This window comes from Lissotriton vulgaris, chromosome 3_2, assembly GCF_964263255.1.
Source record: "Lissotriton vulgaris chromosome 3_2, aLisVul1.2, whole genome shotgun sequence".
In the NCBI taxonomy this organism is placed as follows: Eukaryota; Metazoa; Chordata; class Amphibia; order Caudata; family Salamandridae; genus Lissotriton; species Lissotriton vulgaris.
In genome coordinates this window covers 18,338,090-18,581,882 of record NC_141690.1, presented here as the reverse complement: position 1 = coordinate 18,581,882, position 243,793 = coordinate 18,338,090, and the positions used below count along the sequence as shown (strand labels likewise).

At 43.7% G+C, this 243,793-nt stretch overlaps 1 protein-coding gene across 1 annotated transcript; it reads right to left on the bottom strand.

Annotated features, from left to right (window-relative positions):
- Positions 1-898: 898 nt before the first annotated feature.
- RELL1 (RELT like 1) lies at positions 899-137,540 on the bottom strand. Its single transcript, XM_086963993.1, has 8 exons — positions 137,340-137,540; positions 112,407-112,634; positions 73,447-73,521; positions 69,802-69,874; positions 63,964-64,209; positions 59,217-59,355; positions 36,227-36,251; positions 899-2,242 (listed from the first exon to the last, which is right to left on the bottom strand). Exons 1-7 carry the CDS (start codon positions 137,374-137,376, stop codon positions 36,228-36,230), a joined length of 822 nt encoding a protein of 273 aa, XP_086820119.1. The 5' UTR covers positions 137,377-137,540; the 3' UTR covers positions 899-2,242; position 36,227.
- Between the last annotated feature and the right edge of the window lie 106,253 nt (positions 137,541-243,793).

Below are 243,793 nucleotides of genomic sequence, written 5' to 3'. Positions count from 1 at the left end.
GCAAAAGCCAATCCAAAGCGCGGGAGGAATCAGACCCCACGAAGTGCAGACAACAGATCACCTAACAGCCCAAGCGCTGTTTAGACTCGACCTAAAAAAGAATAGTGAAGCTTCTGCAACCCATGTCTCTGCCAAATCGTTTTACTTAGTTTGACAAGGTAGAGTGAGAGATGATGGGTGTAAGCTCTCCGCAGTCCTCTGATCCAGCTACCACTGCACCACGGTATCAGTGAAAGTATGAGCCACGGGAGGAGGAGGGAAACATGTACCACTCTCTCTCACCAAATGCCTTACTCTATCACTACTTACACCACTTTCCATATCCAGATGAAATGCAGAAGAAAGTGAGCCACAGAGATGACGATCTAGTGCATTTTAATGTGGATGGTAGAAAGCGTATGGCAGTGTTTAAGGCCTAATGCTGCATTCTATCAATATCCAAAGTTATCATACCAAAAATGAAATTTTTTTGCAACATTTATATACGCTTACTATCGGTAAGCGGTATTGAATTCCTTGCCTCCACAGGTAGCAAGCTACACCATTGAAGGGCATTGTTTTTTTTATTTTTTTAGCAACACCAAACCTAATTTAAGCATCCACATAGAAAAACACTGGATGAATGAGATCTGTCACAGAAATCATGGGTTTCCTGATCATACAAATACCCATGCTTTAAAGAGAAGTGTCTGGTTTTAAGGGAAGAGATCAACGAGTAAAATCCTTCTCAGGATAATGTATCGGTTGCAGTGTGGCATTCACTTCCAGTGGCTGCAGTTGTCACAAACTACTGGATTACAGGTGGACAGAAGATGGCGGCACTTCTGAAACCAAAAGCAGAGATTGCTACAGTATAGACATCTCAAGCTATGCGAAGCATTATCAGAATAAGGCAACATTTGCAGTCAATAAACATTTGCTTTTATGGTTATAAAAAGCGAAGAACCACAATAAAATTCAAAAGCAAGGAATCAGTTGCAAGTTTTGCAAATAGGAAAAAAATTCAAAAACAAAGCCAGGAATGATAGTACAAAAGACAGAAAAGGTGTTCAGTTCATCACTCAGTGCTAATAAAATGAAATTATGAAGGAGACAACAGTAATACAGGACAAAAAAGCAATGCAAATGCTAACATCCACAGAGATGCAATGATTGTATAAAGAGTGGAAGTGATGTTTAAATCGCTAATATATTAGAAAAACAGACTTCAAGAGTTTAGTGTGCAATTATGGCATCTATCACAGAAAGGAACCCCTTAATTTCAGTCCAACCCAGAAATGATGAAATGTATTAACGTGCAGACAACTGTATATCTTAGGTAAATGTTAGCTTAGATAGTACAAAACCCTTTAAAAATATTTGTATGGCATTTTACTGTAAAAAGGAAATGAATTAAATTACTTTAGGCAATACCTTAATAATAACATAAAATATTTACATCAACAAGCAGCATGAGAGAATCTGGTAATGGTTTCCATTTATAATATACACTGACTACATGAGGCTTGAATATCTTTTTTTTGTTGTTACAACAATGAACAACAGAGAGGCAGCCCACCCATTACTGTCCTTCAATTTGTCAAACAAGCATATACATCTGTGTCTGAATGTTGCAACCTGTTCTTTCATGGCAGGTTATGCTCATTTCAAAACCTTCGCTGATAATTTACTGCACGATCACTCTGTGCTGTTCTTTAGCCGGGGCAACCAACTCTTCCTGAACAACCTACACAGAAGCACATTGTCACTTACATGGGTGAAGAAGAAAGTAGTTTAGTGCAAAAAATCTTTGAAAATGACAGAAGTTTTAGGATAGCAGTATAACTTTGAACAAATGGTTCAAGCCACTATTTTGGCATGGTTCTACTTTTCCTAAAATATTTAACATGCGTTTTTGGTACGTTGCTGCTCCATACTATAACTTAAAAAACATATACACTCATAAGGCACATCAGTCCATTATAAAGGTTTAGCACTTTAACTCCATAGAAGTTTGACAGTTAGAAAACACTCGTCTCTACACAGAACAATGCTCTGTTGAAAGAAAGTGCAAAATTAGTTTTCAGGAATTATTTTCTACAACGAGATGACCAATGCAGGGTTGGGATCGAACTGTTCAGGTATTCCATCTCCAAATTCATCTTGACGGGCAGTGTACAGGTATGACATCATCCTCTCAAATATTTCTCTTCACGTTCAGCTTTCAGTAAAATTGGTTTCTTCAACTGATTAAAAGCTGGCTCTGCAGAGACAAAACACATTAAATAGACTGCAGATTAGCTGCTGGAAAAATAGCACATATTGCTGATGGTCGAAAATTTGCTAAGAATAGAAATGCTGTATTCTTTTTTTGTGTAAAGGAAAAAGAAAATTGCACTCATCTCAAACAACTTTCCCAAAACAATTCTAAAATTAATACATGAATATTCATAATTTGCATCATAATGGTTCACTTTTATGAAAAAGATAAACATGTTTAACCGGTCATGTTTAGCCATACAGGTCTTCCGGATTTCGTCGGGACTGCTCTGACCTCAGCTCTCTTGTTTTAGTGATGATTTTTTTTGTAGTAGGAAGAGACTCATTCCTCAATCGTACACATTCTATCCATACATACTAGTGTGGAAAATGTCACCCCTATTAGCTTTAGAGGTTATTGATTGGGCGTGAGACCTGGTGGTTTACCAAGTTCTCTTTGTCTGTGGAGATATGACAAATGATCATAACATTTAGCAGAATCATAGTACAATTGTTACATTTTAACAGGATCATGCCAGTGATGCACTGCACTCTTAGCTCTAAAGTGTTGAGCCAACCTCATATCTGCAGCCCTTCGAAAAGAGGCCATTAGTGTTCACTAGGAGGCAACCCCCATGCTAAATAATTGAATGTCATGTGGGGACACTGCCATGCTGTTGTTCACACATACACTCAGTGTGTGTTAGAATATCAAAATATGTTCATACGAAGTGCTACCCCAGTCACCCGTAAGCTGTGGTTAGAGTCGAGCAGACCTGTATGCCCTTTGATATGGTACCTACTTGTATCTAGGGTTGCATTCGCCCTATAGGTAGTTATAGGCAGGTTGGACCCTTGTGTCACACACTATCAAAGATGTGCAAGAAGTATTGTCATCTTACCGGGAGAATAAAATAGAACTGAGTCTGCTAGAATTTTAGTAGTGCATAGATTCAGCCTTTTCTTTACTTACAACTCAACCACCCGGCCATCCACCAACGTGAGCTTCCATAACCATGAATTTTGATTAACGGAGAAGCCAGTTTTATTATTTTGTGCCCCTTCAGACGTCACGTTGTAAATGTGCGCAATGACAACATTGAACACGTGCACTGTTCTTCTTACTTGTATTTTGCTCCTCCTGCCCTCACTGTCTATCGCAAAAGGGTTTATTTTGGGACAGAGTCAGAAAAAGCCCTATCCACCACCTCGTTAGGGTGGTTCTGGGTTGTAATCTTGTTAATCTATACTACTATTATAAAGAGAGAACACAAACCTTTCAGCCAGGTAAACTCGGGAACCACAGCGCCAATCCACACACCCGCTACATCGTTGAAAATGTCATGGTGTGCAGATGGACATAGGCTATATAAAACAAAAACGAAATGTAAATTTAAAAGTTTAACTTAAAAAAACAAAAGTAGTCCCCTGGAAGTAGCGCCGGCTGCGACGTAGCGCTGGCCGCGACGTGCGTGATGACGAGGAGGAGCGGCGGACATGAGCGCGGGGAGGAGCGGCGGGCAGGCGGGGAGGAGCGGAGAGGAGCGGCGGACAGGCGGGGAGGAGCGGTGACAAGCGGCGAGGAGCGGCGGTGAAGTCAGGAGCGCGGGGAGGAGCGGCGGCTCAGGTAATGCAAAGGGACACGTAAAATGTCAGGGCGGGAGGGGGCCGGGGCGGGAGTTGGCTCTGGGACACGGACAATGTCGGGGTGGGCGGGGACCCGGGCGGGGGCCTAGGCGGGCAGTTGGCCCTGAAGCCTCATTGCCCCCGGACAACGTCGGGGGGGGTTGCTAGTCTTTGATACAGCAAATCAAATGAAAGTATAAGCCCCCTCAGTGACCCCTCAAAGTTTTATAGGCCATCTTTTATGTTAATTTAATAATAATGATAATAACCAACCTATAGAGTATCAAATGATTTGAATATATACTTTGTGATGGACATTTCATTTGGAGCAGAGGCTGTTGTTGGAAGGTAATGTCTGAGTTAACTTTTGTGATGAGGGTGTTGTAAAACAACTGAGAATATATATGATAATTCCGAAACACAAAGTGAAGAGATTATACCTTTGTAGGTAAAGGCTTAACCAGAGTATATCATCATTCAACTCAGTCTACTTGCTGCTAGGTTGCGGAGCCTCGCTTTGGTGGAGGCTTCCTACTTAATAATGGAAGTGTTGTGGATGCGTTATAAGTCGTCTGAGTGCAGGTAGCGGCCAGCGCCAGTCACTATGCTGGTTTGAAGAAGAAAAACGTGGCAATGAGGTATAATAATGCAAGGGTTTTATACCCTGCTGTGGTACTTTTACATTTGAGTAATGCTTCCTCAGGCGAGTGTGAACTGGCTGTGAATGAATGTTGGGGGCCTGTTATATGTTTTATGTGAACTTACAATGCTTATGCAGGAGGGTGAACCCAATGGAATCAAGGGTCAGCACCTTAAGGCTACTCTTATTAATATCCGCTTTCTGCATAAACATGCTTTAGAAGTCTATAATCTCCTGATTGGTTCCCAGCCTGATATCCTTTTTATGACAGAGAACGAACCAGTTGAAGGATGACTCACCCTGGTTTATAATTTGCCCTACCAGACACGTAAACTTGTATTCATGCAGATAAGACAGAGAAACACGGAGGGGGATTACAATTAAATAAAAGAAATATCCAGGGGGCGTGGCTTGAGCGCGATGGCCGCTGGATTTCAGAGCTCCGTGACGGGGTAAGGCGCCAAAACTCCTCCAGGCTGCGATTTCTACTGTACGAACCCAACGACAGAGGCCTTATGTGTGGAAACATCTCCTGCATTCAGGGGGACACTTTTGGTCGCTTTGGATGAGCATTTTGGTTATTTTTTCTGCTTTCAACGGCCACTCGCGAATAGATGAGGAGTCGAGGCCACCATTTTGTTTTTTCTGCTCGCTCCTACTGCTTTAATCCTGATGCGCAACAACAGTATTTTCTCACAGAATTTCGCTAATGCACTTTTAAATGGGAATTTTCCTCGTTTTTGACCTTGTCTGGTCATTTTCTCTGTGCCTCTGCCTGCCTTCTGATATAAATAGTCCACACACACAGCTTTTATGCAACAGTTCTTGCTCTTTATGTGTTTCCTGTGTGTTTTCTCGCTTTCAATACCTATTAGTTTTTGATGCTCTTCTGATTAACGGTCTATATTCTTCACACTGCTAGATGGCAATGTCTCGTTTTAATCGCAACAATGCCAAACAGCCTGATAGTGTGTTGATAGAGGACCATAACCCTGTCAGTGTTTCGAAAAATAATATGGAAGAGGCAAATCTTGAATCAGATGCGACTACTGGGGGAGATTCTTCCATCATGCCCTGTTCCACTTCCAATTCCAAGCCAACTACTAAGATACCCTCTGTTTCTGCATCTGTGAAGCAACTAAAGACTAACTCTCCTCCACCAATGAATACCTCTCCATCACTCTCTATGGAAATTTTATTAGAAGAAATACGCTCCCTCAAGCCCTACTTGGTGGAAATAAATTCTCGCCTACAGAACCTTGAGGATAATTGGTTGACAACAGAACGAAAAGTTGTAGACGTCGAACAACGTGTGGATTCTGTCCAGGCAGTACTGTTCGGGTGCAGAATGCATAGAGAAATCCAACATCTTAAACAACAAATTGAAAATTTGAAAAAACGAAATAGGCGTAACAATTTGCGGAAGGACTTGAAGGTGCGGATCCGTTGTCATTTTTTCAAACTTTTTGCAAACTTTAGTAGGTTTTCCTGATCAACCGCCATTGAATATCCAAAGAGACCTTGTTTTTCCTCTACACCTACCTCCTCCATGAAACCTAGAGGGGTTATTTTGTACTTTCTAGAATATACTGATCTGCTCAAAGTTCTTTATGCCGCCAAACAAAAAGGGAAAATCACCTGGAATGGTTCCAATGTTTTCTTCGCCCAGGATTATGTCTACTGCTGATCGTCGGAAGAAATTCTTGGACATGAGACCGGCTCTACGTTCTTTGAATGCCAGATATGGTTTGTTTCATCACTGCTTGTTTAAGGTGACTTACAATAACAATTCGACTAACTACGAGGAACAAGCCCTTCTTCAACATTTTCTGAACTCGTGTAGAGATGACACCATGGACATTCCTCGGCCATGATATTTTTTTCCATCAAAATAGTCTTGTTAATAATTGTTCTTGCTCATCTTCCCTGATGTATTTTGTTATGTCATAATGTTTCCTTTTCTTTTTGTTAATATTCTCCCTTTTTATTTTCTTTCTTACAAGATGCAGTTTATGGTCCTTCGATAGTTTCATGTATCCTCTGCTGTTCCTGGGGGATGTTTCTCGTCCGTTACTCCTTCCGGAGTCCTTCGTACGGTGTGTTGCCCTCCCCATGTGGACTCACCCTCCCCTCTCTTATTGTTGCTTGTGGTACGTCCTTGTTTTTCTTACTTGTCTTCTTTTTGGTATTTTGCTCTACTCTCCTTTTCTTATACTCCCCCTTTCCCTATCTTTCCTTTTTTGCTTCTCATTTCATGATATTTTTTCTTTCACTATCCTCTTTCCTGTTTCAACTTTTACCTTGATCTTATATCTTTACTACTCTTCCTCCTCTTTTCCTCAATGTAGTATTTTTAAGATTCTCACTGTATGCCTAATAGCTGTTCAGATAAAGTTTAATAGTTGTTCTTAGAGTTATTACATGGAATGTTAAAGGGATTAATAATCATGTAAAAAGACAACGGGTGTTAACCCATTTAGCTACATTGAAAACGGATATTGCTTTAATCCAAGAAACCCATTTGTCTAACACTGAACTTTCTAAATTGAAAAGATGTAGGGTAGGCAATGTTTTTTCTTCCCCAGCTCTAGGTAAGAAAAATTGTGTTTCTATTCTATGTCACAAGAAACTTCATTTTACAGTAATTTATCAAGAATTGGACTCTAATGGTCATTGGGTTATTCTTAAACTCCTCATCAATAAGATTCCCATAGTACTTTTCAATGTTTGTGCACCAGTTAATGTTGATAATGTATTCTGGACTCATATTTCTGACAAACTTTTACTATTTGATGATGAATATATTGTTTTTGGAGGAGATTGTAACCAAGTTCTTGATCCCATATTAGACAGGTCTTCCTCAGTGAAATTCATAAATACAAAGATGCACACACAATTTACCTCCACCATACGCAATAAATCTTTAATTGACTTATGGAGATTATGTAATCCTGACCTTCGAGAATATAGCTTTTATTCCCCTCCACATCACTCATAATCCAGAATTGACTACTTCTTTTTCAGTAAAATCTCTCTCTCAACATGCACTGCACTCCGAAATTGGTTCTATTCTAATTTCAGACCATGCTCCCGTTTTTGTTGATTTTGACTTACTTCCCTTTACTCCCCATGCTGGCAGGTGGCGCTTTGTTAACGCCTTGTTTTCCGACCCTAATTTCACTGGCCAATTTAACACCTTTATGTGAGAATTCTTCTGCTTGAATTCCGCTCCAAACTCTTCTCCTGTTATGATTTGGGACTCTTTCAAAGCTGCTGCAAGGGGGTTTATAATTAATATTGTTTCCAGGAAAAGGAAAGCTTTTGAAGCCTAATCCAATCAGATGCTTACCAACATTAAACACCTTGAACTTAATTATTATCAATTAAATACCGAATCGTCCTTAAAGAATCTTATTGACGCAAAAATTACCTTTATTAAACTATCCACAAAGGCTGCTTCATCCTATCTCTTAAGAAGTAGTTCCTGTTACTATGGAGGCCAAAATAAAATGGGAAAATTACTAGCAAATTATCTGAAAATAAGACACAATTGAACTAAGATAGAATCCATCGAAGGCCCCATTGGTACTACATTCTTTAAAGATAGCGATATTTTAAATGGGTTTGTCTGCTTTTACACAAAATTATAAACTCAGGAACAACCACCCTCTCCACAGGATTTGTCTTCTTACTTTCAAAATCTTCAGCCTCCCTCCTCCTCTTTGATTGATTTTGGCCCTTTAGATAAAGACATTACGTTAGCCGAAATTACACATGCAATTTCTATCTTAAAAAGAGGGAAGGCTCCTGGTTCAGACGGCTTTACTATTGAATTCTATGCCTCTTTTGCCACCATACTTCTTCCCAACCTCTTGAAGCTTTTTAATTACTTCATTACGTCCGGTTCTTCCTCTGGTACTTTTCAAGAAGCCATGATTTGTTTGATACCCAAAGACAATAAAGAACCGTCCCTTTGCAAGAATTATCGACCAATATCTTTGTTTAATCTTGATGATAAGATACTTGCAAAATTTCTCGCCTCCCCCCGTATTAATCCTAATTTGCCCCATTTTATTGGTCCTGAACAATCGGGCTTTGTGAAGGGTCAGTTATCTTCTGATAATTCAAGAGCCTTTTTTAATGTTCTCGGCAAAGCATCATCTCTTGATTACCCTATTTCAACTATAGCTTTAGATGCTGAAAAAGCCTTTGATAAGATTGGATGGAAGTTTATGTTTAAGGCCTTAGACTGGATAGGTTTGCCTCCAAAATTAATCTTCCTCATATCTTTACTATATTCTGATCCTAAAGTATCTTTTTTGTAAATTGTAAGACCTTTGACTATTTTTCACTCTCTACAGGAGTAAGACAAGGATGTCCGTTGTCACCTCTCTTATTTATAATTGCCTTGGAACCATTTTTAACTAAGATTAGACAAGATCTACTGATCTCCGGTTTCCAATCGGACAATGTTCATGTCAAATTATCTGCATATGCAGATGACATTCTTTTGTATTGCTCCAATCCAGCCTCTTCTATTCCAGCTTTCCTTCATCAGGTGGATTCTTTCTCCCAATTGTCCGGATATCGTCTAAACTCAGACAAATGCGAGACACTGCCTCTTAATATAACATGCCTCAAACATGATTTTGCTCCTACTGGGTTTTCCTGGCAACCCTCTAAAATTAAATATCTAGGCTTGTGGTTTTCTTCTAACATTCCTGACACCTTGAAACTCAATTTTGACTCAATTATCAAAACCTTATCAAATAATATAGAATATTGGCATCCACTTTTTCTTTCTTGGTGGGGCAGAATAGACTATCAAAATGCTGCTTTTCCCTCTGATTTTGTACATTCTCTCCATGATTCTGGTCCACAATCCAGGTTTGTATTTTAAGGAAATAGATTCTCTGCTATCAAAATTTCTCTGGAAAGATAAATCGCCTCGTATCGCCTTATCCTCTTTAAAAGCGGATAAATCATCTGGTAGTCTTAAGTTTCCAGATTTCAAATCCTATCATTATGCATTTTCCTTAAAACAATCATCTTGTTGGCTATCCTCAGAGCATGGAACTCATCCTCCTATTTGGCAATCTATAGAAAAATCTTTTCTTTCCCCGTTTGATTTTAATAAATCTCTCCCTTTTACAAATTCAATTACTTCTTTCCATCCCCCTGTCATCTCACATACTCGTAAACTTCTTCCACTCTTACAATCATCATACCCTTCTCCTTCCTCCCTAGATCAACAACCCATTTAGCATAACACTCTATTACGTATTAAGAGTTGCACCATTTATTGGAAATCCTCGAGACTCAAAGGATTATTTTGGATATCTCAATTACTATTGAACAATGTCCCTTTATCCTTCCCTGATCTTCAAAAGAAATTCACGCTACCATCTTCTTTCAACATTCAATATGGCCTTTTTCTACCCACGCTTACTCAATATCTTAATTCTTTACCTTCTACTCCTGATTTGCCCTCTAGATGTTCCACTCTTTTTCCTCTATTGATCTCTTCACCTTCAGCCTCCTCTTTAAACAAGTCTCTACTTCTTCCTTCAGGTAAAGATAAAACAAAGGCTGAACTGGCTTGGGAAAAAGATTAAGCGGAATGCTGGCCAACACTTACTTTTGATAGACTATGGCTTAAAATTCATAAAACTTCCCGAGCTGCTAACACCTCTCAAACACTTTATTTTGTTTATCAACGACTTTTATTTACCCCGGCTAAACTAGCCTCTTTCTCCTCTGACTCTCCAACCACTCGCTGGTCCTGTCCCTGGACATATGTTGACTTAAAACATATGCTGTTTGACTGCCCCTGTATTTATTGCTTTTGGCAATTAGTTTGGTCCCAAATTAACAAAATCGTTAACACCTCTGTTCCTTTCTCCCTCTCCAATATTTTCTTAGGTTCCCTGCCCCCTCAATGGCCATATTCTCCATCAAATGTTAAAATTATTAGATTTGTTACTAGCAGTAGCACTCCATTTAATTATGTACAATTGGAAACAGACAAAGTCACCTTTAGAGCATGGTGGAATGCGGTTTGTTTTCATCACAGGCTAGATACCAATTATGTCACTCCTGTTTCCCTATCTATCAAAAGAGATTTTTTGTGGCTGCCTTTGACTGCATACCTAACCCGGATTTCCCCGGTAAACACTGCTGATAAAGTCCGTAAACCTCCATAAAGAAATACGTTGTCTCGTCATGCCCCTTCCTTATTTTATTTCGTAACAATACTTGTTCCATGTACTTTCCATATCATAATTGGATTCTTTATATGCTAATGGTTGTGCATCCAGTGAAATACATGCAATTGCTATTTTCCTTATGTATTTGGTGATTTAAGATATATATTTTCCCTGTTTTTCCTCGCTCATTCCCCTTCCCTTCTCCCTCCCCCCTCCCCTTTGATTCCATTTTCATGTTATATTTCTTATCATCATTTTCAGATGCATTGTATCCTCTTGTACTTGTTGATTTTCATATTTATTCTTACAGTATAATAAACTTCAAACTTAACAAAATAAAAAATATCTAAAATGTTAAACATCTTTAGTGGAGGAATTAAAAGATGCAGAAGCCTTGGGCTTCTCATTTACGCCCTCTGCCCAACACTTCCTGTCAGGGGTATTCATTTATCGTCCACTTGGGTACGCAGGGTACTTTATCAATTCGCTTGATCAAGCCATAGCAACTAACATCGTTAATTATGCATACTTCCTGATATAAGGATATTTTAATATACACATGGACATGGCTAAAGGCGCTCTGGCTAGAAGCCTCCTGGAAACAGTAACACCCTTGAATCTCCCTTTGACTCCATCTGGTCCAAGTCATGAGGCTGGACACACAACTGATTAAATATTCTCTCTAACACATTTATGTGGTATGGTCGGACCACTTCATATTAACATTTTCTTGACCACTCCCCATCCTTAAGATAAAGCACAGTAAGGTTACAAAGGGCCCAGGACTAGCTTGGAATAGAGTTGCTATCTCTAAACCAGAATTGTGAGCCTCGACGTAGCCCTGCCTTTCGGGGATGTAGCAGTAGATAATCTGACAGTAGACAACTGGCTTACCATAGCAGCTGATTAGGTGGCCCCGGAAAGGTTGTCCCAGAAAAAGGTACTCTCCACTTCGGCTACCTGATTTACAGTTGAGCTAACGTTACAAAGACAATCCTGCAAAAGACTAGAAAGAAGTTGTAGACGTCACTACATTAGTGATGACAAAGCTCTTTATAAGCTAGTGCTGAAATCTTATCATAATAATATTAAATTGTTCAGATGTAATCATTATTCGAAGTTAATTAATAAGGCTGAGAACAGGTCCAAGGACATTTTTTTAATTGTGTCTCAGTTTTTCGATTCCCCTGTGCCTGCACCACCTTATGTTGTGGATGTACATCTGTGTAGGAAGTTGAGTAATTGTTTTAAAGAAATAATTGGGAAAATTCAACTGAACCTGCATGCGGCCGCACCCATTAATGACCTCTCAGAAGGTGAGATGGGAGATAAGCTCACCTACTTTCTACCACCTTTGGAATACAACCTAAAACATTGATTCTTGAGCTGCAAATCTGGTTCCCCTTTACACACTTTTCCCCTATATATCATGTATCAGCTCACCGATAAAGATGACCTATTCATCTAGAACTGTTCTCGGCCTCCTTACGCTCAGGTTAAGTGCACAGCTCCTGGATGACAGCTAGTGTTTTATTTTATTTATTTATATTTATAATGTTTTATATAGCACGAACTTGACCCATGAGGGTATCTGAGTGCTTTACATTTAGGATTTTTGCGTTTAAAGTTACAACAGTTACAAGAGCAAAGTAGGGTACAGTACACAAACAATGTTGTAAGAATTCGTAGGAGGGATGGGAGGATAGAGTAATAGCGTGGAGACAAGGAGGAACTGTGCCCAATGTCCGGCTGGGACGGTCAAAGGGGAAACCAGGGCCAATATCCTCATTAGCTGTCCAGCAGCTCCACCGGGCATCAGCCATGTTGCTCAGGTCTCAGCGTTCAGGAAAACCAGTTTTGAGTTTATTTGATTTGAGAAGTTTATATAGCGCTGGCTAGACCCAGAGGTATCAGAGCGCTTAACCAGAGGATCGTTGCATTACAAGGTACATCTAAAAAGGTTTATATAGTGCTGGCTAGACCCGAAGGTATCAGAGACCTATACCAGAGGAATATTGCGTTACAAGTTGCATCAGTTACAATAGCGTAGTAAGGTACAGTAAACAAACAACGAGGTTGAGAGAATTTGTAGGAAAGGAGGGGAGGAAGGAGCCATAGCAGGGAGACGAGGAAGAACTGGGTTCAATGTCCGACTGGGTAGGTGATGGTCGAGGGGGCAACCAGGGCCAATCTCCTCATTAGCTGTGTAGCAACTCAACTGGGCATCAGCCATATTGCTCAAGTGTCAACGTTCGGGAAAAAACGTTTTGAATAGATACATAGGCTACAGTAACAGAGTAGTGGATGATCATGTCCCCACTAGAGGATAGAGGTAAAAGAAGGAGGTGGGGGGGGGGAGTAAAAACAAACCAGAGAAGGAGCTGAGGCTGCCATTTATGCAGATGTGTTCAAGGTCTGGCCGGAGTCCGGTGGTAGGGAAAACTGTGACAGCCATCTTGGGGTCAGGCAAGGGATTCTGACCTTGGAGTTAGAAACAGCCGGTATCCATTGTACACTTTCTCCAACTCGTATGGCCCTTCGCGTTCACAGGCCTACTTCGCTGCACATAACCTCTGGCTGGCCCACTGGATAGGTCTCGATTTTTTAGAGGTGCGGGGGGGAGATCTGGGGGCCCCTCGGGTTCCTGCCCTTCAAGACACGGTCATCACGCGGCCCCGGAGCTGGATACAGGGCCTCACCGCAGCCCCACACCCACAACCTCTTCACCTCCATTCGTAAGGCCTTTGGTCTGGGCGTCTTCACTGTGTTGTGTCCTCCATCGAGCCCAGAGGCAGAATACCGGCCTTCTCTAATAACTTGCTGATGCCCCAGTGTGTCCTGGTGTGCTGAATATATTGCCCAGTCGTGTCGGGCCCGGAGTCTTGTCACCACTCAGGTCATCACTCTCCACCACGTTCGTCTCACATCCTCTGTTCAGGGCGCCTGGTCAGGCACCGCAGCATTGCAGGGCCCCCTCTTGATCCTATGGGTAGCGAGCTGATCTTTGCCCCCTCTCTACACTTTCTTTAGTAGTGCAGGCCATTCCACGATCCGGCTGCCTGATCCGGTGCTCCTCAGGCCTCTCTCGCTGTTTCGGGCAACGTCAGGCCTGGAATCTTCTCACCCACGGCTGCTTCGTTCCCTCACGTAATCTCCGGCCCATTTGTCTCCAAACTCGGACCACTGGAACAAACAGGCAGGGGAAGCAAGGGGTGTCGTTTCTCCCCATATTTACTGGTGGATGATGGTCAGATTAATTAACAGAGCGGCTCGGTCTTCAGAGCTCCTCCAGCTTGCGTCCACCATGTTCGCCCGGTAGCCATGCCCCTGTTGCTAGCGGCGCAATGTGGTTCCCCTACTGAAAAAACAAATGCAGATAAAGGACTGCAATCTAACTTACACCCTATCTCCTTACTTCCTACTTTCTCAAACGACCTTGGAGACACTGGTTAATATTCAGCTTTCTGAATTTATAGAAACCTCTAATATGCTACGCCCCTCACAATCGAGCTTTTGGGCCAGACATAGCACAGACACAGGTGCGGGAGATCTCTATGCTTATAAAGTGGAACCTAGACCTCGGCTTCAACATTATGCTGGTTATACTAGATATCTCTGAGGCGTTTGATACTATCTCTCAAAGCATTTTACTTCATCGACTCCCTGCAATTGGTGTGATGGGCTCATCCCTCCACTGGCTCTCCTCCTTTCTTGATTCTAGAGAACAAGCTGTCTGGATGAGAGACCATACTGACCAGAAGTGAAAGCACTGCACTGTGGGGTCCCTCAGGGCACCGCACTCAGTCAGACCCCTTTTAATGTCTATATGTCCCCCCTTGCTGTCCTGGTGGAGTAGTTTGGTGTCAAAATTATTTCATATGAAGACACACATTTGTTGTTCTCATGCAAAGGAACCTCATCATGTTGTTTGACCATTATTAGGTCCTTGCGGAAGATCCTTTATCTGCTTCCATCTCACGCTCAGGCCTTGATAGTTCGTAGCACCATTCTTAGCAGGCTTGACTATTGTAACGCATTCTTTCTTGAGTCACCTATGTTTTTGCTTAAAAGGCAGCAGAGGATCCAGTCGATAGCTGCCAAATTGGCCTTGGGGTGACCTAGAAGATCTGCCACCTCAGTGGCTATGGCAGAACTACACTGGCTTCCTTTTGCACAGAGAGTCCAGTTCAAGTCTCTCTGTATAGTGTTTAAAGCTCTACATAGGTTAGGTCCTGTGTCTATGCAGTGAAAGTTCAAGTGGTATGTGCCTGCGAGATGTCTCCGCTCCTCTGCGGCTAAACTGGTGGCAATGCCGAGATTTAGGAAAGTCAGGGGAGGTGGGCGAACCTTTGGGTATGCTGCTGGCAAGCTTTGGAACCAACTGCCTCTGGAATTAAGACAAATTAGTGATTTGTGTGCCTTTAGAAGAAGACTCAAAACGTGGCTGTTTCCTAAAGCTTAGTCGGTTGTCTGGTCCCTGTTCATTTTTATGTCCCTCCTTGTGTGGAGTCAACAGCGCCAGGATGCCTTTTTGGAGGTAGTGCGCTTTATAAGTTAAATAAATAAATAAATCAGAAGCCAAGCGGGCCTTCAGAGCCTGTATTAAAGTAGTCATGGGCTGGCTCAGTGCAAACCTGACAAAACTGAATTTCTGTTGTTTGGTCCTGGTCCTTTGTCTGGATGGATGAGTTGTTGGCCTGCAGAATGCAACCCCCCCCCCCCCCCCCCCTCTCTGATGTATGGAGCCAGGTACCTTGGGGTAATATTTGAGGTCGGTCTGACTATGAGGAGGCACATTTCCTATAAAAATGTTGTTCTTTTCTTTTTTTCCTTGGGATGCACAGAAATCTGTAGTACAGGCGTTGATCTTATCCCGCTTCCCTACTCTAATAAACTCTCTTCTGCCATCCTGATTATCTGACACACAGTCTCCAATTCATTCAAAATATTGCGCTTCGACTACAGTTCAAACTTTCTAAACAGTCGTCAGTAACAGTCTTTCGCAAACAATAACACTGACTTCATGTCGAAAAAAGAACGATCTTTAAAGCTTTAACAACTGCTCATCGTGCTTCATGATTTGGTTCCGAAATACCTAAACCCCAGGAATCTGTCCCATGAGATCCATGCACTCCATTAATGCTAGACGCCTCATTGTTACTCTATTTAAGAAAAAGAGGCATGGGGGCTCTTCCTTCACCTTTCTGGTAGCCTCTTTTTGAAACCAGCCCCCTTTTTAATTAAAAAAAAGACTACGAATGAGACTGCCTTCAGGAAATTGTTAAAAACACACTTGTTCAGCGACTAATTCTTCTTTACCTGATATGCTGTGTTCAATACCGAGACACTGTTGAGTAGCCATGTGCTTTAGAAGTATTTTCATTCATTCACTCATATCATCATTCAACCCGGCCATGCGGGTGCTGAGCCTATTCATGCATCTTTTTTCCTTTCATGGAGAATTCCTTATACGGCTCTACTTCAAGTAAATTGGTCTCAGAGTGGCCATTTTAGTAGTGGCATATATGCATGTTAAATTACTTGGAAGTTTCACTCTCTCCTGTTAGTCATCCCCACATACCTCATACCACAGGGGCAATTGATAGGTTCATTAAATGTCTAGAGTTACAATTAGTATACTTGAACTGTATCCATTCTTACTTCAGACCCAAGTCTAGCCTCTCAGTGGGTTTTGTGAGGTGGCATACACAGCAAACTCCACAAGGAAAATGACCTGATACAGAGGTAAGCCCTAACGAGTTGTCTGGTTCCTATTATTAGTCATCCCATAGGTCCTAGAATGAACCAATACATGATTAAGATTGTTATCTCTCCTGTGTGCAAACAGGTTTTTTTTCCCAAACCTCAAATCACCACTTTTTAATATCCTTCACTTACGATTGATGACCTTCTTCACCTCATTTGAGATTATGGACTAAGTGGTCACACACACAAGCTGTTGACTCTTCTCATTCTTTCTGTCATGCTCAGTAAGAGAATCACTGTTGTTGTTCCAGCTCCTTTTCTGTGGATTCAGTATTAGGGATTCTGGGTGGCCACAATTTATCAATTTGCTATTAGAAGGTCTGCTTCTTTTTTGACATCTTCTAGCTGAGAAAAATTCCAGAGTAGCCTCAAAAATTGGCTATATAAGACAGGTTTTCCTATTAGGGACACAGATGACGGCTGTCAAACCTCAACAGGACCCTGTATGTGTTAGTACACATGGTTCTGTTGTCATGAAAGATCCTTATATCTAGGAAAACAATGGTGTCTTTGTCAATGCAGCAAGTAAACTTGAGGTAGTCATTTTGTCACGCAGTAAAGTATTCAGCTGCAGCAAGATTCTCCTCCATATGATCAAAATATCATCAATGCATCTGTTCCAGAATTCAAAATCATTCTTGGATGGGCTGGTGGCTGACAATGGTGGTGGTTTTAAAATAGTCCACATAAATACAGTAAATGCCAGGAGCAAAAGTACTTTATATTGGAATTCATTCTATCTGTAAGTACAGGATACCCTCGAATTAAAAGAAAACCTGTTGTCAGGCACATAAACTCTAGCTTGAAATGTCTAGGTGTGGTATGTGTTCAGGGAGCCCATTACCCTCAAGGTTCTATCTGTGGAAAGCTGTTGTAGATACTTTCCACATCTATGCCCACAAGTAGATTTACTTGAGGCCTGTACTGGATGTCTAAGTTGTCCCATCAAATCTTTTGTTTGCTCTATGTATGAGGGAATGTGTTCTACTGGTGGTCTTAGCAAGTGATCACTGGATTTTGACAGAAGTTCTAAAATAAAATTGATCCATGATACAATAGGACTTCCTGGTGAAGAAATCCTATTCCTATGTATTTTTACAGAGTATAGAAACTTGGAGAGCTAGTGTGGCCAGTCGCGAGGAAGTCAGCCTCCCTTTTCTGAATCCATCTATTTGCTTGGCTTCTGCCATCAGAGTGCCAATTGCTGTTCTCAACACCTTGGTCAGATCTTCTTCCAATTCTACATGGTTCCATCTGTCTCCCAAGTCTCTCCCACCCCCAGAGGTGGAGACATTTTCTTCTATAATCATCAACTTTTTTTACAATAATTGCTGGTGGTTTTATTATAATGCAGCTGTTTTCTATAATATACAGCATTGCATGAAGAATTCAGTATAAGCTGGAATGTCCCGCTCTGAGCTATTGCCCACAATCTCTGACATATAACCTTTGCTGCTATATAATTTCAGTTTTTCTGGTCTTAAATGCATATAGCTTATATTAATCATTAGTTTATTAGTACATATACATTTATATTATTGCTAACAATAATTATTAACACAATTAGATGTGTAATTAGTACACATGTAAATTATTCTACATCTTGCTCCCTGTTGTTTCTTATGTATGTAAAACTTGTGCAAAGTGTAATGATGACCAATTTCTTCTTCCAAACCCTTGTGCTTCCCAGGTGTTTAATTACCTCTAACTTCCCACCTATGGCTTCTAGCTTTGCTACTTACTGTTGTGTATAAAGTTTCTTGGTTTATGTAGTGTGACGAAGTACTCAATGTCTGTTTTATGTTCATCGCTCTGCTCCCCCTGGGGTCGAGTACGCTTCATAAGAATGAAAAATAAATAAAATATTTTTAAATATAGTCTAACTATGGTCTATTTATAATGTCACATTTTTAATTTATAATGCACATTATTCCCATCCTTACTGTGAGTAATATGAGAAAAACGTAAAGGGTAAGTCCAATAGGACATATTTTTCCGCCATGACTTCTCACACTAGTGATTTCACCACACAAGAACATTATTTCAAATACCCTTTCACCAGTTGAGAATCACTACAAACTGGTATCCCTTCTTGTACAGGGGGCCAAGGGAGTTGAGCCATCCTGTGAGCAATATCTACAAACAAATGTAGCATTTTACACAGCTACAGCATGGTATAATCTGTGGCCTGAGTAGGCATGAGTGGTACTCAGCCTTGGTTAACATATGTAGTTTCTTTATCTCATCTCTCCTAATGGAAGGTTTGAATCGACTAGCAATTAGGGCCAAGTAGTATAGCAATTAAATACAATTCAATATATTGTTCAGTGTTTTAATTTCTATTGCACATATTATTGGGATGCTTCATACCATTTTGTCAAACCTTTCGCAACTAGGTCTCCACAGACCCTCCCACCCCCCCACCCTGAGGGCTAAGTCTTATTTTGGCTGTATGGGTTAGTTCACGCTTAGGCCTCCATAACTTTTTGCATCCCCCCCCCCCCTCCCCCTAACATCCTGGGGATTCTAAAGGTAAAGGTGGGGGGAAAAGTGCTCTGGATGATAGTCAGTTTTTTTCCATAAAAATCAAACCAACGAACGTTTGATGTGCTTTCAGGAACATGCAGAGCTGAATCAAAAAGCCAAATTTTTTACTTTAGTTTGCTATTGTATTTTTTTTTTTTTTAAGATGTAGGCCTTTTTTCCTATTTTTTGTGCTTTCAACCTACTTCCAGTTTGCAGTGCAAATCAGCATAAAACCCATGGGCAAATCCAGGAAAGCAATACATTTCTAAAAAGTAGATACAATTCCGAATTCACCAAGGGGTGATATGTATGGATCCCACGAGGTTTCCCAAGGAAACTACCTGTTGAAATAAATAAATATTGAAAACGAGTAGGAAAAACAGCCATTTGTGACAATGTTTTTATCTGTAACTTTTGTCACAATGGCAGATTTACAAAAGCAATGTACCATTACGTTCGCTAGACCCTTTTGGCTGTGGGGATATATTGGGTTTGAAGGTTTTCCAACAACCCGATGCACCCAGGGCCAACAGCTGAGCTGCACCGTACAATGGTTTTTCATTGTGTATGGAGTATAGAGCAATTCATATAGTGAAATATGTTGAGTGAAAAATAGGTGTCAAGGTAACATATGTATTTCTGAAATGGGCACAAGCAATGGAGTTTAGGGGCAGTGGTTATTTGTAAATCTCTGAATTAGTGGGTACCCGTATGAGCATATGATTTAGAGAACATTTTTAAAATGTCTTGGTTCTTACACACTAGAACAAATGCAGCGAAATCCAACTGGTAATAATAAATGGCCTTCTATTTTTGCTCCCACAAGTCTTCTGATAAAAATAGTACCTCAGGAAGGAAACAGCCCAAAACGCAACATGGATGCATCATATTTGTCAACATAAAACTGACCTGTTTGGAAAGTGGGTAGCTGTGCATTTTAGACACTAGGTAAGCTGACACCTAGGTAAACCTAGCAAACCTGTACATTTCTTAAAACTAGACACCTAGGGAAATCCATTATGGGGTGACTTGTGTGGCTCACATCTGGTTGGTTTACCCAGAATTCCTTGTAAGCCTCAAACTCTTGACTAAAAAACAAATTTTCCTCACATTTCTGTAATGGAAAGTTCTGGAATCTGCGGGGAGCCGCAACCTATTTTCAGCGACCCCCAAGCGGGGATCCACTAGGGAAAGGCACCACTGGAAAGGGGAGATGTGCAGAGGTAATCAAGGCACTGCGGAGTGACCGGTGGGAACAACAAACCGGTCAGCCGAAGTAGGGGGAAACCAAAAGCCAATTGACCCATCTGATTCAGTGCTTGGGGCTGAGATATGCCCCCGAGCACAGAAGCAGTGAAAGTGAAAGGAGCCACATACACTGACCTCACATCTGTCCTATTCAAAATAATAACATCATGCACTGGAAAGCTCCAGTGGGCCCCGACATCCATTGTTGACTTCCTGTGTTGAGATGGGCATGTACTGAAGCTAAGTTTTTGATGGGCCTTCACACTAAAGAGGGTAAGACAGTGAGTGAAGGGCGTTGTGAGATTGTCATTAGAAATGTGGAGGCCAAGAAGGACACCTGAACTTGGCGGCGAGGGGCTGACTAGTGACCCCCCTGAATGGAGCATATGCCTGAGGCGGCCGTGACTTCAGCGAACTTAATCACTGGTTCGACCTGGTGTATGGCGGAAGGGCATAACTTTGGGACGTAAGGCCGAACTGGAGAGTTAATGAAAAGGCAGGAACGACCGACCTGGCACTAGGGTATTCACGAGCAACCTGGCCCGGCAGCCGGGCGCCCTGAGTCAGATACCTTGTCAGAAACCTGAGAAGTGCAGAGGTAATCAAGGCACTGCAGAGTGACAGGTGGGAACAACAAACCGGTCTGCCGGAGTAGGGGGAAACCAAAAGCCAATTGACCCCCCTAACGACCACCGTAACATGGGAAATATCGCCCAGAAATGTCTGGGACAAAGGGACAGTAAACCATGCATCAGACCAAGCTAGATAAGTATGCTACGCAGAGGCAGGGAGAGGTAGAGTCGCAAGATGTGGTGAATTGGAGGAGTCACAGACTACAACTATGGGAGAACCCATACTCAAGGATGTGATGGCGGTCATTACGGGGTGGGTACTTCGCTGGAACATCGTATGGATACCATAACCATCGAAATGACATTACTAAGAGCCAACCTCCAGAAAACAAGTGACAAAGTGAGGTCCATGGAAGAGTTAACAGCAGAATTAAGTTGTGACACCAAACAAATGTGACAGAAGATTAGATTAAAGAACTGCAAGTTGCCCAGAAATGAGCAGAAACCCAGCTGGATGATTATGAGGGTAGATCACGCCGCAACAATGTCAGAATCATTGGGGTTCCAGAGAAAGCAGAGGGACAGGTTGTGGATCTGTTTGTAGAGGACTTAATAGTGAATCACCTCCGGCCGAAAACCCCCTAGAAATACTTTACAGTTGAAAGGGAGCATAGAGTGGAGGAGTGTGGCTCACTGAGTGGAGGAGTGTGGCTCACTGATTAGAGCGGCAGACCCTGATGCAGAGGTCTGGCCCGGGACCAGGGTTCAATTCCCGACGCGGCAGGGTCCTGAGCCCAAAAATGTCCACGGACTCGATAATTCTCGCCTCGGTGCCTACTCTAATCATGGGGTCCCACGCTGCAACTCTGGGCAATAGCTTGCTTAATCTCCACTACGGCGGCCCACCCGCTGCGGGATGCCTGGCTTTCACCTTGGGGATGCCCAGTAGGGGTTATCTCACAGGGAAAAAGCCAGGACGGGTTCCCAAGGCAAGCGCCTTGATTCCTTCGGGTGATACGTGCGCTATATAAGTCGCAATACAGAGTAACTTGGGGAAGGCCCAAGCCGGGGGCTCCCTAGGTCCAATTCTAGCAAGACTTGAATTTCACAGACCGCAATATCATATTACAGGTGAATCGAACAAGCCCTCCCCCTCAAATTAAAAAACAGCGAGCTGTCCTTCTCCCCGGACTTCACCATTGCGGTGCAGAAACAAAGAAGGACCTCTTCGAACATAATAAAACAGCTGAGATATAAAGGGATCCGGTATTCAATGTTGTTTCCTGCCAAGTTAAAAGTAGAGGTGGACAATAAAACCTGGTTTTTGACAGTCGGAGGCAGTGCAGGAGTGGCTGGAGGCCGGCAAAAGATCACAATCCGAAATTAAAAGGGGTCCCTTGTCGTGAATGACACTTGCTTTTTAAGAACTGAAAAGGAGCATGTAACCCATCTCTCCGGTGCCCGCTCTGTAATGAAACCGGAGGCTCATGCCAACGATGCACATGCTAAGTGACATATCCCACACGTAATTATGCTCTTAAAAAAAAGAAAGGCGGCATATTGTGGAGGGCGGACGGCTGTGGGGAGGGCAATGCCACCCCCCCTCGAGTTAACAGTTAGGTTAGAAACCAGGGCTACAGGCACTCTGTACTAATGGGGTATGGGCAGCTTTAGGCCCAGAGTGTGGGGAGGAAAGGAGGGGGGAAGTTGGGGATTTAAAGTTAAGTTAGTAAATTTGAGATATCAGCATATATATTCCAGGGTAGGGTTGGTTAGAGACGATGCAAGGGAGAGGCACATGAATGCAGCCATGACATATCAGTGAGCAATGAGACGCAAGCTTGCGAGCGTCTGAAGGCGGGATCCGGGTGGGCGGGACGTGGGGGGGATGGGGCGTCACAGGACTTCATGGGTGACAAGAAACTTAAAATTCTATCCTGGAATGTAAACGCTCTGGGTGACAAACTAAAGAGGGGAATAGTCTTACAATATATTAAAAGGCACGCCTCAGAAGTGGTCTTGCTCCAGGAGACATATTTGATAGGGAACAAGTGTAAAGCGTTAGACAGATATGGTTACTGACTCGTTGTGCACTCTGGATTTACCTTGGGTTCCCGGTGAGTAGGTATTATGGTCTGTAAATCCCTTCCAATGTCCACGGATCGCACGTGGAAGGATGAGATGGGCAGATACGTAGCTGTATTAGGAAGATTGGAGAGAGGGACACTGACCCTGGTATCTGTCTATTTCCCCCCGGGTTTACAAACAGTGGCATTTCGTGATTTGGGGAGTATAATGATAGGGTTTCCAGACGGGATACTGAGAATTAGGGGGGACCTCAACTCTGTGGTATGTGGCAGGCGTGACTGTTATCCCCCTAGAGACCTAGGACCAACCCATTTGGTTCTGTCCACCTTTTTAGATGCGACAGGACTGGCTGATGTGTGGCCAATCTGTCATCCCAGGGACTCCCAGTTCAAATTCCATTCCGGGGCACAAAATGGCCTCTCCCGTATTGACTACATCCTCATGTCAGCAGACCAGGTGGGGCAGGTCACAGAAATTAGACACATGGCAAGGAGCATATCTGATCACGTTCCAATAAGGGTACAGTTGGGTAGGAGCAACATTCAGGTGGGTAGAACGGTACCTATAAACCTGTGGCACTTATGCAACTCCAACATGCGTCACAATATTACTTTATCAATTGAGCATTATTTCCAGGAGAATGAGGGTTCAGTGGACTCCGCCTGCACACTTTGGGAAGCATTTAAAACTAGGGTGCATGGCCAAGGAATCACCCAAATAGCTGGGGCAAAAAAAGGAGGGAAACGCCGTATTATTGCCGCTGGAAGGAAAGATATTGGTGCTAGAGGGGGAATTGTTGATGTCCGGGGATCCGAATGTACTACATAACCTCACTCTCAAAAAGGAGGAATATAAGAGTGTGGTGACTGACAGGGCAAATGAATTGCAGAGGGATAAACTTGGTAGGATATATGAGCTAGGAGGTAGAGCAAGTACATTGCTCACGTGGCTAGATCGGCGCAAACAGGCCAAACTCTTGGTCGTGGAAATCACAACCGAAGTGGGGGAGACAATTACTGATGTGCAACTAATTGCAGATGAGTTTGCTGAATACAATACTTGAAGATATAAATCACAAACGATATATCCAATAGAAGAGTCGAGAGTCTTGCTAAGGGATGTTCTGCACCCAGTGTTGTCAGAGGTGGACCAGGACTTCGACAGTGAGCTCACGAACGACGAAATAGCACGGGCTATCAGGGATCTGCAATCCGGGAAAGCTATGGGCCCAAATGGACTCCCAATAGAACTCTATAAACTAAAACCTAACAAAATAGCCCCCTATCTCAAGGCCATGTATGAGGAAAGCCTGGAAGCTGGTCTGCTTCTACAGGATCAACGATTTGCCACAGTGGTGGTTATATATAAAGAGGGTAAACCTAGGGATCGATGCTCCTCGTACAGACCCATCTCGCTCTTGAATGCCGAGGTGAAGATCCTAGCCAAGTTGTTGGCTACAGGGTTGATTGGAGTGATTTCCGATCTGGTTCACCCGGACCAGTAGAGTTTCATGCCATTAAGGAATACTTCCCTAAAACTTTGCCAGCTCCACTGGGTACTTGAGAGAGTAGACATGCTGAGAGAAGATGCGGTGGTGGTGTCCATGGATGCCGCCATGGCGTTTGATACGATCGAATGGCCCTATCTCTTTGCGGTGTTGGAGAAGATGGGGTTCGGACCTGGTTATATTGGATGAGAGAAAATCCTATATTCAGAATCATTGGCACAAGTGGTGGTGAATAATAGGAAATCAACTTTCTTCACCCTCTGAAGGGGGACATGGCCCCCTGTCTCTGCAGCTTTTTGCCTTGGCACTTGAACCCCTATCGAACTGGATTTGTAGGGACCCAGTAATGCAAGCTGACACCACGTATGATACAAAACACACACTACTGCACACTCTAATTATTAAACAGTAGTGTCAGTATGGACAAGTCACACATTAGAGACAACAGCCTATTCATTTAGAGACAAATAACAGGTATTCTTGGAAACAGTCATCGGAAAAGGTGTCTTTCATGTTCATGTTCTACACTTTGCAATAAAGGTTGGTATATGATTGCAGCCAACAGAAATCTACATGGTGTGAACAAAATCACTGGAGGTCTGCAGGTAAAAAAGCCATAAACCACTGGACTACTATCTCGGAGTCTGCAATCTGTTCCCCCCCACCCCCAGAGACCTCTCACTTTGATAATGTATATTAGTCGAATAATAACGAAACAAACCACTAGGATTTTACCCATAATTTTTAACGTGTTGTTTTGTTCTTTAATTCAAATAGGATAATCAGTCTTTTACAAATACATATTTAATAATTTCTGCTGAAGCATATACTTACTATCTATTAGAACAAACAGAGCTTCTAGAAAATGAGTGCTTGCTTGTTACGTTTAGTTTCTCTCAAAGAATATTGTCTAATCATTTGAAACAGCTGAAAGGGCATTGCACCACTTCTTACAGCTGTCAACTGACTACTGCTAAAGTATTATAAAAGTGAACATGAAGCTAGATATTAGAGAGGAGATCTTCACACCAGCACTATCAAGATAGGACAGGTGCAATTTCAGCACCCACTTTATTTAAACGTTGCTGTGGGGTGGCAAGTGGGCTTCATCAGCTGCCTGAGTAGAAGGAACAGTAAGTTCTGTTGTTCTGAATCAGGGGTGAGGTGAGTACTAACTTTGAAACTCAAGCTAGACTAGATACCTACTAATCTGCCAGTGTAGTGCCAAGACATAGCAAACAAGAGTGTTAATGCTTAAAATACAATAACCATGTTAGGCTATTTCTTGCTGTTCACAGTAATTATTCATTTACTTGTTGCTTTATTGTTTACTAGCAGCCCGTCCCAACATTGTCCGGGTATGAATTGCTGCCGGACAGTAGTATATTGTTTTGTAGAATTTCGTTTTGATAGCATTTCTTATATGTGACAGGCCTGTGAAACGCTCCGATACACAGTGCACTGCTGATGCACTCAAGAGTGTGTGTTCAGTAGTATGCGAACTCGAGTTTCCCTACTTTATTGTTCCTTGCAATATTATATAGCGCGAACTCGACAACATGGCATGAGCACAATTTACATTACAGAAGAACACATTAATTTGTGGTAGGCACGGGGATACAAAGCGATTTGCCTGGAATCACAGGATGTTGAGCTGATGCCGAGATTCGAACGTAGCTCCCCACCTCTAAAGTTCGCAATTCTAGAACTTGTGGCGGGAGGTGTGTCTATAAGTGTATGTTGGTGCTGGCCATCAATGAGAGAGACCTGTGCATTTTTCAAATCGGTGGTAAAAATATGAGTATGTTGCTGGAGATGTGGGCCGCCGTGCCACCAATGTACTTACCAGAGGAGGGTAACCACCTATTATTCCGCAACTTTCTTTCCGCATACCATCACTCCGCATACTTTCATTACGAAAGTACCATGACTCCGCAATGCCATTATAACGCATGGCATTACATTTTATATGCTTTTACCACGCATACATTTACAACGAAATTCGTTGTAAATGCATGAATGGTAAAAGCATGTTTTTTTAAATGTTTGGATAAGGTAAATATGGGTATAGGGGTATATGTTTTGGGGGACTGAGGTATATGTTTTGGGGTGTTTGGGTATTTTAAGGGTTCAGATATAGTTTTGGGTTATGAGGTACAGGGGTAGTTTTAGGGTTTAGGGATAGGTATGGGTTTTGGGGTACAGGGGTATTTTTAGGGTTCCGGGCTAGGTTTGGGTTTTGGGGTACAGGGGTATTTTAAGGTTTCAGGGCTAGTTTTGGGGTACAGGGGTATTTTTAGGGTTCAGGGCTAGGTTTGGGTTTTGGGGTACAGGGGTATTTTAGGGTTCAGGGTAAGTTTGGGTTTTGGGGTACAGGGTTATTTTTATGGTTCAGGGCTAGGTTTGGGTTTAGGGGTATTTTTAGGGTTCAGGGGAAGGTTTGGGTTTTGGGGTACATGGGTATATTCATAGGGTTAAGATGGGTAAGTGTTTAAGGGTGTTGGGGTATTGTAAGGGTGGGTTATGATTATGGGGTGCAGTGGTATAGAAAGGGAGCAGGGTGGACACCCGGAACTGGAATGTACAGAACCTGGGAAGAAAAAACAATTAAATATTGGGCACAACGCTTGCTTTTTTTTCCGTAATCCCGCGCCCCGCACACGCCCACTCCCACATGCACACGCATTATCCCTCTGATAAAAAAAGCAGGAGCTAATCCGTTAGACCCGCATAACTATCGGCCCATATCTTTGTTGCCTTACTGTGCCAAACGTTTGGAAGCCCATGTCTGTAATAGAATTTCCAAATTTTTGGAGGAATCAGAGTACCTTGCACCTAACCAGGCTGGCTTCCGCCCATGCCACTCCACTGAAGCAGTCATTCTTTCAGTGCAGAACACTTTGAGGCGGAATGCGGATGAAGGGATCCATCAGGCTCTGGTGCTACTGGACCTCTCTGCTGCGTTCGACACGGTCGACTATACCATCTTGGTCGACCGTGTCGAACAGGCAGGTCTCAGGGGCCCGGCGTTGAGCTGGATTCGCTCGTTCATCACTGGCCGTACTCAATCTGTCAGACTGGGTCCCTTTACTGCCCCTACTATACCCACCATCTGCGGAGTTCCCCAGGGCTCTTCTTTATCACCTTTGCTTTTTAATTTGTACTTACGTCCCCTTCTGTTCTTCCTTAGAAAAGCCAAAGTTACCATCTTCAACTATGCAGATGATTTGCAGCTCAATTTCCCTTTGAACACCAAAGACTCTGTGGTAGAATTCCATAACACCATGTCCCACATTTTGAGTTGGATGAACTGCAATCATTTGAAATTAAATCCAGGCAAGACCGAGCTGGTCTTGCCTGGACAGAGTGCACTTAGCTGGAACCCCAGCTTTTGGCCTTCTAGCATGGGAGTCCCCCCTTCTAAGTCATCCTCGGTTAAGAGCCTGGGAATTTTCATCAGCGAAGACCTCTCCCTGAAAAAACAGGTAGGAGCAGTTGTTTCATCCAGCTTCTTCCAATTGAAGAAAATTAAGAAAATCGCTTGCTTCTTCTCTCTGGCTGCCCTTACACAGATTGTCATCTCCTTGGTCCTGTCCAGAATAGATTTTTCCAACAGTCTCTATTTTGGGCTTCAAATTGGAGAGCTTAAACGCCTACAGCTGGTCCAGAATCAGGCTGCGAGACTTCTTTTAAATCTCTCTAAGAGGCAGTCTGTTAGACTTGGTTTGAAACAACTACACTGGCTGCCTGTTGAGCAACGTGTGGCTTTTAAAACCGGATGCATTTTATTTAAGTCTTTGCATGACTCTGGTCCTCTATTCATTAGAGATATGTTTAAGAGATACACTCCCTCCCGCAATCTCCGGTCCATCCACAAATCCCTTTTGATTGTTCCCTCTAACAAGTGGAAGCGCCTCGGGGCAGCTGGTTTGACCATCTCGCAGCTGGCTTCTGGCTTCTGGAATTCTCTCCCCCTGCATCTGAAACTGAATGATAACATCCTCAGTTTTAGACAATCCCTGAAAACATGGCTCTTCTCTCAGGCGCATTGCTGAGCGGCCTTTTCTCTACTGTGACTGATGTGCTATGTTCCCTCCTACAGCGCCATGAAGCCCCCGGGCGTACGAGCGCTCAATAAATACATGCTAACAATAACAATAACTCCCCCAGCACACGCCCACAGCACACGATATGAGACATGGCATGAAGGGCGGGACGTACCACATGCCCCCAGCGTTTGACACGCCCACAGCACAACGCAGACACGCGCACAAGGGACTACTTTGCTGGCACGGTTCTTTTACCTTTTAAATGTATATTGTGGGCGTCTGCATAGCCTATGTCCTTCTGCTGCAACTGCCCTTTCCAACGCTGTATTGGGTGTTGTGATTGATGCTGTGGTTCCTGAGATTACCCACCCCAAAGGTTTGGGCTCTCTCTTTATTATATTAGTATAGAGTAAAGCTATAGATATTATGCGTGGTCACAATTCGCCTTTTATGCACTAGATCGGCCTTTAAAATATACCGTTTAAATGTTACAATCTGTTTCTTAATGCTCTTTAAGGGTCTTATTCATTTATGAAAAAAGATACGAGTCCCCACTAAAGTGTCCCCGTCTTGTCTCGTGGCCCTGCTCGGCTCCCAAAACAGATCTTAAGCAAACATTACTTGACCGGTTTTTATTGGCAGTAGTGCATCTGATCTTCCGACTCAGACTGGCACACTGACTGAGCCTTAGTGCCAGGGGGGCACAATATTGAATTCTATTGTCTAGAAGGCTCTAGAAATGTATCAGGGCTTTCTGACAGTTTAATATCCATCATAGCACCAATAAACTGAATTCTGTTGGACATATTCAAAGAATTTTGAGGGACTAACGGAGAACTCTATCCAAGAGTGTACAACAATCAGGGCCAGATTATGTGAAGCACAATTCGGAAATGGGGCACCCGCACAATTATTAATATAAAGGGAAAACATTGATTCTATGAAGCCAAAAGAACACCATCAGAGACTTCCAGTTTGATGAAGGTTTGTAGCTTCATTCAGACCAATGTGGAGCACTGAGTAATTCATACAAGCGCGGTTTCCCTTTAACAAATAATAGGTACTGTTCTAGATCTTAATTCACTGTGTCTTTCTATTCCACTTAACTCTGCAATTTTTTTTTAATGAATTGCTGCTAGAGGTAAAGTGAAAGTCAACACCATTCACTCTAAAGCAGAAGAAATTGATATGCATCATCTCTCCAGTCTCCATCAAATGTCCTGGGGATGCGGACTTAGGATCGTGTCTGTTGTGGCCAGACACGTTGTTAAGCATAAAAAGTGTGGATGACTGAAGGAACCCTAAGCTGGGTTATCCAAAAGTTATTTGTGTTAATGTAGAGTAAGCATACTCCCTCCCCGTTTCATTACGGGAACTGAAGGGGGTATGACTAGTAATGTGTGGAGTACAGAGACATCATTAGAGCCTCCGAGACTAGAGATACAGGGATGGGGTTTCCTCTGTGATACCTGAACGTGGCTTATTCATATAGCCAGAAGAGGAACTTCGACAAAAAGGTAATTCTAGTCCTGAAAGACTAATTCCATGCGCAAAAATGAAAAGAAAGCTGGAGTTATATAATTTGAATGAAAAGTAATTTGGCTATGCCCATTCATGTGTTTCGTACACAGAGGCAGAAGATGTTTCTTCCCATCAAACGGAAGGTCAGTGGATTTCTGAAGTGATGCTTGACCTCTTGTTTCTAGTCTGGAGACTTCAAACATGCCTTCAGCCTGACACAGAGCCTATGTTTATAATGAGAGATACACTGGCAGTTAGGGACCTTGACAATAGAACAGCTTGTTCTACAGTCCACCATCCTCAAGTTAAGTAGTAATCTAACCTGCTCCAAGAAGTGTTTCAGAAGGGAAGACTGTCAAATCCAAGTGACAGATTCATCCCATGAATGGCCATTATTGTTCTACCATTTGCTCATGTAAAGAAAGCATCCAAGTAGACAGACCACCTTTCCCTGGCATTATATAGACTTTCCCTTCTTCTTTAGGTGGAATTAAGACATTTTGTTTTTCAAGATGGCTTGCAGTCAAATGCATGACTGCCAAATGAAAAGATGAACTCGCACAAAATTAACTAGGTTTGTTCACAAAGGACTTTAGAGTAGATTTCTCAGCACACTTAATTATTTATATCTCCACATCAAGCAAAGGTTTCATGAAAGGAGCAGACAAAGCAAAGATATTCATACTGTCTGGCGGAAGAGCTGGGATTTCAATAGAATCTATAGAATGTTTGTCTGTAAACTACCTACTAGTGGTGCACTGATCTTCTAGGTACACTAAACCCGCTGGATCAAGTGCTAGCAATGTTGGGGTCTTGATGAGTGGATAACCCTGTAACAAATCCACTCAAATGTGCTTTGAGTGAAAGAGGTCTGCTGGGGTTGATGGTACTGAACCTGGAAGTCAACTCAGCTTCAGTTGGTCTGTTTTCTTCAGGTTTGTACAAAGCAGTCATCCAGAAAATGTCACATATTAGCGGACAGGTGAGGATATTGTCAACTGAGATAAGAACTGGGTTCGGTGATTTGATCCCTGGGGCTAAATGTTTCCAAAAGGGCAACCTTCTTAGAAGGCAGGGATACTGTTGGTGTGTTTCACAAAAAAATACTGGAATGCTCATGAATCTGGAGAATACAGGTTTTTAAAGTTCTAGCACAAATGGTATGCTAATCTGGAGAAATTAGTTAATCTTGCTTTGCCTCAGGTCTGATAGTTGGCAGACTTAGGAGTGCTTAAAAATGTGCTTTACAAGTAGCTTTTTCACATAACGTAAAAAGAAATCAAAGCCTTACCCTAATTGTGTTTATACCAAGAGGTATGTTTAGTCTTCAATTGTATTTCTTAATGTTAATATTTACTCCCTTCAAACAAATCTTTATTTCCTGAAACGTAGTATGTATTCCCTTCACAACAATCTCAGTTCACGCTCTGCTGTTTTTTCCCAATCCCATTAAATGCACAATAAACGCCTGTTAGAAGAGGAAGAAACTGAGCCATACTTATTTGGCTTTTAGGCCTGCTCAACTCACCACTTAGCTTGGAAAGTAATATCACCACTTTTCATAGAGCGAGTTTGAAACTTGGACGTTCTATAGGACAGTGAGCTCTCCTTCACACCACTTATAAAACTATACACCATCTGCATCTACTAAGAAAGTAGGCCTCTTCCCATCCCTAAATAAAATACACACAAACCATGCAGTAGTATTACCTCATTTAGATAAGAGTAATTACTTTTTCACAGGACTCCCTAAACACTCCCATAACTACAAGACAACAGACCAAGCTGCTTGTCTACTATGAGTCTATTTTTAAAAAAGCAAATGCTGCAACTCTAACCTTACCATTCTTTTCAACTAATGCCTCTTAATTCTGTCAGATTTGGTCCTTTTCTCTCGTTGGTCAATATCTACTTGTATCCAGAGTTGGCGGTTAGTCAACCAGCTGTTATTTAATTAATTTCTACAGATTTGCACGCCCAGCAAGTTGGCATGTGTGATACTTTCACCTGTTATTTCTTCTACAAGTGCCTCTTCCTGCATTCTCTCTCCACTTCCTCTCTTTTATGGAACTCTTAATGTACTACATCCATTGCATCCTACTTGCTATTTATCTTCAAACATCATTTCTAAAGAATTATTGATTTTGTTCACATGATTAAATGCCTCTTGCATCTCCTGTGGTTCGTAAATCTAAATTCAGTTCTGTCTTTGTCAATTAGAAACATGTAATGGGCACAATTAAATATTTTGCTGGGTATCACATTTGGCTAATTCCAGGAGTATACTACAAGTGTTAGTCACAACTACTTCATGACAAATCTTTGTGAACTGAGCCAATGTTTATAAATGTCTAAAATAGATATTGTCAGAATTATCAAGTGAGGTGCAGTTCATAATAAAATGCCTATGAATAGAAAAGAAAGATCTACGACATAGTGTATTAAATAAAAAACAATTTAAAAAGTGAATATTTTCAATACCAGTACGTAATTATATATGACAAACCCTACGCTACAGGTTTGTATAAGATTTGTTGCTTATAAAAACTATGTTAAAGGGTAAGTGAAAAAATGAAGGAAAAATATCATATGTGGAATCCATAGATAAGGATTATGAAACAGAATAATGGAGCAAATGACATTAACATACTGGACTTCCTGCACAACGATTAACTAGAGCACAGGTATAGTTTCACAATGACTTCCTAACTCCTTCTCTGGCCATGTAGAAGACAGCACGAAATTAAAATACTTAACTTTCTAGAAGAAACTCTAGAGGGCAATTCAACAGCTGACTTTCTTAAACAACAGCATTCATGTGATGGTAGATATTTAGTAGATAATTAGGGTTTCTCCAAATTCTGGATGAGACCCAAAGAGCATTCAAGGATGCCTGCCCAGTCCCCATGCTATTGTATTTCACAGAACTCAACATCATTGGCTCACAGCTTTCTCAAGTCAATGAGAACGATTAAGATCTCCCCAGGTGTGCCCAGTTCCTATAGCCCAACGCCCAGGAAATATGTTTCGGAGTCAAGGACAACATGCTGCAGCCAGTTTACAGTACCACAGTGTGAATGCTTGACAGAGGACAGCCTGTCACTAAAAACAATGAATCTAAATGCAGTGCTTTAAATGGGCCGGTACCCACCGGTACGGAGTACCAGCACTCCTTTGATTTATCACACTGAGTACTGGCACTTCTCTACTACCCTGGAGAGTACTGGTACTCATGAAAAAGTAGGCTCATTAGCTGTGCTGGAGAGCAGGAGTGGAACGTGTCTCTGGCAGCCAAGGCGCCACTTTAGTAGCACCGATCTGAGCCCCAGTTGAGCTAATCAACAGGGCTCATGTGAAAAATATCCGGGTGCTCACCATCACGCTGTGCTTGACAGAGCAGGGTCCATTCAGGCCCTGTGCTGTCTTTCACATTCCCACTATCCTGTGTATTCCTTCAAGCACAGGAATCATGTCAGTCCCCTGGCAGTGGCAATCAGGCTACGGCCAGTCCGGCCCTGGTGGCAATTAAAAGCCATGGTAGGTGAAGAGAGAAGATTACTTTCATCATACCTTGGTCTTTTGTGTGTCTGCTATGTTTGTGTGTATGCCTTTTTTTGTAAGAAAAAAGTGAAAGAAAGAGAGAGAGAGAAAGAGAGAGAGAGAGAGAGAGAGAGAGAGAGAGAGAGAGAGAGAGAGAGAGAGAGAGAGAGAGAGAGAGAGAGATAATCAAGACCCCCCTCAGGAGGTATTTTAAAGAAAATGTGTGGCACTTTGTACATGTCTGCTCTGGGACAAAAATTCATAAATAACATAACAAGGTGGGTGGATAGGTGAGTAGATGAGTGAGAGGACGGATAAGTGAGCAAGAATGGATGTATAGATGGATGATGAGTGAAAGCATGCATGGGTGGATGATTGGATAAAAGGACGGATGATGGGTGGATAAGTGAAAGATTGGATGGATGAAAGGTAGTGAGGATGGATGAAAGGGTGGATGATGGATGAGTGAAAGGAGGAATTGAGTGAAAGGGTGGATGGAATAAAGGAGTGAAAGCGTTAATAGATGGATGAGCGAAAGGATTGATGGATGAGGGAAAGGGTGGATAAAGAGATGGATGAGTGAAAGCTTGAATGGATTGGTTCAGAGATGGATTGATGGATGGATGGATAGGTTTAGATATGAAGGGTGGATACACGAAATGGTGAAAAACTGAACGATAGATAAAGACTGAAGAGATGATAGAATGTAAAGGTTAAATGGTGGACATCAGCAGGTAAATGGTAGGATGAAAGGATGAATAGATAGGTTGATGGAAGAGACAAGAGATATCTTCTGGTGAGGGTCATGATGAGTTGCTTCATTTGCTTGGTGCCAAAGGAGCTTTGGTGCAACGTGGGGGTATTTTCAGTTTCTTCCTACTCATGTGCTCAAAAATATATAGTGTTGTGCCAAACAGCAATTAACAGAATGACATTAAGAAGGTGCAACTATTGCAAAGAAAGGACATGTTCACATATCATTGCATTTCTCTTTCATTTTGTGTAATTAGTTAACCTGCTTTGTTTATATAAACACATTTCTCATGTGTTTTGGTATGTGCTGCAACTAATATGGAAGTTAAGTATCATCATGTCTTGCCCTTAGCCCCGCCCCCTCACTATACCTCTAGTGCATTTTAATCAGTACCTGCCGTTATTTTATCCCATTTAAAGCACTGTCTAAATGTGAAAGTTTTTACATACACACCTATATATATATATATATATATATATATATATATATATATATATATATATATATATATATATATATATATATATATATATATATATATATATATATATATATATATATATATATGATTAATTAATACCAAAACTAACACAGTGAATGCAGTGAGGCATGAGATCAGCTTGCATTATTGAAGCGGTTCCAGCACAAAAAACTGCACACATATAATATATTACAATTTGGAGCTACTTACAATGCTATCACAGTACTCCCTGATTATATGCAAGTACATTCAGAAGCAAGAAAACAAGATTGACAGTTGTTCGCATTCAAAACAAAAAAATGTACACTAAACAAAATGAAAACTTGAAAAAAGAAATGATTTCTTAAACTGTTGTGCAATTTTAAACACCATTTCTCTATGGCATCATTTAGTAAACTAAAATATTTACATTAATAAAAGTTAAAAAAAAAAAAGATTATTAATGGACAATCGATGTAAAACCATTATGGGCAACTTGGAAATGAATTAAGTCACAAATTCTTGAAAAAGTCACAAACGTGCACGTTCAGGGATAGGTCTGTACTGGTGCATATTTTCATATGCGTTTTCAGTCGTAGGCCTGGAACCTGTACTTCTTGTAAATAAACGTACAGGATTTACATTTTAGAATGAGAATATACACAAGCATATTTGTCAACGCAAACTTCTGCCAAGCGCCAGCAAATACACCTCCTACACCCCCTTTTTGGCACTCTGGAAATAGTTTAATTTCTGTTCTTGCAAGGAATACATTTCAAACCATTTCCAAAGTGGAAAGAGATGAAAATGAGTTGGTGAATGCCACTAAACAGGTCAATTGGTTGGAACTCATGGGCTTTTAGGGCATTTCAACCCTGAAACTACAACTTCATTCCTACTTCCACTTTTATATATATTTGCAGAAAGTAAGCAAAATCACAATCTTGGTAAATTCTAAACCATTATATAATATAGTCCCTATCATTATCAAAGATGCTATTACCAGAGTTCTGATATTATGAGAACGCAGACAATCTGTCATCTCAATGCATGGCACCAAAGTAAACAAGCAGATTTTTCTTTACACAACGAGAGGAGTTCGGAGCAATTCTTGCCTTGGACAAGTAGCTATCTTTTAAAAATGTACACCCATGTTTCCATCCCCTAGATAACTTAAAGATTAACATTTGCACTGTTCTTTGCATGGTCACTAACAAGACACATTAAAGATGCAGGCAGTGCATTAGATTTGTGAGAAGACGTACAGCATGATAATTGTTTCACAGGACAATGCAACATTACTTATAGTGAAATCCATGAGAACATACGGATTCCATAATCCAATGCTATAAACACAATTTTTCCTTTCAACAGCTCACAAAAACGCCTGATAGATAAAACATAATTCTTTTAGGAAAGGTTATGTGTTGTCATATAATCAATCCTAGCCAACTAGTTGCTTTAATTAGAAAATCATTGATTTACCTCATGTTTGTGTAACATTTTGGTCCTGTAAAATAAACACAGTTGAATTAGTGATCCAGTATTACTTAATCAAACAAAATACTACAGTAAAATGAAAATTAAAAAAAAATCACTAATCTAACAACATGCGCATTTAAATAAAAGTTTATGAAAAAAGAACACGTAATAGCATGGACTGTTTTGCTGTTCACTATCAAACATATGTGGTACATTGCATATACCACATGCAAAACTAACGGATCATGTATTCGAGCTAACAATTGATCTAAACATACACAATATGTATCAGAATTCATATGCCCGCAATAAAAATAATGTAGTCATCTACGGACTTCCATTTACGGATGTTTCAGTAATTCTGTATAAGAGCACTGTACATTTATCTAGAACTTTTGTAGAAGCATTACACATTTTTGGAAGACTGCTGGGGAGAAGTGAGAGCTGAAATCTCGTCCTTAAAGTAACTGTTTCCTAATGGTTTCAATCTTCATCTCTACCACAACCGTTCATCAGTTACCACAACTTCTTTTGGCCCTTGGTTCAGATTAGGGTCTCGATTAGGAGGGGAGTGGAGTGGGATTCCTGTAGGAAATTCTTCTCCACTCAATCATGAGTGAACCATTGTTCCTGCATTTACCAAATGAGGGAACAATGGTCCCAAATTTACTATCCAGAAATATAGCTGGTAAATTGCACTGCAGCCTGAACACTTTGCAGGCTCCTGCCAGAATCTCAGGCAAGGCTCGGCCCTTTTGGCAGACAATATTCTTGCCTTCATTTCCCCATATTCCTACTTCCAATTCAATGACTTACACCAGCCCCCTGGTACACATTTACTACATGCTCAGAGCAGGAGGTAAATGTGTCTCTTAAACCCCACTGAAAAGGAAATACCATGTGAATAGGTAAACCTTGGTCCACACATGTATTCACCAATCTTTGGGGTTTAACTTAATTCCACATTACTGGTGGGGTGTTACCACAAGGAGTGCAGAGTTTGCACGTCGCCAGTACTGTGCAACTCACAGCCAGGGCCTAATGATTGTAAGTTGCATCCTTGGTGTAGTGTTTATTTGAGGTGTTCCTGGTTCACTTGGTGGATCCTAGAGGTTTGCTCCATCCTTGGAACCGTAAGAGGAGTTCGTTTCTCAAGCTACTTAGAAATATGCTGCATGCCTTCTATTAAGTCACAAGGTGATACCAATCTATATTTCTCAATGCACATTTGAGAACTTCCAAAAAGTTATTTTGGTTTGAGGGTTAAACACAAGGATGACACCACAAGCTGGTCCTCAAGCTTTGGCACAGGCTGTGCTTGAGATGGTTTTGGCAAATGTCCAGAGTTTGGGTTTCATGAACATCTGTACCAGTGCATGGAAGATATTTTGGGGTCGAAGGATCTAAGACTGCTCTACTGCTTTGGATCACATGTAGGGCAGTAATTTTGATATGTTGTACCACAAGTCTTTTCACCACATGGCTGTATATATACATTCTCAAGAGTTGAGCATCTAATCAAGGTAATTGATATGCAAGAGGATTCAATGCTGCATTATATTTACTCATGTAGATTGTCTACCAAGTACAAAATCCACCTAAGTATAGCACAATTGTGCTTTAGAACATGTATTTTTACTGTTTGACCAGAGTAGATCTTCATGTTTATCCAGAGGGACATACCCATTGAAAGCCTTTGTGACTACCCTAAGTTCCAACTTAGAGGATGTGCAGAATAGTTTGCATGCCAACAACCAAAAGCGGAAAGAGATGGTGGTCCCCGACTTTAAGGACCGAGATCCCTAATGCCTTGCATCTCTCATTCACCCACACTTACTAAAGCACTGACACTCATTAACTCTGAAAGCCTAATTTTGAGAAAATGTCATAGCATTTCACGAACGTTCACAAAACAATTGCATGCATTAGCATAACCTTACTTAACATGCATTCATTTTATTCTTAAGTATTTTATATGGCCATAGCGGAGTGCGATCATTTTCTATAACCGTTCCAAAAAAGAATTGGTTTCTCCCCTTACACGGTTTTACTCGTGCAGAAAGGTCTGCAAAGTACATTTAATATTCTGCACGAGCAAACATATCTGCAATTAGAAAAAATCCACAAATCCTGATTCAAAGAAGTGATACTTAACGTTGTAAAATGTTTTGTGAATGAGGCGCATTTGATAGGAGGCACAGAGTTGCACCAATGTGAAAGTCTTGCTTATCAGCAACTCCGCTCAGTTAATCCAATAGCAAATCTCCCCTGCAAATCTATGCTGGGTAACCAAAATTACAAGGCACACTAATGCACTACCTAGAATAGGGGTATAGCTTCCACTATCACCTTTGCTGGTACTGGATACATAACATTTGTTTACTTCAGCACACTTACTTCATGAGAGGCTGCTGGTGGAGCTGTTTTATGCACAGGCTCCTTAACTCACTGGATGGAGTTAGCAACCAAGTAAAGGTAAATTTCTCCTCTTTCGCCATGGACTCGCCTCTGTCCCAGTGTTTATTCCTACAGAAGAATAATGGTGGAGTGTGATCCACCAACAGGAATTTCCTACTGGGACCGCAGGGTTTATCATGCAGGGCTGGAGCACCTCTCCCCTTCCTCTTAAGAAAGAACCTGGCTACACCTGTGCAACCATAAACTCAATCTGAAAAAGAGCAGATGAACCAAATGGGATCTGGAAAGGCTCCCAGAAATCTATCTGAAAGTAAACATGACTTAGTAAACATTAGGGCACTGGTAACCAACCTGATATAGGATTGCCTGCACCCACACTTCCACATCAATCAAACTGACCACAGTGCCTTGGGAGGTACTTGTTAGTATGCTTGTAAAATTTACAATACACGTACTTGGTACAGGTCAGAGCACGGCAGGGCGAGGGACAGATTGTTCAATTAAGCCTACATTTGGTGAGTGGAAGAATGCATACACGATGCAATATAATGGTTTTGTGTCCAGTATGACTCGTCTCTATTAAATGACAAGCAGTTTCACATTGGATTTTACAAGCATAATAGCACACTCCGTGAGAAAGGAGTGTTTTATGATGGCGAATATAAAAAACAAACAAGCCAGTTTTCCCTCATGGCATTCGTCCTGTCCAATGAAGTGGAGACAGGAGTGTTTTAAATGTGGAGTTATGTAATGATTGTGCACTATGGCATTGAAAAAGTTTGAATCCCCGAAATGTGTTTCAGACAATAAATTGAAGTTTAAGAACCAAAGAGTGGCCAGTAACTCCCTGGTAAAGCAATTTGGAGGCTAAAAATGTTTTGTGGCGGCCACAGTCCCGACAGATGCAAGTTTGTTTGTCAGAAGTGGCAATTTGTTGGGGATATATATCTATAGCTATTTATAGACCGGAAAGCAACAACATTTTTAAGGGACAGGCTAAATTGTGAAAATGGGCAGATGTATACCTTTTCCAGGAGGTTTGATACTACAAGAAGACAGAAAGCACAAAGTGGAAATACGAGCAGACAAGTAAGCTCACAGAGTGAAGTGAGCCCAGATACTGCATCTGAGGCAGATCAAGACGATGGCAGCAAAAGAAGAACAGGGACAACAAAGCTTACCATCTCTGATGAGCTGCGTTTTTACAGGTGAACCAGAGAGTAGACCACCGACCCAAGCGAGGGAGAGGAAGACCAAGAGGAAGAGGAAATAAGGCTAGGAGGGGAGGAATATCAAAGAAACAGCAGGAGACAAACCAGGCAGATTGATGCGGTCCAAAACCAAGAAATAGAACAAGGAAAAAGAAAAAACAATACCATCATCAATTTGAGCTCCATTGAGCTAACGAAGGAGGATTAAGAGACCTGGAACTGGGGTTGTATTATTGTCATTGAACAGAGTTCAACTACCCAAGTAGTAGAATGGACTTATATCGATTTGTCCAGAAATTGAAATTGACTAAAGTTCATAAATTAAGATCAACAGAAAGGAATCAAGAAATTAGAACTGATGTTCAATTATCCCAGCCCGCAGAAAATTTTGTGATCTTGGACCTGCCCTTCTTGGAGGACATGTGGGAATTACAGAACGAGGATGAACATGACACCACAATCACTGGCCATTCTGCAGCACTATCAAACCTTGATACAGTACTTGAAGGAGACCACACTACCTTTCAACCACGATCTAGATTCATCCTGCAGCTAGAGATAATATAGATATTTTTTCGGACAATGTCAAAGATTTATGGTTACTGTACTTGGAAGGAGGTAAATCTAAAAGCGAAATCAATACAAAGGAGAACAAAATATTTTGGACAATAAATAAAATAATGAAAGACTCTGATACGATTATAAAACCCTCGGATAAGGGAGGGAATGTAGTACTTTGGGGAAAAGAACTGTATGAAAAGGAAGCATTACTCCAGCTAAATATTACAGAATGTTACAAAAGGAAAATGATGGATTATGAAGGAGTGCAAGAGAAATTCTCTGAAAGGGTGTGACATTGGCATGAACAAGAGCTTTGAACATGGGACAAATATCAGTTTTTAAAGCAAAATGATCCGATCACTCCGGTATTTTATATGATCCCCAAGGTTCATAAAAACCTGAACAATCAACCTGGGAGACCGATAAAATCTGCCCAACAGAGCCCATTTGAAAATGTATCAAAGTATATTGATTTTTTACTTTAATCCATTGGTATGAAGACTTCCGTCATATCTGGAGGACTCAAGTGATTTTTGAAGAACATTTATGAAGTTAAGTGGGAAAAAGACATGGTGACGCTGGATATATCCACACTGTATAGAGCATCTGGCACAGGAATGGACTGAAAACCACAAAACATTTCTTAAGGATGAGACCCATGAGATGTGTTAATCACAATTGTATGATCCTTGAAATGATGGAGTGGTGTTTGACCAAAAATATATTTCTCTGTGGTAACGATTTATTCCAACAGGAACAGGGTAGGGCAATGGGCACCTGCTTCGCCCCAGTTATGGTAATTTACATCAAGGATGGTAGGAGGAGCAGGTGCTCAAACAAGATTCTAATATGGTCTTGAATCATTGAGGATGTCTTTGTGCTGTGGCAGGGCACGGAGACAGAGGTAGCTCAGTTCATCAATTAATTAAATAATAATGACCTGAATCTTAATTTTGGTTGACACAGTAGTAAAACATCAATTGAATTTTTAGTTATTAAGGTATGTGTGGAGGGGGAGATATTGGACTACAGTTTTTAGAAAGCCTACAGCTGGAAATACAATTTTACATTCAGGCAGCTCATACCCCACCCCCCTTATAAGAAGATTACCATTTGGTAAATTCTCTAGAGCCAGGAGCATGCAGCACCGCCTTGAATATGACAAAATAGAGAATGAAATGAAACATCGTTTTATGGAAAAGGGGTACCCCTTTAGTGTTTTCGACGCCGCATCCAGGAAAGATACAAATCTAAGTAGAGAGGAGGTGCTGTTCCAACCATCTAAAATAACACAAAGAAAGAAGAATAGGAATCAGAGCGGTTCACACAGATTTATAACATATAAAACTAACCATAAGGAAATAAGACAGGTTTTAAACACGCATTGGCACTATATTGTTGATGATCCGTTATTGGGACAGGAAGAAAGAAAGAGACCAGATATTACAAATAGAAAATCAAAGTCACCAAGGGACTATCTAGCTAAGAGTGAATAAATGGGGAAAGTCCACAACAAATCTGGCTACGCAAGAAAGAGGGCTTCCAAAGATGTTCCAAATGTAAGGCTTGTCAACATGGGGAAACCGGTAGTCATTAAAAACAGCCTTTAACAAGACAGATAAAGTTAAAGGAAACCTATCATGCAAGTCGAATTTTGTGGTGTACATCTTAAGATGCCCATGTAAGAAAATGTATGTGGGCAGTACCAAACTTTCAGTTAACAAAAGGATACTGCAGCAGAGGAGAGCTATTGTTAATAAAGACAGAAGCTCTCCTATATCTAGGCTCGTTGAAAAAGAACACCAAACCAGTAACCATGACATACAGTTGCCTGGCACAAGTGACCAAGAAGAGAAGGGGAGGAGACAGAGAAAAGGAACTGAGGAAATTAGAAGCCTTTTTCATCCTCGAATTAGATACTAAAGAACCTAACAGTTTCAATCTGGATGAAGAGTTATATACATGCCTATACTGAATAGAATTTAAGATTACTTCGCATTGCAACATTCGTCAGTCAGAGCAACAGGAAGGAAGTTGAATAATGAATCCATCATGTCCGCCCTGTAGGTGTACTTCTGCGGCAGCATCCGCGGCGGGTGCAAGGACCGGGCGCTCTACGCCCGCATCGTGGACAAGCTGCGGCAGTACGGGCGCGTGCTCACCGAGCAAGTGGCCTCCGAGGGCCTCAGCGAGCGAGGTGAGGATACTGTTAAAAATGGAGATAAGATCATACACGATCAAGATCTTTAGTGGCTGGAGCAAGCCGACGTGGTGATCGCAGAGGTGACACAACCATCTCTTGGTGTTGGATACGAGCTTGGCCGGTCTGTGGCCATGAAGAAGAAGATCCTATGCCTTTCCCGGCCCTCTTCTGGTCGATGTTTGTCAGCCATGATACGTGGGGCAAAAGACAAAAAACGCTTCTTTGTGAAAGATTACCAGGAGCAGGATATTGAGAATATTTCAGAGCCACCTCTCCTGACCTTATCTTCCCCCTCTCTCTTCCCCAACTCTCTCCCCTCTCCGCTCCTACTCTTTCCAGCTTCTGTCCTCTGCCAACACCTGCCCCTTGTCCCCACCCTGTTTCTCAGTGAACCTCTTCCCTCGACACTTGAGACCGAACTATTTTGTCTGATGCCCGATGGAGCTACCTGGTTCAGCTATAGGGGAGATGGGCCATGGATTCCCTCCTTGGTCGTCACCTACCCAGTCGGTCTTCAGACAGACTTCCTTTCGTCTCTACGGTTATCTCTTCCCTTATCCTTACTTTCTCACCTCCCCTACCCCCTACTTTTCTCTCTCCTTTCTCTCCTCTCCTAATGTATTGCTGATTGTTTGATGTAATGTGTAATTGTTGATCTTTTTCTGTTATATTGTTGAACCACATTGTTTCACTTCCTTTCGTCTCTCCTGTCCTCTCCTCCTGCAGCCTCCCTCTATTTTATGTCTCCCCTTCTCTCCTCTCTCGATGTATTGAGACAACTATTTTGTCCGACGCCCGATGGAGCTACCTGGTTTAGCTATAGAGGAGATGGGCCGTGGATTCCCTCCTTGGTCGTCACCTACCCTGTCGGTCTTTAGACAGACTTCTTTTCATCTCTCCTTATGGTCTCTTCCCTTATCCTCCCTTTCTCACCTCCCTTGCCCCCTCACTACTTCTCTCTCTCCTTTCTCTCCCCTCCTAATTGTATTGCTTATTTTTTGATGTACTGTGTAATTTGTTGAACTTGTTCAGTTACATTGTTGATTCTCATGTAAAGCGCTCTGATACCTTTGGGTCTAGCCAGCGCTATATAAAACTCTTTAACCACATCACTGCTTGCAAGATTCCCCTCCTGTGCTGGACCACAATTAAAACGGGTGTGGTCATGACGAGCTCAGCTCGTCATGAGCACACAAGCACTGTGCTGCATGATGAGCTGAGCTTGTCATGAGCATGGAAGGGGTTAAATAAATAAATAAAATAAATAAATATGTGTAATACTACATGAGGGATAATGAGCACTAGCATTTTAATAAATATAAAAAAAGGAAAAATAGAGCACTTTATCAGACATGGCAATTTACATGATAATTCATGTTTACAAAATAAGAGATAATACATATATCTATATTTGTATAGGAAGTATAAATTATTTCTCTGAAAAGAAAGAGGATAGAAAAGGGAACTTTCCGTTAAAAGAAAAAATTGCTGTATACTTTAAAAGCATAGTTTGCACATTATAAGCACTAGTATTTTATATAAGACTAAAACTCTAGCACTTCAAAAAAAATTGAAAATAGAAAAAATTGTTTGCACAATTAAAGCACTAGCACTTTGTATATATGTGTTAAGCACTTGCACTTTATGAATTGATGACCACAGATAAAAATCCCTGACGTGTAGTGACATAGTTGGAGATGACTAAAAAGATATGTTGTCAGTGATTTCATCAGTCATGTCACCAGTGATGTCACGGACCATGTCATGAATGATGTAATATGTGACGTCATCAGCAGTGCATTGCGGGGGCGCGAGTTATAGTTAGATCAACTAACTATAACGGCTGAATTTCTCTGGTTTTGTACGAGTCAAATGTCCAACTAAATATAACGTCCCTGAAACCTATGGTTTTTTCAGTGAATTTCTAAGGTTTTTTAAATGCATCATTTTTAACTATGCCTACAGAGGTAGGACATGTGAAGAAAGAGGAAGAAAGGCACAGAAAGAAGCAAGAGAAATGCAGAAAAGGCAACAGAAGTCCAGAAAGACGAAGAAATGTGCAGGAAGAAGCAAGAGATATGCAGAAAGAACCAACAGAGGTGCAGAAAAAGGCCTTGTCGCAAAGTCATCCTGTGCCTCCAACTTTTTACTGACTGCAACTGGTGGTAACTGACTGACTAACCTGGTCCGTAGCCAGGGCTATGCTGAAAGACACTTAGAATACAGTGAAAACACCTACATACACTAGGGTACACTATGGGTTGGGGTACCCCTCTGATTGGCATGACCTCCCGTGTAAGGCCCTAGCACATAATAGGGCAGGGGGGTTAAACCTACCTCTAACTCAGAGGTGCAGAAAGATGCAAGAGAAGTGCATAAACAAGCAGGAAAGGTGCAGAAACAGGGAACAGGGGTGCTGAAAGTGCCAGATGAGGTGCAGAAAGAAGTAAGAGCAGTGCAGAAAGAACCAACAGAGGTGCAAAAAGAGGCATGGGGGTGCAGAAAGAAGGGAGAGAAGTGCAGAAAGAAGGAAGAGAAGTGCAGAAAGAGGCAAGAGAAATGCTGAAAGAAGCAACAGGTTTAAAAAAAAGCAAGATAAGTGCAGGAAGAGGCAAGTGAGGTGCAGCAAGAGCAGTGCATAAAGAACCAACAGAGGTGCAAAAAGAGGCAAGAGGGGCAGGGAAAGTGGTATGAGAGGTGCACAAAGAGGCAAGAGAGGTACAGAAAGAGGCTAAAGGGGTGCAGAAAAAAGGAAGAGGAGAGCAGAAAGAAGCAACAGAGGGGCTGAAAGAGGCACAAGGGGTGCAGAAAAAAGGAAGAGAAGTACAGAAAGAAGCAACAGAGGTGCTGAAAGGGGCACGAAGGGTGCAGAAAGAGGCCAGAGAAGTGCAGAAAGAAGCAACAGAGGTACATAAAGAGCCAAGAGCGGTGCAGAAAGAGGGAAGAGAGGTGTAGAAAGAGGCATGAGAGTTGCACAAATACGGAAGAGGGGTGCAGAAAGAAGCAACAGATGTAGAAAGAAGCAATAAAAGTGCAGGAAGAGGCAACTGACATGCAGAAACAGGCAAGGAAGGTACAGAAAGAAGGAATACTGGTGCAGAAAGAAGCATGGAAAGTGCAGAATGGAGCAACAGGGGAGCAGAAAAAGGCACAAGAAGTGCAGAAAGAAGCAACAGAAGTGCAGAAGGAGGCAAGAGAACTCCAGAAAGAGGCAAGAGAGTTGCAGAAAAAAGGCAAAGGAGGTACAGAAAGAGGGAACAGATGTGCAGAAACAGGTTAAAAGGCTGCAGAACGAGGCAAGAGGGGTGCAGAAATGTGCAAGAGCGGTGCAAAAAGAACAAGAGCGGTGCAAAAGAACCAACAGAGGTGCAAAAGGAGGCAATTGAGGTACAGAAGGAGCTAAGAGAACTGCAGAAGGAGGTAAGAGAACTGCAGAAAGAGCATTGAGAACTGCAGAAGGAGGCAAGAGAGTTGCAGTAAGAGGCAAAAGAGGTACAGAAAGTTGGGCCTTTGCAGAGTGATGTAAAAAGGGGCATGGCCACTGACCACCTCTCTGCAATCCAGCTCTGTGGCGCTTACCGAAAGTATCTGGTGAGCTAGTTGGCCTCCAGGTATCTCAGTATTCAAAAGGACGCAATCCCCCAACTTATACTGCACCAGGGGGCACGTTTGCAGAGTGGTGCAGGGAGGGGGCAGGGCCTCGGATGAGATGCTAGCTTTTTAAAAAATTAAGGTTTGTTAGAAGGGGCCATATGGCCCCCCATCTATTTTTGGGCACTGGGGACCCTATCCCCCAGGGCCTGCCACACTTAAAAAAGGAAAATGCTACTTACCCGTATGCATCTGTTCTTGGCATGTAGGGCTGCTGACATTCATATCTTTGCATAGATCGCCGCCTAGTGTTGGGTCCGGATGTTTGCACTTTGTCCTGGAAGAGTCTTCGAGTATCATGAGATAGGTGACTCCTCCCCTGGACAACAGTGCGCATGGGCATCTTCTCCATCCTCAGATTGTTTTTCGCCATTGTGGCAAAGATGGAGTACAGAAAAGTAAGAGATGACCATGTAAATGTATGTAGAAAGAATTACTGCAGCTGTGATAGGCACCGGGGAGGAGGGTGGGCAATGTGAATGTCAGCAGCCCTACATGCCAAGAACAGATGAACACTGGTAAGTAGCATTTTCCGTTCGAGGCATGTGGGCTACTGAATTCATATCTTAGCATAGACTGTATAGCTGTATCTCCTCTAGCGGTGGTCACCTGTACCAGCTGCAGCACTTTGAAAAAGAGTTTTGAGGACAGCCTGGCCTACAGCAGCTTATTGCCTTGCTTGCACGTCTACACAGTAGTGTTTAGTGAAAGTGTGTATGGTAGACCATGTAGCCGCCCTACATATGTCTTCTAGTGGAATATTTCCTAGGAAAGCCATGGGTGCCCCCATTTTGCGCGTTGAGTGGGCTTTTGGGGGAACTGTTAGAGTGCGCTTAGCCTTTTGATAGCATATCTGAATGCACTTAACTATCCATCTGGCTATTCCTGTTTTTGAAATAGGGTTACCTTTATGTTGTGGAGAAAAAGCAACAAATAGTGGTTTTGTCTTTCTGAAAGCTTTAGTTCTGTCAACGTAATATAACAGAGCTCGTTTTACGTCTAGTGTGTGTAGGGCTCTTTCAGCCACGGACTGCAGGTTTTGGAAGAAAACTGGCAAATCTATTGACTGATTGATATGGAACGTTGATATAACTTTTGGCATGAACTTAGGGTTAGTACGGAGCACTACCTTATTATGATGTATTTGCATGAAAGGTTCTTGAATGGTTAGTGCGTGTAGCTCACTCACTCGCCTGAGGGAGGTAATGGCAACTAAAAATGCCACCTTCCATGTTAAGAATTGTAATTGACACGAATGGAGTGGTTCGAAAGGTGGCCCCATAAGTCTGGTAAGTACTACGTTTAAGTTCCAGACTGGCGAGGGTGGATGTCTTGGAGGGATAATTCTTTTAAATCCTTCCATAAAAGCTTTGATAGGTGGTATTCTGAACAGGGACAGGTGTTGGCTGTTTTGGAGATATGCTGCTATAGCAGCAGGGTGTAGCCTTATGGAAGAGTATGCTAGATTGCATCTTTGTAGATGTAACAAGTAACAGGTTATGTTCTGGATGGAGGCATCTAATGGATTGATTTGGTATTATTACAGTAAATTACAAATCTTTTCCATTTAGCTGCGTAGCATGCTCTAGTAGTTGGGTGTCTTGCTTCCTTGATAATGTTCATACAGTCTGGAGGCAAGTCAAGATATCGGAACTCTAAGACTTCAGGAGCCGGATCACTAGGTTCATCTGTTTGGGATCTGGGTGCCTGATTTTACATGGTTCTGAGTTAACAGCTGTGGCGATAGGCGCAGTCTTTGGTGTGGAACTACTGAGAGTTCTAGGAGTGTCATGTACCATGGCTGTCTTGCCCATGTGGGAGCAACCAGGATCATTGTGAGGGACTGTTGCTTTAGTTTGCGTGCCACTAATGGAATCAGTAGGGTTGGCGGAAAAGCGTACGCAAATCTGCCTGACCAGTTCATCCATATCGCATTGCCCTGTGACAACGGGTGTCGGAACCTGGCCGCAAAGGACTGGTATTTTGAGTTTTCTTTTGTGGCAAACAGATCTATCTCTAGATGCCCCCACTTTTGGAAAAATGGTTTGAAGACTTGAGGGTGAATTTCCCATTTGTGTATCTGTTGGCTGTGTCTGCTTAGAACATCTGCGATCTGATTGTCTATTCCTGGGAGGTGTTCTGCGAGGAGAAAGATGTTTTTGGGAATTGCCCACCTCCATATGCTCTGTGCTATATGAGACAGCTGCGGAGAGTGTGTCCCTCCCTGTTTCTGGATGTAGTACATGGCTGTCAGGTTGTCCGTCCGGATTAATACAGCCTTGTTGTACAAGTATTTCTGGAAGGATTTCATTGCTAGAAATACTGCTAGCAACTCTAAGTGGTTTATATGCAGTGTCTTCTGCTTGACTGTCCAGAGCCCTTGGACTGTGTATTGAAGTAGGTGGGCTCCCCAACCTGTCAATGATGCGTCCGCTGTTAGTACTACCTGTGGAACCGGCTCTTGGAACAGTCGCACCTTGGAAAGGTTTTGTGGGTTCCACCACTGCAGAGAGTTGTAAGTGCGACTGTCTACCAACACTAGGTCTTTTAGTGGTCCTTGAGCTTGGTTCCACTGCCGTGCTAGGCATTCTTGCAATGGACGCATTTGAAGTCGGGTATGAGGGACAATGAATATACAGGAGGCCATCATGCCTATAAGATGCATAAACACTCGAGCTGGCAAGGAGTGTTGTGGTTGAAATCTTTGAATTAGAGACTGCATGTTGGCTATCCTTTCTGGATTTGGATATGCTTTTGCCACTGAGGTATCTATTGTTGCTCCCAGATATTGTTGTATGTGGGAGGGCTGCAGATGTGATTTTGGATAATTTATGGAAAATCCCAGACTGTGCAGCAGCTGGATTGTGTGAGATGTGTGGTTTGCACACTGCGCGTATAAGTTGGCTTTTATGAGCCAATCGTCCAGGTAGGGGAACACATGGAAGTGTTGCCTTCTGAGGTGTGCTGCTACTACTGCTAGGCATGTTGTAAAAACCCTTGGTGCTGTAGTTACCCCGAAGGGGAGAACTTTGAATTGATAGTGGTGACCTTCTATTGTGAACCTGAGGTATTTCCTGTGAGCTGGATGTATGGGTATGTGAAAATATGCCTCCTTGAGGTCTAATGTAGCGAGGAAGTCGCCTTGTTGGAGTAACGGGAGTACTTGTTGTAGAGTGATCATATGGAAATGCTCTGAGAGTATGTATTGGATCAGAGGTCTGAGGTCCAATACTGGTCTGAGGGACCCGTCCTTTTTAGGAATAAGGAAGTATAGGGAGTATACTCCTGTCCCCTGGTGTTGAAAAGGGACTGGCTCTATGGCTCCCTTTTCTAGCATGGATGTTACCTCTTGTTGTAACAGCGTGATGTGTTCTTTGGACATAGGACGGTGTTTGGGTGGTATGTTGGGTGGAGTAGAAGTGAGTTCCAGGCAATAACCATACTGGATAATTTGTCTCACCCACCTGTTGCTAATTGCGTTCCAGACTGGTAGGAATTGTGTTAGTGTTCCTCTGACCGTTGTTGAGTGGTTTGGTGGCGGTGGAGGCTTTGGTGTTGTTGCCGCCACGTCCTCTGCCCTTGTTATTATTGCCTCTATAACCTCCTCTGTTGGAACCTTTATTAAAGGTTCTCTGGGTATTACTTTTGAATGTAGAGGAAGTTTTGGATTTGTTGCCTCTACTTGAGCCTCGAAAGGAGGGTCGGCGAAAGGAACTTCTAGATTGTTGAAACTGAAGTGCGCCCATAGGCTTCGCAGTCTCGGTATCTTTTTTCATCTTCTCTAAGATGGTATCTACTGCAGGGCCAAACAGAAAGTCTTGGTTAACTGGCTGGTTGAGGATGGTTGATTGCACTTCATTTGTAAATCCGGAAATGCGTAGCCACGCATGCTGGCGTAGTAATACACTCATGTTGATGGACCTGGCTGTTGAGTCAGCTGTGCCAGTACACATTTAATGGAAGCATTTGTGATAAATTCGCCTTCCTGTATTAGGTCGTTAGCTTTAATTTGAAAGGGTTCTGGCAGGTGTTATAGTAAACCCTCTAGCTGGTCATAATGTGCTCTATCGTATTGTGCTAATAGAGCCTGTGTGTTTGCAATTCTCCAAGTATTTGCTGCTTGGGATGCCACTCTTTTGCCTGAGGCTTCTAGTATCTTTAACTCTTTGTCAGGAGGGGGAGCATCTCCTGATTGTGAATTAGCTCGGTTTCGAGCATTTGCCACCATTAATGAGTCTAAAGGCAAATGTGACTTAATATAAGAAGGGTCTGTAGGGGCTGCTTTATACTTTCTCAATTCTGGGATTGAGGACACGCGCTCTGGCTGGATCTTTAAATATGTCTGGCGCATGTTTTAGTATCCCTTTTAACATAGGAAGTGTACGTACACTTTTGTCTGAAGTTGGAAAAGTGTCAAATAGGAAATCCTCTTCTATTGGGTCAGTGTTCGTGTCTACATTATGATATTTAGCTGCCCTATCCACTAGTTGGTTAAAGACAATGGTGTCAGTAGGTGACGGCTTTGTAGGATATGTAGAGGTGTCAGGGATGGGTTGTGGGTCGTATGTATCATAAGGATCATTCTGGTCAACCCATGTGTTATTTTGTATATCCTGATCCTCAGGTTCAACAAAGTTATCATGAGGATCTTCCCCCTATGTTTTCTGTCTCATCATAATTTGAGGGAGAGTAAGGCATGTCAGGAAAGAAAGGAGGAGGAGTGAAAGGCCTTGAGGGAGATGTTGTAAAGTCTTTCTTCTTTGGAGGAACAGGGGAAGAAGTTTCAGTGTCCAAAGGTCACTTCTTCCTGTGGTAAACTGTTACCCTTGCTGTTTCAGGGTCTATATACAGTTTAGGATGTTCTTCACTCTCTGGATCAGGATGCAAAAGTTCTTCCTCAACTGTCCGTGGTTTTGGTGCCGATGTTTTTGGCTTAGTCACTTGTTTGTGGTGAGTCTTTGGCTCGAGGGCCTTTGGTTGTGGAGCTTTTTTCGGCTCGACTCCTTTTTTCGGGTCGGTGACCTTTTTCGGGTCGACGTTTCATGTTGGCTCTACTGCCTTTTTTGGTTCGGTGACCTTCTTTGTTTCGACGACCTTTTTCGGATCGACCTGTTTTTTTCGGGTTGATAACCTTTTTCGGATCGACCGGTGTTTTCGGTTCGATAACCTTTTTCGGATCGACCAGTGTTTTCGGTTCGATAACCTTTTTCGGATCGACCAGTGTTTTCGGTTCGATAACCTTTTTCGGATCAACCAGTTTTTTTTGTAGTCGACTGCCTTCTTCGGGTCGACGGGATTTTTAGTGTGACTTGTTTTTTGTCGCTCGACACTCTTTTTCGGCTCGGCAGCAGTTGTCGGGTCGACTATTCTTTTGAGATTGACGACCTTTTTTGTTTCGACTAGCTTTTTTGTATCAACCAGTGTCTTTGGCTCGAAAACCTTTTTCGGTTCTGCAGCCTTTTTGGGAAGAGTGTAGCTTGTTCCCGGGGTATCAGAAGGCTTAGGTTTGTTCTTCGGACCTGAGCCAGAAGGCGGGGCCTCTGAAGGAGTTTGTCGATCTTGGCTAAGGCCTACAGGCTATGCTTCGACCGGAGCCTTGTCTTGAGATGGAAGCGGGGATGGGGGCGTGGTACTCACGGTTTGCCCCGGTGTGATCTGGTCATCGCAGTCCGAGTGGTCCTCTACGGTGACAATTTCTAGGTCGGAGTCCGCTGCTCCTGGGAGGTCATGTTCGTCTTCGAAAATGTTCTCCGGTTCCGGTGCCTGCCGCTGTATCTCTTGTCTAGCGGCCCTTCGGTTCCGGATAGTCTTCTTCAACCAGAACTGAGCACAAGCTGGACAGTTTTCCTCGTTGTGCTCGGGAGAGAGGCACTTGTTGCATACTGTATGTTTATCAGTATGTGGGAATTTGGAGTGACATTGTGGGCACCTTTTTAACGGGGTACTTTCCATCAGCAGAAGGCCCACGTGGCGTTGAAAAGGCCCAATGGCCCACGTCGACGACCGGATCAAGATGGAAAGTGTTATCGAGTGAAGGTTTACCGAACGAGAACAATACCGTCGAGGTAGAAGGCCTTTTGGCCTGAGAAAGTTGAAAAGTTTCGGTTCCGAAGTTGGAGTTGAGGAATAGCATCCGAACCCAATGGCGGAAAAAAACTATCTGAGGATGGAGAAGATGCCCATGCGCACTGTAGTCCAGGAAAGGAGTCACCTATCTCGTGATACTTCGAAGACTCTTCCAGGACCACAAAGTGCAAACATCAAGACCCAACAGTAGGCGGCGATCTATGCTAAGATATGAATTCAGCAGCCCACAAGCCTCGAACATATATATATTTTTATAAAAACCAGAAGGGAGCCGCGCGGCCCCCCTCCTGAGGCCGATTTTGGCCCCAGGGACCCCATCCCCAGGGGCATGGCATTTTTTTTTAATGTTATATGATAGGGGGCCCACAAGCTTCGAACATATATATATTTTTATAAAAACCAGAAGGGAGCAGCGCGGCCCCCCTCCTGAGGCCGATTTTGGCCACAGGGACCCATCCCCCGGGGCCTATCATTCCATTTTTTTTAATTTAATTATGGGAGTGGGGCCGCGTGGCCCCCTTTCCTTAGGCCACTATTGGTCCCGGAGACCCCTTCACTGTTTGGGACCGTTGGGGGAGCCCCATTGCCCCCACGGTCCCAGCCAGCTCCCCGCCTCCTGCGAGAGGCGGCATTGCTTTTGCACAAGGGGAGCTACTAAGATGCAGCTCCCCTTGTGCAAAAGCAATTCTGCTTCGGTTTTTGGAAGCCAGCAGGTTTCCTGCTCTCACTTTCAAAAACCGAAGCAGAGTTTGCTATGACAGAGCTGGAGCCGTGCTTCGCCCTGACATAGCAAACAGCAATGTCCCGGGGGTGGGCACCCCGGGACATTGCAGAAGCTGGCCCTGGGTGGTGGAGGTCCTCAGGGCCATCAAGGGCTCCAGGAGGGGGCCGCATGGCCCCCCTCCAAACGTTTCTAAAGCCCTGGGGAGGTGGTGGTCCCTGGGGCCCGTAACGAAACCCCATATGTAAATGTAGAGTGCCCCGGGGAGATGGTGGTCCCCTGGGCTTGGGGGACCCGCGAGGCCCCCTCGTCCTTATTGAATTAAAGCCCTGGGGAGGTGGCGGTCCCGGGGGCTTGGGGGGCCTGAGAAGCCCCCTCGTCCTTATTTAATTAAAGCCCCAGGGAGGTGGCAGTCCCCGGGGGGCCCGTGAGGCCCCCCCGCCCTGATTGATTTAAAGCCCCAGGTAGGTGGCCGTCCCCGGGTCTGCGTGCCCCTGTGAAAAAATTAGAAAGCAAAGCTCTGGGGAGGTGGTGGTCCCCGGGGCAGAGGGGGCCCGCTACATAAATCAAATTTCCCCCGGGTCCTGGCTCTCCCGGGGGCTTTTAAAAACGAAGCGCAGGAGCCTGTGCTTCTTTTTTTCTTATTTTCAGATGGATTTGCACACCGGCGTGAACCCGCCCCAATTTTGTTTTTTTAAAAAGAGGTTCTTTTGGGCCTGGGGGGTCAGGGTGTTTTAAACCTTGCCCCCTTTTCTTGTTTGTAATTTATGTCTCACCTTTTTGATTTTCACTTGATGCGAGGCACAAGTTGGCTCCCAACACTTCCTGGTTTGGAGTGTTGGCAGCCAATTAGAATGAAGCTCGTGCTGGGGAGGAGATGTGTGGTTAGGCTCCGCCCAGATATAGATATATATATATATATACAAAAAATTAAGCAGAGAACTCTGGGTAGTTCTCAAGTTTAGGTGGAAAGCAGCTCCAGTATAGAGCACTCAACACCAGCGACACTCTAAAATTGCTCACCTCCAATTTCTCCTTTTCTATCTAAGTGTTTAAGCGTAGGATTAGCACAGTGCCGTCCACATCGTGATAGAAAGGGACAAATTCTTTTACCATTCCTACAGCAAAGTCTTTAAGCATAGGATTAGCACAGTGCTATCCATGCCGAGCTGTAAAATGTCCATAGCCTTTTACCACTCCAGGCACAATATTACAGCTTTGGGTTGGTAAAGTACCATCCAAGCCAACCTGAAACGAATAAAAGCAACCCCTGACACGTGTTTCGCTCTCAGAGCTCTTCAGAGAGGTATAGCTTTGTCCATAAACAAGGGAGGACCCAAGATAAGTCAAAACAAAACACTTTCAGGCATAGAGTAACGCATAAATTATGCAAAACAGGAAGCAGGGAACTCTGGGCAGTTCTCAAGTTTAGGTTGAAAGCAGCTCCAGTATAGAGCACTCAGCACCAGCGTCACTCTAAATTTGCTCACCTCAAATGTCTGCTTTTCTATCAAAGTCTTCAAGCGTAGGATTAGCACAGTGCCATCCACGCCGAAATAGAAAGGGACAAATCCTTTTATCATTCCTACAACAAAGTCTTTAAGCACCAATGGACTGGTGGTGTTGACTGCTGGGCCAAATAGGTGTTCATAGTCAAAAGGTTGATGGAGAATGGAGGCCTGTACCTCAGGTTTCAACCTGATATTTTAAACCATGTCTGCGTAGCAACACGCTTGTGTTTACTGCACGTGCTGCTGTGTCTGCTACATCTAAAGCACATTTGATGGAGGTATTGGTAATGAGCTTTTCTTCTTGTATGAGAATTTGCCTTACGCCTTTATGCTCATTAGGCAGATATTGGATACGTTTTTCCAAATCATCATAATGAGCTCTATCATATCTGGCTAGCAAAGCACCAGTGATTAGCTGCCTGAGAAGCTACCCTTTTACCAGAGGCATCAATTAACTTTGACTCTTTATAAGGAGGAGTGGCCTCACCTGTATGTGAATTTGCTCTTTTACAAGCATTAGAGACCACCAAAGGGTCTAAGGGTAGTTGACCTTTGATGTAAGCATGGTCAGTAGGTGCTGGTTTAGATTTTTTCTCAACCCTGGGAATGATTATTCTTGCCCTGACAGGGTCTTTGAAAACCTCATCTGCATGCTTGAGCATCCCCTTAAGCATTGGTAACATGTGTATCGTTTTCTGAGTTGAGCTTAATGTCTCAAATAAGAAGTCCTCCTCTAAAGTTTCTTTATGTAATTCCACCCCGTTATAATGAGCAGCCCTATTAAGAAGCTCAATATAACCTATATTGTCATCAGGGGTGATGGCCTTGATGGATACAAATTAAGGTCAGTATCTGTACGTGGATCAGTATTATCCTGCCATGGATCAGTATCTTGTGGCCTGTTATCCCTAGCCCGATTCCCCTCATCCTGTGGGTCAGGTGATGGTGGTGAATCAGTGGGGATAATAAGTAGTTGAGGATTAGTAGGTGATGGAGGTGGAATATCAGGTGGTGATGGGTTTGTACCCATATTCCTTTTCTTTAGAGGTATAAAATGCTCATCCTGATATGACAATTCCCTTTTTTCAGGTAATTTGGCATGAATTTGTCCAGTATCTGGGTTGATAACTAGTTCTTTTTGTTTCGGATCATCGGACAGAAAATCTTTTGTTGGAGTCTTTTTCTCTTTAGCTGTAGTTTTCGGCTTTAAGAGTTTCGGCTCCGAACCCTTTGGCATGAAAATTTAGGTTTGGACATGCTTGGTTTTTAGCACTGAGGATTTTGGTTCAGTGACGCTAGGGGCCTGCCTTGATCCCGAGCCAGAAGGCTTTTCTTTGTGTTTTGGCGCCGTACCCGCGGGCGGGGTGCTCAAAACTCTTTCTTGGTGCAGACCTTGGCCTATAGGCAGAGGAAGCACCAGAGCCTTTTTAGGTTTTGGTTGTTAGGGCAAGGGGGCTTCTGTACTCACAGTACGTTGACCCAATGTAACTTGCTCCTCTTCTTCCATGTTGGAGTCGGCTTCGGACACGGAGACATGTTCTTCTTCCTCGGCTCCCTGAGCATGTTCTTGGTCGGAATCTTCTCCGAAGATGTCCGGTATGGAGCCGCCTTGTTGTTGCATTTCGTGAAGTCGAGCCAGACTGTCACAGAGCACCTTCTTCTATCGAAATGATCAGCACGCATTGCAGTCTTTCTCGTCGTGTTCCGGGGACAAGCAGAGATTTCACACTTCGTGCAGGTCGGTACATGGAAACTTGGTGCAACACCTGGGACAGAAGCTTGAATGGAGTCTGTTCCATCAACTGCTAGCAAGCCCGGCGCGGATAGGCCCAACAGCCCTCCATGATTTGAGATGTCATGAGTGATGTCACTGACCATGTCATGAGTGATGTAATATGTGACGTCATCAGCAGTGCATTGCACGCGCAAGTTATAGTGAGTCCAACTAACTATAACATGGTAATTTCAATGGTTTTATGCGAGTAAAATTTCCACCTAACTATAACTGGTGTGAAACCTATGATTTTTTCAGTGAATATTATATATTATTTCAAAAGCCTCCGAGCTTTGAAAGACGCACTCCGTGAAGAAAAAGTTCACAAACTTTTATTAGCGTTGCAGTGGCAATACGAACCCGCCATTTGTGGTCCCTGACGCGTTTTTGCACCTTAATCTTAGGGAAAGGCAAGTTGTAAAGTCTGGGCTGGACTGTCGTTTGTTTTGCCCTTTCAATGCGTGCACTCTCCAATGAGTAGCATGCTGGGATCGGCAGTCCACAATATCTTCCCTTCTATGAGTCCCATTTACAACTTTGTTTTTTTCGCCATAGTTTTCTTAGCTTTTAACTTTTCGGCCCTCCAGTGAGCCCCAGGATCGTGAAGCCAGTGCTAAATTATCAGATTTCCTCACGCCGGAAACAGGCTGCCTTGATTTGCAGCCTCACAGAAAGCATCCCGGTGTCAGCAGCGGTGCGTCTTTCCACGGCCGGAGAAGCCGTGTCAAACATTATTCCAAAAGCCTCCGAGCTTTGAAAGACGCACTCCGTGAAGAAAAAGTTCACAAACTTTTATTAGCGTTGCAGTGGCAATACGAACCCGCCATTTGTGGTCCCTGACGTGCCTTTCCCTAAGATTAAGGTGCAGGTGTGCACCGAAACGCGTCAGGGACCACAAATGGCGGGTTCGTATTGCCACTGCAACGCTAATAAAAGTTTGTGAACTTTTTCTTCACGGAGTGCGTCTTTCAAAGCTCGGAGGCTTTTGGAATAATGTTTGACACGGCTTCTCCGGCCGTGGAAAGACGCACCGCTGCTGACACCGGGATGCTTTCTGTGAGGCTGCAAATCAAGGCAGCCTGTTTCCGGCGTGAGGAAATCTGATAATTTAGAACTGGCTTCACGATCCTGGGGCTCACTGGAGGGCCGAAAAGTTAAAAGCTAAGAAAACTATGGCGAAAAAAACAAAGTTGTAAATGGGACTCACAGAAGGGAAGATATTGTGGACTGCCGATCCCAGCATGCTACTCATTGGAGAGTGCACGCATTGAAAGGGCAAAACAAACGACAGTCCAGCCCAGACTTTACAACTTGCCTTTCCCTAAGATTAAGGTGCAGGTGTGCACCGAAACGCGTCAGGGACCACAAATGGCGGGTTCGGATTGCCACTGCAACGCTAATAAAAGTTTGTGAACTTTTTCTTCACGGAGTGCGTCTTTCAAAGCTCGGAGGCTTTTGGAATAATATATATATATATATATATATATATATATATATATATATATATATATATATATATATGTATACATACATATACCAAGGCCTCTGTGCAGGCCGAAACGTTATCCTGGCGTGGTGTACTAGAAAATAAAAACTCACCTGCACTCTGGGTCTTCCGTGTTCTTACTCGTTTGATGGCTGAGGATTGATAGCCTGTCGTGGTAGCAGGAACACAAGTGCGGAAATATATATATATATATATATATATATATATATATATATATATATATATATATAAAATTTCTATGGCAAAATGAAACCCCTCATTTTGTTCCTTTTCAAATTAAATTTATTAAGTGTTCCCACTTTATTCCAATCTAGATGACTTCAGGTGTTCCATACTTTTGTCATAAGTAAGACTGTTAGCGTTTTAGTTGTTCTTTAGAACACTCTGGGACATTCTGTCATTGGGCTATAGTTGGGCTACATCTGGCTGATATTTGGGCTACATTTGTTTTTTTTTTGTCTCTGGTGGCCATCTTTGGGCTACATTGGGCTACATTGGGCTACATTGGACTACATTTGGGCTCTAACATATATATATAGCCCAATGTAGCCCAATATATATTTTTTTGAACCTAAATTACTCAAAATTCACTGGAGCACATATCTTGAGACATAGCAAAGGCACATCGGGCTACCAGTCCCTACAATTTTGCCAAGTTTGGTGGAAATCCATTCAGCCATTCGGGCTAAAAGTGAGTTTGACCGCCCTATGGAAATTAACATGGGGAAAACACATTTTGGGACCCCCCTTTTATCTCGACCCCCGCTTGACGAATCCCCCCCAAACTTTCAGGGAAGGACCGGAGCTCCGCGAGGCAAATTTGAGGAAATTGTCAGGCAGATTCGTCAACCGGCGCCAAAGTTATTCACAATAGAATTTTGAGATTTTGCATTGAAAAAAATCCTAACTATATATATATACACACACACACACACACTAAAGTTTTCCCCCTATATTAATCTACTTTCTACCTCTCTGTGAGAAAGGCTGTAACTGGTGCATCTTAACAAACGTTTCGTATTTCGTACAGCAGAACTCTTCAGCTGTAACTTACAGGCCGATTAGTATGGGATACTTCAAGTTACAGAGTATAAAATCTGAGTAGGTCAACAGACCACTGTTGGAAATGCCGAGAAATGTGCACAATACTGAAAAAATGCAAGTAAACATTTAGCACTTTAGCTATATATGTAGAATGTAAATGCCTGGACAGTACAATACCCTAGTAAATATGTATAACTAATGCACATGCAAATTGCCTCTTTTCCCCCGACATAGGCTTAGCATGCACCTTGCAAAACAGCTCACAACCCGCCCTTTTTGTAGTGTCGCCATTATTTACCACTGACCTCCGATTCCGTTCCACTTCTTAGCCTTGTAATTGCTTTCACCGGCGTGGAGGGGGGTTCACCGTTCTCACAGTCTCTGCTCTCAGACATCAACCTTTTCTGTTCCTTACTTTTGCTCTCCACTTTTGTTACTCTGAACCTGAAAAACAAAAAGGATCCTTTACCTATGCCATTTTTCATACGATAACAATACTAATAACCATAGATACTGAAAAATATGAGCCCAAACACAAATATTGAAACGTGTTATGAGAAGTATGTTCTAAAAAAATTAACTTAATTCCTGGCAATTTGTTAGTAGGAAGAAAATGTTAATAAGCTAAAACAGTAGCTTTGTGTCTTGCATCTAGTATAGGTTCAGATCATGCTTCCAATTTCACCATGTACTAGTGAGATTGGAAAGGTATTGTGTTTTTAGGTTGAGCGAGGCATGCAGTAGTTGAATATGCTGTGGAAGCCTTGCCTACTCTCCTCCCATATTTTGTATTGGCTGGTGTCATTGTCCTTGGTAAATGCTGTCTTCTGATTGATTATGAGGCTTGTTAGTCCCTCCTCGTTACTGCCTTGTCGCTGTTTGTTACCTCCCATGAGGACTGGATCTTTTACTTGAGGTGTTACACTCTCCTTCATAAGTCGGTAAGCACTTTTTAGGTTTCGCCTAAGTGAAAGCCTGCGCACTGCGCAGGCTTTTCACGCAGGTGAAAACTAATGAGAATAATATGTTGGCTTTGGAATACGCCCTCTGTTCCATTGGCTAGCTCCATAAATAGAGACTAGCCATTGGAACAGAGATCTGTCCGTCATGGCCGGACCAGATTCGTGGGTGTTCCCGCGATTTCTTCCCTTTGCATCGTCATTGCGGCCGTGGGCTGCGTTTATTTTTTTTTTGGCGTCCAGGTTTGTTTTGGCCATTCCGCGGCCGACCGCCGCCGGAGGAAGTCCAGGTGAGTGCCTTTCTTGCCGTTCCCGCCCCCTCCCGCTGTCCGTGTGCCTGCCCGCCCCCCCTCCCGCTGTCCCTGTGCCTGCCCGCCCCCCTCCCGCTGTCCGTGCATAGTAGGGGAGAATGGAATGACGTCAGCAGTGTCTCTGAAATGGCTTTGAAGTTCTCCCTCTTCAATGAGAAGTCCGTGCGTGAAACGACGACCCTCTCACCTTCCCGTGAAAGAGATGGCACAGTCCAAGTGTTTCCAGAATATGGGCTTTAGATTATTATCTGAGTAAAACTGCTCCGGGAACCGGGTATGCTCCGGAAAAGCCTCAGCCACCAGACATGTGAAGAAGACGCAGTGTCAGGGTGGCTGCTGCTGTTTGCATGTGGTAGCTTTCTTTTGTTTGATGTCTAGACATCCCATGAATCAGCCATTCCGCTGCTGTCCACCTCGACATCACACACTATCCGTGAACGACCCCTCGCGGCTGCCACAGTAGGGGGATGGGAGCTCAGGGACCAGCACATTTGGATTTGTACATTTTGCTGCAAGCTGTTGCAAGCTAGGGACCTACAAGTGGCAAAATAATGAAATAATAGACATTTCTCAACGCTTTTGTGCTGAGCCACGCCCCTAACTGTATTTGCCGCATTAAAGCGTTGTTTTCGGGCCTGGGTCTGGTCTTTAGTCAGACAATTTCAGGTGCATAACACGTAATTAGTTTACGGCAGTTTAAAAGATGTCAGTCAAAAGTAGATGCATTCGGTAAAATGAAAGGCAAAATGGCGGAACACAAGTCTGTCCAGTGGGAACTTCTTCAGGGCCTCTTGCCTGGAGGTCTTTACACAGCCACCTCGCAGTGCCAGTTATGCCTGCAGCAAAGGGCACATTGGAGACCCCGAGGCGGGTGACACTGAAGGGTTTTGGGGGACTCCATTGAAATGAATGGTCATGAACATATTTTCGAGAGCTTTCCACAGCAGTTACTGTAAGTACTCGAGTGGAGACAATATACCACTAAAAGGAAACAGTCATTGAGGGTCCCACTACTATTCTAGAAGAGACTTTAACAGCAGAGTATTGCTTGGATACACTCTTCCTGATAACCTTAGTGTAATCAAAACCAGACAGCCTCCGTATTGGGCATCCCAACCACTCAGCAGCGCCGGTGGGTTGCTCCTAAGGAAAACTTTGCTCCCATGCATTTATTTACTAACAAATTAAGCCCTGATCAGCCCCTGCACCATGACTTTGACAATGCCCGGAACTGCTAGATTCAAAGCGACACAAGCACTATATGCAAAAGATAATACACACTTGTTGGCACTGGTGTAACTGATGCACGGTTACAGCTGGAAGCAGTTTCCTTTAGAGTTGCCATATGAAAGGTACCTAATTATGACTTAATCACTGGCAACCAGTTATTGCATCCGCTCGGACTGTTAAAGGCCTTTTTTTCTTCTGAAGAGTCATTATCCAGTATGGAAGCCAGCATTGTTTAGACCCTTCCACAGGAAATAAAGTCTGACTTTCACACTCTTATATCTGTTCATGAATGGGATAAGGAGCATTCATCTTAACAAACCATAACGACTTCCTTCAGACTGTGCCTATTGTCTCCCTGGGTATGAAAACAGCTTCATCACAGACAAAAATCAGGCTATTGTAGAAAATGTGTAAACGTCTCATGAATGAGCTTCTTGATTTAGAAGTGCTCTGCTCTCCAGCACTCAGTACTTCTACATACTTGTGTTCAAGAGGAGACAGAAGAAAGATGGCAGTTCAGCAAAGACCAAACTCATAGCTTTTGCAGTTGCATATTTGTTTCTTGCATAACGGAGATTAAGTGGCCATTACTTGAACACACATGCCTCTAGGGAGACAGATGTGCACCAAGAAGTTGAGATGATGTGTCAGATTACCATTCTGAGAAATATCGTCTGTAATAAATATAGTTTCCCAATTATCGTTTGTAGCTGTTCTCTTGTTACCTCCAGTACAGTGATATTTTAGTAAACGGTTTCCAGGAGACGATATTAATGTCCGTTGATATTCTGACAATGTATTCTAGTGCTACCATGCCTGTGTGTCTAAGCACTAACTTTTAGGCGCATGCTTGGTTGTGCTCTGTTTATGCCGGAATCTTGCTGTTGTGCAGTTGCGCCCTGAACCACAAACGTGTATGCCATTTCCAGGTGGCGATGTCTGGAGCGGCCAAGGATACCAGCTGCTGTGGTATAAATTGAGGGCAGGGGCCTGGATATTTATACCCAGAGGCAGCGCTTGTGGCAGACCCAGAAACCCATTAACATGCATAATGCCAGGTGGTTAGAAGGTCACTAGGGACTGAGATAAAAGGACGCGCACAAATTGCTTTGATATGAAAAGCTTTATCTACTCTTAGGCTACCCCAGTTCGGCGCTATGTTCCTTTCCCGCAGACTGTTGTAAGGAATAGATCTCTTTCAAGAGGCTGCCTGCTATCATTTGCTTTGTAGATGTTTGTTTACTGGCCTGCCTTAGGGTCACTGATTATACTGCAGCCCCATATGGTATCACTAATGACGAATTAAAGCCTTGCAGAGAGATGATTGCTCCAAGGATAGGTCAGAGAGCCGCCCAAAATTGCCGAAGGGTACAATAGGTCTCACATTTGCGAGAGATTAAGCTAATGGCAATGTAAATGACAATGCCATTTATTTATCTGTTTTCAAAACCAACACAAATACAAATTTTGTCATTTAAAATGCCAATAGCTCTAACTTTTCCAAAGGCGAAACCATTGCATTGTAAATGCTTGTTTATAATTGTCTTCCCATTTCCACCCACGACATCTCAGCAGGCACTCTGGTTTTACTAATGTATATATTTAAATTATAGTGCGTACGCTTTAACTATAGCGGCCGCGATTAATTATTCATTAACTTAACGATGGCCGCTTTCCTAATGTATTTATCAAAATTATAGCACGTCCGCTTCAATTATAGCGGACGCGCTTATTTATTTATTTTATTAATAATGCAGGCCGCTTTGCATTAGGGCCGAGCAAAGGGGGTTGCACAACGTTATAACATTTGCAATGTAATAGGTCTCTCATTCACTCACGTTCAAGCTATTGTCATTGTAAATGACAATGCCATTTATTTAGGTTTAAAAACCAATACATAAATAAAAGGCATTGTCATTTACAATGCCAATAGCGCAAACTCTCGTAAATGCGAAACCTATTGAATTGCAAATGCTTGTTTTCAGGTTATAGTCATTGACCAAAGGCGCCTTTCAAATGGCTACTTGAAGTCCAGCCAAAACCCACAATGTCCAATGCGTGGACGCCATTTTCAGTCACGTCGCGTTTTAAACCACATATATCATAGGGGAGAACAAACAAACAGAACTGACAATTCAATTGGGGCAGGAGACGCCTCTGCCAAATGACATCCGAGCTCCACGAGTTCATGTTATTTAGAAAATATTTGCTCTAAACATTTTACAAACAAATGTTTATTTTTTTATGGCTGGAACGAAAGAAACTGAAGGATGAGTTTGTACATAAAACTGTGACGCATCTGTTTTCCTCCCAAACAGCGGCTCACACACAAAAGACTTTTATCGACCCTGGCAAGAAGGATGACCTTGTGATTGTCGTTGGAATGTTACTTTATTTACCCACATTGATTATCATCAGCAGAGAAACAAGGCCTTAGGCCACACTTTAAGGAGAGAAGTAACTATTTAATAGACAACAGCAGTTGTATGTGCGTGCGTAAAAACAATGTGCGTGCGTAAAACAAACACACACACACTGACAAGACCACTTACCTTCCGACTGCCAGGACTGTAGTAACTGCTTGACGAGGCTTCTGTTCCTTTGGCTCCTTAACCTTGGGTGACGGTCTCATTATATGCCACTTTTTGTGACTACAACGGGTGCAGACATTTTTTTCTGCCACTCCACCAACAGTGTGCAGATGGAGCCCTCGACAGCTGTGCTTGGTCGGGGTGGCGCCGGGGGACAATGGTGTTCCAGGTGAACCAGGACTTCCAGGCGAACATGGCGACCCTGGGCTGAAATGTAAAAGACAAAAATATATACGTGTGAAACAAATATATCATTCGACGACTCCTTCCTAAATCCCGGATCCCAAGTCCAGCCTAAGAACCTTGGGCACTAACAGGTAGATTCATCAATGTCCCGATTTGTGAGTCCTTAATATCGATTATTAAGGAATCGCTATTAACCCCTTCGAAGCTAATGACGAGCTGGGCTCGTCATGGCGCTTACCTGCCGTGCGCGGATGACAAGGCCAGCTCGTCATGAATAATGGTGATTTTGGAGCTTCAGCGCAGGACGGGAAAACGCCTAGCAGCCATGTGGTTAAGGACTTGCAAATCGGGATTCATGTAAAAATTGCTAAATGAATTGCGATTCCTACAGCCTCCTTATTTGCGATTAGCAAATTGCTAATCGTAAATAAGGAATGACTCCCCATTCATTCCTAGGGGCCTTTCGATTAGCAATTTGCTAATCGCAAATAAGGATGCGATTTCAAGGGTGCCAGGGGTGTCCAAAGGACACCCTGTAGCACCCCTGAAATGTAATCTACATTGGTGTTGCGCACACACATGTCCAAAGGACATGTGTGTGTGTGTAACATGCAACTTAGAAAAATGCATTTAAAAGCATTTTTCTAAGTTTTCGCTATTTACCACGAGGTTTGACCTCGCGGTAAAGAGCGGCCCGTAATTGCGATTTCGCAATTTAAAAATGGTTAATGAATTGCATTTAAGGAATCTCAAATAGAGATTCCTTAAATGCAATTCCTCGCAATTTAGCGATTTCGCAATTACCGATTTTTGCATTTGGGATGATGAATCCCAAATGCAAAAATTACGCTCGCAAAGGGCCAGATTCTCAGAATCTGGCCCTTTGCGAGCCCATTTTTCAATGATGAATCTGTCTGTAAAACATCTCTTTCCCAGTTAACCAATCAGTTCTAGAAACCATCCACTAAAACCATCTTTACTAAGGTAACTTGGAAGAAGGCTGGATAACTAGTACCTGAGGCGTACTGACAGTTTGCTAGGGAAGTGAAAAACCATAGAAGAAAAATATTGATGACGTTTTATGAACCAAAGGAAAAGCAGCTCGAAGATTAGACGCTGAAGCACGTGGGTATCCTGCGCATTTCGATGGAGAAGAGACTTTTCTATACGCACATGTAGTGGACATCTGTTCTTAGGAGAGGGTTTGTGGGCACTTCTGGGTGGGTGTCCACTTAAACAAGTCATATATGACACAATCTCAGGAGCTTGTGAGTGTTCACCACAACTTCCTGTTGGTACACCATGAGCATACTTGTAAATAAACTAAGACCAGGAGTGAGTGCAGATTAAATGACAGTGCACCTTACAGAGAACACAGTAGAAATAACCAGGGAAAATCCACATCATTAAAAGAGGTGTCCGATAGGGTTGTTTCCAAAAGGAAAACATATTTTCTCCGAGCAGAAAATAAAAGAGTACAAGTTTAAGTGAACATATACTTAGGCGGAGGGGTACGGCTGGCACATTTGGCTTTGAATAATTAGCTGCCCATGTAATTACCGCTGGAAAACTATAACTTGGGTAGTTGTTTATGGGTACTGATCGAATTAAATCGAGGGTCCAAAGAAAGTACAAATCTTGATTAAAAAAAAGTAGGCATTCTTTTGGAATAAATAACCGTAGTTTTTTTTCTGCATGTTTTGTGAATTAGGCACATTTGAATGAACGATTAAAGGGATATCTATCAACAACCTTACGAACTACGCGCCATATAGTATGTATTTAATAAAATGCCTTTACCAACCACAAGCACGTGTCACAATGCACACCGATTATTAAGCCTACTTTACAATCTCCTGCAACAGTATTGTTCATTCTTGTCAACAAATTGCTACACAGAAGGTACAAAGTGCTGTTTTCTTCCAATCATTTTTAAGTCTATTGTGATATATTAAAGGTACGATTGCACTCATCAGCCTAATGTTTATTTTTTGTCAACTACAATTGGAATGGACTTCAGGACCATGCCACACTAGGTGCATTTCTATAGGTCAATACTCCCTTGCAAGATAATCATGAATATGACCAGAATAAAATGTCCCCCCCCTCCCTACTTGGGAGTGTTAGAATGGATGTCCAGCTATTGTGAAATATCAGAATCTTAGTCACCTGCAGAAAACAAGATCTCTGAATGTCAACCTTAAAGTGCGTAGTGCCTATCTAAGAATTCTGTAAAACTGTCAACCGAAATTTGTGAAAACAATCCATGTTAAAGACAATAGCCTTATATACAGCTAAGGTGGGAGTCATTCATTATTTAAGAAAAAGTTAGACAGCCAGATGCTCCTTGACCAGCCTGGTTGGGATACTAGAGTTTTTCATGCAGATGGAGGGCAAAAGGCTTATGAAAACTGGAGTGTCTATATTATTACAGAAATGAACAACGAATAATGCAGAAGATTTGCTAAAAAAAACAAGTTTAATGGGAATATAGTGACAAATCTTAACGTTGTTAAGTTCACACTCTTTAATAACTGGCTTTCAGTTATGTACCAGGGAAACTAGGATTATGTAGCATGGATGACCACATAATGCAGCAAGGTTATCTAACTTATGTGACAAAAATGCAAAGTATGTGGCACATTCTCTTGCAGTATTATTTTAATTCATTTTAGCTAGATACATTTTTTGTGAAATCTGCAAAATATGCACCAAATTATTGTGGCAATTCAACAAAGGTTGAAGTGGAGTTATACGCGAGGAAGGTAGTAAGGTTTTAACTTCTGTTAAAAACAAAACTTAAAAATTCACTGAATAAACAAAAAAACTTAAATTCGCCTTCTATTCATTATTGAAAGAAGTACAACTTGCACCTCCATAGATTTCAGATGTTATTAGTAATAAGCAACGCATCCCGAAGGTGCAAGTTGTACTTATGTCAGTTACTTACAACTGAAGACATTATCAGTATCGCCCACAAGATGGCACTATCCCCATGTGCTAGGGGTATAGTTAGTTGAAAGTAAGAATAAGGAGATATGTGACAATGACAATAGACACTGTACAGAAGAAAAGCAAATGGATTTCTTTACATGGTTATCTTAGGTTAAATAAAGAGCAGGCAGTGTCCTCTTGACATTCTCAGAGGGAGAGGGGAGGCTGGCCACTACAGACATCTAGGAATTAATTCAGTGATGGCCAATATTATGGAACAATTTATAAAGACAGAAAGGCATAACATTTATTGCAGCACAGTTTGATTTGTGGAAAGTCATGCCAGACAAAAATAATACATTAGAAAAACAACTGGCTGTGTGTGGGTGGGTTCCTTGGATTCCAACAATGTTCTCTAGTTGCACACAGCAGGCTCCTAGGGGCTGAATCACAAAGGTAAGTTTGAAAGTGTAAATCTCAGCACATGGAGCTCTTCCCTTACAGCTATCTGTAACCGACTTACAGAGAGACCACCATGTCCATGCAGAGATCCCTGCCATGATGTAGACCTGCGAGACTCCCCTCCACAAACGAGGGAACGGAGACTCCCACATCCGAATTTATGACCAAAAATTACAATTAGAATTGTTCCCGCTGTTTGTGGGGATCTCGGCCACCGGGGTAGTGATCTACTCACAGAAAGTAATGCGGCATTTTCAATAGAATTAATTTCATATTAAAAAAGGATATTTACTCTTTAACTAACAAATATTGAACTCACTTTAATAACTCCTATTCACCTAGGACTACCGTAGTAACAAGGGACAACACACCAGGGCTAAAAATTAAAAAAATAAATATTAACTCACAGTTTTTCATTTTAATTTAAAATAGCTTGAAATTAAACTCAAATTATAATTTGCCCTTGCAGTATGATATGTGTTGAATGTGTCACAGTGTTGGATGCAAGTTATGTATTATTTATTTGTAATTAAAATTGTTAAAAAAAATAATTTAATATTTTTAGTACATTTTATTAAAATATGTTTTGACAAAAAATTTTACTTTACAAAAATGTACTAAAGTTAAAGATCATTTAAATAAAGTTTAATAAAAAAAATGTATTTTAATTATTTCGTACGTTTTCCTATGTTAGTGTTCCTGCGTGCCACCACTCATTTCTATAGAAGTGTGTTGCAATAGCAGTGTTGGCCATCTGCGATGCTTGACCTACTCTGACACATAGCTGAAGTGAATTTAAGCCTGGTTTGTCAGTAGTACTACGAAAGTAAATGTGTATTTTGCCTTACGTGTGTGTGTTTTGAATTAGCATGTCCTATTTAAACCCCTCCTTCAAGTTCCCTGAATCCTACCCATTCAGGTGCAAGTACTACCCATTTTGTATCACTCCCCATTCTTCCTCCCACATTTACTACTAAGCTGTATAGCTATGTGTGGAGAAGGAGATCCCCCCACGAAACAGAAAAGATAGGAGAGGGGAAGATGGAGAGAAGCAAAAGGAGGAACGTGAATTGCATTTTGAGTAGTACTACTTTATATGCTCAAAAAAAGAGAATAGTTCCTGTAGTAAGTGGTTATATACGTATAGGTATGTGTGTATTGTAGCTTCTATAACAAGAACTTAGCTAGGGAACAATGGAACGCTGTGCATAGTAAGAGTCGGCCTAGGAATTAAACCTGTGTGGAGGGGATCTTGAACTAGAGTAAGAGGGGAAGCCGGATGAGAGTAAGGGGCCGAGGGTCCCAGAGCAAACACTAAATGAGAAGCTGGAGGACTGTCCTGGGACAAAACATGCTCTTAAATGGGAAACAGAGTAAAAAGTGGGGTTTCATTTGGATTTTTCTTTCTATTCCTAGTGCAGACACTTGAAACTCATTTTCCTTCCAAAATAGCTAAAATGTAAAATGTGGACAGAAACAGAGTAGAACATATATGATAATTAAGGCAAACAAGAAATATTAGAGGGTCTTTCTGAAGGATAGTTAGTAAAGAAGAGTATACTAAAGTGCTTGACAACTTCGGGTCATGCACAGAAAATAGTCAGTCTACCCTGCTAATAAAGTAAGCTTATACTGAAGTAACCTTAAAAAAAGCAGGAGTGAAGATAGCTGAAAAAATCACTTCAATTTAGATGGAAATGGGTCTCTAAGGCTTCCTTCAGTATCCTCAACCTGATTCGCTGCTCCCGGTTACCTTCTAGTATTATTGACTTGAGTGCTCATTATAACATTGTATCTTATATGAATTGCAACAAGAACAGACGTTCTGTTCTGCATGCCCTTCAATGAGCTAAGTGGTGTGGAGCCTTGAAAATGGAAAACCAGATGAACACGTGGCTGCAAGCGGCCCTTAACATTGGCTCACATGTTCTACCTACAAACTCTCCTGCAAAGCCATCTAAGGACACCTTCTGTGACAACCAAAATGACGAATGTAGAAATCCCACCATTCTGGCATAATTTCCACATTCATAAAAACACTGACAGGAAATGTAAAACATTTGCTTGTTGGTTCTATTATAGGTGCATTATAAAGAAAAATCGATAAATCGGGTTGAAAATGAGAAAATGTAGGCCTGGTCATGGAAAAATAACTAGCAGTCATAAGTAACTGTTCCAATAAAATCACGAACAAACCAATTAATGTATCATACTGACCTTTCAGGACAGATACTGTTGTCACCAAAGACAGAATTATCTGCTACCATTTCATTGAAAGCATCTGTATTTGCTGCAAAATGGAAAATAAATATTATACCAAATGATAATCATATTTGGTCGAAACTATCATTGACAGGAACTAAATAAAGATAATTGGTTAACCTAATTTAGCGATTGCATGCAAAAGACTCCGCTTTCCCTGCAAGCACTGTGGGATGTAATCTGGACAGAGCAATGCATTCTTGGTACCCACAATGCCAACGTAGAAAACACCTGCAGTACTTTAATTTCATTTAAGTTTTTGTTGTTTTCTGGATCTTATATCACAAGATGCTATGCTCGTCAGTAATTATACTTATGTCAATGGCTGGCGTTCATGCATTTTCGCTTTTTACTTGAGTCGCAGAACTTTTTTAATCTTTATGCTTTAGGTCTTGCTCAGTAGTGTTGGTTCATCTTTGAGCCTGGCACATTAATTAAGGGCCCCAATTATACAATGTTGCATATTCCATCATATACATATACATTTGCTAAACAGCATTTCCTTGATGTGACTCATACCCATTTAAGGTCCAGCACTTGGATCTCATGCCTGCCTACTTCCTGGCTCCATATAGAGCACCTCTCTCCCATATAATCCAGATTCGGCCTCACGCTTGATCCAGCCCTATGAGCGGAGCACCTACCAAATCATGGAGGGTCAACCTTACATCTGAAGCAACCTGGAATCATTCAAATGACAGGTAGGCGCTGCACCACAAGCACTTGCTGCTGAACTGCAAGATAGTTTAAATTCACCAACCCTGTAATAACCAATAGGTTGGCAACCAGGCTTGGACTGGGGCAGAAAATAGGGCCAGGCATTAAAATAAAAGTGGTTTACATTGGTGAATTAGAGAACTAAAAATTTAGGGGTCCGCATTTGCATTTTGAGGCAGTTTCTCTTCTTGTAAAAACGGCTGTATAGGTATTTTGCAGGGTATGGGAGGCTGCATGCATTTGTGCTAGCTGCAGCCAATGTTTATTTCAACGGCGGTGTCACCATAGAAAAAGCTGTATTTGCTGGGTATGACACGGAGATTCCGTTGGACGGCTTGCCAAATTTGGGATGGGTTGTCTGACACTATTTCTGCTGCCATCCTTAAGGTGCAAGCCTGCAAAGGACTTGCATGGTCTGTCATAGAAAAAGCCAAAAATATGAATTTTGGTTTAAATGTCCTAGTTAAAAGACAAAACAAAATGCCAAAGATAAAATTAACATATTTTGAATTTACATGTAATCTATGCATTTGGAAATTAGTTTTAAAACCAAGGGTTAAAAATGTTGCAAATTTTTCTATTTCTTGGTTTTTTTTACAGGCTCTAACTCTTGCTGTTAGGTCTCCTAAGGAGGGTTTGGGGGGCAGCCGACGGGAGGGAGGTCTGCCACACGGGCAGATAGGGAGGGGCGGGGCAGGCCGAGGTCCTGCCATTTTGTATATGTGTGCTACATAGCTATAGCCCAATTAAAGCCCAAGGGCTATAAGGGTAGGTTGCATTGGGCTCCCAGCTACCATTTTAGGTTTGGTGACCTGGTGGTTGGGAGCAGAGGCATAGCGTTAGGATTTCTTTTCCCTCTCTCCGACCCTATTTTTTATTGGATACGAAGGGGTATTATTTGAGGCAAGTGTTCTGGTTGGTTCAGATTGGGACACATTTGCAAGGGGTAAATAGTGTTGCCGCTTGGAACAGGTGCTTGGCGGGGGTTTGCAAAGTTTGCCACGGGTTGACAGAAGTTTGGTTAGCGTTGAAAACTGGGAACATGGGCAGGGAAAGGGTAGGCAGGTAGTTTAAGGTTCAGTTGTAGCCGTTTGGTTGTTTACAGTTTCAGAAAGGCAGGCATAGATCTTGGTTTAATAGATATGTATATTTTAACTGTAATACATTGTAATGTTGGTAATCTGTTAATGACAGGGTGGGGGATTGTAGGGGTGGGGCGGGGTCGGGTGTCAGATATCGGATGTATGGTGAGTTTTTAGTTTTGTAAGGCTGTTGCCAGCTTATTGTAATGTGCACCTGTTTCAATAAAGTGGCTTTTTCACACACAAAATGGTGTCTAGTCTGGTCTGCCCACTTCTCCCAACCATAGTCCCTTCCTCTTATTTAACTTACCTCCTATCCCTAACCTCGTAATTTAACCATCCAGATCAACAACCTTAACCATAACACTGTGTCTAACTCTAAACTAATCAAACCTTAGCATCCACCTATATTTTACCATTACCCTAATCTCATCTCTAACATTAATCCGATCACTAATCCGAGGTCTCCCAGTATGCATAACCCTTACTCCCTCACACTACCTCCATCCCTTCCACCTTCCCTAACCCCAAGGCACATCAATATTTTTTCAACATTTTGTTTTTCTAACTTTTTATTTCGAAATTCAAACCCAATACCAGAGTGTAACATTGCCAGCAACAGTATTAAGCCTGATTGGACACGGCTCGGCTCAAAGGAATGAAGGTCTGAAGGAGGGGGCAAACCCATGGAGGGGAGGATATAGGGCCCATGGGCGTAGTCGTCTGGCTGAAGTTACAAAAGAGAATAAATATATGGGGGTAGGGTATGGGGTGAAATGTAGACATGAGAGCAGGACATGGGAGTAGGTTACACCAGCGGCTACACCGTTCGTCACCTGCAGGCGGTCATGCCATACAGGTAGGGCCGACGGTATTCGAAAAAAATGTTGCCACATAAAACCCCAATACTAACCGCAGCAACTTTTTTCAAGCGGGTGCGGTAAAGACATTACCTTCGCCACACTGGCGATACCGTGGGCCAACCATGAAATCGCAAATCTGGACTTCAGTCATTTTTATTGATAATGAAGAACAACAGAACCATTCCGATTGGTTATGCCAATAAAATTCATGCATGATTAGGTCTTTGAAGTGCATCCAAAAGGTAGGCTTAAAAAAGAGTCTGGGTTTTTGCGTGATTTGAACACCATTAAGTAAGAGACAAGGCAATATTTGAAAACAGATGAAATTACCTTGGTTATCACTAGCATCTCAATGAGATGTTAATTTGCAAACACAGAAACTTCAGAAAAAGGTTAACATGAGGTCTCAAGTCTGCAATATAATTTTTGTTATACAATTTGCGAGTTTCTCTTGCCCCAAAACCAGATGTGGTGCTCATATGAACCCCATCCCCTCCCTGTGATGGGCTTTTGGATAGTTTCCGAGTAACAATTATGTGAGGGAAGTTTAAATATACAGCACATCTTTGCAGCTTGTTAGAGCCCATCCCCTTATTCAAATGTGCAAAAGGCACAAAAGAGCGCTTTGTGCTGCTGACGATTAGCATAACCCAATGGTGATTTTATCGTAAAAGACAAAGTCCACGGTGCATACACCAGAAAGTAAAGCAGCACGGCGTACTTCCGCCAATTATTATGCAAGGTAATGATGGCTGGAAATAATGCTGCTGATAATTATAGTGTGGTGGGTGTACACTTTTACACAACTCAATTTTCATATGCATTCCAAAATTGTAAACCCATTTGTGAAATATTTTATTTAAAGTCGGCGAACTTCGGTTACAACGAAAACGGTGAGAATTTTCGGGGACTTTAAAAAAAAACATTTTTTAACTTACCTTCATTTTTCATAATGCAATTCACGATCTGCCCCACTGTGTCATTATTGCCGTCAGCTATAGACTCATTCATTTCTACAAAAAATAATAAGTCAACATAATCAAAAAACGAGCCAAAGGATATTCTTCGCATTACAAGCAGACTGACAGGTACAGTTCCTATTCACAATCTCTGAAAATAAAATCAAAATCCGCAAACCGAATTCTGTAACATGAAGTGACATTGCAGGATATAGTTTGAAAGACGTACTGTACAAAGGTTTTTTTTGAATATTCGGACCCCGAGGGCGCACTGCCTGAGTTAGTACGTTACAGTGTGTGAAAGATACATGGAATTTCGTTGTGTAGTGCGTGTAGAGCAGACGGCAAACACCCTAAACCGTCCAAAAAGTCAACAGACAAAGCAAATTAACGAAGCTACGCTCTCGCAACTACATGTGTGGTAACAAACAGGGTACAATGACCAAAATGGAAAAGAGGCGCAGAAGCAGATTCTTTGGTGTGTATCTCCTTGTCACAGCAAGATGTTGATTTTATTTTCTCCAGACTTGAGAAATGTTACATTCGCCGACACGTGTTTCGTCGTGTGCGGTTGAGTCAACACGACTCTTCAGGGCTTAAACTCCAATTCCAATTGTTAGGTTTGGAGTAAGTCTGGGTCTTGTAATCTATGTTCACTATGTAACTAGTTGGACTACGAAATAGTCAATACAATGGAAGCATTAAACCAGTAAGGTCATAAGAGTGCTGAGTGTCTCTTCTATTTGTGATCACTTCTCACTGGTCGGTAATGAACCTCGAGTTAGGCGCTGAATACGTCTGAGTATCAGGCGGAAGCCGGGAGGGGATTCTTCAGTTGTGCCCACGAAGGAAACGGGTGCGTCTCCTCTACGGCGGTGTACCGATAAAGGCAATCCCTCCTCTGTTAGTTCCCGGCGGTCACGAGAGACGACCGCCGGGAACTAACAGAGGAGGGATAGCTTTAATATAGTTTGAAAGACCATGGGCCTGAGTGACTCTGGAGGATGGGCACTCATTCACAGCCGTGACTGATATCCAATCCGCCTTATTACAAGTGCATTACGGTGTTATCCGTTTTCTTTGTGATGGAGTACCCGTCCTCCATACTCTAAATCAGGCCTCTATAGGGTATGATATCTAAGCTAAGCACAAAAAGTTAAAGTTTTGCCCTCATTGTTCTACACATTAATTCACTGATATTCACCAAACTGATACACTTGTTTTAATCTTCATAAACACTGCAAATACTCCGTGCATCATCGTTCACGTTAATGAGTCTGCTATTAACACAAGAAGCAGTTTAAAAGGGAAAGCCGCGCTTTGAAAAAGCTAGGTATGTGTACCCTTTTTTATAAGACAATCTCGATTTTTATGAAACTGGTATTTCCTGACACTCTGTAGCAGTCCTGCCAAGTATCACGCAATAGGTGTGACAATAACGCATTTCAGTGTGGTGCTCCGCATCACCGCACTGAAATACATTGTCACGCATAATGCCGTAGTTTCAGGTGTCACACAAAGCACACCACAAGCAGTAGTAGCTGTGAGCTCCCGTGCCTGGCTGGCTGCTCTCACAGGCTTCGGGCAGTTCCAGCGCAGGCAGTGGCAGTCAGTCAGTGCTGCTACAATTGTATCTATATGATTTCCGTGGCGCCACTGGGCTGAGTGACAGTCTCAGACTGGCAGTAGCACCGCGAGGATGTGACCTCACACATCCTGCTAACATCGCGCGAAGCTATGATGAGCTGCTAACTGGCTCGTCGTCACCTTGCACGGTAGGCTTCCTTGAATAGATGATTTATCAATAAAAGCCAGGTGAGATATAACCATGACTAATCCTAATCAACATAGTGCAAGTGAACAAGAAAAAGGAAGACGTCAGGCTAAGGTAAAGGCAGCGTCCTATGTTCAAGTGAGACAGCATTATCGTAACATTCAGTAGGATGCAAAAGTCGCTTAACAATGGTGCATACAGAGGACCAGAAATCGTGTAGAGAGACATGGTCAGCATGTCCAATCGGCATGAATTGCTGTTCATTATTGCAAGCAGAATCAGTAGTCTATCATCAACTAACAGGCTTCCAAACCTCAAACAAAGAATGCACAGGAACAGAACATGAGCTGCTGTTTTTTTGTGGTTCTATTTCACTGCGCTATTTTTAATCAAAAAATGGGTGCTCGTCTCAAAAACGAAGACAGGATGCATTTGGGCTCAAATATAGTGCAAAATGACCGATTTGCATCTCTTGTAATTAGGGATAATTCCGTGTAATTTTGCAGAACATGTTTTTAATTAAGTAAAACCAAATAATCTAAATTTCAAGCACCCAAAAATACCCATGGTCTCCTGACTTTGTTTGTCTCTGCCACATTTCCAGTGGTTTCCACTACCTTTGTAACACGCTTGTTTTCACAAAAGTACACCTTATCAGCAAATTTAGATCTCATCTATTCAAGAGCTATTGGTTTTGCCAATGTGTTTTGGCCGTGTTATACACCAGTGTGGCTTCTGTTCAGCATGGCTAAAAGTTAGTGGCCTAGAGAAGAGTGGAGTAGAGTGTCACAGAGTAGTGTGTCAGAGTGTTGGAAAGTAGAGGGTCATAGGGTGGTGCTGAGTAGCATGGCGTACAGTGGATGGAGTGTTGTGGAGTGGAGTAGCGTGTCGTGGAGTAAAGTGGAGAAGAGTAGAGCAGAGGCAGTGGAGTAGAGTGTCATGGAGTAGTGTGTCAGAGTAGTGTGGAGTGGCAAAGAGTTAAGTAGTGTCAGAGTGGGGTGTCACAGAGTAGAGGGTCATACAGTGGAGTGGCGTAAAGTGGAGGAGAGTGGATTGGAATACATTTTTGAGGTGTGGAGTGGAGTAGGGTAGAGAGGAGTAGAGTGTCGTAGAGTGGAGTGTTGTGGAGTAGCATAGACTGGAGCAGAATGTCAGAGTACTGAAGAGTGGAGTGAAGTAGAATGGAGTGTTTGAGTGTTCCAGAGTGCTGTGTAGTGACGTAGAGTGGAGTGGTGCAAAGTGCTGTGGAGTGTTGTAGAGTGGAGTGGTCTTTTAGTGGAGTGTTGTAGAGTGGGGTGGTGCACATTGGGGTGGCATAGAGTGGAGTGGCATTGTAAACTGGCACAGAGTGGAGTGCATAGAGTGGAGTGGCACAGAGTGGACTGGAGCTGTGCAGAGTGGAGTAAAATGATGTAGAGTGGTGTGTCGCAGAGAGGAGTGGGGTGTCATACAATGGACTAGATTGCGAGACTGTACTAAGATAGAGTAGAGGGTCATAAAGTGGAGTAGAGAAGAGTGGATTAGTGTGTCAGAGTGGAGTACTGTTAAGTGGAGTGGGATATAGTGGAGAAAAGTGAAGTGGCTTTGACTGTCATATTGTAGAGTGGAGTGTTGTATAGTGGAGTAGAATATGAATGGATTGGAGTGAAGTGGCATGGAGTGCCATAGAGTGGAGTGCCATAGGGTGGAGTGGCATAGAGGGCTGTGGATTAGACTGGCATAGAGTAGAGCGGCTAGAGTGGAGTGACACAAAGTACAGTGTTGTAGAGTGGAATGGCTTGGATTGGAGTGGCGTAGAATGTCAGAGTGGACTGGCGTACAATGTTAGTGTGGAGTGGCATAGAGTGTCTTGAGTCGCGCTTTCCACAACTGCTCAAGCCTGTATCGCCCCTGCTGCCTCCTTCACAGCATAGCGCTGTAGTGCGAGCATAGCGCTGTATAGCGCTATAGTGCGAGTAAATTTAAAAAAGCCTAACATTTGCATTTTTATCTGCTAGCGCTTTTGGGGTCATTGAATAGAGCACTTGAGTCGCGCTTTCCACAACTGCAGTGCGAACTTACAGCTAGGCTGAGTGTCCATTACATAGACTGCTCTCTAAAGTAAACTATAGTCATTGCTGATTGCCTGTGCCCCAGCCTTCCTCCAGTTTCGTTTTATTTCACTGCCGCCATCTTACTTGTTGTTGTGGTGCCTCAGAGACCGTCCCCCACAGCCCGGCCCGCCTCCCTGCTGACCCTCCCTCGCCCCTCCCCCTCCACCATCCATATATGACAGTTCTTCCCGCGCGCAGGGTTCACGCGCAGCGACCGCGCCCAACCCGCGCCGAAGGTGCGCCAAAGGTAAGCCCGTCTACGCCCGTCCGCGCCTGGACCGCGCCCAGCGCCAGAACCCCTGCCCCTCGCGCTACCCAGCCCTCCCGCATTACCTACGATGCCGCCTCCCTCCTAGCCCTTAACCCCGGTCGCGCCCCCAACTGCGTCCAAGCCGCTCCTGGACACACCCATGGACCTTTCTCTTGCTACTCCTGCAAATTCAGCGGCACCGACAACATCTCCGCTACAACCACACCACAGATTCCCGACCCCAACCACCTACAATGCATCCTTCTCAACACCCGTTCGGTCCACAGGCACGCCATTGACCTATGGAATCTACTAGACACCATTTCTCCGGACATCGCCTTCCTTACGGAAACATGGATGAATGCTTCCTCCGCCCCAGACATCACCATTGCCATCCCTGAAGACTATAAGATCACCCGCAAAGACCGTACCAGCCACACAGGAGGAGGAATCGCTATCGTCCATAAGAAATCTATCCGCATCTCAACAAGCTCTGACGCCAACCTCGCCAACTCCGAACACCTTCACTTCCAGATCCACATCGACCCCAAGACCACACTCAGAGGCACCCTCCTCTACAGACCACCAGGACCCCGCGCAAAATTCAGTGAAGACATCACGGACTTCATCACTCCACACGCGCTCCCCTCCAAAGACTATATTCTTCTGGGAGACCTCAACCTTCACCTTGAAAAGATAAACGACCACAACACCGCCACCCTCGTGGACAACCTCGCCAACCTCGGACTTAAACAGCTAGTCACTTCCCCCACCCACATCGCAGGTCACACACTCGACCCCATCTTCACATCCAGCAACCATGTCTCCTTCAGCCACACTACGGATCTCCTCTGGACTGACCACAGCTGCGTTCACTTCACCTACAACAAGCCGAAACCCATCAACCACTCCCAACCTACCCTGCAAAGAAACTGGAACAAAATCACCACGGACCAAATCTCCGCATCGCTCCTTCGAAACTCCCCAGCCCTCTCTTCTAACGCCAACGAAGCCGCCACCAACCTCACCCTATGGTTATCCAACACCGCCGACACCTTAGCTCCACTGAAAAAACGTCAAAGCAAACCTGGCAGCAAGAAAGCCTCATGGTTCAACGATGATCTCAAGAAGTCCAAGAAACTCTGCCGCTCCCTTGAAAAGGCCTGGAAAAAAGACCCAACCACCAGCACCAAGGACGCCTTCAAAAGCGCCACCCGCACTCACCACCAACTGATCCGAAAAGCCAAGAAAACAGCATTCAAGGATCGACTTGACAACAACGCCCACAACAGCAAGGAACTTTTCAACATCGTCAAGGAATTTTCCAATCCATCGGCCAACTCCAACGACATCACCCCCTCTCAAACCCTCTGCGACTCCCTAGCCTCTTTTTTCCACAACAAGATTGCAGACATCCACAACAGCTTTGACAACCAACCCGGAAACCAACCCACCCTACCATCTGCTGACCATCTTCCCCCCGTGAACACCCTTAACGCCTGGAACCCAATCTCCACTGAGGACACCATCCGCCTGATGAATTCCATCCACTCAGGATCCCCCACAGACCCATGCCCTCACCACATCTTCAACAAAGCAGACTCCGACATAGCACCGCACCTCCGAGACGTCATCAACTGCTCCTTCAACTCCGCTACCTTCCCAGAAGACTGGAAACACGCTGAACTCACCGCCCTTCTGAAAAAACCAACAGCGGACCCCACCGAACTCAAAAATTACCGCCCCATCTCGCTTCTTCCATTCCCGGCCAAAGTCATCGAGAAAGCCGTCAACAACCAGCTTGCCGCCTTCCTCGAAGCCAACAAATCCCTCGACCCCTCACAATCTGGCTTCCGAGCAAAACACAGCACTGAGACCGCCCTCATCGCAGCAACAGACGACATTCGAACTCTACTGGACAATGGAGACACAGTCGCCCTCATCCTCCTCGACCTCTCTGCAGCATTCGATACAGTCTGCCACAGCACCCTTCTACAACGCCTCAATAACATCGGAATCCAAGGAAAAGCACTTGAATGGATCACCTCGTTCCTCACCGGAAGAACCCAGAGAGTCCGCCTTCCTCCATTCAAGTCCGAGGCCTCTGAAGTCATCTGCGGCGTACCCCAAGGATCCTCACTCAGTCCCACCCTCTTCAACGTATACATGAGCCCCCTCGCGGCCATCGCACGCCAACACAACCTCAACATCATCTCTTACGCAGACGACACTCAACTGATCCTTTCTCTCACCAATGACCCCAGCACCGCCAAAACTAACCTACACGAAGGAATGAAAGAAGTTGCCGAATGGATGAAACACAGCCGTCTGAAACTGAACTCAGACAAAACTGAAGTCCTCATCTTAGGTACATCCCCCTCTGCATGGGACGACTCCTGGTGGCCGGAAGCCCTCGGAAAAGCACCCATCCCGACAGACCACGCACGGAACCTTGGCGTCATCCTGGATTCTTCACTCTCAATGAACAGAAAAGTCAGCGCCGTATCCTCTTCCTGCTTCAACATTCTTCGCATGCTCAGAAAAACATTTCGCTGGATCCCCTCCGAAACAAGGAAAACAGTCACCCACGCTCTGGTCACGAGCCGACTAGACTACGGAAACACCCTCTACGCGGGTACTACCGCAAAACTCCAGAAGAAACTCCAACGAATCCAAAACGCCTCAGCCAGGCTCATATTAGACATCCCACGCAACGAACACATCTCTGGTCACCTTAAAGACCTCCACTGGCTACCCGTCAATAAGAGGATCACTTTCCGACTGCTTACCCACGCACACAAATCACTCTACGACATCGGACCAGATTGCCTCAACTCTCGACTGTCCTTCTACACCCCCTCCCGCCAACTACGTTCTTCCAGCCAAGCCCTCGCCACTGTACCTCGAATCAACAAGACCACCATGGGAGGCAGATCCTTTTCATACCTGGCTGCTAAAACATGGAACTCACTCCCCGCTTACCTTCGCCTCACCCAGAACCACCTAGCGTTCAGAAAGCAGCTTAAAACGTGGATATTTGACAAATAATCCTCCTCCCCTTCCTAAGCGCCTTGAAACCCTCTGGGTATGTAGTGCGCTATACAAATTTTATGACTTGACTTGACTTGACAGTGGATTGGCATAGAGTGTCATGGACAAGAGTAGTGTGCCACAAGGTGGAGTATCGCAGAGTGGAACAGACTAGAGTATCGTAGAGTGAAGTGGCATAGAGTGGAGTGGAGTAGTGTTACAGAGTAGAGTGGCATAGAGTGAAGTGGACTAGTGGCAGAGTGGAGTGGCATAGAATGTAGTGGAGTGGAATAGAGTAGCACAGATTGTCGCACAGTGGAGTAGAGTGGAACAGTGGAGAGTGTAGTGGAGAGTTGTAGAGGGCTATAGTATAGTGTCAGAGTTGGGTGTCCTAGAGTAGTATATAGTGTCGGAGTGGCGCAGAGTGGATTAGAATTAAATGTCATGGCGTGTTGTAGAGTGGCGTGGAGTGGCATACAGTTTAGTGGAGTAAAGTGCCATGGAGAGGAGTGGCGTGGAGTGTTGTGGAGTGGTCCTTTAGTGGAGTGGCATGGAGCGTTGTAGAGTGGGGTGACGTACAGTGTTGTGGAGTGGCATAGAGTTGAGTGCTGCAGAACAGAAGGGGGTAGAGTGGAGTAGTGTCAAAGTGGAGTGGCGTGGAGAAGAGTGGAGTAGTGTGTCTCAGTGGAGCAGTGTGGATGACTAAAAAAGTGGAAAAAGGAGGAAAAGATATCTAATTATTTATCCAATAGGGGACTTTAAATTCTCCTATCGTTTGTGTCACTTGTCCACTAATCTAAAATTACCAAAGCCATCACTACTATGTGAGGACGTGATTACACATTTTATTTATTGTAATCAAGCAGAATTATTCTCCGGAAATTTCTTTATCAAAAGATTTTTTCACTATACACAAATATATATATACATATGTACACAACTATATACAACAAATACAAGCAAAAAACATATAGCATATAAAGTTTATACAAAAAAAAATATTTAAAAAAATCACAAATAATTTCTTCTTCACCCAATCAAAAGAATATTACAGTAACAGTTGAGTGTCCTCCTATTCAGTCTAGGGGGTACACTTTGAGTTAGCCAGACACAACTGGTTCAATAAGTGATTCAACAGAACCCAAATCATTGGATGTGTCAATGGCAATCATTTCCCATAACATTTCAAAATAGTGACTCCTCCTTATGGAAAGTGTTGACGCGGTCGCGTTTCGACCTTCCAACAAATCTGGCCTCCTCAGGACAGGGCGATAGAGAACTCCTGGAAATCAGTCCAGCGGCACCAAGCGTAGAGTTTCACACAAAAGTGTACACTGCTTAAACACAGCAGGCACATGTCTGCTAAGGAAGAGCTCTCACTAGTGTCTTGCTCGGGGTACTCAATATCCCAGAATGAATAACTTTGTTAATAGCAGGTCCGGACAATTAATCCCAACGCGGGGCCGCCATCACGGTAAGTAAATCACCATAATCACACAGTGGAGCAGTGTGTCAGAGTGGAGTGTCACAGAGTGTAGTGTAGTACAATGAACTAGAGTGTCAGAGCAGAGTGGGGAAGAGTGGAGTAGAGTGGCAAAGTGGAGTGGCAAAGAGTGGAGAAGAGTGGAGTAGTGTGTCAGAATGGAGCAGTGCTGTAGAGTGAAGCAGAGTATTGTGGCTTACAGTGGAGTGGCACAGAAAGGAGTGGCATGGCATAGAGTCTCGTAGTGTCGTAGAGTGGAGTGTTGTAGACTGGAGTGTCGCAGAGTGGAGTAGAGTGTTGTGGAGTGGCTAGAGTGGCTTTGAAGGAAGTGGCATAGAGTGGAATGGAGTGGCATAGAGTGGAGTGTCGTGGATTGGTATAAAATTGAATGGCGTGAAGCTGAGTGCAGTGGCGTAGAGGGACATAGAATGGAGTGATGTAGAGTGTAGTGGAATAGAGTGAAGTAGTGGAATAAAGTGTTATGAGTCGAGTGGCTTAGAGTGGCACAGAGGGGAGCAGAGTGTTGTGGAGTGCCGTAGACTAAGGCAGAGTGGTGTGCAGACCCATAGAGTGTTACATATTGGAGAGGCATAGAGTGTATCGCGGTGGTGTGACAGAGTGGAGTGACACAGAGTGGAATGGTGTGGAGTGCAGAGGGGTGGAGTAGTTGTTTAATGTAGTGGAATAGGGTGGTGGAAAGTGGAGTGTCCCAGAGTGGAGTGGAGAGTGGAATAGAGAGGCACAGAAAGAAGTGCCACAGAGTAGAGTGGAGGCACGAGGAGTGGCACAGAGTGGAGTACAATGTCATAGAGTGGAGTAGGCCTGATGTGGTATCACATTGCTATTACATACAACACATTTTCAATTGAAATTATCATTAAAATTGCACAGGCCTACTGTTTGACTGGTAAAACTATACAACGCACAAACGGTAATGTGTGGAAATCGGCATCACTTAGTGTATTGATTTGATCATATTAAAATGTTTGTTTCCACCACACATCAGAATTACAAAAAAATTTGCTCCATTTGTGCTTTCCCAATTCTGATATTCTGAAATATTTGTGCAGTTTATAAACTGGCATTTAAATTTTGATGTATGCTAGAAGAAACATAAAATCCTACACAGCATTTCCATCCATACACCCAGTAATGTCACATAAATCATCATACTTTGCGGTCAGAGAAAGAAAAATAAACACCAACCTCCATGGGAAGATCTGACCTCTGTCTTTGAATGCTCAGCAAATGTGACAAGTTAAAAACAAAATTTAAAAGCCTCTTTATTGCTCATTCACTTCTGGACTCCAGCACTCCTACATTCAGCGCCTAAGGCATGGATATCAAATTGATTAACAGGATTGTCCAAGTTGTGCTAATAGTAAAGAACACTGGCTAAAATAGACAAGCTAGTAGGCAAGACTGATGAGCTTGTAGTTGCAAAGATAGGTAGAAGCATTAGAGTAGCAAGAAACGTGTCTGGAAACCTTTTCAAGAAATACAGCATGTATACTACTGTAAACTAACATACATGGGAGACAAATGAAAACGCATGCATTCTTGTGGAGTGGGTCACGAAAAAGAAAAAAAAGAGTTCCCAGCAAGCACTAGTGGAGCCAGTTTGGCAGGTGTTAAACAGACTATGCTCCACGGGAGGGACAAAGACATGATGAACAGCCTAAAAAAACAAATAAAATCACGTGGTGTCCCACACTACAAGTCCTATTTCTGAACTAAAGGACAGCTGTACGGATACTATTGTGAATCTAACAGTGAACCACAAGCAGACCTGTCTTAGAATACTCAGGTACGAAAAGGCGAGAGGTAAGAGATTCTGGTACATCAAAGTTTTAAACTACCACAGATTATTCTACCATTATTACACAATTCTAGCAAACAATGGATTAATGTGGCTGTTCTCAAGAGGTTTTTTGTGAATGGCGTATACAAAATGTTATTATTAACTTTTCATACAATTTGATTTGTCAATACATTAAAAACATAGATGAGTACACTTTTCGTTTTAATACAAAATTTATAAAATGTAAAACATAATACATAAAACAAGAATCAGAAAAACGTCGACGCGGCGTTTCTGCTTTTTTTCTTATAAAAAACACCTTCTTCAGGACAGACTCTAGGTTAAAAGAACACAGGATTACCAACCATTGATTATCACAGTATTATCTTTGTTTACACATTATCACAGTTTTCCCTAATACACATACAACTATTAAGTTCACATGCCCTCATTACTTTTTGTGTATACACACAATTAATATAATTAGCCATTTATAGTCTGTTACCTCTCCCTTTTTCTTAGTCTATTCGGTCTATGTATATGTAAACTGACCCCTCTACTGTTTTTTATTTATAGTAACCCCAAGGTGTCTCATACCTCGAAATTAAAATAGGTTGTTGTGAACTCAATGGAATATTGGAGTTCGTACTGCCTCAGGATCCCTTCAATTATATGGGTCTTTTGGCTATCAGTGCTTCTTGTGAGGATAATGGCAACTGACCGTGAGATAAGAAGGAAAAAATCAGTATATTATCCGCCATGTTTATTTGTGGCCTTCTTGCCTTTCAAGAGGGAAAACTTATATTACCTTAAGCAATAGTACGTGCGGCCGTACTGACTGTTCAGGGGAGCCATCGATTTGGAAGAGAATACTTCTTAATGGTATTTCTGTTGGTTGAGATGATGATAAGTGTTATTGGGTGGTCTTACTATCTTAGTTTATTGTGCATCTAGTGATAAAGTGCAGGACTCCCCATTAGTAAGGTAAACGGATCACTGAAAACCCAGACCTTCTTCTGCTGCATTCAAAGGCACATAAGGACTCGGGGTTGACCTCCCGTCTTTATGAGGGTTCAGACTCACTTCTGTAAGAAAAATAGTGTAGTATTAACTCCCTATATTGTGAAGACAGCTGGGGATTTTCACACTTGATTGGTCTTTAATAACTATCTATTAGATGTTATTTATCGTTATTTATAGAATAGATGCGTTGTACTACTCCCTTCTTTTGAATGGGTTTGGAGTCAAAAGTATTCTCATATTGGTTATCTATACTGAGTGTGTTTCTACCCTTTCTGAGTGTATCTCGTTGCCAGCTTATAGCCCTTTTTTTTGTAGGTGAACTATTCTGGCTTGGTTGCGGTCAATCAGTGAACAGTTCACTATATACATTTCTATTTTCATGCATAAACTTTGGAGGACTCTTTTGAATATGCTTAGGTTGTTTGTAGCCTTCGTAATGCTTAACTTTATATCTTTCCATCCATATTTGAAAGCTGGTTAAATACGATTTGTATAAGTCTCTTCTCGTTGTGAACGTTCATGCTCAAAATGTAGGATTATTCTCCTCATGGTATGTTATGTTAAGAGGAGAGATCCATTTTTTATTTTTTTAATAATAAAAAAAGGGGGGGGTCTGTTGCCTTGATCGCTACGCCTTTTACTGCTGCGTGTGGGTATACACTAAGTACTTAGGCCGGCAGATTCATTAGTTGTGGGAATACCCTTCTGCTTGTATGTTCTATTAACTATATCCCAACACCCTTGGAGCTTCGTTTTACTCACCTTTCAAGTTTACACCGGCCTCCCTGCTCCTCGCTTGGACAGCGTCGCCTGTTTCGTGTTCTTTCCGTCAGCGATACGAATAACATTACAGCTGACGCCACGTCTTTTATAATAGCGGAATTCAAATAAGGCTACTATTCGAGCTCCGTGATTGGTCGGTTTATAGCCAATCAGAAGCCTGTTACCTTGGCAACAAGGACGCATAGTCCTTTGCTGGTTAGTATGCCTATGGCTTTCCACGATTGGATGGGTTTTAGCCAATCCAAAGCCTGTTGTCGAGGAAACGCTAACGCACTGTTTTTCCATTACTCGGCTAAGCGCTACACTTGGATTCCGCGTGTTTTCTAATTGCGCAATGGTTTTACTTTTGAGAGTGAAAATAGGAGAAGTTACAGAAAATTACCATTGTATGAAGGTCATGTTGTCGATTGGTCTTATAGTTACGTTGCGGACTGCTGTCTTCTTATCGGTTGACAGTCGGCCAACTGGAGTCTTGTTGTTATGGCAACAGATCTGCGCTATCTTATTGAGTTATGTCGTCGTCATACTTGCACTCGGTTTAATATAAACAGTGTGTTGTCTCTTTTCACGCATATTTGCAGTGTGATAACTCTGTGGCAAAATAGGGGGAGGTACAAGGACTTCAAATACCATGTCAGACAGCAGTATTGTACTTAGGACTGCAAACCAGAGTACTGCATTCACATTGGTTAGCCAGTGGTTGACCATGGTGATATCGATATAGCAACATTAAAACCAGGATTTTCTTGGTAATTCTCTCATATTCTACGCTCCTCTTTGAATATTATGTTTATTGATTAGCCCACCTTCTCTGGTTATGAAGATGAGGGTCTGTTCATTATTAACGCGGTTTCTGTGATTCAGTGTTGTTAATTTACTAACGTACGGACCTTCTTATACTTCACATTACTAAGGCAAATTAATGGTTTTTCATATTGGATCAGAGGGTGGGATGTTGGTACAGTGAGATATAACTGTCTGTTAAGGGTATACAGCATTAGTATTAATTTAAATGATAAAAGGGTGTATTAGCTAGTACCGGGATACCTGGTATAGTCATCTCCCTCAACTGTATGAAATCATTGCAGGGTCTTGATTGATACTCTAAGACTGGACTTACATCTCATTGCACTATCCGTTCCCAATCCTCTCTGCTATTTAAGCCACATCTGACGCTCTTAAATTGGGACATATAAAATTGTTCCTGTTTTTTTCCTTTTAGTGTTCAGATTACCGCCTCTTACATTGATTTCTACTGTTTCTAGGCCGCACCATTTCAGATCCTCAATGCTATGGAACGTAGAATATGAGTGAATTACCAAGAAAACATTGGTTTTAATGTCGCTATATCGATATCATCCGGGTCAACCACTGGCTAACTGATGAGAATGCAGTACTCTGGTTTGCAGTCCTAAGTACAATACTGCTGTTTGACACGGTATTTGAAGTCCTTGTACCTCCCCGTATTTTGCCACAGAGTTATCACACTGAAAATATGCATGAAAAGAGACAACACGCTGTTTATATTAAACCGAGTACAAGTATGACGACGACATAACTCAATAACACAGCGCGGATCTGTTGCCATAACAACAAGACTCCAGTTGGCCGACTGTCAACCGATAAGAAGACAGCAGTCCGCAACGTAACTATAAGACCAATCGACAACATGACATTCATACAATGGGAATTTTCTGTAACTTCTTCTATTTTCACACTCAAAGTAAAACCATTGCGCAATTAGAAAACACGCGGAACCCAAGTGTAGCGCTTAGCCGAGTAATGGAAAAACAGTGCGTTAGCGTTTCCTCGACAACAGGCTTTGGATTGGCTAAAACCCATCCAATCGTGTAAAGCCATAGGCATACTAACCAGCAAAGGACTATGCGTCCTTGTTACCAAGGTAACAGGCTTCGGATTGGCTATAAACCGACCAATCACGGAGCTCAAATAGTAGCCCTATTAGAATTCCGCTATTATAAAAGACGCGGCGTCAGCTGTAATGTTATTCGTATCGCTGACGGTAAGAACACGAAACAGGCGACGCTGTCCAAGCGAGGAGCAGGTAGGCCGGTGTAAACTTCAAAGGTGAGTAAAACGAAGCTGCAAGAGTGTTTGGATACAGTTAATAGAACACACAAGCAGAAGGGTATTCCCACAACTAATGAATCAGCTGGCCTAAGTACTTTTTATTATTAAAAAATGTTTAAAAATAAAAAATGGATCTCCCCTCTTAACATAACATACCATGAGGAGATTAATCCTACATTTTGAGCATGAACGTTTACAACGAGAAGAGGCTTATAAAAATCGTATTTAACCAGCTTTCAAATATGGATGGAAAGATATAAAGTTAAGCATTACGAAGGCTACAAACAACCTAAACATATTCAAAAGAGTCCTCCAAAGTTTATGCATGAAAATAGAAAGGTATATAGTGAACTGTTCACTGATTGACTGCAACCAAGCCAGAATAGTTCACCTACAAAAAAAAAGGGCTATAAGCTGGCAACGAGATACACTCAGAAAGGGTAAAAACGCACTCAGTATAGATAACCAATATGAGAATACTTTTGACTCTAAACCCATTCAAAAGAAGGGAGTAGTACAGCGCATCTATTCTATAAATAACGATAAATAACATCAAATAGATAGTTATTAAAGACCAATCAAGTATGAAAATCCCCAGCTGTCTTCATAATATAGGGAGTTAATACTACACTAATTTTCTTACAGAAGTAAGTCTGAACCCTCATAAAGACGGGAGGTCAACCCCCGAGTCCTTATGTGCCTTTGAGGCTTTGAATGCAGCAGAAGAAGGTCTGGGTTTTCAGTGATCCGCTTACCTTACTAATGGTGAGTCCTGCACTTTATCACTAGATGCACACTAAACTAAGATAGTAAGACCACCCAATAACACTTATCATCATCTCAACCAACAGAAATACCATTAAGAAGTATTCTCTTCCAAATCGGTGGCTCCCCTGGACAGTGTGTACCGCCGCACGTACTATTGCTTAAGGTAATATAAGTTTTCCCACTTGAAAGGCAAGAAGGCTACAAATAAACATGGCGGATAATATACTGATTTTTTCCTTCTTACCTCACAGTCAGTTGCCATTATCCTCACAAGAAGCACTGATAGCCAAAAGACCCATATAATTGAAAGGGATCCTGAGGCAGTACGAACTCCAATATACCATTGAGTTCACAACAAACTATTTTAATTTCGAGGTATGAGACACCTTGGGGTTACTATAAATAAAAAACAGTAGAGGGGTCAGTTTACATATACATAGACCGAATAGACTAAGAAAAAGGGAGAGGTAACAGACTATAAATGGCTAAATATATTCATTGTGTGTATACACAAAAAGTAATGAGGGCATGTGAACTTAATAGTTGTATGTGCATGAGGGAAAACTGTGATAATGTGTAAACAAAGATAATACTGTGATAATCAATGGTTGGTAATCCTGTGTTCTTTTAACCTAGAATCTGTCCTGAAGAAGGTGTTTTTATAAGAAAAAAAGCCGAAACGCCGCCTCAACATTTTTCTGATTCTTGTTTAATGTATTAGGTTTTACATTTTATACATTTTGTATTAAATTGAAAAGTATACTCATCTATTTTTTTAATGTATTGACAAATCAAATTGTATGAAATATTAATAATAAAATTTTGTATACGCCTTTAACAAAAAACCTCTTGAGAACAGCCTCATTAATCCATTGTTTGCTAGAATTGTGTAATAATGGTAGAATAATCTGTGGTAGTTTAAAACTTTGATGTGCCAGAATCTCTTACCTCTCACCTTTTCGTACCTGAGTATTCTAAGACAGGTCTGCTTGTGGTTCACTGTTAGATTCACAATAGTATCCATACAGCAGTCCTTTAGTTCAGAAATAGGACTTGTAGTGTGGGACACCACGAGATTTTATTTCTTTTCCCCCTGGTACCACACAAACCCAGAGAGGGGGCCTCCTTATTTTTCTAAAAAAACAGAACGCCAGCTAACAGAAAGCAAGCAAATGTGAGTTACATAACTCTAAGCCAAGGGTAAGCAATTGGCGGAATGCATTTTTAGGGAAGCTTTCAGCATGTCTCCAATTTGTCTTTGCAACCAGGCAGCGGTCAGTACCAGTACCGATGCGGGGGGCAGAATCTGTCTGTCGGTCATGTGCTAATAAGAAATCAAATTAGTCCATGCATATAAACCTGGACATGCAATTCTCAAAGTTGTTCTTTCTGTATAATTGTAGTAATGAATGAATTTACTTAAGAACTAAGATCTACTGGCCAAACTTGTATTCCTGATGATACAATTTATAATGTATTGTAAGGTGTTCTCCCTCTCCCCCGCCTGCCTCTAAAATGTTGCATGGCTCATAGGTGGTACCACCAAGCTGTTTGGATTTTGATAGCCAAAACGACTTTCCAGGCACAGGCACTGGAAGCACTTACTCATAATGGGAAAAAGATTAAGCTACCACGCGTGATCTGAGGAACCATGTCAACACTAAAGTCACATTTAGGAACATCTCAGGAAGACAGGCAGACTTAGAGTAGAGTCAATCGTACATAAACGACAAAAGATTAGTCATTCACATTGTAAAACGACCTGCAGGGCTTGGTAAAGTTCCGTTACATGACAGATTTGCCTCTGAAATGCTAGTAGGGCTGCATCAAATTCAGTCACATGTTAGAACAGTGACCTCAAATTGTTAGTACTGTTGGGTACACTAAGACACATCAAAACCAACACTGAAGGCTGGATTGGTTGTGAAAGGTTAGTCACTTATATGCCAATTTTCCATCAGAAAGGGCAATAGGTTTGGGGTAGTCAAATCCTAGTTAATCTTATACATTAACTGCGCAAAAGCCCTACTGTATTACATGAATATGCTTTAAGCTTGATTCATTACTTTTTTTTTACGCAAAACCTATATGTTGCTCACATTTTTAGATAGCAAGACTGAGAGAAAACAATATGGATTAACTTAATCAAGCTACCCAACTTGTGGGTCTGGAGGCAAATTGTTGATTTGTTAAACCCTGCAATGTAAGTATAATGTAAGTTAATAAAGTTCCATTGATCCCTATGGTATTACGTTGTGTTCCTCAATGGCACTTATGTGCACACAAACATTCCTAGCTTGGATCCAATTACCCCAGTGAGTTCTTTCGGAGTTATTAACTATACTAGGACGGACCACCCCAACTATACATTAAACTACTCAAAGGGTCTCACTGGCAGTAGCAAGTAACTTCCAAATTCCTCCCTGCCCGTTTTCCAACACAGAATGAAATTTGCTCTTTGCCCACACTTTTATTAGGTTTATATATTTTTGCTGCATAATTCTCCTTGGACCCCTTCGATTACATTCTGTTTGTATTGGTTTGTCTAGATGAGCCTCACTTTCTTCAATACTAGTGGAATTCTGGCGGCAAGGCCACATTGCTTGTTTCTAACCCTGTTTCTTTCACTTTTACTTTTCTCTGACTGCCCACTCTCAATTTGCACACCAAGCCCAGCGTTTGTTAATATTAGGTATGCAAATTTTGTTTAAACGCCCTGGGTGTGATTATGAATGCCCACAAACGTACAACTTTATAAATGTTCATCACATTTGTAATGATTACCCCACCTAATCCCTCCCTAAACACCTTCTTTGTTTTCCTGCTAAAACGACACTTTGGAAAATCTGCCAGAATGTCAGATGTCTTTTCTAGGTCGCGAAAATAATGGTCAGAAAAGTCCTTAAATTTAGATTATGTGAACCAAAATGAATGAATTTTCACCTTAAATCCGACCATTTGTGATCATGGGTGTAACTTAGAAAAGCAAGTTACCCTAAATTCCTAAAAGATGTCAGACGAGAAAATAAAGAATACAAAACTCAAATCTTGAATAAAACAGTAGGAAGCACCGTCCTAATCCTTCAACACAAATATTCACATTCATTGCACTACAGTGAGCCAAACGTTTTAAATGTATTTGTAACTAATAGTAAAATAAATCTATCTAAAAAAAAATGCAAGGAAAGTCAAATTACAGATAAGATTATGTTAACCTGCGTGCAACTTAAATTGAGTTTGCCTTGTTTACTTTAAAGCAGTCATGCTTCAGCTCTGTAGCAAACAAGCTATGGCCCTGATTTATATTTTGGGGGATGGGTTACTCAGTCACAACGGTGATGAATATCCCATCCACAGAAATGTAAATTCTATGATATCCTATGGGATTTAGATTTCAGCAGACGGGATATCTGTCAAAATATAAATTGGGCCCCAAGTCTCAAGACAGCCCTACAAGAATCTTTCTATCAAAGTCTTTAACTCATTTTCTCTAACATTACAACAAAAAGGAAACCCTACCTCATCCTTGTACATCAACTGTTACCATTTACAACCAACATCCACCTACACCCCCTTGAACTCTGGCGCGCCGGGGGAATTAGATGGTGAGGAACGCGGATGGTTTACCATAAGGGGTATAGGCGTAGAGGGCAGCACCTTTCCACTTATTTCACTCTCACTTTGGATTTCTCTTCATTGTCCATTATCTTGTGACATATCAAGCTCCTTATCCTGCCACAGCCTTCAATGCCATTCTGATATGCCTCTACTGTCACTGCCTACATCTCTATCCAGATCTGCCATCACTGTCCATTTTCAGCCACTGCTCTCCTCTCCTGTTGCGCTCACCTCTCTTGCAGTGTTCGCCTCTCCCGTGATTGCTCGCCCCTCCACAACAATTTCTCCTGTCACTACCCAGGCTCCCCGACTGCCTACCTCTCCCTTCAACGTCCACTCCTCTCATAAATATTGCTCTCTACCATCCCTTCTTATATCTCTTGTCGCTACTTTCTTCTCCTGTTTACGCTCCCTTCGCATGCGATTGCTCCCCTCTGTCACTCACAAACCCACCCATCATTTCACTTCCACTACCACTCACAGCCCATCCTGCCTATGCCTTTCTCATCTCCTGTCACCACTCACGGCGGTTAATGCCCCAATTTTATTAACACTCATTATTTCTACCACTTCCGCCTTCCCTTCTGCATTCCCTTTCTTATTTTTTGCCTCTAATACACTGATAGTTGTGGGGCAAAATCTACCTAACATGTTGCAGACTGTTACCCAATATTTCCATTTCAGAGGCCTAATAGAAGAAAATGGACCCCAGAGCCCACCTTTACTGCCACATCTCTGCTTTATACAGTGACCTTCAAAGGTGTTATTTGCCACCCTGCAATGTTCTGCCATCCAAAGTCTATAAACCCTTTGTCACTGGAACCCACTTTGTGTGCAAAAGAGCACAATTATTGGGACGAGCTCAACGAGCAATGAAAATAAATCTAAAACATGCTTAACACTTCAAAGATGGCGACAAAGCTTTCACAATGAAAAAGTGAGTTAGGCTTGTTTCGAGTTTCTCTCTGAAGCAGTTTTCTTGCTCACAATCAGCTATCCTAAGTATGTGATGTTGGACTCTCATTTGCCCAGTCTGACTCGAAGTCTCAATCCACACTCAGGACTTCTGACCTCCACTATCTAAAATACACATGCCTACTCATCTCACGTGGTGCCAATTACAACAAAATTCCATAAATGCTTCATTAAAACAAGATTGCGCTAACAAAAGACACTCTCGTAAAGTATTACAGCCTACATTCACATCTCGCTAATAAAATATAGTCAGCCTTAACTGTCCTGCAACTAACCAAATTCCCAAGTATGGAAGATAAATGAAACCGTGCCCATGAAGAGAAAACTATTTATGTGCAGGTCTTAACTTCTGTCTTGTGACCTCCTGACTCTTGCCCCTCATCAATACCAAGAACATGTGTATAGGTCACCTTCCCCACCTTCTCTGGCCCTGGAAAAGCACAAGTTAGCCCTTTATTGCTTTGAGACATCTGCTGTTTAAACACACATTGCTTGGCTTATTTCACTGTCCAAGGCTGAAGTTAAGCATTTTTAGGTTCACCTGCCCAGCGCGTGCACTGTGCTTGTGAAATCACTTGTATTGCATATATCTTAAAAGGGGGATCTTATCAGTTCATATTGACAAATTACTATGTTTATTCGCTTTTGTGTGGAACAAAAAACATTTTTTAACTTCCCCTGGCTGCTCGAATCTTCTACTGAAGCCCTTCACACTGTTTAAGCCCCATTCGCTGTCAAGATAGATCTTTCCCACGGAAAAGGTAAACAGCTTCTAAAAGTAGGATGGAATGCTTGCTCTTTATTACTTAGTTGTGTAAAGCAGATGCTTCAGCCATAGGCAATCACAAGTGCAGTTACCTTGCAGGCTACAGAGTCATGATTTAAATGGTGCAGCAGGTGCAGTCGCACCAGGCCCAAAAGTTGTCAAAACTCTTCTAAGCACCTAATATTGCTATATTTTCAGGGGCGTAACACAGGCCCCTGCAGCCCACGCGGTTCGGGGGCCCGAAGCTACAGGGGGGCCCCCTCGGCACTGCACTCTGTCCGTAGAGCTCCTAATTGAGCCCGGAAGGGGCCCCTCTACATACCTTGCAGGGAGGCCCCCTCAATTTTTGTTACGCCAGTGTATATTTTAATACTATACACGCAGTCACAATTGCAGTTATCTTGGAGTTAAAAGGATCTTGATTTGAATGGTGCAGCAGGTGCGGTCTCACTGGTGCCAAAAGCACTAGGGCCCAATTAAACCCAGATTATTACTAACATTTAAAACTAATCAGACAGGCACAAGTGTCGTTACATTGCAGTCTACAGGGTCATGATTTCAATGGTGCATGAGGTGCAGTGACACCAAGACCAAAACTCTAGGTACCCCACTAAACACCTAAAATTGCTATATTTTTACTACTAATCAGTCAATCACAAGTGCAATTACCTTGCAGACAACAAGGTCATGATTTGAATGGAGCTGCAGGTGCAGTGGCACTGGGTCCAAAAGTTGTCAGAACTCCTCTAAACACCTAATATTGCTATATTTTACTAGTATATGGGCTGTCGTAAATGCAGTTATTTTGCAGACAACAAGGTCATTATTTGAGTGGTGCAACAAGTGCAGTGGCACTGGGCCCAAAAGTTATCAGAGGTCATCTAAACACCAAATATTGCTATATTGTACAACTATACAGGCAGTCACAAATGCAGCTAACTAGCAAGTGCTATGGTCATGATTTCAATACTGCAGCAGGTGCAGTAGCAATTGAACCAAAAGCTCCAGGCAACCCACAGATTATTGCTATATTTTACAACTAAACAAGCAGTAACAAGTGCAGTTAACTTTCAGGCACTAGGATCATGATTTGAATGGTGCGGCAGATGCAGTGGCAGCAGGTCAAAAAGTTGTCAGAACTGCTCTTAACACCTAATATTGCTATATTGAACCACTAAACAGGCATTCAACATTTCACTTACCTTGCAGTTCGAAAGGAGCTTAAATCAAATGGTGCAGCAGGTGCAGTGGCACTAGGGCCAAAGATCTAGGGACCCCACTAAACCCAGATTATTGCTAAATTTTTACTACTAAACAAGACAGTCACAAGTGCATTTATATGGCAGGCAATAGGATCATGATTTGAATGGTGTAGCGGGTGCAGTAGCACCAGGACCAAAAGCTCTAGGCACCACACAAAACACCTAATATTGTTACATTTGACTACTAAAAAGGCAGTCATAACTGGAGTTACCTTGTAGTTAAAAGGGACTTGATTTGAATGGTGCAGCAGGTGCAGTTGCACTGGGGCCCAAAGCTTTAGGGACCCCACTAAACCCAAATTATTGCTAAATGTTACTACTAAACAAGTGCAGTTACCTTGCAGACAACAGGGTCATGAACTGAACTGGTGCAACTGGTGCAGTGCCACCGGGCCCAAAATTTGTCATGACCTTCTTGAAACACCTAATATTGCTATATTTTAATACTATACAGGCAGACACAATTGCAGTTTTCTTGCAGTTAAAAGGGGCTTGATATGAATGGTGCAGCAGATGCAGTGGCACTGTGGCCAAAAGCTCTAGGGACCCCACTAAACCCAAAATATTGATAAACTTTATACTACTAAACAGGCAGTCACAAATGCAGTAATGTTGTAGGGGCATGGTTTCAATGGTGCTGCAGGTGCAGTAGCACTGGTGCCAAAAGTTGTTGCAACTCCTTTAAACACCAAATATTGCAATATTCAAGGACATAGCAGGTGGCCAGGTCTGAGTACCGTGCCCAGCCGCCCTGCGGTTCTCACCGAGTTGAGTTCCTTTAGTGCAAAGGGTCTCTGTAAAATCAAGACCCAATGGATAATATTTGTACCTCCCTGTGTTCTGGTATTGTAAATTTCTTTCTCGAGCCACAATTAAAAGTGTTGTGCCTTGAGTCCTAACTAGTGTACTGCTCTTTAGTGAGAAACCCAAAAAAAACAAATTAATGTACAGAATGCAGAACAATGTCATACATTCACCCCAGTACAGAGATCTGGGCCTAAATCCATTGTTTTTTGTTCACCATGCCATTCCAGTTTGAACCCAGTCATATGCAAATCAATCTTGACCCTGTGCCCCATGGGAACAGTCCACCCGAACTGCCAGGTCAGGTCCTCTCTGGACTGGAGCCAAGCATCCTAGGACTGGTTTCGGCCTTTCAGCCCTGATCAGGGTAAATGTTTTGATTTGCTCTGCATTCCGTTCATCAATTGTGTGTCTTTTGCTTTCTCACCCTAAGTGCACCAGGTATGCCCAGACGTGGATCCTGGGCTCACTGTGCCACTGGAATCAAGCTATTCCGGCTGAAAAGGGGTGAAACCCTGAAACCGGCCCTAGGATGCTTGTTTCCGGTCCAGGGAGGACCCGGCTTGGCAGTTCGGGCTGGACTGTTCCCATGAGGCACATGGTCAAGACTGATTTATATGTGGCTAGGTCTAAACTGGGGTGGCATGGTGAGCAAAAGAATTACGGATTTAACCCAGATCTCTTGACTGGGGGTGAATGTTTTGATTTGTTCTGCATTCCGTCCATCAATTGTGTGTCTTTTGCTTTAGTGAGCAGTATCACACTGTGTTTGGGCCACCACGTGAACTGTATTATAGCGAAAAATAATCCTCTAAAAAGAAAGTATGAGTAAAACACCCTAAGCCCCTTCCGCGTGCTTGTTGTGAAAATGTCTGCCCACGCCTCTACAGGGGCCCCAACTTACTATAAGTGTGTGTAATACAGGCAGAGAACATGTACGTTTTTGGTTAAATGGCACTTGAATATGAAAAAACATAACTCCAAATGATTTCCAGTACAGACTTTCAAAATAGTAGTGCACATAGGCAAATAAAAAGGGAGGCCCAGGGATCAACAGAATGCTTCTCTTGATTGGTATGAAGAGATCTCTAAAAGACTCTTGAGTGAAGAGTCTTACCCACTTAGCTGTAGAGAATTTTCCACTCCCAGTGCTAAGCCCTGTTTTTGTGATGTTTGGAACAATTTGTGCTTAAGCCTTCGTAACTTTTTTTCCACAAAAGGTATCCAAACCAAATGTATGTAATTTTCCCTGCCTTATCTTGAGAACTCGAAAGCCACTCATGGTTTGTTGATTCCCCTTTAGGGAACCAAGAAAATAGCCAAAATATAGCAAGAACAAAGTTTTGGGATAGCTGGAAAAAAGTTCCTTGTAAGAAAGCGTGGTATGTTATTTTTATGATCGGTTGTTGGGGGAAAAAATTGCAGGTTAAAAGGACACCAATTACTATTTTTGTATACTTATTTTTTTTTTTTCATTTCAACAATCTTTTTTGACCTACCAGGGGCAATCTACACAAATGAACTCTTGCTAACTTCAGAATTCTGGCTAGTTTTCAGAAATGTATAGCTTTCTTGATTTTCCAATGTTCATTCATTCATTCCTAAATTCCGGGAAGTACCATGTTTGTTGGTTGTCCAAACAACTGAGCTACAGCTTATAATGATTTTTAAAATATGTTCTTTCTTGCATACAGGCTTATATTGGGAAGTCAACAATGAAGAGGAATTCAAGTCATTACAGCAAATGTCATAACATACACGCTTCTGATGAAAACGCTACTCCACTTGTGATTAGCACAAGCAACATAAAAGGCCTCAAAACATCAACATTTCCTGCTGTGGACACCTCAAGATTTCTCGTCAAATAAAAGACCTGTTTTGACAATGGGGTAGCTGGGGTATTTGGGCCAAAGTTTGACTGCCACCCAGAGGCATGTACAAAACCAAGACATTTTTTAAACCTACACACCAATGGGTGTCCAGGGTGCCTTGTGTGGATCTCTTAATGATTTGTTACCCACAATGACCTGCAAACCTTACATTTTGCCTAAAATCACACATTTTGCTCACATTATTTATTAAATTAATCTTCTTTGCTCTGAATGAATCCACAGAATTCCTACCACCCAGAGCTTCTGCATTTCTCCCGGTAAAAATGGTACTTCAGTTGTGTGGCTGGGCCTATACACGCAACAGAAATGGATTTTGAACATTTTGTCCCTGGGGCCTATTGTGCTTTTTGCACCCTTGGTACAGATTGGGGATAAACTCCCCCAATCTTCCCTGGATGGAAGAAATACTGTAGACCCCATTCTGGGTGGAGGCACAAGTTGTAGCCTGGGCAGGCGGTCCTGTCCCTTCTTTTTTTCACCATTTATTCCCTAATGTTCAAGTATGCTTGGTGCTCCCTTAGGGTGGCAAAGTGGTGGTAAACACTCTGTATCCGCCGCTATAGGGGGCAGAAAGACTGTTGTGCCCAGAGTGGGGGGCAGGTGTGAATCCTAGGCATATGCCCATATAAGAGGGCGGGGCACTATCCCCTGTAAAGCTGGTGTTTAGTGGAGTGGATCTGTGCTTGAGTATTGGGTGCCCAGTGCGATCATCAAGGGGGAATCCGCTCGGAAAGAAACAGTGCAGCATTTTTGTCTTGTGTTCCCTATGGTGCTCATTGTCGTTTTCCCTATGATAGTTAATTGTGCACGTTGTAGGCTGCTTTCGCTGTGCTTTGACCTTACCTTTTGCTGTAGATAAATCGTTGTGCTGTTTTAGCCCCTTCCCTGCTGCGCACATTCCCCTGCTGTGCTGGGGGGCGGGGGCGCGCACAGCGCCCCCATGCTCATGACGAGCTCAGCTCGTCATGCAGTACAGTGTTCCTGTGCTCATGACGAGCTGAGCTCGTCACGGCCACACCCGTTTCTTTAGAACGTTCGCACAGCAGGGGAATTAGCCCAGCGTGCGAGCTTTCTAAAGGCCATGACAAGCTCAGCTCGTCATGAGCACAGGAGCACTGTAGCTCATGACGAGCTGAACTCGTCATGAGCATGCAAGAGGTTAAAGAATCTACAAAAATTTTGCGACGTCCAATCCAACAAACATTTGGAAACATCTTCCACTGCGAGCATCGAGGAGAAACAACAACCTTACGGCTGGATTCCAAAGCTTGGGGAGCTCGTTCGAGAGAAGGTAGCAGTCAAAAAGAAGTTCTGCTCCTCATACCGAGCATCAGTGCCAGTCCTTAGCATCCACGGAACAAGAACTGTTATCCTACCACCGCTTCCAAAAGACGATTGTTTTTTCTCAATTTAACTTGTCAAATTACACCATGTGGGTGATTCTTAAGAGTAAGCCACGTGGAGTTCTTGCTATTATACGGGACATTATGCAACAGCTTGTGAGCACCACTGAAGCCATTTCTCCCCAAATGAGGGAGGCAGAGAATGCACAACAAATAATTCCTGCATCCGCAAAAATTACACCTTGAGCAGCTAAAGTCTCAATACAGATCCCCCTACGGTGCATTCATCTTCTCTGGATTTTTCAAGTCCTGTGCCAGAACTTGAGCCATCAGTTTTCAACTGAATGCTTCTGGGTAGTATATTGATCAAGATGATTTTTCCTCTGACAGTTCTTCTGTTTTAGTCACTACTGCACGGATCTGTGTTTTCTTTTCATGGCTGTAATGCACCTATCTGGCCCTGCCTTGGATAGATCATTGGATAACACTTTCCTTGATTTTTTAATTCTGATGGATTGGATTTGTGACCGTTTCTTTCCTGGAAATGAATGTCCATTTCCTTCCGGAACGTTCTGCTACGGAACTTGTCAATGGGGTGTTGCCCCCCCCCCACTCTTCTTCCCATAAACTAAAAAGAAACTTGTCCCTTGTGAACATTTGAGCCATACCACTAACTGATGGAATTGTTTGGAATAAAGTTTATTTCGACATATTTGGTCCTACGTAGATCCAGCAGATACAATGTATGTTTTAAGTTTCTATGGGGGATCTAATAGTACCTGGGTTACATTCAGATGAATGGGATGTTGAAACTAAACTCCATGCTCTCAGAGCTGGATCATTATAATGTTTTTCAATCAAAGGATTTGTACTTTAATTTTGCTAATTATGCTAACAAGCTCAATTATCACCATTACGGACATAATTTTCTGCATTGGGCCAGTGTTCAACATATACTTTTAAAATACACACAATGAGCCCATTGTCTTTCTCCCCCTTAAGGGAGTTCTAAAACATACAAAGATAAATTTTCATATTTGCATGATATGCGCGTCAGATCCAACCTCCTTTTATTTCAAACTTGTCTCTTAACCACCGATAAAAATATATATGCTTACACAAACTATGTGGAGAAGTGTGGCTCACTGGTTAGAGCAGGCAGACCCTGAAGCAGAGGTCAGACCCGGGACCAGGGTTCAATTCCCGACGCGGCAGGGTCTTGAGCTCAAATGTCCATGGACTTGATAATTCTCGCTTCGGTGCCTGACCTAATCATGGGTTCACACTCTGCAACTCTGGGCATTAAGCTTGCTTAGTCTCCACAACGGCCCCCCCCGCGGCGGGATGCCTGGCTTTCACCTTGGGGATGCCCTGTAGGGGCTATCTCACAGGGAAAAACCAGGACGGGTTCCCAAGGCAAGCGCGGAGATACCCCTTCGGGGGTCGATTCTGGCGCTATATAAGAATATAATAATAATAATAATAATAATATATATGGACTCATTTGCCACTACAATTGGCTATGGTTATTGGAAGAGCACAACTGAATTGAAATCGATTTGAAGAATCAAACCGTGGCAAGTTCAGGGGATGGAAACTTTGTTTAGAACATTTTTAATCCCAACACAAATGATCTGACTGAATTATACCGTCCAACAGACTACAGGTCTGGGACTGGCTAAAATTAAAGAAATGAATGCCCCAGAAATTCCTTTCATTGCCCGCTTCAATAATTGGCAAAGTCTAACAAATTACACCGAAGAACTCAATAGTATGGTACAGAAAGGTGCATTTAGCTCTACACTATCAGGTCTTCACGGGGGGTTACTATGGCCATTAGGCACAAATGGTTGTCAGGCTTGTTTTCTCAATTCCACATCGGCGTTTAAGACAAGCTAACCCAACCCCTGATATTGCCACTTCAAGCATTGAGGTTTTGTTACCACCTATTCAGTGGGGAAATTGTGCCAACAATGGTAGGAACATTCCACAAAAGCTACAGCGAAACAACATCTATCTCTCCTATCTGACGATATGGACTTTTCAGATTTTTTAATAGAGCCTATGTCCCCCACATTCTAAAAGATTTATTTATGCTACCTATAATGAAATGTGAACATTATCACAAATGGAAGGTGATGCAAGTTTAAGACAAACTCATCAAGATAATTTGGAATAAGTGTTTGACGTTGGTAATAGTATGAATAGGTTGTCTTCTCGTATTTATAAATTGAATAACATTGTGTCATTTGTTAGTGATAATATGCAAAGTGACATGTCGACATTGTATCATGGGCAAAGTCAGCTCAGACCTATCACGCAGTTTGGCTGGACACTTCAAACCCTTTAGAATGGGCACGTAACCAAGTGTTATCTGAATTTCAGTAGCTTATTTTTGCCTTTTAATTTAACACGCAAACAACTGATGGCAAAGAAAGATGCCACCTATACAATGTTGCGTTTAGCGAAGTTAGAACAGCTCCCATTTACAATAGCCGAAACACCTTCATCTGTATGATTAGTACACAGCACAATATTGTTACCCATTTCAACATTTCAATTCACAACCCGCATGAAACATTTCCCTGTCAGTAGATATGAACCCCTAGGAGGCAGCTTCAATAAATGAGGGTCGCTTTTCCCTTTTCCTATTGTTGTGAAAGTGCCGGTAAAAAGTGATTCCTTACTGGAAAAGAATGAGACTCTTCTCTTGGGCACTCACTAGCTTGCAAACATGTGAAGGTCCATGGCACATATAATGCTTCAGTAGAAAATTTAGCCTGTTTTCTAATAGGAATACCACCTACTGCAATACTTCAATTTTTTACTGTACTTTCTAATGGAAGTTATTTAATGCTAAGGGATTAAGATTGCTTTGGAATGCGAGCTGGGATCCAATACATTTTATTGGTTTCCTAAACCGTCACATGCCGTAATAACGTCCTTTTTACCCCTACACAAAGAGTAATGGATAGTCCGCTATAGCCTCCCATCCACCTTTGAAGGCCAATTTAAACAAGCTAAGCACACTTAACACTAATGTTTCAAAAAGAAGTAGCACTAACATCTGCTCAAGAACCTTTTGAACTAGAAGTAGCAAGGGCATCCAGTGAGATACTGTCCTTCTTGAACACAAACCTCCCACTATATCTTGGTGAATTAGTTCATTGTATATTTAATGCATCGAATACTGCCGCCTTGCACATTTCTTTATTATGATAGGCTTAGGCTAGTCAGTTTATTTCAAACAATGTTCGGAGTAATACCGGCTATTATTCATTCTCTTTTTAATTGTGTGTTTGAAGAATTCCTACTGTTGTTATTATTCAATTGTGGCATTTTGGTCTTATTTTCGCTTCTACACAATGGATTTTCCATTTTAAAACCCACTGGAGTTACCACCACTGCAGCTGTGTCGTGATTGTTTGCTTCGATACTTTGGGATCTCGTATCTTCAATTGGACCTGGTTTGGTCAATAATTTTCTGACCTTCCTGGTTTACCTGTGTGCTACCAGTGTTTCACAACCTCTGGTGCCCCCATCAATGGGCACTGGATATTTGCCTGGCTTTGCAAATGCCTGTTCCTATGAACATTGAACTGCTGAGGAATCCATTATCGAACCCATTTTTATAATTGTCTCTTGGGGCTGCGGCTTCTCCACAATGCAAGTTATGAGCCACTCCTTCCAGAGGAGATCTGTGCATCGGCAGATGGATTACTAAATACCGGCTCTAATAACACGGATGCAGGCTACCAGTTTACTTTCTCAGCATCAGCCGAGACGGAGGACCACGTCTGTTCTCTGGAACTTGTGAACTGGGCTGTCGATCAATCGTTTTCTGCAGAGACAGAATCCTTTATGGATTTCCTGGCCTTTGAATGTTCAAGGGACATCATGGATATCCCGGACGCAACTTAATTTGGTTATTTTTTCTAAATTGAGAAGTTAGTTTTTTATTATAATCTTTTTTTATAACATGCTCAGTAGACATGCTTTGAATTGTATTCTCTTGTTATCACAATAATATTATTTAGTTAATTATCACACTATTGCCCTGACTAAAGGGAGGGTGGTGTGTGTTCCCTATGGAGCCCACTGTCATTTTCCCCATTTTAGAAAAAACAGCAATGGACCGAACACCGCTAGCCCCTCCTCCGGGTCCCCCCTAAGCACTCTGGTATGTGAAGTGCCTGAAGTTCGAAGAATTACTGAAAGTTCGTAAGTGGTTCACCTATGTAGGCGCAAGTAGATACTTGTTATTCCCCCGATCTCCAGACCCGGGACATAGCCCGGGTTTCGGGATATCTTCCCTCATCAGTAGAGATACTGGAAATATCAAGTACTTACTTGCACCAACCTTGGTGAAACACTCATGAACTTTTTCCCAACTCTTCAAGTCATACGCACTGCATATACCAGAGTGCAGAGGGGCGATCCGGCAGAGAGGCTAGCAGTGTGCTCCCATCGTTGATTCCTGTTATAGGGCTCCCGAGAGTCCCCAAGCTGACGAGCTTTTGGAGACGCGCCTGCGCGCCTGAGAGGCAACAAAGCCTGTGACGGTTGTTTGGCGGCCTTCTCTGCCACCCCAGAACATTTCTCTACTGATGAGGGATATTATCCCGAAACACAAGCCATGTCTCGTGTCTAGAGATACTGGAAATATCAAGTACTTACTTGCACCAACCTTGGTGAAACACTCACGAACTTTTTCCCACCTCTTCAAGTCATACGCACTGCATATACCAGAGTGCAGAGGGGCGATCCGGCGGAGAGGCTAGCAGTGTGCTTCCATCGTTGATCCCTGTTATAGGGCTCCCGAGAGCCCCCAAGCTGACAAGCTTTTGGAGACACACCTGCGCGCCTGAGAGGCAACAAAGTCTGTGACGGTTGTTTGGCGGCCTTCTCTGCCACCCCAGAACTTTTCTCTACTGATGAGGGATACTATCCCGAAACACGAGTCATGTTTCGTGTCTAGAGATACTGGAAATATCAAGTACTTACTTGCACCAACCTTGGTGAAACACTCACAAACTTTTTCCCAACTCTTCAAGTCATACGCACTACATATACCAGAGTGCAGAGGGGCAATCCGGCGGAGAGGCTAGCAGTGTGCTCTCATCGTTGATTCATTTTCCCTATTTTAGCCTAATTGTGCACATTGTAGGCCACTGTAGCTTTGCACACATTACACAATATCACACTTGTTTTTGTGCCACATTGTATTTTTATAAGTAAGGTGCACGTGTTTCCGTATCTTGGCCTTTTTCTGAGATTCATTCGGAACATCAAATGCAAAGTCAAAAGACACTGTTCCTGGTTATTCTCCATTGTATGACACTGGCACCTAGAATAGGGAAATAAAGCTGCTGTTTTTGAACACATACGTTTTATCACATAACCCATGACTTGTCCTTTTGCAAACACACAGATCAAAGATATATTTGCAGAGACAAGGTCCCGAGAGGAGAGAGCTGCTCCAGCTGCGATGTAGAACAGCTACCTATGTATGCCAGGCACAGGGTTTGCCACTAATCCCAGAGATCTATAATAAACCACTTTGTTTTCCATAGTGATGGGAGGCATAAGCAAATCAGTCAGCTAATATGACAGGGCGTTTTATTGTGTATGGTCTCCTAATTATGCTGATCACATTTTTGATCTGCATAAGCTTTCTAATTGCAGTACAGTTGCTCCATAATGTAGCATGATAGTTTAATAAATATTGTAAGCTTTTTTGGTGTCTCTTATTTATTTACTGTTGACATGTATGAGTGAGAGCGAAAGGTAATGGCCTGCTACCGCGATCCCGAGAGGTTCTAGTGTGTTGTGTTCTGGGGTGCCAAATCACTTGTCTCTCTGGAAAGGTTAGGAGGGCAAGTTAGGGACAGTTAGCTAGTCCGATTTTGGCCCATAGGTACTGATGTGGTATGGTGACTCAGTCCCTACATATTGATGTTCTATAGTTCCAGGCATAGTTCTGTTTCAGAGCGGAATCCTTGCAACATAGTCCCCTTTCCAACACTGCCGCCCTCCTGTTGATTGGAGCTTGGATCATTGCTCAGGGTGCCCGGTACCCATCAAGAGTGAAAGCAGATGGCATGTGGTCTGCTTTCACTTTTGTTTCGCATTGTGCTTTGGGCAGCTGTTACAGCACAAAAAAAAAAAGATCAGAGTCAGACACACGGAAAGCTCTACCTTTGCGTCCGGACTTTGATTCTGAAAAAGAAAAAGCTTGACATTTAGACCTACTGACCGATGTATATGGAATAATTTAAAGGACTCCCCAACTCCCGATGACAACACTCCAGAAGACATTGCAGATTTCTTTGTACGGTTACTTTCACCTTCTCCTCCACTCATTCCTTACACATCTACACACACAGCAGCCCAATTAGTTCACCTATTCCACACCCATCCTACAAATATGAGGACCCAGGTGCCAGCATGAATGTGCAGGGCACCACTCCAGCGTCCACAACTTCTCCGAATTAGGGACTGCTTGTAAGCCGCAAATGATCCAGTCACAGTTTGCATACGCAGTCACACAACACAAGAGGGGCATGCTCTTCAAGCTCTCCTAAGGCCATTACCTGGTGCAAATGGTGTCTTAGTAATGGTCCATGACCCTTGGAACCTAGGAATCCTCAGGAATCTATCTAAAGAGCTCCCCAACAGCAGGGAAGAACCCAAAGGTTCCACAAAGAACAGGAGGCTGTCTTTAACCGTTGCAACCCTACTTGTGCACACATAAATCAATTACATAGAGCGGTCTTACCACCAGAGGTGCGCCAAAGACTCCTGACTGTAGCTGTTTGACCAGAAAAGGCACCAACACCCAAGTAAGGCTACAAAGACACACATCCAAAGATAGTAGACACAGTAACTGCTGTGTGCCTTGTAAAGTAGACTTTAACGCACTGGGTGTCCCTTTTACTGACTTAAAAAAGAGACACATTTATAACTGTAGGTCGCATTACTTTAACCAGGCAACCGGTCCTGAACCCAGCATCCCTCCTACCTAGTTGCAAATTCTCGATGAGGTCCATTAAGTGGATGCCTCTTGTTTACACAATGACGTTGCTTCCCTGGTAGCTGGGTATGCTGTGTGCTCTCAGCTCGAGGCCATAAAGAGCAACAACTTGTCCAATGTTCCCACCATCACGCGCTCACCAGACCTTGTATTTAGCCAAAGAAAACTCAGTAAATATCTACACTGAGTCTTGTTATGCCTTTGAACCCATACATGAAGATGGACAGTTGAGGAAGACGGAGTGAAAAGAAACCGACCTCTGGGTTAGTGTATTTGCTGTGTTGTATTATCCCAGCCCTGTGTTAGTATATTGATTGTGTTGTTAACATGTTGCAGTAGGGAAGTGTTCGGTGCTTTTGGCTGCAGTAGAGTTTTGTGTTATGGTTGCATTTACTGTGGTTACTGTGGTGTGTTATGTTTCAAGTGAGTTGTTGTTTTTCTGCCCAGTTATATGAAAAAGTTACTTTATTGAGTCATGTTGTGCTCTGTAAATACATTAGAGATGTCATCAAATGCTGCTATATTTCCAGTCAAATAAATTGCATTCCTTTATGCGGCAGTAACAAAAAGCAATTTATCTCTATCAAAGGTGGTAACAAATATGTGATAGCAGCATTTCTACCAGATAAGGCACTACTATGGTAGATATCCGTCTCAAGTTAGCACTTAATTGAATACAGTTGATAACGTTTCTTTCTATGGCTACTGGTCATGAATGGAGGGATAGATTTGCTCTCCAAGACTTGCAAATACTGCTACCTTCTGATGCCCTCCGGAAGTGTGCATATAACCCTAAGTCAGAAAGGTAGAGATGCCTACAAGGGATTTATTCAAAATCAGAATGACTTTACATAATTCTATATAAATGTATGGAGTGACAGTTATTAATTAATTCAAAAAGGAATTTAACTAAATTAATTAGTAAATAAATTATAGAAACCGGGTGAATCAGACGAGAATTATATATTGTAAATATTGTAAAATTAAAAAATGAAACAATGGGGGTACAGAAATAACAGCCCCAAAACTCAGGCATTAAAAGAAAACATAAATCAGATATACAAAGGTTTTCTAGTTATCAATGTATAGCTTATCCATCTTCATTGAATTTATGGAGTCTGTCCTAAACATAGGATTCGAAACTCAACAAAGAATAAATTCAACATTCTCTAAAGAGAAGAATGAATAAGTTGCCGACATTTTCGGTCTTCGTTGCATCCAGTCAATAACACCATCTTCAGGACAAACTTAAATCTTGTGGAATTTCTTGACCCCTCTACAATAACAATGATATAGATGATTGAACTAATTTAAAAGAAGAAAAATATCAAGGAGATAAAAGAAGAAATCATTTGTATAGTGCACCCGGTGAAGGTGGAATAAATTTTTATTACAAGATCGTGAAAGACTGTAGACTACAGTCCAAGAGATTAGTTAAATAACAGAAATGGTTAGCTATAGATAAATCCATGTACTAATATCTTAAAAGGTAGGGTGCATCATAGAGACCCCCATTTCTAATTGGGATTTCCCAAATGAGGTATCTCCAGTACCAAATGGAAACCTAAATCAGATATTCAGAATATGGTAAATATATAGAGATGGTATTATAAGGGGGAGCCTATGCCTGTGGTACAGTGGCAAAGCCACTGCGCCATTTCCAATCATGCATTAGAACACAAGATGCCAACTGTAAATTCACTAACTCACAGGACACCCTGCATAACTAGTCCCTTACCATCATTAAAAAAAAATCACAATGAAATAATAATCCCTTCCAGCACCAGAGTAATAGCTCTCAATAGTGCAGCAGATGCACAATGATGTCCACGACCCACTGCACCCAAAATAGAGTGGTTTTTTTTAATACAAACCAAGCAGATGGGAGACCAGTTTGCTCCCCTGCAATAAAGCCAATGCCATCCTTGCTTTGCCACGGTCCCGCATTTATACCTCCGCCACATTCTATGCTGATTATAGGGAAAATCTTACAAATAAAGTAAAAGTGAATTACTTAAGGCTAACTGGACACCTGAATCCTTATCTCTTGTCTCTCCACTTGCTGAGATGAGGATAATTAAAAAATAAGGCTTTCCGCAAATATTTCAAAAAACACAATTCCACAAATACTTTAACACTGGTGGTTGAATGGTAAATGATCTTGTTCTTGAGTGGTATTTGGGGATCTCTGTTTGCGTCTTTCTCCGCACGTCTCTCCAGAGCACAGGCACCTAAAACAAATTTTGCTGTTTCCCTAAAAAATAGAAACAGTACATATGCCAGCTGCACTTTAATCGCTCGAAGACAGACTTTACATACTTCAGGTGAGGAATAATGAACTTCTTCTGTCGCCCTGCATCATAGATAAGCCAAAAGTATGTCCACTGAAACTGTGGTTGGAAGGTCGTCTTGTGTCCATTTTAGGTCTGAAAATAGCTTTACCTTTTCCTCAGAACCAGATACTTCCTAAAACCTCATCTCGTATTTTTTGTGAGAACTTTCAGGAGTACAAACACAACAGAAAACTCTATCTGTTCGTAGGTTTTAGGTAACCAAGTTTAACACGGGTTAGAAGTTCATCTGACCAGCAAGCGCCTAAACCCTGCAAGGTAAGCAGAGTGTGATAGTGCACTTTGAGAAAGACAAACAAGAGTGCATCATGCTAGTGGCAGAGAAGACAGGATACCCGTAAGTTTACTGCAACCAGTCAGTGTCTGGTGAAAGAGCCGCAAACTCCTTGCTCCGATTTAGGGTAGTAATACAGGCAATGTGCTGGAAAGGCTTCTGGTTTACCGCCCTCTGGTTTATAACGCATTATTGTCTGTCTTTGGGCACAAGACATGTAAGAAAAAGTGCATCAACTTACCTGCCTTTTAGGGCTTGCGGGTCCCATGGAAACAAAACAGAAGGTGGACGGGGCAGGGGGCCGAGCACTGGGTCACCTGGCCTTTCACTCCTGAGGAGCATAGGGTGAGGTCTGCCGCAGACAGTCACCGAGAACAAGCACAAGAGCGTGCCATGAAGCTACAAGATTCTTGAAAACGGGCCTAAAGGATTCCCCGTCCATGTAACGTCGACAAAGGAATGTACATATGTTTTCAGTTCAGTTAACATATTTACAATGATTACTGTAATGTTGGTATTACCCCTGTAAAGATGACAGGACACCATCTGAAGTAGAACCGCTATTTATTTGATAATTATAGTGCTCCACGAAGAGCGCCGAGCTTGCTGCTGCCTTCCTGCAGCTCCGGCACCCGATTCCCGCTATCTCGCGTGAACCCAAAATGGCCGCCGTTCACCCTACGTCATCACGTAGCGTGAACACTAGAATGCAACCCTACAATTACAACCATTACATGATTCTATTACGTAGCTGTTGTATTAGTTTCCCAGGTCAAAGATTTAGCATATTTTGTATCTCCCTACCATTGTTTTCCTCATTTATATAGCCGTGGAAATAAAAGAGGGACATAAGGCTTTTCAGCTCGTGCCTCAGGGGCACTGTAAAGTGCACGCTACATGAGAGCAATGCCGAAGATGCACGTCGTGCTGGAAATAGAAAGGCGCGGGTGGGGGTTATTGGGGGCGGGGGGGGCATGAGCATGTCACATTCACGAGTAAACATATACATGATGAATATGAAAAGATCTCTAGACGGCACTGAGTATAATATATAAATGACAAATGTAGTTTGTGTGAGGAATCTAATCTGGTTTCCGCTATTTTAGGAGACCATACAGGGCCCCTTTTTCCACCTCTGTGGTAGTATTGTAACGAGACACACCAAAAAAAAAAATTTCCTCTCTCGCCCCCTCTCCCTACGCACGAGTATTCTCGTTGATGTCAGGGACACATGTAATGCATAAGTATAATAATGTAAGACAATGGAAAAAAAATTCCTTTTTGTAATATTATTGCCACTATAAAGTAAAACTGTATGATGTAATACACATCACAACACTTAGTACCATGTATATTTTGTTTTAATTCCAGCCCTGAAGAGTCAGAGTGATCTGTACTCTGATGAAACACGTGTCGGCTGGCGTGGTATATTTTGAGCAATAAAAGAAAATATTGCTCTCACAAGAAGAAGTGGACATCATTCCTTATAATTGTACTGTTTGAACTGACACTTACACTACTTGGTGTTTGAATTTAATCGAGTGTGTGCATGGGAATTGGTCTTTCATTGTTCGGGTGTTGTGAACCAACACCATCCGGAGGGGTTAAGAGGGTCTCCCCTCCCCTATAGCACCACGGTCTGTAACAAGAGTAGCCAGACAGGCAGTCAGTAACATAGCAGAGCGCAAGTATACCCTGAAAGATAAAAACCCTGTTTCTTTGGAGTATAACTTTCATCAGGGGATTGTGTGCATGTAAGAGCGCATTACAGAAAGGTGCTATTGCAGCCTTGGTGAAAAGGACCATTTTCTGGTCCTTTTCTCCCCAAATACAGCAGTCAAGTGCCAAGCCCTACAATCATGGGCACTCGTGTCCAACTATGAAACATCATGTGTTCAGGCTGAAATGCAACGTAAGCCTCAGGGTGCATGCGCTGGACACCTCCGCCTTAAAAAAAGAAGCAGATTTACAAATAGAAGAGGAAATGCCATTACATGCCAAAGAAGATGTGGCCCAACAAAATGAAAGCTTTTGCGACCTTGCCCATACCACCTCAAGCCGAGCAAAAAAAACTGTGTGGTAGGGCCTGCAAGGGGCTGTAGCATGAATGCTTCCGTAGTAATTGAAGAATGTTACTTTGTGAATAGATGGCACCGTAATACATGCCAGTAACAAAACAGCTGCTAACATTTCTATTATTTTCTTACATAGGTAAAGAGGATGTCAGTAGGTCTAGGTTGAAAGTTGATGAAAAGGTGTAGAAAATGTAGAAGCCTTCGGTACAATGCATTCAACCTCTAAACGGTCATTATTTATCCCAAACTGTAGAAGCCGAACCATACTTGCCTCTCCATCAGAAAACCATCGACCTTTGCCATCTTACCCATCTACAAGCTCCCACAATTTTTTTCTTGGACACAAAAACAGACATACACATAGTGCTCTACATTGCCCTGCAAAAGGTACCTTTCACATTGTGCCCATAACGCCAATTTCACAGCTTAGGCACGAAAGAGACTGGCAGGGGCTCAACACGAGGTAAACACTACTAGACACAATCACGTGCAAAGAAGTGCACTTAGAGACATGGAAGGAATGAAAAGACAACAGGGGAATGAGGACACACAGGCCAAGGGCGAAATGCAGCGAGGGGAAGGTGAAAGAGTTAGTATGGCATGGAAAATTGAATCTTAAGTTGCTACAGTTGTGTTAAGAGAAAGACCATCTGCACTTGCAGTTTACAAATAGCAGACACCCTCATGGGTATTAGAACAGCCAACACAAATACATGCTCAGTTAGCTGCACTTTGACATTTAATACTGCAAAGAACACTTGCCAGTTGTCAAAAGCACTCCTTCTGCTGTAATAAAAAGGCTGCCTGGGCTTCAGGTAGGCACTTGGCTCAATTTTATACTTCCACAACTTATCACCATCAGGGACATTCCTGGAAACTAGAAATAGACATTGAAGTACTGACTGGCATCAGAAGCGATCAATGGAATTTGCCAACTACAATGCCTATGAGCAGCTTCAACTCAAGTCTCCATTTCACTCCGGAAATGGTAGCCACACTGTCACCTGTCTGAAATAGTGGTTCCTGAAGAGTTGATGGGTGACAATATTAATGGTCACCTATCTACTGCCCTCTTAAGAACACAGAACTACTATTTCAGACAGGCAGACTTCTCACACCTTCCAATAGTTCTTCCTCCCACTCTGTTCTTTCCTCATATATATCCACAATAGGGCTTGGCCCTGTATAGAGCTCTGTTGGTAGCAAGCTCGGTTTCACAATATGAATTGACATGTTGAAAGATTAACCTCACAAATCACCGTTTTAGCATTATGTTGCACATTAAAATACCTAGTAACCTGCTAAATAATCTATCCATTCTTCATAAGTTTTGTAGTTCACCCTCTTTTGGAGCGAATACCAACCCTTCCCTTATTCGGCTCAAACTTCAAGAGGGAATGCTGGACTCCAATGCACAAACTCGTTTCACAGCATTTTCCAGTACTCTTACCTATCTTTTCTCCCGCTACTTTTTCCTCCTCTTCAGGTCTCGATTCTGCTTCAGTGGTACAGCGATATCCTTTTTTCTTCAGCAAGTGACATACAAGAAAGCCCAAGAGACCCATAAGAAAGAAGACGGGAACCAATATAAAAGCAACATATTCTGGCTTCCCAGGGTCGCTGGCGGTGGTGTCTTTAGGATCAATACCATGGCTTTCCAAAGGATCAAGGAATGGATCTGTTGAAATAAAAATTGACACAATCAATCAGAAGAATCAAAATTGAAGAGGCGCACCGAGGTCTACATATTTTTCAACCCCTTTCGCCAGCCACTAAAGGAGACTGCCCATTCAAAGGCATGGATATCTAAGCCTGAGTAAAGCATTATCTATATGTAAATTACATTATAATACAAGCGAGGCTGTCTTCAACTTGTAAACATGAGACTATTACTGTTGGTTTTTTTTTTACATCAAAGTATACCCACCTATACACTGTTAGGGTGGGTGCAGCATTAAACCTCCCTATAACACTGGGATGAATGGCCTGGCAGTTCGGGCTGGACTGTTCCCATGGGGCGCAGGGTCAAGACTGATTTGCATATGGCTGGGTCCTAACTGGAATGGCATGGTGAACAAAAAAACAATGGATTTAGGCCCAGATATCTGTACTGGGGTGAATGTATGACATTGTTCTGCATTCTGTCCATCAATTGTTCTTTTTGCTCTTGGGATAAGCAAGCATCACTACTGAGACACCATCCCCACCCCCCCAAAGAAGAACAAAAACAAAGATACAGTATTCTTCGAGAGTAGGTAGAAAATGTTTAAGATAATTAGAAGTAAGATAGCTAGCGTGTGCAAGAAGCAAAAACGTATTTAAGAGCACAAAACTAAGAAGGGATAGGGAGAAAGGTTTCCCATCTAAATCTATAGGAGACCTGCAAAGTCACACAGAGCCACTGTGTGTCACACTATCGGCTTCCTAAACGCACTCACCTGGTGAAGAAAAGATACCTCTGATCTGCTAATGGATGACAAACCTAGCGCCCTGTTTCTTACAGAGACCTGGCTACATGCAGGTTCAGGCCCTGATATAGCTATGGCCCTCCCTCCCAACAAAGCGATTGCCAGAATGGATAGAACCCATAAAACCGGGGGTGGAATCGCGATTGTTTTGTAATAAAGAATTTACATGTACATTTGAACCGGTAGTTATACCAGAATGTGAGGCTGCATCTTTCAAAATATGTCTTAATCCCAATTTTACGCTGTCCGGTATCCTTATGTACCGGCCTCCCGGAAATGGCACTAAATGGGCTACTGAACTAGCCAATCATATTACCCCTTTTATATTAGCGTCTAAAAACTTCTCTATCATCGGAGATCTAAATCTTCATTTAGAAGATAAATGAAACACGACATGTACGAATTTGTTGGATGATCTCTTAGCAATTAATATTCATCTTATTAATTCAGGGCCTACCCATAGGGCAGGACATCTACTTGACCCGGTACTGTCAAATCTCCCTTCACTCACCTGGATGGATACTATCCCTGTATGCTGGTCAGACCATTTCTTAGTTAAATTCAACCTCACTATACTCAGTACCTCCACTGACCAAAACATGCTTTTGCCTTCTCTAAGGAAAAATTGGAAAGCCCTAGACGTCTCCAAACTTAATGTGAAACTTAACACACACCCCCCAAATAAAAACCAAAATATGGAAAGCATTGCCATGGCCACTCAACAATGGCTTACTAATGCGGCAGAGTCCTGTCTAACCTCTACTAAGACCAAGGGTAACTCACATCGTCCCCCGGCCCAATGGTTTAATGGCTCTCTTAAGGAAGAAAAAACAAAATGCAAGGCACTTGAAAGAGGCTGGCGTAGAGATTTCGATCCTGATTAAAAAAAACAGGTATCATACAGCTAGAAATCTCTACCACACTGCATGTTAAAAAAGCACGCGCCACATATGCAGCCACGACTATTATGGGAGCTGTGAATAAATCCAAAATACTGTTTAATACAGTTAAAGACCTTGCGGGGGCTCAAACTACTGCTCCAACGCGACCTTTAAATATGAAGCAATGCCAGGATTTTGCTCAATTTTTCTATGATAAAATTGACAATCTAATCGTCGAAATAGACAAAAACACTCCGGCAACTGCCTCTAAGGAAGAGTGGGAGTACACTCCGTCCATAAATCAGACCCTCCATAAATGGCCCCCCATTACAACTGATGCTCTCATCTCCATTATGAAAACGATAAAATCTGTCTCTCCACAGGATCCTATTCCCATCAACATAATAAAATCACTAGATACGCCCGCCCTCAAAATCATTGCAGACACCTTAAATTCATCTTTAGAGCTTTCCACAGTACGAACTATATGGAAACATGCCATAGTGACCCCACTGCTGAAAAAACCTACAGCAGATCCGGATAAACTGGCCAACTACAGGCCAATCTCACTTCTTCCTGCTTTTTCCAAATGCTTGGAAAGACATGTGCACTCAGCCCTGACTCTTTTCTCAGAGGAGAATGCCCTTCTTCACCCCACCCAGTCAGGTTTCCGAGCGAGTTTCTCTACTGAAACTGCCCTATTGGGTGTTTCTGAAACAATTAGGAAACTCCTCGATGATGGTCAGACGGTTGCGCTTATCTTACTTGATTTAAGCGCAGCCTTTGACACTGTGTCACATAAAAGGCTACTCACCTTACTGGAAAAAAAACGAAATATGTGGAAACACACTGCAATGGATTAGATCTTTTTTGAGTCAACGGACTTTTCAAATAGCATCGGCTGCGGCATGCTCGGGAATTTTCAATTCCCCTCATGGAGTACCTCAGGGCTCCATCCTTAGCCCACTCTTTTTCAATCTATATCTTAGACCCCTAGCGGATCTAGTGGAAAAAGCGGGTCTTACCTTCATGTCGTATGCTGACGATTCTCAGATTGTTTTTTCACTGTCTGAACCCCAAACTTCTTCTTCATCTCTCCTTAAAGCTGGCCTGCTGTCCATTTTCAACTGGATGTCAACCAACCAGTTGAAATTAAATGGAGATAAGACGGAGATTCTCCTTCTGGGCAGGTAACCAGAGCTCTGGAGCTCATTACATTGGCCTGCCCAGATGGGAAATCTCCCTACACCAGTGCCTCATGCTAGAAATCTGGGTGTAATCCTGGACAATTCATTGTCCATGAAACAGCAGGTTAACAAAGTAGTGAGCCTCTGCTTTACCATCATGAAGTGGCTCAAGAAGATCCTCTGGACGCTGCCTAGCTCCATGCAGAAAACGGTGGTCAATGCCTTAATTACATCTCGGCTTGACTACGGGAACATCCTGTATCTAGGTGCAAACAAGGCAGTTACAAAGAGACTGCAGCTTGTACAAAATGCGGCTGCTCGTCTACTTTGTGGCATACCTAAAAACAGCAGCGTGTCCCCCTACCTGGGCGAACTGCACTGGTTGAGGGTTGAGAATCGTATTAGGTTTAAAGCCTTAAACTACATGTTTAAAATCAAAGCAGGTACCGCTCCCAAATATTTGCAGTCACTAGCTTCTCCTTACATCCCTAAAAGAAACCTACGATCTAAATCAGCGGAAAAATTCTGTGTACCCAGATTCAAGCTGGCCAGGATGGGAAGAAGATCTTTTGCCCACCTGGGTCCTGTCATCTGGAGCACACTCCCAATTCACATACGAAAGGAGCAAAGCCTTCTCAGGTTTCGAAAGGAGATAAAGACCTGGTTGTTCGACCAGTAACCTGAACGACCTCTGCCGTATACTCCATCTACCGCGCTGTGTTCTAGGCGCCGGGAAACCCTTTTTGGGTAGCTGTTTTGCGCCATATAAGTTTATGAAGTAAATAAAAATAAATAAATACCTCACGATGGCAGGTAAGGCGAGCTGGACACCCTTCACCAAGTGGACTTCCAGCTAATCTTTAGAGCCTCTAAACAGCCAAAGTCATTTAAAGGGCATGGGGACATTAGCCCCCAACAAGTTTTTTTGTGTGTTTTTTTTTTTTTAAGAGAGGGTAAGGTTGGTGGGGGTAAGGGGCAGAAGTAACGCTCAAGCAGATCTCAGAATAAAGCCCTGCCTCTTTTAAGGCCCCACCCCCCTCTTCACATAGTGAAAAAGTGTTTGAAGTTGGCAAGTGTGCTATAAAAATAAATCATACACTGAATAGTGGACAAAGAAAATTAAATCATAAAAGTGTATGAGTAAAGAATCATATTGTAGTAACTGGAAAGTGAAAAAATAACCATTCTAGCCATGAATTTAAGAAGTGGCATGATTTGTGTGGATGCAGCAGAATACCATGAAACAGACCAACTACTGAGGTTGCATGACCCTTGTAAGACTTGGGTTTTTCGCCTCCTTTTTAGGACCTTGTTTTTGTTGGTTTTAGGACTCTGGGCACTTTACCACTGCTATTCAGTGCTAAAGTGTATATCCTCTCCAAGTAAATTGTGTTATGATTGGATTTCCATGAGTGGCTTATTTGATTTACTACTAAGTCCCAAGTACTGTGCACTGTGTGTGCCCAGGGCCTATAAATCAAATGCTGCTAATGGGCTTGGGGTACCGATTGGGCCACCCAAACAAGTAGCCTTTCAAAGGGTTCTCAGACCTGCCACTGCAGTGTCTGAGCGCAGTTTTTAACTGCCATGTCGACCTGATATGTGCACCCATTTGCCATTGTGGGGAGAGGTAGGACATGTACTGGTGTTTATTACATGTCCTTATAGTGAAATACTGTACATTTCGTTTTTCACTATTGCAAGGCTATCTGTCCCATAGACTAACATGGGAATTTCTTTGTTACATCTTAAAAGCATTACTTTACATTGGGACATGTTAAAGAAATGGAGTTTAGGCTTCCGGAGTCTCAGAATTTAAAGATACATATTTTAGTAAAGATGATTTTAATATTATGTGTTTGAAAATGCCACTTTTAGAAAGTGGGCATTTTCTTGCTTAACCATCCTGTGTGCCTCTGCCTTTTGTGTAGTTTCTGTCTGGGTTTAGAGTAACAGGAGCAGGGGGTGTGCATTCACACTAAACAGACACAAGGGTGGGTTGAGGTATTACCTACCTTTCCTGGTGAACCTGGCCTTAGCCAGGCTGAACTGATTTATGTGTGCCTGATGCAACTTGGTATGTACCACTTCAAAGGAAAATGTGGTAAAAATATGGGGGCCCTGACCCCAGAACTTTAGATTACTGCTGGGCTAAATTACCTGCCAAGAAGTAGAGCTGAAAGAGCTGCCAAGAGGAGTGCTGCTCCTTTGCTGTTGTTGCTTTGTTGGGTTGGCCTGCAGTTGCCGCTTCTGTTTCAGGCAGGGAAAGGAATGGGGGTTTGATGTAGACCTGGACTCCTGTTGGATGTTTAAGGGAAATCTTCTGCCTACCGGCTTCTGGAAAATGAGGTTTCAGTTGCCACAGAAGAGAAAAGGTAGCCTGATGCCGTCATCGGCGTTGCTGCCGGCTCCGTGACCTGAAGGCACCGCACAGGGCACCAGCGCACTCCGCAAGGCAACCGGGGTCTCACCACCGCCGCCACCGCTATGAACATCTGCTTGCACCATGACCTGTGGGTACCATACTCCGTACTGCCTCACTTCACACTGCTGCCCTGGTATCCCCGAAGAGGACACAATGTCGCTGCCTGCACCGTGACTTGTGGACACCGCTCGTGGAGAACACAGAGCACCTTCCAGCTTTGCACTGCAGCCCTGGTCTCACTGACGCCGCTCCAAGCTGGCATCGATGCCGCTGCCTTCATCGCAGTTTGGGGGCACTGCTCGCAAGTTACACACTGCACCGCAGCCATGGACCACCAATGTCAGGGTTATCGACTCCTCTTTGGCGACTGACCCTGCTGTCTGCACCGCGACCTCCCGGCACACCACATTGCCCAGTCTCGCAATGCTGCCATGGGTCTACAGAAGACAGCACTTCAGCAACGACTATGCCGTTGCCTGCACTGTGACTTGTCAGCACCACAATGAGCATCGCCCCACTTTGCATTGCAGTCCTGGTCTCACTGACACCGCTGGATGCTGCCTGTACTATGAACCTGAGGACACTGCATGTTGCACAACTCCGCTTCACACCACAGCCCCAACACCTGCTGGCACTCCTGACTTCAAACTCACAGAGTTCGACCTGCAACGCGTATGACTGCAAGGGCCCAGTGACTCCTGCAATTACTTCCGGAACAGACGCCTGCCGACGCCACTCTTCTGGAGCTCACCCCAAGGTTCGACGCCCTGAATCTTTAAAAGGTACTGTTCTATGGGTTTCCCCAAAACCTAAAAATATTTTTTAAATGACAACTGGTGCAAGTCATGCAAACACCTGACAGAGGTAGCAATCCGAACATAGATCAGTCTCGTACAAGTCAACATCAAATTATGCAAAGAGCTCACTTTACTAGACCTAGACTATAGAAGATCAGATGGATTGCTGATGATAGGGGTCTAAGGAACTGCACACAGCAGGAATATTTGCTATATATTTTATGGGGTTGCCTGCGGTTAAAAATATAGCAAAGGGTACTCCCAAATTTAATTTTAGGTCTAGAGGAGGGAGAGAAAACAGCAACTATGAACAAATACATCTAACCTGACCTATTTACTTTAAAAAAATTGATTGAATCTAGACATTTCACAAGGATGCAACACTTGAAAGGAGTATTCAGGCAGACATATTATTCTTTACTTTTCTATTTATTTTAATTTTCGTAGCTTGAGATTAGAAAACATTTTTTTAAAAATATAACATTTTTTGATATCTTGCAATACAAATTAAATATTTCAGTGCTAAAATTCATTGTTTACAGTGCTAAACTTGGTATTAACCCCACATATAAACCATAAAGTGCTAGCAATCTGTCTATCATTCATTCCACATCATTCGCAGAAAATCATACATACTCATACTAGTGACAAAAAACAGTAAAAACAACATGGGAAGGCAATACAACTGAGAGTCACAATGTATCTTTACAACTATATGTTCATATCTCTTTGTCTTGATGATACATGGGTTGTAAATTGTCCTGCACCCTAGGACTTTGCAAAGTCCTAGGGTGCAGGACATTCCACTTAAGTCACACTACGGGATATTCCAGAGGTCAGAATTGTCAATGTAGACCTGCATTCAAGAGGAAATTTTTTTCAAAAAACGAGCGAATAACAACATATAATACGTGAAGGAACCCAAAAAAGGAATAATAGGATTTGGCCCATAAAGAGCATACATACCACGAAATCCCACAGCATAGTGTTTGGACCGGCTGGGATTCTGCACAGCTGGCAAAGGACTCTCTGAGTGAACCCACTAATCAGTAAAAGGATACCGTTCAAGCGGAACAGATAATAGCACACCTGTGCACTGCGTTACGAAAAGCGGACAATCTGCTTACAAAATGAGAAGAACCCCATGATTTTAAATATGTTTGTGTACCTGTTTGTGTCTATGTTGGCTCTGATGCAGGTGATTTAAATAAAGAGATTCACTGAAACGTACGTTGGCCCTATACACCTGAGATCCACGTACAAAGGGATAAAAAAGGAAAAAGAAATAAACGAACTAGCAATTTAAAACCCATGTATCATCAAGACAGAGATATGAACATATAGTTGTAAAGATACATTGTGACTCTCAGTTGTATTGCCTTCCCATGTTGTTTTTACTGTTTTTTGTCACTAGTATGAGTATGTACGATTTTGTGCGAATGATGTGGAATGAATGATAGACAGATTGCTAGCACTTTATGGTTTATATGTGGGGTTCAAACCAAGTTTAGCACTGTAAACAATGAATTTCTAGCACTAAAATATCAAATTTGTATTGCAAGATATCAAAGATTTTTATATTTTTTTAAAAAATGTTTTCTTATCTCAAGCTACGAAAATGAAAATAAATAGAAAAGTAAAGAATAATATGTCTGCCTGAATACTCCTTTCAAGTGTTGCATCCTTGTGAAATGTCTAGATTCAATCAATTTTTTGAAAATAAATAGGTCAGGTTAGAGGTATTTGTTCATAGTTGCCAGCGGTTAAAGACATTTTGAAAGGGTGCTGCTGGTTGGAGATAGAGATAACACCGCTGGTGGCATTGTTGTGGATATCAACAAACAACAAAAGAGTGACAGAACAAGTGCAATATACTTCAAGGACACGAATCATGAACCTTGAAAAAAGTGACGGGTGAGCGAACTACAATTCGAAAAGAACCCTCATGCACCAAACAAGTTGGCGACTGGCTTCATTATTGGGTTCACTTTCGAGGGCTTGTGAATTTGTGCCCCGGTGTGTGTTAGTGAAGATTAAAAGAAGACATAGCTATACCCTATAAAAATGTTAATAGAAGGATACCCCGCCCACAGTAAAAACAGAATGAAGGCGGACACCTAAAGGTTATGTAAATTTGAACCAATGTGTCCTAAAAGGTCAATATGGTTGACATGTTTCTGCTATACAGAGCCAATTAAGCTCCGCTTTCATCAGGACCAAAAATCCATACCCTATGGGGCTTCGCACGCTAAGGCGTGACCACTCAATAGGGATATGTATAGTTTATCACAACTCACGGAATTCCCGTGTAGACTCTCCTTGTGTTGTCAAGGGTCTGCAATTGTTTAATAGTGGTGAACTTTCACCTTAGGCGCGTGGTGGGGGAAACCTTCACGCCCGGTTTAGTGCTACGCGGGAAACCTTCACGCCCGATTTAGTGCCATCAGGCGCCTACCCGCTGTGGACCTGCCGTAAATCAACACCACGGCCCGGATTGTGGATATGGAAAGAGCAGACTTTGCCCAAATACACTTTTGTTTTGCAACACTACCCTGTTGGCGGCAAAGCAAGACATGGTCAAGCTCTGGGGCAGTAAAACTCCACTGAGGGTCACAGAACTTAGACTGGTGCATGCAGCCTAATGAATCAATTTAAAAAGCAAGTGGATGCCCTCAGAAATGTAAAACTATATGAGATAAATGGCAAGACCGTGAAGCGATGGACTGAGAGACACTTTGGGGACATGGAGGCTGTAGGGAAGGGCGGTAAAGTAGTTGACATAGGATGCGGGTAGGAGGGATTTATGGGAAATACTAATAGAGTGACCCATGCAGGTGATATAGAAGTTTTCAGCCATAAAATGCAAGACTAAATTGTCCTGTCAAACTCTCAATCTTGTACCAAACGTGTACCACAATGTTTAACCATTTCTCAGTGATGATTACGTTTTGAGAATGCTCATATAAATGCAATAAAAAGATTTGTTCTGAAAAAAATAATAATTTTTTCTTGCACATTAGCTGATTTCAATGAGTTTGGAGCCATGAATGAAATTATACTGATAATACTGTATTGTGTTTATATAGTGCTTCATACCACCATGAGGTGGAGAGAATCTTTGTGGAGAGGTAACACACTAGTTTGTAGGAGTGCCATGGATAGAACATTTGTTGGTCGTATTTATAGTGTACGCATTGTGGTTTAAAACTGCTTTTGGCACTGCCCATAGCCTGAATCTAAAGCAAAGTGGGGAGAGGAATAGGACAATGAAATATAAGAGATATGATCATACTAGTGGTCATGGCCACAATCAGGCAAGCATAGAGCTACTACTTGAGATCAAATTTAGAGACAGTGGCAAAGCTTTGTCTAGCAGTAACAGTTCAGTCACAACATGGACAATTCATTAACATTTCAGTTTTACTGGGCTTAGGGAAATAAATTTCATAAGAAATGAGCAGTAAATTGCAACTATCACTTCTAGAAAGATATATGATACAATAAAACACAAATTTCCCGGTGGACAAAGTTTAAACAACCAGCTTAAGTAAATGTCAGTTGTAGTCAGCTTTAGCGGAGTAGGTAGAGCATACGCAGTATAGTAAATTACAAGCTTCCTCTTTAACACAGCTTAAGGAGACACAGTTTCTTAAACCATTTCCTCCAGCAAAGTTCATTCACAAACAGACTGTTCTGAGAACCTTTCTATGAAAAACAGTTTTGCAGCGGAGGCACATTATCACAAAGAGGATCGCTTATGCAGACAACTGGGCCTCATAAATGGTGGGGTCAACTGTACACAAGCTCCCGGTCAATATGCGCTTAATGGATATTGTGCAGCTGAGCCGTAAGATACATCATGCAGAGCCTTGCCAGAGCAACATAGTGCACTATCATGCTCCATTCCTCTTATGAGAGTGGACTACATCAGGTCTAGCCTTGTTTTGCAGCCTTACCATAGGAAGAGGCAGTTCTTCAGAATCCTCCTAAATTCCAGGTGATTGTTGATGTCCCATATCCCGCTGGTAGCATGTTCCAGAGCTCACCCACCAGTAAGGAGAAGGTTCTACCAATGCACATTTTCTCGTAAGTGAGGGTACCAAATCTGCCTTTTCTGCACGATTATCTACAATAATTATTTTTTTTCTGGGCCCAATTTTTGTTGGCCCCCTCTACATGGCTTTTCAAACATCCTTGTGTCCATTGTAATGAAGGGTGAGGTGTATATTTACACCACCCACATGTAACAAAAACATATTCATGCCAGGAGCATCACTCTACTGAGGCTAGACTGCAGTGATACACAGCAAAGAAATTGGATTTGGCATGCATGAAATATATCACCCCTAAAGTGTACTTTGCAAGCCCAAAGGGCAGGATACAAATATATAAAAATAGAGCACCCTACACATTGGGTTAGTGTGCCCTTATAGTGAAATAAAACCCAAAAGCTATCTCACTGTGCAAGCCTGGCTAGACCATACCCTAACAGGCTTAGGAGGAATTAAAATCTTTATTTTCCACCTCCACTAAGAAAAGGGCAAGAAAAATGTTTTACTTCTTGCTTACTTTTTTGACTTAATGGTACCAACTGCTAAACAATGAGCAAGGATTAGCTGTCTGGGAGTGGAAAGGAATAGGCAGAACAACGGGAAGCTTTGTTTAGTGCTACCTCTTTTCACTTGGGGATGCAAGCGAAGAATTCTCCTATTCATTCCCAGGACCCACAAAAACAGTGAGGTCCATGCCGCAGTTGGAGAGAAAAAACCCTATTAGGTAGGGGAGCTGTCAAGAAGCTAAAGACAGGCCTGCACAGTTGAAGCTGGGTCATACTACGTGGAAACAGGGGATCCTGGGTAATTATACAATAAGGCAAAAAAAAAGTGAAGCAAATCGAGATGGGGAGACTGTAAGAATATATGAGGACTGGGAGGTAGATTTTCTCCAATCACTGGCTAGTCCACAGACTAAACCTGGCACCTCAACCATCACCTCCTCAGAGCATTTTTAGACCAGAGAAGACTCCTGCCTGATGACTCTTGAAGGAAGAAGAGGAATCACACAAGGACCCAGGATTCCAGCTGGCAGCAGGAGACTGGAACTGCTCTGCAAGTAGTTTGCCTCCAGTTACTGCTTCAGGGACACAGAAGCTGAAGGAGCCCTGCCTCAAAGAGGGCCCAGCTGGCTTAAGAGGGCTAAGCCCCGCAAAGACCAGGCATGAGAGAGACGCTGTGCCCAGATGTCTGCTTTAAGGAGCTAGGGGATGCAGGACTGATCAGAAAAAGCTTTCCTAGCAGTTGAATATTAAGTCTGAAGGTAAAACTTTGACTAGTACAACCCGCAGGGTGTAGCAGACCTTAGCTGCATTGTGGTTGACCGGAAATTGCATCTAGGTTCTGGTCCACAAAGAACTGTTATTTTACTTTAGTGACTGACTTTTTCTAGGTGCTTTTCATCTTAGAAATTCATACCTTCATTCATCTACATTGACGATTTTGGTGGCTTTCTGCTCATTATTTTTCCCCTCTATTTTCCCAATTGGTTTTGAAGGTTATTAGGATGTGTTCTTTACTTAAACAGTGTTGGTATGGCTTGAACTCAGCACACATGTCTCTGGATATTGCCGGCTGCTCGTGACATAAATACCAGGGGTCGAGCAAAGATTCTCTCAGGTCTCCTAGAACTCTGTTTGGATATATGATGTTACCACGCGCGCATTACAACGCGGTTGTAACAACGCAAGTCGTTACAACGACTTGCGTTGGGGGGGGGCGCAAATTTAAAACATTTAATTTACTATTCTAACACCAGTCCCCGTGGATAGTAGGGAAGGTGTTGGGATAGTAAATTAAATGATTTACTATCCTCGAGCGCCCCCCAGCGCAATTCGTTGTAACAACTTTCGTTGTTACAACCGCGTGGTAATGGTAGGTCGTGGTAACGCGCGCGTTGTAAGCGTTGCATACCCTCTGTTTTAGCCTACCCAAGGTGGGCCTACTGAGTTGGCAAGGGTAGCCCCTTCCAATGCTATAACACCATTTAAGTCACAATGCCAGTCTAGATCGGAGTGCTTAGTTCTTGCTCTATCTTTTGAGATTTACTGGCCAGAAGGCACGACCACCCCCTTTGACGGCACTAGTCTGGGATCTTGAAAGTGAAGAATTTAGTGATGGGAAGCTAGGGAAGACCTAAGGCTAGCAAGATGTGGTCATGTAGATATAAATATAGTGGTGGTCACCCAATGGAGGATAAGGAAGGCCATCTTCAGCTTCTGTGGGAAAAATCGTTCTATGGTCCACATGGCATAAAAGGCACTTCTGGTGGCTTGGTTTACTTGCAGGGGCAAAGAATTGCTTTAATCAATTATCACTCTCAAGTTTCTTCTTTCTTTGGTAAGGAAGGTCTCCTATAATAGTGTTGTAAATCTCTAAATGAGTTGTGGTCTGGAGAGAACCTAATGTTCCTCTGGGTGTCATTTGCATATGACTCAATGGGCCCCTGAAATCCTTGAAATACTATGAAACAACTGGTGGAGGTATAGATCTAAAAAAGCCAACAGAGACATACCTTGCAGCGCACTGCAACACTACTGCCCTCACAAGAAAAAGAGACTTATTTGACGTCCTGGGGTTGATTTTCCATGAAGGGTTGGGATCCGCTATGGTATCTGACAAGGTGGCTAAGTGCTTCTATAACATTCAACGGTAAACAATATAGAAAGACAAAGGTCTAGATGCACAAACCAGGCAGACACACCTTCATCAATAAAATTAACGGTGTCATCCCAAAAGGGCAATCTCTGTGCCTCGGCGTGGTGTAATTGTTACAGATGGCACTGAAACATATATGAAATTAAGTCTTTAATCCAGAAGTTGTGGCACAGCTATATACAGCATCAGGCTGGCAGACAGGAACAGTGCAACTGACCTGGTGCCTAGCAGCAGTGGAGGTTCTAAGAAGAACCAAAGGGATACTGAATGATGCACAAGGTTTAAAGGAACATTTACCAAGTAACTATATACAGTAAGAATGTAACACATCTCCCTCTTATAAATAAACAAAAGGAAAAGAACAAAAGAGAAAATAATTAATCTAAGAAAAAACTAAAATCTAGGTTACATAATCAGCAAACTTAAGCGGTTGAGATCTAGAGCGAGCAGCCATCTTAACTCTTGAAGCAACATTACCATTTGGAGGAAGCTGAACATCAGGAGCGGTGGGATTAAGTAATGAAGAATAGTTAGGATGACGTAAGGAGGGACACTTAGCAACACGTCTAATGTTCCATAACTTACCATCCTGAGTAAGTAGAGTATTACTAAAAACCTTTATCACTTTCAAAGGTTTACCAAACTTGTTAGAACATTTGGTGACAAAACCAGGTTTCCTAATCCTGACCAAATCACCAACAGCAAAATTGGGGTTTTTCACCTTCCACTTGTTATCATACCATTCCTTAACTTTAGCTTGTTTGCATTCCACTCTTTCTACAACATCTTTAATGAGATCATCAGAAAAGGATTTGTTAGAACATTTGTCCTTAAACCACCATGGACAAATGGTAGAGGCTGGATCACGCCCCCTTAGTAAATGGAAAGGACTAACTTCAGTTGTAGAATGAGAAGTTATCCTGTATAACCAAAGTTTCTCTCTCAACAAATTCCTCCATCCAGAACCCATCTTGAAAACATCAGCAACAAAACCCTTCAAAACTCTGTTGAAATGCTCAACTAAACCGTTTATGAGGTTTATAAACAGAAACTGTACAATGCTTAACATTTTGTAATTTGAGAAAATTTTCCATTTCCAAAGAGGTAAGTTGCACCCCATTATCCGTTACAAGTACAGAAGGACAACCTTCTCTAGAAAAAACTTCTTTGAAAAACTCTATCACCACATTAGTGGAAACCGAGGAAACAAACTTGACCTCCGGCCATTTAGAATGGTAGTCCAGCAACACAAGAGCATAGCGAGAGTCTAGCAGAAAACACATAAAAGGACCAGAAATGTCAAACGCCAGTTTCTTCCACGGTTCATTCGGTCAAACAGAAGTTTTTAAAGGAGGAACATTTACTCTCAACATCTTTTCACTTCCCATGCACACCTCACAGTCTCTAACCTTTCGATCTGCCATCCTATCAATCCCAGGCCACCAAAAATAGTTTCTTATGAGACGCTTCATAGCAGACATTCCCGGATGCATTTTATGGGCAATGTCTAAGATCACTTTCTGCATTTCAAATGGCGGAACACACTTACCAGACTTGAAAAACAGACCATTTTCCAAAGCCAATTCATCCAACACAGAGAACATGGGTAAAATACTTTCCGATATATCTTTTTTTTCAAGGCCAACCCTCAAGAATGTACTTCTTGATAATTTGTAAAGTGACATCCCGATCATCAGCAAGATTCCAAGACTGCTCAGATATATCCTCAAACGACCCTGCAATGACATCTTGTAAACAAGTAACCACCTCTTTCTCAGAAATTCCATCAGTAGTCAATTTACAAGGCATACAAGATATTAAATCTGCAATGACATTCTTTTTTCCTGGGACAAATTCTGCTGTAAAACAATATTCCTGCAATCTTGAAGCTAATCTAGCTATTCGAGCGGTGGAACTCCAACCACCCCCCCCCGTAGACAAAATATTTACTAAAGGTTTATGGTCAGTTCTCAAAAGAAACTTACTACCCCAAATATAATTTCGAAAATGTTCTATGGCCCAGACACATGCCAAAAGTTCCTTTTCTATTACAGCATACCTCCTTTCAGTTTCACTAAGGGTGCGTGAAGCAAAACAAACATTCCACTCCTCCTTTCCTGAAATTTGAGAAAGAACTGAACCCAAACCATATCTACTAGCATTAACTGTGATAATGCACATTTTGTTCAAACAAAACGGCCTAAGGGTTGGAGCTTGGAGGATATCAGACTTAATGAGATCAAAAGCTTTTTGTTGATCTTGTTCCCAAAGAAACACAGCATTATGTCTGAGAAGCTTCCTTAGAGGTTCCATTTTTGAAGCAAAATTATACACAAATTTGCTATAGTATTCGCACATACCTGCAAAAGAAAGTAATTGTTCCTTATTTTCAGGAGCAGGAGCATTAGTGATACCATCCACATTAGATTTTTTAGGAACAACCCCATCCCTAGACAACGTGTGACCTAAATACTCCACAGAATGTTGAAACATTTTACATTTGTTAAGTTTCAAAGTAAGGCCATTTTCTCTCAACTTCCCACAGATACACTTTAAATGTTGCAAATGATCATTGTTATTGGCTGAGAAAATGAGAATGTCATCCTGGAAACATCTAACGAACTCATCCAAATCTCTAAAAATATTAAACATAACTCTTTGAAATACAGATGCCGCCGATGCCAACCCAAACGGCATTCAAGTGTACTGAAACAATCCTTGAGGGGTAATGAAGGCTGTTAGAGATTTGGAGTCTTCAGTCAGAGGCACCTGATGGTAAGCCGACCTTAGGTCTAAAGTAGAAAACACTTTTGCCCCCTCCAACATTGATACAACCTCATTTATATTTGGAAGAGGATGACAATCCACAATGATCCCTGCATTGAGAGCTCGAAGGTCCACACACATTCTTAAACTTTTATCAGGTTTCCTCACCAAAACGATGGGAGAAACCCATTCTGACGATTCAATTGGCTCAATAATCTTCTCAGTCACCAAATCATTTAACATTTTTTTAAGTTCTTCTCTAACATTAATTGGTACGCCTCTCAGTTTTTGTTTTACCGGCTCCACACCAGTCTTGAGTTTAATTCTATGTGAGTAGTCCATAATTTTACCCAAAGTATCTGAGAATACATCTTTGAACTCTTTTTTTACCAAAGACTGTAACCTAACTGAATCTTTTAATAACGCAATATTCTCCAAACCAACAGTATTATCCAACATTACTGGCTCTGTAGCACAAGGATTGAGAGTAATTCCAAACTTCCACTGGTCTCTCCATCCAAGAACATTCACACCTTTAACAGCCACGTACAGCTTGACACTCAAACATTTAGTTTTAAAAGTAAGATCTACCACAAAGAAACCTAACATGTCAATTTTGTCTTCATTAAAACTTACGGCTACAATATCAGATGGAAAAATGTTCTTAATATTAAGAACAGGATTAAGTCGTAAATCAAAATAATCTCTTGTAATAATCGTCCAAGGAGAACCTGAATCAGCCATGAGCTCTAATTTGACATTTAAGACTTCAATCTCACAGATAGGTTTTTTGATACACATGCAATTAGAGGAATCATTTACATTTGACATACATTCCATCAAGGATACCACAAAAACCTTAGTGTCATCACAGTGATTCGCACCACACTCACATTTATTGACAATAGGCACCTCTTGCATGACAGCAGCAACTTTAGCTTGAGAGTTAGGAATATTTTTCTTAAGATCTCTACACATATTAGAAAAATGTCCTGATCTACCACACTTCCTACACTCTCTGCTAATCGCAGGACATCCACCATATGAAGCTAAATGTGTTCTACTTCCACATCTACAACATATGAACGATTTATCAAATCTCCTAACATTTCCTTGAAAATTACTTCTGCTAGAATTAAAATTATAATTTGAATGAGAATTTCCATTTGTAGATGATTCTGTATGTTTCACCAGACATACCTCATCTACCACATCTGCCTTTTGTTCAGTATGTTTCTTAATGGTATTCATCCATTTTTCAGATTGTTCTAAAGATTTTGCAATAGCAATGGCTTCATCTAATTTGGGATCGCCCAATTCCCATAAGCGTTCCTGTGTTTTTTTATTCTTAACATGAACAATAAGTTGGTCTCTCAACATCTCCTCACACATATTACCAAAATTACAATGTATGGAAAGTGATCTCAGGGCAGTAATAAACTCATCAAACGATTCTGTTTCAAGTTGTGCTCTGGTATAAAATTTATATCTGTTTAAAGCAATATTTGTTACCAGTTTAAATCTCTTTTCTAATCTTAATAAAGCTTCCTTATAGACATTACTGCCCTCACCCTCCCCAGCAGAAGTTGGAATTTGTGGAAGAGCCCTAAAAACTAATTGACCCTCAGATCCTAAACCAGTGGTTCCCAAACTTTTTTGACCCGTGGCTCCCTTGACCTAATTGGCAGTTGGCCGTAGCTCCCCACCATTTTTATATTGCTCATTAATCCCTAGCAAACGTCCAGGTGTACACCATACCATAGTCAATCTTCGTGTGTATTCAGATTTCCAACACCACTCGATAATTCTATTTGTAGCATCTTTCAATAATTGTTTTATGTTGATATTTGCACCGATACTCAGAAAACGTGAATGTAGCCCAGATTTGCACCATCAATCCTAAATGCATGTACGGATTTACCCCATAACTCGAAAATCCTTAGAGCATATTCAGATTTCACGTGCAATCACCATTTGTCAGAACGAACCAAGATTTGCACCATCACTTGCTAATAGTTGGTGCACGGTTCTCAGAAATCTTGAAGGCCTGCTCAGGTGTACACAATCACCATCATATACTCGTAGGCTAGCTCAGCTTCAGATTTAACTGGACACCACTGTCAACGCTGAAGCACAGAGACATGCTGGGGGCATCTGATGTGTACGGTGCTGTATCCTGTTCCCAGTATTTATGAGGGTTTAGGAGTCAAAGTAAGCACAGTGATGTTGGCTACAAAACTACAACTAGGAGACAGTGTTACACATCGCATAGACCTTTTACAGCTTTGGAAATTTTAGATGTCAGCAGTAGATAGGATAGGGCTGCTCATCTCAGAGCACGTCCTAAAACAGCTGAAAAACACATTACACAACAAATGGGGATTAAAGTCATCCTAATGGACTTATAAAGCTGTGTCGCCCGGTCCACGTACATTTTCTGAACAGCAGTATGCATTTTTCCCACAGAGTTTGAGACATACATTAAGTTCTTTGAATTTGTGTTTTCCAAAGAAGGCCCAAGAGTAGATCCAAAGAAGGCAAAAGCCATCCAGACAACCCGAACACCTCAAAATGCAACAGAGGTGAAATATTGCTAGGTTATGGCTACATAATGTGGGCGCTTCATACCTATCGGGTATAGCCATCTTATCGAAATCCCTCCATGCCTTCACCAGACAGGTGCAACATGGAGCTGGTAAATTCAGAGAACAAGAACAGTCTGCCCCTTGTGATTTATAATAAGGCTCAAATAGAGTCCTAGATTCACACAATGCAGGGATAAGCTCACAGTAACCAGAAACAAGAATTGATGTCACTACAAAAAACTTATATGAAGATAATCATATTTTCTTTCTTTCTTTTTTTAAATAAAAATATCATTTTTTTGCAAACAGAAGGACCATATTTACACAACATGAATAATACTGATAAACCACAACATAATTCAAAAAACATCCCACACACCCCAGAAAAAGTTCAGTCATACTACTCAACAAACACACACATACTTTATACATACACCAACTCAATAGGTTCTGACATACTCATCCATTCATAGATCATCCCATATACACCGTACTTCAATAGCCAGATTTTATACATATAAAATGTCCTGAATAGTTTCCAAGCACAGGATCGGAGACTAGTTGACAAGATATCAGGACAAAACAAACAACGCCAACGCGTGTTTCGGTGCAAGGCCAGGTCTAAGGCCACACCTTCATCAGGGCACACAGAAGAGGCGAGGGGATGAAGAAACGACATGCATTTGAAATATTTCCCAAAGACAAATGAAGTTCTCATGCACCTCAAGTTTTTTCAATGAAGAAGCTTTATCGCTTCCCAGTATCCTTGAAAGATTTCCAATGTGGGTATTCAAGATAATCAAGAGGCCCGGCTCAGGAGTGATATTTCCAGCAATAAAGCACCCTTATTCAGTGGCAGGAGGCAATCATAATCCACTAGACGTAGCGGAGAGCTCAGGTCCAATAAAAAACAGAATCTGATATGGTGCAATGCGAGAATGCCCGTTCAGAATGCACAGGATGAGCAATGTGTCCGTTTTCAAATCAGCTCCTTAATATCTTTTGGAAAATGGCCGGCATCAGTCAATCATTGCGGCGTGCGTTAAGGCATAACCACCAGCAGACCCGACATGGAGCTGGGACGCTGCGTTCTAAGAAATCAAAACAGCACTGCTTCAAAGAGACACAATCGCACACTCTGATTCCCAGAGTCGAACTGAGCCAATCATTTACGTCAGGCTGGTAGGGCTCGGAGCAGAGCTAACCCAAGAAAAGAGCCATGGAAAGTGGGCTCCCCTCGACTATGCAGGTAGGGCCCTGACCAGTACTGAAACCTGCTACTTGCAGGTTGAGAGAAAAGTGCTAACAATCTGATGGGGGTGTCACCCCTGCCACCTTTAACTGTACAGGAGGAACTTCCAAGTGGTCAATGACGATAGAGGAGCTCATGGAAGCAAAAATTGGAGATTCCTGCCTCAAGAAGGAGATCAAAGCCATGAAGCAACATCAGTGGAAGCAGTTCTTAGATGCTGCGAAGACCTGGAACAAGCCAAAGCAGCTCATAATGACCTGGATTTGGAGAGTCTGGAAGAGATTAGTGCCACCCGGAGGGTCTGGTGCTACGACTGAGGTGCATCTTTGTCCTGCAGTCGCTGTGGGCACGAGTTGCAGAGCTAACACACCAATGACACTGGGGGTGGAAAAACCAAAGCAAGTCTAAGGTCATAATTAATGTTCCTCTGCATGGACAGCATGGCGGAGGATAAAGTAAAACTCTGCCAGTTGTGACAATTCACAGGAGGAGGGACCCCAATCCCAGTAATAACTGTAGAGCCCTACTTGTGCTTCTGGACGAAATTAAACATGGACTTCGGGAGTTTTCCCGATGGAAGGACTGGCATATTGATCATGGATAGCCATTCCAAATACCCAGTAGTGCAACTAATGCTTTCAACTACCTTTTTTTAAAGTTGAAACCCAACCTAGAGAAGGTCATGCCTCTAAAATTATAAAAATATTACCAGTCCAGTAGATCTAGTAACTTAAATAATTGGCTCAGCCTAACTGTAATGGGCAAATCTTATATTTCACCAAGTCGCCTGTTTCTTTATTATCACATGCAAGAGCACCTTCAACTATGCGAGTTCAGCATGTCTGCTGTACAAAAACCTCTTTTGTTTGATTTAATCAACGAAACTTATGCTTAACCCCTTGCGTGCTGATGACTGCTCCCGTCTGTCATGCGTCACGGTGGGCGTGTGCTGATGACGGCCGGGAGCAGTCATGACCACGCCCGCAATCGGAATATGCCGCACAGGCGCGGAATTCCGGCCGCGGGGAAGGGGTTAATGTATAATATAAATCTAATCTACCACATCTAGGGTACACGTGACCCCGACTTGTCTCTTAGTTCATCAACAGCACAGTATTCAGGGCGGGGGCAGTAATAGGAATTCTGGAAATATTTTAACATCACCAAGTAAAGTATTCGGATTTGTTTAGTGCTCTTCTAATAGTGGATATATGTTTTTGTACTGTTCATTTACAAGCTATTTAAAAGTTTTGTGTTGGAAAACCCATTGACAGCCTTTCCTTTCACAACGATTGTCAGACTGTTCACCTTACAAAATCTTCTAACCACCAGACAAACGCAGCTCAAACAGAAAGCCAGTAGGACACTACATTTGAGTGTCTACATGAGCCGGTATTGTTGATGTAAAGTTTTGATCCCATGAGGGTGAGTTTATTATGTATTATGTTTTCTGCTCTCTTCCTCTGTCGCTGCTATGACCCCATACCATTTGAAGTGACATGGTGTGCTCACATTGTGCATGACACTTGTCACCGTCATTCTCTAGCATGGTATGACCATGTTGCTAGGTATTTTGATATGCATGCCCTCCGCTCCATTGAGAACACTGAGAAATGCATTTATCATCGTTTTAATGTTGTTCTTGTTTTTATTGCAGGTTGTGTTTGTATGATCTGCTAGGTACCACTTTTTAGGGTGCTGTATTGATGGTCACATACACTCTAATCTTCCTTTTAGCCACTACCAAAAAGTGTAGGTAGATCCTTCTGGTCCTGACGAATCGCCATCTAATAGGTTGAAAGGCGAGAAACATGTTGACCTCATTCCACAAGCACGTTCACTCCACATCCTTAGAGTGAAGATACGAGTCTTGTTGCATTTTTTAACTAGGGTAGGGGCCACGGTCATTAAAATTGTTCTGAGTGGACCTCCTGCCCTATTTTACCAATCCTCACTTACACCTACACTCACCTAGGGCCCTCAAATGCACCTCACCCACCGGCATAAAGAAAAAAAGATCTCCGCCAAGTAGGCCCCACCACGGGTGCCTGATCGGTTATAGCACCGCCGACCCGATAAGGAGCAGACCTGATGATGAAGCAAGACACCTAGCTGGCTGGGTGTGTGAAGGTCTCTTTCCGAAGGAGAGGCCTCCTCTCCATACCATTTTGACTCTACATATGCCGTGGAGCATTCGCATCAAACACTGTTAGGAACTGCATACTGATTTGTTCTATAGGCAAGACTTTCAAACCAGAAGTCAACAGTATCAGCTGTGACAACTCAAGTCAGCCCGCTTGCGACTATGTTAGTGCCATCCCTAGGAGCGACTACAAGAAGGGGACGAGCAGGTGGTTACAATAACCAACGTGGGGAGGGATGTAGTGGACAGCCTGGCCACTAAACTCAAGCTGTGACGTAGCATGCAACCCGAGGGACAGGCAACCGAGGGGTTAGATAAATGAGATGTGGACCCCTCTGGCCCAATCCCACTGCACTGCCATGCTGCATGCATTATTACTCTTTTGCAGCACGACAGCCTACCTCGCGGCCTTGACCGGTCCTAGGGCCAAAGACATTTTTATTAACAACACGTTCAGGATATTGTCATTTTGATGCTTCTGTTTTGTTACTGACTATTCCTTGGTCGCATTGGACATTGTACTTTTACGTGGTGATGGGCTCAGAACTCTGTGGGTGTTATTGCTTAATGTTTACAATAGATTTTGTTTGAGTTATTTTATTGCATTGTCTCCTCTGTCTGTTGTAAGCATTTTGATGTGCATTTGCTCGAAAAGAAAACTTCAAAATAATAAACATAAAAACCAAAGCAGCCTTTCAATAAATATAAAATTAATCTTGTGCATGCGTGTTTCCTTGTATATAACAAAAATACCCCAAAGAAACTAAACCACTGTAGGTAGACAATAATTTCCAATCTTGCACTGACAGCCGGTGAACTGGGACCGAAAGCATACAGCCAGAGCAGGCCTTTGATGGAAATAAATGCGGTGCCCTCGCCGCTGTTGAATGAGACAGCAAGGGGTCCGTTTGTAATCAGGGGTCAGGTCCTGGCTGACAACTTCGCAGCAGCCCTACCCCCAAGACCGAAGTCAAGAGCCTGAGTATCGGGATGGACCAGGACCTCAACTTTAAAGTCCGGGCCAGAAAAAATGCCGGCATATGCTTTGGCCTCATTCAGATAGCTCGAAAAATCCTCCACTTAATCCCCTTTCAGTCCAGGAAACTGCTAATACAGGGGCTAGTTAATTCTACACTGGACTATGGAAATGCCCTATACCTAGGTGCTCCCTCATCGGTCATCAACAGACTGCAATGTGCCCAAAACGCCGCTGCCAGACTCATGACCAAGACCAAATATAGATGCTCTGCCAAACCAGCCCTCAGTCATTACACTGGCTCCCGATCAAGGAAAGGATCATCTTTAAGACCCTCTGCATCTCACATAAAATACTTCAAGGCAGAGGCCCGCCTATTCTGAGATCTCTCGTCAAACCACATCACTCCAACAGACAGCTCAGATCAGACTCCCTTTCCTTGGCCAGTGTCCCCAGAATAAGAAAGGCCCGCTCAGGGGGGCGACTGTTCTCATACAATGCGCCAAAGCTGTGGAATTCCCTCCCACTCCCCATCCGAAGAGAACACAACCTACTGGCCTTCCATAGACGATTAAAAACTTGGCTCTTCCCATAGAACCCTCCATCCAGTGGAGAAGTGTGGCTCACGGTGTAGAGCAGGCAGACCCGGAAGCTGTGGTCAGACCCGGGACCAGGGTTCAATTCCCGACGCGGCAGGGTCTTGAGCTCAAATGTCCACGGACTCGATAATTCTCGCTTCGGTGCCTGTTCTAATCATGGGTTCTCACTCTGCAACTCTGGGCATTAAGCTTGCTTAATCTCCACAACGGCCCCCTGCGGCGGGATGCCTGGCTTTCACCTTGGGGATGCCCTGTAGGGGCTATCTCACAGGGAAAAGCCAGGACGGGTTCCCAAGGCAAGCGCCGGGAAACCTCCGGGTAGCTGTGCACTCAATAAATGCAATAATAATAATAATACAACTTCCCCTCTGAATGCTACAGATGTGATTGTCAGCGCTGGGACGCCCTAGGGTAGCTACGCGCTTTACAAATCTGAAATCAAATCAAATCAATGACTGGTGTGAAAGACAAACACCTCACCGGAATCACTCACAGTTCATGTCTTCACAATGGTGCCAAGTTGTTTGGTGGGGTGGCCGCAGGGGGTGGGAGGGTAGCTCAGGGGAAAAGGTCTAATGAGGCGTTAAGAAACCTCCTGCGGCACCTTAAGTGCCGCAGCACTTAAAACTGAAGCCACTGGACGCTGCTGTGTGCATGCTCGTAATGCAAACAGCTCTGTGCGTCTCTGAATATTGGCGGCCTGGGCCCAACTCGCCCATGCCAAAAGATGGCCCTGCATACAGCAACACCGGACCTATTGTCACGAGGATTTGATAGCTGCAAACATCTGTGGCAGTCCTACACTGATAGCGAGACGCCAACGCATGGAATCGGTATACGCTGGTGCGTTTGAGGGAGACATCACAAGAGCTGAGCAGGAAACGCCCTGTCTGCACCTTGCCACAGAGGGGCGTTCTCCTGCTCTCCCCAGAGTCAGTGACAGCAGATGACTCTGAGCAACCAAAGGCATGCAAAATTCAAATAATAAAAAAAAAAAACTTGTCAGCAGTTTCGGACTCAAATTAGCAGAATTGTAGGGGTTGGGAGAGGGGACTCTAGGCTGCACACATCAAGCGCCTCTTTACAACTTAAGGGGTGTCGCTGGCGTGTCACCGGTCTAATGTCTTAGCAGCACAGACGAGAAGAGTGTTTAGGTTCCCTGCTATAAGGTCAAGGGGCGTTACAGGAAGAGCCAGACAAACTCAGGAAGACGCTGGCAGCGCAGCAGCAGTGGTGGTGGGGGAGGAGTGAGTTCAATTGCAGTATGGACTCAAGTCCTAGAGTTGAGAGCACGGGGCTCCCTCGTTTCATCCAGGGACCGCGGCGCTACAAATGCACATCGGGCGCCTAGCGTGCTACATGAGGAGCTTTATCCCTTCCCTGGCTCTCGATGAGGTTCGCGCAGCACCCATCGATTCCTCCCCTGCAAACTGAACGCAGCAACAAGTTTAACTTTACGGAGCAAACACCCCGCGTCTTCTTGAGGGCACGCCCCCAGTACACCCCACACGTACACACAGACAGTCGTCCCCGCGCAGTAAACCCCGCACCGACAAACCGCCCTCACAAGGCTGCGATGGCGAGGCGCACTCACCTGTTAGATTCATCCCGCCAGAGGTATCGGTCAGCATCAGTAGAACCCTCAGCTCCCAACCCTGCCAGACAACCGGCAGAGACCGCGGACTGTCCTACACTTCCCGGCGCCGCCCATGGCCCGGCCCCCCTGCCAAGGTCACCGCCTATACTCTGTAATGAGAGCGCCGCCTGGGTGCACCGCGGCCTGCTTCCCGGGACTGGCGCGCGGTCCGAGCAACGCAGGATGCGGGGGCTGTTGGAATCAGGGCCAGCATTCGAGCTGTGGTGGCGCCCCCCAATGACCTTCTCTTCCATGAACACCATCAGTACCAAACTTTAACAACGACTCTCCATAACCACACTATCTCCTTATGTTTTGTTTTATAGCATTTCTCATTCTAGTGGGGGGTGTCGAAGCAGTTTACATCACACGTAATTTATGTATTTTTTTAATGCAATTTTATATAGCACAGACATTACCCAAAGGTGTCAGAGTGCTTCACAATAGAACCAAGTATGTTACATAACGTAATGTACATACTTACAACAAGTTACAGATACAGACGAGAAAGATGAAAAAGTTAAATAAAATGTGTGGCAGTCACACAAAACTCAAAAATACATGAGGATTAGGATCTTAAAGCCATTGATTTATTACATATTTACAACATTTTAAGATTAATTCTGGAAGTGTCTTTGGAAGAGGAGCGATTTGAGGTCAGTTTTGAAAATCTGGGTAGAGGTACAGAGTAGTGGAGGAAGCGAGTTCCAGATTCGAACCGCATTGCCTGAGAAGGATTGAGCCATTGTTCTTTCCCTTTTGAAGGTGGGGCCTCAAGCAGTAACTTTTCCACATTGCGTGAAGGTCTCTAGAGCCTTCAGAGATTTTAAGTTTATTTGCCAGTTATTGAGAGGAGGAAGTGTGCAAAGCTTTCTGGGTGATACAGGCAGTCTTGTAGATTGACCTTGCTTCGATGGGAAGTCATCGAAGAGAGAACAGTACGGGCGAGATGTGGTCACTTCTTTTGGCACCAAATACAAAACAAGTCACTGAGTGGAGAACGGATTTGTGAGGGGAAAAGTGGGATCTAGGGAAACAGAGAATTGCAATAGTCCAATCTAGAGTGAACCAGAGATTGGACCAAGGTTTTAAGGTCTTGCTCCGGAAAGAAGCGACAAATCCCCCAGAGAAGGCGCAGTTGGTAGTGTGCATTCTTAGCAATTGAATTGATGTGGGAGTGTAGGTTGAGCCTTTGTCAAGTATGACCCCAAGGGATTTCGTGCTGTCATCAATGATAGGTTTGTTGTTCAGTAAAGTCAGCTTATCCATCCAAGATTGAACAGGAGGAGGAGAGAGTGAGCTAGAGAGCAGGAGGAATTCAGTTTTGGAGGGAATCAGAATGAGTTGATGGTTTAACATCCAGTTTTGACTAGAGTTGAGAGTAGTGTTGAGGAATGAGATGTAGTGTGCGGAAGGCACCTTAACACCTTGACTGCTGCAGCAATTCCCGCTCGGTGCTGAACTTTTCAGATTTCCATGGTTCATGACGAGCTCAGCTGGTCATAAGCACACAACCAGTGTACTGCATGACGAGCTGAGCTCGTCCTGAGCATGGAAGGGGTTAATGTAGATTTGGGTATCGTCATCATAGAGGTGTTAAAGTATCCCAGATTTACTTAGCAGATTTTTCAATGATTCACATGTGTAAATCAGTGTATAAGAAATGTAATATAAGAACAAGAACTACAAGGATTAGGAGTCACATGTCATCCATACTGGTAGGCAGTATAGTTTAAAGAGTGCTTGATCTAGAGTAGCAATAACTCAGAATCTGAAACTACCACTATGGGTGGGGCTTGTCATTACTAATTATTGATTTCCATCCAAATAAACCCTTTTGCAACATTAGGATAATGAAAGGCGGGAAAAAATCATAAATCTAATCTATACCATGCAGATTGCATGTAGCTCTTTGATTACAGTTAATAGCTCACTGTTCTATGTTAGGATTTTAACTTATAGACCGCAACAAACAAAAAGGATCTTGCTGATAAAAGCAGTAACCCACTGACCTATTTACATTATATGAACTTTGTGATATGCATGGTACACATTCTTTGCAGCAGGGATATTTACCCTCTCCACTACTTTATGATGAGCCAGAATTTCCACTAGACAAAAGTAGATCTCTCTCCAGAAGTTCCATTAATCACTAGAGTTAGCTTGACATTTGTATTATTGCCTGAAAATTGCTGGAGGCAAGGAACACTGCAGCAGGTGCTTTTAAATGCACTATGTATTTGACAACATGGCGGCCGGTGCAGTGGCACGATCAAACCGCTCTAGAGCCGCCCCTGGTTGGAGTAGGTACACCCTGTGTATTAGCAGCCACCATTGAGCAAAATACTCAATACCTGTGCCAGCACTCTTACAGGTAAGCATCAAAAAGGCGAGGTAAAATAGAGCCACTTTCAACATCCTAGGCAATTCATCTTTCCACTCCCAAATGCACCACATCGCTGGACGTCGCCTTCCTTACAGAAACCTGGATGAACGCTTCATCAGCTCCTGACATCGCCATAGCCATCCCGGACGGCTACAAGATCATCCAAAAGGACCGCACCAACCAAACAGGAGGAGGCATCACCATCATCCATAAGAACTCCATCCGCATCACAACCAACTCTGATGACACCCTCACAGACGCCGAACACCTTCACTTCCAGATCCACATCGACCCCAAGACCACACTCAGAGGCACCCTCATCTACAGGCCACCAGGACCCCGCACACAATTCAGCGAAGACATCACTGACTTCATCAGCCCACACGCCCTCCCCTCCGAGGACTACATTCTACTGGGAGACCTCAACTTCCACCTGGAAAAGAACAACGACAGCAACACCATCACCCTTCTAGACAACCTCGCCAACCTCGGACTCAAACAACTTGTTGACACCCCCACCCACCTGGCCGGGCACACACTCGACCCTATCTTCACCTCAAGCAAGCACATCTCCTTCAATCACACCACAACTCTACACTGGACAGACCACAGCTGCGTTCACTTCAACTACAAAAAAAACACAACCCACAACCACCCACATCCATTACCCCGCAGAAACTGGAACAAAATTAACACCGACCAGCTCCTCACATCGCTTCTCCAAAACCCTCCTGCCAAATCATCGGACCCAAACCAAGCAGCCACCGATCTCACACAATGGATCACCCACAGCACTAACGAATTAGCACCCTTGAAAACCATTCATATCAAGCAAGACAACAAAAAAGCCCCATGGTTCAACGAAGACCTTAAGAAATCCAAGAAGACCTGTCGCACCCTAGAGAAAGCCTGGCGAAAAAACCCAACCACTGACAACCTGTCCACCTTCAAGAACGCCACCCGCAAACACCACCAACTGATCCGATCCACAAAGAAATCCGCTTTCAAGAATCGACTCGACAACAACGCCCACAACAGCAAGGAACTTTTCAACATCGTCAAAGAGTTTACCAACCCCATTGCCGGCTACAACGACATCACCCCCTCTCAAGACCTCTGCGATTCTCTAGCCTCATTCTTCCACAACAAAATCGCTGACATACACAACAGCTTTGAAAACCAGTCCACACCCCCCTCCTCCGAAATAAAACGCCCTTCCAACAACCTTTACGCCTGGAACCCAATCACCACTGAAGACACCATCCGCTTGATGAACTCCATCCACTCAGGTTCTCCAACCGACCCATGCCCCCATCACATCTTCAACAAAGCAGACTCCACCATCGCACCCCATCTCAGAGACATCATCAACTGCTCCCTCGACTCCGCTACCTTCCCGGAAGGCTGGAAACATGCCGAACTCAGCGCCCTTCTGAAGAGACCCACAGCAGACCCCTCTGAACTGAAGAACTACCGCCCCATCTCGCTCCTCCCATTCCCTGCCAAAGTCATTTATTTATTTATTTATTTGCTGATTTGTATAGCGCTCGAATCGACTCCGGATGGAGTATCTCTGCGCTTATGGGTCCGGTAACAACGGAAGTTATGTTTGAGTGGAAATCATTAGAATCTAGATCTCATTTTTGAACAGAACATTTTTCAAGAGTTTTCTGAATGTAAGATGTTCCTTATATTGCCTCAAAGACAGAGGAAGTTTGTTCCATAGGGTAGGTCCAATGATAGATAACGCTTTACTCCCATGTCTAGCTTTCTTAGCACGGGGGACCACTAAAAGAAGAAGGTTGCTAGACCTAAGAGATCGGATGGGAATATAGGGAGTACATTTCTTTTCAAGATAGGCGGGTCCTTGTCCATTTAGACACTTATGGATCAGACAACATATTTTAAACTTAGTTCTCTGTCAGATTGAGAGCCAATGTAGCTGCTCAAGGAGGGGCTTAGATGCTGTTCTCGGGGGGGCATTGAGGACAATGCGAGCTGCCGTGTTCTGAATGACCTGAAGCTTGGCCAACACGCCTTCATTGGTGGAGAGCAACAGGCCATTACAATAGTCAATACGACTTAAGACCAAAGCCTGAACAAGAGTTTTCCTGACAGAGTCAGGTAGCAGAGGGAAGACTTTGCGTAACAGGCTAATGGTATGAAAACCCGAGATGTAGGTGATATGTTGCTTTAGTGACAGATCTTGGTCAAATCGAATCCCCAGATTCTTCACGACCTGTTTGGGTTCTGGCACTGCTCCTAGGTCTTGCGGCCACCAATCTGGAGTCCAAAGAATTTTGGCTTCCCCAAACAACATTACCTCAGTTTTGTTGACATTACACTGAAGGCAATTGGCGGACATCCAGTTTGCCACTGCTTTCATACCTAATGAGAAGGAGCTTCTTACTTCAGCGGATAGAGTCTTAAAGGGGAAGAGGAGCTGAGTATCATCCGCGTATGATACTAGGATGAAACCATATCTACGCATCACTCTTGCCAGGGGTGCCACATATATGTTAAAAAGGGTCGGGCTTAAATAGGAGCCCTATGGCATCCCTTTTGAGATCTCTACTTCCGGTGAACGATGCGCACCCATGGTGACTCTCTGGGTGCGATCGGATAAGAAGCTCTTCAACCAGTCAAGGGCTTTGTCCTTGATGCCAGCGTTCGACAACCGATCAGTCAAGATGGTATAAGACACGGTGTTGAACGTTGCCGATAGATCTAATAGAACCAGGATCACTGAAAAGCCCCTGTCCTGGTACATGTGTAGATCGTCAGTGACAGACAGAAGAGTGGATTCCGTGCTGTATTTTGGCCTGAACCCTGACTGAGAGTAGTCCAGGGTTCCAGCAAGTTCGATGTATCTAGACAGATGATGGTTTACATACTTTTCAATCAGTTTCCCTAAAAATGGCCGTAAAGATATGGGTCTAAGGTTGGTAAGGTCAGTCCATGGGATGGCAGTATTTTTCCTTATGGGTCTGACCAGGGCCCGTTTCCATTCACTGGGGACGGTACCTGAACTGAGTGAAAGATTCACCAGTTTTTCAATCGTGGGGCAGAGTTGTTCTGCTAGGGCAGGCATTATCTTAGCAGGGATGGTATCATCTGGACTACCTCTTTTAATCTGTAGTATTAATGAAGAAGTTTCTTGTGAAGAAATAGGAGGAAAAGTATCTAGAGAGTATGTATCCTGCTTCAGTTCCATATCTGCCTGATGGAGTTCCAGATCTGTGGTGGTTGCCTTGTTAGCACGGACTATTTTATCGTAGATTGCATTAATTTTGTTGGTGAAAAAGCAGGAGATTTCTTCACAAAGCTGTTGAGAGGCCATTTCGGAGGACTCACATGCAACTGGCTTAACAAAAGTGTTTAAAATTTGATAGAGGACCCTTGGAGAATTCCCTGCATCTTTAATTTGTGATGCAATAAAGGTTTTACGTGCTATACGAATAGCCTTGTGATAAATGGACAGTGCATCCCAATACTCTTTCCTGTCTTCTAACAGGTGAGAAGTTCTCCACCTCTTTTCTAATTTCCTGGCTGTTCGTTTAAGTGTCCTTAGGTGGTCAGAGAACCAAATTTCTTGTTTGTTAGCCGGTCGAGGTTTAAACTGTTTTAAAGGGGCAATTATATCTATGGCTTCCCTAGTTGTCATTTCAAATTTATTAAGAGCAGTTACAATATTATCATTGAGAAAGCATTCAACACTCAGCTCGCCGCCTTCCTCGAATCCAACAAATCCCTCGACCCTTCACAATCCGGCTTCCGAGCCAAACACAGCACCGAGGCTGCCCTCATCGCAGCAACAGACGACATTCGAACTCTACTAGACAACGGAGAAACAGCTCCCCTCATACTACTTGACCTATCTGCAGCCTTCGACAAAGTATGTCATAGCACCCTTATACAACGCCTCAGCAACATCGGAATACAAGGAAAAGCCTTGGACTGGATCACCTCGTTCCTCACCGGAAGAACCCAGAGAGTCCGCCTCCCCCCTTTTAGATCAGAGGCCACCCCAGTCATCTACAGCGTACCACAAGGATCATCTCTCAGCCCCACCCTCTTCAACGTATACATGAGTCCCCTCGCAGCCATCGCGCGCCAACATAACCTCGACATCATCTCCTACGCAGACGACACCCAACTGATCCCCTCCCTCACCAAAGACCCAAACACCACCAAAACCAAGTTACACGACGGAATGAAAAAAGTAGCTGAGTGGATGAAGAACAGCTGTCTAAAACTGAATTCAGACAAAACGGAAGTCCTCATCTTAGGTTCATCCCCCTCCGCCTGGGACAACTCATGGTGGCCTCCGGCCTTGGGAACAGCACCCACACCCACGAACCACGCACAGAACCTGGGTTTCATCCTGAACTCCCCCCTCTCGATGACCAGACAAGTCAACGCCGTCACGTCATCCTGCTTCAACATCCTACGCTTGCTCAAAAAAATCTTCCGCTGGATCCCCACCGATACTAGAAAGACAGTCACCCACACACTGGTCACTAGCAGATTGGACTATGGAAACTCCCTTTACGCCGGAACCACAGCCAAACTACAGAAAAAACTCCAACGCATCCAAAACCCCTCAGCCAGACTCATACTAGACATCCCCCGCCAAGCTCACATTTCCGGTCACCTGAAAGACCTCCACTGGCTCCCCGTCAACAAGAGAATAACGTTCCGTCTCCTCACCCACACCCACAAAGCCCTCTACAACTTAGGACCCGAATGCCAACTACGATCGTACGATCAAGCCCTCGCCACAATCCCACGCATCCATAGATCCACCATGGGAGGAAGATCCTTCTCATATTTAGCGACCAAAACCTGGAACTCTCTTCCCTCCCACCTCCGCCTCACTCAGAACCACCTCTACTTCAAAAAGCAACTAAAAACCTGGATATTCGATAAGTAAAGTACCCGCCTCCCTCAAGCGCCTTGAGACCCTCTGGGTGAGTAGTGCGCTATACAAATCGAACTTGAACGAACTTGAACAGTTTTAAAAGACAAAGCTTTAAAGTGCAAGCGAGCTGAAAAAATCTCAAAGGGTGATATTTTGCTTGAAACTTTTTCTTTGGAAAATGGTGCATACTCATGAGGGAAAATATACACGCCAACTGACCCAATTTATGAGGGAGACTCCTAATTTGTAAGCCTAAAATGGCTTTGCTTTAGCAGTCTCCCACCTAAAATGGCTTTGTTTTGCTTGCTTGCTTCAACTTAAGTCAATGGGGAAGATTCAGCCCGCCCAGTTCATTTGGAAAAATCTCCCTTTTTCCAACATCAAAATGCTGGCATGAATGAAGAAGAGCAGTAGCAGGCGGTATGGAAAATACTGGTGGGCGAGGATTAAATTTAAAAAAAACATTAATAAAAGCTCACTTACCTGAGTACGGCTGCTGCCTCTCCTCCGTCCTCCCTATGTCCCTGGCTCCTAGATTCCCCTAAGCCAATCACAACGCTGCTATCACCAGCATGACAGCAGCATTGAGATTGGTCTGAGCAGCCTGGTTCGGCACTCAGACAGGGAATGGAAGCCTCTGCATGTTCTCGAACCCGGCTGTGCAAAACAGCCAGATGGAGAAATGCTAAGACCGTATGTCTGTTTAGTCAGCCCAATACGGCCGGCCAACCCGTCATGAGCATTTAAGTGCACCAACCACTCCTCCCCCTACTCGTCATATAGCCCAGCCCGTCCGCCCTAAGGTGGCTCTTGTACTAAAAATGAAATGATAATAATGTAACATAATTGATGTTGTGTTATTATCATTTACTTTTTCTTTTTGCACTCAGTGGGACAAAGCTCTTCTGCCTTATCAGAAGAGCCACAGCTGAGCAAGATGCATATGGGGTCAATTTCTTTTTTGCACTATGGCCTCTAGTGCCTCTCCTTCTCCTGTGGAAAGTGAATGTCTTTGGAAGTGAGGTGCACTTTGCCTGTGTCTCAGTGTGAACTGTAACAATAGAGCAGACTCTGGGATGCTCAAAGCCTCTTTGTTTTTGCTGTTTAATATTTTTAATTGCTGTTATTGAGGTGTTGAACTTATAATAGTACCTACTTTACTTTGCGTTTAGCTTTGTACTTTTTTTCTCGACCACCCTAGCAAGATTTACAATAATATTTTGCAAAGTGGGAATAACAATCTTATGCTCACAGCCACCACCAGCTTTATCAGAAGCAGCTTCACATAGTCAGGTTGGGCTGATTGGGGTCTTGACATCCCTCCTGTCCCCAGAAAGTCTGGGCCATTCATGGAAAGCAAGCACGGTTCAAAAAGATGATAGCCACTGGTCAAACACTGCAAGTGAGGGCAGGTGCAGAGGGTGAAGTTGAAACAGGAACAAACAATAAGTAGCTGCAAGAGGTAAAGTGGAGTCTAATTTGTGGATCAGAGGGCTAATCACTAAAGCCATCAACACGTCAACAAGGCGATTCAGAAATCAGAATTCTCATTCAATACTACCCTTCAGTTTTCCACTCCCATGGAAATAGTTTCTCACAACAAATCAAGAAGGCAGCCCAGGCCAAAGTGTTAAGCCATTAAGAGATCATTATTCAGTTTTCAAAGAACCACAAAAGAACACAATTTACGTAAACAAATTGACACACACACACAGTCAATATTATTGGCTTAAAACGGTCTCACATTCCCCCTACACTTAGTACATATTGCCTTCTGACTGAACAGCCTTCAATTGATTTTCTATACATTACTGCAGCTTTAAGAAAGGAGCATACCCTTAACACACTTTCAGGGCCCCCTAAATTCTGCAACTTCAAAACAGTTTCTTTGCAAACTATCAATCCAAGATTCCTTTAAAAACTGTTTTAAAAATTGAATAAAGCATATTTTATAATATTTACCCAAAAACATAAAGTGCAGTAGAGTCTGAGGAGAAATTCCATCATATTGACCAGCTTCCTCGAGGAGAACAGCATCCTAGACCCTTCCCAGTCCGGGTTCCGTAGCAACCACAGTACCGAAACTGCCCTCATCACCGCCAACGATGACATCAGGACCCTGCTAGACAACGGAGAAACCGCAGCCCTCATCATCCTGGACCTATCAGCTGCCTTCGACACTGTCTGCTACCGCACACTACGAACAAGCCTCTACGACGCCCGAATCCAAGAGAAGGCCCTGGACTGGACCACCTCCTTCCTCTCCGGCAGAACACAGAGCGGCCGACTACCCTCCTTCCGCTCCGAAGCCACCAGGATCATCTGCGGCGTGCCGCAGAGCTCTTCCCTCAGCCCAACGCTGTTCAACATCTACATGGCACCGCTCGCCCACGTCACCCGACTGCACGACCTCAACATCATCTCCTACGCCGACGACACCCAGCTGATCCTCTCCCTCACCAAGGACCGCCAAAACCAGTTTCCACGAAGGAATGAAGGCCGTCGCCGACTGGATGAGGAAAAGCTGACTGAAGCTGAACTCGGACAAGAAGGAGGTCCTCCTCCTCGGATCCACCCCCTCAGCCTGGGATGACTCCTGGTGGCCGACTGTACTAGGAACAGCCCCAACACCCGCCGACCACACACGCAACCTAGGGGTCATCCTCAACTCCACCCTCTCCATGACAAAGCAGATCAACGCCGTCTCGTCCTCCTGCTTCAACACCCTCTGCATGCTCTGCAGGATCTACAAGTGGATCACCACTGAAGCAAGATTGACGGTCACCCAAGCCCTCGTCAGCAGCAGACTGGACTACGGAAACGCTCTCTATGCAAGAGCCTCGGCCAAACTCCTGCAATGGCTCTAATGCATCCAGAACGCCTCCTCACGCCTGATCCTCGACATTCCTCACCCCAGCCACATCACACCCCATCTGAGAGACCTGCAATGGCTCCCTGTCAACAAGAGGATAACCTTCAAACTCATCACCCACGCACACAAGGCACTCCACAACACCGGACCAGCGTACCTCAACAGCCAACTCCGCTTCTACACCGCCAGCTCCGCTCCGCAGCCTGTACCCTCGCCACAGTCCCCCACATCCGAAGAATGACCGCCGGCGTCAGGTCATTCTTCCACCTCCCAGCCAACACATGGAACACCCTCCCTATTCACCTTCGGCAGACCCAAGACCCTCTGACCTTCAGAAGACTTCTCAAGACCTGGCTCTTCGAACAAGTAACAGCATTCACCCCCCCCCCCCCCCCAGCGCCTTGAGACCCTCACGGGTAAGTAGTGCGCAGTACAAATGTTATGATTGATTGATTGATTGATTTTGGGCAGTCAGGTAAACTTGCATTCCAATGGAGGATGTCCTCATAAAAACATAGCAATCTACATACCGTACATTCTCTAAAACGAAAGAGAAGCAATTTTTCTCTTTCAGTTAATGCCAAAGTAAGATGCAAAAGTGGAGTAGGCGATGCCAAAGTACTGAAATAATTTTTTATTGTTAATTTGGCATATTCCTGATCAAGGCGCTGATTGAAACTAAACTCTTTGTATCTCATTTTCACAGTAATTTTTTTCTGATTCATTTAAAGTGAGTGGTGTTGGAAAAAAGTTGGGTAGACGATGGTCAATGAAAGAGTTTTTTTTATATATTTCAACCATGGGATGGAATGACATCTGTCAAGCTGGTGACAGTCTAACAATATTCCCTATTAAAGGTGGCTTTATCGTTGCTCTAAATGTTTGCCACAAAAGCAGCAGGCAAATTTAACAATGTCGGACATATAGGACGAGTTTTTACTCCGAGTGCATAACATAATGTGAACTTGCAAACGGGAGATTAAGAGTACACCGGCAGATGTGATTTTCTCAAGCTCTAAGGCTACTGGGTTTCAACAACCCCATATCCTGGCTCCATTCACAGCCACAGGGATATACTGTTGAGCGCATATTTTAAAAAAAGCATTGTGGAACCCTTAAAAGTTTTATAAATGAGATTTAAAATACTCTCAGCTGCTGTACTCGGCTTTATACGTGAAATGGTCAGCTGAGGTTGCCAGGGGCCACCAGAGTTAAGAGTGACCCCAAGATAGTTAAAATTACCCAAGGACCAATTATTAAAAGATATGGAGGTCAGTTTTTTCTTCCCTAGCCCGCACCCCAAGATATGGGATTTCCCAAAGATAGTCCATAAATCTAACCTGCCCATAAATAAAACAAAAGCTTCCACCAAGCTTCGTAGGGCTCTGGGGGTCCTCACCATGAAGACCACATCGTCCTCATATATTGATGCATTGACTGGTCTATTTGCAATCTTTGGTACATCAGTGCTTACAGCTTCTAGATAGTGAGATGCATTTTTAACATCTAAAATAAAAAGGAGGGGTGCCAAAATGCACCCCTGCTGAACCCCCAGAATTAGAGGGAAGATATCTGTAGTTTCCCCCAGTGGGCCGTATCTCACCTTAGCTACCACATTATCATGCAGTGTATAGATGGAATTTACAATATTGACTTCCACACCCATGTCCAACAACTTTAACCACAGCTTGGTCCTATTTACTGAATCGAATGCTGTGGACAAGTCCATAAAGGCCAAGTACAGTGGACCCTGCCTAGTAGTTGTATATTTGCCTAAAATTAAATGTAAGTTTAGATATTTCACCACTGTACCCAGCCCAGGATGTTAACCATACTGAAACGGCGATAAAATGTTCCCCTGGTCAGCACAATCACTTACCCTTTTAAAAAGTACTCTACCAAAAATGTTCACTGTACTATCAATAAGAGATATGGGACGGGAACAATTCAGTAGGTTCCATTCCCTTTTCCTGAAAATGGGAACTATGATTGGCTGTGCCCAGGACTCCTGTACCTTGGTGCTAAATGTGTTATTGAATAACTTTGTGAGCATAGTGCCCCAGAGTTCACTGTTACTTGTTATTAGGCCTGGATGTGAAATTCTGCTCTGCTTGCAGAGTTTGTGGAGTTTTTCCCGCCCCATAGGATGCGAAGGTCCGAAAACCTCAGAGTGGAATTTTTCCTCACTCGCGCTCATCAACATTAAGTTGGCGAGCAAGTAAAATGCCACTCTAGATTACCCCCCCCCCCCCCCCCCCGGCGAGATTTCTCAATTCAGGCAGTTGCGGATGGTCACTACAGCGCGCGTTTAGAAACCTTACGTTCACGTTGAGAACGCTGCAGCTTGAGTAGAACATCTACTAGAGCGGCAGAAAGAAGCAGCACACTCTTGCACTGCGCGTGGTGTCATTTGTGCTGATTTTGCAGCACAGGACAAACACCTGGTGCTACTAATCAGTGCAAACGGCTTGACGTACCGCACATGGAGTGCCTCTTGCGGAACTCCATGTAGTGCGTCAGAGTTTTTTTGGTCACGTCGTGGAGTTCCGCATAGTGGAATTCTGCCCAGGCCTACATTTTATTAGGTCCAAAGGTAGCCCATCAGGGCCTGGGGCCTTTCTACACAAACATAGCATACAGGGCAGGACTTTGGGTTCTGGAAAAAATGTGCAGCTAAAAATGGCCACACAAGAGGACGTTTTTGAAAAGTTTGCCCAAGCTACGAAGTTTTACCACCATTGCAATGGAGACCAATATCAGCTATAGTTCCATCCTACACAGATGCTACCGGCATCTGCAAAATGTGCTTTAAAACGCTTGAAGTCCACTACAAATTAAATTGTTGACAAAGTATGGAAGGAGCACTCAGAAATGAGCATGGACTCAAAACTCAAGGGGTCTGAAAAATGCAAGTAACTCAACCAGGGCCTTGCGACTACAACTTTGGCAGAAAATCTTAGGTCTGCTAAAAGTAAGAAGTGTATGCTCATCCATAAAGAACTTTTGAACACTAAAGCCAAGAGAGAAGGCTGCAAGACCCAGATAAGTACTCTGCCCCTGGACTAATAGGTCTAACTGACGATTCACAGTTCGCTTAGTCATACACCATGGAGGCTAGCAAACCCCCCATGAAAGGTGGCATCTCACTCTGGAAATGAGTGATACTTCTGATTGGAATATTATTAAGGAAGAGAAACCTTCCCTCAACAGACTGTTGTAAATGTGGCAAAGAGGTCCTGCCTGCTTTTGTTCTGAGCTGCCCGCTCTATTCTGAATACGAGAGAATACTATACAAGCACGTGCGAGCAGAGGTTGATACAATGTTCTATCTACTGTGCAACAATTTTAATGCTACAACGAGATTGATGGAAAACATCTTGAAAAAAGCTTGGCAAAAGGAGTACAAAGCTACTGCTGGCCGAATGGCAGACACTCAGTAAAGGAAGGAAGACAATGTATCCTAAGCATGAAGAGAAACTCTTTTTGGCACACTTTAGAAACGCTTATCTTGGTGTGGCAGGTTACAACTGTTTTAAAACTGCAATGGAGAAAAAACGTCACTTCCCACTGCGTGAAAGGACAGCTGAAAATGTGTGACAATCACTTTTTGTTTGAATCTTTTTAACTTCTTAATGGGACCATGTATTAACTGCGTTTGCGCGAAAGGTACATGTGGCGACAATGCAAAGTGAAATGGATGGAATATTGTTCAGAAGACTCTTCCTCTTGGTCGAACGCTTATTGCATTTCTGCATCCAATCACACATATCATTGCATAATGTACCCCTGATGGGTCTTTTCCTAAGTATTTGAAAGGTAAACGTCATGGACTTTCAAATATATAATTTAGCACTTTGGTAAAACACCAGAGCAGAAGAAATAATACACTATTTTTGGAATTTAGTTTCACTTCAATGTGATTCGGGATAATCGTCTGCATAAGATAGTAGAAACATGTAATTTATTGAGGCAACATCTTTAGCAATAAACATGGTGGACAATAATGGTCACATTAGATCTGGGCATAGCTGGCACGTAGCACTGGACGAAGGGAACTTTATTTGAAATAATTGTATGTGAAATAATACAGTGCCCGATTAAAGCTAATCAGGGCGTTGATGCATGAGGTCAGCGACTGCTGCTTTTCACAAAATTGTAGAGACCTCCCCACTCCTTGATCTGCAACATTAGCAGCAACTATGAATGTTTCCATTAGCTGCGCTTCTCGGAGAAAGACTGAAATATATTCTAAGAACTGCCAAAAAGTGGTCATACAAAACTCTGAAGAAAAAGTACATGCTTGTCTCTCTAACTTTAATGCATCTCTGGCAAAGAGATCACGTAGCATAATAAAAAGAAGCCAACTCAAGGAAGCTTGTAGACAAGGGCATGTGTACATTTATCTGCAAAATCATTGATAAACCTTTGCAGTCTAATTGTAATCAATATTTAAACCAAAAGTAAAAAAAAGTCATTAACGATCAACAGTTATAGTTGTCTGTCCATCTCCACTGACTAATGGCTATTCTGACCACTGTACACAAAAAATGACACACCTACAATTGCAGATTTACTCCCTTGCATAGATACAGATTTTTACCACTTGAAATCACAAACGTTTCAGAAAGTATGTCTGAAAACCTGTCACTGTTATAGGTTTCCAAGGATATTCTTGGGAATCCGTTTTGGAGTCCCTATTACATGACTGTCAAAACAGTGCTACATTCCTAATTGTAAATGGAGGACTTCTGAAATTGTCTTTCAATGAGTGCAAGTGCACTTTGGTTTATTTCTGATTTTTCTCCACAGGGAAACCTTTATTATTGTGGAGGAACCTCACCCCTACCACCTTACCTCTGCCTCAAAATGAGAGGGTAGTAAATCTGTAATGGTTTACAGAGTGGTAATGGAATAAGTACACATTTTTTAATATTCCTAGACTCGCTATATATGTTACCAAAGTTTCCAGGGCTTCCCAATCCTTGAATCTACACTTCCACTGCTGAGTAATACAACACTGGTGAAAATGTATGGTTTGTGAAATGCAATAGTGAATTCACACTCATAAGTTGAGCCATTAGTCAAGCATATTATGGTGTCTCATATGGCGTGAACGATATATTCTATAAGTTATTAGGCATCTCCACTAAATCTATACCAAAAAATCAGGCCTGACATGAGAGGCAGAGGAGTTTGTAGGACATGAGTGGTCCTACTAAATGTTGCAGTGCATGTGGCTAACTGTACAAATAGAGATAATATCTGATAATTTAAATGTTAGTTGTTTCTTTTTGTTATATTTAATTATTTGTAATGCAGGTGCACATGTACCTTGGAAATGTAGTAATCTTTGTTGTCCTTTTATTAAAGAGATGTTAAACACTTTTACTGGGATTACATTTGGATTTTAGTTTAGGTATACTTGCTAGTGTATTTTTGAGGAGAAACACCAATGCCTTGATTTTGGGAAAGTTATCAAAAATGTTTTGATTTACCGGTTGCTTTGCTTGAAGTATGTCAGATGTTCAATATAATTTGTAACATACTCCTGTACACATTCGTTTTCATTAGATAGAATTCTAGCTCTGACAACCTGCATTTTTGTGCACCAGTTTATTTATGGATCATACTTCATTGGAGTGTGCACATTTGTCAGACAGACTAATAGAGAAATTGTTATATAGTTACAATACACTTTAAAGGTGACTAATCATTAAAAAACTGATGCAAAGGAAGTATTTAAAATAGCAACCAGAAACCAATGTACAATAACAAAAGGTGCGTGATAATTCCAGTCAGTAAAGGTTCTCGGTTCCATTGAAATTGATGCACTGGACACATTTTGGGGCAACAATCATTGTAAGAGCTCTCTTTGAAAAACCCGAAACTCGCAGATAATCTACAGAGTTAAAATACCACATCTGTGATTTTCAATGGGGAAGATCTCTACATTGGTCATATTGTCTAAAAGAGACAATTGTCCTCAGTAATGTGTTTTTGAACTAGTGCAGCCACTTGACAAAGTCTGGCAGCTCAAAAGTTTCTTGCAAAAGCAGAACTATTCTCTTCTGGGCATTCCTGATATCTCATGCATCCATAATCAATTAGATTGAAAGGCAAGTTTGTAGTTAAAAGACGGGATCCCACATCTTTCTACTTGCCATTGTTGTTTTAATTTACTGGCCTTGTCTCAAATATACTTTGTACTGTAATTATATTCTAATTGTTACACTTTCTCTGTCAAAATCTCATGCAAACTTTTTCATCCACAGATCAATTGACCAAGATTGTTCAAACCTTTAGTGGCTTGCCTCGGAGTTGTTTATGGGCCGGATTCTTCAGATAGGCTATTACAGCTGTTGGTCCAGGAATCAAGTCAAGTCAAGTCATAAAATTTGTATAGCGCACTACATACCCAGAGGGTTTCAAGGCGCTTAGGAAGAGGAGGAGGATTATTTGTCAAATATCCACGTTTTAAGCTGCTTTCTGAACGCTAGGTGGTTCTGGGTGAGGCGGAGGTATGAGTTCCATGTTTTAGCAGCCAGGTAAGAAAAGGATCTGCCTCCCATGGTGGTCTTGTTGATGCGAGGTACAGTGGCGAGGGCTTGGTTGGAAGAGCGTAGTTGGCGGGAGGGGGTGTAGAAGGACAGTCGAGAGTTGAGGCAGTCTGGTCCGATGTCGTAAAGTGATTTGTGTGCGTGGGTGAGCAGTCGGAAAGGGATCCTCTTATTGACGGGTAGCCAGTGGAGGTCTTTAAGGTGACCAGAGATGTGTTCGTTGCGTGGGATGTCTAATATGAGTCTGGCTGAGGCGTTTTGGATTCGTTGGAGTTTCTTCTGGAGTTTAGCGGTGGTACCTGCGTAGAGGGTGTTTCCGTAGTCCAGTCGGCTCGTGACCAGGGCGTGGGTGACTGTTTTCCTTGTTTCGGAGGGGATCCAGCGAAATGTTTTTCTGAGCATGCGAAGAATGTTGAAGCAGGAAGAGGATACGGCGCTGACTTGTTTGTTCATTGAGAGTGAAGAATCCAGGATGACGCCAAGGTTCCGTGCGTGGTCTGTCGGGATGGGTGCTTTTCCGAGGGCTTCCGGCCACCAGGAGTCGTCCCAAGCAGAGGGGGATGTGCCTAGGATGAGGACTTCTGTTTTGTCTGAGTTCAGTTTCAGACGGCTTTGTTTCATCCATTCGGCGACTTCTTTCATTCCTTCGTGCAGGTTAGTTTTGGCGGCGCCGGGGTCATTGGTGAGAGAAAGTATCAGTTGAGTGTCGTCCGCGTAAGAGATGATGTTGAGGTTGTGTTGGCGTGCGATGGCCGCGAGGGGGCTCATGTATACGTTGAAGAGGGTGGGACTGAGTGAGGATCCTTGAGGTACGCCGCAGATGACTTCAGAGGCCTCGGACTTGAATGGAGGAAGGCGGACTCTCTGGGTTCTTCCGGTGAGGAACGAGGTGATCCATTCCAGTGCTTTTCCTTGGATCCTGATCTGATCCTTTGCCAAGACCAAAGCCATTAGCTAACTATTCTGCTGCTGCAACATGTAGACGTTCTCTAGAAATAATAGAACAGTCAGTCCTTTCTGCCTAATTATCCAAAAGTGACTATTGCCTTTTCAAACAAAAGAAGTAAAGATTGGAAGGCTTTTTAATACATGGTTATTTGTGCTCCAGTCTGCTTCTAAGTTGGTCCTGTCATGAAGACCTTATTCCACTGGCCTCTGTAGTGACGTGGCATTTACCCAGCCAGTGCATCTCTCTTGGTGATCTTCCTCCGTTCCTGTGGGCTCACTACTTTGATTTCCATTGTGAGCAAATCAGAGAATCACTACTTTCCTACACTAGTATCTTTTTTCTAATGTGCGCATAGAAACACGTGTATACGTAAATATTTTTTGCCATAGGTATTTGGTTATGTTATGTTAAATTAATTTAATATAACACATGAATTGCCCCAGGAAGGTATCTCAGCGCTGAAACAGACTTGGTCAAAGTAATAGCACTAAGTTAGAACAAAACAGTCTTAAGCATTTTCCTTAATTTATTATAGTCCATGCAGATACGGAGGTGAAGAGATACGTTGTTCCAGTAAGAAGCGGCAAAGCAGGAGAAAGCTCTTCCTCCACATCTTGACAGTCGAATTCGAGGTACAATAAGCAGAGCTTTATCCATGGATCTTAAAACTCTAACTGGGCTGTAGCATCTGACCTTCTGCTGTAGATAGCTGGGACCTTGTCCATTAAAGAGTTATAGGTCAAGCAGCAAATTTCTAAAATGATTCTTCATCTTACTGGTTACCAGTGTAAATATCGCAGATCCAGAAGGGAGATTGCATAGAATTTTTTAAAAGCTGAGGAGACAGTGGAAACTTCCTAATTACAGCACCTGACTCAAATTACCCCAACATTTTCAAAACAAGCACTAGATAGTTTGTATGGGCGAGATATGTGCACACTGGTTAACACCCACTGTCACAGTGAAGGTTCAATCAAGAACTTAGTAAATTAATACATAAGAGCACAGGTGCACCACATAAGTCCAGAGATATAATATCAATAGTCATAGACGTGGGTTTCTTTTAGTTGTGATTTTCTTTATTCCAAAAAAAGACAGTGTACAGTCAAAACACGGTTGCTTGCAGCCGACGTGTTTCGTCCTCATGGGACTTCTTCAGGGCAAGGTCCTTGGGGTATGTGCATATATGACGAAGAGTTTTCTTTATGAAAGTGCGTGTCCAGACGATCTTTAGATGGAAAATATTGAAAAGCCAATGGTTCGTCTATATATGCAGATATGGAATCACAGTGTATATCCAATTCAAAGTATTTTTAAGATTCTGCAAGTAGTCCTCGCTAATTCTGGTATGGATTAGAAATTTAGAGGAGGATGAACTGAAGGAAAGTTATTCCATCAGGGTAGACTCTTGATAAAGCGTGCAAAACCTCACATCCTCCTCCTTAGGACCGCATCGCGTAAGAGTTCGGCTTCCTTCCTGGACCCAGGGCGTGCTTCGTATTTTGTACATCCTGTAATTTAGACATTAGTGTCTCATTCTTTGAAGCCAATAAAGTGTTGCCATAATCTAGTCTGCTAACTATGAGTGCCTGAGCTAAAGGTTTTCTAGCTGAAATGGGATGACATGGGAAGGCTTTTCTCAATAAGCACATTGTATTAAAGCAAGTATCAGAGGTAGAAAGAACTTGTTCTTTCATAAATTTAGATTGATCTAATTTTACTACAAGATTCTTAACTACTTGCTTTGGGATAGGGGCAGCACCACATTCTGGAAGCCACACAATCAGCTGACCAAAGTTGTAGGGCCCTGCCAAACAGCAGGATCTCTGAATTTTCTGCATTCAGCTGTGGGCAAATAATTGTCATCCATTCTGAGATTGCTATCATTCTTTTATAAAAGTGGTCTTTAACTTTATGCAGGTCCTTGTCAAAGGAGATGACAAGCTGGGTGTCATCAACATAAGATAGTATCTCAAATCCAAATAACTTTGCAACCTTGGCGGGGGACCCACGTATATTTTAAATAAAGAAGGGTTTAAAAAAGAGCCCTGTGCAACACCCTTGTCAAGCAGTATGGTGCAAGATTTAAATGGGCCAAAAGAGATAGTTTGGGTTTTGTTTACTAGAAAGTCTTGGAACATCTTAAGAGCTGTCCCATAAATGCCCCTTTCATGCAATCGATACGCCTAGCATGGGACACAGTATAAAAAGTCAACAGCACTAATATAGATGGCAACCCTGCTTCAAGATATAGTAGTATTGAATCAGTAACCGCTATCAAAGCAGTCTCGGCTCTATGGAAGGACCTGGATCCTAATTGGGAAGGGTCTAGGATTTTGTTCTCCTCAAGATAGGCTGTAGATTACTTATTTATTAGATGTTCTAGTTGCTTTCCTAGAAGAGGCAGCAATAAAATAGCCAGATCATTGGAATGGTTTTTAGGATCTATGTTGGCTTTCTTTTGTTTGAGCGAGACCAGTGCTGATTTCCATGTTTGGGGAATTTTCCCAGTTTCCACTGATCAGATAAACAGTGACTGGATTGAGGATGCAAGCTGATTAGAGAGTTGGACAGTAATCCTTGGTGGACATGGATACAAAGGAGAGCTGATTTATCTTTTTTCAAAGCCTTCTGAACCTGCTCAAGAGAGAATAGTTCAAGCTTTCCTAGACTGTGGCCACAGTTTGGAGGGGCAGAATTAGCATTAGGCCCATATTCAAGCTGGTCGTGGTAGTTGGAGAAGTATCTATAAATTCGTTTTATTTTGTCTTCAGAAAAGTCTGCTATGGAGTCACATAATTCTTGCGAGCCCTGAGCATCTTTGTCATTTTGATTTTACTGTTGTCTTGTGTGATGCAGTAATCTACAGTCGTAGTAGGTCCATGCATATAGATATACATTGAATTGCATTCAGGTGTGACTCATAAAGTTGCATTGGGTAGTATCATACACAAGTTGTGATGAAAACAAGAAACTGAGTTAAATTATTTTTGTAATATTTTAAATTTTTGAAATTTTGATTGAGCATTGGTAATATCTGCATCTGGTAGACATGTTGCAATAGATTCTGTCATGCATAATGCAATTAGTATTGGTACAGGCCTTGAGTGCACAGCATATGGAAAGCTGCAGAAGGCATTTTTCTCTCCATATCTCAGGATCCAAGGGAAAATGTATAAGTGTCTCATATGCACAAACTAGTGTACAAAGGAATGATTTTGTTCTATATATACCATGGCGTATTGTGGAGGTATCAGAACAAACCAAGCAGGGGTCATTCTATACTCTTATGAATTAATAGTTGTATGCAAAACATGAGTGGAAGGATTGTAATTTGCAGTGAAGACCAAAAGGGCGCTATTCTACTACATGTTGAACAAGCCATGATGTTTCCTGGGAACTATGAGTAACCAAATCAAAAATCCCTTTTACATACAAATTTTGTATCCTAATCATAAATACAACTATCATAGTCTCAAAACAAATCTTTATTCGTCAAACAGTGATAAAAGACATAAAACATAAGAACTAAAAGCAATTCACCCATTAAAAAATTAAAATGCATAGTGAAATCACCTAGGGAAACAGCGTAAAAACATAAGAGTTAGTGAATATCATACAGACAGCAGTACATGGGGATTAATAAACAAAACATTCCACACCGTAGAACGTCTAAACAATTTAAAATGTGGACAGAATCAGCATCATAAGGAATTGAGTTCATACCTTATTCTAATCTTTACGGCCTGTCTAATCAAATTTAACACTGGCAGGCAAGCTTCTAAAGTACATAATTTCTGTTGGAACACCAGGCCTTTCTGATGGGTTCTCAAACGTGATATTCGTAAAACAGGAGCTAGAAAATCTTGTCTAGGATCCTTATATAAGGAGGAGAACAATATAAAATGGGCCATACTTTGTTAAGCAACATTATTACAATGGCATAAAGGTAAATCATTCGATCATACACATGGCAGGAGAAAGGCGGCCTTAAAATGTATTAAACTCAGTCTAAAATGTGTCAAGTAACATCGGTGGAGGAGGTTCAGGTGCCAAGTTAGATAAAGTTCCATGCTGTTGTAGGTTGATACCAACATGTATCTATTAAATAAATATCGAAAGGAACATAGTGAGTAGGAGGTAATTCTAGGATGTCCACTAATCCCTTGTGTGAGGGCACCTGTATCCTGTTTACCCGCTATATTGGCTTACAGTTTAGGGTGCAAGGTTGAAGGCGCCTCCTTTTCCCGTAGAAACCACTGATTTCTTAAGCCCACTCTGTGCTTGCCCTATTGTTAACTGGATGACCCTCTCTGCTCGAAAATATTAGTGTGAGAAATTCTATGTGCCCTTGATAGGCGTGAATGAGAATGTATTGAGTATTTAATACCCTTATAATACTATGCCGGGTGTATCAGCACGAACACAACCAGTGACTTCTGTTTTCAACAATAAGTGGGTATGTCCCATTTATATAATGACCTCTTGCACTTGCGATATTTCTTTTTAACTAAGCGGGTGTATCTTTGGATTTGCTACACCTCGCCGTTAAATTGTAATTACTTCGAAGACGGTGCGGTGTCCCTTCTAGATAATAACAATATCCCTACCCATGATGGCTGCCGCAGTTGCTTTTGACGTGATTCGCCGTGCAACGTGGTGGGCGTGGTCGGGAGTCGTGTATACTTCCGCGTTCAGACGGCAACATGGTTGTGGGACCAATGGAAGCGCAGGAGGTACACGGCAAGAGTAAGGCTTCTATGTGATGATTGAAATGCTCGCGACTTTGCTGAATGCATGTTTTTAACAATGGGCACTTTGTTTGAATGTGTGACAGTGCTCGGCATAGGGGGCACGACTACGTGGGTACACAACCTTGCCCCTCGAGAAACATATCAGGTGCATGATGTTGTGGAGGATTAATTCCCTCCTTTTGAGTGCATTACCACCTTGGTAAATGTTGTTGTGGCAAGTGACGGGAGGCTCAGAAGTGAGTAATATCACGGTGTGTGGTATTAGGCAAACTCGTCGTGATTAATGGGATGTCCCTCACGAAGAATGCAGTTTTGAGTGCTGAAGCGACATCTGTATCTTTGCCTCATAGATGACTATTCTTCTTTCTTTATACACTGATTTTTCCAGCGGGCTTGAGATATACCAAGCTACCGAAGGACACGTGATCAGATGACACGGGGTCCCCTGTATGATTGCCGGTACGCTCTGATTTAGGAAGCATAAGGTAATTCCCTGGTCCAAATGTTTATGTTTGTTTTGTGTGAGTGACCGCAAATACAGACCCCCGGCAGAGGGTTTGTATGATTTTTCTTCTGTGTTTTGTTTTAATTTTTGACGCAGGTCTGACATACATATATATGTGTGATGACTAAGAACTGAGAACCCCAGATTGCCCTGATGAATTTGCTGAAAGCAGAGCAATGAAAGATGTCCGCACTATCTGAATATGGATGGTATATGAATACCCATTTTTATTTTGGGAGGCTTGCAGCATCAGAATAAAGATAGAAAGCTAGCAACCCCTACCCTATAACTTTAAAATTTTGGTTGAACCTAACACATTGGTTTATTTTTTGGGGTTGTAGGTGCATTGGTACACATTTTACAAGAGTGCACATTGGTATTGGTTATTTTCTTTACATACCACTATTATTTTTTACACACTTGGTTGTTTTTGGTCATTTTTCACACACTATATACAGAGGGAGTGACCGATGATGATAAGTGGGTACACTGGCGATTGTTAACCAGGAACCCCCTCGGAGGTACGACCGTGAGGCACTCTCTCTGTTTTCACACATTTTCTGTGGCTTCGGGGACCTGTGTCTGTCTTTCTTAAAACTTACATCCTTGACCCATGAGATTGGTGTTATCTAACACACTTGAAGGATCTAGATGGTTCATCAGATTACTTATGATGGTCATTAAGCTTTGATGTATTAGTAAGTAGGTAAGGCGTGTTTTGTTTACAATCTATTAAATGAAACTTGAGACTGGGCCGTCGGCAACCTCAAATCTGTACAGTGGTTATAGAAACATTTCTTAACTACCTTTTCACTTCCAATGGATATCATATGCGGGTTATCAAGCATTGCAGCTAATTCTCTAGCCTCAAATGTATTCTTAACATATACTGAACTTTGGGATCCATGCCACCCCGACCAGTGCTAAGCAGTCCAAAATACTAGATTGCACCAAAGCTGCCTCCGGGTTTCCTCAAATCTTTATCCACAGCAAAAGAGGGGCAAGACTCATCTCATCCTCCAGATGGGAGAGACCTATTTCCTCATGGCAAATTAGGGTGGCAGTCCTGAAGGGAACCGCAAAAAGCCTCTGTGTAAAGCGATTTTCAACCTTCTGGAGTATGGATACATTTGAAAACCCCAACAGACCTGCTCCATACAGTACTGCATAAACACATTTACTCTTACATAAATAAGTCATCTCTCTAATAGTCTTCTCCCCCAGCCAATTTTCAAATTTGAAAAATAGCCTCAATATTCATTTTAAAATGATCTGACCTTGCAGTTAAAAACATGTTTCATTTCACAGAGGAACTAAAAAGAATCCCCATGTAATTAAAATTGGTTACTTTCTCCAAGCTGGTTTTCCCATCATATGTGATTTGGTTCCTGTACTACCAGAACCGCAAATCATTGTAAATAATTTGGAATGGTTGAATTTAAGGTCCTGTCCTTCCATATAAGAAGAAAATTAATCTAATAAAATCTGAAGGCCGTTTGCAGTACAGGCAATCAGTATGGCGTCATCCGCATACAACAGGATTGGGACTGATTGCATACCAATTCGTGGGGTATCATTTCCCACCTCAACTAAATATTTAGTGATCCCATTTATGTACAGAAGGAAGAGAAAAGCAATGATAGAACCCGGTCTCACTCCCTATGCAAATTACATTTTGAGAGTACTTTCACCCTGTAAGCTATAGCGGACTCTTACCAGAAAATTCTGGTGCAAACATTTGATTAGGGCAAGTAGTTCTGGTTCTAGCCACATATTTTCCATCAGGATCCAGCGTTTAGACCAATTTGTGAAATGCACTAGATAAGTCGAAGAATGCAAGGTGCAAACTTCCTTTTTTAGCCATTACATATTTCCCTGCAATTATGTAAAGGGTTAGGCAATGGTCTACCAACCCCCATCCTGGCCCAAAACCAAATTGTACATCAGACAAAATCTTATTTTCTGTGGCCCAAGTTCCGAGGGGGGACAACAGAACTCTTCTTGCGAGAGTCTATAAGGGAAATTGGTCTGTTGCATGAAGGTGAGTGCCTATCCCCTTTTTGTCCACTGGGGTGATAGTAGCTGTACTCCAAGAGTCAGGTATTTGACCCTTTACTGTGCTCCTAAATACGTTTGTTAGCATAGGCACCCAGGGGTCTATATTGGTTCTGAATATGTCTGCAGGGACACCATCATGGCGGGCGCTTTTCCGTGGGCACATTTCCTAATAGCATTGATTAGTTTCAATTATCACACAGGAGGAGTGTAAACTTGGCACTGGGCTAGTAAAAACGTTTGCTGAAAGGGTGGATGAAGAGTAACTCGGCCCAGGTTAAAAACGTTCTGAGAAGTGGCCCACCCATAAATCATCACGGGATAACTACTTCCATCATGCTCAGCAAAGAGTGGATGGTTAATTATCTCCCAGAATGCATCATTGTCTCTCAACCTAGCTGCTTCTGCAAGGTCCTCCCAGGCTTTCTCTTGTATCTCCCTCTTTCTTTTCTCAATATTTTATTGATATGATCTTCTTGCAGTTCTGACCTCTAGAAGAGACATGGTTTGTTTTTTTTAAAGTGAAGACTTCAGCTATTTGTGGACAAAACAACAAGCTAAATCAAACCATCTACATGGGGGTCTCGCCACCAGAGGTTTAATTGAGGTCAATTTATCAGAGATAGATTTGCAGATAGTATCAAAACCCACTATAATTGAATGAGCCACTCTGTCTTCCGTCAAACAATTTAGAACATGATCCATGCTTTGAGACACTATCTGACTAGTAAAAGCCGAAGGGTCCACCTTAGCCCATTTGAATTAGATGCCCTCTTTCTTTGAATACTTTATTTTTTGACAGCTGCCTTTTGACGGTTTTATTACCTGATTGTTTGATGCTAATTTAAGAGGTTTATGGTCACTCATACATTTAGCTATGATTTTAAAGTCCACAAGGGAGGGGATCAGTTCTAGTGATATAAAAATAAAGTCGATCATGCTCTCTTTGGAACTACCTGTAAAGTTTGGAAGGTTACTTTTCTCTCTGGCAACCATATCAGCTGCCAAAATAAGGCTGTACTTTGAAATCAAGGAATTGTGTGTTTCTCCATAGGGTGTGTGCCTAAAATGAGTAAAGTTATTCTTGTTTTGAGACATGAAACCACATATCCCTTTCTCACTGCGCTGACATAATAAAATGTTAAAATCACCCACCCGAATTACAGCAGTTTTTCGTTTATCTGCCAAGTCTAAGAAATCATCACACTTCTCTATAGCAGCAGTAGAATGTTGCTTGAAAATGTTAAGCATATTGCAGATAGTATTGTACAGGTTTTGTGTGCACAACTTATACAAAGCTGCAGAAGGAAAATGTTGTCTCCATATCTCAGGATCCAAGCAAAAAACGTACCAGTGTCTTATATGCACAAATTGGTGTGCTCCCAATATGGTTCTAATTTACAAAGGAATGCTTTTGATCTCCATATACCATGGAATATTGTGCGGCATCAGAATAAGCCATGAAGGGGTCGTTCTATTCTCATGTAATGTAATAGATGTATGCAAAACATCAGTGGCAGGATTGTTGTTTTCAGGGAAGCCCAAAAGGGCCCTATTCTACCACATGTTGAACAAACCACGATGTTTTCTGAGTACTAGGACTAACTAACTCAAAAATCTCTTTGACATACAAATGTTATATGCTAATCATAAATACAACTATCATAGTAAATTCTATCAAATTTCATAAACCCTACGATGCAGCAGGCTAGAAAGGTAGATGTGTTGGTAGTCGATGAGCAGCTACGTTTCAATCTATTCAAGTAAAAATGTTTTTTATCCTATTTAAAGTTTCTGTCAAGGACAAAGAATTCACAAAGCATGATCCAAGGATTGTCTCATTTGATTTTTCTACTAACCCAATGATATTATTAACGCAAACAGAGATTTATTCAATAAGATCAATTTAGTTGAAACTAGGGGAGAGCCGAGAGTGGAAAATATAGGTAGTCATGTTTGGACCTCTGGCTTGATTGAAAAGCCTCGTTCCAGATGTTCAGCTCCCCTCTATATGAGTAACACAGCTGCCAGTTGTTAAATGCCTGAAAACAGCTTCCTGTTTAGATGATGATCGCTAGCAGCAGAAGATATTATCATGAAAAATATGAACAGGGTTGCTTTAGGTATGTGGAATCAAACCATGCTTATTACTGAATTAAAAGTGTAAAAAATCATGCTGGGAAGAAAAACAAGGTCATCATTTTGTCTGCCTGAAATCACTAAAATGTAGAGCAATCACAATAAAGTAGTAACAAACTAACACAGAAACCTTTGAAAGCTGTTTCGAAAACACTAAAAAATATCAGTTCTTCTTGGACCGCATGCTGTGAAGGAGTCCTTTACGATCTTTGATGATCAAGAAGGCCCATGAAGAGCCTAATGCATAAAGGGCATCCCCCTCTGTAATTCTAGAAGTTGAAGAACCGGGATTTAAACCCAGCGGCGCCAGGGGAAACGCCTGATGTCTTCGAGTTCACCTGTCTTGGAGTACAGAGACACAGGATACTTCTTGGTGACGTCAGAGATCAAATGTATTAGCTGCAGCCAGTAACAGAGGTCCTAGAAGTACAAAACGGTGTATGTTCTCAGGAGACTGCTCACTTAGTTAAGCGAGGCATCGTCTTTTATGCCAAAAATCACATTCCTGGCTAGCATCAATTACTTTCAAACAGACCAATCAAACAGTGACATTTCAAAAGTATCGCATAACGACAATCCCACTTTAGTTGTCCAGCCCACCAGAAATGACGACGCAAAATCCAACATTCTTGCTCGGACAGGCCTGATGAACCCATAATAAAAGGCCTCAACCCAAATCATAAATTAAGCCATAAAGGAAGGAACAGAAGCAGATGAGAAGTAAGATAGAAGGGTGTGTGCATGCACTATAAACTCAGCAATGTCCTGCTCTTTGATCTCTATCTGACCAGCTGTCTAACAAAGAACTGGCTCAACGAGGTCAGCCTCGGGCAAGGGAGTCAGTTCGTTCAGGTCAAACAGAAGTCAGCTAAAGGTGTACGTGTCCCAAGTCTATGTGAGGGCAGCCAGAAAATGGCCACTATGCACAAAATGGAACCCAAGGGTTTCAGACCGAAATCGTCAAATACACAGTGAATCCATTGGTGTAACATGACGAAAACACTCATGCTTGCCACACTCGTCATTTATGGTTCACTGATACCAAAATCGTCCCGATTCAACGACCTTTTTGAAACTGGTTCAGAATCACGGAACCTCAGACCCTCCTTTTGCCCTTACATAGGCAATAAACCCCAACTCATGTCAATCTGAATCCAGGTCTATAATTATCAGATCATCAAGATGTTGCTGTAGCATCATCCTAGTACTTAGTAACTCTCTCTGGACAGGTCTCCTCGAACACGAAGTAGCACAAAGGCCACATATAGCAGGAGCACACTGCACGCAAAGACAGAACAGGATAAGGATAACTAATACCACCCCAATGACCATCAGAATCTTCCATCCCCACGTGGATAACAATCCCCAAAACCATCCCATTAATGACCAATCTCGTTCGTCCACATGCACAGACTCAGAGATCTTATGTAGCTTGGAAATGGCTTGGTTCACTGTTGGAGCGTTGTCTGGAATGAAAACGCAGCAGCTTGATTGAACCAATTTACATACCCCTCCTCTATCTGTAAGTATGACATCTAACGCAACTCTGTTCTGAAGAGTCACAAGGCGATCCGACTGGAGCTCAGCAGTCAAGTTACTAAGGGCGCCGGCAGTTTCAACTATGGTGGACTCAACCACTCTCGTCAATTGCCGTATGTTCCTGCTGTTACCCATAGGTCCCCAAAACGGCAGAAAACCCTTCAAGAAGTCTCTTGTCGGGGGAGGAGCCAAGCTCGCGACCGTGATGGCCGCGTTGTAGCTCGGCTCCGTCAACCTTCTCGCCTGTTCTATTAATCCTGTGCCTTATCCTGCCCTGAGAAGACTTATTCAATGGAATATGGAAACATGACAGATCGCTGATACTCACCATCTGCTCCGGACGCTCCTGGGTGCTGCGGATCCTGATCTGTGCCCTTGTTCGCTCTGGAGCCTTTGGGGCGGGCGGACCTGGACTTGCCTGCGGCTCCCGATTGGAGCGAAGTTCCTGCGCCGGCTCCTGGTGGAGGAGAGGGGTCGACCGGAGAGGCCAATGTGCGGTTGGACCGGTGGCGACTGACCGGGTCCGGTCTGGCGGTCCGGGGACCTGGTGTGACCTGGTGGTGGGGTGCCGCATCCCACGTACGGGGGTTGACCGCATGGGAGACTCGTCTCCCCTTTGTTCTCCTGTTCGGCCATCTTGCAACCCTCCATCCGGACTCGGCGGGCGGCGCCCATGGTCCGGAGGCGCTGGCCGCCCCCAATGTTTTGGTGGCCCACTTCCCTGCATCGGTGGTGAGGTTGGCTGTCCCCGGCTGGAGTTCGTTGAGCCCCGCTGGCAACCGGATTGGGGCTGGAGTCTGCAGCGGCCTCGCCGTGCCGACAAGATGGCGGCCAGCGCCCTGTATCTCAGACCCGTTGTAGATGGGAACATTGGCCTGTCGCACGGCATGTTTGCTGAATACTGTAGGGGTGTTCCTACGATTGGCGACGTCCTTGCTGCCTTGAGTTCTTGGCGTGAGTCCATGATTTTGAGTGCCGCTGGGCCGGATGACGATCTCCCCCCACGTGTGCGGACCAACTGCTGAACTGTGCTGCATGGACCTTCCCGGAGGTTGAAGAGACTACGACCGTCGCTCCTTTGGAGGTCTGGAGGCCTGTTGCACTGCTTCGTCGGGAGTTCTTCCCTGGAGTGGAGATGGTGGATGGACTCCGGCCGGGGTCCGTCCGGGCCTGCCTTGCCGTGACTCCCGGTGATTGTTTGCCTTGCCTTGCTGAGCCGGGATCCGATGCTTGTCCTATTGGGGCGACCCCCCCTTCTTGGTCGGCGGGGCTGTGCTTGTGCTGCCTGCTGTTGTTGTCGCCCCTTCTTGCTGGTCCGATCCGCAGCCGCCATGCCTTGTGCTGTGACTCGTGGCCTGGAGTTCTTGCGTTTCACTACTGGCCCGTCCTCTTCTGGTTCATTGTATACTCTGTGTCCATGGCCCTGGACAGAAGGGGACAGGGTTGAGATAACTTGCATCGGCGGACTACTACTTCGTGATATGGACAGTTGGCTTGCTTTCGATTGTACAAGTATGATCGTTTCCTCTTCATGTTCCTGGTATCTGACTTTGAAGTGACTTCCTCTTCTCGTGGGTTTTAATTGTATTCAGGTGGGTGGTGGGAGCAGATCGTTTTGATTGTATGTCTCCTCTCCCAATGGTTATTTCTTTTCCCTTCCCCTTTCTTCTTTTTGTCTATATGGTTCCTTCTTACTTACTGACTCTTCTATATTTCGGGTTTCGATTAGGGCGACAGGCACGCTGCTGGGGGGGGGTAGGCCGTAGCCTTCTGCAGGGGTGCAGGGTGGTGTGGGTGGGATAGGGTCTGTATTTTCGTTTTTTCTTTCTTAATTGGTTCCATGGCTCTTGTGTATCTCTCTTCCTGGACGCCGCGCCTGCATGTATGCCTCCTGGGGCTTTTGCCAGTATAGTACTTATGGTCTCAATGATATTGATATTGCCTGCACATTTCTATATCCTGTTTACCTTGAGTCCATGGGCGAGGTTCCTTCTTTGTGTGCTGGATCCGACATGGGGCGTATGCTGTGGTGCCGCATTCTTTCTTCCCTGTTTTATCATCTTCTTTCCTTGATGTCCTCTTTTTCCTCTCCCCCTCTCCCCCCCCCCTTTTTTTGGGTTGATATAGCGTATGGTGCCTTCTATGTTATGACTCTGACTTCCTTAAGCTGTACTGGTGAGCACTTTCGTGGTAGCGGGTGGGCGGTTGGCAGCGGTGGGAATTGTTTGCAGCTATGGGACTTGAGCTTGCTTTAGTTCATTGTAGCCACTATTTCTACACCTCGCTGTGTCTTGTATCACTGTTTGCCGACTGCCTGTCACGGACTTTTGGATCTCAATAATTGCAATATTCCTGCTATACACCCCATTATATTATAAAATGAACCTTCCTCCATCCTACTCACGGCGGTCTCCTTGGGATTTTCTGCCTTAATTGTTTGCTCTTGGTATGTCGGAGACCTGCCGGAGACCCCTCTCCTGATTTGTGCGCTCATACTGTGTGGTGGCCGGCCCGAAGGGTTGTAGGCCCGTATTTGTAAGCTTGTCATGCACAATAAAGGTTTTCAAAAAAAAAAAAAAGAAGTCTCTTGTCCTGCAGTATCTTCCTTACTGAAGACACCTCTAACAACTCTCGTCATGTGGTAATCTGCCGCAGCTGTATACGTAGGAGGCAACAGGAACGAGATAAAACATGTGCCCGAGAAATCAGGGGGCAACCATGTATACGCTCTATCGTAACAGACAAAGTAGGTACCCTTAGCTGCTAGAAACGATGGGGAAGTCTGGGATGCAAAAACATACGTCTCAGTGCAAACACTCTTCCCTAACTGAGCTCTCGGATTCTTGCCATTACCTTGCAGACAATAATGACCCTGATGGGATACAATCCAAATTGGAGAGGATCTTTTCGCTCGCTGGTTCTCACTCAGACTAACTCCATATCCAGTAACGTTCCATCCAAAATACGCTAGTGTCTCATCTCTCGGGATAGTCTCATAGGAATTTATTCCGCCAATCATGTTGACTATACCCTTAACCAGAGCACTATTCTTCGGATTATCCTTCACAGAACGTAGGGGGTAAACTTCACGAGCATAGATGAACATCGTTCTGTATGCCCACACAGAACCATTGTAGCTGATAGGCAGAACCAGGTAAGGAATACCTTTATCGGTAATATGGGGCATAAAACCACACACCCAACAATTAGTTGTGTTCACTACTAGCTGTTGTTGGTGCAGAAGCTGAACAAAGGAATTATTAACAAATTCCAATCTCCTAATAGATTCATGCTAGGGCAGAGGGTGAAAAGAATGCGAAGAAACAGTAGGAGGAGGCATAGGTTGCGTAGTGGGCACAAACGTCACTTGAAAAGAGAATGTCACATATCGAATTAAAAACATCATTAAACTAAACAACATCAACAGACATAATATTAAAAAACGTTTTCTGCTCATTACTGTACATATTTTTCTCTTAAAGCTCATTCTTTCAACAGGTCTCTCCATCTCGAAAAACTCCATCCTCTAACCGTGCTGTTCGTGGCAGTAGGGTGTTCCGTGCTAGGGAATGAGTCTGTCAGTCCAGGGAACGCCCTTAGACCAACCAGAACCGTCGACCTAACATCTTCGGCTTGCACTCCAAAGACTTGATACCGTAACCCTACAGCTGAACCCGGATGGCGGTTCAAAAAACAAAAATCGGTCAAAACAGTTTCTCGGAGGAGAGAATTCAGTTTCAAAAATAGCAAAGGAAGAATCTTATTTTATTTGTCCAACGACTCTCGGTCGCAAATTATAACGCTCTTTACCAGGCAATGTCTGTTCATGAAACAAGGGTTCAGGATCAGAAGTGTCCAAACGAACTGACGGAGGCACAGCTTCTTGCAGAAGATCGTCGCTTTCTCGCTCAGAATTTGACCCAATTAAACGGGCATCGCTAAAAGGCAGAAAACGAGGCACGGTCTCAGTCTCAGAATCAGAAAGTCCGTTCTGCACCCACCGGTCGTACGGCAGAGGCAAAGGGACCCTCTTACAATGTACGCCGTGGATCCAATTCTTTTTTCTGCGCACTCGCACTGCTGATCGTGTGGACAACAACACCAAATAAGGTCCGTTCCAGCGGGGCTGCTCGTTCTTAGTCCGCTGGAAATTCTTAATCAGGACCCACGATCCAGGTTCGATGGCGTGTCCTGAATCTTCAGATGCTTGTGGCAGTGTATCATGAACCTGTTGATGCAAAACACGCAATTTAGCCGTCAATTCGTAAAGGTAATCAAGCAATACAGGGTGCTCTATCTCGCTGAATTTTGTCGGCCGCGGCACTCCCCAAATATTTGCTGGGCGACCAAACACAACCTCATACGGACTAAGTCCCATTCGCGAATGCACAGTCATTCTTGTGGACAGAAGGGCTAACGGCAAGGCATCTGGCCATTGTAGACCGGAGCTCGCCTGAATCTTGGCCAACTTTAGCTTAAGGGTGCCATTATAGCACTCAACTAAACCAGCTGATTGGGGGTGATTTGCAGCGTGAAACTTTTGACGGATTCCTAAACCATCACACACTCTCTTCATCACTTGACCCACAAATTTACTTCCATTGTCACTCCAGACCATTCTCGGCAAACCAAACCTAGGGAAAAATTCCTTAATAAGGGCTTTCGCTGTGGACAAGGCAGTGTTATCTTTCAAAGGGTAGGCTTCCACCCACCTCGAAAAAGAGCAAACATCCACTAACACATATTTCAGGTTGTTGCACCTCTCCATGTGGATGAATTCTAGCTGCAAAGCCTCAAACGGATACGTGGAGGAGCAAAATGACCAGCTGGAGTCGGAGTTCCCCTACCAGGATTGTACATCAAACACACCATACAATTCTTAACCAGATTCTCTGCACACTTAGGAATTCCTGCATTGTGCCATACTGGACCTAACAACTTGCAAATCCCTTTCACACTGATATGAGCCATTCCATGAGCCATCGTAACCACTGGAAGCACATATGCATCGAGTAACAACCATCACTGATGCTCTGACAACTCAATCCAACAACCATTTGAATCCAATTTACCCTTACTTTCTCTCCATTCATTCAACTCTTTCTCTGTAGCTTCAGCTTGGATGGACTTCACACTCTCAATCGTATCTTCACACATACTTCTATCCGGAACCCATCTTGCCGGACCCGCAACATACATTCGACTCATCACATCTCTCGCAGTTTCTTTCGCGACTTCGTCTGCAAACGCATTACCACGACCAACATCATCAGTAACTTTATTATGCGCACTGCATTTCACAATCGCAACTTGCAACGGCAAAGTAAGCGACTCAAGAAGTTCATTCACCAACTGACCATGCTGAATCTTGGTCCCATGCGAAGTCAGGAACCCAGGTTCTTTCCACAATCGTCCAAAACTATGAGCCACACCAAACGCGTACTGGCTGTCAGTGTACACAGTCACTCGTTTTCCTTTCGACAACACACACTCTCTTGTCAATGCAATCAACTCTGCTGCTTGAGCTGAATTATGTGGGATACGTGCAGCTTCAACAATCGTATGCAAAGTCATACCAGCATATGCCGCAGTCGTATCACCATTCGGAAGCTTGAAGCACGAACCATCAACCCATAAAGTACCATCACACTCTGCAAGAGGAGTGTCCCTAAGGTCTATCCTCCCTTTCGTTTCTTTCTCTGTCCTAAGGAAGCAATCATGCTGTTCAACATCTGTCTCAACTGAAATCGGCAACAACGTAGCTGGATTCAACGTGTTGCATCTCTTTATATGCACATGACTCGCTAAGAGTGTCAATTCGTAACCTGACATCCGAGCACTACTTAAGTGCTGTGTCTTTGTTCGATTCAACAAGGTATCCACTGCATGTGGAACCATTACAATCAAAGTATTATCCATGGCCAAACCAGCAGACTGTCGAATAGAGACAGCCGCTGCTGCTGTAGCTCTCAAACAACTCGGCAACGCTCTTGCTACCGGATCCAAAGTCGATGAGAAATACGCACATGGACGTTGCTTATCGCCAAACTGCTGTGTCAAAACTGACAATGCACATCCCTCTCTCTCGTGGACATATAGTGTAAAAGGCTTACTGTAGTCGGGAGTACCCAACACAGGAGCCGAACACAACGCATCGCGCAATTCTGAAAAGCTCTTCTGACATTCGTCAGTCCAAGGAATAGGATTCGGAGTATCCTTAACAGTAAGAGCTATCAAAGGTTTCGCAAGAAGTGAAAAATTCGGAATCCACTGTCTACAATACGACGTAATACCCAGGAAAGCACGTACTTCTCTCTGTGTCGTAGGCACACTCATTTTCACAATAGCTTGAATTCTTTCTGGGTTCTTTCTGGGGTCAATCTTCATCCCTCCTTCGATAAGAGGTGACCTAAGTAGGTTACTTCTTGTCGACAATACTGCAACTTCGAAAGAGACACCTTATGATGGAAATCAGACAAATGAGGCAACAACGACAAAGTAGCCTGATTACAAATCTCTTCTTTATCATCAGCAACTAACAGATCGTCGACGTACTGGATAAGGGCATCACCATCAGGTAAGACAATCGTATCAAGCTGTGTTTTCAAAGACTGACTATAGATCGATGGACTCTCACAATAGCCTTGAGGAGCGCGCTTAAACCGGAAACTTCGGCCTCCTAAAGAGAAGCCAAAAATATCTCTACTCTCCTCGGCAATCGGGATGCTGAAGAAAGCATTCTTCAAATCAGTCACCGAAAACCAAGTAGCAGAAGCTGGAATCAAAGTCAGTAAAGCAGTGATATCCGGTACAACAGGAAATTGCGGAACTACAATCGTATTCACCTCACGAAGATCAATCACAAACCTATACACAGGCGGCTGAGAAGAATCAGTACGTTTCAAAAGAGGCAAAACCGGACTATTGCACACATTGCCTCTTGTTTCTTCAATCACACCTTTCTCAATCAGATCATAAATGATCGCTAAAAGTGCTCTTTCACCATCGCTGGAAATTCGATATTGGGGAATACGAGGCAATCTAGCATTTGCTTTCAATGTCACAAAATATGGCGGGATCTCCAAAAGACCCACATCATTAGGACCAGTAGCCCAAAGAGAATCAGGAAGAGAAGACGATTCTGCTGGAAGTCGATCTTTAGATAAATACATCGGAGAGATCACTCTCTTTCCCAAAGTAAGCTGTACTCCTGAAGGAGAACAATGTAGCGTCGCATACAATCTCTTCAACAAATCCAATCCAAACAAGTTCTCACCACAACCCGTCGTCAGAATGAGGGGTGCTTCAAATTCACAAGGTCCAACAGAAAGAGACAAAGGACTAGAAATCGGATTACTAACCGGGGCGCCAGAAAAACCTACTGAAACATTCGTTAAGCCAGACAAAGGTGCGCCAGGGAGTTTAGAGTGCTTGATAGAACTCTTCGCAGCACCAGTATCCAACAGAAAAGGCTCTGACACACCTGATGCAATCACTTGAACATAAGGTCCACTCTGATCTACTGGAACTGAAACAACTCCCTCTCTTTGTCTACGGCTGTCCTAGCAATCATTACCATCCATATTCTCACCTTCACCGTAATAATCGTCCGCATAGTACTGAGCCCTCCTACCAGACGCACCATTCTGCTGATCAAAACAATTTATTGAATTCTGTGGAGGCAAGGGACGCGCATTCTGAGGAAACACACCACGTCCTCTACCTCACGGAGCTTGCTGAACACCTCGACCTCTCACACCAGAAAAACCATTCGTGCGCTGCAACAAAACCGGACAACTATTCTTGAAATGACCCTCTTCTTTACAATACGCACACTGATTAGGGCCTACAGGAAAACGCTGTTGAGAAGCCTCGAACCGTTGCGAGTTTCTCTGATACTGCTGAGGTTGCTGATAATCGCGCAGATTATTACGAGGCGGATACGCTTGCTGCAAAAGAACCTTCGTCTTTAACTCTCTAGTCTTCTTGTCGGCTCTATCTTTCTCATCCTTATCTCTATTCTCGTAGTACTGTGCAGTAGCCAAAATCTGTGCCGACGAAGAGACAGCCCATGAACTCTCAGAATCCTTCAATTTCGTACACAACTCGGGAAGCAAATTATGCACAAACTTGTCAACGAACAACCGTTGACCACCTTCCGTACTCATGTCCTGACCACTATGGTTGATAAATGTCTCTTCAAACTTAGTGAAGAAATCAGACACACTTTCGTCTTTCTTCTGCTTACATGGAGACAATTTGTCCCAATTTACACGCATAGCAGGCATCAAAGTCTTCATATAATTAATAATCCTACCAGGAAGTTCTGAAACTAAAGGCTCACGTTTAGCACCACCAACTTGTCGGCCATCTACGGCACTAATATTAGCCCATGTATCACCTAATTCTTGCGCATGATCCGTATGACGAATCAATCCCCATAAAGGCTGTGGAACAACATTCCTTAACAACATGTCTATGTCAGCTAAATTCATAATGCATGAGTCTGCAGTCTGAGATAATTCCTTATAGTAACCTGCAGGATTTTTACGTGGATCAGGCAAAGTCTGCTTAAGGGCCAAAACTTCACCTCGCTTCTATGGAACATGTACCCAAACACACTGAAAATGTGGCAGAATAGGTGGATTAGCGGCTGCATCTCCTGCTCTCCAAACTGGGGGAACCTCTCTCGCCGGATATTGTCGCACTTTTCTCCTAACTGAAGGATCAGGCTCGAATAACAACTGAGAAGGAGACTCGCTCCTAAACGACAACAATGTCGCAATTGCTCTTTCAACGTCAACACCCACTATAGTTCCCTTCGCAAACTCGGACTGTACATGGAACAACTCAGGCGGAGTCTGTCCTAGATCACCATCTTCCCATTCTTCACGAAGGAAAGTACACATTTTATTAAAAACATATCTCTGCATCAGTGCTTCCCATTGACGGAAGACATCCATAACAGACTCAAAATTATACTTCAAAGGATAAGTAACCCATTTACGCGCTAAATCATCCAATACTGTCCGCTCATTGGGACCAGGCAAATGGCTACGCAATTGTTTACGCTCTGAAACAGGTGTCATACCCAATGACCCAAAGAGAGGAGAAAAGAGACCAGTAACAGTATCGGTCATTCTCTGTCGAACAGAAGGAGAAGTTGACGAAAGAACAGGAGGAAAAACGGGATGAGCAGAAGTATGCATAGGAGCAGTAGTAGAAGGAGTAGACAATACATGCGTAGGAGTAGGAGACGAAACAGGTAGCAAAGTTGGCGACCCTTGAGAAGGCTGCGCCAAAGGAATAGGAGCCAACTCAAGAGGAGCTGGCTGTTGTAGAACCACAGGTGGCAAAGCAACCGGAGGTTGCGCAACTAAAGGTTGCGGAGGTGCTGTAGCACTCTGCACATAAGGGGGTGGCCCTTATCTCAAGGTCCTTCACTGCACCTTGCTGATGAGGTGGCACAGCTGGATAACACTTATCAATCGCCATTTTACGTTGCCTGTGCAACTGCTCACTGGATTGTTCTTCTTCATTATCTTTAAACTGTATAGCAGCTTGCATTATCGAGATACCTCTTTCTCTTTTATTTCTTTTCGCTAATTTAATTTCTTTCTGTTTGGCTTCCTTTCGCCATAGGCGGAAAGAGTCAAACATCGCCGGCTGGGCTTTCTTCTTGAACAGTTTAACTTCTAAATTATCTAAAATCTCTGTGTCATAACTACCATATTGGGGCCATTTTAGGACACCATCTTTCCTAGCATATCTAATCCATACTTCATTATACGTGATAGGGCCCACGCCATGTTTTAAATAGAGCTCATAGGTTGGAGTTCCAATCGGAGGCATCGGACACGAGTCCTCCAATCGGGAATCCCTATTACAACCACAACAAAATATCTTTCCAAGTCTGCTAAGACCAGGCATCTTCGCTCACTAGTCTAGCTTCAAACTTCAAGGGAATATCGAGTCCCTCGGCTTTGGAGCTTGCAAGTCCCAAATCAAAGATCCCAAGGGTATACCCAAAACAAAACTAAGGACTGGGAGACGCTCCACTCATACTTAACTGAAGTATCGATGACGTCGCCAGAAGACCCGTCTATCGTCTCGCCATACAAATCCTCAAAAGGGCTCCAAGACAGGGCGACAGTCAGGGCAGCAGTCCTTCGTAGCCGTCGGAAAGCAGGGAACCTCGCAGCAAAGACTTTCGGACCACGACGACATACAGGGGTCGATGAAGTGGCAGGCCTTCCTCCAGAATTTTCACACAAAGCTCCTCACGATCTTCAGGCTTGGACCGGTACCGCTGAAGTCGCCCAACGTTGGTAGCGCCAACTGAAGAACCGGGATTTAAACCCAGCGGCGCCAGGGGAAAAGCCTGATGTCTTTGAGTTCACCTGTCTTGGAGTACACAGACACGGGATACTTCTTGGTGACGTCAGAGATCAAATTTATTAGCTGCAGCCAGAAGTACAACACAGTGTATGTTCTCAGGAGACTGCTCATTTAGTAAAGCGAGACATTGTCTTTTATGCCAAAAATCACATTCCTGGCTAGCATCAATTACTTTCAAACAGACCAATCAAACAGTGACATTTCAAAAGTATCGCATAACGACAATCCCACTTTAGTTGTCCAGCCCACCAGAAATGACAAGGCAAAATCCAACATTCTTGCTCGGACAGGCCTGACGAACCCATAATAAAAGGCCTCAACCCAAATCATAAATTAAGCCATAAAGGAAGGAACAGAAGCAGATGAGAAGTAAGATAGAAGGGTGTGTGCATGTACCATAAACTCAGCAATGTCCTGCTCTTTGATCTCTATCTGACCAGCTGCCTAACAAGGAACTGGCTCAACGAGGTCAGCCTCGGGCAAGGGAGTCAGTTCGTTCAGGTCAAACAGAAGTCAGCTAAAGGTGTACGTGTCCCAAGGACTCGCTCCGCCACAGTCATAAGTCTATGTGAGGGCAACCACAAAATGGCCGCTATGCACAAAATGGAACCCAAGGGTTTCAGAACGAAATCGTCAAATACACAGTGAATCCATTGGTGTAACATGACGCAAACACTCATGCTTGCCGCACTCGCCATTTACGGTTCACTGATACCAAAATCGTCACGATTCGTCGACCTTTATGAAACGGGTTCAGAATCACGGAACCTCAGAATCACGGAACCTCAAAGTCCAGAATGATTCAGATCACAATTAGAAGCTTGAGTAGTAGTGACAATCTGTTTTTTCTTTCATTTTTGAGCACTTTAAAAACTCTTTTACATTTCCCTTGGACCACTGGATAACATATGTGATCACAATATGTTTGCAGAACCATTGTTGACATTTCGCAAATACCTACATGTGCAGGCTTGAGATATTGGGTATATATGCACCCTATATGTACATTTGATGTCTGCGATTGCTGGTAAACTGACAAGTGCATGTGGGCGAGGCAGTAGATTTGACTAATAGATGCCTTACTGCATCACTGTGGAACAATAGCAACACAGTGCAACGCTGTGGCATATATCAATACATCTTGAAATTGAAATGTTTGTCAACCCAGAAAACCTGTCAGGTACATGAACCAATTTTCTTCCATCTGTCTTCAGACTTTATTTATCTAATCCATTCATTTGTACTTACACTTGTTCATTCATGCCTCCACTCATTTATTTAAGAATTCACTCATCTATGGTTTTATTAATCAATAATTCATCCACCCTCACACTCATTCATGCTTCCTTCCATGCAGCTCACATCTCATTCAAATGTGTTTTCTGTTTATAAGATGACTGTGTGTGTGTGTGTGTGTGTGCGTGCGTGCGTGCGCATGTGTGTGTTCGTGCATTTGAGGCACACACAGACATTTGGGGAGGTGCATAGGTCAATCTCTCATTTCAGACATAGGTCTCATTTGAAGCCTTCATTCAACAAAAACAGACTGACATTTTTATAGTGTGTGCTACCCATCTGGCTCTCATGGCGCTGATCTTACGTAAATCCTACCTAACCAATCAGGCTAGGCTCCAACTTCCACCTGAAAATAGCAAGTGAGAGTGAGAACCTAATAACTAAAAGGAGGGAGTTTCAACCGTGGCAGCCTCCAAGTCTACCCTTAGAAATAAGGTGAAATGTTATACTTACTAATAATGCTTTGTATTTACTCTAGAAATGAATACTACTGTGATATAGCTACAATGGAAAAATAAGGTAACATTGGGGCTGTTGACTCAAACATTTAAATATAAGGCGTGCTGTATTGAACCTGACATGGTAAAGTATTAGCATTGGGCGATTTGTTCCATAAGGACACATGATCCCTTTTTCAAAAGCCAGTGACAGTGGGGTTTCGGGCTCTGCTCTTTAAGTTGCAATAGAAGATACTCAAGTAGCACAAGCTGCAATAAATTACTGTAATCCACAGGAGTTGGTGGCTGTTCAAGCACAGGTAGCAGTTTTTTGGATAGCAAGGAGAGAAATGGCCTACGTTTGTAACGTGTTTGGGCAGCTCCAGATATTGTACTGATTTACGGCTGTACCGTGGCATCTGCTCAAAAAAGAAAGTAGAGATTTTTATCTCTTTCTGCTAGTTGGGTGGAAGGGTGAAAAGTTTTGCATGTCCAAAAGATTAAAGTAATTACCTCCTTTGAGTGCCTGAAATAATTAGCTTCATCTTAAAGGCATTCCAGTGCAAAACCTGCATGTCCAGTAGAAGATGTTCGAGGTCTAAGCCTGCCTTATGGTCAATGGTGAAAGTACTGTATTGCTGCCATAGGAGGACACAAGAAGTTCCTTAAAGAGACCAAATAAGGCGTAAACGTATGTGGTGCTTCGAACGTGAGACAAAGACGATCCTTGCACCACTCCACAATCTAGACTGCTTATCTTGGATATCAATCAGTCTAACTCTTGAGAGTTGTTATGTAAAAATGTCTTAAACTTTATAGTTGTGCTGTCCATGGTCCCTGCCACTGTGGATAAATACTCGAGAAAGATGTGATGTTCCATCATGTCAAATGTTACTACTCCAGTAGTACAATGATCCAGGAGTGAGGCCTGCTTCCTGGTCAGTACACTTAAGGGATCATCGCAAAGTACCATCTCTCTGTTACTGAAAGCACAGTTTTTCCACAAAAAGTCAACATGCAACAGAGTCTTCTCGGGTATCGCCCCGAAAATTTGGAATTCCCTACCTCCGGATGTCCGCCTCGCCTGATTCAATCTTCCACCTCCTTCAAAAAAGAAGTGAAGACATTACTGATGGACACATTTTTGCAGTAAGATCAAACCTTTTGTTTCTTGATCTTATCCCTGACTTATCTGTTGATGTTGACTACTATATTGTTGACTGCCTATGAAGGTCAAGTTTATCAATCTGTTAATCTCTGTTTGTTCCTCGTTCATATATGTAACTGTTTCTATTGTCTTATACTTATCTCTTACCTTCCCTTCTGTAAAGTGTTCTGATACCCTCTCGGGTCATAATATTGCTATATAAATGTTATAAATAAAAATTAATTAAAAAAATTCAGCAGACTGGCACTTTTGGCAGCTCTATCCATTTAGCACTTGTGACTGTTACATAATAATATTGATTTGGTCTAGGCAGAATTTGTGTAACTTATTGCTTAGCTAAATGAAGGGTGCACTATGAGGAAAATAGTGAGAGTTTTTGAGTGTAATGTCTACTAATTTGAAAAGATCAGATGACTGATTGCTAGCTTTATGAACTTCTGAGATCCAGAAATGCTTCTGTGCCACCAGCATGGTCTTTTCATATCATTACAAACAGGCTACATAGTCTTCTTTCTGTAATTAAAGGAAATATTTGTGTGCCATTTGGACAGCAGTCTGTGGATTTTATTTGTGTTTCATAGTTTTAAACTCAGTGGAGAACCAGGAAGCATGCAAGTTTTGCAAGTGATTACCGGTTGCTTCAAGATGGCTTTCAATACTGGAGGCAAAGAAATCAAAGACTTCTTCACAGTGAATATTTTTGTTCACCGGAGCTTTAAGGAACATGGTCAGTGGTCTTCCAGCGACTCCTTCCTAATCGGGGAGCTTGCCTACTTCACGAGGGTAGAAATAAGGGTAGGAGTCATCTCTACATTTATTTAATTTTTTTTTCTCCAGATTTTCTTTAGCACTGTTACATCTTGGGAGTCATACGTGTGCTTAACAAATAATAAGGCAAGACTTAAGACATATCAAGAAAGGGAACAGCAGTAACAGGTAGACATCAGGAAAGGAACCAAATATAAAATGGGGGTTAAAGACATGGGGCCGTATTTTGAGTGTGGTAGATGGGGAAGTCTTTCAAGCAGTGATGGCTATCCCGTTTACCATATTACAAGTACCATCAAGTACAACAAACTTGTAATACAGCCGCATTTGCGTTGGAATATCTCATTTGAAACCTCAAAATATGGGCCAAAAATCTGTTATAGTAGGGTTGGAGCAATGAAGTTTTCAGCAGCTTCCTGACTGTGAGCAAATCATGTTGAATGCTGAGTGATGGTGAAATGGTGTTCCAGAGATTGTTGTGGACCAGTAAAGGACGGCTGATAGTGAGATGTTCAGATACCTCTGACCCTCCGGGCCGGTCACCCCACGCACCACGCACACTCTCTGCGAGTGAGCCCAGGCTGCCCCGATCCCGCCGAGTGCCGCCGCTGCCCGCAGCTGTGCTTCTGCTGTAATTTATTTCACTCTGTCTCTGCGCTGTTCCCCGTGGTAATTCCTTCGTTTGTCACTGCGCTCTAAACATCATTGTATTGTATTGTATTTTCCTCCGTTGTGCCCCTGCCCTCTGATTTGCATTTTGTTTTGTCACTGCGCTCTTAGCATCATTGTATTGTATTGTATTTTTCTCCGTTGTGCCCTTGCCCTCTGATTTGCGTTTTCTGTTCCCCCTCTGGTGTGGCCAGCCCCGGTCGCGTTTCCCGACTGCTCCCCGCCGCTGCCCCCCTGCGGACCCGCCCCCTTCCCTCTCTCTCCCTTCTCATTCGCCGCCCGCTCCCGCCTCCCAGCTGCTCCTCCCTCCCACTGAGCGATATATTGCAGAGTGCACGCAGTGGTGGGCAGTGACCTCTGACCCTCCGGGCCGGTCACCCCACGCACTGCTCACACTCTCTGCGAGTGAGCCCAGGCTGCCCCGATCCCGCCGAGTGCCGCCGCGCTCTAAACATCATTGTATTGTATTGTATTTTCCTCCGTTGTGCCCCTGCCCTCTGATTTGCGTTTTGTTTTGTCACTGCGCTCTTAGCATCATTGTATTGTATTGTATTTTTCTCCATTGTGCCCCTGCCCTCTGATTTGCGTTTTGTTTTGTCACCGCGCTCTAAGCATCATTGTATTGTATTGTATTTTTCTCCGTTGTGCCCCTGCCCTCTGATTTGCGTTTTCTGTTCCCCCTCTGGTGTGGCCAGCCCCGGTCGCGTTTCCCGCCCGCTCCCCGCCGCTGCCCCCCTGTGGCCCGCCCCCTTCCCTCTCTCTCCCTTCCCATTCGCCGCCCTGCTTCCGTCTCCCAGCTGCTCCTCCCTCGCTCCGCTCCCCCACTCTCCTCATATGGCAGAGTGGCAAACGCGCAGCGTTGACGCGCAGCGGGCGCACCCTAAGCGCGCCGAAGGCGCGGCAAAGGTAAGCCCGTCTGCGCCCGTCCGCACCTGGACCCCGCCCAGCGTCCGAACCCCTAGCCCCCGCAGACACCAGCCCCCCGCTGGACCTACAACACCACCGAACTCAACGCACTCAACACCGGCCGGATCCCAGGATGCTACCGAGCCACCCCGAGACGAACCCACGGACCCTTCAGCTGCCACTCCTGCAAGTTCACCTGCTCAACACTCGCTCCGTCCACAGACACGCCGTCGAACTCTGGAACCTCCTCGACACCACATCCCCAGACGTCGCCTTCCTCACGGAAACCTGGATGAACTCCTCCTCAGCACCCGACATCGCCATCGCCATCCCGGACGGATACAAGATCACCCGGAGGGACCGCGGAAACCAGACCGGAGGAGGCATCGCCATCATCCACAGGAACACCATCCGCATCACGACCAACACCGACAACACCCTGACAACCGCCGAACACCTGCACTTCCAGACCCACACCGACCCCAAGACCACCCTCAGAGGCACCCTCATCTACAGACCCCCGGGACCACGCACACAATTCAGCGAAGACATCGCCGACTTCATCAGCCCGCACGCCCTCCCCTCCGCTGACTACATCCTCCTCAGAGACCTCAACTTCCACCTGGAGAACAACAACGACCGCAACACCACCACCATGCTGGACAACCTCGCCAACCTCTGTCTCAAGCAGCTGGTGACCACCCCCACCCACTACGCCGGACACACACTCGACCCCGTCTTCTCATCCAGCAAGGACATCGTCTTCAGCCACACCACCGGACTCCACTGGACGGACCACAGCTGCATCCACTTCAGCTTCAGAAGAACAATGGTCCACCACCACCAGCAACAAGCTGCACGCAGAAGCGGGAACAAGATCACAGCCGACCAGCTCGCCGCATCCCTGAGCCAGCACCCCCCATCAGCTCAGCAAACCCCAGCCAGGCCGCCGACAACCTCACGAAGTGGATCAGCGGCTGCGCAGATGACCTCGCCCCACTGAGGACCCCGCCTAGCAGACCCGGCAGTAAGAAAGCACCTTGGTTCACCAACGAACTCAAGAGCTCCAAGAAGAACTGCCGAGCCCTCGAGAGAGCCTGGCGCAGAGACCCAACACCAGACAACATGATCACCCTCAAGCTTGCCACCCGAAAACACCATCAACTGATCCACGCCACCAAGAAAACTGCATTCAAGGAACGACTGGACAACAACGCACACAACAGCAAGGAACTCTTCAACATCGTTAAAGAGCTCTCCAACCCCAACGCCGGAAACAACGACATCACCCCATCTCAAGACCTCTGCAACTCCCTCGCCTCCTACTTCCACAACAAGATCGCTGACATTCACTACAGCTTCAGCACACAACCAACGCTCCCCACGACCGCACCTACGCCCCCCACCACCACCCTCCGCGCCTGGACCCCGATCAGCACTGACGACACCATCCACACGATGAACACCATCCACTCCGGATCTCCAACCGACCCCTGTCCTCACCACGTCTTCAACAAGGCCGACGCTGTCATCGCACCCCACCTGCGGGACATCATCAACACCTCCTTTGACACCGCTACCTTCCCTGAGAGCTGGAAGCACGCCGTACTCAGCACCCTACTGAAGAAACCATCAGCGGACCCCACCGAACTCAAAAACTACCGCCCCATCTCGCTCCTCCCGTTTCTGGCCAAAGTCATTGAGAAGACCATCAACAAGCAGCTGGCCGCCTTCCTCGAGACGAATGGATCCCTCGACCTCTCGCAGTCTGGCTTCCGGGCCAACCATAGCACCGAGACCGCCCTCATCGCTGTCACCGATGAAACTGGCCCTCATCCTCCTGGACCTCTCCGCGGCATTCGACACTGTCTGCCACCACACCCTAGTGCAGCGCCTCAGCAAAGTCGGAATCCAGGAGAAGGCACTGGAGTGGATCATCTCCTTCCTCGCTGGAAGGACACAGAGAGTCTGCCTTCCCCCATTCAGATCAGAAGCCACCGAAGTCATCTGCTGCGTTCCCCAGGGCTCCTCGCTCAGCCCCACCCTCTTCAATGTCTACATGAGCCCCCCTGCGGCCATCGCACGCCAACACAACCTCAACATCATCTCATACGCCGACGACACTCAGCTGATCCTCTCCCTCACCAACGACCCCGCCACCGCCAGAGCCAACCTACACGAAGGGATGACAGACATAGCCGAGTGGATGACGACCAGCCGCCTGAAACTGAACTCAGACAAGACGGAAGTTCTCATCCAGGGCTCCTCACCCTCCGCCTGGGATGACTCCTGGTGGCCCCCCGCCCTGGGCAGCGCACCAAAACCGACAGACCACGCACGCAACCTGGCTTCATCTTGGACTCCTCCCTCTCCATGACCAGACAAGTCAACGCCGTCTCCTCGTCTTGCTTCAATATCCTGCGCATGCACGTAAGATCTTCCGGTGGTTCCCCACCGAGACCAGGAAGACGGTCACCCAGGCCCTCGTCACCAGCCGACTGGACTAAGGCAACGCCCTCTACGCCGGAACCACCGCCAAGCTCCCGAAGAGACTCCAGCGGATCCAGAACGCCTCAACAAGACTCATCCTCGACATCCCCCGACACAGCCACATCTCCGGACACCTGAGAGACCTGCACTGGCTCCCGGTCAACAAGAGAATCACCTTCCGTCTCCTCACCCACGCTCACAAAGCCCTACACAACCAAGGCCCAAGATACCTCAACAGCCGCCTCAACTTTTACACTCCCACCCGCCAGCTTCGATCGACCAGCCACGCCCTCGCCGCCGTCCCCCGCATCCGAAGAGCCACAACAGGAGGAAGGTCCTTCTCCTACCTGGCCGCCAAGACTTGGAACTGCCTCCCGACCCACCTCCGCCTGACCCAAGACCACCTCGCCTTCAGGAAGCAGCTCAAGACCTGGCTGTTCGAGCAGTAGCGGACCCTCCCTCCCCAGCGCCTTGAGACCCTCCGGGTGAGTAGTGCGCTATATAAATGTTTTTGATTGATTGATTGAGATACCCCAAGTCAGGTGCTGGTCGGAATGAGTCCTGACTCCGAAGCCCTTTCCATCCTTCAGAGGTGGAAAGTAGTGACGCGCATCTCTGGATTGTTCGAGGAAGAAGGGAGTAAAAGTGATCTGACCAAGTAACTGGTAGAATGGAGCAATTGTGCTGAGGACACAGCTTAGAGAAACTAGCATTAAATAACATGCTTGCAGGAATTTAGCTATATACTAAAGTATGTATGTGACCTGAATCGTTTATAGTAGGCCTGATAATACTGAAAACAAACATTCTGACCTAACAGTAGGTCTCAAGGTAAGAAGAATGCCCAGAAGAAACTGTGACCTTAGTATGCAAATCACAAGGTGTGGGTCATTTAACAAACTATTGCAGGTTGTTCATGTTTACCGCTTAAGGCACATTTTTCATTGTACTGTTATGCTGTTTCTATGCAAATGTTTAAATTTTCCATTGACAGATCAACACTTTTTTTCTTAGTGATGCCTGCTCAGTGAATTTATTAGGGAGAGATTTATTATAAAAGCTAAACTCCGTCATTTGTTGTACTAAAAATTGAGTTTATTTAAAAAGCCAAGACAATGTACCTGTTTTACAAACCCTACCAAGAAATGCAGAACAATTGGAAGTAAACATGGATCACCATATTCCTCTTTAGTAAATATGGTTCTGAAGGAAGTATGGGCTACTGGAGCCTTTGAGATACACATATTGGAGGGAATCCTGCCTATCTCTGTAACATTTAAAAGGGGGTCTGGATGCCGGGAATACCTCAGTACAAGATCTCTCGTGAAGGCGAAGAAGGTATAATACTGATAGTATTTCTCTAACAGGAAGAGCTCAAGGAAATAGCAAGTAGTCCCTGTAATACTTCAGCTTGGGCCATACAAAAAGCGGGGAAAGGTGCTGGAGGGGCAGATGATTGGTGGTTCGTGTAGGTCCTATGAGCTATAAATGACACTGTGGGGCCAACGCATTAGACCTGTGCTCCAAATTCTTCTCCATAGCTTTCCACCTTAATAGCTAATATGTTTTTTCATTCCAATTTAAAAATAGATCCTATTTTTGTTTGCCTCGTGGGTATATAAAATCAACAATTTTTTCACAAGCTCTGAAAAGGAATTTGGATGTCCTGCAGTTGCCATGTCAAAGTGCCCTTATGACATCCTTCTCACTTGTCCCTCACTGAGGCTTGCAGGGAGGAAACTATTGTTACGCTATGACACCTAGGTCAGGGAAGACATAAGGTTCCCCCTCAGAAATTGCAGTATTGTTAAGAACAAGTCCCTTATTTAGATCACATTTTAAGCAAGGGTTTTCAGAAGTTGTCTCATGAATGGAGTAGCTGCTTTTTAAAAAAAAATTCTTTATTGAGATGTTGCGATGGATCGAGGTAGAAAACAAGAATCAGCACATATATAATACAGTTACACAATCCGAATGAATACATTAACAACAATAACTAACGAATATAAAAGACACATAGATCTGAAAATTCATACCAGGGCAGATCAATCAATATATACAAGGGGAGAGGCTTTTCTCTATACACACTTCTACTTACATTTTCAACGTCTAGATTCCCTCGATTTCCTGAGGGGGGTCCAGATGTTTCTGCCCATTTCCCGTGTTTTCTTTCCCGTAAAATCATACAAGCACTCCTCAATATTGTGCATTCCTAAAAGCCTAGTGAGCCACATCTGGAATGTGGGTGCTGAAGTGTCCTTCCAACCAACAGAGATTAGTATGCACAATACAGCTACTGAGATAAAAACAAGGGCTTCCGCTCCCCCTTCTGCCTTCAGCTTGCCGTCAGTACCTAATAAAACCACAGTAGGGGATAGAGCGATGTTTTGCTCTAGCTGCCCCTCCAAAAACAACTGCATCTTTCTGAGGACTGGGGCCAAGTTCGGGCAGTGATAAAACATATGAAGTAAATCTGCGGGACTCATATTACACCTAGGGCAGCTGTCATTATCTCTTACACCCCAGGTAAACAGTTTGGAGGGGGTATAGTACAAATTAAAAAGGGTCTTGTAGTGCTGAGCCCTCAGGTTTGAAGACCGAAAGAGTTTTTTATTCAAGACTAAGGCAAGATCTAGTTCCACACCTGGATCACCAATTTTCTGAGCCAAGGTAGTTTCCGTTTTTTGTAGATCGTCCTCAAGCTTTTGTTGTAGGTAATTATACCCTATTCTGATTTTCCTACCCCCCTTTCTCAGGTAGTCGACTATTGAGTTAATCATAGAAAGAGAGATCCTAGACCTAATTGCGCGTAATGTTTGAACAATTTGCCCATTTAATAGCCACTGACTTGCTGGAATACCAAATTTCTGCCGCAGTATATCAAAGCCAAGAATATCACTGCCTACCTTTAACATCCCCAAAGCACTTTACACCCAGCTCCTTCCAGAGTCGACTGTTCCTATTCTGACCTAAATGGGAAAAGAGGTTAGAGTTCCAAAGATCGATATTACAGTTAATTTTTGGGATGTTCAGAAATTTCATTACAAACTTCCAGGTCCCCCACGCCCCCATCAGAATCTTGTATCTAGCTCTCTTGTAGTACCTGCGGTCGACTTCGCACATTAGTAGACCCACAGCCTTCCTTCACAGTAGGAGCTCAAAGATGGAGGGGAGTACATGATTATCAGGCTGGACTTCTGATACTACAGGATCGTATTGAAACAGTATATTCATTTGTACCAATAAGCACGTCCAGTGATACAACCTGAGATTAGGCATCGCCAAACCGCCCCTCGCCAGTGGTAGTGACATACGAGCGATCGGTCGTCTTGTTTTCCTATACTGCCATATGAATCGAATAAAAACTGCTTCTATTTTCCTGATCATCACCTCTTCCAATAACAATGGGATAGCACGGAACAGGTAGAGGAGCTTAGGAAACATAGTCATTTTTAAGACATTTACCCTACCAATCCGTGATAGATGTAGCACATCGATCCTTTTCAGCTCCTTTTCAATTAAATCTATCAGGGGTAAATAATTATCTGCGATAATCTTATTCACATTGGCGTTCACCCTTACACCCAAATACACAGCTGACTCAACATATCTTTGATCTACCTTAATGATGTTATTCGTACAGATTATCTGTGTTTTTTCCTCATTCAAGCGATAGCCTGACCGCTATTGTTAGCAATACTAAGAACACTGAAAGAGTTACAAACATTTTTGGGAACGGCTGAATACAGTACAGATTTGGCGCCACAAACTAGTGCCAATATTACTCTAGTATGGCCTCCCGTTTTCTCCTGGAACTGATAACGTCCTGTTTAGGGCCTTGGGGTGAAGTAGACATTTACACATCTGAACAAAGCATTGTTCATTCCTTATTTGAGGGTTGATTATTAAAAATTTACAAATGCGACAGCTGCGTAAAATTGTTATGTACGTGTGAATGTTGATTTGACTTGTGTCCTAAGAAATGTGTAGCCATGATAGACATACGTGAATACATTCCATTATGAATAGTCCTAAAAGAGTTGGATATAAGAATGCACAAAGCGATCGCATTCCATGACGTCGTATCCATGACTTTCCTGAAATGGAAAACAATTCTGTTTTAATAGCAGCCCCCTATAAAACACGACAAAAAATGATGAACAGAATACTGAACAAATCAAACATTCTCTCCCAGTCACATATCTGTTGTAAATCCTTCGTTTTTTTGTTTGCCATGCCACTCCAGCTTGGACCCAGCCATGTGCAAATCAGTCTTGGCCCTTCTCCCGATGAGAACAGTCCAGCCTGAACTGCCCGGACCCGAAACAAGCATCCTTTGACCAGTTTTGGGGTATCTCTTCTCATAAGCCAGGCTAGCTTGAATCCGGTGGCGCAGCGAGCATGGGACCCATGTCTGAGCATATTGATCCCACTTCTTTGCGCCCTATTTAACAGTGCGCAGAATGCAATCTGACCCTTGGAAGGGTGTTTTTCTCTCACCAATGAGGCCAACTGAGTTTTTTGCATCATCCTCTTTTCCAACTATAATGTCTCAAATACCTTACATGAAGTTCTAAAGAGAAACACATTCTTTATTTTCATACTTTGGGATCTTAGCCATTACACAGGAGCATTATTTCTCTGTGTGAGGAAATGCAGTCTTTTATATGGTGTGGTTGTGAGACTTCACCATGTAATAAACTCAAAACCCATTGTGGGTCCAGTCAGGTTTGTTTGCAAGATTTTAGCTCAACCATGGGTGGCTGTGGCTTTGAGCAGTCAGGCTTTGGCAAACGAATAAGTGTAAAGCATTTAGGAGAATCAAAACTATTGAAAAAGAAGGAAAAATGACACAAAGGATTCCAGCCCCAACTGCAAAAATAGGTCTTATTTTATGAAATTTTAGACACCAAAATGAACAAAATCCACCAGAGGGTTCCCGAGATTTAAATTATCAGGCAAATCGTAAATCAATGCTTTTCACACAAAACACCAACATGCATTGAAATCTGCTACAGGTACTTTGAAAACTTTTATAAAGTTGTGTTCAAGTACTCTGGCCTGCCGTGGGTGACCGACTCTAGAAGGCAGCAAGTCACAAGGGTGAATAGGGCTTAGCCGGACAGTTACTTTGGAGTCAAAAGCAGACTGAAGTCCATTTCCATGCTCTATGGGCAAACTGCTATAGACATCAATGGAGTGGTCTTGATGCAAGGGATACAGGGTGCTGAAGATGTTGAAGAATAGTGTGGATGCTGAGCCGGTTGACAGGGGTCTTCCTTGCACAACACCTCGGTCTGCAAACACGGTGGGTGACTTTTACCACAGAGGTCGATGTTCCTCATTGCCACTGGGCAGCTGGTATCCTGTCATAGCAAAACCAGTGGTTCCCCTTAACTGAGGCTAGTGACAGTCTTTGGCAACCACGCTGTATTCCGAGTACTCTCCTGGGTCTAGCAGACTCGGTGCAACTTTTGAGCATCAGGACTCTGTCTCTCTGGCTGCGCTTCAGCAGTTAGTGGTGATCAAGTGATTGTGCCTAATAACTTGCCATGGCATGTTTCTTCAGTTTTTGTGGCCCTGAAGTTGTAGCGAGAAGTCAGCCAACTGAGCCTTGGAGTTCACCTCTTTGTCTGGGGCTCGGGATGACTTTCCTCAAGCAGGTCACCACAGGCACAGTCCTCTCTTTGCTAGTCCAAGGATCAGCAGGTTCAATCCAGTTTTTGGTGCAGCCTCTCTTTTTCAGGTCCAGGGAACAGCAGTACAGTCTTCTTTGGTTTTCTCTCCAGTACATATGTGATCTGAGGCCAGGGTGACACTTTTAGGCCCACAACTTACTCTTGGGATGCAGTGACTACTAGCCAATGGGCTACCAGGTCGCAACCGCCTGATGACGACTTCCTGTAAAGTGTGGAATCTAGTTATACCAGAGTGCAATATTCTGCCCACTCGCAAGATGGCAGAACCTTTCTTCCAGTGTGTGGACCTTGGAAGCCTGCCCTAGAGTTGTGGCCACCTGAGGGCTACACACCCACAGAAAAACTTTTGGCAACTGTTCCTCCCCTCTCTGTCGCTGATGCCATCTTGTCTACAAGAACACAGAACAAAAGAGCAGCCCCTCTCATGTGTGTCCACCATTTGCCATTCAAAGGATGCATCTCTTTTAAAACTCGCCTTTGGGGCTCACATCCTTTATGGCATCCTGCCAGGGAGAGGTAACACTGCCTATTATTATTATTTTTATTACATCGATTTTTGGTAAAGCGCATGGCTACCCTTAGGCCTCCCGGCGCTGGTTCCGGGCATCACCACATTCCTGTTCTACTGCATCTTCTGGAAGAACCACGTTTTTAGTTGTTTCCTGAATGGGAGGTGCTGTGTTGTGGATCTAAGTTGGAGGGGAAGTGTGTTCCACAGAGTGGCTGCGTTGTATGAAAACATACGTTTCCCGCTCTCGCCCTCCTAATCTTTGGTACCTTGGCTAGGAACAACTTGGCCAACCTGAGATTGCGGCAGGGGCGATGAAAGGAGACCAGGTTTGAGAGGATTTTGGGGCCTGTGTCCCAGAGGGTCTTGTGTGCAATGCAGAGTGCTTTGAACCTAACGCGCTCGGATATGGAGAGCCAGTGCAGTGTTCTCAGTGCTTGCTTGGTTGACTGTTTCCTGGGGATGTTGTATAGTAGTCTAGCTGCGCAGTTCTGTAACACTTGAAGTTTTCTTGTTACGGCGTTAGGGGTGCCTAGGTATAGCGCGTTGCAGTAGTCTAACTGGGGGAGTATCAGGGTTTCTACCATAGTTCTTCGTGCGGTAAATGGGAGAAGTGGGAACATTTTCCTAAGCTGTCTTAAAATGGTAAAGCATGTTGCTGCGACTTGTACCTCTTGAAGGTCTAGGTTTAGTGGCTTGTCCAACCATATTCCAAGGCTCTTTATTTTTTCCTTGGGTTCGGGAATTGGTCCGAGGCATGCTGGCCATCTTAGATCTGTGGGTCCACTGGTTATCTTACCGAGGATCATAAGTTCAGTCCTGTCCCCGTTGAGCTTCAGGTAAGACTGATCCATCCAGATATCCACCTTTGTCAGACATTCTTCCAGGTCAATTGTGCTGCCGTCAGGGTGGGTGAGGGCTACCACAAGTTGTGTATCATCACGTATGTTACTATACGAGCTCCGAATTGGGTTACAAAGGCTTACAAAGGCAGGCTGCATTGTCTCCTTTCCTGGTAGTCATTTACAGTTCTCCCCAGGAGGGCAGAAAGCTATGTCATGGCCAGCAATTGTAAATGGCCACTGGAAAACTTGGGCAACAGGGGGCAACTTTTTAAAGTTGGCTTTTGCTCAAAAGTTCTATTAAATTTGACTTGGGCATCAAGTCGGGTTTAATGTAATACCTCTTTTGATACCTTGAAGTACCAACTCTAGCAGTTCCATTCAGAAGTTAGCACAGTTACGCTATCAGCATGTAACCCTGTACTTACCAATGGGGCTGTTAGCATTTCCACAGTAAAAACTAAAATTTGGGTTTTACTGTTAGGGCCAAAAAAAACATGCCCTACTTGCTTTCTAATATGCAGCTCTTTGCCATGGTGATAAACAGGCCTAACTTAGGGGTTTCTTAAGTATATTAAAAAGTACGTTCTTGACTTTGTCATTAGTTTAAATGGCAAAGTTGAGTTAGGAGTTTAAAACTGCTCTGCCAGTCTGCAGTGGCAGGCTGGGAGACATGTTTTACGTTGTCACGCTTGCGGTGGCACAACAAGTGCTGCAGCCCACGATGGACACTTTAAATTACAGGCCCTGGGTACCCCTGATACCCTATACAAGGGACATGTAAGTAAGCTAAGTTGTGCCAATTGAGTATAAACCAATTAAACATACACTTGTAGGGGTATCAGAACTGGCACTGGGGCCTGGTTAGAAGCCCTCTGTGCACTTTGAGTCATTACACCAGTACCTAATAGTCAAAAAGTGGGGAAAAACATGCAAAAAGCCAGTTTGCTCACAACTAGTAGCAGTAGATTATCGTTGTGCTTATAAGAATATTGCACTTCATCCCATTCATGCTGCTTTCAAGGCTGAAAGGTCTGAGGTTCTCTCTCGCCTTCCAGCTCTCAAAGCAGCCCCCAGTGTCCCATATTGCCAGTTCAGCCGACAGTCATACTCCAGGTACATGGTACAGTCTTCTGTAAACATTTCTGATGCCTCTGCATCTGAGCAAAGAGTGCCATACATTGGAATTGATATTGGCAGGGGAGTATTTTGTCACAACCTTGGTGGATATTCTATCTGCCTTATTACAAGTGTCATAGGGCATAATGGACGTGCAGTAAGGCGGACAGCAGATTCTTCACATTTGTGTCGGAGTAGCCTGTCCGCCAAACTCTAAATCAGTCCTATAGTTTCTACAGTTTGAAGTATATTGTTTTTTCTTTTTTGTTTTATAACCAATCCAAATAGAATGGTTAAAGACAAAGGGTCTGATTAAAAACTTAGGAGGCTGCCCATTTCTTCATCAGGGCAATGTAGTAAATTACCCCGTCACTCCGACGGAGGTGCTGCCCAGCAAATTTAGATCTGTCTGCCTGCCCAGCAGACATTTCTAGCATTGGTAGTAACAGCCGTTGTGTCAACAAGATGGAGCCGTACGGCAAACTTAACCCCTTCCGTGCGGGGCGTATTTTCCGCCTGTGCTGACTCCGCCTTGCGCGGGCGGAGTCATGACGGAACGGTTCCGTCATCAGCACAGCTCAGCCGATGCTGATGACGGAACCGTTCTGTCATCGGCATGGAAGGGGTTAAAATGTGTTTTTTTCTTATATAAAAAAAATGCCAAATTGGAATTTTCTTCATGAAAATTAAAAAAAAAACTATGCCCCCCCTCACCATTGGAGTTTCCTCTACATGTAGGTGAGCAGACACATTGCCAAACCTCCAAAGGCTTTCTTCGGGCCATCAGAGGGGTTTGACTAGGACAGAGAAGGAGGCAGTCTCTGCTGTTGCCAAACCATTGGTTCGCCAGATTCAAAAGTGGGCAGCGGGCCATAATGTTGGTATGGAGGAAGCTCTGTTGCCTTTGTGATGAAATCCTCTCTCTGTTAACATTTAAATCAGCCTTAACATGTGATAACAGAAAAACATCTGTTCCTACAATGAAAGTAACACCACTATTGGATTCTCGTTTGACTTTGATTATAGACTTTCCATCTACCACTTATCACTAAACATTGCCCGGCGTAACTAAAGAGCATATGGTAAGACAGTTAGATGTTATGTTATGTTATTTCCATTTTTAAAGCGCGCAGCTGCCCCAGCAAAGGGGCGTCCCAGCGCTGTATCTGGAAAAGAGACACAACTCAGTCAGGGCAAGAGAAGAAATCAAGCGGAGAAACCCCAAGATCCAGTGGGAAAGATGAAAGTCTTAACGGCTCTCCTAAATGCCAGTAACTCATCCATGGCGCGAATATGGGCAGGATGAAGGAGAAACAAAGTTGTTGAAAAATAAAAAATAAAATCTAATACCACTATCTAGTAACAAGCGTCCTCATTTAAATCTTGCTTTTCTAAGAATTTGTAAAGTATGTTTTCACTCCTCTTTTTTTCATTTGCGAGGAATGTAAAGCATTCTCAAAAAAACGCCACCTTTAATTGCTATTGTTCTGCACCAATCCTTCTTTTGTTAAACCAGATTTTGTTCAATTGCTATCCCCATAGGAATGATCCCGAGTGGTTTCACGGGGAGGTTTTGTGTTCTTTAGTTTTGCTGAAAGTAAATTACAGCACACGGGATTCTCACCATCCTAGATTACACAGACGCACACGAGCACCACCTGCCCGGCCGTATTCAGCTCCGAAGCTTTGTTCGAGACAATACAGCATGGGTAGGGCGGTGAGTAACAGGCAGAGCACTTTCTTTCTGTCATTCTTGTGTTTTTCAGCCCCCACCCTGAACGGTTTCTGAATTGCTGTGTGCTGTGCATCTGTTTCTCACTAGACGTGCTTCTGGGGCACTAAGGAGCCTTTGGGCGGATATCTCGGCCACGGATTGAATTGCAGTTTATATTTCAGCTGGCTGTGATCTGCTTTTTGTTTTGCCATTAGAAGTGATAAGCATGAAATGCACAGACAAAAGGGCCTACGTTCAGCTGAAAATTACGTTTAGCTATGCATGTGCAGCTATCTGCTCTGTCTCCAGCTTTACATTTGGCACAGCTGTCTCCATGTTGCAACAAAAATAGTGTTAAGGGCTTTATAAGAAGGATATAGGCCCAGCAGCTAGTAGAGCTTTCAAAGAAGGATGCAGGCCCAGCAGCTAGTAGGGCTTTCAAATAAGGATATAGGCCCAGCAGCTAGTAGAGCTTTCAAAGAAGGATGCAGGCCCAGCAGCTAGTAGGGCTTTCAAATAAGGATGCAGGCCCAGCAGCTAGTAGGGCTTTCTAAGAAGGATGCAGGCCCAGCAGCTAGTAGGGCTTTCCAAGAAGGATGTAGGTCTAGCAGCTAGTAGGGCTTTCTAAGATGGATGGAGGCCCAGCAGCTAGTAGGGCTTTCTAAGAAGGATGCAGGCCCAGCAGCTAGTAGGGCTTTCCAAGAAGGATGCAGGCCCAGCAGCTAGTAGGGCTTTCCAAGAAGGATGCAGGCCCAGCAGCTAGTAGGGCTTTCCAAGAAGGATGTAGGTCTAGCAGCTAGTAGGGCTTTCTAAGAAGGATGCAGGCCCAGCAGCTAGTAGGGCTTTCTAAGAAGGATGCAGGCCCAGCAGCTAGTAGGGCTTTCCAAGAAGGATGCAGGCCCAGCAGCTAGTAGGGCTTTATAAGAAGGATATAGGCCCAGCAGCTAGTAGGGCTTTCAAAGAAGGATGCAGGCCCAGCAGCTAGTAGGGCTTTCTAAGATTGATGCAGGCCCAGCAGCTAGTAGGGCTTTCTAAGAAGGATGCAGGCCCAGCAGCTAGTAGGGCTTTCCAAGAAGGATGCAGGTCTAGCAGCTAGTAGGGCTTTATAAGAAGGATATAGGCCCAACAGCTAGTAGGGCTTTCAAAGAAGGATGCAGGCCCAGCAGCTAGTAGGGCTTTCTAAGAATGATGCAGGCCCAGCAGCTAGTAGGGCTTTCTAAGAAGGATGCAGGCCCAGCAGCTAGTAGGGCTTTCCAAGAAGGATGCAGGCCCAGCAGCTAGTAGGGCTTTCTAAGAATGATGCAGGCCCAGCAGCTAGTAGGGCTTTCTAAGAAGTATGCAGGCCCAGCAGCTAGTAGGGCTTTCTGAGAAGGATGCAGGCCCAGCAGCTAGTAGGGCTTTCTAAGAAGGATGCAGGCCCAGCAGCTAGTAGGGCTTTCTGAGAAGGATGGAGGCCCAGCAGCTAGTCGGCTTTCCAAGATGGATGGAGGCCCAACAGCTAGTAGGGCTTTCTAAGATGGATGCAGGCCCAGCAGCTACTAGGGCTTTCTAAGATGGATGCAGGCCCAGCAGCTAGTAGGGCTTTCCAAGATAGATGGAGGCCCAGCAACCAGTAGGCCTTTCCAAGATGGATGGAGGCCCAGCAGCTAGTAGGGCTTTCTAAGATGGATGCAGGCCCAGCAGCTAGAAGGGCTTTCTAAGATGGATGGAGGCTCAGCAGCTAGTAGGGCTTTCCAAGAAGGATGGAGGCCCAACAGCTAGTAGGGCTTTCTAAGATGGATGCAGGCCCAGCAGCTAGTAGGGCTTTCTAAGATGGATTTCTAAGATGGATGCAGGCCCAGCAGCTAGTAGGGCTTTCTAAGATGGATGGAGGCCCAGCAGCTAGTAGGGCTTTCTAAGATGGATGGAGGCCCAGCAGCTAGTAGGGCTTTCCAAGAAGGATGCAGGCCCAGCAGCTAGTAGGGCTTTCTAAGAAGGATGCAGGCCCAGCAGCTAGTAGGGCTTTCCAAGATGGATGGAGGCCCAGCAGCCAGTAGGCCTTTCCAAGATGGATGGAGGCCCAGCAGCTAGTAGGGCTTTCTAAGATGGATGGAGGCTCAGCAGCTAGTAGGGCTTTCCAAGAAGGATGGAGGCCCAGCAGCTAGTAGAGCTTTCTAAGAAGGATGCAGGCCCAGCAGCTAGTAGGGCTTTCAAAGAAGGATGCAGGCCCAGCAGCTAGTAGGGCTTTCCAAGACGGATGCAGGCCCAGCAGCTAGTAGGGCTTTCCAAGATGGATGGAGGCCCAACAGCTAGTAGGGCTTTCTAAGATGGATGCAGGCCTAGCAGCTAGTAGGGCTTTCTAAGAAGGATGCAGGCCCAGCAGCTAGTAGGGCTTTCCAAGAAGGATGGAGGCCCAGCAGCTAGTAGGGCTTTCTAAGAAGGATGCATCCCCAGCAGCTAGTAGGGCTTTCTGAGAAGGATGGAGGCCCAGCAGCTAGTAGGGCTTTCCAAGATGGATGGAGGCCCAGCAACCAGTAGGCCTTTCCAAGATGGATGGAGGCCCAGCAGCTAGTAGGGCTTTCCAAGATGGATGGAGGCCCAGCAACCAGTAGGCCTTTCCAAGATGGATGGAGGCCCAGCAGCTAGTCGGCTTTCCAAGATGGATGGAGGCCCAACAGCTAGTAGGGCTTTCTAAGATGGATGCAGGCCCAGGAGCTAGTAGGGCTTTCTAAGATGGATGGAGGCCCAGCAGCTAGTAGGGCTTTCCAAGATGGATGGAGGCCCAGCAACCAGTAGGCCTTTCCAAGATGGATGGAGGCCCAGCAGCTAGTAGGGCTTTCTAAGATGGATGCAGGCCCAGCAGCTAGTAGGGCTTTCTAAGATGGATGGAGGCTCAGCAGCTAGTAGGGCTTTCCAAGAAGGATGGAGGCCCAACAGCTAGTAGGGCTTTCTAAGATGGATGCAGGCCCAGCAGCTAGTAGGGCTTTCTAAGATGGATGGAGGCCCAGCAGCTAGTAGGGCTTTCCAAGAAGGATGCAGGCCCAGCAGCTAGTAGGGCTTTCTAAGAAGGATGCAGGCCCAGCAGCTAGTAGGGCTTTCCAAGATGGATGGAGGCCCAGCAGCCAGTAGGCCTTTCCAAGATGAATGGAGGCCCAGCAGCTAGTAGGGCTTTCTAAGATGGATGGAGGCTCAGCAGCTAGTAGGGCTTTCCAAGAAGGATGGAGGCCCAGCAGCTAGTAGAGCTTTCTAAGAAGGATGCAGGCCCAGCAGCTAGTAGGGCTTTCAAAGAAGGATGCAGGCCCAGCAGCTAGTAGGGCTTTCCAAGACGGATGCAGGCCCAGCAGCTTGTAGGGCTTTCCAAGATGGATGGAGGCCCAACAGCTAGTAGGGCTTTCTAAGATGGATGCAGGCCTAGCAGCTAGTAGGGCTTTCTAAGACAGATGCAGGCCCAGCAGCTAGTAGGGCTTTCCAAGAAGGATGGAGGCCCAGCAGCTAGTAGGGCTTTCTAAGAAGGATGCAGGCCCAGCAGCTAGTAGGGCTTTCCAAGATGGATGGAGGCCCAGCAGCTAGTAGGGCTTTCCGAGATGGATGGAGGCCCAGCAGCTAGTAGGGCTTTCCAAGATGGATGGAGGCCCAGCAGCTAGTAGGGCTTTCTAAGATGGATGCAGGCCCAGCAGCTAGTAGGGCTTTCTAAGATGGATGGAGGCCCAGCAGCTAGTAGGGCTTTCCAAGAAGGATGGAGGCCCAGAAGCTAGTAGGGCTTTCTAAGAAGGATGCAGGCCCAGCAGCTAGTAGGGCTTTCAAAGAAGGATGCAGGCCCAGCAGCTAGTAGAGCTTTCCAAGAAAGATGCAGGCCCAGCAGCTAGTAGGGCTTTCTAAGATGGATGGAGGTCCAGCAGCTAGCAGGGCTTTCTAAGATGGATGGAGGCCCAGCAGCTAGTAGGGCTTTCTAAGAAGGATGTAGGCAAAGCAGCTAGTAGGGCTTTCCAAGAAGGATGCAGGCACAGCAGCTAGTAGGGCTTTCTAAGATGGATGGAGGCCCAGCAGCTAGTAGGGCTTTCTAAGAAGGATGTAGGCCCAGCAGCTAGTAGGGCTTTTCAAGAAGGATGCAGGTCTGGCAGCTAGTAGGGCTCTCTAAGAAGGATGCAGGCCCAGTAGCTAGTAGGGCTTTCAAAAAAGGATGTAGGCCCAGCAGCTAGTAGGGCTTTCCAAGAAGGATGCAGGCCCAGCAGCTAGTAGGGCTTTCCAAGAAGGATGCAGGCCCAGCAGCTAGTAGGGCTTTCTAAGAAGGATGCAGGCCCAGCAGCTAGTAGGGCTTTCCAAGATGGATGCAGGCCCAGCAGCTAGTAGGGCTTTCTAAGATGGATGGAGGCCCAGCAGCTAGTAGGGCTTTCTAAGATGGATGGAGGCCCAGCAGCTAGTAGAGCTTTCTAAGAAGGATGTAGGCCCAGCAGCTAGTAGGGCTTTTCAAGAAGGATGCAGGCCTAGCAGCTAGTAGGGCTTTCTAAGAAGGATGTAGGCCCAGCAGCTAGAAGCATTTACACTGAGTGCCTAAGGTGGGCACAGGCGAGGCATTTGCTTGGATGGGCTCGCATCATTTCTCTGGAGTGCTACACCTTCAGGCGGGTACTTAAGTGTCTTCCGTTTTCAACTTTAGAAGACTTGAAGAGAGTTAATTGGATAGGAAATAAGCACCTAGAAGCTGTGTCTTGCTAAACAATGTGCCTGCTTTGCTGAGCTATCAATTTTAGGCCACAGGATAGTCCTTGCCGATATTTAGGCAGAATAATTTAAATGTACTCTGTACGTATTGACCAGCTTCAGCCGTACAGGTAACATTTAGCAATGCAATGCTCATTAATTTTGTTCAATTGTTTTTTTTTGTCATCTGTGATGTTACATGAAGTCACGAACCGTTAAAATTGTGTGACCTTAGATTTTTTGTTACACTGTACTGTTAATGTCTCGTCAGATTTTGAGTTTTATGAGTCTAGTTGTGCTTATCAGATCTCAAAGACAAGATCCATTGGCCTGTCCCAAATCGAGATTGCCGACTCACTACTTCAGCAATAAGCAGATGTTGCTGTATATTTTCTAACTAGATCATAAAACAATAAGAACCAACCATTAATGCAGTTATTTGGGCTAGTTCTTGCATTGTGCCAGCATGCACACAGAAACACAAATCCATGCACGTATTGATATAAATGACGGATACATGCACACAGGCAGATGGGCAGTATGCCTACAGGTGTCCTCATATACTCATACCACATGTACTTGCATTAACGTACACACACAAACATACATAGAGCCCCATAGCACACAAGCCAACAGATAATCAGGTATACTTGTGAGCAGACCACGAGTCCAACATGCACTCAGATAAATAGATTATCTGCCATGCATCTTCATAATCACATGCAACCAGTTTTCTAAGACTGCCTGCAATGAAAATTGCGGATACAACATTAGAATGTGGTTTGGCCTAACTCCATTCCTGATGCATGACATTTCTGTTTTTATTTCATGCAGCAGTCACTCACAGAGCCTCAACTTCTACAGACCTTATTCTTTTCATAGTGCAAAACCTTAAAGTAAGGTCATGTGAGGACTCAGTACATGTGTATCAGATCTGATCTTATTGGACAGACTTTCCTTTAAACTTTTAGATCCACCTTAGAAAGGACACAAATAGGGTCCATTGATTCTGGGTCTACTAGTGGCAGGGGCAGTGTTTTGTGCCTGAGGAGAGAAAGGCTGCTCGTGGGCGCTATGGGTGGCAGACGTGGCTGGTGAACTTTAAAAATGGCGTGACACTAAAGGCAGTGCAATTAGTGAACTTTGAAAATGGTGAGGTATAAATATCTGCCACAAACCTCGCTCACTGAGGAAAACAAATTACTGCGAGAACTACCTGGGTGGCAAAGGGTCTTCTTCATATGAAAAAGGTTTTAAAAGTGGCCTACATATGCATGCTATTAGCACAGTTTCCATACTGATGGACTATCTGGTGATATGTGGTGTGCTTCTAGCTTTGTTCATTTGTTTGTCCAATGACCCATGTTCAAATAATTCGGGGGAGAAATTAAATCAAGGGTACACATGATCATGCATTGCCATCTTCACATCGCCACTGCAGACCTCATTGTCTGTGATTTATGACATCTCAACAAGCTGGACCACAATGCTACGCTCTGGACCTCAAGAAACCTTATTTTTGCCAAGAGAATTATCAGAAAAATTGGAAATCCAGACACTAGCGGTCCTTAGGCCTTAGCTTTCCAATATGTTAACCTAAACCATCACTGTGAATGGGGTCTATAGACTGCTAAACAAAGAACTATAATTCCACTATGTCTATGAAAAATATTTGCATAGTTATGAATTATTTCACAGTACATTTTATTGTATTAAACCATTGTAAGTCTTACTCCCTTCTCCCCATGATGATGTGTTAGTCCTCCGCTCACTTCTATCTCTAGACCACATTATGATGTCTCTTCCGAGTACCTTATTGTTCTATAATCTAAGACCTTTACGATGTAGTCTCTCTATCTCAATTGTTTTGTTGTCTTATACAAGAATTATTGTAAATTTGTCAAGCATCTAGCTTTTTCGGTGGCCCTACTTAGTAATATTGATCTTGTGCCCTGCTGAAAGACTAATACCTATATGTTTACAGAAAATTAAAACGTTTGTGCATTGTTGGATGTTACAAAATCCATATGTTCTGAATGGGTTACCATGGAAACCCCCACTATACAAAGCCATTAGCCAGTGATGCTTGAATGGCCCCGGATCTCTTCCCAAACATTCCACACACACTGAGATGAACCCCAAATTAACAACTGCTGTTAAATCCATCAATCACCATGTCAATATCTTAAGAAGCTGCACTGGTAAAACTAAACTGTCATCAATACGCAGCCAATCAACAGAGATTTCTTACATAGTCTAGGCTTCACCAGGTCCTGGTTCATAAAAAACGTGGTTGCCTGCCTAGATGATTTAGTTTATGACAAAGTAATCCACAAAGATCGTACGAGCAGGAGAGACCAGCAATAATACTCACAAGAGCAGTTGCATGCTCTGACATCTGGCACCTTCATGCTCCTCTTTCCACCCCAACTCTTATGACATCCTGACAGTATTTAAAAACCTCTCAAGGGTACTGGAACATTACCAGACCAATTCCTAGGCCTGGATTCGGAACTTATTGATATTTGAGTACTTCAACCTCTAGTTAGTTAGGTCTGACCATGGGCGTCCGCAGAAATCTTTCCAGGGGGGGGCAACATTTTAACTTCATCACCATCTTCCGACATGATTGAGTACAAGTATTAAATAAAAAATAAAATTATTCATAAGAAACCCCCTAAAAAAATGTAAGTCGGACTATCCGACATTAAAGGTCTGGACATCTCGCCCCTCACCCTCTGTGTTTCGGTTCCCTGCACAACTAGAGACTTCTAGGCGCTTTCTTTCCTTTTAGGTATCGAAGGCTCTCGGAGTCGTCACACACGCCTCGAAGCCCCCTTGTAGTTACCTCAGTTGAGTATCTCAGATCACCGAGACCAGTGCCTTTTGATGTAGGGGTCGAAAGAGGACTATGGTGGTGGACCCACAGTTACACAGCTTCCAAACTAACAGGCCTTTTGGTATCTCCTGTCAGCCTGGCCATGTAAAAAAACCTGCCTTAGATTCTGGAACATGCCTGCCCACAGACGCAGGAGCAGAGCCAAATCACAGGTCCCAGAATTGTAAGCGAGAATTGACGGACGAGCCGGTGCAGGATGGAGGTGCGCACATGAGTCAGGGCCACGCAATAGTAACTTCATGTAGGCAGATTTCTATCGCGCCGAACACGACTTAGCGCTTAACGAAAGATAAACTGTTTAAAATGATGATGGGCAAAAACATTTGCTGAACAATAATTGATGTAAAAGAACCCCCCTTTCTTAAAATTAATTTTCTTAAAATTAAGTCTTTTAAACGGACACGAGCAGATTTAACTTCTCACATCACTTATTAGCATTACTACAGGCCACTAGATCTTGCTGCTTTGCACAGAGATTTTCAGCAATTGCGCCGCCACGCTTTGAATAATTCCTCGTGCTGGAATCAGGCCAATATGGAAACACTGTCCACGTCACCCCTAGTACACCCCGCACCGGACGGACCGCCGATCCAGGGGGAGGCAAGTGCCCCCCCTTGACCCTCCCTGCGGACGCCCATGGGTCTGACTGTAAACCAGCCTCAGAGTTTATGGAAAACCTTGATACCCTGAGATAACCACAAATATTGAATGGTCCCACGCACAAAGCAGACAATGCACCTTATCATATGTTCACACATAATACTAACACAGCAACCATTATCCCTCTACCTCACCAATTTCAATTATTATAACTAAGTTCTGACTTTCCAGTTACTCTTGGAAGGCAAATAAAGTTGTCTTCCAAACATTTTTGACATCAGAATAAACCTTCAACCCTCAAGTAATGAAGTGGTAAAAAAACATCAACTTCCAAATGTCTCGGAAGAATTTATCATTCCTCCAGTCTGCCCATCTGAAATGAATTAAAGAGATCATTGCTGATGGCCTATTTGGACTACTTATGACTATTTAACAGCTGCATTAAAAATCTCCACTCTTACTGTCGAGTCTCCCTATGGTACCATTTAAGGAAAAATAAAAAAGTTTATTTAACTAAGAATATTTTATGTTAAATGTATATTAATTTCATATATTTATTTTAAATTTAGGACACAACTAATAAATGCTACAACATTGTTAACTTAATTTTGTGTTAACCCTTTAACTTAACGTATTCAATTTAATAAATGATGTTTCTAAAGTTTAAATTAAACAATACATTTTTATTATGTAATAATAATTATAAAAATTCGATCTATGTAATGAATTAAAAGTTATTTTTTATATATTTCTGTTTAAATTTAAAACCTTTACAATAATACATTCGAAAAAGTGGTTGAAATATTTTATAATGAAATAATACTTCATTTGTAGATATTTTTAAACATTAAAATATATTCATTTAAATATTTTACTATTTTAAATAATTTAATATAGCCTTATAGCCCGCCGTAGTGGGCTATACCGGCTCTTAAAGGCCCGCTCTAGGGCCTTTAACAAGGGAGCGGGACTTTAATAGCCTTATGGGGAACGGTGATGGATTAAACCCAGATCTTTTGACTGGGTGTGAGTGTTTGATTGATTCAGAGGCTCCGTCCATCACCACCCCCTTTTGTACCCCATAAGGCTATTAAAGTCCCGCTCCCTTGTTACCGCTTTAATAGCCTTATAGCCCAGCTATGAAGGGCTATAAGGCTATTAGAACATTTTACCCCTAGAGGGCAGAATGTTCTGACAAATTAAAACAAAGCCCTCTCAGAACCCAAGATGGCTTAAATCCCCTCGGGCTCCGAGAGGCCTTTGTGAAAACAACATTGGAATGTTGCTTTGCAGGCCTTTACCACCCCGTAGAAGCACGGAGCACTCCATTGTATTCAACGGAGTCCTCCACATTCCAATGTTTTAATGTAATTTAACACTATTTCCTATGGGGTTTAAAGTCCCTACCACTATTATTTTCTGTAGGAGGTTGCTGCAGTACCAGTAGTTACCCTTGCATGATGCTGAACTTACTTGAGCTTGAGCTAAGGGAATTTACTACTGTTGTGGGTCCCTTTTTGGCTGTAGTAACTATAAAAGTGCAGTTTGTGAAAAGCAATGGGCTTACTCTTTTGTTGATTGATGCATGTCCCTCCATAAACCCATCCCTAACTGCCTCCTAACTCCTCCTTAAACACCTGCCATTTACCAGTAAGTATGCTCTTTTTTCCAGCCTGTCCCCCTGCTCGCTCCCACATTTACTACTAAGGAGCCAATTCCGATCTCGCTGGCAGAAGGCTCAGTCTGACTTGAATCCGGAGGGCTTTCCAACCGACTCATGCTCCGGGGCTCCGGCAGCCCTAGTTCGATGCGAACAAGCGCTGACGGACACAGGTCGCTTAGAGCCCCATTGTAGTCAATGGGAGCCTGTGGTACAACGTGTACATAGGCTCCCATTTACGAAAAAGGTACGTTACGCACAAGGGCGCCCCCTGTAGTGGGGACTCGTCTGTGCGACCAGCACCATACATGCATATGTAGGGGGTATCCTTGGGTCCCCCCCTGTGATTAACTCTTAAGACTACGGATGAAGGAGGGGCCAGCTCAGACCCCCGAAGTCCGCTCCCGGAGGCTCCGACTCGATCCGGGTGTCCAAATCATGCATCGTACTGGCTTGGTTGGAAATCGCCTCCATTGCCCGGCACGGTTTGCTAATGGACAAGACGCATGGAGCAGTTCGGACCAAGTAACAATTTGGTCAGCGATTTCGCGTTTCTCGCATCATACTTGCTCGCTAGTACAGCTGTACGAGTCGGTCAGAAAAAACGCGTACGGCTCATACTTTTTCCGGCTGGATCGCGTTCGGAGGTCTTCCGAGCAAGATTGGAATCGGCCCCTAAGTAATAAAATTATATGTGTAAAGATCTCCCCATAGAAAAGACAGGAGAGGTGGAGATTTACATCTTTAGGGATGTGCATAGTAATATTTACTACAAAGTGCAATTTGTTAATAGACCCCTATATGTTTTAAGGATTTGAATACTCTTAGTGATAACTAATACATAAAAAGCCACCATTCTGTAGGTCCAGGATGATGCCAGCTGTGATTGCCATCACACCAAACATAACCACAAAATGCAGATAAATAACGTCATTTTGGTAGGGCCAGAATATTAGCAATGAAGGATGTCACAAAGCGAAAAATACGCACAAGATGCCAGGCATTCCATCTATCATGCGAGGGCCATCAGTATGCCAGGGTAGGGACCACCACCATATTAAGTATGCCCAAAATATATACAAATATACTACCTTAAGTCAGGGTCCGTATTATGAACTGAATAGGCATCTTCATCCCAAGGATGGCTCCAATATGCCAGGAATTACCACCATTAAGCTTTAGCAACCATTGTGTCAAAAGTGGGCTTCACCATGCATAGGATGGCCACAGTATGCCAGACATTACTACATTGATGCCAAAGGAGGCCCACAGTATGCCACTTATGACCACCTTTGTATTGAAATGGCCATCTAGTCTGATGGGAGAGCAACTACATGCCTCAGATGTTGAAAATGTGCCCATTTCTACAGGGTTACCCCACATTTCTTTGCCTTTTTGCTGAACACTATTACTGCTGGTTGTAGAACTCTGTGCACTTTGCTCCTGCTACCCTGTGTTAATGTGTGCGGGCTCCTCCTTTCAACATGGTAAGATTGGTATACTCATGATCTATATTTACCATACCTATAAGTCCCTAGTATGGTACCAAAGTGTACCTAGGGCCTGTAAAGTAAATGACACAAGTGGACTACAGTATCCATTGTGCCATCTGTGAAAATCCGGCTTAGTATATGGTGCTCACTTATCTAAGTGTACCACCCTGCACTCATCCAGACAACCCTTATTGTGATTTTAGCGGTCTTATACAACCTTGGAAAGCTCTCTAAGTGGTAGCTGTGGAGAGCAGCCTTCAGGATTAGTCAGGAGGAGTGTAAAGCAGCTTGTTTTAGCAGAACGTAATCTTATTGTTATAGATAAAGTGAAAAAGAACCACACAGTGTATTTATAAAAATCTGTATTTATTATGAGACACTCACCAACACATACAAATATCTCCTACCAGGAGATACACGAAATGCACACAATACTTTGCAAAGAAAACAGGTATGGAGCCCATATTACACAGTGGTCACCAGGGGGGGACTAAACCATGTACTAAAATAGAGGGATGCTAACCACGACTCACGTGAAGACTGTACCCAGAGGACAAGAAGTCCTGGGGACCCAAGGAACCCTCTGAGGTTCAATTCAAGTCAATAGGTAAGTCGTGTTGCAATTTTAAAGAAGGACCCTTCCCAATTGACCCTGAAGAAACCTCTTGAAAGACAGAAGGTTGGAGAGCCACTCCATCCGTGGATACCCTAGGAACCAGGTTGCTTACACCAGGGAAGCCCAATGCATAGGTGTGAAGTGGCTTCAGAAACCAACGTCAAATTTATTGGAGGACTTAAGGAAGATGCAGCTGGTGAAGAAGTGGAAGGTTTCAGGTGGAATCCGAAGGTGGATGCAAGATGAGAAGTACCTGCAAGCAGAAGGGGCAGAGTATATGCCACTCGGGAGTGACCAGGGGGCACGGAAGTCAAATGCCCACTGATGTCAGGTGTTGCAGGAGAGTTAACGGAGACCATGGAGCTGCAGCTGTGCAGACCAGGCATTGCCGTGGAAGACCAGGAGCCATTCACAAGCTGTCCCACGTTGGATGTCGAGAGTTGAGGGGTTGGTGTCTGTCAGGAGCACCAACAAGCCTTGCCAAACACAACCAATGTGGAAAGCGAAAAAGGTGCAGTGTCGGGACTAGCAAGGTTTCGGTGACTCACCACAAGCAGGGAAGTCAGAGCAAGCCCCGAGCAATCAGGGGAGCCTGCTGAAATCAAAGGATACCCTCAAATGGAGCCACAGGCCGGAGGCACTGGAGGCGCAAGAGTACCTTGAGCAGTTCACCAATGATGCAGGCCCACGGTGCAAGAGAAGCAGTGAGGACGAAGATCTTGGTCACAGAAGATGCTTGAGGTTGATGCTACTTGGATCCCAAAGATCTCTGAGAAAGAGAGCCAACAAGTCTTTGCAACGGCAAGTCAATGTGGGGCACATGGTTTCTGTCGCTGCGGCTCCGACGGGGGATTCTGGTCTCAAACTTATTGAAAGGACAGGGCAGGCCTCCAGGTATGTGAAGAACTACCACCTGTGTTGCTGAGCCATTTGGAGTCAGTGGGAGCTCAGGATCAGCAGACCGGTCAGCTTCATTGAGGTGCCTGCATATGCAGGGAAGTGACTCCTTCACTCCAAGGGAGATTCCTGTATGTGTCTTGGATGCCCACAAATCCTAGAAGATTCCTGTGTGGATCACAGGCCCAGATGTTGCAGCAAATGAGCAGGGTGACGAGACTAGGAGCACCAGGAGTCTTCCCAGCTGCAGTCACGGCTCACAATTTTCACGGGGAGGGGGGTCCCACGGGGGTTACCGCGAGGGGAGGTAAAATAAAAACGTACCTGACCGGTCCCGCGCCACCTCTGCTCCTGGGCCGGTTCACGGGTTTTCCTGCTCCTGAACAGGAAGAGGCATGCTCCCTCCCTCCTGTAAGCCACTCACAATGCTGCAATGGCAGCATTGTTGATTGGTGGGGAGTCCCGGACAGCACCCAGCCGGGCACCTGTAAGCAGCCTACATAGATAAAATGTAGAGTGTGCATGACTACTTTGGTCGGCCCCAGGGCTGACCAAACAGTCAGGGCACTCAGAGTGGTGCAAACCACTCCTCCCAAACCTGCACGCCCACAACCAGGTATATCCTCCCGCCTGCCCCGAATCAGGCATACCCTGCCTTCTGCTTTCTCACAGCGCGAGAAGCAGAAAATAAAATGGTATTTAAAATACCATTTTATTTTCTGCTTCTCGCACTGCAAGAAAGCAGCGGGGCAATGCTCCTCCGCCCTAATGGAGAAGCCACCCCTGCCCAGCTGTACTCTTGATACCCAGAGTGAAGTCCAGAGTGCCTGGACAGTCGAAGATAAAGTGGTGTCTTGATATGAATCTTGTCCCACTACAAATCTAGGGACCCACCCACAGGTAAGCCCTTAAGTTCCCTAAGGAAAGGGTTAGGACGATTCAGGGGTCCCTCCGAGGGGAGGAGTTTGAACAGCGGGGAGGATACTCCCATGTCCTTTGTCCAGTTTTGCACCAGAGTGGGAGCCAACGGCTCCCTGAGCTGGTTTAACCTAGACTTTACAAGGAAGGCACCAAATGTGCCCCTCAAGCAGACTGAGTGGTGCTGCAAGCACTCCCACCATGCCCAATACACTAAACCCTGTCTAGGAGGTGGGCACACCTCCCTGTGATAGGATACCTATTGTCCTGCCTTCGCCTGCTTGAGCTTGGCTCAGCAGCTGGAGGGCAGAATCATTTCTCTGGTCTGCAGCTGCCATGTTGTTCTGTTCGAGTCTAGAAGACTGGTACCGGGAGTACTGAGGATCTCCTGGAGGAGCTTTGTGGTACGGTGTGGGGTTATGATTCCAACATGTTTGATATCAAACAAGACAGGGCCCGTTACAGCCAGTTTAGAGATGGTCATCACGTAATGACGCATGGCCCCTCTATGTATCAGAATGGCTGATGCACTTATGCTAGCACCAGCTTACACAGGCTGCAATGGCAGGCCCGTAGTCACAATTTGAGTGGTCTCTCATGGGTGGTATAATACATGCTGCAGCCCATGGGAGACCCCTGGTGTACCAAGGCCCTCCATACCTCAGTACCATATACTAGGGAATTATGAGGGTACACCAGTAGCCAATCTGTGATGTACCTAAGTACTCACCATAGTCAATTTAAGGGTGAAAACACAGAGACTGGAGTCCTTATTAGCAGGATCCCAGTCAGTCTAGTCAGAAAACATATCAACACAAGGCACAAATTGGGATAACCATGCAGAAGGATCCTACCTTCCTACACCATCCACTACAGTGACAATGTAAATATGACTGCAGGCCTGCCACTAGTGGACAGGCTGCGCAGATTTTAACTGCTAATTAAAATACCCCCTTTCAAATGACATAAACATTTGTTTTAAATATTTATAAGGCAATCCATAATAGAGGGTGCTTGGTATTTAAAAGAAGGACATGTGAAAGTTTATTGTTAAACATGTCCATGAGAAAGAGCCTCAAAAGCTAGTTTCACTGTAGCAAGATTGTCTGTTCCATAGGAAAGCATTGGGATACAATATTAAGTTTAATAAATGTTATCTCAACCTAGGAAACACTACAAATTTAATTGTTGGACTTTTTGAAATATTTATTACAAGCCCATTTCACTCGTGAAATAGGATTTGTAGTAAATATATTGGAAGGAAGGCTTTAAAAAAGTTTCCTTTGCCCTTCCTGAAGCCCTTGGAAGCTAAGGCCCACATGCATCAAGCACTTTTTCATTCGCAAACGGTGCGATTCCTTAAAATCGGCCGTTTGCGAATGCAAAAGTGCTTTTTGGGATGCATGAAGCAATTTTAGAATTCGCAACATTGTTGCGAGTTCTAAAATTGCGGGTGCTTTTAAGAAGTCGCAGATGTGCGACTTCTTAAAAGCAATGCATCATTACTTTGACAAGTGGAAATTCGCAATTAGGGTTCCAAATTTACCGAGTGGTTGAACCACTCGGTAAATTTGGAAAAAGTGTTTAAAATGCTTTAAATGGTTTTTTTTCAACATTCATGTTTCACACACACATGTCCTTAGGACATGTGTGTGTGTAACATGATGCGAAAAATACATTTCAGGGGTGCATGGGGGGGTCCTTTGGACCCCCCCTGCACCCATGAAATTTTCTAAGTGCCACTCGCAATTCCCATTGACTCCTATGGGCCTTTTGGCCCATAGGAATCAATGGGAATTGCGAAAATTAACTTAAGAATTCGGTATTCATTTGGGATTCGGTAAAAATTGCGATTTTTACCGAATCACAAATGAATACCGAAAATAATGATGCATAGCATTTTGCACTTCTTAATTTGCGATTCCTTATTTTTCGCAAATTAGGAAGTGCAAAATGTCACAATGATGCATGTGGGCCTTAATGTGCATTTTGATCTCCCTTTAGAAACAAGAATTTCATTAGGCATGAATAAGGTGTTAACTTGCTACCAGGACATGGACAATGGTCCTTGTGTGTTAGGAGGTGTTGTTGTGCGCTTCACAGGATGACCTATGAGCTGTGCCAAAAGTCTTTATTAACTTCAAAGATACCCATCCTGTCACAAGCAGATGTAGTTAACACACAGGCCTGCACCCTTCTTTTGTCCACCCAGCCATACCAGCCTCCATCACAGTGGGTCTTGTGTTGACCTTCATAGCGTCTTCAGTGTCAGATCCTGCTGGAGTGTCAAGACCTGTTTCTCAAGCCTGTTGGAGTTTTTCATATGACATTTGGGGCACACTTTAAAGGCAGGAAACAGAATAGCAAACCAAGTTTTTGTATATCCAATGCTTGTTGAAAACAAATATTTATTCTACCAGAATTCTGTCTCTGAGATTGTTGGGCGAACAGGGACTGCCTAAAACTGGGGTTTAGCGTTTGATGTGGGAGGACACTAGGCTTACCCTAGTACACTCTCCATACACACCACCAGCCCTCAAAGCCCAAGGTTAATGTGTCCGAGGCTCATTCCCACCCACTAGCTTATCTCATACCAGGAATAAATGTAGCTTCTGAAAGCACCCACTTCAGAACAGTTATTTATCTGTGGAAGAGCAAAAGAGGACTGAACCTGCTCTCTTAAATCTGAAAAGAGCTCTGGAGTGCTGGATCTGCTCTCACTCTTATATCCAGGAAAAGGAAGTGGAATTCAAGGATCATAAGGCTTGTCCTTCTGTTAAAGATACAACAAGCTACAAAAGGCTATTTCTTGCAACGGACCAGCTGGAGCTGCCACTCTGTTGCCCTCTGCATGATACCCTGTGAGTCTCTAAGTGCCTCCCTGAGATCCTGGCAAGTTTAGCAGTGTACACCTGTGCTGGATTGGGTTTTAAATCACTAAAATCAGACGGTAACATCTTTTGCCCAGGACACACCTGTTGGAGTATCTGACCTTCACTCCATCACTGTCAGTGTCTAATTGCTCTAGATCCTAGTCTACCATGGCCATTGACTATTATTGGCACTTTGTGCTTCTTGGGGTTATTTTTACTTAAAAAGTTAGAAATTCATATTTCCGGTTCCTCCGATTGGATTTTTTTTTTTACAGTTTGGTGTCATTCCAGTTTGTTTGGGGATTTTTATTGGTTTGCATTTTGACTTTTACTGTTTTAGTACTGCATACATCTTTTCACATTATCTTTAAGTTAAGCCTGTTTGTTGTGCTATAGCTACCAGGCAGCTGGACTGCATTGAACTGGCCATGTTACAAGCCCAGCGGTATTAACGACGCGGCGATTGTGAGTATGGAGTTCTGCCATTAACTGTCAGCAAGTAGTACCACTTAATAGCCTGACAAAGGCTAGTAGCATGGTGCAACATTTACAAAAAAGAAGCCATACAGGTGGTCAGCCCTTTGCGCAACCACTCTCAGGTTCCCAACTGACACTCATGTTTACATCACATAATGTTTAAACTTAGTGGCATCATGCCTGCGAATATACCATGTTGATGGCCTAGGCCTTATGAAACGCTTCTGCCCTGTCTAAGAAAGTTATAAACTTGAGCATGTCTTTTTGCATAAAATTCAAATTTCTAGTTGCCCATGCACCATCCCTACAATCCTCCGATTGACTGTAAATGATGAAACCACTGTTTATGGCAAGTCTGGATTATTACAAAACAGGTTACACTTGTCTCACAATCACTTTTAGGAAAACGTCAAAGAGAGCACGTTCTGAATATTGAACTGAATTACATTTTCACAAAACCCACTGTCTAAGTTCTGCACTGGCTCCCATTTGGTGATATATTCAAATTCATTGCTCCCAACACAGTGAAACCGGCCTGCTAGAGCTAAGGGGTCCTGTAGAAAAGGGTCCGCACCTACCTAGTAAGCAGACTTCTGCAGTGAGCTAAGCATATGTGCTGACAACTGATCTGGTACAAAGACCCAGTAGTAGGCTTCTCCAAGTACAAGGCCCAGGAACCTGGAATGCTCTCAGTCAACCCCTCTACGCAGGGCCCACTCATCTTCTCTTCAGAAAACTCCTGTTAGGAAGACTCGTACAAGACTCCAAATAAGAATCGGGACGACTGAAATTAGATTCAAGCTCATACCTCATATGTCATGACTAATTTAGGAATCCTGATCTCGGTACAAATGTTAATTCAATTATAGACAATCGTCTGCTCCTCCCCTTCGGTTTAGGAGAAGCCATAGCTACCGATGGACAGAGCGGGGCCTCATTCCCTGAGCAGTTGCCAGGAGAGGTGAGGAGTGCTCCCATGAAATGATGGGAAAGGATCTAAGATTCCTGTGAGACTCGTCCTACATATCGAAGTCACAGAGTATTGTAGGATGTATCACACCAACCATTTTTGATTTATTTTTACACCACACAGTTTTCGTCGTATTTGCAGTAGTGTAGTTTCCTGTCCTGAAGAAAGCCAAAGGTTTAAGATTATCCAGAATGGCTGAACAATGTAGACTTGTTAAACCAACTGATGATAGTTATTATGTTAAACTATCCACACTCTGTTTTTAGTTTTGACACTGTGGTAGCGCATATTAAAGTAGTCTCAGTTATCATGGTAGTCAATTTTACATTGCACTCGATCCATCACTGGTATTAAAATCCAGTACAGCTCTCCATCTCACAAGGTGAGCTGTGCCATTAAGTACCAGCCTTATCAATTCCAGATGATGAAGTTCTGCCACCTGGTGGGCTGATGGGATTCCTTCCTAATTTAGCATAGGGTAGGGTGATGACACAGATTCTGTTTTTGCCTCATATTGCCTTTTGTTACAGACCAGTAGTTCCTTTTTTGTGATGGTATAATCGTCTGCATGTACCTATGATCATCAGGCTGTAGGTAAATATGCAAGTAGAGAACCAACTTCATATTCTTCCATTCTCCAATTACTATTGTGATATTGGGGAGAGCAGCAATTGAAGAAGAGTCTGTTTCATGAACCCTCTCCATTCAGAACCAGACAAACTGTCATCCACATTCAACATAAGCAATACCCCTACTCCATACGAGATATTTTATCCTCACTTCTACACTGATGTTGCATAAATGAACTATACCCCGATCCATCATTACCATTATGTTTTAATATGTAAAATGTTTATGCTAACAAAAACCATATGTAATCGAACACTGACAGGCAATTCTGGAACTATCATGAATTTCCAATGTCAGACTCCATTTTGAGAACCTTAGTTACTATGTCTGTCATTGGTCCTCATTCTGCATGTCAATATCATTCGCAGAACTTGTGAATTTTGTCTAAATAATGACTTTGCTATAGCATCTGGTGACATGAGTCTGCTACAAGCTACACAATATCTTCATTTTAATGTTTAACAGTAGACGGGCCAGTTAAACATGTAGTCTGAGTTGACGTATTTCCATCACGCTGGTTCAGACTGTTTATATTTAAAATGATTGGAAAGTCCCCCAATGTAGGCTAAAAGTCAGTGGTCAACCCCATAGTAACCCCTGAATTCAAGAGGCCCTTCCCACCAGGTTATCATGGGAGGTCGTGCCAGGCTGCCACAGTGTCCACTGTTAGAGTCAATCGAGTGATGATAGAAGCTGAGCCCAGCTGATCATGTGATTTACTTTGTGTTGAAATTTTTGTTAAAAAGTTTTTAGATGAAAATACAGAAATACGTACATATGTAAATAGATAATAAAATAAGATATTGATAAATGAAGCATAACACAGGTATGAAAATGATATAGTTATACATAGGATATAATGGATGTGAAGAAGCAAAAATAGCAAATATTCTATATGCTATAAAGCAAAAATAGCAGACAAGAAGAAAGAGAAAGAATGAAAGGAAAAGAGAATAGAAAAGAAAAGGAAAAAGAACAAAGAACCCCAGAGTAACGAGAGAAAGGAGAAAAGGAGATGAGACCGAAACAAATGAAAAGGATTAAGGAGCAGAAAAAACCAGGAAGAGTACACAAACGCAAAATAAAAATAATTAAGGAGGAATAACAGACGTTGGAGAGGAAGGAATGGAGACAGAGTCACTATCCACCGTGGCTTCTAGGAATGGGGACCATGTTTGAAGAAAAACAGAAGCCTGATCTTGCAAGTTATAAATTCCACGTTCATAAGAGGCAGTTTGTACCATAGCCACCAGCCACTCTTCCTGAGAAGGAGATAAGGAGGACTTCCAATGACGCAATATACAGATTTTGGCCTTAGCCAAAGCAGTATGAAGAAGACGAGTCTGTGGTTTAGACAGTGTCGGAAGACCTCGAAAATCATGTAAAATAATATTTGCAGAAGTAAAGGGTAATGGTAATGACATAGTAGATGCCAAAGTCTTTCTTATAAAAAGCCAAAATGATCTAGCACGGGGGCATTCACAAATAATGTGCGTAATATCACAGCTAGAAGCAGAACATCTCCAGCACAAAGAGTGTGTTATCAATTTAGCATGATGTAATTTAGATGGAGACCAGTGCCATTCATGGATGCTTTTGAAAAGGCAAAATTTGAGACGAGCCTCTCGGACACCTTTATGTAAACCTTCCAGAATTTGATCCCATTGAGTAATGGAATATGTAACTGATAAGCGAGATTGCCATTTTAATTGAAGAGCTTTCGAGAGGGGTTGCGAAAAAAGAGGATGCAGGAAAGTTTTATAAAGACCAGAAGTCACACCTTTAAAGTTTCCCCACAAATGTAAATAAGACAAAATAGGAGACGCTGTCAACAATTCAGGTGGAGAACCTAAATGCTTTTTGATGGCTTGTTGAAGTTGAGTATATTGATGGGATTGTGTGGATGGTAAATGGAATTCCTCACTAATTTGAGAGAAAGATTTAAAGTTGTTGTCATGGAACAGTTGTTCCAGAGAGTGAACACCAGCCTCCTGCCATAGAGGCCATGATAACATGCGACCACGAACACAAATAGCCGAGTTGGACCATAAAGGAGGTTTGACATGAAGCCTCGGATTAGATTTAAGTAAACAATGACTTCTTTGCCAAGATTTATACATAGCAGATAAGATAGAATTTTTAGGGTCAGAAGAACTGGAACCCTTGCCATATAAAAGGGACAAGCCAAGACTAGAAGATAATAAGTGACGTTCAAGTGGGACCCATTGAGGTATGTCTTTAGACTTGGGCAAAAAGAAGGAAAGTTGTGAAAGATGGAGGGCGAGTGAGTAATGCTCGATAGAGGGAAGACCCAAGCCTCTGTGTAATTGGTGAGATTTTAATTTGGACAAGGTAAGACGCGGTTTAGCCGTACCCCAGATAAAAAAAATAATATTGGAGTCAATGGACCGAAGAATAGTCAGGGGAATGTTTAGAGGGAGCATACCTAGAACATAAAGAAATCGCGGTAGGGTAACCATCTTAACTGCCTGAACCCACCTCCAAAGAGATAAGCTGAGGACTTTCCATTTATCGAAATCTCTTTGCATTTGTGCAATCAACGGTGTTAAATTGTCCATAACTATATTATCCAATCCTCTGTTAATCAATACTCCTAAATATTTAAGGCGGGAAGGTTGCCAGTGAAATGGAAAACCAGAAATTGCAGCTTTTGTAGTACCAATGGACATGGGCAATGCTTCAGTCTTATCCCAGTTAATCTTATAACCGGAAAAAGAAGAGAAATTATTTATGATGCGAAGGAGAGCAGGGAAAGAGCGGGAAGATCAGTAAGTGTGAGAAGAATATCATCCGCGTATAAATACATTTTTGAATGACCAATTGGAAGAGGAACTCCAACCACTGTGGGTGATTGACGTATTGCAGGAGCCAAAGGTTCCATTGCCAGAAGGAAAAGAAGAGGGGAAAGAGGACAACCTTGATGAGTACCCCATCTGATTGGAAATGGAGTAGAAAGGAAACTGCCGCAGTTAACTTGAGCTGAAGGACTATCATATAACAGACGCACTTTAGCTATAAGTTGGTCGCCTAAACCAAATCATTGCATTATGGTAAAAAGATACTCCCACTCAATACGGTCAAATGCTTTTTCGGCATCCAAAGAAAGGAGTAGGGCATCGTTAGCGAGATTTTTAGCTGACCGTAAAGCATGAGAGAGAGCACGTAAATGATTTCGAGATGAACGACCAGGAACAAAGCCTACCTGTGAATTGTGGATTAAAGAAGGTAAAACCTTATGAAGACGTGATGTGAGAATACTCACAAGAATCTTAACATCAGAGTTTAAGAGAGATATGGGGCGTCAACTACCACAAAGCAGAGGATCTTTACCAGGTTTTGGTAAAACAGCTATGATGGACCTCCTGACCAACTGGAGATGATTCGGGTTTTTTTTTGTTTTTTTCCCCGGGTCCGATGATTATGCCATCTATACTCTTTTGGACCAAGGGACAGGATAGTTCAGAGTAAGGTCCGGCAGGTTGAAACATACCTAGATGGAGTCAAAAGAACACACCCCTAACTGCTATTGTCGGTATATCTCTACCACCAACATAACACATCACGTCAGCAATGTCGTGCAAGGTGGGTGGCATTATCCGTCTAAAGGGGAAGGCAGATGAGGACAAAAAAAAAGAAAAACAGCTATGATGGCCTTGTTGGAAATAGAACCAAGAGAAGATTCCTCTGTGGCTTCTGCAAATGCGGCATGTAGAGTATCAACCATACTCTGACCAGTCCACTTGAAAAATTCAGGGGGGAACCATCATCACCTGGTGCTTTATGGTACGGTAAGGCAGTGATAGCTGAGGAAATTTCCTCCTTCGTAATAGCTCCGTCAAGTAGAGCTCTACCATCATCAGAGAGTCGTGGAAGATGTACCTGTTGGATTCCGCCCCGCCCGAGCACTGCAGGAACGAAGTATGCACCAGTCCCCTTCCCCAGCCCAGTGAGCACCCACTAGATAACCACTATGAGTGCACCAATGAGCCTGAAAAGAGGGTGGTATTTGAGAAGACACCAAGTCTTCCACCCTTAGGACACAGCTCCCTCCTCCACGCTTCTGCACCTATATAAAACAGAAAAAAGACATACCCCTCATATGTATGTATATGCTCCACTCCACACTGCGTTATCCCAACACCAGTGACCACGTCCTGACACACATTCACAACCTCTCTTACCAGTGGGCGGTGAAGGCTCTGCTTCGTGAAGGCACTGGGCACAGGAGGACAAAAAAGAAGGCACTTCAAGATAACTTCTCTTGAACAGTATGGCCAATCAGGGGTTTCACTAAGCACCGTGTCCTTCGTTTTCGTTATAGACTCATAAGGGGAAAAAGGATTATGACAAGCTTTGTCAATACCAGAAAAAAACCCTTTGTGTGTATTACATGGGTTGAAGGGAATAGTGAGTGGAAACTAGCACTCGGGAATACAGGGAATCCCAGCGTTCGTTCAGTAAGCCCTTCGCGGAATGACCCGAAACGTCACTTCCGCCTAAAATGATACTGAGAGGCAACTAGGTGAAGACGCGGTAAAACGAAGCTAAACGCTTCGTAAACCGCTCGCGTCTCTTTCGCAACACCTCAAACAGGGCACTGCTATCTCTGGCGAACGGGAGCCCCCGTACCACCAAACATTAAATAAACGCTGGGAACAAGAAGAGGGTGACAAAGAAAAAATAATAACGGGACGGGACAGCCACTATCTATCTGGGGAAGGGAAAGGGGAATCTAGCAAAGGAGGCAAGGGCAGGGACAAAAAACGGATCTCACGAGCCTGTGAGAAAAGGAAGGGAAAAGGATCCAGGGCAGCAAATTACTTCCAGCAAACAGCAACCAGGAGACCAGGACACCGGAATCCGTCCAATGGCAATATCAAGCAATGAGACAAAGGTAGGACCAACTTATATACCCCTGCCCACTGGTCACATGATGTCAGTACATGGTCACTGAGAGAGGACTAGCCCCAGACCCTAACAGTACCCCCCCAATGATCCTCCCCACCGGGCGGGGTTTCAGGGGATATCGCCTATGAAACAAACGAACCAAACGAGGTGCATGTACCCCCCCAGCTGGCTCCCAAGTCCTATCCTCCTGTTTGTATCCCTTCCAATCCACCAAATAGTAAAGACGACCCCTGACCCGCTTGGATCCAGGATAGCCTGCACCTCGAATTCGTCCTGTCCATCAATCACCACCGGCGGAGGAGGGGGCAACACCTGAACCGAGGGTATGTAGGGCTTCAGCAGTGACGTGTGAAACACGGAAGGCACCCCATAGTCTTGTGGCAATCTAAGCTTCATAGCCACCGGATTGATAACCTGGGTTACTGGAAAAGGACCCACAAACCGAGGCTGCAATTTGCGTGATCCCTGCAATCTCAGATTACGAGACGCCAGCCACACTAGATCACCCACCTTATATGAGGGAGCCGGGGCCCGATGTTTGTCTGCCTGTAACTTCATAGCAGCCTTGGCATCCACTAAGCTTTCCCTGGCCAAACCCCAGATGTCTCTTAGTCGCCCACACACATCATCAATGGCTGGTACGCATCCTGTAGGTTGAATGGCTACAGCTCTAGGATGGTATCCAAGGGAACAATAGAAAGGGGTCATACCCAGAGCGGAATGCTAACTGTTGTTATAGGCAAACTCCGCTATGGGTAGAGCAGTCACCCAATCGCATGACAAAGACGTAACCAGACATCTCAAATATTGCTCCATCGTCTGATTGGTTCGCTCAGTCTGACCATCAGACTGAGGATGGTATGCCGAAGACAATCGTATCTCCATCTTGAGTACCAAACAAAGCTCAGTCCAGAAATGAGACACGAACTGTGCTCCCCGATCAGATATTATCACAGCCGGTAACCCATGTAACCGTACGACTGAGGACATAAAAACTACAGCCATCTCTTTTGCCGTGGGGATTTTGGAAAGTGGAATAAAATGCGCCATTTTGGTGAATAAATCCACCACCACCATAATGGCAGTGTAACCAGACACAGATGGTAAATCAGTCACAAAATCCATACTTATGGTGTGCCAAGGGGCAGAAGGCACCTCCAAAGGCTGCAAAAGACCAGAGGGCTTGCAGTGCGAGGGCTTGCTGATGGCACATATAGGGCAAGCGCGCACATATCCCTGTACATCGTTAGCCATGGACTCCCACCAAAACCACCTCATACACAAGTCCTTCGTCTTCCGTATCCCTGGATGTGCCACCAAGGCAGAGGAATGACACCGTTCCAAAACCATTTCCCTCAGTACGTGGGGAATAAACAACTGACTCTCATGATACAATAAGCCCTCCTTTGCTACAACCTGGGGCAATGACAACCACGGAGCCAGATCCAACTGACTCAACCGCTCTTTCACCAATGCAGGAAAGTCCACAGTGGTCAATGCACCTATGATCCTTTCTGTCTCGATCATAGGCCTGCCTTTACCCATGGAACCTTCTTCCCTGGGATCAACATGAATCCGAGAAAGGGCATCAGATTTGATCTGATGGGCTGCGGGTCTATGTTCATATTCATTGAAGAACAAAACCCACCGCATCTGACGAGGTGTTAATGCCCTAGCAGAACGGAAGAACTCCAGATTTTTATGGTCGGTGTAGATAGTAATAACATGCCGAGCACCCCATAAATAGTGGCGCCATTCTTCAAAAGCAAATTTCACAGCCAACAATTCTCTTTCTGCCACAGTGTAGTTACGCTCCGCCGGCAACAGGGTCTTAGAAAAAAAGGCAATGGGGTGCATATGACCGGTGGCTTCGTCACGTTGGGACAACACCCCACCCACTGCACACATAGAAGCGTCAGTTTCAACAAAATACGGCAGGGCAGAATCAGGATGCGCCAACACAGGTGCCGATGTAAACTGCTCAAGCAACAACCGGAAGGCGTCCTGAGCCTCCATGGACCAATCAAAAGGAACACCCTTCCTCAAAAGGCGGGTCATGGGTGCTACTATGTCGGAGAAATGTGATATAAATCGCCGATAGAAATTGGCAAAGCCTAGTAGCACCTGGATCTGCTTCACAGTAGTCGGTACTGGCCAGGTCACAATGGCCTGTATCTTTTTTGGGTCCATCCTAACCCCTCTCGCCGAGATTATAAACCCCAGGAACTCTACTTCAGGAGTACTGAACTGACACTTTTCCAACTTTGCATATAGCTGATGTTCCTGCAATTTCTGTAGAACTTGTAGTACATGTTCAGTATGTTCGATTTCCTTCTCAGAATAAACAAGGATATCGTCCAAATAGACGATTACTGTTTGATCGAGCAGTTCACTGAGGACTTCGTTGATAGAAAACTGGAAAACCGCAGGCGCGTTACATAAGACAAACGGCATAACGGTGTACTCATACAGGCCATATTTAGTTTTAAAAGCCGTCTTCCACTCATCTCCGGGTCGGACCCAAATGAGATGGTAGGCACCCCGCAAATCCAATTTGGTGAACACTATAGCTTTGTGGAGCTGGTCCAGTAACACGGAGATAAGTGGAAGAGGGTACCTGTTCTTCACTGTAGCCGTATTCAACGTTCTATAGTCTACACAAGCCCTCAATGTCCCTTCCTTCTTTGGAATGAAAAATATGGCCGATGACACAGGCGAGGAAGAGGGACGGATGAAGCCTAACTGCAACATCTCATCGATGTATTCCTTCAGATGTAACTCTTCGGTTTCTGACAGGGCATATACGCGGCTACATGGCAACGGAACCCCTGGCACCAAATCAATCTTACAGTCGTATGACCGATGCGGAGGGAGACCTTGAACACATCCTTTGTCAAAAACGTCCCTAAAGGCAGAATACTGTGGCGGAACAGAACTTACATCAGCCACAGCACAGGACAAAGGGTTAATCCGCTCCCCGGCCATATTGTAACAGTTCCTCAGACAATGCACTGAATCTAAAGTCACCAGTCTCTGTACCCAGTCGATCTTAGGGTTATGCTTCTGCAACCACGGAACCCCCAACACCAACCCGAAAGAAGGGGCATCCATCAGATCGAAGATCACCACTTCGGAATGCCCGTTCTCACACAATAAGCACAGGGGAGCAGTCTGACGAGTGATACAACCAGAGGTTAACTCTGTCCCATCGATGGCCCTTACTGGCTCCGGTTGTTCTTTAAGGTGCAAAGGAATCATCAGTTTCTCTGCCATGGAGATATCTATGAAGTTTCCAGTAGCACCGGACTACAGCAACACTGACACAGGGACATGGTTCTGTATCGAAAGCAACAAATGTGCATTGATAACGAAATGTCTTGGGGCTTGGTCTAATGCTCCGATAACCTCATACTGTTTGTTCCGTTCTTCACCCGTATGACGGCCCACCTGTATACAGGCTACCTTCTTGCCAAACCCTACACCTGAAGGTTTCACAGGACAATCCCTTGCGAAATTACCTCCCTGTCCACAATACAGACATAGGTTTTTCTCTCTCCTCCTCTTTTTCTCCTCTGGGGTCAATGGTCCCCTCACCCCTCCTATTTTCATGGGCTCGGGCACTATCATACTCTCCCCGACCGGCTTTGCCTCAGCTTTCACATAGCTACCCCGGGAAGCCTGAAACCGACTGCGTTTGCCACGCCGCTCTGATACCCGATGGTTTAACTTGACCACAAGGTCAATAAATGCCGCACAGTCCTCTGGCGGATCTACCACCTGTGACACTATGTCCTTTAACTCCTCACAAAGACCCTGATAAAACAGGGACGTCCTCTTTTCAATTGGCCAATGAGTCTCGGATAACAGCCGATTAAAGGAGGCTATGTAAGACAACAAATCCTGCCTGCCCTGCCGTAGCTTCAGGAGTTCTGCATCGCTCGCCTGCATGAACGCGTGCTTGGCGAACAAACCCCGAATCAATTCCTTAAATGCTGAATAGTTATACAGCACACGATCATCGCTTTCCACCAAAGGGATAGACCACTGAGCAGCGATACCAGCCAAATAAGATATCGTGAAGGCGACCTTCGCAGAGTCATCGGGGAAGGCGCTCAGTCTACACATAAAGTGTAGCTGGCACTGATTCATAAACATCCCGAATTTGTCGCTATCCCCAGTAAACCTCTCAGGGGGGCCAAAGGCACAGCGACCGGAGAAGTCACTGTTACCGCTATAGGATTGCTACCACCAACAGCACTTTGTCCCGTCCCACCGTCATACTGAAAGGTGGCAGGCTGTATAACTGGACCCGTCCCCCTGTGTTGCAGCTGCTCTCTGGCCCTTACAGCAACTAATTCTTGTTTCAGACCCACGTTCTCTTGCTGTAGATCCTGTACCTGGGCCTGTAACGTGTGTACAGCCCCCATTATGTCCTGCATTGAGGGACCACCCGTACCCCCACCTAATGGGTTCCCGTCCTCATCCATACTCGTCCGGGCAGTGCTATGTTTCGTGGGCTTGATATTCTGTTGGATTCCGCCCCACCTGAGCACTGCAGGAACGAAGTATGCACCAGTCCCCTTCCCCTGCTCAGTGAGCACCCACAAGATAACCACTATGAGTGCCCCAATGAGCCTTAAAAAAGAGTGGTATTTGAGGAGACACCAAGTCTTCCACCCTTAGGACACAGCTCCCTCCTCCACGCTTCTGCACCTATATAAAACAGAAAAAAGACATACCCCTCATATGTATGTATATGCTCCACTCCACACTGCGTTATCCCAACACCAGTGACCACGTCCTGACACACATTCACAACCTCTCTTACCAGTGGGCGGTGCAGGCTCTGCTTCGTGAAGGCACTGGGCACAGGAGGACAAAAAAGAAGGCACTTCAAGATAACTTCTCTTGAACAGTATGGCCAGTCAGGGGTTTCACTAAGCACCGTGTCCTTCGTTTTCGTTATAGACTCATAAGGGGAAAAAGGATTATGACAAGCTTTGTCAATACCAGAAAAAACCCCTTCGTGTGTATTACATGGGTTGAAGGGAATAGTGAGCGGAAACTAGCACTCGGGAATACAGGGAATCCCAGCGTTCGTCCAGTAAGCCCTTCGCGGAATGACCCGAAACGTCACTTCCGCCTAAAATGATACTGAGAGGCGACTAGGCGAAGACGCGGTAAAACGAAGCTAAACGCTTCGTAAACCGCTCGCGTCTCTTTCGCAACACCTCAAACAGGGCACTGCTATCTCTGGCGAACGTGAGCCCCCGTACCACCAAACATTAAATAAACGCTGGGAACAAGACGAGGGTGACAAAGAAAAAATAATACCAGGACGGGACAGCCACTATCTATCTGGGGAAGGGAAAGGGGAATCTAGCAAAGGAGGCAAGGGCAGGGACAAAAAACGGATCTCACGAGCCCGTGAGAAAAGGAAGGGAAAATGATCCAGGGCAGCAAATTACTTCCAGCAAACAGCAACCAGGAGACCAGGACACCGGAATCCGTCCAATGGCAATATCAAGCAATGAGACAAAGGTAGGACCAACTTATATACCCCTGCCCACTGGTCACATGATGTCAGTACATGGTCACTGAGAGAGGACTAGCCCCAGACCCTAACAGTACTGTATCCAAAAAATTGGACATCTCTGACGTATCTATGTGAGTGCTTGGTGAATAGAGAGATCTGTAAAATGAAGCAAATTCATCAACGATTTCTTGCGGTCGAGTAAGCGTATCGCTAGAACTTGATTTAATAGCCGGAATTGCCATAGCAGCCTCCCTCTGACGCAGTTGCGCAGCCAATAGCCGGCCAGCCTTTTCACCCTTCATAGTGACGCCCTTTCATCTTTTGTAAGGCATATTCGGCCCCTAGAAGTAAAAAGACTATTAAGAGACATGCGTGCCTGCTCCAACATTTTACGATTTTGAAGGCTTGGTTTTGAAACATATAATTGAGAAAGTCGACAAATGTCTTTTTCCTGATCAGCCTGTTTGGCAGCGTTTTTCTTGTTATATAGAGCAGCGTCCCGCATAAGTTGACCTCTGATAGTTGCCTTAGCAGCTGCCCATACCGTTCTTTTAGAGGAAATTGCGTCCTCATTATTCAAAAGGTAGTCACGCAGGTGTGACTGTAGAAGAAGTTTACCTGTTGGTGTTTTATATATATTGATGTTTAAACGCCAGGACTTGCGCACCGGACTGGAAAGACCCAAGTCAAGAGACAAGAAAACAGGGGAGTTATCAGAAATGGCTGCTTCTAGAATTTTCAATTCTGTAACTAGCCATACTGTATGTTGCGAAAGAAGAAAGTAGTCGAGACGGGAGAATGTACCGTGAGTAGAAGAAAAGAATGTGTATTCTTTATCTTGAGGGTGACTGAGTCTCCAGTGATCAACAAGACCAGTATCAGTAAGAATGTCACTCAAAATGGCTTGGTCGCATGCATTGACGGTTTCAAGGCAACCTGTTCTATCAAGGGCAGGATCTGGAGCCAAGTTCCAATCACCTCCAATGAGAAATTGGGCAGCATTTATTTCTGTGAGGAGGCGATTGAGTCGAAGGAAAAATTGCTTTTTGGAACCTAATGGAGCGTAGACAGAACCAAGACAAATGAAAGAGTTTCCAAGTTTCAACTTAACAAATACATAGCTACCATCCGGATCAGTCCATGTCTTGATAATCGTAAAAGGAAGTGACTTTCGAAAAAGGATGGCTACCCCACATTTACGAACAGGGTTGGGATTAGTGGGATCCGGTTTAGAAACACTGCTATGAATGACTTTACCAACCAAATCCCTGCTAAGTTTACTAGATTCGACATCATCCAAATGAGTTTCCTGTAGTAAGGCAAAGTCTACATGTTTAGAATGCAAATAAGAAAGAACCTTCTTTCGTTTAATATAATGGGTGAGGCCATGAACATTCCAGGAAATCACCGACAACGGATGGGTAGAAGACATGACAATAAAATTGAACAAGAAGATGATAAAGAAAAGAAAAAATAAATATATAGAGATAAGAGAAGAAGTTTGTTACTCTGGGCAAGGAGGAAAAAGGGAGAAAAAAAAGAAAAGGGAAGATAGATTATAAAGGCAGAGTGAAGAGTGGAATAGACAAAGCAAATATGAATAGAGAGACAAAAAGTATTAAAGATGCAAAGAAGAGAAAGAAAGAGAAAAAAAAGAAAAAAGAAACCTAGACTGTTAACTACGGGTCTGGGTGCACCTACAGCAGCACCAAGGGAGGCCAGACCCCCTCCGAGCAAAGAAGAATGGGGATTCGGGGAACAAGTAACAAGGAACTGAATATGTAAAACGCATTTAGAATATGATTACAACAAGAAAAATATGGAAAATCATATCCCATTATCATGAAATATAAGTAGTAAAATGGAAAAAATCATCTTATAAGAACCATACAATAAGAGAATAACAGGAGGAGAAAAAATAAAAGCAAGGGAAATGAAATAAAAACGAGACATATTATATAATAAAAGAGGTGCGAAAGATAGAGTGAAATAAATATGAAAGTTAAATGAGAGGAATAGAGAAATCCAGCACCATCATAAAGAGGGGGAGAAAAGGAAATAGAAAGTACAGATAATAATGAATGGGAATAAAAGCATAGGAAAATACCAGAACCTATTTTAAGAAGTATATGAAAGTATCCAAAGCGGAGTGGCCACTGAAGGAAATGAATAATCCCACGTTAAGCAACGAATACAATATCATAGGGAAAGGAATGCATTGGAAAAAAGGACCACCATAAGAAAGGTAACAACTTTGAGCCAAGCCTGCAAACAGAGACATACTATGAGGAGGCCGAACGCGTAGTGTAAAACCATAAAAGAACAGGGAGATAAAAGACACAATATGAAACAGAGAACAAAAGTTATCACACCACAAAAAGAAAGACATTGTTAGAATAAAACCTAGACGAGAATATTAGGACAAGGAGAAGAAGAAGAAAAAACACGAAAAGGAAACAAACCAACAATGGCACATAAAAAGAGGGAAAGAAATAGCATGTAAAGACAAGGAGGGAAAACCATAAAATCATGCAATAGAAGAGAAACAAAAGAAAATGATCAGAAACAATCTAAACATAGAAAACAATGAAACAAATAGACATCATTCAAAAGCGGAATAGTTAATAAATGAAATATTTAGTGATTACCTTAACAACAATAACATCACTATAGCAGGGGGAATGAACAGGAAGAAAGAAAGACTACCTGTGGGGAGGTAACAGCCTTATAGTATATAATAAGCAAAACCTGAAAATTATTAAATAACTGTAAAACTGAAAATCACATATTAATAGCAAATATAGAATAACAGTAAGGCATAAGGCACTATACAGAACACTAAGTATAAGGAACCATATTATACCATGCATTAAAGTCTCAGTGGACTAAACAAACAGCATAAGCAGTATGAACAACAAATACTGCTATAAACTTATAGAATAAGAAAAAGAAAGAAAACATTAGAACATAAAAAAGAATTCAGTCAGCATCAGAAGGCGTCTTAAGAGGCGATCTAGACTTGTCTCTTTGCTGTGTGTTAGTGAGAGAGGAGACAGAATGTAGAGCTGAATCCCTGTCCTCCTGAGAGTGAGACAGACAAGTGAGATCCCTGCCACATTGTCTAGAGTCAGGAGAGGTGTATAATTGAGATGTTGGTAGATTCATAGATGAGGACTTGGACTGAGGAGGTTGGGCAGAGGAAGGAGGCTGAATTTCCATATCATTGGATTTGATATCGTCCAGAAACTGTTGTAGAAGTGCAGGATCATAAAAGTCTTTGGACTCTCCATTCCTGGTAATACGAAAATGTGCAGGTTCAAATAATCCATAATTGATGTCCATTTGACGTAAGTGGGGGCCGCATGGAAAGAAACGCTTTCCACCGTTCATTCGTTTCTTTAGAGAAGTCTGCAGCCGTATGGATGGTATGACCTTGAAACAGGAAGGAGCCATGAGTACGAGCCAATGATAAAATCTGTCTGGTTTGCTCATGCCGAAGAAAACAAGCAATAATTGGTCTGGGTCTTGCCGAAGGACCAGAACGTGGTGGGCCCAGTCTATGAGCACGTTGGAGCTCAAGAGGAGGAGCAAAAGAAATTCCAGTCAAAGTGATAAGGGCATTACAAAGAAAGGACTTCATATCTTGCTTTTCAATATTTTCTGGAAAACCAAAAAAGCGGATATTGTCTCTACGACTGCGATCTTCCAAATCGATGATCTTACTGTGTAGAAAGAGTAGATCTTTATCTGAACCCTGAAGAGAATCCAGTGGGGCTTCTATGTCCACTATTTTAGAGTCAATGACGTCAATCCTTGTGTGAAAAGTAGTGAGTTCTGCCCTGATAGACTTAGTCTCTGCAGTCAATGAAGTCATGGCAATATCCAGACCCTCCAGTCGTCGGTTAACTCCAGAGAGTTCTTGCAAAATACGTTGCATAGCATCAGATAAGGATTTGTCACTCTGAGGTGATGCAGCTTGTGGTGAAGGAGGTGACACAGATCCATTACCTTTAGCTGTCGAAGTAGAGGATTGTTTAACCACATCAGTAAAAAGTGTTTATTTAGGCCCACGACCACCATTTCTATTGTTAGACATTTCCGTGCACCGTTGTAGTGGTGGTCTACAATGGCGAATAGAGGAAATATTGGAATATGAGGCAATGATGAAATCAGGGATATATCAAATAACAAGGAAGTAGTAAAATGTGAGCAGCAAATGAATGTCCAAAACGAACAGCATACAATTAATGCCTGAAATTCGAAAAATCATTACAGCATTGCCACAAAATAACAAATAGTATGCCACTAAACCAAGGTAGTGCTGAAGTATCAAATCATGCGTACCAAAAGTACCTCAGAAACAAAGCATGTAAATACAGTAAATGAGTACGACAGTAGATTAGCAATGCAGTGATGATAAAGTAATTGTACATAGTGTGAAAGTACGCACTTAATCTGAAGGTAAAGCGTTTCTCAAATGGAAGGTAGTATATGAGAGAGTAGAAGTATCATACTGTGGTAAATAATATATTACCCTGTCATAATTTCTATAGTTAAACAAAGGATCATGCATATAATGAGAGTCAGAGTCCGTGGTGTCCGATTCAAAAGGGCTTTATTTCAGTAACTCGAGTTAAGGGAGAATCGGTTCCATCACCACTAAGGTTCAGGAAGGGTCTTCTAAACTTTATTCACAGAGTACAATATTTATACATTGAATTGCATATAGAGGAGGAGCGCTCTAGGCAGAGCAAGAGAAAGAGAGAGATAAGAGCATGTGGGCGTTCACTTGAGGAGTCATAGGTGAGTCATAGGTGGGTGGATACATGTAGGGGGTCGCATGGCCAGCTTGAACTTCGCCCTACTTGTGTGCGCAATTTGGTCATGACGTGCAATTGACGTGTAACTGGGGGAAGCTGGGGGGAGCTGACTTTCGGTCTAGTAGAAAGGCCTTCAGTGTCAGGACGACCAGCACGTCTGGTATTATCTGATATCTTAGGTCCGGGGATGTATTATCTGAAGCAAAGGTCGCTCATCACTAAGAGCCAGTGTGGGCATATATTTCTTCGTGCATTGCGTGGGGGCCGTGGGCTTTCTATGGATGCGAGCTCTGTAAATCACTTGAACGGAGACAGAAAGGCTAGGCCCTATCTCTGCAGACGGGTTCTGTTTACCTTCTTCACTAGGCAGGAATGTGATTCTGTAGAGCAAGCAGATAACTGTGTGCAAAATACTGTCTTGGCACCCCGGACTGGGCCCCTCTCGGCTTGGCCAGAAGTATGTGAGAGGTCAGGGATACGTAGCTGCAGCTTTCAGAGTGTCCGGAGACTGGCTCAGGCTGAGCCACAAAACGGGTTCATCTCGATATTAAAAGTGCACAATGCAAACACATGGGCAACGTGGGCCTCAGTGCAGAATTAACGTTTCTTTCATGGAAGACTTGGTAACTGACATCCTAATGTGGGACGTAAATGCAGAGGCATAATTATTGCAGGTCATAGAGGGAAAATGCATGGGAGACAAGCACATACACTAAACGTTAGGGTACAAGCAGGGGACACATTGGCCATGTATATTTTCATTTTCCTCATTCCCTCCGTGTCCCCTACTGTACCCTTCAGGACACATCTATATTCATGAGACCGTATATTTGATCATACAGCATCATTTGTTCATCTTTTCTCTTTTGTATACGTGGATGGGGAACACAGGCAGTGGCACACAGGCCGCAAATCGCCGGGCCACACTGTAGACAGAGACAGCAGCCGAATATCATAAGCAGTATCATTCCTAGGAACGACAACACTTTCCATCCCCATGCCGATATTACACTCCAGAGCCAACCGGACCAAGTCCATGTGCCTGGGTCTTGATGTATCTCGTGAGCAATCGTGTGGAGCCTTGTTATTGCTGCGTACACAGATGGCGCGTTATCTGGAATAAACACGCAACAACTGGAGCCGATCACTCTACAAGCCCCGCCCCTATCTGCCAGAATGACGTCAAGAACAAGACGATTCTGAAGAACAACAAGTCTCATGGCGGACTGCTCCTGGGTCAAGTTAGCCAGGGCAGATGCAGTCTCATTCACAACTGCTTCTAGAGTTCTTGTTAACATGCGTATGACTTTACTGTTTTGGACGGGACCTATGAAGAAAAAGAATCCTCTATTGAAATCTGTATATTGCTCCCAGGCTGTCTCATTCTGATCAATCACGGAGGAATCGGTCTCTCTCCTGTGTCTAACATGCTCTAGTCGTGAATCTCAATGATAATGGGATGGGGCTAGAAAGACGGGGGCAGCAGGAACGATATATAGCATGTTCCACCCCAGTCTAAGGGCAGATGTGCATAGGCTGTCTGACCGCAAATGAAATAGGTATGGCGAGATGTATTGAAAGAAGACTTTCCTTTATCATTAAACTCGATTACAGTATTACATTCACTGTGTCCCATATGTACTGATCCTTTCTTTCTAACGCACAAATCACCTTTTACTGGTAGGACTCTAATAAACGGTGGACCTGCATTTTGCTTGGGCTGAACATTCAAAATCATAAAGCTAAGGGAAGCATTTCCTTGCTCGTACTCTTCATTTTCTAGATCCGTTCCCTTCCTTTGGGGAAGTCCGTCTTCGTCTGGAAAACATGCCTCATTCATTACTTTATTCAAGTTTCCCCATATCCAATCATCCTGGTAAACTGCGGACTTTCTGTCTAGTGATGACATTAAAGTAAACCATGCTCCGCACGAACCATTGTGGGAGAACGGAAAAGGGAAGAAGGGCAGTACTCCCTTCGTCTTTTGAAAAGGTGGAAGTTGGCCAGATACCCAGCAATCTGTCGCATTGCTGGTCTGATGAGAACGGTGCAATATTCGAATAAAAGTATTGTTGCGCAGGGCTAGTCGATATGACAGTTCATGGGGTGGCAGATCACTAAATGTATGCTCTGCGGTGTCATTAATGAAAGAGTGTATATTTGAGGAGATAGGAGGAAAGAAAACATGTAGTATCAAGCTGATACATATCATAGTGATGCACAGAAGAGACATAAAAATCAGTGTTACTATACATCTACTGCGTAATATCTTGCAGTATTTCGCTTTCATTTCGCTCTTTTTACTATTCTGGTCCGCGATCCTATACATGTCAGAAACTTGCCTAACCGATTCACCACCTAGTGGACTTAAACAATTAAACGCTGTCTGACTTTCTAGATCGTAACTTGGACCTATATTCTTGCTGTGGAGTCTTTTCTAGCAAAGGGGGCTCAAAGTCTGTAATGTCATTGTTCTTTACCAAAGTTCCAGAGTCACCAAAGTACTTTTTATTATGTGGTAAATAATATTACCGGGACTATTTTTCCATACATTAAATAACAATAAGGATAGCTCATAAAAATGAGAGGCAGAGTCCGTGGTATCTGAGTCATACGGGCTTTAATTAAGATGACTCGAGTCAACGAGAATCGGGTTCCATCACCACTAAGGTTCAGGAAGGGATATCTAACGTTTTATTAACATCACACAATATATATAGTAAAATCGTATAATTACAATGAATACAGTAGGCGGAACAAGTGAAAAGAGAGAGATAAGAACATATGGGCGTAAAAGAAGGCGTGTTAGGAGGCATACACGTAGGCGTGCACTTAATGAGTCAGAGAGATGTCATAGGTGGGAGGATGCATAGAGAAAGTTTGCAGGGTCAGCAGAAACCTTTACCCTACATGCGCGTGCAACTGGCCATGACGTGAGATTGACGTGTAGCTGGGGAGAACTGGGGCTGTGACTTTAGCACTAGTAGAGGAGACAGGAGTCTGGGATGTCAGAACGACCTGCACCTTTGGCATATCTGATATCTTATGTTTGGAGAATGTATTGTCTGAAGTAAAAGGTCTCGCGAGCAGAGGCCGTTCATCACTAAATTCTAGCATGCACATATATCTCCTCATGTAATGTACGGGGGCCATGGGCCTACTATGGCAACGGGTTCAGTAAATCACTTGCATGGAGACAGGAAGGCTGGGCCCCGCGGTCTGCAGGTGGAATATGTTTACCTATTTCACTAGGCTGGAATGTGTTTTTGCAGAGGCTGAGCAGATAACTGTAGGCAAAATACCGTCTTGGCAGGCCAGGCCGGGCACCGCTCGGCTGGGCAGGGAGTAGAGGAGAGGTCAGGGATGTATACCAAAGCTGCAGTGTTCAGGGACAGAAGAGGCTCGGAGCCTCAATTCAGGGCCTGGCTCGACTGGGCCAGGAAAACGTGGAAAACGTGTGCTTTGCAATATTTAAAAGTGCACCAAGTAAATGCATTGGAAACGTAGGCCTTGGTGCGGAATTCATACTTTATACATGGAAGGCCCACTAACTGACATGCTAACATTAGACGGAAATGCAGGGGCATTATCATGACAGGCACGGGAAGAGACTTACATGACATACATGGGGCACGGGTGCATGGATAGGGTGCGAGTGGGGGAACACACTGACTACCAAAAATTCTATTTCCTCATTCCCTCCTTGTTCCCTACTGCGCCCTTTAGGATACATCTATTTTCATAAGACCATCTATTTGTTCGTATAACATCATTTGCTCGTCTTTTCTCATTCGAGCATGGGAACGGGAACGTGGACGGGGGATGCAAGCAGTGGCGCACAAGCCACAAATCGCTGGGCCACATTGCAGACAGAGACAGCAACTGAATATTATGAGCAGTATTATTCCTAGGAATGACAATACTTTCCATCCCCAGGCTGATATCACACTCCAGAGCCAACCGGACCAAGTCCAGGTACCTGGATTCTGGTGTATCTGGTGGGCTATTTTATGGAGCCGTGTTATAGCGGCATACACTGACGGTGCGTTATTTGGAATAAACACACAACAACTGGAGCCGATCACTCTACAAGCTCCGCCCCTATCGGCCAGGATGACGTCAAGAACAAGGCGGTTCTGAAGAACAACAAGTCGCATAGCAGATTGCTCCTCGGTTAAGTTACCTAAGGCAGAAGTAGTTTCGTTCACCACTGCTTCCAAAGTTCTTGTTAATCTACGTATTAATTTACTATTTTAAATGGGACCTATGAAGAAAAAGAACCCTTTATTGAAATCTGTAAATTGCTCCAATGTTGTTTCAGTCTGATCGACAATTGGGGTCTCAATCTCCCTCTTATGTCTTACATGTTCGAGTCGGGAATCTCGATGATAATTAGATGGGGCTAGAAAAACAGGTGGCAGTAGGAACGCAATATAACATGTTCCACCCCAGTCTAAGGGCAAACGTACATAGGCTGTCTGACCACAAATGAAATAAGAATGGCGGGAAGTTTTGAAAGTAGACTTTCCTTTATCACTGAATTCGACCACAGTATTGCAATCACTGTGTCCTAGATGCACTGAACCATTCTTTCTAACACATAATTCACCTTTCACTGGTAAGACAGTTATAAATGGCACGTCTGAATTAGTCTCAGACTGGACGTTCAGGATCATGAGGTTAAGGGTAAAATTTCCTAATCCATACACTTCGTTTTCTAGATCGGTTCCCGTCCTTTTGGGGAGACCGTCCTTGTCTGGAAAACATGCTTTATTCATAGCTGTATTCAGGTCCCCCCATATCCAATTGCCCTGGGAAATTGCGGACTTACTGTCTAATGAGGACATTAAAGCAAACCATGCCCCGCACGAACCATTGTGTGAAAACGGATAAGGAAAGAGGGGCAGAGCTCCCTTCATTTTCTGGTAGGGTGGGAGTCGGCCACATACCCAGCAATTCGTGACATTGCTGGTCTGATGAGAATGGTGTAACATTCGGATAAAGGTATTGTTGCGCAGTGCTAGTCGGTAGGATAATTCGTGAGGTGGCAGGTCACTGAATGTGTGCTCGACAGTGTCATTGAAAGAAGAAGGCACATGTGAACCAAGAGGAGGAAAGAAAACATGTAGCGTCAAGCTCATACATATAACCGATATACTCAGAAAAAACATGATGATCAAAGTGATAATACATCTGCTGCGTAGGTTTTTGCAATATTTGTCTTTCATTTCATTTCGCCTATCTCTCTGACTATTTGGGTCTATCTTATACATGTCAGGAACCTGTCTAACCGCTTCACCCGAGGGGGACTTAAACAATTAAACGCTGCCTGACTTACTAGACCGTAGCTTGGATTTATACTCCTGCTGCGGAGTTTTTTCTAGAAAAGGGAGTCTAGTGTCTGTTATCTCCGAACAGTTCTCAGAGTCTTTCGCAAAACAGTCTTGGGAATCCTCTCTCGAGCCAAAACCGTGAAACCGCTTCACATGATGGGCATGGATCCAGCCCTTTCTTCCCTCCACCTTCACAGCCGTCCTCGTCGTCAGTAACACAAGCTTCGGTGACTTCCAACGCGGCTCCAGGGGTCTCGACCTGTTGAAGTTTCTTACGAGAACATGGTCACCAGGGACAACGGCGTGATCCTTAACCTGGGTGTTGTCCGGAAACGCGGCGGCAACCTGTGAACGACAAGAGAGTAGTGTAGACATCAAGGAAGCCAGGTAATCTGTCAGCATATTACTGTCAACATCTGTAATTTTCTTAGGCATAGGCGTACCCCACATATTTGGCGGTCTACCGAAAACTACCTCATAAGGAGATAGTCCTGTTCTGGAATGTGCTACCATACGCATGTAAAAGAGGGCAACCGGCAACGCTACCATCCAGTCTACGCCTTTTTCTGCACAGACCTTCGCTAGTCGTGTTTTCAGAGTCTGATTGTGACGTTCTACGAGGCCTGCTGCCTCGGGATGTCGTACGCAATGGAATTTCCACTGGTACCCTAACAGGAGTGATACTTGTTTCATAAGCTCGGAAGAGAATGGCTGTCCATTATCTGAGTACACGACACGGGGCAAGCCGTATCGCGGGAAGAATTCACGGACCAACTGCTTGGCAGTGGTCACAGCAGTGTAATCTGGGACTGGGTACGCTTCTGTCCATCTGGATAGGGCACATACAACTACGAGGACATACTTGAATCCTCGGCATCTGTCCATCTGGATATAATCCATCTGGAGGACTTCAAAAGGGTGGTCAGGAGGATGAAATCCACCTTGTTCCACGGGAATGCCTTTGCCTGGATTGAACTGACAACAGATCATACAAGTACGTACTTTCTGTTTCGCTGCTGCACGTAAATGTTTGTTGAACCAAATGTGCTGTATACTGTCTAACATGGCTTTTTCGCCCAAGTGTGCCGGACTATGTGCTGTATTTATGATAACTTGAACCATGGAATCGGAGAGAAACCATGTGGCTTTTCCCTTTGTCATCCATCCCTGATCTGTTTGGACCCCTCCTTGTTCAGTCCATTTCTTGATTTCGTCTGGAGTGGCATGTGTCTGTATGTCGAGTACATCTTGTGAGGGATCCCTGACTGTCATGCAGTTTGTTTGTGTTGATTCCTCAGTCTTTGTCATGTCTGTTGTATGAGTCTGAGCTGTAGGTTTAGCTGTTCGATCTGCTAAGTCGTTACCTTGAGAAATAATGTCAGTGACTTTAGTATGTGCCTTGCACTTCATAATGGCTATTGCTGTAGGCAGGTGTATCGCGTCTAACAGAGCTTGAATGAGGGGACCATGCTGTATCTTGGCTCCGTGGGAGGTCAGAAAACCTCTCTCTTGCCAGAGGACACCGAAGTCGTGAACGACTCCGAATGCGTACTGTGAGTCTGTGTATATATTTACTTTCAGGTTCTTGGCTCGTATGCAGGCTTGGGTCAGGGCAATGAGCTCTGCTGCTTGAGCAGACAATGTGTCAATTCGCTGTGTTTCTATGACTTCAGTCTCGGTGGTCACTGCATATGCGGCCACTAACTCTCCTGTGCTTGTTCTCATACATGAACCATCCACATATAGTGTCAGGTCTGGATCGGATAATGCAATATCTGTCAAGTCTTGTCTGGGCTTAGTCACTGTGTTAATGACATCTACACAGTCATGTGGTGCAGGATCAGTTGTGTTCGTGGGCAAAAGTGTAGCAGGATTTACTATGTTACAACGTCTGATCTCTATGTGTGGTTGGAACAGTGTCAATTCATATCCTGTCAATCTTGCTATGGTCAGGTGTTGTGTCTGTGTTCTATTTAAAAGAACTTCCACTGAGTGTGGAACCTGTACTGTCAGGGAATGTCCTAACACTATGGAATCGCTTTGTCTGATTGCTAGAGCTGTTGCTGCAACTGATTTCAGGCATGCAGGCAGAGCCTGGGCCACTGGATCCAATGTACTAGAAAAGTAAGCACAGGGCTTATGTTTTCCTGCTTGATCTTGTGTGAGAACAGATAATGCTGTGCCATCGCGTTCAGTGACAAAAAGTGTAAAAGGTTTGCTGTAACATGGTGTCGCTAAAACAGGTGCTTGACATAGAGCTTTCTTTAGTTCGTCAAAAGCAAGTGTATGTTCCTGAGTCCAAGGGAGGACAGACGAAGTTGCTGCCTCTTGTGTTGTCAACTGTATAAGTGGTTTAGCTAGATATGCTTACTGAGGAATCCATTGTCGGCAGTAAGAAGTGAGGCCGATGAAGGCCCGTACTTCTTTTTGTGTCTTGGGCTGTGGTAGATGTGCAATTAACTGGGTGCGGTCAGGTGTCAACTGTCTACCCCTCTTGGACAGCAAGTGCCCAAGGTATACCACTTGCTGGGCACAGAATTGTAGCTTCGAAGGGGACACTTTGTGCCCCTTTTCCGCCAGGAAGTATAAGACTGTCAGTGAGGCACGTTCGCAGTCTTGTTCTGTTCGTGCTGTGATCAAAAGATCATCAACGTACTGGAGCAGTGCAGTGTCAGTAGGCATTTGAATACTGTCTAGTTGTCTTTTCAATGCTTGACTGTAAATACTGGGACTTTCTGTGAACCCTTGAGGAGCTCTCGCAAATTTGAAGCTTCGGCCATTTAAACAGAATCCGAAGAGATACTGGCTTTCTGGATGGATTGGGACACTAAAGAAAGCGTTCTTGAGATCAATTACAGTGAAGAACGCAGCTTCGGAATCAATTGCAGTCATTAATGAAGAAATGTCTGGGACCACTGGGTACTGGGGTATTATGCATTTGTTCAATTCTCGAAGGTCGATCACCAGTCTATAGACCGGTGGTGCATTCGGGTCAGTTCGTTTAAGGATCGGAATGATAGGGGAATTACATACATTGGAGTGAGTTTCTACAACCACCCCTTGTGCAATGAGTTCGTCAACAATTTTCAGTAAGGCAACTACAGCCTCAGGTGGTAACTTGTATTGTCGGATTCGCGGTAGTACAACTCCTGGCTTGAGTGTGACACGGTATGGTGTAATGTGCATGTAACCTACATCAGTCGGACCTTGCGCCCATAAATGCTGTGGTACATTCTGTAGTCTTGGATCAGAATCTCTCAATACATAATGTCCTTTAAAATCACGTAAAAATAATCTCACTCCTTCCGGAGAACAACAAATCACTGCTCCTAGTTCTTTCAATGTTTTTATACCAAGCAAGTTTTCCGGACATGATTTCGTGAGTAACAAGTCTGTAGTGCGGGACAATGGACCAACTTCTAGGGAAACTGGCTTTGACACTTCGTTAACAATAGGCTTTCCCGAAAATCCCAGGGAAACATTCTGTGAGCCTGAGAGGGGCGCCCCTGGAACCTCGTCATGACTGATGGTAGTTCTGCTCGCCCCTGTATCAATCAGAAACTTTCTGTCTTTCCCTAATACCTGACTATATACATAGGGACCTTCTTGATCAACCGGAACTTCAATAAGGGGCAAGCCAACCTCCCTCTCTAGGCTGTTTCATGAATACTGTTGATAATCTGGGTAATCTGACTGTGCATACTGGTACATTTGTTGCGTGACATGTTGTGTGGCAGCAATGGGTTGGGCTACAGCTACTGTCTGTGGCTGATTCTGTGGAGTTTGAGCGTTTTGCGGGATGTGTTCCTGTCTAGGAGGTCGCGGTCTTTCTTTCGTCTTGCCTGTAGCTATATTGTGTTTCAGGACGGCACATTCATTTATATAGTGACCTGGCTGTTTACAGTAGTTGCAGTTCCCTTTGACAGGTGCCGCGCCCTTTCTTTGACCATCTGCGGCTGGAACTGTTTGGGCAACTAGTACTTTCATTTTCGTATCTTTCATACGTCTCTTTTCGTGTTCCTGTTCCTCTCTAATTCTGTTTTGATGATACTGTAACATTTGTAACATTTGGGAAGGGCTATTAGCTTGCCAGGTACTCTCAACTTTCAAAACTCTATTTTTAATCTGCGGTAAGGAGTTCTCTACCAATTTAGTTACAAAGAGATGTGGGTATGATTCACTACTTGTTTTTAAGCCACTATTAATAAGAAAAAATTTCTCAAATCTAGAATAAAAATCACTAGTGTCTTCATCTTGTTTCTGTTTGCAGGCAGAAATAGCATCCCAATCTTCCTTTTTAGTTGTCAATAACCGCGGCAGGACCTGTATCAATAATTCTGGTAATTCTTTAGCTTTATCCCGAGACCAGTACCAGGGACTCGTGTATTATCTTCGTTTTCTAAATCTGTCCAGTTAATCTTTTTCTCACCCACCTCCCATTCTTTTTCTTTAAGTTTCTCATAGATGCCTGCTGGCAACAATACTTTTAGCATTTTGATCGTGTCAGCATATGTATACTCCCCCATGCGGAGCATGTCTTTTAATTCACGGTGGAACCCTGCTGGATCTTTATCGTGACAGGGTAGTAATTTTTTCATTTCCAATAATTCCATTTTCGTCAAGGGTGTGTAAACGTATACTCGTTGAAGTGTACCTGCATCAGTTCTAATGGGATGAACCTCTCGTAAGGGATTCTGTCTGTCTATGTAAAATGTTTTTCTTTCTCCATGTGGAGTGGGAACAAAACGTGGGGTCAGGAAAGTCATATATTTATGTCGTTGTTCTAGTATGACATTAATTAAATCGGTACCTAGGCCTCTCCATCTTACTAGGAGTAAATCGTCCAATATATTATATAGGGGACCTGGATCGGAATGCTGACTTTCATACAATGTGATGAGGTGCTGGATCATGTAAATACCAGCTAAACGCTGTTCTTCCGGGGAGAGGCTCAAAAATGCTTGCGCTACTATATCATCTTTATATATGGTAGAGTTTCCAGCCCATTGGACTGCTGACCGGGCTAGTTCCTGCTCATGTAAAGAACTAAGTTCACTATAACCTACTCGTTGTTTCAGTGCTTTGTCAGTGGCTTGAAATAGATGTTCAAGAGAATATCGTTCTGGTATGGGAGAGAGAGAACGTTTACTATGTTCTAGGCGTATGGGTCTGTCAAACGGTCTATCCAACGGTCTTGCCCTTCCTACGTAATTTATTTTACTCGTGTCTTTAATCACTAACTCCTTGTCCTCTAAAACTTCATCATCCTCTTTCTCGGTTTCTTCTTTGGCCCGTTCTCTCTCGTGTATCTCAACGATTTCTTTACGGATTTTCCTGTACATGGCTTCTACACAATTCTGTTTATCATGTTTTCCATCAGCTATGTTGTCACTCCAGGTTGTCAGGACTTTAAGTGTTTCTTTACTTGTACTTGGCTGGTCTTGTTCCCTTATCAAACAGTTAGTCAAAAACTGTAAGATCATTCGTTGAAGCTCCACTTTCCTGTGTGCCATGGCTTCGTGAATACTTTCTGGTCCCTCCCCCGTTCTAATGAAATGGTATATTTTATCTAAGTGACCTGTCATGTCTGGTAGGATACTCAAATAGTTTGCAACGCGTCTTACTCGTAAAGAGTATATACGCATTGAACCTTCACCTGGTACTGGATCGTATGTACAGTCAGTAAGGTACTGTCTAAGGGTTGCGTATGTAGCTGCTTTTGGCGTGCGCTGTAATGCTAAATCTCGTAGTGATGATCGTTTTATCTGAGGCGGGGTGGAGGGACCTCCTCCCGCCGCGCCTTGACTGGAATCGTCCTTTAGTGTCAGTGCTGCCGCTGCTACCGCGGATCGATCTTGTGTTACGGGTGGTGGCATTTTAAAAGGGTTAGTAGGCGGTGTCTCCACGTCAGCAGGGGCAGTGTGACTTTGTGCAGGGACAGTGACAAGAGGAGTAGTAGCTGGAGGAGTAGTAATAAGATTGGCAGGAACGATAGGGTTGGGAGGATTTGTAGGTGGTACACGTATGTTTACATACTCCGGAGCAGCATCGTCTAAATAGGAAGAAAGGAAAATGTCCGCTGCGGTCTGTTTGTGGCTACGGATTTTAGTCGGGACCAATGGTGGTGGCAAGTTACTGGGTACTTCCGGGGTCACTTTAGGTAGGCCCTCGGCGAGAAGGGGGTACATGCCTTTGATAAGGGCATTTCTTTGTCGGTCTAATTGTTCTGCTCTAACTCGTTCACCTTCTTCTAGTAGTTCTTTTTCTTTGGCTTCTTCTGATGCTTCTCTACTTCTCTCTGCTTTCTGAATTTCTTTCTCTGTTCTTCTATGCGCTTCTTTACGCCACAATTCTATGGCATCTTTCTGGGATTGTCGGGCTTTCTTTTTCCAAAGTGCTTCTTCTACTCTCATGATGCAATCAGCATCCCATGTCCCTGAGACAGGCCATCTATATTTCTCTTCCAGATCTTTAGTGTAGTCTACCCACAAGTCTAAGTACAGTATGGCATCTAAGCCATGTTTGTGGTACATAAAATGTCCGGGAGTGTCCCTAGGCGGGACGGGAACTGCTTCTTCGAGTATCCCTTTCCTGGTTCCTATCTGACGTAACTTCGAAAACAATGGCATGTTTGAACTGAACTGAACGTGAACACATGAAACACAATAATAAATTGCAAACAATCATTCATACCATGACATTAAACACATTAAAACATTTCGGACAGATACTGTCTGGTACATAGAATAACACAATTCTGAGAATCTCGAAATACACCACTAGAATACTGGATGCACTGCTAGAACAGTACAGTCATACCGGTCCCATAAAGAGACACGTCATACCGTATCCACCTAGATGTACCCAGACCCGTCTTGACCGGGCACAAATAATTGAACCCGTCTATATGCGTTCCCAACAACGGTACTCACCGGGAAGCAGAACTGAAGGCCTCGGAAACTCGATACTGGACTGGACTGGACTGCTACGGCTTCTCGCTGCTACGCATGCGCCTCGGAACAGGTGGGCCTCCGGATACCTCGGACCTTGCTCTCTCGGCTTGGGCTCTGGTCGGGACAGTCCGCATTCCTCACCGCCTCGTATGGATGCCTGGTCGCAGTCTCCGTCTCCTCCGTGGGCCTGAGGGAGTTAGCAGGAAAACCCGCGAGTGTGCACAGAAAGGGGTCCGTCACGGCTGTAGAAGGGGTCAGGGGGCTGCGCTACATCACCGGCGCGTGGGGAAGGGGACTCGTCCCTATTCGGGCGCCAGATTTATGTGGTAAATACGTTTACCGGGTCTATTTTTCCATACATTAAATAACAATAAGGATAGCTCATAAAAATGAGAGGCAGAGTCCGTGGTATCTGAGTCATACGGGCTTTAATTAAGATGACTCGAGTCAACGAGAATCGGGTTCCATCACCACTAAGGTTCAGGAAGGGATATCTAACGTTTTATTAACATCACACAATATATATAGTAAAATCGTATAATTACAATGAATACAGTAGGCGGAACAAGTGAAAAGAGAGAGATAAGAACATATGGGCGTAAAAGAAGGCGTGTTAGGAGGCGTACACGTAGGCGTGCACTTAATGAGTCAGAGAGATGTCATAGGTGGGAGGATGCATAGAGAAAGTTTGCAGGGTCAGCAGAAACCTTTACCCTACATGCGCGCGCAACTGGCCATGACGTGAGATTGACGTGTAGCTGGGGAGAACTGGGGCTGTGACTTTAGCACTAGTAGAGGAGACAGGAGTCTGGGATGTCAGAACGACCTGCACCTTTGGCATATCTGATATCTTATGTTTGGAGGATGTATTGTCTGAAGTAAAAGGTCTCTCGAGCAGAGGCCGTTCATCACTAAATGCTAGCATGCACATATATCTCCTCATGTAATGTACGGGGGCCATGGGCCTACTATGGCAACGGGTTCAGTAAATCACTTGCATGGAGACAGGAAGGCTGGGCCCCGCGGTCTGCAGGGGGAATATGTTTACCTATTTCACTAGGCTGGAATGTGTTTTTGCGGAAGCTGAGCAGATAACTGTAGGCAAAATACCGTCTTGGCAGGCAGGCCAGGCCGGGCACCGCTCGGCTGGGCAGGAAGTAGAGGAGAGGTCAGGGATGTATACCAAAGCTGCAGTGTTCAGGGACAGAAGAGGCTCCGAGCCTCAATTCAGGGCCTGGCTCGACTGGGCCAGGAAAACGTGGAAAACCTGTGCTTTGCAATATTTAAAAGTGCACCATGTAAATGCATTGGAAACGTAGGCCTTGGTGCGGAATTCATACTTTATACATGGAAGGCCCACTAACTGACATGCTAACATTAGACGAAAATGCAGGGGCATTATCATGACAGGCACGGGAAGAGACTTACATGACATACATGGGGCACGGGTGCATGGATAGGGTGCGAGTGGGGGAACACACTGACTACCAAAAATTCTATTTCCTCACAATGGTGGGCATGAAGCCATCCTTTTCTTCCTTCGACCTTGATGGCTGTCCTCGTGGTCAGTAACACTAGTTTCGGTGTCTTCCAACGCGGCTCAAGGGGGCTTGATCGATCAAAATTCCGGACGAAAACAAAGTCGCCAGGGACAATGGCGTGCTCCTTGACCTGGGTGTTGTCAGGGAAGGCGGCGGCAACCTGTGAACGACAAGAGAGTAGTGCAGACATCAAGGAAGCCAGGTAATCTGTCAGCATGTTACTGTCAACATCAGTTATTTTCTTAGGCGTAGGCGTACCCCACATATTCGGCGGTCTACCGAAAACCACTTCATAAGGAGATAGGCCTGTTCTGGAATGGGCTACCATACGCATGTAAAAGAGGGCAACCGGCAAGGCTACCATCCAATCCACGTCTTTGTCTGCACAGATCTTTGCTAGTTTCGTCTTAATTGTCTGATTATGTCTTTCGACAAGGCCTGCTGCTTCAGGGTGTCGCACACAATGAAACTTCCAATTATATCCTAACAGAAGGGACACTTGTTTCATTAATTCAGAAGAAAAAGGCTGACCATTGTCTGAGTACACGACACGGGGCAATCCGTATCTAGGGAAGAATTCTCGCACCAATTGCCTGGCCGTTGTCACAGCAGTATAATCTGGGACTGGATACGCTTCTGTCCATCTAGATAGTGCACACACAACTACCAAGACATACTTGTAACCTCTACATCTGTCCATTTCGATATAATCCATCTGGAGGACCTCAAAAGGATGGTCAGGAGGATGAAATCCGCCTTGTTCCACCGGAATGCCTTTACCTGGATTGAACTGGCAACAGATCATACAGGTTTGTACTTTTTGTTTCGCTGCTGCACGCAGGTGCTTGTTAAACCAGATATTCTGTAAGCTGTCTAACATTGCCTTCTCTCCCAAGTGTGCTGGACTATGTGCTGTGTTTATGATCACTTGTACCATGGAATCGGGAAGAAACCATGTAGCTTTGCCCTTAGTCATCCAACCTTGGTCAGTCTGGACCCCTCCTTGTTCAGTCCATTTCTTTATTTCATCTGAAGTGGCATGTGTCTGTATGTCGAGTACATCCTGAGAAGGATCCCTGACTGTCATACTTTTTGTCGGTAATGGTACCTCTGTCTTTGTCGTGTCTGTTGGTGTCTGAGCTGTAAGTTTAGCAGTTCGGTCTGCCAGGTCATTACCCTGGGAAATGGTATCTGTGACTTTGGTGTGTGCTTTGCATTTCAGGATAGCTATGGATGTAGGTAAATGTATTGCTTCCAACAGGGCCTGAATAAGCGGACCGTGCTGAATTTTGGCACCATGAGAGGTCAAGAAACCTCTTTCCCTCCATAATACTCTGAAGTCATGAACAACGCCAAAAGCATACTGTGAATCTGTATAAATGTTCACTTTCAAGTTCTTAGCTCTTATGCAGGCTTATGCAGGCTTGTGTCAGAGCGATGAGCTCTGCTGCTTGTGCTGACAGTGTGTCTATTCTTTGTGTCTCTATGACTTCAGTAGCAGTGGTCACGGCATATGCTGCCACTAACTCTGCTGTGCTCGTTCTCATGCATGAACCATCTACATAAAGTGTCAGGTCAGGGTCTGGCAGTGCAATATCTGTCAGGTCTTGTCTTGGTTTCGTCACTGTATTCATTACTTCCACACAGTCATGTGGTGCTGTGTCTACTGTACTTGAGGGTAAAAGTGTGGCAGGGTTCAGAATGTTACATCGTCTGATCTCTATGTGTGGCTGAAATAACGTCAGTTCATATCCTGTCAGTCTTGCTACAGTCAAGTGCTGTGTCTGTGTCCTGTTCAAGAGAACTTCCACAGCGTGCGGTACCTGTACTGTCAGGGGGTGTCCCAGCACTATGGAGTCACTTTGTCTTATGGCTAGGGCTGTTGCTGCAACTGAT

Coding starts and splice junctions, on each gene's coding strand:
- RELL1 (XM_086963993.1), bottom strand. CDS start 137,376: ATGCTGACCGATACCTCTGGCGGGATGAATCTAACAG. Junction 69,875..73,446: donor TTGCATTATGAAAAATGAAG/GTAAGTTAAAAA, acceptor TCCATTTTGCAG/CAAATACAGATGCTTTCAAT. Junction 64,210..69,801: donor AACAGTATCTGTCCTGAAAG/GTCAGTATGATA, acceptor TTTACATTTCAG/CCCAGGGTCGCCATGTTCGC.